General features: G+C 44.2%; 9 protein-coding genes across 17 annotated transcripts; 6 read left to right on the top strand and 3 right to left on the bottom strand.

Moving 5' to 3' along the window:
• Positions 1 to 19,105: 19,105 nt before the first annotated feature.
• Positions 19,106 to 22,977, top strand: cav2 (caveolin 2). Its single transcript, XM_029523242.1, has 3 exons — positions 19,106 to 19,367; positions 19,664 to 19,851; positions 21,153 to 22,977. The coding sequence occupies exons 1-3, from the start codon at positions 19,218 to 19,220 to the stop codon at positions 21,301 to 21,303; spliced, it is 489 nt and encodes a 162-aa protein (XP_029379102.1). The 5' UTR covers positions 19,106 to 19,217; the 3' UTR covers positions 21,304 to 22,977.
• A 1,704-nt stretch (positions 22,978 to 24,681) lies between these two features.
• On the top strand, positions 24,682 to 32,890 carry cav1 (caveolin 1). Its single transcript, XM_029523828.1, has 3 exons — positions 24,682 to 25,005; positions 25,932 to 26,099; positions 31,287 to 32,890. The coding sequence occupies exons 1-3, from the start codon at positions 24,970 to 24,972 to the stop codon at positions 31,626 to 31,628; spliced, it is 546 nt and encodes a 181-aa protein (XP_029379688.1). The 5' UTR covers positions 24,682 to 24,969; the 3' UTR covers positions 31,629 to 32,890.
• A 7,957-nt stretch (positions 32,891 to 40,847) lies between these two features.
• On the top strand, positions 40,848 to 92,557 carry met (MET proto-oncogene, receptor tyrosine kinase). Of its 2 annotated transcripts, XM_029522648.1 has the most exons (21): positions 40,848 to 41,096; positions 42,552 to 43,743; positions 61,445 to 61,648; positions 65,503 to 65,631; positions 65,928 to 66,101; positions 67,415 to 67,572; positions 68,114 to 68,228; positions 68,385 to 68,521; positions 68,615 to 68,779; positions 69,001 to 69,100; positions 77,945 to 78,154; positions 80,494 to 80,643; positions 83,410 to 83,563; positions 84,479 to 84,613; positions 85,553 to 85,819; positions 88,068 to 88,148; positions 89,391 to 89,572; positions 89,782 to 89,891; positions 89,973 to 90,138; positions 90,233 to 90,369; positions 92,042 to 92,557. In XM_029522648.1, exons 2-21 carry the CDS (start codon positions 42,553 to 42,555, stop codon positions 92,349 to 92,351), a joined length of 4,275 nt encoding a protein of 1,424 aa, XP_029378508.1. In that variant the 5' UTR covers positions 40,848 to 41,096; position 42,552; the 3' UTR covers positions 92,352 to 92,557. The 2 variants fall into 2 exon arrangements, with proteins under 2 accessions (XP_029378508.1, XP_029378510.1); XM_029522650.1 differs by lacking the exon at positions 84,479 to 84,613.
• Positions 92,558 to 104,481: 11,924 nt separating this feature from the next.
• On the top strand, positions 104,482 to 122,260 carry LOC115056677 (F-actin-capping protein subunit alpha-2). The gene is made up of 10 exons (XM_029523319.1): positions 104,482 to 104,570; positions 114,298 to 114,361; positions 116,244 to 116,295; positions 116,566 to 116,629; positions 117,645 to 117,851; positions 118,811 to 118,890; positions 120,175 to 120,253; positions 120,432 to 120,503; positions 120,893 to 120,955; positions 121,080 to 122,260. The coding sequence occupies exons 1-10, from the start codon at positions 104,487 to 104,489 to the stop codon at positions 121,218 to 121,220; spliced, it is 906 nt and encodes a 301-aa protein (XP_029379179.1). The 5' UTR covers positions 104,482 to 104,486; the 3' UTR covers positions 121,221 to 122,260.
• A 1,230-nt stretch (positions 122,261 to 123,490) lies between these two features.
• Positions 123,491 to 161,791, top strand: LOC115056009 (suppressor of tumorigenicity 7 protein homolog). 5 transcript variants are annotated; one of them, XM_029522206.1, is made up of 16 exons: positions 123,491 to 123,580; positions 134,934 to 134,970; positions 150,596 to 150,678; positions 153,146 to 153,305; positions 154,334 to 154,388; positions 154,812 to 154,927; positions 155,271 to 155,346; positions 156,218 to 156,372; positions 156,465 to 156,562; positions 156,691 to 156,820; positions 157,231 to 157,303; positions 158,014 to 158,116; positions 158,203 to 158,353; positions 158,846 to 158,938; positions 159,573 to 159,715; positions 161,192 to 161,791. In XM_029522206.1, exons 2-16 carry the CDS (start codon positions 134,949 to 134,951, stop codon positions 161,285 to 161,287), a joined length of 1,554 nt encoding a protein of 517 aa, XP_029378066.1. In that variant the 5' UTR covers positions 123,491 to 123,580; positions 134,934 to 134,948; the 3' UTR covers positions 161,288 to 161,791. The 5 variants fall into 5 exon arrangements, with proteins under 5 accessions (XP_029378066.1, XP_029378067.1, XP_029378068.1 ...); XM_029522207.1 differs by having other exon boundaries at positions 159,576 to 159,715; positions 161,192 to 161,790; XM_029522208.1 differs by having other exon boundaries at positions 156,706 to 156,820; positions 161,192 to 161,789.
• Positions 161,792 to 161,920: 129 nt separating this feature from the next.
• Positions 161,921 to 175,548, bottom strand: wnt2 (wingless-type MMTV integration site family member 2). 2 transcript variants are annotated; one of them, XM_029522212.1, is made up of 5 exons: positions 175,532 to 175,548; positions 171,865 to 172,094; positions 168,649 to 168,926; positions 167,660 to 167,924; positions 161,921 to 163,436 (listed from the first exon to the last, which is right to left on the bottom strand). In XM_029522212.1, the coding sequence occupies exons 2-5, from the start codon at positions 172,079 to 172,081 to the stop codon at positions 163,231 to 163,233; spliced, it is 966 nt and encodes a 321-aa protein (XP_029378072.1). In that variant the 5' UTR covers positions 172,082 to 172,094; positions 175,532 to 175,548; the 3' UTR covers positions 161,921 to 163,230. The 2 variants fall into 2 exon arrangements, with proteins under 2 accessions (XP_029378072.1, XP_029378071.1); XM_029522211.1 differs by lacking the exon at positions 175,532 to 175,548 and adding an exon at positions 172,941 to 173,203 and having other exon boundaries at positions 171,865 to 172,085.
• On the bottom strand, positions 175,160 to 193,849 carry asz1 (ankyrin repeat, SAM and basic leucine zipper domain containing 1). The gene is made up of 13 exons (XM_029522384.1): positions 193,739 to 193,849; positions 192,508 to 192,607; positions 192,131 to 192,253; positions 188,605 to 188,716; positions 184,506 to 184,617; positions 184,218 to 184,352; positions 183,895 to 184,013; positions 182,650 to 182,722; positions 182,089 to 182,145; positions 181,575 to 181,687; positions 178,164 to 178,269; positions 177,874 to 177,987; positions 175,160 to 175,333 (listed from the first exon to the last, which is right to left on the bottom strand). Exons 1-13 carry the CDS (start codon positions 193,847 to 193,849, stop codon positions 175,160 to 175,162), a joined length of 1,449 nt encoding a protein of 482 aa, XP_029378244.1.
• Positions 193,850 to 198,975: 5,126 nt separating this feature from the next.
• On the top strand, positions 198,976 to 229,480 carry cftr (CF transmembrane conductance regulator). Of its 3 annotated transcripts, XM_029522526.1 has the most exons (27): positions 199,272 to 199,324; positions 200,143 to 200,253; positions 202,642 to 202,753; positions 203,918 to 204,133; positions 204,813 to 204,902; positions 206,760 to 206,923; positions 207,051 to 207,176; positions 207,879 to 208,125; positions 208,296 to 208,388; positions 210,497 to 210,673; positions 210,805 to 210,996; positions 214,807 to 214,901; positions 215,710 to 215,796; positions 216,234 to 217,023; positions 217,166 to 217,294; positions 217,393 to 217,430; positions 217,881 to 218,167; positions 218,322 to 218,401; positions 218,516 to 218,666; positions 220,911 to 221,138; positions 222,630 to 222,730; positions 223,913 to 224,137; positions 225,102 to 225,257; positions 225,432 to 225,521; positions 225,956 to 226,128; positions 226,549 to 226,654; positions 227,243 to 229,480. In XM_029522526.1, exons 1-27 carry the CDS (start codon positions 199,272 to 199,274, stop codon positions 227,456 to 227,458), a joined length of 4,533 nt encoding a protein of 1,510 aa, XP_029378386.1. In that variant the 3' UTR covers positions 227,459 to 229,480. The 3 variants fall into 3 exon arrangements, with proteins under 3 accessions (XP_029378387.1, XP_029378388.1, XP_029378386.1); XM_029522527.1 differs by lacking the exon at positions 217,393 to 217,430 and having other exon boundaries at positions 198,976 to 199,324; positions 217,166 to 217,327; positions 217,885 to 218,167; positions 227,243 to 227,458; XM_029522528.1 differs by lacking the exons at positions 226,549 to 226,654; positions 227,243 to 229,480 and having other exon boundaries at positions 198,976 to 199,324; positions 225,956 to 226,132.
• A 464-nt stretch (positions 229,481 to 229,944) lies between these two features.
• cttnbp2 (cortactin binding protein 2) lies at positions 229,945 to 280,856 on the bottom strand. Its single transcript, XM_029522261.1, has 23 exons — positions 280,582 to 280,856; positions 277,241 to 277,348; positions 257,355 to 257,585; positions 251,802 to 253,215; positions 248,264 to 248,584; positions 244,586 to 244,685; positions 242,887 to 243,040; positions 241,618 to 241,818; positions 240,921 to 241,038; positions 240,136 to 240,426; positions 237,501 to 237,596; positions 236,073 to 236,152; positions 235,391 to 235,477; positions 234,654 to 234,753; positions 234,369 to 234,536; positions 234,080 to 234,252; positions 233,424 to 233,602; positions 233,116 to 233,357; positions 232,843 to 233,040; positions 232,403 to 232,454; positions 232,151 to 232,250; positions 231,893 to 232,000; positions 229,945 to 231,340 (listed from the first exon to the last, which is right to left on the bottom strand). The coding sequence occupies exons 1-23, from the start codon at positions 280,660 to 280,662 to the stop codon at positions 230,951 to 230,953; spliced, it is 4,992 nt and encodes a 1,663-aa protein (XP_029378121.1). The 5' UTR covers positions 280,663 to 280,856; the 3' UTR covers positions 229,945 to 230,950.
• Positions 280,857 to 286,869: the final 6,013 nt, after the last annotated feature.

Here is a 286,869-nt window from a genome sequence, read left to right as displayed (position 1 = left end):
TGTGCCTGCAGCGCCGGCCCCACGACCAGCGGCAGAGGAAATCCCTGCTCCGAGCGCCGTAACAAACCATCACGCACCCATCTGGGCTGCACCACGTGGCCACAGGGGTGTCCTCTGACGCGCCTGTCTGCTAATGGGCCAACTGCTTCTCCTGAGTTTTTATAGATTTTTTTTTTTTTTTCTTCAGTGGGTTTTTCCCTCATGACCATTCGAAATGCACGTTTGTACATTTCAGCATGTGTGTGTCAGTATTCCTGTGTGTGTGTGTGTGTTTGAGTGTGGTGAGAGGTTTTGGAAGGAATTTCGTGGGATGATAGGGTTTCCCTGTCAGACTCTCCAACTTCCTACGGAATTCCCTCATATGTGGCAAAACACCGTCGCCGGGCTTTCCCACCTCATTTCTGTTTTTCCAGTTGAACTTGCCGACACGAAATCCTCCTGAATTCTTTCCTTCGGCGGATCAGGGAGGAAATACTTCCAAGAGTAATCACCAAATTCTCAACCCACACTCATTTTCAGAGTTGGTCCAGTTGTTAGTTGTAACCCTGAACTGTCAAAAACAGAAATCTTACTTTGTGTGTATCACCCCTTCAGTTTTCATGCTTTTGTGTTTCTTCTTATAAACTTGTCATGTTTAAAAATGTCACCAAGTCAACACAGAAAGTTCCTCTCATGTGTTGATCTGAAAGTCTTTATCTGATCAGGAGTTCTGCTTTAGTGCTCTAAATATCTGATTGTCTTTGTTCTGTCAACACAATAAACTCAGATCCAGAGACTCTCTGATTGGCTGTGGCATCACCCACCGGAGCCAATAGGAGCATCTGATGTAGAGACGTGACTCTATCAAAGATGGAGGAAACTTCTTAAACATCTCAATTGCCTCGAGTCTCTTGAAAATGTATTATTGTCGAAATATTTTCGACAAAAGTGCAGCAAACATGTTTCCCATTTGGGAGCTACGTTTCCGTTAGAAATACACCTCTGGCTGCGTTGAATGGAGCCTGTGAGTTACGAAACAGCGGCGTGCTTTGTCATCCCTCTCCTTTTTGGACCGAGCCTCCTCCCGTGTGGCTCGAGTCGGCCATGTTGGTACGCCATCCAAACCCCCGCCCTGCCCTCCGAACGGGCGGCACCGGGGGCGAGAGCAAAGGGCCAGTCATCCCTCGGTTACGTAACCGCCTTCCCGCTGCTGTCAAGGCAACCAAATGTTGTCATAGCAACTTGCTGCCAACAAGTTACAACCAGAGGAAAAAGGGGAGACACCAGTGTTGACAGAGAAGGAGCTCGGACAGGACATACACTATATTGCCAAATACTTTTGGCATCGTCTGCTGAGTATTCTGGCTGGTTGTGTGTCTGTGTGTGTAACTTTTTCAGTGAGGGATCCTGCTTAGGAGGATTAGAAACGTCTTGGTTGTGTGTCATCGTGCATTTCGTTTATAGTCTTGTGAGTAAACCATTAAGTGTGTGTGCGCTACCACACACTGTTTCCCTTCATGTGTTCTTCAGAAGCCGCTGAAGGTCTTGAGGTTTTCGTCTGCAGCTGTTTTGAGTGTACATTGGAATAATAAAAACTGAGAATCATGTAAGAGACAAACCTGTTCACACAAAAACCAGAACAACAGTCACACAATCACGAGCCGTAATAAATGAATCTGTTGTAACTTTCCAATATGAATTTAGTGCAGCTGCAGATATAAAAAAAAAAAACATAACAAAACACGAGCTGCACCTTTTACAGAGAAACTCAAGTCGCACTACCTTTTGTTTAAGAGCATTTGGCGCCAGCGTGAGTGCACACACATGGCGAGGAAACACATGTACGGCTTTGGCCGGTCGCACACAGAGGAAGAAGGGAACTCTGTTATTCAAAGGCAAGACTGAGTCACCAGAACACAGGAACCGAGCAGAGAATTTCATCCCTCAACACCGAGAAGGAAAGTTCGGGGAGAGAAGGAAGGAGAGGCAGACATGAAGACAAAAGAGAAGAAAGTGAGAGAAGAGAGCAGGAAAAGGAAAAGATATGCAACATGTCACGTTGTGTCTCCAGTGAAAAATCACCACTTCGTGTTTTCAACTTAAATTTCAATTAACTTCAACCAGACCAGGCGAGAAACAACATCCGCTCATCCTGACTCACCAGATACCACAAACCAGGAACATCGAAGCGTCCCGTCGCTTGGCTGCTAAAATGGAGTCACATGATAGGAGTCTAACCAATCAGGGAACGATACGCTGTGATGACATGCAAACATGGGCGTCGGCTTCCCGCCATTTTCTGTCTATTTAACTCAAAACCGTTTATAAAAATGGACGCTGCAACTGCAGAACTTCTATCTAATGATCATCAGGAGGGACTTCAGTGGTTGTAAGCAGAAGTCCAGATGTCTGTTGAAGTCTATGGGAAAATGGCCCTACTTCTCACTCATTATAAGATTATTTGAGCGTCTGCAGTTTCCCAACATTGTGTCCTGACAACAGGGACGTCCACACAGTCTGCCTGATGACAAGGCCACCGCGCACATCCTCTCTGTTTTACTCTGCGCATGTGTGCGTGAGCATGTGTGTGTGTTTTATTATTGTATCCAAGGCGAAGCAGCCGTCTCTAACTTTCCATCCTCCATCCTCCTCCTCTTCTCCTCCTCCTTCTTTGGAGCGGCAATTTCCTGAACTGAAGCCAGGAAACTCTGCGTCGGTGGCTTGAGCTGAGAGGCAGAGAGGATTGTGGGAAGAAGGGGAAGAGGGTTGGGCAAGGGGGTGAGAGAGGCTTTATATAGACACTTCAATGCAGCTACACCTCGGTCTGCACGTTAAGGGGGGGGGATAAAAAATGACTGACAAAGACAATTCATGAGCCGAAATAAAAACCGGCTGACCCCACCGACGTCCACGGCCTCAGCAGACTGAGAGGGGGCGTTTGTTTTCACCACCCACATCAGCATCAGATTTGCTTTTCAGGTTGGCTCTTTTGTTGCACAGAAACATTATCAGCAACAGTTTTTTTCTCCTTGAAGACCCCTACCTGCTGTTGTTCCACATCTTGACCTCCAGTCCTCCTCCCCCGGGGGTAATTAAGGGCCCCTCTGTTGGATCTCATCAGACGTGGCGACCGGGGGCCTGAAGGGCCGAGATAATGCCTCTAATTTCATGTTCAGCCACACAAAGAAAACAAATCTCACACTTCCTGGTTGTTATTAATTTGCCCTAGCTTAGCGTTGCTTGTCCAAGATTTTATAGCTGATGTGTACAAAAACACAAACGCATTCTCACACAACTACACACAACTACACACAGCTCCCCCCTTCCCTTTTTGCTCGTTATCTGCTCTACAGCACTTCCTGAGTGGAATGTTGTGGAAGCCTTGTCTCACTCCGGCATGATGTTGACGTCCCTGGGCCAGTGCGATGCCATGTGTGTGTGTGACTCTGTGTGTGACTCTGTGAGTGCGTGTGTGTGTGTGTTTCTGTGTGAGACAAGCTGAAAGAGAAGAAGTGAGATTCCTGATGAGTGAGCTCATCTCACTCTCACACTGTCTGAAATTGAAGTACTTAAATGAAGTGTAGCGAATGTGCTTTTCCACTTTTCAGAGCCGTGAAGCTAGCAACAGTTCCACATCATGGCCTTCAAGGTGACCCTGAGCAGAGGTCAGAGGTCATGACCCCTGTGCTGACAATAGAGTTTTAGGATTTAATGTACATTTTTTAATTGCACAGCCTTCGGGGCTGTGCTAGCAAGGCCAATAATACTAAAATTAACAGCACAACCAGCTTCATTATTCGACTATTTGAATTAAAAATCATATTCAGTCGCTCAGTTAGATTAAGATTTAAACTGGTGAGTTCTGTTTTAAGAATATCTGTCATGAAGGAGTAAAATAGCTACACAGACTGAAAACATATTTATTTCTTTAAAGCCACCCAGATGGGCGACCTGTGTGAGGAGGCAGGATGGGACGTCAAGTGGCCATTCAAGGATCTGCAGCTTGTCTGCGTCGGCTTCGTCTTTCAGCCAGCTTGTGATGTTTACCTCTCACTTTTAACATCCACCTCATCCACACCTTCTCCTCTTTTATTTTCTGTGCATGTCGTTTCCTCTGCAGCCACTAGACTCTAAATCTTTTCAAGGTTTCCTTTTCCTGCCTTTACTTGAGCTAGACATCCAGGCTTCAACAAATAATCAAGAAATTAATTTAAGAAGGAAAACAAATTGTGGTTAAATTGTCTGGAAACGAACTGAGCTGCTCAGGTCAGATCGTCAGCAACTATGATGTGAAATGAATAACTCTCCCTTAGATGGACCTGACCAGGAGCTAAACGGCATACAAACAGGCAATCAGACTGTGATTTATTTTTTGTGCTTTCTCACAACAATCGGTTTTGTATCAGAAGCGTTCAAGTTATCACAAAAATCTTGTTTTGGCCGAAGCTGTTCTCTTTGACAAAGTGCTCGCTGAGTGTTTGATCAGGCCTGAAAATGGATTGGATGTGTACCAGAACAACGGATATGAAGTGTAATTTGTGCAGGAAGCTCATCAGTTCACATGAAATAATCCAACTTGGACAATCTCCTAAATAAACTGAAAGTCTTTGGATGTGAACCCGTGTTTTTGTCTTTTCTGTCCAGAAAATGACAGATTGCATTTCTTCTTCCAGCTCCAACTGGTCCCAAGAGGTGATCTGATTTTGGGTTGTTTTTTTTTTTTTGTCTTCACATTTTGACCTTTTGGATTTAAAGTGAATCATATTTGAGAGATGTGCACCATTTAGCCTAAAAATAGATTTAACTCAAAATAAACGCTCTCTCTATCGTGGCCGGTTTGAAGCGGAGTTTGAGTCCATGGAGATAATTTTAAAAACAGCTATAAAAACAGCTGCATGTTTTAGTTTGCTGGCAATTTTAATCTGCTTCTGAGAATCCAATAATCTTTTTGAATTATAACTCACCGTGTGTTTATCTGGAGGGAAATAGAAGTGGATAATTTATATTCAACATCATTAAAAAAGAGAGAGAGAGACTTTTTTCCCATTATGGGAAAGTGAATGTTTAATCACACAAAGTTTTGAACACAAATATGAGAAAGTTTGGACGCAGGTACGTACTCGTAGACACGCATGATGCCGACATGCACCAACTCTCACATGTACAAATTGCAGGATGGTGCCACTCGTGTCGAGACAAATGGCTGCATCTAATCAGTTTGACAGTTTCCAGGCGTCGGCGATGTTACGCAGTGAGCAGTCTGAAAGACAAACAACATGGACGGCATTTATGTTGGGAAGCTGTCAGTCACTCAGTCCGGCTGCTGTGAAGAGCTCTTTCTCACTTTTAGGTCAAAGAAAACTTCATGGCCGTCAGAAAAGATTCACGTTTGGTCTGGATGTGGCAATAATTCCCAAAGAAATGTACAAAGTCACTTTGTACTGTGAGTGACTGGAACAGAACCGGTTTCAGTACATACAGAACCATAACCAGCAGAACTCGACCTTCATCCAGGGCTCTGATGAAACGAGGACGAGAGAACATTAAATCAGTTTTCTCTCTGTCGACTTGAAAATAAACGTGTCCCTTCAAACACAAAACTACATCACAAACAAGTATGCGTGCTCATCGTTGTCCTTTTTCTCCACTGGAGGTGAGATTCTCTGAAGCTGAATCCAGAAGGCGGGAAATCAACTCACGGCAGAAAATAGCCTGCAGTTGTCATATTGTATATTTTGTTTCCAGCAGCTCTGTGTGTGTGTGTGTGTGTGTGTTGTATTAAAGAGCTTTTCTTCCATGTGTGACTGCATAGTTTCCATAGTGCACCATGATGATGTCAACTCAAACCTATACTGAGCAAACATATATTTCAAACCTCATTAGTTCGGTTGAATCACATCTTGTGTGCAGATTTGCGCCAAGTGAGTCTCTGTGTGTGATTACAGATGCATAATTTCAATAAACCCATTTCAGTAGGTAGTTTTAAATATTTCCATTTAATGCTTTACAAATTTTGATGTAAAAATATGTCACAATGCTCTGTCTGTTCAGAAATTTATAGCCAATTAATATAGTTACCTGACCAGTCATTATTAGGCAGCCACAGCCTGAAATAATGATATAAAATATCATGTTATGTAATGAAGCAAGAAATTCCTGAAAGTACAATGATTGAACACACAAAGATTAAGATGAATTAAAAGAAAAAATTCATGCCTGTTCTTTTAAAGATAATATTTCTCTTCACAGTTACATCAGCTACCATAAAAAATAGGAACAATCTAAATAGAAAAGTCCTAATTTACATTTGCACAGATTTGTATTTGAGTCTCTGTCTCACACACCTCGAACCACCTGCTCGTCTGCAGCAGCAGCAGCAGAAGCTTCCTCGCCTCTTCCTTATTTTTACCATGTGCAACCTTTGACCTCCGAGCCCAGCTCATTCTCCCACCAGCGCTCCAGGTCACATTCCTGAACGGAGGAAATGTGTGGTCCGATATCAGCGGCCCTCTCTTACACTCCTCTTTTTCCAGGAATGTTCCTCGGCTACGCGCTCTTCGAACAATGAGGCCCGAAAGGACGCGGCCCTGCCCTCAAACACAAAGGCTGGATGACAGTGTGAAAAATACTTTAACCCCCGACCTTTGACCTTGACTGGATGGGCTGAACATGATCATGAACAGATTTGGTGACAGTCAGTGGTGGTTATGTGGATCAATTAATTCACTTGTTGACATATTTTAAGTGTTTTTGCAGCAGATTTGATGTCAAAATGTGTTCAATAACTTAAAAACTGCATTTTTTTCTTCCAAATTTAAGAAGCAATATTGTTGCATGAGAAATCTGATTTTGGATCAGAAACACATGAGACTGATGACACCCATCTTGCTAGATAAAAATGTCTAATTCAGAAATGATAGATGATGTGATCATCAGTTTATTCCATTCGAAGAGTTACAGTTTGACCTTCGCGCAGCTCGTTTCTGAATTCAGGCCGAGTCTCACTCGACACTCACCGACACTCAAGTGGCTCTCAGAAGGAGAGCCAGATGAAGCCCCAATGAAAGCAGATTGTCTTTACAGCTGGCACCACACGGCCGCGATCTGGTCTTCATCTCGTCGTCTGTTGACAGAGAAGGCAGAGTAAACAGCCGCATTTGGTCAGCGGGCGAAGCTACGCATGCCTGATGAGCCGGTTAATGAGTGAGTGAATTGAGTTTTCCTCCTCCAGAAGTGGAGTGGAGTGGCTTGTTTGTGGAACAAGGTGGAAAGAAACCCCCTAAGAATATCGTCCAGGAGGCCGTTTTTTTGTCAAAGCGGGAAGCGGGAAAAGGCAACAGAGTGGGCAGTGTCTGTGCAGCGGAGGAGAGAGAGTGAGAAAGCGAGCCAGAGAGGAATTGAAAGTGAGTGAGTGAGAAATCAGGAATAATTACAGAGTAGCTGCGAGTCAGGACCGTTTTAGCGAGGGAACTCCACAGACTGCTGGGAGGCAGGGGAGGCAGGGAGGTGGGGGGGGCAGCCTATGACTCAGAGAAGGGATGTTTGTTTGACTGGCCCTGCGGTTGCTTCCCAACATGGCAACCGCCTGTTCGCAGCATAGCAACCGCTCCTTCCACTTCTTCGCCACGGGGAGATTCCTCGGTACAACGTATCATTTGGATCAAATGGAAACCAGATACTTGTCTTGATCCCTGTTACCGGGACAACAAACTGGGCCTCCCCAAAAAAAAAAACAAAAAACACGCAAATACCGATGAGGCAGTAAAAAAACTCACACTGAGACATTTCACTGTGCAGCACAGGCGTAGAAATCAAACATCTAAGTGTTTTTTTGGTGCCCTTTAGCAACGTTTCTGCCACCTCACAGATTCCTCGGGAATCCTTTATTTTTATCCCCCCCTTTTTTAAAAACTGCTGCTGTGTCCACACAAACCATCATCACTGTGTTTTCTTTCGGGTTTGTAATGTTGATACTCGGATAAAGATAAGTCAAGAGAGGTATTGAATAAACTTCAGTCCTAAAGTTTGATTTAAAAAAAAAAAAAAACTGTCAAGGCCAGTCATTCATTTTCATGTATAAGACCTTGTTGTGTTGTTTTTTTTTTCCCACCACATCCACAAACGGAAAGATGCATCAGATTATGTAATAAGCAGTGTGACCCCTCTCACATTGCAGTACTGCCCTTAAAAGACACAGCCCAGCACCTCAAATCCAATCCTGGTGAATTCTTTATATTTATCCATTCATTTCGATTCCATGCTGCATCAAAAAAAACAGTTTAGAGGTCTAAAGGAACCGTCTTCTTCTCGCTTTTATAAACGTGTCCTTGGATCGACTCCACCAAGACAAATTCTGGCACACGGATCTGCTGGATGGGTATCAAAGAGCAAAACAACTCAGAGTGTATCTGCTATCAAAGCACAGAGGCCGAGTGTGTGCAGCCGGCTGGAGACAATGCAGCGCTGTATTTGTCGGAGATGTTCTGTCTTGGGGGCGGGCAAAATGGTCCCGCAAAGTGGCATCATTAAAAACCGGAGACTTCCCCTCAAGGGAAGCTTTGTGCCGTTTTGAAAAGCGTCCAGGGGTGTCCATCTTGTGTGAAAGCATCATTCACATGGCAGGGTTAGATGCTCTGTGGAAAACTGCCGGCGAGGCCTCCGTGCCCATTGGCTCGGTTCGCCACACCCTCCATGTGTGTGTCAGGTGTTGAAGTGCCTCAGGAATGAGAATACCCCGGCACGCAGCGGGGGCATTTATACACTCAGTAAAGAATGTGTGTGTCTGCAGCGTTATTTGTGTTCCTGAATGTATCACACACAAGCACTGAAATGATAAGGAAATCTGAAAAACCAGGACTCTCTGCATGACTTGGCCTTGATGAACTTAAATTGGTATCACCTGTCCAGAAGGTTTCGCATCTTTCAGTAAATGCATCCAGTCTTCTGTGACCTCGACCATCTTTAGCTCTCCTCTAACTGCCGTTTTATCATCTGCTGCATCTAAAGAAAAAAAGAAAAAAACATGCCGTGCATGATAAAACAGATGTGTGGGATGCCAATGTGTTTTGTGCATTTCTTCGTTATACAGTTTCACAAATCTTGTTTTTGCCAACTAAAAGCCGAGTCAAGCACATTCCTCTGCCTGATGGAGGGTGATGGAGCATTGAGGGCTAAAAAAAGCACACATCTTTAAACAGTTATTCAGAGCTTCCAGTCAGAGCTGCTGTGGTTTGGGATGTGTGGGTTAGTGCAGATGTGTGTGTTTGTAGTGTGCTGATGCTCATGGAGGAGCTGGGTGTGTCCAACCCAGCCTGGATTTGTGTCAGGGCTGAAAGCATGAGTAAGTCGCTGAAGGGTGGAGGAAGCAGGAACCTCCAGGAGCTCAGGCACTCCTCAGAAATGATATTGTCCTCCTTTTTTTTTTTATATATCAAACGAACTTCGGCCTAATTTCAGACCAGCGAGGCGGACTTTGAGCCCATGACTTTTTAGCTCAGTAAACATTTCTCAGTCTCTACACTAAAAAAATGATTTTGTGGTGAAGTAATGTTTATTAGGTGAACTGTCACAATATTTACTTTCTAATTCTAAGTATCAGTGAGAACTGGAATTATTCAAGTATTGAACTATATATGTTATTCATGTAATACAGGGGTCCCCGGCCCACCAGATCATTTGGAGTGGCCCACTTAACGATCCCAGACAATCCTTCTAAACATCACCTTTTTCTTGTAGCTACCTTGAAACTGGCCGCCAGACGCCAGGCTCATCTGTGTTTGGTGTAGCAATGCGCTCTGTTGGGCAGCTAATCCACTTTTTAGCCTAGCCACCTTTTTCGTATATAGTAACATTAATATACTATTATATCACTATATATTAGTGATATAATAGTATATAAGTGTAATTAGAATGCTGACCTTTAAATACAGGTATGTTATGATAGGAAAATGCAATTTAACAAGTGGCAACAAAGCCAAACGAAGGGGCAGAGATTATAATGTCACAATAACACTGGTTGTCACCCTGATTATTATTTCCTGCTACAGAATCACAGAAAGGAAAGTCGATGCAATAAGTGAACTGTGTGGGAAGAATAAGTTTCACCGTCATCGCACATGAACGTAGAAATACCAGGAAGCTTTACTAGTTCCGTGTTTGGAATCCGCGCATGCGCTGTCTGACGCGCAGACAGGACGCATGCGCTTCGTTGACCCTCGGAAGAAGATGGCGGCGGCGGTCAGGTGTGATGGAGGCAGGAGCGGATGAGTCATCCTGGAGGTGAGTCAGTCAGAGAGGCAGAGAAGGGAGTCCGCTTCTTTCACTTCCTTCATGGTGCTGCGGCGGCAGAAGCCTCAGCGTCTGGTCGGCTACGGCTATGAGACAGAAAGCTAACGGTAAGCTAGCTAGATTCGGAGTCAATAACACGGCAGGTGGTCCGACAAAAAAAAAAAAAGTTAGCATCAAGTCCGGACTTCCTGACTGCCACAGTCTGCTGACAGAGATGGATTTAATCTTTAACTGATATCAAATTTAGCTAAGCTTAACACATTTGCACGATCTGTAAATGTATATCCACAAAATTCTGCCACTCACGCGCTACCCGGATGCTAATTATTATAAATAAGCTATAAAGGAGGCTATCATCAGTTTGCCACACACACACACACACACACACACACACACACACACACATACATATTTATACACACTTACACAGTGTGTCCTTAGCACTGTCGCCCCACAATAAGAAGTTGTGTGTTCGATTCCCGGTGTGGGCAGCCGAACATGCCTAGCTTGGTTAATTGGTAAGAAGTAATGGACTAGGCAAAGCAAAGCGACCAGTCCAGGACCTAAACTAGGTCAGAGACGGGACTGGATAGGCGGACTGGACCAACTAAACTGAACCAGTGATGTGACCCCTCCAGAGACTAAATCAGAACTCTCCAGAGCCCCCCAGAGATAAGAGACCAGACAGTTCTGATTCTGTATGAAATATGTTTCAGAGCACATTATTGACAGCATATTATCAAAAATGTCAGTTTGACAGCGGTACTTTAGTTACATGATTCTTGTTTTGTCTTTGTGTTTTTGTGTTTTGCACAAAGCAGCAACTACAGCCAGCAAAGCGCAAGCAAAGCCTTCTGGATATTCAGGTATTTACCAGAAAACATACACATGATTCCAAATTAAAATGAAGCAGAATATATTTTGAATTGTCAATTATGTGCTGCGCTGCATAAAATGTAATGTATTGAAAGGTTGAAGGACAATCTAATGTTATCTCTATTCTAATGATATGAATATAGCAGTGAGAAAAATAAAGATGTTGTTAAATTAAGCCGTTGCATCGTTTTTCAAAAGAAACTCATGTCCACACATAAAGTGTATTTGATGATGGCCTTGGTGGAATTTACTTGCAAATACTTTCCTAGGTTTTCCCAAGTCAATAACACTTGAGTCTAGCGACTGAGATGTTGAGTCTTCAACACAACATGAAGTTCACTTTTCGAGTAATGGCTGAATTTAGAAGAAAATAGGTCGTAAAATTCAAAGTCTTTTACGGTAATAGGAACAGCGAGCTGCCAGAGAAAGTACAGAGCAGGTCAGATCCTCCCTCAACATTCAAATTACAAGCTTAAGGCTTGAAAACAGCTGATTGCAGACCAGCAGACACATTATTTCTTTTCACTCCGGGTTTGTATGCTTGTGCTTCATGTTTGTGTGCATGAAGGCTGCAAAAGATTCTGTTCTGAAGATGTCAATTAAAACGGATGATTATGCTGGAACATTTAGTCATTTTTTAGTATCCTGTAGATGAACTGGCTCAGAGTTCTGGAGGAATACGTGTGAAATTGAACGGCAGCCAAGGGTTGTTTTTCATCACACACTTTAAATGTTAGCTTCATTTCACCTCCAACTCGTATGTTTCCATCCCCGAGGCCAGACTGTATCATGGAATACCAAATGCTTGAATTCAACTCCAAATGAGAGATTTTGCCCCTCATGATGCCAGAGGAGATTGTGCAGCGCCCCATTTGGCAACGGAGGAGAAAATGACAAGTGATATGGAGGAAATATGAGGAAACTTGGCAGCATGTGAGTCCCTGGTATTGTGAAAATGAGCAGCTGCACCAATGAGCGATTTCATAAGAGTTTCACCTCTGACTCAATTTGCAGAGGTTGAAGTCTGACAGTTGGAGACACAATGCCAGAAAGCATGTTCAGTCAGAGACGGAGGCTCAGGGAAATTCTCTGATGAGACTTAAGTCCTTCAAGTCCCTCGAAGACGAGGAACCAGGAAGTACTGCTAAAGGTAGCCCCCGTCCTGGTCAGTAAGGCTGAAGCAGCAGAGCGACTCTCCGTGGTGTATTTTGTTGCGTATAAATTGAACTTTACAATCATGAAAAGGAAAACCATCCTATTCACCGTATTTTTAAGTTTATCTTGGCTGCTTGATTTTCAGTAGATGGCCTCTCTGATCTTTGGCTATTTCTTTTTTTTCCTAAAGCAGAATAAAAAACTTCTGGAGATGCTGGAATAGATATTTCCCTTTGACTTTGAATTTCGACGCTCATTTGATGTTATATTTTTACTTTCAATTCCTTTTTCCCTCAAGCTGACTGAGACTGAGTCTGCTCTTCGGTCACCAATGCTGCCTTCACAGTAACTTCGGAGTCTTGAACTCACTCATCCAACCTTCTGTTCCTTCATGGAGGAACTCCTCAAATCAGTCTCAGTCTGGATTCCGCCGGTCTGTGGTTCCCCGATCCTGATCCCCTCGGACTTATTGAATAGATGTTGTGTTCAGTGCTTACTCCGACGTCTCCTACTGGGCTGAAGTTGCTGTATTTAGCTTTCCTTTTACACGCCTTTGATACAGTTTGAGTGCCAGATTTTAAGTTTACCTTTGAGGTGCTTTTATGTCAGTAGGAATTAAAATCTCTCTCTTCCACCGCTGCTGCTGCTGCCTCGAGGCAAAAGAGGCTGTTTTGGTTGTGAGCATTTGATTCTTGTTTCTCCGTGACCGCAAGTGATCCTGATCTTGTGTTTTCAAGCCTAAATGCTTTTCTGGCAACTAGCAGGTAAAGAAAGGTTGCCCGTTGTTTAGCTCCACACAGACTGAATCAACACTAGACACACTGTACTACTGATCACTGTTACTGTGCATGACCCAACAGCTGCTCTGCATACCTTCCAGTTCCGTCATCTTGCACTTCCCCGTGATCTGCCGCTGCCGCAAAAATCACTGACAAAGAGAAGGCAGAAAAACATCAGCGTCTTCCACCTGGTTTGAGCCAAGACTCATCACTTAAGAGAGTAATTCTTTGCCTTCCATCCATGAGAGGAAATTACATCCCTTTGGCACCAGGCTTGAAATGTCAGTCAGAGCTGGGATGACAGGTTGTTACAAAAAGATTAGAGGGAATGTAGCTGAAATGATGCTGCTGCTGCTATTTTCTCCTTGAGATACTTGCTGCATTAGTGACTTTGTAATCTGGCTAAATAAGTGCATAATAACCCAGACAAACTGATGACATGAGCTGTAATTCTCCCCTCTGGAGTGTTTGCATTTCACTGAAGGGAAGAAATCCATGGGCAGGTGCAGATCTGCTGCTCCACGTTTGGTGATATTTTTTCCAACATTTGAAGTAAGAGCCCATTTCAAGTTTTTTTTGTTTTTTTTGTTTTTTTTGGTGGGGGGTATTCCTAGCAAAAGGCCGGCAAGCTGAAATATCATCAAAAGGCCATTCAAGTGTTTTTCTGACAACAAGAACTTCCAAAGCGATCAAAGCAACAATGCTGAATTTTTTAAGGAAGTGTACGAGAACGTATAAGCTGTTAAAATAGAGGCCTTCAGGAAGAAGTTAACCCTCAATCCGCTACGGTTCCACTGCGTGATTACATCCATCCATTATCTGTACCGCAAGTGCATCACGGACGCAGAGTAAAGTTAATATTTTCCTTCACAACGCTGTTGTTGCTTTAATAATATCTCTGGAGTGATGCTTCCACCGGTCAAGGAGGAATTTATTTTCTGAGCTGCGCTCAAATAACAGCTGCAGCAAACATCCTGAACTCTCATAACCACAATTCATTGGCACAGTAGAGATCCAGCTCCTGTCAGCGTGTGGCTCAGTGATGGGAGGTCCATGAAATGGATGAAGCTGGGCAGCGCCATGCGTTTTAGTTTTTTATGATTTTTGTTCTGCCCTCGTCGTGGCAGTGGCACATGGCGGTGACGGCTCTGCAGGAGCAAAGACACAGATAAAGAGGATACAACAGAGCTGCCTCATATGGCTCGTTCCAAAGTTTTACAATCTGAGATTTTGCTGCTGGATAATGTGAGACGCTCAACCACACCAACAAGGAGCTGTCGGCGAAGGTGAAGGGGATATTTTCTGCTTCGTAAGCAGCCTCCACCCTCCACTGCAGTCCATTTGGTTATTTATAATTGAACTAGTGTCGTTGGATTTATGGTAAAGAAATATGCACCAACCCCGACCTTGCCGTGTTTGCTTTGAACCAACACATCTTTGTGCGTTCAATTTTGGGGTCAAAGGTCAGAAAACGCCTGTCCTATCACAGAGGAATAAAAGTGACAGGTGACGCCCTAAGAGTGCGCTTCACAGATGGCGCCTAACGTTTCGTCACGCTGATCCTGCTGCTTTGGAAAATGGTTTGAGGGAGTTTTGAGCTTGTTGTGATTTTTTTTTTTTTTTCCCCCCCGACGCCTAGAACAAATGTGACAGTCAGAGCCTCAGTATGCCGGGGCCTGTCGGGACATTCCTCTCCTCCCCTCGTCTCTCCATCCGTCCACCACATCAGAGGGCTGAGACGGAGCAACATCCAATACGTATCTGTTTCTGGTGTGTGTGTGTGCGCAGCTTTGTATGGACCAAGGCGTCCAGATTTTCTGCCTTATTATTTTATCTCTCTACAGCTGATAATCACATCACTGTTTCTTTCTCGTGTCTGTGGGCATGTTTGGAGCATGAACCAAACGCCTTTGAGGATTCTCCTATTATTTAGTTGGAGAATGAAGCTAAGCAGGTTCAAAAGTTTTCATTTCAAACTGCGTATTCTACCTTTCGCATGTTCGATCTTTACTACTTTGTCAAATGTTTTTGTTCTTGCTGCTGATGGTGGCGGGACTTTATGAGACTGCACGTGATTAGACCTTAAACTGTAGCTGGTCCAGACCTAGGCCTTGGGAAACAGGTTTATCCTGGACCAGAACAAATACAAGCCAGATCTATCTTTCACACATTCACAAATGTGTCATATAATATATCACAGCAAATTTAAGTCAGAACCTCCTTGATATTATTTTAATGAAAAAAAAAAAGTCTCTGTGGCTGCGACTGAGGTAAACATGACCTTGGTTTGGTTTGTGGAAAAGTCTTTTTAACATTTTACGCGCTAGATTTTTTATTGATTTATTTTTTTTAAACCAGCTGATTTGCGTCAGAAAGCAATATTCATTCTTTCTGGAAAGAACTTTGAATGAGTCACCCACAGAGAGGGCAGCATCACAGAAAACCACCACCTCCTCACGTCTCAAACTAAACAAATAAATAAACAACAGCATTTTTTTAGGAGCTGATGTGGTGCTATGGATACAGGACAGTCAGACGCCTCAGAAAAGACGCCGCTGTTCACATGAAGCTGCCAGAGCAATCAGTAAACATGCAAACTGCTGGCCAAGTGTGCATTCACGCACACGTATTTATACACAGAGCTTGTTTGCAACCTAAAGGACGAACCTGCACAGTTACATAAATCTTAGAAACACACACGGCGGTCTGGGTCTCATTTATCACTCATTTCTTATCCAAGGTTTCTGGTTTGCATCAAATCTGAGCCAAATTTATAATTTACTGCAAAACAAAATTATCATGACGCAGTTTCAGTGATTTAAGGTGATTTTCAACAATAAATCAACATGTAGAAACGATCTCCATCTTTGTCTTTCAGTGGAGGAATTTCTTCTCTTCTGTTTTTGTGCTTCTTTATTTTTTGTTTGTTTAGTTTTTTAGATTCTGGTTCTTAGATGGAATCTGATCACTTTTGATAAATGAAAGTGCAAGTGTGAAAGAAAGTTTGGGTGTTTCCTTACTTACAGTACACACACCTGCACACAACCAAATTCACACAAAGCGCGCACACACACCATTCTCCTCTATGTCCTGAAAGGTGAAGTGTGTTTTCGAGCTCAGAGTTGAGGGTCCTTTGGGTGTAACGGGAAATCCCAGTGCGCTGCGGGTGTACTGATATCATTGTTCCCCCTGGAAACTCCTGCACGCCTCTGCATTTATCCCTAATGAAGTCAGAGGAAACATTCCACATCAGGATCCCGGTCCTCGAGGGAACGCCGGCCCGGGACGTCCTGGAATGTGGCTGTTTGGTGAATTAATCAAACGTTAACCTGCAGGATCGAGAGGAAGGGGCAGCTGGTGACGCCTGCAGAGGAACTGCAGCAACGTCCAACACCTGCCCGTGAGAACTTCACTGTTCATAACTGACACACAGCGAGATGAAAGTTTATTCTCTCTGAAAAAGAATGTGTAGTCATTTTGTACATTTTCACGAAAACGAGATACAGAGCAGCTGCTGTTCCCTAATCAAAGGCAAATACAAAGAGAGATAAGGAAGGCTGACGGCCGGGGATTGCCCACCATGATAACCGATCCCAGCCTCGGAAACTCAACTGAACTTTTGTTTACTCGTCACTCTCAAGACCAATTTCACATTTACTTGAGCTTGAGGTTGAAAGGGCTGGACCCTCGAGTGTACTTGATCTTGAGCTGACTGAGGAACAACCTCTTTACTCTCTATAAAGCATATTTCTAAATCATGTGAAAAGAAAGAGAAACAGAAAAGGCAAGCTCACATTGGTTTGCGTTTTCTCTTGCTGTGGCCTGAGTGTGGGTCTGCAGTGACCACCTTCGGGCATTGACTGGTTAGACTGAGTGCCTATCCGTCTGCCCCCCCCGCCAGCCTTTTTCAGCGTGGTGCCTTTTCTTTTTTCTGTTGTGGTACACCGGATGTTGGAAGGTGTTTTAGTTCTAGCACTGTGGGTTGGGTCATCTAATGAACCGCTGTGGCATTATTCCCAGTCTCAGGTTGCATTGTCTCAATCCAAAGGCGCAAGCTATGACGTATATAAGATGATCATGTGACCGCGACAAAACACAGATGTTATATTTTGAGATTTCATTCTTCTTTTTTTATACCTGCAGTCACAGATGTGATGCATTTCTGTTGAAATGCAGTCTGACAGTCGGCTGAATGTCAGACTGCAGAGAGATGAAAGGTGGATTATTGATGTTATATCTCATGCAAAGAGCTTTTTTTTTTTTTTATCACAGCTCTGTGGTTTTAACTGTGTGCAGTGTGCCTCAGTCCTCCTCAGCAGGAGGCAATGCAACACTTTCGATCCAAATTTACCGACTTTCCTTTTATTGTTTAACGGCTGAATAATTAAATTGCATGAGCACAAGTAAAATTAAACATAAAACATAAACAGAGAAGGTTCTAACACAATTCAGGAGACTGTGAGGCGTGAGTATTGTGTAGTGTATCACATTATATTATAGATGAATGAGAAGATAAAGTCTTCAGGGTTGTAAAGTGAAACTGTTTAACTTAATTGCTGCAAAACAAAAAATTGAAGTGGCAACAAAAGAACGATCACGCCCGATATTTGGTGAAATATCTTGTTTTGGACGGATCACCATCGTCTTCCTCATCATGCTCTGCTCCAACACAAACCAAAGGCCTCCACAACTTCTGCTGTTTAACGCATTCCATATTGTCATGTCAACATTGTCCTCCCACCCCGCCTCACCCTGAGCCCCCAGCCCTTTGCTGAATGCTTGTCTGTCAGAATCGCCCTGTGTGTGTTAATCCTGCAGGATTGTGTTGTTGTCTGATTGCCGCCCCATCTGTTCGGACTGCTGTGTTTCCGCTTCGCTGTCACTCACCTGCTTTCATCGCCTCTGCGTGTTATTTCCACTCTCTGGTGTCTAAACAAAAGGGTCGTGTTGTTTACAGGTCTGTCGGTCGGTTGGCGGGATGTCGGAGCTGCAGGGCCTTTTAGTGGCACAAACACTTTGGAGAGCTGCAGGTGCTCCGGCGGTTAGATTTACATTTACATTTTACCGGATGAGCTGGAGTTAAACCACAGAGCTGGATATTTGTGTAATAAAAAGAGAATCAGTAGAAAACACTGAAGGAAGCTGACACAACACAGCCGTCATATTCTTGTGAGCTAGCCAGTTAGCTTAGCTTCATATTTTATCAGATCAATCAAACACTTTGTTCTGTCTTTCCCGCCCTTTTTTTTTGTTTGTTTGTTGAACACAGAAAAATGCTGTTGTAGCTCCTTTAGAGGATCTAATCTTTGAACCGTGTCTGTTACAGTAGGTTATCCAAGATGGATACCGTCTGAGCGTCTTCCTTTAGTTTTGCTGATGTTGTTCCTTTGTCGTTCACAGCTTTCCCATGATGCCATCACACGTTTACTGAGGTGACCACCAAAAAGTGATACGGATTAGGTCCATACAGACACCGTGCGTTTCTCAGGGTCAGATTAAAAAAAAAAAAACACCATGGCCCTCCACAGAAAGTCTTCCTGTTCAGGTTCCTGTTTCAACATCTGAAGACCGGCCTGCAGCTGCTCTAACAATGATGGCAGGTCGACTGTGTTCAGACAAAGACGCACAATAAATCCACACAAAACCAGGACCTGAGAGAAAACTGAGAGTTCAGCGAAATCAACAAGAATAAGCAGCTTTTTATAGTGTTGTGGAAACAAACACAACAAGCGGAGGGGGGGGGGTTGTTGACTGATGCTTTCTGCACCATAAATCAAATGTACAGTTGGGTGCGTTTTCCAAAACATCATTTATTTTCTCTGTAGAATGCATCAAGGTGTTTTTTTGTTTGTTTTTTTTTTTACAGTTATGAGCAGAAGCTCCTGCTGCAGGTTCTTATCGCTGAGCTGATCATCACATGTCTGCAGAGGGAGGGGGTGCTGCTCGGCCTGCTGAGCCTGGAGGACTGGAGTGACTGAGAGCCTGTTGTGTCTCCTCTGCTCCACGCTGCGCTGCTTACAGTACGGGGCGGGGTGGCGCTCAGTCCGGCGCACAGCGCAGTGCGCACCGACTCCGGCTGCTCTCACCCGCCGCCCCCCCCCCCCTCTTATCGAACCCCCCACCCCAGTCCGACCGGCCGACATGGGTCTGGAGAAGGAGAAATCGGATACCAGCATCATAATGGACGAGGAAGAGTTCAACAGGTCGATAGAGCCCATCCTGTCGAAGAAGGGGAAGGTTTACGCGGCGGAACCGGACCGCGATCCAAACGACATCAACGCGCACTTGAAGGTAAAGTCCGCGACTCTCGGCGACTCTTGGAAAGTGAAACTGCTCCAGTCAGTGGCGGCGGGTGATGAATTATCAGCTGTTCCAGCCGACAAACTCATTGTTTTGCTTTATTTTTTATTTTTTTCACGCCACGAACTCTGTTTGGCAGCGCGAGGCGTGAATTCCTGGAAGTGGCCGCCTGCGCGTCAATCCATCACCTCCGCGCACCTTTCTGCCTCTGCTCCCTGTTCCATGTGTTTTTAATCTGCCTCATTTTTGTTTTGTTTTGTTTTGTTTCGTTTGGTGTGATCCAACAGGTCGGGTTTGAAGATGTCATCGCTGAACCCATCTCCTCACACAGCTTCGACAGAGTCTGGATCGGAAGCCACGCCGCCTTCGAGCTGGTCAAATTCATCTTCTACCGGCTGCTCAGCACGCTGCTGGCCGTCCCCATGGCCTTCCTGCTCGGGCTGATCTTCGGGGTGCTCAGCTGCATCCACATCTGGTAGGGAGGTCTTCCCTGCCCCAGCTGCAGGTGGACCCGGATCATCTGATCCTGAGTCAGCCCTCATCAGATTATTTACAACTCAGAGCTATTTCAAATGAAAAGACGGCAATTTTAATAATAATTCTACACAATAGGAGCATTGTAATGATGCCAAATGATAAAAAGTTTTAATAGAACTTATAATACGTGTACATTATAACTGCCAGTCCACCTTTAAAGAGTTATATTGATATAAATTCAGCCCTAAAGCAGAAAAGACCTGATTTACATCACAGCAGTTGCTGCTGCTTTCCTGCAGACCTTTTCTGGCTCTGTGGGAAAACACAGGCAAGTTATTTTTACCGTTAACGTCACATGTAACGTTTTGTTTTTGTGCTCATATTTGGATAGTTGTGTCACTGCTGCTGTGAGGTGATCCAGGTGCTTCCAGGCTCCGTGTGCATACATACAGCGTATAGGACACGATCCCAAAGAGCCCCGTTCATTAAAACCTGATGAAACAACTCCGAAGTGGAAAGTTGTGGAGGAATGTTTGTTTGTTTGTTTAGTGGAGTTTAAAAAAAAAAAAAGTAGTGGAAAAAACGCCCCGTGCCCTTTTTTGCCAGATTGCTGGCCTATTTTCAGAGTGGGACATTCTTCACATGCAGATGCAGCACTGTGCTGAGTTGCTTTCGCATGACCTTTGACCCCGGGTAAGGTGAGGAGCTGTGGCTCCGCCGTGCCGGCGTGAAGGATGAAACCACCTCAGATATTCGTTGCATACTGAGGTGGTCAACAGGAAGGGAGATCAAGCTTTCACAGTCCTCTTTCTATCTGTTTCCGGGTCGTGGGGGTGCGGGAGCCAATCCCAGCTCACTCTGGGCGAGGGGCGGGGTCACCATGGACAGGTCGCCAGTCCATCACAGAGACAGACAGACCTACGGACAGTTTAGAGTCTTTGGACGGTGGGAGACCGGGAACCGAACCCACAACCTTAAACAGCATTAAACTGCTATGCTCCTCCGCACCGTTGTGGTTGTGGGTTCGGGAACCGAACCCACAACCTTAAACAGCATTAAACTGCTGTGCTCCTCCGCACACAGATCATTTACATCGAAATTTGGTTATAGTACAATAACTCTGCGATAAGACAAACCATGACTGGATCCGTCCTTTATCATTTATATCATATTCAACACGTTTGTCTCCAATACTTAAACTGTTGTGGCAAACACGACAATCAACAGAGACACGAAATTCAGGGTGGCTCAAATTCACGATGATAATAATCTGATAATCTGCGTTCCTCGTCCTTCCAGGTTGGTGATGCCGACGATCCACGGCTGCATGATGCTCCTGCCCTCTGTGCAGGTGGTGTGGAGGAGTCTGACGGACATGTTCGTCAGGCCGCTCTTCCTCAGCATGGGAAAGATCCTCTCCTCCATCCAAGTCAGGACCGCAGAGAACTGACGCAGAGAGAAGCATGCTGGGGAATAGAAGAGGGAACGAGGCTCATGAGCTCTCACACAGTCCGGTATAAATCCTTCAAACTGTTGGAATGTCTCAGATCAGGGCCACCTCGACATCATTTCACTGACCTTATTATCAAAGGAGTATTCATAATTCCACAAAATGTTGCTTTTCTTTACCTATTTTAGCTGCATTTGACCCAAAAAATCCAAAAGGACCAACAGACCCTGAATATCTCCACAGCAACACGAGCTGTTCTGACAAACTGACACTTTCAGAGGAGCTCATATTTCATCGCCTCAAGCTGAGTTGTTTTGCTGATTGTGACCAAAAAATAATTCTTTTCATTCCATAACTTCGTTGCTGAGAGAGCCGTGCAGCTTTATTGTTTTAGTCAATAAGATGTGCTATTATTTCTGCTTTTCAAATAGATATATATATATATATTGTGTGTATATACTGCAAAAGATTCGGCGTAGACGGAGCAGTTCTGAAAACTGAAAATTAAATGCTAAGATGAAGCTTGTTGCACATTTACGGGCTGTTTGATCCGCCAGGCTGGGATCAGCTTTCATACAGTAAAATTAACATGTTCTGGATAAGAGCAGTGGCTTTTCTAATTTATTGTTGATGCAGCTATGACTAATTCTTGATTGGGAAAGAATTGACCTGAAAGAGATTTCGGCATGTGCGTATTTCATTCAGAGGCAGCGGGAAGAATTTCTGCAGCCAGAAAAGATCCTGTTGTTTTACTTTTTGCTGTGGACATGATAAAGATGGATTTTAGGTACAAGCCTGCACAGCTGAACGAGCTGACAGTTAGACAGTGATGGAGAGAGACTCGGTGCTGCAGGTGTCAGGTCTGATTTGTGCTTCCCAGTGAGGTTTCAGCTTCTTTTCCACCGTGCACTTTAATGCTGTCCTTACAGGTGCAAACCTGCCTCTGATAACCAGACAGACTGTACTTTCTAACGCCGCGTACTGTATCTGTATTTAATCTGTCTGTGTGCCATGTGTTGAATGCAAATCTGTGCAGCCATAAAAACATTAAAAGCTGCATTCATTCAGTCATTCATTCATTTGCGTGCAGACTGACATTATTATCTCCAGGTTATGAGGAACACGTCACGCTACCTGCCTGGATAACAGGCGGCAGTTTACCGGAGGCTGTTTACAGAAAAGTAAAAAAAAAAAAACAGTGTTGAGATTTTGAAAAACATTTAAAAAGTAAAAAAAAAAAGAAAAAAGAAAAAGCTCATCAATATACACAGAAATTTGATCCAACCTAGATTATATTAATTGATAGAGGCACTTTAATCTCACAGCTCAATCTGATCATAATTGACATTGTTAAATTTGTGTAATTTCTCACTAAAGCTTCTATTCTCAGTAATTAAAGGTGAAGTAATCACTGTATGACAGACAGACACTTCTAAAGTTGGCGATGAACCCTTTAACTCATTTTGCAGTAAGAAGAGCGCATGCCCCGCAGGATCACAGCTGAGGGGCGTTCACATTTCAGAGCCAGGCCGACGTCTGACGCCGTAGAGATGATGTGTGCTTTTGTTTTTTTAAACCCATTCACAGATGTTGGACTGCTGACCGTCAGGAAAAATCAAGCAAGACGATACACAACAAATAGCGTTAAATAAAAATCAGCTCCTTGTAATGTCACACGTATGTGCTTTTATATGTTTCCATGTTTTCACTCCGGGCTCGACAAAACTCACACTTTAAGACAGATGTGACGGAAATACAGATTTTTCTTTTTCCTCAAGGTCATTTTTTTTCCTACGGCTGGTTTCTCCTTCCTGTCAGAGAAGATGAGTGTGGTTTGGATATGCAGCTCTGTGTCAGAGCGGTCTCATAAATCACTTTTCTGCGGTTGCATAAGACACTTTCCTATACAAAGATGAGCTGTGGGTCCATGGAACATGACCCGAGGCTTCGTTGTTCGACCTGCAGGCCTGCGCAGCGTTTCTACCTGTTTCTGCGCAGAATACTAACAGGCAGCATGAGCGGCTGCCCTCTGAGGGGCATTGTGGGTCGGAACCCACAAACCAAAGCGTTAACCATCACGACAAATAACAAAAAACATTTTTGGTATGCAGCTTTGTGTTGCGGTTTCTGGCTGGTAAATATTTGCTGTAATGGATTGGGCGACAATCACAGTCCATGACGACACAAAGTTGGTTTTCGATGCATCAATGATGTTTTCTGCTATTTCTCAGGATAAATGGTCGTAAAGGGAAGTCTGACCTTTGACCTCCAGCTAACACGACCGGCTACTCAGTAGCGGTGGCGACTTTGACCTTTCGTCTCCACCCTGCAGTGCCGGCCGACACAGAGCTCATGCTTTAGATTGTGTTTTCTTTCTAAATCTGACTGATGTTTCAGCTGTTCTCAAAGAGCAGTCATCGTTTTGTTTTGTTTGCTCGTTCACATGTTGAGGTTTTTCCAGCGTCACGCTCACAAATTGTCTTTAAAACAATGTGGTGACGTGTTGGCAGATACTTCACTGCCTTTTTTTTTTTTTTTTTTTTTTTCCACCATTCACTCCGACCGTGACGCTCAGGTGAGAGCCGTTAAAGCTCAAAAACAATATTTCAATGACAACATGTCAGCGTTTGCTTTCAGGTCCGAAACTGCTGATGCAGCTTCCTCTGTGAGTCCGTCGCAGCCTTATCTGAGTGAAGCAGGTGCTCATTTGATTATTTTGAGCTGAGTCCAGCGCCACACCCTCTGCAGAGCGAGTGCATGTGGGGATACTTTTCACATTTTTCTCATTTCTCCAGAACTCCTACTCTCTGTTTATAAAGAAGAAGAATTCAATAATCTGTTCACGAGAGGAGTTTTCTTCTTCTTTTAACTGGCTGTAGATCTCTCTGTCTGTTGTTTGACACACTGATTAGAAAACCCACAGAGATGAACCCACAGTTCTTTGGGACCACGAGGGTTAGAGTCTGGGTTGTAAATGTTTCTCATCCGTGCTGATATCACAGAAAAGATATTTCACTACCTGTAAAGCATTTTAGATCAATTATTACCCATAATGCATTTGAAAAGGGGCCTAGCTGCTCCTAAATTGCTGAAAGGCATCAGATACATGATGTAATAGTGAACTTCAGCACCAGGACGTGAGCCAGCAGCGGTTGTTACACTGATTCTCTGCACTGAAAATAAAGTTGCACCCATCACACACACACACACACACACACACACACACTGACAGAAAATGGCTGAGAGTGCCAGCTGGTGTCACTCCAAGGCGAGCAAGAATGTACACAGACCAGTGTGACCAGCAGGGCTTCAGGTGCCATAACTGTATGTATGGATAGGCTGTTCTCTTCCTCTCCCCTGGGCGAAGGCATGGCGCACCTCCACACCTTGGCGCGGTTATTATTCTCTGACTTGATTCTGCTCTTAGTGAGAGAGCAGCGTGTCCAGGAGGTTCAGCTGTCTGAGCTCACAGGTGACTCCGATCAGATCAGAGGAGGTCTCCCCTCTCTCAGCTCCGGCATTCAAAAAAAAAAAAAAGGAGGGCAGAATTAGACCAGGAGAAGAACCCCGGTCCACTCGGCGCGCCTCCACGCCTCCTACACAGCTTCCTATATTATCTTCTAGTGCCGTTTCACCGCGGCAATCTGTCCAAACCTGAGGAACAGCATGACAAGAGAAGGGAAGGAAGGCGACACAGAGGAGGTACAGTACGGCTCTGTGCCTTTTTTTTTCATTATTCTCGCTTCTCGTTCACATTTATTAGGGACTTTTTCTTTTTCTTTTCCAACGCCAGTCGTTATTTTCGTCCCTTTTTTTTTGTCACCCACCTATGAACGCGTCTCCCACACCAAGTGATGGAATGTGAAGAGCCATTCAGTTCGCATTAGCACGGGGGTGTCAGCTGTTACCTGCTCAGATCCCCATTAACTCACTGACCGTTTGTCCTTTTACGCACCGAAAACCCGACGCGACATTTCGGTGCGCAAAGGAGACTGAACACACACATTTCTGCAACAGCAGAGTTCGGTCATAAACCTGGACCAGAGCAAATCAGGTGCTTTAACACTCACTACGATGAGGCGCGAGCAGATATGAGGGCGCGCTGGAGGTTCTCTTGAGGGAAGACCTCCAGAGTCCTGACGCACAAACTGCTGCTTTTAAAGCGGCGGACGCGGAAACTCAGCCGAGAGCTCCGCGTTAGAAGTGAGCACCTACTGACGAGGAGGATGACAAATATAGGTGGAAACGACATGTGAGGTCAAAATAAGTGCCGAAGTGGCGCCTTGAAGGGAGATCGTGCCCATAATTGGACTGCGCGCTTTTGCGCATTTCTTGGAGCGGTTGCCGTGCTCACAGGTAGGTGTTGGATAAACTGTGAGGATATTACATTTCTGGCTGGGTGGTGAGGACCCCTTGCGGCTGGTTGGAGGGGTGTGGTGCACCACTTTCTGTTCATTTCGGCCTATCCCCGTTTGTAAGGCAGGCTGGCAGCTCGCAGCTCCAGTCTCTCTCCCCCCACCCCCCTTCAGCGCGCCGCACACTGTCCCTCCTCCTCCTCCTCCTCACTCTCTCCTTTTTCTGCCTCCTCTCTCTCTCTCTCTCTCTCTCTCTCTCCGGATCTCTGACAGGAGTTTGTGCATTCACCGTTCATCCGAAAGCAAGGGAACATTTACAAACCCAACAATAAAGACATGGACAACGACAGTCTGAACGAGAAGACGATGGAGGACATCCACACCAAAGAGATCGACCTGGTCAACCGGGACCCCAAACACATCAACGACGACGTTGTCAAGGTGAGTCAGCTTTGGGTTTCTTTTCTTGTTATTGTTGAGCAGGTTCTGTTGTTTGAACCGTAACTTCACCAGAGCACCTGCTGTACAGTTCTCACTTTATCTCACTTAAAGAGGAGCCGCCCCGCAGTCACAGCAAACTCATCAAACCCGCTCTGCCAAAACGGCTGTGCGCTTTTGCGCACAAGCTGCGCGCTCCGGTTCCAGCTGTGTTCCAGCTGTGTTGAACTTCTCAGTGGACAGACACGACAAATGTCGAAGTGTCCGTGCGTCTGTCTGAGCTGAACATCCTCGCTCAGACGGAGGAAACGTCACGAATTTCCTGTTGTTGGACGTTTCCCACCGTCGGAGCTGCCGGGAAAGGAGAATTCTTTCCATAAGGGAGCAGCCTGGCCACATAAATACCGAGTGTTTGTTTTGTTTTAGTTGACGGGGGGTGGTGGTGGGGGGGTGTGGGTGGTGCGCTGGAAGCCACCTGACGCGGCCCAGCCCGGCCCGGCCCAGCCCGGCTCAGTCAGCCCAGCTGGGGCAGATTGAAACATCAGAGCATCAGGTCAAACTGCGCCCTGCGTGGGAGCTTTTTGAAATGCCTGAACTCTGCCATATTAAAACAGTGAAACAGCCAAAGAGCTGGTTAATCGGAGGGGATATCCCTCAGCACTCCCCATCTCTCCTCCCTCCTTTCCTCCCATTCTGCTCCTCTCCTCCCTCCTGACATTCCTGTAGTTGCGTCATGGTAGCAGATCTGCATGTGTTGCCTTCTGTTGGCCCGTCAGCCTGTCAGGATTTAGCTGATTTGGATGGACCACATGCTGCAGATTGACTGCCGTGACACTGATTTGACAAAATACAAACACAAAAAGTCAAATAGTATACCTTTTTAGAGGCAGGCCTTTTCCCATGAGACTTATTGTTTCAAACCTGAGTTTGGCGCTTCATTTACTTCTTTTTTTTTTTAAGGAATGGAGGCAGATTATTTAAAAAGTGAAGGCCAAAGTTAGACAGCACTCCTCCAGCTCTGCCACATGGACACTTTCAAAATGGAAGCTTTGCTCCCTGAAGAGGAGCAAAGGTCGAGATTTTTCCTGCTCAATCTTTTCTCCTCTTGAAGGAATTCACATTTCAGTCTCCTCTTTCTCCGTCCTCTGCCTCGCTCTCCCTCCCAGCTCTCCTCCATTGTGACAGTGAGTCAGACTCTCCTTCCAGCCTCAGAATAGAAAGGAGCTTTATGATTGGCCCACCCTTCTCTAATCAACTCAGCAGACCGCTGCTGAAATTATCTGGAATCACATGCACCGAGGCTGTAAAAGTTTAGACTGCTTGAAGGAAACATTAGGAGGCTTCTCACCAGAGTGCAAATCCATTTATGTGCCGTTTACTTTAAGTATTTTTATGTTAGACATCATTATTTCCTCAGATTTATCAGGCAGCTGCAACTGTAAATAAATATTTTGTATATTTAAATTATACTTAAAGCACCCAATCAGTATAATAACATAAAATATAAATTATAGCTTTATTATATTCATCTTTATTTGTTTGTCCACCTTTTCGTTTTTTGTTGCTACATTGCTAACATTAGCATCAACAGCTGTTCGGTTTCCAGTGAAAAAGAAAAATGTTGAGTTGAGCATCAAATTTAGATTTTTCCACAGATGGAAAACAATCTTGTTTCTGTCATCTGTTTCTATCACATCTTTTTTTTAGCAGTGAAGCTAGCATGCTAACTAGCTAGCTTTGGCTCACTCGAACGGTCTCATCACGTTCTCACACTAAACTGTAGAATCGGATGAAGACGTCCTTCGGAGGTTCTCACACTAAACTGTAGAATCGGATGAAGACGTCCTTCGGAGGTTCTCGTGCGCTAAATCTAACCGCAGTCGAGCTTCTGACTTATTCATTTGTGATTAAGAACTGTGTGTGTTGTGAATTTCAGCCCCTAGTTTACGCTGTGTGCTCTGAGGTGCTTTGAGGTCAAGCATGCGCTCAATGAAAAGCTCAAGCTGAGGGAATCCCATCCAGCGAGCCTCCTTCTGCAATCCACCGCGACCACACACGCCCTCACGCACAGCACTCACACGTAAATGTGTGGAGTGTGTACTCAGACATATTGTATGCTTCTGCGTGCACACACGCTGCATCCTTGTAATCAGAGGGAATACAAGCTCTTCTCCAGCTGGCCTCAATCACCGGGCCACATCAAACAAGTTCCATTACCGACATCCATGTGGCGAGTTTTTTCCTCTGCAGAGGTTGCGGGTCTTTATATAGCAGAGAGGAGGAGCCTGAGGCCGACAGCCAGTGGAGGGAAAATGCCCCCACTGGAGAAAATTTTTGAGAGGGAGTTGTGAGAAGTTTGAGCTGCAGCAGGTCGTGGAGGTCAAACTCAGAGGAATGACACACGCCCTACGGCGCTGCGGAGCGTACGACTGGTTGATCGTTTTCTTTCTGATTATCATTTTATTCATTCTATGTTAAGTCTCTTAGCTCCAGTTTTTTGGTTTTATTTGGCCCAAGCGATGACACATGGCACACAACGGCTTGAGCCATCTGGTGCTTATGAAACTCTTTGCAGTGAAATTTGTTTCCATCCAAATTTCATGCAAATTCAACAACAACGACAGTGACGGATGACGTCTCCATGTGTGAAAAGCTGTGCTGCTTTACAAAGACCCCCCGTCCAACTTAAAGACTTTTCTGATTGTCTTGATAAAAACACAGCAGATTTTGGGATAACTGCATGAAGGGTCGAGGTGGTGGTGGTGGTGGTGGGGGGGCTAGTTTTAAGGATCATTTTCTGAAGGCAGGCGACGATGATATAAGATAATGTAACTGCCATTTTGTTGGGATGACTTCTGCATCAAAAGTGAGAGCAGGTCGAGCTCAGGATGGAAAATAATTCCTGTTTAAATTAGCCGAAAGTTCCTCAGTCCGTGTCTGCTGGTCATGTATGTCCCTGCTGCCACTCACACTAATCTCTTCCCTGAAACCAAAGCAAACACTCCCCCGGACTACCACAGTCCATTAATGCAGCACACTCCGGCCTTCTGCTCCGGAGACCCACTTTGTCTATTCAAGCATAGTTGACAGCCTGAAGATGGAGCTCTGGAAATAGCCCGTCTCCTTGTTTACTCAATAGTACAGTTGCCATGCCGACCGGTCACATGCTGACCCCGAGATGCCATTGTTTCATATTAAACATCCGACCAAAAAGTAGAAGAAAGTGTACTTTGATTTGTGTGATTTTTGTGATTGCAGTCTTACAAAACAAGAAAGAGAAATATTTTAGAAAATGACTTTCCTCATAATGTTTCCTACACGACAAAATATTTCAATTTTTGTTTTCTGTTTTTAAAGAAAACTGCAACAAACAGTTTAACTTCATGAAGCTAAAAACTTTCTAAAATCCTGCTGTGGTTGTGTTTGTCCCGCTCTGCAGAAGGCTCTCATTTAGTCCCAATCAAAGCTCTGGAAACTGGCGCAGAGTGGCTCCACTTTAAAATTTGTAGCTGTGGAAAAATTAAACGGACGCCACACTGGTTTTGTGGCTGCAGTGAGCTGCGCCAGTCGGTGCTGTGAGAGAGGCTTTATGCTGCAGCCGGCGTTAAAGAATTGCACTTACAAGCTGTTTCAAGGCAAAAAAATAAATGATTTAAAAAATGCACTTCAGCTGTTGAAAGAGCTCAGTCCCAGAGGAAAAGTAGCACATGTTCATAGTGTAAAATAAATTAAATAAAGTTATATTATGCATCCAACAGGCACCAACATTAATGCACCGCTTCACTGGAAACAGTTTTAACGCTTCACTGTCTGAGGAGATTAAAAACAAACTGAAACAAACACATTGGCAAAAGCCAAAGTGCTCCTAGCGCTGCATGCTAATGTCAGCTAAGCTAACCAGCCGCTGGATTTTAATATTTAACAGACAGATATGAGAGTGAAATGAATATTTTCATCTAAATGGGAGCAAAGGAAACAGCTAAGGTCGTTTCCCAGAATGTACAAACATTCAACATTGATGTTAAAAATATAAAGCTGTGTGCTTTTTTTTTTTTTTTTTGAATGTGCATGACAGCTTTCGAACATGACACTTTTCCATCTCACCATCAGTGTGACGCTGTGATAATATCTTCGTGACTAACGACAGCCACATGATTACATCCATTAGTGGACAAGACACAGTCTCCACATAACTGAAATAAATACTGGCCCTGCCCGCGGAGCAGCAGCCGAAGGGATCGTCCCATTAAAGGCCCGTCCTGGTTCGTAGATCACTCGTCCGTCAGATGACCGTGCACCGACCTGAACCCCCCCCCCCCCCCCCCCCACGCCCCTCCTGGATTCAGAAAACACGGTCACCTCACAGATCTGTCTATTGTGAATGTGGATGCTTTCGAGACCAAAAACCTGCAGATGATTTGCGGAACGGACAGATTCCAGAGATAGTGGGTGTTGTAATCAGTTTTGGAGGTTGGACTGTGTACCAGTCAGTGCCAGGGGAGACTTTGGCAGGTACTCCATCTTCCATCTCAGCGGACTGACGTATGCCTGTAGCAGTGAGCGAGGAGGAGGGTTCGGCTTAGTCTGCACTGCATCGGGCCATTTTATTTTATTTTATTCATTTTACTCACACTATTTCTTCTTCTTCAAAGAGACATATGTGAAACGAAGTCTGTTTGACCTTAAAAGCCGAAAACCTCTCAGCAGGTCCTGATTCGATCTGCTGTCTGGTCGGCTAAACGAAAGTTGTTTTGGTCCTCCGTTAGAATCATCGTGTCTTCACTTCTATGAACTTCTATGAATCTTCAGACTGACTGTGTAAAATGATTATTGTTATTCCACATGAACTATAACAGCCAAGTTCAGTTTTTTGCGCTATTGATTTTACAGATAATTGATTGATCCGTTCAGTTTATTTCAAATTTAAACGATTTGTTATTTTAAGAGATGTTCATCTGTTTTCCAAAGTTGGGAAGTTGTGTGTATTTGAGTTGTGATGGGAAAACAACATGGACGCTTCCAAAAGGCTTTGTTTTATTTTTGTTATCTTTACTTATTATAAAGGTTAAATATCTGCTCTGACCTTCGGAGGTCACTCTAAAGATTAGCAGAAACATTTCATTGACGGTGTTGATCAAAGATCAAGAATTTTGGTTTCTGTCAGTCGTCTAAACTGTTTCTCTTCTTCAGGTGGACTTCGAGGACGTGATCGCCGAGCCAGCGGGAACCTACAGCTTCGACGGCGTGTGGAAAGCCAGCTTCACCACCTTCACCGTCACCAAGTACTGGTGCTACCGACTGCTGACGGCGCTGGTCGGCATCCCCCTCGCACTCATCTGGGGAATCTTCTTCGCCATCCTGTCCTTCCTGCACATCTGGGCCGTGGTGCCGTGCGTCAAGAGCTACCTGATCGAGATCCACTGCGTCAGCCGCGTCTACTCCATCTGCGTCCACACCTTCTGCGACCCGCTGTTCGAGGCCATGGGCAAGTGCCTCAGCAGCATCCGGGTCCGCCTGTCCAAGGAGGTGTAGCGTCCGAAAGGGAAGGAGGAGGATTAACGGAAAGAGGCGGGGAGGGAGGAGGGAGGAGGGGATGGGAGGGCAGGAGCTACAAAAACAACAGAGGGAAAATTTGCAAACGGAAAAGAAGAAGAAGAAATAAAAAAAAAGAGCTCCTGGAAAACGGGAGGTGGGATGTTTCCAGATCTGGGCGGGGCTTGTTTGGAGGTGAAGGGGGGTGTGGCCATCGCCCTTTTTTCTACCAACTGTTTTCTCTCACCAGTGTTGGTGTCATGGGGATGGGGGGGGCGGGGCACAGGAAATGAAAAGATTTTTCTCCTGGGTTTATGTTGTTGTTGTCTTTTTGTATTCCATAGTTCGTTTTGTGTTTTATTCTTCACTGTTAACTGCGTCCAGCAGGCAGCCAAGCTTCACGTCTGGCTTCTGTTAAGTTCTTACTGTTTCTGTGGAGAGCTCATCACTCTGACTGATTTGTGTGAACAGGCGATATGAGCATGTATCACTGTTTGTTGTTTTTGGGCGGGATGGAGGGAGGCAGGAGTTTGGAGGGCGAAAGAGAGAGAGAGAGAGAGAGATAGCTGCCAAATTCTGTCTGACTCAGCAAAAACCAAAACAACACCACGAGCCGGGCAGCACAGCGTTGCCCCCACATGACCTCCAACCCCCCGACAAAAACAAAAACACCCCCCCCCCCCACCTTCGCTCAGCTCTCCCAGCACAGTCTGACACACTGAACCTGCCCTCGTTCCTGCATGCACCTGCGTCGCCTTGCCAGCCGTCCACTGCCGCCACGCCTGCTGCCAACCAGCTGCATCTAGCTCCCCTGCATCGGCTTCTCACTGCAGCAAAACCTCTCAGCTACGGATCTCATCATCGACGGAGAGTTGTTCTGGTGACCTTTTATTTTTTAGGTGAATCATCATCATCATCATCATCATCATCATGGCTCTGTAGTGAATGCTTTTTCTTTTCTACACGATAATGAAGTTTCAGTGCTGTTGTTTTTCATATCCTACATGTACTGTATGGGTGAAAATAAGGCTTCACAAGCTACGGCCTCATTCCAGTGCACTAATCTATGGGGAAGTATTCTGTGAATAGCACGAATGAAAATCTCCTTTCTTTATAACTCAACTCTTTGCAAAGGTAGAAGAGTACTAACAGCTACTTTTGCACACAACAAGTGTGTGTGTGTGTGCGTTTTGTGCGTGTGGAGATTTTTCTGTGGTACTTACGCAGGTTAATGCATTGGAATAAAGACAATGTGAGGCGGAATGTGTGATTCCAGATGAGTTTTTGTTTTGTTATCTGGTCATAACTTTGCCCCTGATGACTTTTTTACTGCCCCCACCTCACTGCACGCTTCTCGACTGTGGACGTGATCCTGAAAGGCATCAAACTGACACGGGGAGGGTGGGTGTGGGGGGGGGGGGTCTTGTTTTTATAGAGACACTAAGCTCGCTTTGACTCCGTCACCTTCAGTCTACCTGCTGTCTTCTCACAGGGATGGTAAAATCACAGCACCTGTTTCTTGAAATGAGTATTTTAGGCTCAAAAGGTGATATTTTTATAAAAGTGATTTTTTTTCGCCTCTTCCTTGCTTTTACTGTATAATATAACGCTGTGCACATTAAAAATTTAATATAATCCAGTGTTCTTTTGTTTTTGTTTTTTTGCCCAGTGACAGTTTTATTACCAGAATGGATCACTCAGATTTTTAACAATGGATATATTTGTTTGTGTTATTTTTTTGTGTTTTTTGGGGGTTTTTTTTTACATGTGACATTGAATCATAGGAAATCTAATTGTCTAATGATTCGCAGTAGATACTCAGTGACTGCTTTCATTCATTTATGGAGCAGCAACAGGCCAGCTGAAGTTACACGTGGAAAAAAACGTAATTTCCAGCAGCAGCGGCCTCCAGAAACCTCTGCGGTATCTAATGCCTGCAGGGTTGCCCGTGGCCTTGTGTGTTGAGCCTGGCACAACATTTCCATGGCTACATGGGAAACAAACAAAGAGAGTTGCGTAATGCTCACAAGGCTGGAATCAAGTCTCCTGACTGTATTCAAATTAATTTACACTAAAAGCAGGCTCATAATTCTGCAGCCTGAAACAAGCCCGGGCTTTTTCAGAGTCAGAGTCAGAGAGGAGGAGGACAGTTTGGGAGCATCGTGTGCAGCCACGAGAGAATCAGTCGCAGTCCGAGTCCCAGATCATCACAAAGGTGTCGGGGTCCACAGACACGTCTTTATGGATCTGGATTTGGGGAGTTATTATGTCAGAACAAGGAAGAGCAGATAAGATTTCAGAGCCGCCATTAAATTAGAGAATAATGAGGAATCAAGTCTCAACATCCTTAAAGAATCTTTTATTGAACTTGTTTTTTTTAGTTTTGGCTATTATTTCATATCTTCATACTTATTTATAGATGCATTATGCAAGAAAAATAAGATGATACATTACTTTGGGATTAACAACAAGTGGAAACTATTGTGATGATGTAAGTAATGTAAAGACAACAGCACCATATCTGGACAAATCAACGTAGATTAAATTAAGCAAAGTGAAGCTGAATGATGAAGAAGGTGGAAGGTAAAACTTAAAGGGCCTGTGTAAGTTTCATTTCTTCAGTTTGAGCTCGTGGTGTTGTGACTAACTGCGGCCTCTGATTAGAGGGTGCTCACATTCGGGGGCAGAAACGACAAGCGGCCCCTCTAACGAGCGCCCTGCACAGACTGAAACCGCCTGACACACTCAAGCATCATTACAGCAGACTGCTGCCAGGCCGGACCACAACAGGAGGGCAGGCAGTCTAAAGCAGACATAACAGGAGGATGACAGAACACAGAGACGGCTCTGTTACCTTCACAAAGACGATGGGATTGGACAGCGAGCTGACGGAAGGCCTCGATGCTCCTCTTCGTCGTGGCGGTCTGGTCTGGCTAACGCCACCTGGGGGTGCGAGCCTTTTCCTCCAAACCTGAACTTTCTGCTCAGACAGGATGGCACTAACCACGAAAATACTCTTTACAGACTTCTTATTTTGAAGCCTTGTTGACCCACCTGCTGTTGATCTCCACTGGTTTCTACAGCTCAGTGATCATGGCACAATTCAAAATAATGAAACTGAACTCTGAAACGAGGAGAGCAGCGTCTGGTTGGACTGACTGTGGACAGCTGGTCCTCCGAATATGGAAGCAAAAGGTCTAAACTGTTCGTGGATCAGTGAGCGGAACATTTTCTAACTCAACATCACAATACAACACTTCCCTCTGCTGGAGTAAAGTCAGCAATGCAGTCACGTGTTCTATGTGGCCAATAGTATGTGGACAGACAACCTTCAGCTCAGAGATGGATTTCTACAATATCTCATTCACAAACCGTGTGCATGAATTCAATCTTCCGTCTCCATTCAGGAGAAGAGAAGCAGGAAAGAGGAGGTTTCCCTTCACTGAACGCAGGAAACAGACTATTGTCTGAAACCTCATTGTGTGTGGCAGCATTTATTTTAAAACCTGAACAGCTCCAAACAACGCAGATTGATTTGGTCACACTTCAGCCATCTGGGTCTTTTTCAAGCATTGATATGAATAAAAGTGTTGACTGGTTTATCTGCTCGCGTCAGCTGAAACACCGTCACATGTTGGCATTTCCCTCCTTTCCAACGTGAGAACAAATGAATTATTCCTTGTTTTTCTGCAGAAGTAAGGAAAGACTCAGAGTTTTCAAAAGTGTTTAGAAAGACTAAAATGTGCCGTCCTTTTTTTTTTTTTATTGCCACCATATTTGAAGAAAGGCTACAGCACCATTTGAGGCCTTGACCTTTAACCTTTGACCTAATCAGCTCAGCTCATCCTTGAGTTCTCTCTCCCCTCAGATATCACTGACAGAAGGATGGGATGGACAGCATAAAAAAAAAGAATGAGCGGTGCAATAATTTCAAAACGATGAGGTAAACATGACGGGCTCCTCCTCAGGTCGAGGTGACTCACAGGCCAGGTGACACAAACGCCGCCGCAGCATCATCAGCAGCTGTTTTCTGTCTCAGCAGACTGATCACTCACACAGCACTGATGAGACAGAGGCGTCTCCTTCACTCTCTGTGATTTGTTGCTGTCAAAACACATCGAGTGGACACGAAGACATGTTCGCTGTGGGTTTTATTTAGGTATACCCCCCCCACACACCAGCTTATTTCACTTATCCGACATGTTTCACAATCTAGGAAATCATCTCTTCATGTATTCTGGATTTCTTGGCTCCTCGCTGCAGTTTTAATCAGCTAATAAAACGCAGGAAGGGACATTCACCATGTCGTTGTTTGACTTGTTAGAACAGAGTGATCTACATTGTCCTCCTTCAGTCAGCCGGACTTCTAACGAACAGAAGAGAGCTGCACATCTGTCTCTTCTCTTTTATTAAATTGTTCATCTGTCCATACTGCTCTTCCTCACAGGACCAGCCAAAACATGAAATATTCAGATATTTCATAAAAACTGTAGATGCTGCTGGCATGAAGCAGTTCAGCTCATTGATCCCCAGCTCGAAGCACAATAGCCTCTTTCAACCGACATTAAAACAAGCTGAGACAAATTAGAAGGAACGCAGAAAGTATTTATCTGTTTTTTTAACTTTTATGTTCTTCCGAGTTTCTCAGAAAGAAAACATTTTTTTGTATCAGCCTGGTTTTTTTCTTTTTAATTGCAGGACATTTTGAATTGATTGTGAATTGAAGGTATCTTTTTACTCACTTGTTTTTTCAGTCGGTGCTGCAGGCCGCTCTGGCTGACTGTGCAGTCATCAGCTGTCTGCAGCAGACCTGGTCTGCATGATCTGCTAACAGACAAATCATTTCTGAGCTGGATCTCACACACACACACACACACAGTGCAGCCTGTGTTCTGTGTTCTCCGTCATGTGTTCTCCAGCATGTCATCTTCATTTGGTTTCAGTAAAACCAACCCTCGGGGAAGCTGCTGCTGTCCTGGTTTGCTCTCACAGTTTCAATCCATGAAAGAAGAGAGAAATCTGCTGAAATGACCTGTTCTCTTCCTCCCTTTCTTTTTATATTGTGTTGATTTTTCTGAGGAAAATGTGCTGGTAGATTCTTTAAAACTGAATTCTTTGAAAAATAATTTACTTTACTTCTTCTTTCAAAAGCGTCCAATTAGAAAATGGAACTCATTTTCCTTTCTTTTTTTTTTTTTTTTTGGCTGCATAGTTAGATCATTGTTGACTTCATTATTCTATTGTGCAGAATTTCTTCTCACACCAGTACGGCGTCTTAAATGATCTCTGGCCGTGCACACGCGTGCACACAAACACACACATATGAAGGGAAAACCACAGTCTGAATGGATTTTGGCCTCGCTCTGTCTCAGCTGTTGCAGCAGTGCATTACTGAAGATGATGAAGTGTACCATAACATCGCTTCAGGGGGAGGCTGGAACGGGCCCATCCCCTCCGGCTCCAGAGTCCAGAACCGCAGCAGCCCTTTACAGATGTTCACCGACACACCTGGTCCTCCGTCAGTCACCTTCCCCACGCGTGTGTTCAGAGCTTAAGATGACACAACTCGGTGCAATAAATCACCAAAGGGCGAGACTGTGACGACTTCATCTGTGGATGGTGTTTCTGTCGGCTTCTGTTGCTATTTTGCTGACGTGTTTCTACCTGAGATCACCTGGTGTCTGTTTTCCTCACCGCTGCTCACCTTTCTCTTCAAAATCTGTGTTTTCTGCACAGTTGTCAGGAAAGTGAACGCGACATTGACTCCCAGTCACGTGTGTCACTTCAGAAGTGTTGGAATACTTCACTGAAATGTGGATTTACATGAAGAACCTTCTTTCTGTGAGCTGACAGCGCTGACCACTTTACCAACGCGCCAACTTATCATCGCTGCCTTCTGAACACAAACCCTGATGTGTTCTGACCCAACGAACGAGACACATCCTGTATTCACTATTTCAGGTAGATTTATAGAATTAAAAGCTGAAATATGAGATGAAAATAAACATGAAAGGGCAAAATTTCACATTTGAAGAAAACAGCAGAAGGTCAGTGAAGCAATCACCTTTGGACTACATGGAACCTTTAATAGGGATAAATATATATGTGGGAAAGAAAAGGAAAGCAAACTTGAAGATGTCTAGATGTCGTGCTGCGATTTCACTTGACTGCGGTTTATTTTAGACAAAGCCTCCTCAGATAAACAACCAGGACTGGAGAGTTTAAGAGCTCTTGAAGGCTTCACATAAACTGTTTAACACAGTGAGACTGACACAACACAAGGAAAGGGAGGAACTGTGCAGACGTCACGCAGCAAAGATAAAAAAACAAAAACAGAAACAGCGTTTGCATTAAATCTAATTTGATTACATCACGTCAGAATGAAAAAGGAGTTGGTAGGAGTCAGAGAGCAAAGACATCTGGTCTGTAAATTAACGGAGTGATTTCAACTACTAAATGCTCTAATTTGGATAAAAAAAAACATGTTGAAACCGTTTCTTTGTGTTGTTTTTGTTTACTTTGACACAACAACAAACAACAACCACATAAATCTCCTCTGATAGAGCAGAAAAGGATGATCCACGTGGCTGAAATTTAGAAGCTGCCTCATGTTGAGTCTCCTGAGCCGAGACAACTAATTATATTCCAAACATCCACTGATGGCCTTCAGCTGGCCGTCTTATGAGCTGTGCTGCTCTGACTCGGCCCAGCAGATTGGCTGATACCTGCAGCAGAATCTTACTGACGGCGGCGGCGTCCGCCTGCTTCGGTAACCATTTCCTGTGTAATGTGTGAGATTGTAATCAGTTTTCATTAAGAGAGTCTTTATCTGGCGCGCAGGTAATGGAAGATGGGAACGCTGATCCCTGCATCAGCGGCTTTGACCACGAGGATTCGGACAGACAGTTTGATCAAGCAGAAGAGAGAATGAAAACAGGCCCGCAGGTATCTCGTCATTAGAAATTAGGCCTACGTTCTGTATTGACACTGTGACAGTCCATATGTGAGCAATCTTCATCAGCCAACAGCGCAGATGAGAGCGTCAGCAGAAACAGCCTCTCGTGACCTCCTGTTCTGATGTGACCTTTTATGAGCCGTAATGATCCAGCTGAAGAAGACACACTTAATCACCCCTCTGTGTATGAGCTAAAGAGCTGAAGGAGTCCATCTGCAGAATGAAACCGGCCTCGGGGGCCTCGGATGGGTGAGGAGCATCAATCAGAGTTTACCGTCCTGGTCAGCAGTTAACCCGGCTCGTATTGACCCTGCAGGTGATAAACAACCTCTCCTGGACCGGGTTTAGGACTCCTCGCTTTCCGTCCGACAGCCTCCTTCACCAGCAGGTGGTGCCATGACAAGTCAGATGCTCTGAGTTTGAAAAGGTTACCAAAGGCAACTTCGACTCTTTGTGCGCTCTGCAAAAAAGAAAATAAGAAGTGTGTAGTTGTTGTGTTGTGCTGCAGGTGGATCATTCCTGCAGATTGTGTCACCGTCGTTGTGGATGGCAGCAGTGATGATGTTTACCAGCACTCCCTCCTCCTCCTTCTCCTCCTCCGCCACTGCTGCTGCTGCTGCTGCTGCTCCCTGCCAACACGAAGGCCCGAGCCACAGCAGAGCCACACACACACACCCCTCGGCTATACAGTAATACACACACACACACACACACACCCTTTGTCAGACACACCCCATGGCAACTATGTCAGAAAATGCCCTGAGGAAAGGCAAAACTCAGTTCTTCCGACAGAGAGACAGCCGAGGAGTGTGTTGTGAAACATTTTGGAGGAGTTTCATGGAACAAGCGTTTATCATAGATTCTTTTTTTAATTTAATTGCTATTCTTGTCATCATTATTTTGCAAGAGCCGCCCCCCCATCTTACCCCAACCGCCCGCCCTTGAACTTTATTTGATCAAGTGCAGATGAAGGAGATTCACGGGATTGTTAAAAAAAAAAAGCAGAAAAAGAAAAAAGCTTCTTCTGATTGATTATAATTAGCTGATTATTCCTATAAAACTGAGAATTGCTAAATTTTTCCTGATCTTTTCTGAGCTCTAATTTTCACAAATTCAGATCTGAATTTAGACCCAGAAAGCCTTTTTAATTTCAGCTTCTGCATTCTTTCTTCATTTTTAAAGTGTTTGGTTGCTTTCAAATTCCCCCTTTTTGTTTTCTTATACTCTCAAACTCCTCTGCAGACGTCCATCAGGCCGAGGAAAAGGTTGACGATGACAGTTTAAAGGCTCTCTGGTGTGATTTCAGAGGCAACAGGGTTTTCCTTTGGGAAATCAGGGGGAGTTTAAAAGCAGAAAGGCAGATGAGCATGTGGGGTTTGGTCCAGAAAACGTCTCCATGTGTAGTTTTAATTCTTCGGGGGGAAAACACAAAAAGCAGATGAGCTCCGTGGTGCTTTGATAGAACATGGGAAGAGGAAACAATTACTCTGTGGGGGAAGAGACGTTTCCAGGTGCAGAGTCACATTTAGGTTGAAGATGCGGCGGATTTGACCGGATCACTCGTCCACCCACTTGAAGACACTTGTCCCCCATCTGTCTGTCTCATTAAAGCGTGCTGTCAGAGAAGAGAGTGCAGCCCAGCGGCTCAGCACCTATTAACTCCACATCCACACACTGTTATCAGGCCTCCCAGCCTTCAGTCTGACTGCGCCTCCTTTTCAGGAAGTGGGACAAAGGAATTTTCTTTTTTGTGCTGCCTGCTGTGATTCATGGCTTAGACGCGCGCACACACACACACACACACACACACACACACACACACACAGTTGGTTTAGCCTTTATAACTTAGATCATTATTTATGGCTGAGTGAACCATTTTAACATGACAACCAGTAGTCTGACTCACCAGGCTGCTGGAGGAGAGTCAGGTGGAAGAAATAACTTTCTTCTATATGTGACCTTTTTTCAAACTGGCCTCCACATCAAGCTTTCCCAGTTCAGTACATGAGTATGAAACGTGACGAAAACACATAAATACTTCTGTTGTTGTTGTTGCGTTCGTATCTCTGGTGAATGGACTGATTTTCTTGTAATTAGTGGGTTTGTTCAAACTGGTAATCACTAGCTGGGGGTCGGAGGCACCTGGATACGTCACGGAGCTTTTTGGCAGAAGGGGGCGGGGCTTTACGCACGACGGAGAGACGTGAGCGCGGCGGCGGCAGCGTGTTTCTGCCGGATGCTTTCAGTCAGTGAGCGAGTCAGACAGAGTGGAGCTGCACAGGTTTCAGCTGGAGGGCTGGGAAACACCGACAGTCAGACTGAGAAGGAAAAATATCCTACTCTTTTTATTTTCTTTTATTCTTTTTCAAGAGAATTAAGACGCGAAAACAAAAGGAAGAAAAAAAACGCGCCGCGATTTTTTTTTTCTTTTCGGACTTGATGAGAAAGTTGAAAAGTCAGGCTGCTGTGCAGACCAGGGGAATATGATTTGAAGCAAAGCACCGGACTACCAGGTGAGTTTGTGCCTCCACTGGTTCTCCACTTTGTCTCTGTTTCCATCCGGCGCGTCCAAATCGGTTCGTTTATTTTCGTGCGTAAAAACGCGCAGATGTTTCTGGACTCTGTAAATCTTCATCTAGTTTCTCCCCCCGCTGCCTCACCCCCCCCCCCTACACACACACACACAGGACTGGCTCCTAACACCATTTCACCCAACTTCCCATTTACATTTTGTGAGACCCTTCGCCGTGACTCACTTTCCTCTCAAATTGAAAATATTTTCACTCTTTCCCGCCGCCTTTTGTCCCGTGAATGGAAAAAAAGAAAAGAAAACAGGAGTGCTGTAAATTTTCTGTCTTTGGTGCAGGTGCGCAGTAATGTGCCTCCTCTTACTCATAATTTTAGTCCAAAACAAGTCGACACTCATCCCTGAATGAAAGGAAAATGCCTGTAACACGGAGCAACCTCACACACCAACCCTCAAAGTCGCTCTCTTTTTGTGTGTGGGATGTTTATCAACCTCAAACTCTTATCAGTGACTTTGTGGCTTGGAAACTTGACCCAGAAGCACCTGTTAGTTGTGTCTGTCTGTTTAAATCTTCCTGAGATGATGTGTCAGAATGACAAACTGAGCTCTCCTCCTCTTGATTTGTGCTAAAAAAAAACAAAAAACAAACACCCAGGGAGTCACAGTCAGTCGCTGCATCACTGTGGGCACGACTCTGAACGCAGGCCGAGCGTGCTGGATGTTTTTATCTTGTTTTGGTTTGTGTTTTATATATCTGGGCTTTTGTTTAAGCCGCATCCAAATTGGAAGAATGCAAAGAGGCATTTTGCAAATGCTTTGGTGTTGCCCCCCTTTTCCCCTCTCGCCTCTAAAAGCATCTCCCAGTGGATTACCATTTAGTCTCCGGGGTTATTTATCATTTTCCTGGATGAGCCCCCTCCCTCCCGCCTCTTCTGCTTTAATTGAGTTTAACTCGGCTCCCTCGGGTTGCTGCCGTCTAAACTTAGGCCCGTGGCGGGCTCCTCTCTGGGTGATTCACTGCTTTGCTTTGCGGTGTGGTCACTTTGGGAACGCAGCAGAGTGCCACAGAAGTGCTCACCCGATTCCCACCGCTGCTTTTTCCAGGGTGAATGGATGCAGGAGTGGAAGCGTTGATGATTAGGAGGCTGATATTAAAGCTCTGCCTCTCCATAAAGCCCCCGGTCACTTCAGTATGACTGGTTTCACTGCTTGTGGTGAAGTGAGTAAACGCTGGTGTCACACGCGAGCATTGTTCTATTTATGAGTCTGAAAAGGGATTTCGACACCCCCATTGTTTCTTGTTCAATGTCCCTAATCAACACAGACTAGAGACAATTAAGGCCGCCTGTTCGACGGTCTCTGCGATGATGTTTTGAGGTCTTTGTGTTCCAGCAGGGATGTTTTCCCGACTCATATCTCATGTCTTTTCTTTCTGGAACAGGATGAATCTCGGTTTGCTCCATGCGGTCGTGCTGCTGTGGGCCCTGGGCCTAAGTGTGCAGGGCCAGTGTGATAAATCATCAGAGACCAGCAAACTCAACCTTTCAGTGACCTACGAGCTCCCGACGTTCACGGCAGACTTCCCCATCCAGAACATGGTGACGCTGGACGGGATCATCTACGTCGGGACTGTGAACCGAATCTACGCTCTGGCCCCGAACCTCACCAAGCTCTCCGAGTACCGCACGGGGCCGCTGCACGCCAACGAGACGTGCGGCCAGAGAGGGACCGGCACCAGGAGCAACGGCACGGTGGACAACCACAACATCGCCTTGGTGGTGGAGAATATTTACGATAAGGGGCTGTACAGCTGCGGCTCAGCAGACAAAGGCGTTTGCCGACGCCACGTCCTGGACGATGACATCAGCCCGAAAACTGTGGACGAAGAGGTGTACTGCTTCGCTGACAAGGTGGGCCGAGGAAGGGGTCAGCCCAGCGACTCGGACGTTGTGGTGAGTCCTTCGGGTTCTCAGGTGCTCAACGTGGAGAGCAACGTCATCAAGTTTTTTGTCGGGAACTCGGAGATCCCCGGCTCAGGAAACGAGTCGTCGCATCCTCACACCATTTCCCTTCGGAAGATGAAGACGAGCCAAAACGGCTTCACCTTCTTCTCCAACCATTCCTACATGGACCTGATTCCGTCTCTCCGTGGAAACTACTACCTGCGCTACGTTTACTCCTTCCACAGCGGACCGTTCACCTACTTCCTGACCGTGCAGCGGGTGAGCAGGGACTCTCAGGCCTACCACACCCGCATCGTCCGCATGTGCTCCTCAGACCTGGTGATCCGCCGCTACATAGAGATGCCCCTCGAGTGCATCAGCACTGACAAGAGGCGGCGGCGTTCCACGGAAGAAATGAAGGTGTTCAACATCCTGCAGGCTGCCCACGTCACCAAGGTGGGCAACGACATCGAACTGCTGAAGCAGCTCAAGGTGGAGGAGGGCGACGACGTGCTGTTCGCCGCCTTCGCCAGAGGAAAGCCCGACTCCCCGGAGCCGACGCCGAACTCGGCCGTCTGCGTCATGTCGCTGAAACACCTCAACAACATGTTCAAGATTTACATGCAGAAGTGCAACACGGTCGACCCGTATCACTTCACGGCCTCGGACAAGAAGTCCTGCTACAACGTGGTAAGAGCTCGGCGGGGAGGGGGAGGGGGGAGGGGGAGGTCTTTGCAGAGGTAGCCATTGTTCAACTCCCACTTTGGGTTTGTTTTTCTTGGTGTTTGGAGGGAAATGCAAATTCTGCTCAACTGTCAGGAAACACATTGAGTTTTTAACTAAGACTTTTACTGGTTTCCTTTCTGATCACATCTTTATAGATTTTGAACAAAAGTGGCTGAAGGCGGCTTTAATGAGAACTGTTCAGTGGCTACCGCTGCATCTTTATTACACTTTTACGGCTCTGCAAAGAGATCAATGTCTTTCTGAGGAGGTTTAACCTGCACAAACCTGATTAGATTCAAAATGCTTTTGAAATTCTCTGAATCGGAGTCAAGACAACAAAGCAATCGGAAAGTCAGCAAATGTTTTTTTTTTTTTTCAGTGATCTGTTGTAGATCCATGTTCTGGACTTTATTCTGTGGTTTTAAAGGCGTTACCTGTTTTATCTGCTGCAGGCAGGTTGGTTTGTCTGCTGCAGAGTCTGTCTCAGGTTCAGCCAATCAGTGTGTCAGCGGTGTCCTTGAGCAAGACACTGAGGCATGTCCTGGCCTTATTGTCCCCTCTAACCCCCCCCCCCTTTAGGTTGGCTTCTGCATGCACACCTGCCTCTCAGGAACATGTGCACTTAGTTGATTTAATTATTTAAAAATCCTTAAACGTCTGTTTTTATGTCTCACTTTTTATCCTTCTGGATTAATAACTGGCTTTACGCAGCGCAGCGTTTCGGACAAGGTCGATTAGTAGACACATTTTTGCAACCAAGATGATAAATAGCTGAATGTTTTCAGCTGAGCTCTGATCCTGGATCCAAGCAGAAGTGAAGATGGATGTAGTGCAGGCCTGGCACGACATCACAGGAGTGAGATGACCTTTGCATGTCTTGAGTCTGAGACCTCATTTTTGACTCTGAGTACTAAATATGATAACTCAGCTCTTTCTTTAAATCTTTTGAGCCAACTAGTCTGGATGTAAATACCTTTAAGTCACATCTGAAAGCACTTTAACCTTCTACTGATTCGTCCAGTTCACTCTCTTCTTCCCTTATGACGCTGCTTTACGTTTTCCAGCACTCACTCCCTTCCAATCCATCAGTTTTGACCCGATCAATCGGCTGAATCACCGGATCAATAGTGACATGAAGTTAACCGCCGGCCACCCGGCGAAGGGTCTGTCAATATGTGTTCTAGTGCTTCGCTCTCTGTGACTTCATCTCTACTTAACTGCAGCATCAGTCACTGCAGTATATCAGCAGTCAGGTGGCAGCGCGGCTCATGGATGTATTTATTATACACAGAAAGGGCAAGCACGTACAGGAGCGACGCTCGAGTCGTGTGCAAACACTCAGCACAGTCCCGAGGAAGACTTCTGTCAAAACACTCTGTGTGTGTGTGTGTGTGTTTTTCCATATTATGAACCAGTTTAAACATCGCTCTGTGTGCGCTTATTGTTTTCATGGCACAGGGCAGCAAACCGCAGCCCTGAAGCATCTCAGGTCAGGTGTGCTGGTGTATTTGTTATCTTTTCTACTTATTACACTTTACATCAGCTGCTGTGTTTTAAAAAACATTAGTTATGTTTTAATTACAGCGAACGTCACATCTGATTGATGGCAGAAATGCAAATATGAATATAATGAGGTTAGCAGACATCACAATTGTTAACGTGGTCGTAGATAGAATGTCTGGAGAATATGATGAAGTGTAAGAGTGTCTTTGAAGCAACACAACACAACACTAACAATAGACACGCAGTGCATGTTTTGAAAGTTATATCGTGTGTATTCTTCACCGTCCCCACTTTTCTCTGCTACTAAATGAAATGTCATCTTTTGGTGCGCAGCATAAAGAGCCAGAGACAAAATTACCAGGAAAAGAACAAATAAAAAGAAAACTGCCTGAGGGGGCCTCTGAGTTATGCTTTATTGTTAGAAAGTAACTGGAGACTCAAAGACTCTTAAACCTCTTCACAACGATGGATTACACAACATAAACAAACAGACATTCATAGAAACCAGTGTCTGCTCAAAGAAAATGTAAAATCTATTACCGTCTTTCACGCATTGCACAACGTTTGTTAACCTGTTTTGTGCTTTGGCTCGGTCTGCAGTCATCTCAAAGGCGCAGGCTGCAGAAGAGTGACGTGTAGTTATGTTCGAATTCAAGCCAGCTTTGTAAAAGCATGCAAATGTGTGGCGGGCGGGTGTTTGGGTACATCGCCGTGCCCCTGACAGCTATCAGCGGCCGAGATCCACAGGGGGAAGTGAGGAATGCTGGGAGCTGGGGGTTCTGGGGAGGCGCATATCTGACTCTCAGCGAGCCGTGATGAATGGCTCGGGGATAACAGGGCATCAGCAGCTGGGCGGAAGATGATCCCTCCCCCCCGACCCGCCGTGGCAGCCGGCCTCCTCGCCCGGACCCTCCACCTGTTCCCAGCACCTGTGGGAAAAGAGAGCCCTTTTTCTGATGGGCTAATATCGAAAAATCAACCTGCTGACGTTTCGGATCTTATCACAAAGTTGGTGGCTTGGAAAAAAAAAAATAAGAAAAAGCTGTGACATAATTCATTATTTGAATACCACAGAACAAACCGCAGGCCCCGCTGTCCTCCAGCGTCTTTGAACAGCTGTGAAAGGTTTTCTCTGCTATAATGATTTACAGTGATCTAATTTTGTGGTTGCTTTTGGAATATGCAGAAGTCGAATGAATTCCTCTGTCGTGAACTGATAACTGAAGAGAGCCAGTTGTGCAAAAAAAAAAAAAAAAAATCGAATAATCATGCTGCGGCAAATCAAACAACGTCACGCTTCTCCGGTTCCAAACAGCTTAAGGAGAAGCTGGATTGTACCAAAGGATGAGCGAAGGCTGTTGTTTTTGATCTCTTCGAATGAGCAACTTATTCCCTCATTGGTTGGATATTTTCCTGTTGACTCACTTGATCACAGACTCAGATGTCAGTTTTTCTGGAGGTGCAGGAGCATCTCTGTGCTGTGTTATTATTTTAGGAGTCTTTCCGTCTCCAGCTCTACACGACACTTTGATTTATTTGCAAATAATAAGATTTGTGAAAAGTTAAAGTAAAAGCTGATGTCATTATTTAGCAGTTGCATGAGTTTCTCCTCGTAGACATTTAGAGCCCTAAACTCAAACACATTTTTGTCAGCGCAGACAAATGGCACAAAAATCTCCAAACGTGCAGACGCAGCAGGTCAAGTGCTGAGTCGCTGCAGCCAAAAGAGCTTTTATCTGTGAGCAAACTGAGCAGCCATTGTCCAATTTCTATTTTATTGCCGTCAAGTCTTCCTTGGCACCGTCTTTTCTCCCGCCACCAGGCCAGGTTAGAAAACAAACGTAACGACAGCAGCTCATCCTGTACGAGCGGAATAAGCTAATCGTAGCAACTGTTTAATAGATTTATGACGTGCGTTTGGTGGCATATGGCAGGTAGACTCTCTGCTATCAGGAGGTTTGGGAGAGATTAGCAAGGCCGTAAATTTATAAACACAGTAAATGTTCAGAGGAGGCATACTTGAGCATGCAGGAGGTTATTTTTGTCCTCTGCTCCACCAAACTGTGTATTTCTGGTGGATCAGAATGAGGTGGAAAAGCTCAGTGTAAGAGCATGTTTGAAGTCTTTAAGAGGCGGTTGTCAGCTCAGACCGGCCTCTTGACTCCAGTTTAGGCAGCCAGATATGATAAATGTCGTAATGACGAGCAGGCGCTCTTTTCAGGCTGTCTGCGTGATGCCACAAATCTGTTGTTGCTGTTTTGGCCTTCAGGCTTCACCTCAGTTACACAAAGAGCCTGAAACAAAAGAAATAATCGCTGCTGTTTATGATGAGATGCAGGGCGTGGCTTTTACATTTAAATAATAAGGTCGTCTTATCTTCAAGTCTTTCGGTGGCTGGCTGATTTGAACGGATGCCAAACTGATAGTCAGTCCAAATATTTGTTCATGAATAATCTACTGATATCAGTTTTAAAGATCCAATACAGTTCGATTTTATTTTGAATCAAAGTCTTTTGATTGGCTGGCTGCCTCCTGAGAATAAATTTGTATCTGTCTCTGGTGACGAGTCTGAGTGGGTGGGGCTTGTGGGCGTGGCTGACTTGTGACATCACAAAATTCAGGAAGTCTTGATGGCTCAGTTTCTTTTTTTTACCGTACTTATAATAAAAATAGACATTTGACTTGACTGTGGGAACTTTAAGGAAACGCCAGAATCCAATCTAATCAGTGAAAACATTTCACGATTTGTTTTCTGCACTGAAACAGAGCGTTATCGAAATAACTCCAAATTACTGACCCGCCCCCCACGATGCTCCGTGGCTTGATGGAATCCCTCTAAGAGAAGACACGTTAGACCATTTTCCGGGGTAATGTGGTGTGCAGAGCGATGGCGGGGTTCTCGCCCATCTCCACCACGCCTGGCATCCATTCCCTTAAGTCTGTGGGGGGGGGCCGGAACATTCAAGACTAAAAATAAAGAACGGCCACATTCGAGGTCAAAATTATCATCAGATTAGCATTGATTTGAGAAAAGCCACCAAATGCTGATTGCTTTTAAATTGAATCTTCAGCCTGATTGATTATAGTGTGTCGTAATATAATTCCAGCCGGAGAGAGGCGCTTTTTGACCGACAGTCATTTTAATTAGCCGGCCTGTTTTTAATGAACGCCTTAAACGCCGGCTTGAAAAATTGCCAAACAAGCAGCCGCTTGATTTAATGTGACCCGGTTAAGGAATCCCTTATCAGTCCTGGGTTTGATACATAATAGATGCAAAGGCCTGACTTCCAGGATCCAGCTGGGAGAGAGCAGGGCGGATTTTATTTTAGCATGGAGCAAAGAGACAGCAACACAGGATGCTTACTTTATGCTTTATTCAGCTTTAACGGCGTGATGTGCTGCATGTGAACCGCACATTGTCTGTGGTTGTTTGGAACAACACAAAGTGGTGCAGCGAGGAATTGATGGTGCCTGTCTTTCTGTAAACGTCTCCATCCTTGTCACTCTTTTCAACTTTTTGTGGCTTCCCTGACGCAGAACAACCTACACTGGCTCGATGGACGCAGAGTGTGTAGGTTGTACAAAGAAAGAGCCAAAGACATAAAGCCGGCTTGTTGGCTGAATACTTAGTAATTAAATTCCTGCCAGACTTCTGTCAGAAAAGTCGGGATTTAAGACTCGACTGCTGTGAGACTAAATCTCTCACAATAGCTCACAAACACTGTTAACACATGTCCCGTGCCACTTTTTATTGGCCATTGGCAAATTGCTTTTACAAAACCTGCATTTAGACTTTTGATTCTACCTGCCCTGACTGGGAAACGGAGAAAAAAAAAAAAAGACAAAAACAAAAACTTGGACTTTCCCCTGCTCAATTAAAATAAGGAGCAATTTTCGAAACTGTAGACTTTTACAGAAGAAGAAAAAAGGAAGAAAAACACAAAGCTCGACAAAATAGATGTTAGTACGTGACGTTTAGTCCATCAGCTGGAGTTCAGTCTGTCAGTCACACAGTAGCCACGCCCCCAGTGCATCCTGTGCTTTATGGCCTGTTTTGCTCTAAATGTGAGCAGAAAAAAAAAATTCAAACTGGAGTCTGAGAACCATCAACTATTATCCCAAAGAGGAAGAGACTGTCATAAGAGAGTTTCCATCCTCCTTTATAAACATCTGCATGTCCTCCTGAACGTCGTCCGGTAAAAAAATTTGATCAGCTCTGATCTGATTGTTTTTTTGTTTTTGTTTTTTTAATGCTGTAGTTTTCCACACTGAGTTATATTCACACTGACTGGTCTGACGATAGACGGGCTTAATGCCCCTCAGTCTCTCCGCCGTGCTGCTGATTCAGTGGGTTCTGCAGAGGATCCCACAGTTTTTGAGCCCCCACATGCCCGAGCCTGCTCATGCCATCACTCAGCTGGTATTTGTTCTGCTGAACTCTCCCACATGCACCGAGCGCTCGCTTTCACCGGAGACGGTGAATGCAACCTCATCGTCACCAGCTACGTGCGAGCTCCTGCAGCTTTTTGCACGACGAAATCCGAACCGAGTGTGGAAGTTAGAACTTGCATGATGAAATACAGGATATAAACATTTGTCGTTATTGGCAGCCAGGAAACATACAAACCCTTCAGTGGAAAATTTAGCGCTCCAACTATTTTCCATTTCACTTGCAGGACAGACAGACAGACAGACAGACAGACAGACAAAGCAAGAGGTGGCTCATTTACTGAGCAGAGAGAAGCAGCTGTATTGTTTTTAATCTTTAGAGCTGATCGCATTAAAGTGATCAGATTTTACATCCTGTTAATGCCACACATGAAGAGGTAAATCTCCTTTAAAGTATATTTTGAAAAACATAGTGGCACCACTGGCCGCCGCCGCCGCCTTTTTTTTTTTTTTTTTTTTAACATAGTGTAAGACGTGCCCTAGCCTGTCTGTGCCATTGCTAAGCCGAGCTGCAGAACCCAGCGTTGCTCTTGGCAGGCGGGCGAGTCCTCAACGGTGACGGGAAGGAAGAGAAGAATGAAAATACTACGTTCTTGTCCCGTCCTGTCCCCGTCGTTTCGCCCTGTGTAAGCCTCAGTTCTGATAACGAAGCCTGCGTCTGTGTGGGTGCAGAGAAAATGAGATTTTCTAACCTGCATCTACCAGCACACATGTTCACACAGATCTTCACTCATTTACATGCACACGCGGGCTTTTACAGATACTCAAGCAGAGCTGATGAGCCATAATACTATTTTCAGCAGTTTTCAGACAGCCAACCGATCTGAGACGTTGCGGGGAGCAGCGAGCTGTTAAATGAAGCTGCAGGCAACAGACTGCACACCTCCAACTTCTGAGCGACTTAAACGACTGTTTTTAGTTAGTTCTGCTGCCTTCAGACTCATGCCGTGCACAGCATAAACTCAGATCATGTTGCTCACAGAATAATGTGGGGGAAAAAAGCCACTTATTACTTAAATCCTTCATTGAAAAGGCAGAAGTTTGCTTCGCGGCCTCCTGAACTCTGTGACCTCTCGCCAAATGAACGGGGTCTGAAATCTTCGTTGTTGCCGCTTCACCTAAACTAAATTTGTCAGTATGGCCTTGAAAAGTTGTGATCTGACAGTTTATGGAGCAGTTTAGTTCCAGAGCTAAAATGTTCCCCTGCATTAATTTCAAGATTTTTCCAGGAGAGATTTAACACGCCGATCCCTCCAGTACAACAAATCATCCAAATCAGTGAGCGTAAAAAACGTCGTTGGGGCCGATCCAAGCCACCGTTTTGTAGCATGGTGGAAAACAGAGCAGCGGCCCGGCTCGTTCTCACTGCCCACAGGGTGATGTGGTTTCAGTGAGAGCCGGCAGCTGTGTGCCCCTCCACCCTGCTGTAGGCCGTGCCGCTGCGTCACCTGGCAGCCGAGTCCAGGCAGGTCCCCCCCTGCGTGAGGAGAAGGTTGGTCAGCACCCACATGCAGCTGCGCGGTGCATGACGGAAGAAAAGAAGAAACAAAGCACAAAGACGTTAACTGACGTCATTTTCCTTTTCCCAACATGTAACCACACATTGATTTGTGCTGCCACGAACCCTTAGGACAAGCTGACACAACAGATCTCAGATATATGGGTCTGAAGATTGCAGAAACATTATTTCAACATCAGTCGTATTATTAACCTCTGCAGGTATTTCGGGAATGATTTTACATAAACGTGGCGTCAACATTCAGCTCTGAGTCTAAACCAGCGGCCTGCGGTCGTGTTTTTCTTAAAAGATGGAAGAGTGTGCAAATCCTTTAGCATGCAGGCTTTTGTATGCACATCTTATCTTCCCTCTCCAGATAAAGAGCAGAGTAGTAAATATGCACACAGTCGGTGCCTGCAAGCTGCCTCTGAGCAGGGTGGGAAATCACCAACAGTTGTCATCGGCCAAATACTGTTCTTTTTTTTTTTTTTTTTTTTTTTTTTTGTGCTAACCACCACTTTGTCAGACAAACAGCCATCATTAGTTGCTCTTCTCTTTTCTTTCCTTCCTCTTTTGTTCCTTCTTCGGCCGTTCAAATCTGACATATCGCTGCAGCATTGAATCTCTTTGGGGTTTTCTGCTGCTGGCGAGCCAAAATGAGCGATTCAAAAAAGTCAAATCAGCCTCAGGGGAGTTTATTTTCTGAGAATTTATGAAATATTCGTCATCCATCAAACCAACTCCTCAGCTGAAAACGTAAAAACATTTCTGTTTGGGTGATGAATTGAGAACACTTAGTGATGATTGCAGCCAAGTCATGCCAAGGTTGTGTTTTGACACTGTCTCATAAAAGAGATGCTTTCCTTAAATACCTTCCTGCTGACAGACTCATCTTTGATTGGATCTCTAGTCGTGATGGACAAGTTTAGTGTCAAACAAGGAGGCGAACTTATGAGTCAGGACCCCCCGAGCTATTTCCTAATCATCGACGTGCCTCCTGGTCTTCTATTTCACCACATGATGATATCCTTCTCTCCCCTGAAATGAGGCATCGGCCACCCCGGCTCTCTAAATGAAGCACCAAAAGCAATCTCCTTTCTTTCTCCTGCTGTTGTCCTGAGCGGCGGCCTCACCTCGACCCCGGATCGCTCTCATTTCCTTGGCTCTGGATTCTAGGAGCTCCGTCATCGTTCCCTGAGTCTGGCCCTTTGAAACGCTAATAATCACAAAGTTCACTAGAGCAGCAAATGATCCCAGCAGGCCTGCAGGGCTGCAGGCTCTTGGAGGACAAATGAGAGCTTACTTCAGCTCCGGGTTGCTTAAGCTGTCGTGATTATAGCTGTGAGGACATAAAAAGAAAAAAAAAAAAACAAACAAAAAAACAGCGGGTTGTTTATTTACACAATCTGGTTGATGGCCAGGTCGAAGCGATAAGGAGACGTGGACAGAAACATCAGTGGACTCTGCACTTCATGTGTAGAATATATTTGGTCCATCAACAGTTAGACTCGCTTTGCATCCTGAAAGTTTAAGTTCACACAAATGAAATAGTTTTGTTGTTTACCTTGACTTAACTCCAGCGTCAGGTGGTTTCGGTCGGATTTGTTCAGGCTTTTCGTCTGTCGGAGAGATTTCTGCCTCCGCGCCCGCAGAATTCCTTTAAATAATAAGAAGCACTTCAGCGTCTTTGTTTCGGTTCAGCCTGGTCCATCTGTTCTGAGCTTATCAGCGAAAACGTAAGCACCGCCTCCGCTCTGATTAGTGATCCACAGACCGACAGATTGGCGTCACTAAGGATTTCATTTCCTTTCGTATTGGTCATGTCAAACTCTGAGCAGATTAAAACACACCGAAGTGAGATGTCGATGTTTTAAGTTTTTAATCTGGACGTTCTGCTGCATTTCCTGCGTCATGGCCTTCTGTCAGCAGGCATCCTGAGAACACAGTGACATGTCCCCTGTTTAGTAAGCGGACACCTTGTCATTCCAGTGAAGGGGTCTCATCCCCGATGAGGATTAATCCCCCACAATGCCATTCAACCAGTAATCTCCACACAATGCCATTGGGGGATTGAGCCTGACTGTGTGCTCAGGTAATTGAGGGGGATACAGAAGAAGCCCCCTTCCTCCTCCTCCTCCTCCTCCCTCTGTCCGCACACTCCCCCCCCCCGGCCTCGCTCCCAAACAATGCACCGCAAACAGGGAAGGCGCATCGAGTCACCGCAGATATTGCCTGCCAGCTTTGATCTGACTCTCCTCCTCTGTGATCCGGGCCTGACTCATTCTGCAGCAGGAAGGCCCAGCTCACACCTGAGAGCTGTTTCTGCAAACCCTTTGAACCGGCCGCCGTCTTTTATGGCTAAAGGCCTGATTTTTATTCATTTCTCTATCAGTGAAGAAGGTCTTACAAACCTAAAAAGGTAATTTCCCCACAAACGCCTGTTAGCTGTTCCTGTTTTATGGGAATTGTTTTTGTCAGTTTTGCAAATGAGGGAAAAATTTGGTTACAGTTTTCTTTCAACACTCACCAAAGTTCTTACATCACACCTCTAAGTCTGTAATTAAAATAAAAAAAAAAGCACTGAACACATAGAACTGGTCCTTCGACATGAAGTCAGATCATCCAGTGTGGAGCATTAATAAATCTGGCTCAGTAAAGTGAGCACAAGCAGATGCAGTGAGGTGGAACAACTCACTGGTCTCCTCTCTGAGGACCGAGGAGACGCTGATTTGTCTGCTGGACGCACAAATGGCTGCCACCTGCGAGCCGCCACGAGACGCAGTCGCATATTTGATGACTTCACAAAGGCCACATAATAATAAAAGTTTTTTTTTTAATTGTTTTTGGGATGTTTGGCTGTTGTGGTTTACTTTTAGCTCTGTCTGTGAAAAGGTACTGGAATATTTGCTTTAGCTTTCTTGTGTAACGCGGTGAAAAGGAGACACGTATGAAAGGGCCCGCAGCTGAGCCATTCCAAAGAGCATTTCCTTCCAGGCCGCCACATTTCAGATTCCTCTCATGCCGTCGCCGGCGTTCTTCGCTCGTATTTTTGTTTGGTTTTCTTCATCTGGCTCTGATCTGAGCTCTCCTGTTGAGCATGAGTGCAGCAGCGTCTCTGCCAGCGCTGACGGCTGCCAGCGGGCTCATCCCTTCCAGGACGGAGCTCAGATCAGGAGGAGACCTCGTGTTGACCCTCGTTTGAGTGGCCGCCGAAGTGCGGGCCGGTTTTGCTTGCGAGCTGAGGTTATCTGGCTGCGCCTCGAAGGCGGCTCGACGCCGTTTCCCCCCCCACACACTTTACCTCAAGTACGAGCCACAAGGCCGCCTCAGTTCAGTCTGTCTACACGATAGAAAATTGCCTCTCAGATCTGGAAACAAAAGCAGCCACTTATAGTCATGAAGGTTCTGTGCTTTAAATGGTAGCGAGAGGGTTCTTGGCTCACACTGACATCTTCACTGTGGAGATTCTGCCAAGTGTCTGCACCGGTGGATGGATTTGATTATTCCAGACTGCTAGGAAGCAGGAATTTTGCATGAAAAAAAGGAGATTTGGCAGAATGACTGAGTAAGATGTCAGGTTATATCTTTGTAAAACGTATGTTCATATCGCCGCTCCGTCCGTCTCCTCCGCATTAAGATCTGCTTATTTTGACATCTTCCATGTAGCTGCGATGGACTTTTAATCCGCCCCTCCCCCTTCTGACTGAAGTAATCAATGGTGATGCAAATAAAATCATCCCAGTAGATGATTGAGGCTAATGCATCGATGTGGCCTCAACACTAAATCACCCCCCCCAAAATCTCCTTTACATTCATGTGTTTCTGTAATTAAGAGCACATGCAGGAATGGCAGCTGCTTCAGTGAAAGCAACAGATTGCTCGCCTCGCCTGTCACTTCCCGGTGATTGATTGGGCCTCAGGAAGACATTTGTGCTCTAAAATATTGTCCTGAGTGAGTAATATCCAGGCTGAAAAAGCAAAGCATGACGGGCTGCTCATTTACGCCCCCGACAATTACCCCGTGTTGTTACTCATTTAGTCATAAAGTGTTAGGACAGCATGTTTGGGTTGGTCACATCCATATTGCTCCACGTTACACTTCTTACCCACACACACAAGATACTGCACTGTCTGCACCATTCTTTTCAGGGAAATAACCACAGTGGTGTTTATTAAAAGGCTGAAACCTGAAGAACTCTGCCTGAATGACCTCACAGCGAGGACGGCGGTTCATCACGGTTAAGAAGGTGAAGAATGTCTCTGCTTTCAGAGGCCCTGAGACTAAATTAGACTCCAAACCTGGACAGATTCAGCCATAACTGTCTGCATGATTACATTTATATTACATCACATTTACACGTCTGCCAGGTAGATTTATCCAAAGAGACTTACAAGTGAAGGACATAAGTGCAAGGAAATCATGCAGGGAAGTGAACTGAAAGTGCCCCTAGTTTGTCATTGCTAGTTGGACACGTTGGGGCGTTAAAGGTCTTGGTGGAGGGGGAGGCTCTCAGCAGAGATGAGACCAGAACTGTCTGGACTGACACCGATCTGTGTGCAGGGACGGAAACGTCAGACGGCGTTCCCTGAAGGAACCAAGAACGTGCTGACTGAGAAGTGACTCTATACTGTAAGAACATACTGAGCCAACCCCCAAAGCTGAATGCTAATACTTCAACCACGTTGTTCAGGTCTGAAGGTGAATTGCAGATCTGTAGCTTTATTTAGGCAGTAATTAGCTTGAAGTCCGTCTTAAATAATTCCAGAATGAGGAGTGGAGGAAATCGAACAGCAACAACATCCAGATCGTGATTCCCAGCCGGCCTCGGTCTGTGCTCTTCCCGACTGTTGCAGCTATCTTCCTAAAGTAAATCAGAAAAGTGAACAAAACAAACCAAACGAGGAAAGTTGGCGCCTCATTCACAGGAAGCACGAAGGCTGGACGTGCAGTTTATTGCCTTACACTATTACTCTAGACTTACCTTTATTCCGGTATTAGCGGCCCAGTTTGCATCCCGAGCGGCCACTAATGCTCAGCTGGCTCCAGCATCGTCACAACAGACGTCACAGAGATCATCCAAGACGAGAGTGTTCAGACAAATAAAAAGACTGGGAGTCCAGTCGGACGGTTTTACTGAATGCTTCAGACTCAGAGTGCAGGCCAAGCGTGACCAAGCTGCATTTATATGGTGTCGCGTATCTCGTCCGTCTGGAGCTTTTATGAAACACCTTGGGTCAGAGCTGCACGGATGAAACCCGACATCATCCATCAAAGGCAAAATGATCCGCCTGTTGCATTAAATACCACAGAAACTGGCCTCGCTGAATCACTTTAATAACTTCTCGCCTTTATCAGCAAATGGAAGAACACATGAAGGAGTGGAGCTTTTTAATTTGCTTTGATCTGCAGACTCTGACTCGGGCTACTGTGTCGGTCTGACCGAAATGTGGATTTTCTCAGGGCAGCTGTGGAGAAGCAGAATCAAAGAGATTCTCAAGCAGCAGTAATCGTGTCTTTTGGCGGCTGATCACCAAACTCAGCAGTCCATCGTTCTTTCCCCTTGTTATTCAGTTGCAAAAATCCCCCATCCTCCTCCCAAACTCTGAGGTGAAGGAAGAGAAAATTATGTTGATGCATGCAGAAAAACAAAGTTGCCGTGTCGAGCGGTGATGAAAGAGCAGCGGCCTTTTAGCTTCATGTTGGCGGCGGCAGTGGCGGCAGAGGATCATCGCTCACACAGCCAGGTTTCATTCTGCTGAGGTGATACAGAGGCTGGAGAAACGCACACAGTCAAGATGGGCTGCACGTTTGTGTTTGTGTTTGCAGGGAATTAAGAAAAAAGAGAGGAAGGTTGTTTGTCGAGAGAAGAATTGAAATGAATGAGGCGGACAAAAGGGCAAACTTTACCCGAGGACTCATTAAAGGGAACGCTTTAAGATTCCTGAAACAATACCTTCCTTTTTGTTCTCGACGAGAGAATATCCTCCTGTCAGGGTCGCGTGAGAGGTAGAAAGATGTATGGTGAAGGAAAAGTTGTTTAAAGCTGCTGTTCCTTCCCTCGTCTCTCCCAAGAGACGCTCCAAAAGAAAGAACGCTGAAATGAAAAGTACATGTTGCAAACACAAAAGAAGAGAAAACACGATTGTTTTCCTCCGTGTGGGGAGGAAGATCGACTGATGGTTAAGGACGGCGTAGAAACGAGCGCATAGAGAGCTTCCTTGTTTAAATTCTCTGTTGTGGAGTCGTTCCTCTTCCCCACGGAGGGCAGATCAGTGAAGTAGCACGCACATCAAAGTTTGTGTTTGCCTGACGATGACTTTGAAAATTCATTGTGCTGCGTTCAGTGACACCGTGATGTCTGTTGCTTCCAGAACTTTTGCACAACAAACACAACAAACAAACACAAGAAGCACAACAAATTGTGAAGCATCAATGAAAAAGTCTGGATCGTTGAATGTGGAACAACATCGCTGGTTCATTTTGCTCCTCACAGCTGTTGTTTGTTTCTTGGTTTTAGTTTCTTAGATTTTGAATTAAATTAGTTAATTGGATTTGTCCAGTTGTCATCACGTTGGGGGGATGGCAGATAAACCCTGAACAACTCTTCACGCTAAATTCATCTCATCACTGAAGTTAATATTTTTATGTGCGTCACTTCTCAAAAACGTCTTTATATGTCAGGTCGTTTTCTGCTGTTGGCCGTGCCAACCTCAGGGCGCCATTTATCCTCCTGACGTTGGCGTCTGGCGTCAGGCCACGGCGGGGCGCGGCCAGCTGCCCTCTGAGGGCCCTCTGTGGCCTTATTGTCAGCGTCTCTCAATCCCTTAACTGTCCCTAACGCCCTGACAGCCTCCTGCAGCAGCACACATGACTGCGTGTGCCACCTGTGTACTTGGACACACACACACACACACGTGCACCCAGTCCAGTGAAGGTGAAACACTGTAATGTGTGTGTTAACATCTCGACAACAACACACACAGCACCCCCTGCCCCGCGCATGGACTCGTGTGCACGCTCCACATTCCTCTGCATGTCACTTTCTCCAAAAGATGCATTTCCACACACCCTGACGACAGCCGAGCCCCCCCCCCCCCCCACTGTCTGCAGCTCACGATTGCACAAGTGATCTGCGGGTCAAAGGTCTGTTATTCCAGTGAGAGAGCCAGCTGAGCGGCCGGCAATAAGCCGGGCTCCTCTGGGGTTTCGTGCGTTGTGCGACGGTTTGCTAACTCGGACTAAGCTTCTGTGTATTTTTGTACATCAGCGACGGCCCCTTCGCTCTATTTTTTTCCAATTGTGCCGACGTCGTTTGTGTCCAAATCTTCCTCCGCCAGTAACCAAGCCCACGGTTTATAACTCAGGCATTAACATGTGTATTCACACGAGACCTGGGGGCCACAGTGAGAGTATGAAAACGACATTAAGCCACGCAGATCACCTTTCAGCACCCTCTGGAGCAGTGCTGCGGGGTTTGGGAGCTCCACGACACTGAAACCTGATCGCCACGCCGTTGTTTTGTGGACAATGGCTGCTGGTTAAGTATGGGGCAAAAGGTGTACTGTATCGTGTCGTATCTGCCCCACGGTGCCTGTTCGAACGCTGAGAGACGTGTTCACAAAATGGCCTGAAATGTGTAGAACATCAGGAGCACTTGCCAACACCATAAATCTTCCACAAGATAAACTTGTGAGAAAATCCGACGTAAACGTCAAATGGAGTCAGTATTTACGGGTTTTCCTTTTATCAATAATACAGCAGATATGAGCTGCAGTTCATTAACTGAAATCCACAGAAATATTATCCAGAGAGCAGCAACTGCCAGCACTGAATTATAAATGAATCATCTTCTCCAGATGGAAGGGAAATCACTTGTTTGGTGCAAGACCTGATAAAAAAATCTCATTTATAAAATATACTTATAAATAATTCTACAATATAAAGAGACTGATTTGACGGAAACTTTTGATCCTTGTCCTGATTGGCTGACGGACCGGTTGACATAAAGCTCCAGAGAGAAAATCTTTCAGACTCCAGTGAGTTGGTTTTTGAGAAATATATCTCCTCTAAAGTATCTAAGGTTTTTTCTTTGAGGAACCTGTTTGCTTCCATGAGTGTCAGCGTGAAGTCCTCTCAAACTTTGCCTCTATACCACGAACCGGCCAAAGATAACAGCAGCAGCGCTTCAAAAGAAGCTCGTCCAAACAGCCTTTCCACCATCCATCCAATTTCACCGCCTTGATCCTCGTGAATACCTCCACGGAGAGGCCGAGGAATTGCCCCAAAAGACCTTTTCAGCTCGCCCTCCCATCGTCCTGCTCCGCTTCAACAAACACCCCAAAGTCCTGTTTGTTTGCTCTGAAAATAATCAGCCCCAGGACTGTTTTCTGAGCCGCGTGGCATAATCTCTGCAGCGATGATGTCTCTATCTGCTCTCGGACCGACTCCCATGTCTTTAGGTTTATGTGATTGCGGGTAAAGGTATATTTCCAGATTCCCACATCAGAGACAGCTTGTGTGAAGAAGAAAGGTCGACCTTCATTTCTTCCCACGTGTCCTTATCTTTATCCAATTTACTAATCAGTTTCTTATTTCTCATCCGGTTTGAACTGTCACTCCTCTCTTGAAATCGCTTCAGTAATTCAGAGCAGATCAGCTTTCTGCACCATCTTTTTTAATATGTTTGACATTAAGGCATCCAACCTTTCTGCCAGCTTTCAATTTCCTCCATATTTTCCCTTCCTTTGACATTACCATTGTCTGTCCCGATGCCTTGAGGACTTTAAATTCAAGCAGACGGGGTGGGTTCGTTGCCTCGCGCTTGTCAGGCCGCCAGGTTTTTCTGTGCCTTCCTCGGCTTTCCTCTTCGTGCGGACCCTTGTTGGTCTCGCCTTTGTGACGTCACAGACAGGGAAACTTTCCGATTTATGACTCCTCCATTGTTCTCTTCATCTTCAAAGCTCGCCTTTGAGATCTGTGCTAAACAAATGATGCAGCATGTTTTATGTAAACCACAAATAACAGCCCCATAACCCAGGGAGTTCTTTAGGTAGAGGCAGAGAGGGATCAGGAGTCTGTAACTGATTAAACCCGACTGTGTTTGAAGATTTCAGATCACTTTTTTTTACCCTCTAAGTCACAACAAAATGCTATAACCAAGGTCACGAAAATCTCCACGAGGAAGCTTGTAGCGTCGGGAGTTTCCTGCTGGAACTGTGCACACAGCGTGGGCGTCCACCGGCCGCCATAACCAGGGTTAGGGTTCTACCTGCAGTACGTCAAAATCTCTCCTCTCAGGAAGTCATCGTCCACTGAAGCTGACAAAACAGCAGAAAGCTCAGGTTTGGTCAAGCGACCAGGTCAAGGACCTCCAGAGCTACAAGAGGCCCACCGCCCTCTGGGTCATTAATAATTAATGAAACCTGAGGCCATGACTAAACACAAAAAAGAGCCAGAGCGGGGAGAGGGCAGGACTGGGCAGTAAGGGGAGAATGGGAGAGGGGAGGGGCTGGGGGGGTTATTGATAGAGAAAAGGGCGCTGAATCCAGCTCTGGCTACAGTCCCTGCTTTCACTGTATGCTCCAAAGGCTCCAGACACAACAATCGGCACAACCCAGAGAGCGCCACTCGGAGCAACACACTCTGGTTTGTTAAACTCAAGAGCCGAGAGTGAAGCAGAGAAGGAGAAAGTTGAATAAAACCAGTAACAACAATTTAAAAAAAAAAAAAAGAGAAGGAGAGAGAGAGAAATGGGTTCAGAGCCTGAAAGCCTCCTCGCTGTTTCCCATGAAATCCTGCCGTTCACCAACTTCTACTCAACAAAGCGTGTACTTGCCCTCGAGGTGCGATCACGACGAGACCTCCATTACGAGCACGGCCTGATGAAAGAGGAGCTAAGAGGAGGGGGGGCTTAGGGGGTTTGGCTGTTAACCCTCCCCCCATTGGGCCTGATATGAAAGGAGAGAGTTCAACATGATATTATATAACAAGTGCTTTTTAGGGGAGCGATCTGTTTTGACAAAATGGTCCGATCTTGTAGCGGGATCCCAGAAAGTCCAGAGTCTGTAATCCGCTCTTTGCTCCAGGTTTTAATTTAATTTGAGGCTGTTTTTACAGATGTTGAACACGACATTTCTTGGCTGATGCTGATGTCGAATCGTGCCCATAACTGTCCACAAACAGCACTCTCCCTGATGCCTGTGGTTTCTTTGCAGAGTTCGTCCGACGACTGCGATCCTCATGAGGGAATCCACGAAGGGAAGGAGGGGAAGTACCGCCTGCAGGTGACCCAGTTCGTCCAGAGGTTGGAGTACTGGCACAAAGAGCTCACCAACACTTTGGTCACCTCAATCACCGTGGTGCCTGTCCACGGCCGGACGGTGGCATACCTGGGCACCGCTGACGGACGCCACATACAGGTAAAGCCTCCCCTTTATATACAGACTGCAGGGAAAACAGCAGCAGTGAGGCACAAACAGAGCCCGTGAGGCTGCAGGGAGCAGTTTCCCTCTGTCATTGTTTGTGTAAATGTGGCAGGATGTTGGTACGTGAGGAGTGAAAGCACCCTGCCAGAGACGCGACATAAAGTCCTCTGCAGGTGCGTCTACGAGGGCCAAGTCGGGGGAAACTGTGACGAAGCACCGGGGCCTTTTCTGTTTGCTTTCTTTTGACCTCTTCTTAGCCAGCCGTTTTTCCAGTCTGCCATCTGAGCAAACACGGCCCATTTTATCAGCGTACAAACCAACTCTCCTGATCGCTTGTTAGCAGCTTTCAACATCTCATACAAGAGCTGTCAGTAATGCTTGTTCAGTTGAACTTTTATGTTTGTGTGCTTTCTGTCTTGGGTCAAGGACGGTTTGAGAGAATGCACAGTCGAGAGCATGCAGAGAATTCACAGCTCAACTGGATTGAAACTGAAGGTCCTGAAGGCTCAAACCTTTGCATGTTGCCCTCCCACCATCCGGAGACACGCACTGCCTGAAGGTGTGACCTCTCTGTGGCAAAGGTTTACATAATTTAAATGGATGAGCTGTCCGACTAATGAATGAGTTTAATCAGAACATCAAACACTGAATACAAAAGGTTTAAGATCCTGACGTGTGTCTTTGAACCCCGGCTTTGATCACAAGTCTGTTTCAATTTCACCGCTGACATAAATAACCGCCGTCAGGAGCCGTTCTTCCTCGTAGCAGGTTTTGAAATCATCTAAACAAGTTGCACAACTGTCTCTCAAACACAGTCATAAAGGGAAAAAAATGTTTTTAACTCATATCTAAAAGAGAAATGATGCTGTCCTCAGCCAAAGTTAGCACAGTTTAATGTCTCAACAACAACAACAACAACAAAAAAAATCCCCTCGTTGCCGTTACGGGAGAATGTTTCTCATCTGGCACATGAAATAATTCTGCAGCCTTCGGTGCCAGTGCACCTGCAGTTCAGATGAGCATTTGGCTTGTTGTAGGTCCATTAATTGCGTTATGTTGTTTTGAGGAGTCATCAGAGTGAAATATCGCATTTTGGCATTTATCTTAATTAACTCAGCATGACTCGCCTGCGTGGCTGCATCTCAGACTGTGACTCAGTGCAGTCACTTTCCCTCCCTTTTCCGTGCGAGCTCCATCCGCTCAGCTGCTGCAGCTGCAGAGTAAAGTGCGCTGAAGTGAGGCTGCTGCACTGGTGCATCAGTTCAGTGGCTCTGTTTGGTGTGGGGGGGTGTCGGGGGGGGGCACTGTGTTGAATGGAATGAAACACATAAAGTAAAAGCTGAATTACCTCACGTGTTTTTGAAACACAAGAATGAAAAGACATGCATGGAAAAAAAAAAAAACAGCGAAGGAGACGTGGAGAAACAGATCGACAGCTGCACGGAAAATGGGGGGGGGGGTAAGTGTAGGGATGGTGGTAGTTGGGGCGGGGCGGGGGGCAACAGAGCTTACAAGCTGAACGGCACGATAATGGTGAACGGTGGGCTCCACTGACACGTTCCCTCGCACGGCATTCTCCACCCGCTGAGCGTCCCGTGCAGCTGTTGCTGTGTGTTTCTCTACCAACAACCCCCCCCCACACACACACACCTTCCCCCTCCCAGGCCCTCCTTCACTTCTTTTTTTTGTGTTTGGCTGAGGTTCATTGTTTTATCTGAAGGCTTTTAGAAGGTCTAAAGAGGAGACCAGCTGCCTTGCACCACAAAACTCTCCATTTTATCAAGCAACAGTTTCTTCCAACAGATCGGCCGTCGAGAAAATAAAATGTAAACGTTGAAACCAGAGTGAGTATGACAGGTGTCATATATCTCTTAATGCACGCATCGATGACAAAGTGAATTGAACGGATATTTAAGATGTCGTCCTCCTCCATTCACATTCACTGTCTTCTCCATGATGCAGTAATGTCGGTTGGTTTTCAGTATAATGGCCTTTAGAACCAACCAGACTTATTTTGAAAAGGAAAAGGAAGACGAGCTGTCTGTTGATTTGATTTGATTCAACAACTGTACTTTACAAAGTTGTGTGGAAAACCAGCGTTGGTGTGATTGAGTCATTTGGGATCTTTTGGCTAAACTTGTTTACTTTCACTATCAAAATAAAAGTTCTCAGATCTAATCCTCAACGAAATAATGGCCAAAGGATGAAAAAACATAAACCACATCCCGGTCCATCTGCTCTGACTTTCAGAGCTTGGAGTTTGAACCGTCGACCCTCCGGCCATCCGCCTCTCTCAACCCGACGTAGGATCTGAGCGAGGTGGTCGCCTTCGCTTTGGCAGGTCATTTCATTGTTAGTATGACTGAAACAAAACGGGGGAAAAAAGGGAATCTGTCAACTTTTCATGCATTTGAGTTTCCTGGTGGCTCCCGGCGGACGAGAGGAGAGGGACCACGGGGGCCGAGGGCCATGAAAGAAAAAGGAGTCCTTTCTGGCTCAGGAAGTGTTTCCCTCGGCTTGTGGGAATAACACAGTGGCCGTGTTTATAAGCCCGACTTCCCCCCGGCCTGCTTAATACAATAAGCTGTAATTTACACCGCTATTACCTCCAGAGAGATGCCTGTTGTATGGCCTCGTCCCCGGAGGAAAGCCACCCATTATACTCGCTGTCACAAAGCTAACGTTGATCGAGGGGCTCGAACTGTGGGAGCCGTGACGCCGCCACGCCGGAAAACAAGACGCTTCAGAGGCCGAGCGGCGCTGCAGCCAGCCCACCAAAAAGCTACAATGTGGAGTGTGTTGGTATTTACTGCACACAGAGACTTACAATAAACACACACCATTACTGGCATTCCTGCAGTGTGTGTAGCAGGCTGCCAGGTGTGTGTGTGTGATTTGTTTCGCCAACACCATAATTTAGTCCTTTCCTTTTTCCAGCTCCGTTCTGACATTGTGAGTGTCAGTTGACTGGATCTATTTGTGTGTGTGTGTATGTGTTTGTGTGTCTAGGGGGAACTGTATAATTTCAAGTGCTTGATGTAACTGGAGCAACCACACACCCCATTAGAGAGCCCGTTCTGTACTGTTTGCTCCCAGGCCTGTAATTGCAGCGTAACCACAAATGATAAACGCTGTTCCAGGTGTGTGTGTGGAGGAAAATAGAGAGGGAAATCTGCTTGGCCTGGCTGTTGTGTGAGTACAACATGTTCAGTCCGTTGATTCAGCGCTACGTCCTCAGCTGTCATCATGTTGTCGTGTTGTTTTGTCGAACGTTTAGTCTCCCAGTTCGTAGCCAGACTGAAGGAAACCTGCGCCGAAATACGGCCGATGGGCTCCGACAACTCCGACTTAACTGCATGTTTTTCCAGCTTATCCCTCATCTCAAAGAACAGGTACAGATTCATCTCTAACATGTTTTGTTAGACCTGAACTTCATCAATGTCTGACAATGAAAAGGACATTTGAGTCCAACTTTTATTTACCGTGACGACAGGCAAAGTGAATTCTGCCTCCATTAGAAAACGAGCCAAACTCCAGTGAAGGAGTTCAGCGATGACTCTATCCGGATCATCTTTCTTCAGCTTCCCGTCAAGGCCAAAAAAAAAAAAAACAACAAAAAAACGTCTTCTAGTCTTTCACCTTTTGGTTTGTGCATGAGTCCCGGACGCTGTGTGACTCTGCATGCCTCTGATTTAATTTTGTTGCGAGTTATCTCTAAGCGCAGATGTCGCCTCTGTATCTGCCTTGTTTTTCATTTCATGCCTCCCAAAGAAAAAGTAGTCACACTGATTCAATCTGCCGTGTGTTGATTTTATATCTTGATGATGAGCCATCCTCCTTCCTTTTAGGTATTATTCTCCCGATTTGCCTCCCCTCATGTCAACATCCGACTGGACCCGAGTCCCGTGTCCTCCAGTGTGGCACTTTTGGATGACAACAACTCCGAAGGATCCCTGCTGATGGCCACAGGAAACAAGGTGGGCTGGGGACAAAAGACCAAGAGATAAAAACAAACAAACAAACATAGTCCTGGCTCCCTTCAAAATAAGACATGAGCCAGTTCGGACTCTGTCCCGTCTTCACACCAAAACAAGAACACAGATCGCAGATCCCTTCGAGTAATTGAAAAGAAATAAACAGTGAAACTGGAGCAGAATATTCCTCCTGCAGGCTGCTTCTCAGGGTCTGTCTGCAGAGAAACACGCACAGCGAGTTTTCAGTATTAAAAATGAATGTCATGTGATCCGCTCTAAGCTGTTAACCTTCCTCCTAGATCACCAAGGTTCCTCTGATCGGCCCCGGCTGCGGTCAGCTGACCACCTGCACTTCCTGTCTGCTGTCGTCAAGGGTGACGGACTGCGGCTGGTGTGACGGGCGCTGCACTCGGGCCCACCAGTGTCCCGCCTCCGTCTGGACGCAGCAGCACTGTACGCCTGTCATCACCAAGGTAACCGCGATGGCTGGTCACCATGGCGACGATTCACTCACTACTCTCCACTTTGTTTTTTGTTTTTTTTGAAGTACGTGTGTTGAAACTTATCTGTTCCTCATTGTTCAGTTCGACTGAACCTGAAAGCAAATGTTTGGTTACTCAGCAGCTTCCTGCTGACTCAGTTTGCTCCGACAATCATCATGTGATCACACATTGACTGGTGCAAACTTGCTCTAACTCCTTTGCCCCCCCCCTCCAAAAAAAAAAAAAAAAAAAAGATCCATGTAGTTTACTGAGCGCATTCCTGAAGACGTTTAATGCAGCGCTCCATGCTGGCATGCCGTCTCCATTCAAGACAGCCCAACAACAACAACAACAACAACAACAGGCCGCCTCAGCTGCTGCCGAGGCAACAAAAAGGGTTAATGGGGCAAAAACCTGTAAAAACGCCTCTTTGTTTGCAGCTGCAGTGAATCACTGAGGTCTTTATCAGGTATCCTCAGTTTGGACCCTGATAATAAAAGCAGACACCACAAGCAATGTCATATCGCACACAATCACTGGAGGGAGAGTGAGTCGTATCCTCCTTAAAACTGTCAACACCTCTGTGTGCGGCGCTTCAATAAGTGATTGTGCTTTTATTAAAAAAAATAAATAAATTAAAAAAAAACTACCAGGTCTGTTTACAGCATCTAAAAAGAGGCAGTAATCTGCAGCTTCACTCAGATCTTAGCAGAGCTCACCAGAGAAATGGGGCTAAAGTTTCTGCAACGCTGAAAACTGTTATAATAAACAGATAATTATGACTGAGAAGAACTAAATGTGCTGAAAACTGAAATGCCAGAATTTGAATATGCAGCTGATATCTTTCTCTGCTCACATATACGAAACTTTGAACTCAGCCACTCATCACCTGCTTTCACCGACGCTGTGACAGCAACACTCCTGTCTGGTTTACTGAAGAACAGAGACAGGAGAAGGTGCAGACAGCTCGTTTCCTCTCCGATCACTTTAATTATAGTGAGCTGAAGGGTGATTATGATTTAATTAACGTGAGCATTGCCAGCAGTGTGTTGTGATGTCGCTTTATCGCACAAAACAGGCAGATGAGACAGGTAAGTTCAGAGATCCTTGTCGTGGAAGATGGAGGAAGAAGTGAAATATTAACTCTGGAAAATTTCATCCAGTAACTTTAAACTGGAAAAGAAATGTGCGCAGAGGGAGGCCGCTCTGGATGTTCACGATTGTGCTTGATGACAGAAATGATAGCGGGTTGCAGCAGTTTTTTGCTTGGCGAGCAGATACGTTAACACAAACGTTCCTCTCAGGTGTTTCCCGCCTCCGGGCCGATACGAGGCTCAACTGCGGTGACGATTTGTGGACGCAACTTTGGCTTCGACAGGACGGAGAGTTTCAAGGCGTCGCTGGTGACCGTGGAGGTGGCGGGGGCTCACTGCAAACTGCCCCGACAAGACAACGCCAACAGGTGCGTGCAGATGTGTGCACAAATGTTCCTGCACAGTATCTGAAAAGCCCCGCCCCTGAAACAGACAGCGTGCACTAAGTGGTGGGTGTTTACATCCTAGCGGGGGCAGAGCAGCTTTAATGGGGGTTATTGTGTGGAAGGAAGAATGTCACCCCCCCCACACACGGCACTTTTCTCCAGCAGACACATTCAACACATGACTCCCCTAACTGAAAAATTGCTGGGAATAAAATCACTGCATCCAGACTTTCCACTCTCCCAAATCCACCGAGGCCTCGTCCCATTCAAAAGGCCCTTCTGCTACAAACAACCAAATTACTACTTTGGGGAAGAGAGTGGGTGGGTGGGGGGGGGGGGATAGAAACTCCAGACACCTCCCACTCCTCCATCCCACATGAAGATGGCCTCTTTGTGCATTCCTGCAGGGCAGCGGATGATCATTGAATTAGGATAACTGCTGTTGGGCCGGACAGGCGGATAATACTGGTTGTGTGTGCTGTTTTGGTTGGGGGGGGGCTGGTGTGTGTGTGTGTGTTTGTAGGTGGACTGAGCTGCAGTGTTCCCCAGTGTTCAGCGGGAACTTCACCCCGTCAGGTCACACGGTGAAGGTCACCACCGGCAACAAGGTGGCCAAGATGGAGGGCTTCACCTTTGTGGTAAGAAAAGAGATTTTTTCATCATTTTGGCTGCAGATCTTTATAAAAATAAATAAAAATAAAAATAAGAAGGAGCCAAAGTAGATCATAAAAATCAGCCTATTAATGAAGGATCTTTTAAATGCATGTAAGTGTATATGTCCTGTTGTCATCCAGGACCCGGTGATCCACGAAATCTTCCCGACGTTCGGGCCGAAGTCTGGGAACACCATGCTGACCATCAGAGGAGCTTTTCTGGACACGGGGAACAAGCGAGACGTGACTGTCGGGAAAGCTGCTTGTAAAATCCTGAGGTCAGTTCAAATCTCTTTAATTCTTCTCTCTTCATCCTCTTTAGATAATGCTTACCATTGTACATACTGTGCTGTGTGTTCACCCCCTTCCAGCTTGTCACCCACCATGCTGACCTGCAAAACGCCGCCCCACGCTGTTCCCTCCGATCAGCCCGTGAAGCTGACGGTGGATTCGGTGGAGCGCCTCGCCCCCGTGCTGTTCACCTACAACCAAGACCCCATCATCAACAGCATCCAGCCCTCGCGCTCCTTCGTCAGGTGAGCCAAACCCGTCCGAGCACGAGAGAAAAGGCCCGGGGAGACCGTGAGTTAGAATGTCGGCAGAATAATGCTTCAGTGTTACAGCAGGAGGAAACGAGTGGGAGGTGACGAGTGGCTAAACTGCTAACGCTAACAGCAGGTCCCTCCCTGCGGGGATCTACTGTGTCTCTGTTTCATGCTCGCACTAATATCCGTTCTCGTCGTCCCTCCTTCCACAGCGGAGGCTGCACGGTGTCGGCTCACGGATTCTTCCTCCAGTCCGGCCTCCAGCCCCAGATGGTCCTGACCACCGGGCAGGACGCTAAAGTCTTCCACGTGGTGCGTACAGCTATCTTATGGCATCATTTAAATTTTTTGTGTCTATGTAAGTTGAGTAGAGCCATTTGAGCCTAGAGGATCTTTTCCTGGACTCTCTCTGGGACCAGTCCTGATTTAAAAACAAAAAAAAAAAAACAGGATAAATGTCTCAAACCTACTACTATCAATGTTGGCACATAATGTGGGAATCTCCTGCAACGCTGCCAACATTTCTCTGATTGTTCCTGCGGAGAAAGGCGGCCTCTCCAGTCCGTCACCCTTTCACATCCTGTTCAAACATCGCACTGACTTCAGAGAGTGAAGCACTGTTTTCTTCAGATTCTTTGGAAACGCAAACATGTCGAGCGTCGAGGGAATGTTGAACTCATTCACATGCACGCATGTGGATGATGTGAACATATAAAGTAAAAGCGTATATCTAAATATCATATTTGAAACCTGTTGGGATTTGGAACAATTTCAATCCCGAGTCCATAAGAAGATTTTTATTTATGTCCATATAAATTACATTGACAGTCAATAAAATGATAAATAGTGATAAACAGTCCAGTCCACCATTTCCCCGCCATGTAGACATTTTTACGATGAATTAATATAACACATGTAACCAGAAAAGTTAACAAACATACATATATGGAGGGATTGAATATAAATTATTAGCATCTATGATCCATATATGAGCTTATACACTTCAGCATTGTTCTTTATATGGACACACGTCATATGTTTAAAATTTCTGTGTTAGAAATACCAGTTGATAAAACGCAGGCAGTCCTCTCAGACACGTACATGGTAATGTCATTATGCATACTAACGCCCCCGAAAGTATTCAGAAGAAGAAGAAAAAAAAGAAAAGAACAAGTGAGACAAACATGAGAAGAAAGGAAATGGAAAATCCACGAGGTGATCTGTAGGATCCGGCTGCCATCTCTGACTCACACACAGAAGCCTTTAGGATGCTCTGGCTCTCCTCGTCTCCGCCACACGCTATTCTACTTATTGCATGAAAATGATACACACACACACACACACACACGCTCCCACAGGCATTAATAGCAAACGGGCCGGCGGTGTTTTGAATTATCCGACCCCGACACACAGCAGCTTTTCACCGCGATGTCTGCAGGCCTTTAAAACGGCGGAAATTTACGTCGCTCAATTAGAAAAGGTGTTAAATGTATTTCAAATGTCAGCGGGGTCATAAGAGCTGCTGACTGATCTCAGCTACTAAACATTAAACAACCGCTGATTATATATGGCCTGAGCGGGACGGCCGGCTTTTGTTGAGGTTGTAAGGTTGCAGCAAATCTCTCTCTCCATTCCATTTTTATCTATTTAAAGTTGGACTTTTTTCTTGATTACAGCATGAATTCATTCATGCTACAAGATGAGGAGACTCGGGCTGATTGCCTTTGAAACGAGGTTGAAGTATCACTGGGGAAGCTTTTTTTTTTTTTTAGCTGAGATGAAATAGGCAGTTGTGCTGTTTCTCATTCTCTTTGTTTTTTTGGAATATTTTATTTAACAGTGGATACGACTTCATGGGAAAATCTGAATCTCTGTTCCGTAGCACAGACACAATATCCAGCGTCATGCAAACCTGCCAACGTTTTTTCACGTTGCATCAAGAAACGAGTCGGCACCGTCCGAAGTGGCCGCGCTGACCTCACAAACGGGCCGATGCAGTCTCATGCTGAAGTCTGGAGGACTTCTGGTTGTCCTTGAAACAGGAAAAAAAAAATCCACTCTTAAGCTAAAAATGAAAACATGAGAAACAAACAGTCGCTGAAGAAACTCAACAACTTTTCATCACAAACACCGTAAAAAAAAAAAACAACATGTCTCTCGTTAGACGATACAGGACGTCCTCCTGACAATGTTTTTGGTGAGTCATAAACAAACAGCCCTTTACACACACAAAACGTGTGTTTGTGTGCGTTTATGATGTTTGCCTTAGGGAGGCGGTTTGAGGACAAGCAGTGCTTGTAATGATGTTATCTGTCATCCTGAGGCGCACGCTGCTGCAGGTTTAGTCAGGCGATAATTCAAAAACACTCACACACACACACACACAACATGCACAGACACACAAAATATACTCTCCTGGAATAAGACTCAAATCTTAGTGACAGAATCTCTTCTCATCTCTTATCGAGTCTTTCTCCAATAGTCTATCTCACACACACACACACACACACACACACGTATATGTACACACAAAAACACGCAGACACACACACACATGTATATGTACACACAAAAACAGTCTGACACACACACACACACACACACAAAGTGAGTTTCTCATCTTTCAGTTTCCCTTTCCCTGGTCATTGACCTGTGTTCAGGTCAGTGCTTGATGGGTCTCTGGGGAGCTCAGGCTTCATTACACAGAAACAGCGTGAACAGACGAAGCTCGAGGGCTCTGAAGTCAGACGCATGAACCAGATATTGTTGGCCCAAACCGTGCATGGACACACACACACACACACACACACACACACACACACACACACACAGACCCCCAACTCCCTCGTCTCCCTCATCTCACCTGACGAGTATCTGAACTCCCATCTGTCGCCGCTGTTGCTATCAAGACATCTTTGAGCACTTAACTCCTGCGCTGAGGAACAACACTACACACCTGTTGTGTGTGTGTGTGTGTGTGTTTGTGTGTCTATTTTAGATGATGGTGTTTAAAGGGTCAAAAAAACAAACACATTCATTGCTGTGTAAGTGATGATATCACACATTGTTAAAGTGCTCGTAGATTTTGGGCCTGCTAAGAGTCTGAAACCTGATTTCTACCTGATGACCATCAGGAGGCGACTCGTCTGGTTATAGAAAGAGGTCAGACTGTGTTGAAGTCTATGGGAAAATGTCCCTCCTCAGTAAATGAGTTTATGGTCTCAGTCTTCAATACAACATGATGTTCTTTTTTTAAATGATGCTCCATTGAGAGGGAACCAGCGCAGAAGGGAGGGGTTGGAATCAGGGGCGTGGCTACTGAGTGATTGACAGCCTGAACCAGCCAATCAGGAGAGAGTACACAGCAGGTCAGATCCACCTGCCATGGTCACCAGCACTAAACCTCACTGACAAACTCTTCTGTTGTCGGTCCAAATGGCCAAACAAACAGGTGTTCTCATTTTATTTCGGATTTGTGTTTGAAAGTCCAGCCGAGTTTATTGGGTGTGATTTATCCTGTAATCTTAGATGAGTCGTTGGTCCGCATTTTCTTAAAGCGCTGCAGCAGAATTGGAAGTTTACACCAGAGTAGTCACTTTCATGTTAACAACACATGCTGTGACTGTCTTAAAAGCCATTCAAGACTTTTTAGTTTAATCCTTGCAGTTAAAATGTGAAGAGTGAGCAGGTCTTGGATGACGGAAAGGCGCCGTGTTCGGGCAGACCTTTGCCCTGATCCTTTAATGTTCATTTTCCAAACTGGAATAACAGAAGAGAGGGCTGTCGAAATGAAACTTCAAGCTTCCCATAGAGAGAGAAAGAATGGAAGAGAGAGCATGAAGCAGGCAGCTTGTATAAAATAAGGCTATCATTACTAATGATTTAGGATGGGATCATGCCCCATAGGGGCCCAGCTGTCGCCTGTTAAATTCTTTCCAGTAAACGGGATGAGTTAAGACTCTGCCTGGGAAGGGACGATATAACCATCGTATTGTCTTAACCTTTCAAAACACAACTGATGTTTCACGCAGAGGCACTGTGGGTAAGGCGAGTCTGGGATCCCTCCAGAGCCCAAAACGATGGCAGAGCTGTCGGGACGACGTTCGCTTCATTAGAAGGCAATCTGTCAGATCTCCACACCGAGGCAGAGCGGGCAGAGGAAGAAACCAAGACCTGCAGCAGAGGTCCAGCGGTCTCAGCTGGAGCCGGAGCATGAAATAAAAACACACACCCAGTGTTGACTTGATATCTGCCTCTCAGATCTCCAGTAAAGCCCGGTCTCAGCCAATCTCAGCTTTCCCACAAACATGAAAGAGTCTTTTTTTTTTTATGATCTGTCATGAAAAGCTGGCAAGGTCACAAAGTCTAAAGGGGCTGCACATATACAAAAAAACAGCTAAAAAAAAAAATCTGAGTTGGTTTCTTTATGCCAGCAGTGCTGCACCGTCTCGTGTGATTTGGTTTAACTGGAGCCTTCGCTGCTCGCCAGACACCTGTCGCCTGCATTCACAACAAATTGGCTCCTTCGAACGTCCGACTCGTCTTCCTATCTCGACCCAGCAGCAGAATAAATCCCTCCAGCTGACACCTGAATGCCTCATGACGCCTCTTTCCTTTCCCATGCCCCCCCTCCACAGCTGGAGGGATGATATTTTAGCGGGGTGGCGGCGGGGGGTTGTATCTGAGAGAAGGAAGTGAATGAAAGTTTTCTCATTGGCCGCCGCCGCCATGCTGCTGTATTGTTGAAATGGGGACAGTCGCTGCAGAGGAAGCAGGTTGTAGTTTTTGCTTTTTTCCCTCCGTGGCATCGGTCTGACGGTGAATACGCAACAGATGCAGCAATCTTCGTTTCTTGTGTGGGAGAGTGAGTTGAAGTTAATACCACTAAACAAGAAATTACCAGTGAGAGGGTCGTTTGTTTTAATGTCCCTGCTGTAGTGGCGCATTAGCTTTAAACGGATTAACAGATTCTGACTTCTCAGATGAGCCTTAAAGGGCCAGTCTGTGTGCTTGTGACCCAAACAGCAGGTAAATATTTCAATACCGCAATGTTACCGGACGTTCTGCAAAGATTCTGCGAGACTGAAATCAGGATAAATACCTGGAAATGGAAGGTGATGCAACAACTCCCCATCTGAAGCAAATCTGTTGTTCTATCGATTTCAGCAGAAACAATCTATCAGTAGAAAACAAGGAGGAAGTACTTCAGCGTAAATGTCACAGGCATCAAGAAAACTTTTACTGAGCTGTAAATCAAGTGAGAAATAAGATCAATTTCCCATAGATTCCAATACAATCTGATTTCTGTTTTTACAAACAGTGGAGCCCGACAACCCTCCATCCACTTTTCTAAACAGGCTGTGTTTGAATAATTTATCAACTATTAATAAAGTAGTATAAATAATAAATTAGCTTTTTTCAGAATAATAAAAACATGAGTGAAATCGAAAAACGTTATAAAAATAAAAAGCGACGGGAGGCAAGATGCAGAATACATTGAATGTAGTTACAGAAACGACACAGCAACTTTGAATTGGAAGTGAACGACAATGCAACACAACAGCGACGCACGGAAGGAAACTGTACAAATATAATTCACTCTTGATGTGACAGCAGATTTTTGGATGTGAGCGCTCCGCTGTGATTTGGCTTTTTCGCAGGCTGTTACTCTAACGATCCTTCAGGGACGGCGGAGGGCTCGGGATCGCTGGTTCTCTCATCACCCCCACCACCACACACAGACACACACACAGTAACGCTCTGGGCCTGCTGGTTGCCCAGCTCTCCGGGAGATTGTATTTACAGCTGCTCCCAAACTGCAGCCCTTCACCTCCTCGCCCCTAAATGAGAGGAGACATCAGCCGAACAATGAGACTGACTGAGGTTTCCACTAATTCAGAGGATATTTTTCCTTTCTCTGCACCCCTGGGAGCCGGGGAATAGAGGGGAAGGGGGGTGGGTGGTTACCCTGCAGTCCTTTTTCTTGCCCCCTCTTCGTCGGTGTGGAGGGAGGTTAATTGGATTGCTTTTGTTAGGCGACCCGGCGCTCCCCTCACACGGAGTCACAAACTTTTCATGTGCTTCTACACTTGTGTTCAGACGCTTGCAGATGGTTGCAACCGCGATTGTGCGCGCTCGTGTACGTCCGTCTGGGCTGCCATGGCGACGTGTCGCGGGGGAGTAAGACTGGGAAGTGTCTGAGGAAGTTTCACCAACACTTCAACAGAGCTGCTGCTACGGCTCTCCAGAGACTCAGATACCAGCCAGAGTGCCGAAAATGTCCGAACGAACTTTACCCTCTCAGGAGGTCAGACCCAACTGATCCGCACTTCTTCTTTGACTCTCCCATTCAGATTTGCTTCTCAACACAGAAACACAAGTTAAATTGAACAGAACACAATCAAAACTCAGTCAAAGATACGTTATTTGAAGCATCCGCCCATCCAAACGGTACCCTTGACAGGTCGACGGGCTACTGCAACAAGAAAAGACCTGAAAGCCTCAAACTTTTTTAATCAAATTTCTCTAAGATGCCAAATTCTCCGCATCCAAAGTTCAATTTAGGGAGAAAAACATTTGCATGCGTCATGAGTGTAAGACTCAGTTAAAACGACTCCCTTTAAAACGGGGGAAAGGGAACACAGACGCAGAAATACCTCATGGGAAATCACCCAAATTGTTTCAGCCTGAGCAGAAAGTGGTGCGTTCATGTCGTAGCAGACAAAGCGTTCAGTTTTCAAAAACAGTATTTGAGACGACTAATAACAGGAACAGAGAAAGTCGAGTTCAAGCCAAGTTTCAAGCCAGCCCAGTGCTTAGAGCCGGCTACGCATGTGGAGGAAGGCTAATGAAGGAAATTTGGAATATTTAATGTCAAACTTGTATTTTGGATCAACATTGACCTTTCAAGTTACAACCACACAACTAAATCAACCAGAAGTTAATGCTGTTGCAGAAACACAACAATAGTCTGAAAGTTTCCAAAACCTGCCTGTCGCACAAAAATGCAGTTCGAAAGTGGTGTGTGCTGCGTTCAAAGGTTACAGCAGGCGCATCGATGAGATTTGGAGCTCATGTTATTTACCTCCTGTCCTCTCGGGATGTCGACCCAGAGAGACCTGTACCTTTGTAGCCCAGAAGATAAACAGAGGCTGTTAACTGCAGCGCAAACACCGACATTGATCTCCGAGCACACAGACAAGCAAGTCGGGTTTGTTCTGAGCGCACCTGTGTGGAGGAATAAAGTTGGCAGGTCACCTGCATTACAACTTTTTTTTTTTATGATGTGTTTCCGATATTTGCTCTGCCCTAATGAATAAACCACAACCGCAATTATTATGAAACACATCTGGGCTCGGCGCAGCCACAGAAACGGCGAGCTGCGGAGTAAAAGTGGACTCTGGAAACGAGGGGCCTGTGTTGTGATCTAAAAATAAAAGCAGCTTGACAAGCAGAAGACGGGATAATGGAGCATTTTATAATCGCAGGCGACCTCTCAGCTGCTCCCATGGCTGTGGCTTGTGAGGTTGTGTCAACAAAAACATTTTCCGCCCATCCCTGTTGGTCCAACGTGTCTAATGAGCTCTTGTTTCTGGGAACATTGCCCCCCTTCAGGGTCCCACTTGGATGTGGTTCCCTCACAGAAAGACAACAACCTCGACAGATTTTTTCCCCCTTGTGTTTGTAAAACAGCTGATGGTTCAGTGACTTTATACTGTTTACTACATGGTGTGTAACAGCGTGTGAGTTTTACAGCAGCAACTTTTACTTGTCGTCGGCTTTCGGGCCGCCATGTGTTGCACATGTGCAGGAATACAGGTCTCTATTAGACCGGTGGGGCAGAATCTGCTGCATTTTATATTTCAAACAGTAACTTCTGTGTAAGCCGCTCGAAAGCTCGAGTCCTGATTTAGTACGACTGTTGCTGCACAGCTGTCAGCGCGTTCCACCCTGACGCATAAACAGCCGTTCCATCACACAGGGAAGCAAATACAGATGTTTTATTTCAGTCATTTGAACCCCCTCTGGCATCTGTCTATTCATCAGTGGATACAGTGAAGGTGTGTTGTTGTTGTTGTTTTGTTTTTGTTTTTTTTGGAACAACTTTCTGCTTTTTAAAAGTAAAAAAAAAAAACAACAAAGTTTTAAAGCTTTCCAAACACTTCAGAAATTTGTAGATTTCAGTATATACTCAAGAGAACCCAAATCCTGTGACGTTGCATGGAGGCTCCATGTGGGCGGAGCTTAGGCAAGGGGGGGTGTGTCATGTCTGCTTTGTTGTTACATCACGAAGTTACAGAAATCCTGATGACTCAGTTTTTGCGAGCATTTCTTTGGTCTCACTGATATTTTCATAGTGAAAATGTATGAAATTATACAGTATTGCTGAAATTGAACCATATTTTCAATAATGGGGAATTCTAAGAGGAATATTCTTGACTAAACATTTCATTTAGATTACTGAGCTATTTGCTGTTACACAACTTGGCAAGGCGACTGTATTTTTACAGCAGCATTCAGAAACGCACAGCAATTAGGTTGTTTTACAGAGGCATGGAAATACTTTAAAACATTAAGTGCTGCAGCAATGAAAGTGTGAAAAATATGCGAATGAAAACATGGCATGATGAGAAAAGTGTTGGTCAGCGTTCATGTGGTTCTGTCTGCCTCATTTTCTCCTGTGAGTCTCCTAAACAGGAATAATAATCACACAATCACAGAAAAAAACAGGCAGTTCTCTCTTAAATTTTCCTCTTCAGCAAACAGTAAAATGGCAATTCAGATCTCAGTGTGTCCACAAAACGTTTATTCTTTTCTAAACTTTGCTGAGAAGATGATGCTTCTCAACAGAAGGACTTTCAGGGTGTCTTGGGTCTCTGGCTGTAGCTGAGGGAGGCCTGTACCTGGGCTGACTCCAGCGCCAGATAAAGCTCTGTTGTGCCCTCAGGCCACACATGCAAACGCAGCGGTGGTTGAAAACAGCCGGCGTCTGGTGTGCAGTGTTGGGTATAAAGCAAGCTGCCAATCTGGGGATTAGGGAGCGGCTGCTCTTCAGCCTGACTGCAAACCTGGGGGGGAGCTGTTGTCGTCAGATACTGCATCTTCATGCCTGTCTTACTGTCTTCTGTGTGTGTGTGGTGCTTTGTCTGCCTCCAGAGCTGCGTGTACGGCGAAAACAGGACGTCCATCCAGTGCACCACGCCCTCTCTGGCTAAACTGGCCCTTCAGCCGCCGGTGGTCACAAAGGTGGCGTTTGTCCTGGACGGCTACTCCACGGATCAGTGGGACCTGATCTACGTGGAAGACCCCCTCTTCCAGGACCCCAAGCTCACCTCCAAGGACAATAAGAGCATTGTGGAGCTGAAGGTGAGGGAGCGTTCACGGTTTCCTTTCAATTAGCCGTATTCGCTGTCTGAGGTCGGCTGCAGCAGCAGCAGAGGTCAGAGGCCTGGAGATCTGCAAGAGGTGCAAAAAGACAGGACGAGACAGAAACTGTAGTCGTCCAGTTAAAGGTTAAGAAGAGACACACATTTAATATTCACCTTCTGTGCTCGTTGCTTGTGATGAACTTTGTCGGTGGTTGTGCTCCGTCGCAGCTCCCGGTCTACACATTCGCACGTATAGTCGTGCGTGGTCCAGGTCCAGGTCAAGTTGGGAAGGAAACAATACAGAAAGAAAAACAGGAAGTGGAGTCTGTTTCCCATCGTTTACACCCTCCCCCCACTCCAACGCCCCCCCCATTGCTATACCTCTCTGTATAGTCTCCTCTCGTCGACTTGTATTGTTCTGCCTGCCGAGGTCAAAGCTTTTGACACATTAATTCTGCCACTGCGCTCCCCAGAGCCCGTTTTAAGAACACAATGAAATACATATTTCTCCTCTTTCTTTCTTTCTTTCTTTTTTTTTTTGTTGACTCCAGCACGACAGTTTGTGGCAGCTGTGTTCAACCTCTCACGGGGGATCCTGACTCTTTCCTCTTTCGCCCCCCCCCCCCTCCTTTCTTCTTCTTCTTTCTCTCTTTTCCCAGACGTGACCTTGGCCCTGATGCTAAATCCACCCCCAAACACAACCTCTACTTCCCCTCCCCTTCCCTCCATCCCTCCCATTAGCCCACACTAACCCCCAGGTTTCACCCACAGGGAAGGAAGGGGGAGTTAGCGGCGGTACCAGGCATCCAGCTGAAACGGGCCGTCTGATAACACGGCCTCTGCTAAAGGGCAAACACCAGGGCTCATTTAGCGCCATCTCATAATTGCTACCCCCAAAAATGGCTGACCATAACAAATAAAACAGGGGAATATTTAGCTGTGACTGACAGATTCCCAGCTGGAGGGCAGCAACATGAAGGAACCAAGCTGCCGGCTAACGGCCGGGCCACTATCGCCGGCGATCACGTCACGGGAGACCAAGAAGAATCTCGAATCTCGCCATCAATTATCATCATAACACTTTATTTAGAGTGACTGCAATCGCTGCGACAGCCATTTAATGGCTGGTAACTCAGCATTGTCATACCTACAGACGCACTGGGTTGTGCGTGTGTGTGTGTGTCTGTGTGTGTGTGTGAGAGAGTGCAGGAACAGGTGCTAGCTTCCACTCTGTGTCAAATTGGAAAATCCCAAGCTGTCACGCAAGGAATGTGATCATTCTCTTTATTGCCTTCTGCTGCACTCAAACAACAGTGTGTGTGTGTGTGTGTGTGTGTGTAATAGAGAGAGAGTGAACTGAATGAGAAGAGAAAGTGAAGGAACAAGAGCGAGTCTGACAAAATGAACCAAATGGAGCAGAATCAGACGGCGTCGTTCTTTCACAGATTTCCCGTCAAACCACATACACTCACTAACTCAATTACACACACTCACAGTCACGTGGTCAAGCTGTGTGTGTGTGTGTGTGTGTGTGTGTGTCTCCAAACAGATTTCTTTGTTGTCCATCCCACTGAGAGTCACGAGACCAGAATAAGTCACTTTGTCTCGCTCACATCAGCATCAGCAAGTTCTGCCAAACAGTGAGACCTCCCTCTTCAACCTCCATCCATTATTTATTCCACTTTTCCGTCCGGATCTCAGTGGGGGCTGGAGCCAATCCGAGCTGATATCAAGCGAGGGTTGGATTCACCCCGGGGAGGTTACAACAACAATTCACACACACACACTTGCCAACAGATTAAACCTGAACATGGCTGACTGTGGACTGTGCCAGCTCCACACAGAAAGGTTCCTGGGAATCGAACACAGAATGTCGCTTATCACCTTATCACCTCGCTGGAAGATGTTGTCTTCCACTTTTCCTCCACGGGATCCGAAGCCTCGTTTCCAAATTCCTGTTAGTCCATGACGTCGCTTCTAAAAAAGCCCATAATAATGATCCATATCACTCCACCTACTGCCTTTATAAGTCCTATAAAAGACTCAGCTAATGTACATCTGTTTAGCCTCAGGCTAACACCCCCCCCCCCCCCCCCCCCCAGCTCATCTAATATATAATTAAAAAAAGGTTCTCCACAGGTTCCTCCAGGCATCGATGAGTGTTCCAGATACTGAATGAGAGCGGTGACCTTTGACCTCAGTTATAGCTCTCTGTAATGCTGCTGATTTAGAGGCTGCGGCTCCCTTTTCCAGCTATTGTATTGATCCTAAATGAATTTCCTTCTCTCAGTGTCGCTCTGTTTCTTCTTCCCGTTGCCCCCCTTCCCCCAAACGCAGGGCGATCGGATGGACCGGGAGGCGATGAAGTGTCAGGTTCTGACTGTGTCCAATCACAGCTGTGAGAGTCTGACTCTGGTCGGAAACACTCTGGAGTGCACCGTCCCCACCGAGCTGCAGGCCGCCACCTCCAAGGAGCTGCAGGTGGAGGTGAGGTGTTTTTTTTTTTTTTTTTTTACTGATGAGGCGACCTGTCCCCGAAAATTCCCCCAAATTTGAATAAGAACAGTTGGACGTTACACAAACCTGATTGGTTGAATTTGCAGTAAAGTTGCGTTGCGTTGATTTTATAAAATTTCGAGGGTTTGCAAATTTCCTGCAAATCCCTGGAGGGACTGAGCTACACTGCGTTTGTTCGTTTGCATTTTCAAATACGACATTTGAGCATTTCAAAAACTGAATCATTTCCCACCAGGAGCAATATTCTTTGCTTGATCCTTCCGACAACTAAAAGTGGAAGCTTCAGAATCTTATATACCGGAAACATAAAACACAAAAACCTCCAAATTGAAATATCAAGCCCGGATTGGATTGCGAGCTTAAATTTTGGATCACACAAACAGACTCCAGTTGAGCAGGACAGAAAGAACACCTGTGTGTGTGTGTGTGTGTGTGTGTGTGTGTGTGTGTGTGTGTGTGTGTGTGTGTGTGTGTGTGTGTAAATGTATGCATCGCCCTTCACGTGACCGTTGATCAACATAAACAATTTCTTTAATTAACTGAGAACTGGGTTGGGTTTTTTTTGTGACACCCAACAAGTACACACCCACGCCCAACCACACGCACACATCCTTGTTCCTTGGTGGATATGTTGTTCCAGCTTTCATTCGTTTTATTTTATTTAAACATGCACTTACACAAAAGGTGTGTGTCTGTGTGTGTGTGTTTGTGTTGCTGCAGTGTGTTGAATTAGCTCACTGGCTTTTTGTGCACCAACTACACACTAAAAACTTTGTGCCAAACTTTTTATTTTTTTTTTATCTATATCTATCATCTGATAGAAATGAGCTTGTTAGAGTTTATCTGAAAATCCTTTTGTTTACATTACGAGGCTCGCGGAAGGAATTTCAGCAATAAAAGGATTCCTATCAAATCACAGCACCTGCTCCAGAGGAGGAAGAGGCTGAGTCACCACATAGCAATAACATAACACGGTGATGATAGATGGGCCGAGTATGGACACAAACTGCAGGGATTTCCATCAGCCCCGACCATTTTTCATGTCTAATTTGGCGACTTTCATTCATAATATTTCCTGTTTTTGATTAGATGAGCCACATGTTGAGGAGTAACGATTTATAAATCAACAAATCGATGACAAAGCTCAGCGTGTGAGCTCTCCGAGGGCTCCGAGGGGATCGTTCTGCAGTCCGCCATATTGAACTCTTCTTTCTGCACTCGGGGAAATTCATGGAAAACACCACATTCCTGCAGCATTCCAGAGTGCTTACAGGAAACTTCAGTAACTCCCCTGAGTTAATACTAAAAAATTAAAAATAAAATAAAAAAATAGGAAAGGCAGCTCAGAGACGGTTTAGTAGGCAGCGTGCTGAGTGAAAAGGGGATCAACATCCAGCTGTCTCGTCACTTGAATGGAAGTCAGGCGCCCTCATGAGCTGCTGGACGGGGGGGGGGGTCGTCCTACAGGATGCAGGAAACACGTCTTTACGGCTCATATCAACGATGAAGCCCTTTAACTAGAGCTAAGTCTGATCGGTTTAACCCGACCAGAACCGAGTGGCATCACAGTGATCTGTGATCAACCAGAGCCGAGTTCTTCTTTAAAAGAGCGACCGTGAGCGCCGTTGCTGTCGTTAAATAACATTTCCAGCAGTTGATTTACAGTATTAGCATCAGAAAGTCACAAATTACAAATTTAGCGTCTCATGAAATTCACAATTCTGTCGCATCTCGTCTGCAAAAAGAGGTTCAGAGCAGTTTATTTTAAATTATGTGTTATATATATTTGTTTTAGTTTGTTTCCTTTTTTTTTTTTTTTTTGTTGGCTTCGTGGTTCAACATGATATTGGCTGCTGAGCCTCAGACGTCCTCATGTCCTCCTTAAAGATAATATCCAGCAGTCGCCCTCTGACCAAACGCCGGCGTGCTTCAGACCAGACGCTATCAGCTTCATCACTGTTGACTTGTGAACCGGCCTTCAGGAGAAAAGCCGTTATCTCTGGGGAGAGTCAGACAATATCCCTCAGCTCCATGAACCTACACACACACACATTCATACGTCCCCGACCTCCAGACATGCCCACATTGTCTCATTTATACACAAACGCACACACTGTCCCTTCTGCAGCAGCAGGCAGCGGGAGAAACCTCATTTCCACTAAACCTAATAACGGCACAAGCAATATCATTGATGTAATCTGCCTCCAGACTGTGGCAACAGACTGCTGTGTGTGTGTGTGTGTCTGTGTGTGTGCGCGTGCTTATTGCATACCATATGTCTGAAAGCCAGCTCCTCGGCTCTCAAAGGGCGGCGTGCACGCCATATCTGCCACTCATGACATACTGTTTGTGTCGTAGAATTGTTGACACGTAGCTCAGTCGGTGCCTTTAAGGGCAGTCCGGATTTTTGGTGAGCTGCTGAAACATACAGATAGATTTACTTTAAAGATGATGTTACTGCAGCAACTGATCAGCCTCAGCAGGCAGAGAGGGCAGAATAGTAACACAACATATTGGATACTACAATGCTGTACAATATAGAAACAGACTGTAGAAGGAATTGTGTTAAAATATAATCTAATGAATTCAAAAAACTAAATCAGATATAATAAATAGTTTAAAGTTCAAAGTCCGTGGAGAAAGAAAAGGAGTCCAGGGTTAATTGCTGTTTTTATCTACTTCCTTCATCCGATGGCGCCTGTCCTAATCACCCTTGACTCTGCCCCCCCCCTTCAGTGGCGGCAGGCGGACTCCATCAAACATCTGGGCAAAGTGACGCTGGCTCAGGAGCAGGACTTCACCGGCCTCATCGTGGGCTGCGTGTGCGTCAGCCTGCTGCTGCTGCTGCTGGCAACTCTGCTGATGTGGAGGAGGAACAAGCACATTGACGGTGAGTACAGACGCGTCACGCTGTGGTTGATTCGAAAGGTCAAAGGTCAGTTTAGTTCTTATCCTAAAATGAGCCATAAATTTCCCATATTTCACACTTTTTCAGTGTTTTTTTTTTTTTTTTATCTAAAGTGTCAGAAGATATATTTGTAGTTTTATGTTTTCCTGCTCTCCAGTCGGCCAATCAGAAGCCGCTCCTCTGCATTATTATTGGATGGTGGGTCCAGGTGGGCTGGACTTGGGAGGGATTTGTTGTGACATCACCAATTAACAGGCTGGTTTTAAGGCTCAGCTTCTGGAAGCAGGCTGTGAGCATTTCTCTGTGGACACCAAGCCCGACCTTTAACACTAAACAGTGACCCACTGCCGTCGATTTTAATCAAGTTCTGATCTGAAACTTCATCATTCAAGTCTTTGAATGTTTTCGCCAGTGAGGTTTGGCAGGAATATTGAAGATGAATAAAGAGAAACTGGAGGATTTGCACCTTTTCAGATGATTTAAAACAAACAATGAGGAACTCAGCTGATATATAATATTTATTGACATTTAAATAGTTTGTGTATTTTGTTTTTATGCATCAAGTTGAATTTAGTGTGAGTTTTCGTGTGTGTGTGTGTGTGTGTATTTGCATACCTGCCACTTGTTTTGAGTGCGTCTTCTCTAACCTGTGTGCATGTTGTATCTGCTGGGTTTTATTTTGCCTGGTGGGTTTGCACTGGTGGAAACGCTTTGCCTTTCTTAGTAATGCTCTCCCCTCCTCCCCTCCCCCCTCTCCCCCCTTTTTATCTTTTATCTTCTTTCTGTTGCGTCTTTTTCTTCCCTCCCTCCACCCCGTCACCATCATCATCCTGTCTTCTCCTTCGTTCCTTTCCTCGCCCCCTCTCTTCCTCTGCCCTCCCCCCTCTCTGTCTCTAGATCTGTCTGAGGTGTGGTATGATGGCCGGGGTCACATCCAGCATCTGGACAGGCTGGCTAACGCGAGGAGCGTCAGTCCCACTAATGAAATGGTCTCCCACGAGTCAGTCGACTATAGAACAACCCTGCTGGAGGGTACGTCAACCAGATAAGCCCCTCCCCCCTCCACAACGCCGCCTGGCATCCTCTCCTCCCCATCCCTCCTTTTTTTTTCTCTTTTTTTTTTTTTCTTAAGGAACAACAAACTAAAAATGATTCATTTGTAGGTCATTAGAATCGGCCATATTTCTACATTTTCTTCAGACCCTTCACGGTCCAGATTCATCTAAATACACCTGCTGCTGCAGTTGTAGTTACTGAAGGCAGCAAAATCGTCCTGCAGAAGGCTAAAGCGCTCCGCTTGTAGACCCTGTCATGATCCAAAAGAACCTTTTTATGTAGAACCAGTTTGATTTGTTTCAGTTTGACCTGTTTTTGACCTGTTTGTCAGGGAGGATGGTGGATTCTGTGTCACAACTGAGATGACCATTAGGACAATCTTCTGTAACTTTGATGTAATCGGAGTCACCTGTGGTTCTGCTTTTCTTAGTCCTGATCCTCAGGGCGCATTAGGAGGAGGGCTGGGGGGGAAAGGGGGGTCCCTGTATTATGATCCTGGGAATGATGGGCAATTTTCCTGCTCTGTTAAAAGTGACTTGAAAGACTTAACATCTGAGAAGGTTACTAATGAGGTGCTGCTTGTCCTCGGGGAGCGTTGGGGCCATTTTACGTCTCCTCTGTCTGCTGTTCTGCCTTTTTTTTGGGGCGGGGGGGGGTTAAAATTTGGATAATTTTGCTTGAAGTTTCTTTGCATTTTTTTCTGCTTCCACTAACAGCATCTGAAAAGAAATCAGAAACTGTTTTTCCAGCTCTGCCAGCCTCCGTCAGAGTGTCAAGTTGCCCTCTTGCCTTTGTAGCCATCGCTCTCTCTGATTAAATGGCAGACATTGACCTCTGGAGGCCTCCCTGATACAGTCGCTGACCTGTGACCCCTCCCCCCACCCCCTGCTCCTTCCATCTCCTTTGCCCGTGCAGATCAAGGCATCGACAGGCCCGAGACGTGCCGAGCAGCTCCTCCCATCTATGGAGGTAACGGGGAGCTGCTGTCTCCCAGACTGGGCGCGCTGGGCGGAGGGATGGGGATTGGTCTCGGGATGGAGGGCGAGCTGGTGTCACCTTTGCTGATGGCCCCGGTCCACATAGATCCATCCTGTCTCCACCCAGATCTGCTGACTGAGGTGCAGCATGTGGTGATCGCCAGAGAGCAGCTGCTGCTTCACCTCAACCAAGTCATCGGCAGAGGTCAGTCACACAGAGTACTGTCGTTGAACTACACATCGCTGCCTCTTTAGGGTTTAATATTATGTGAGTCAGACGTTACTGTTAGTCTCTGCTTGGTTCTTTGTGGTGTTTTGTTTTGTTGTTCTTTTTATTGTACTTTCTCTCCGTTGCATCACCTCCTTTGTCCCGTTGATGGCAGCTCTCCACTCCATTATCAGTAAAATGCGTCATTTGTCACCAAAGGGTTTTTGCAAGGAAGGAGCAACTAGCTGCTAAAATGCCAAGCAAAGTGGAAAAGGGAAGATTTATTAATCCAGTGATCACATGATCACCGCAATTCTGCACAATCATGAGAAATAACTACGAGAGTTTATTTCTGATTATTTCTTTGACCACAAACTGCCATCACCTCAATCTTGCACCCACAGACATGTTTAGCACGGTGAAGCTGAAATCATTCTGAATTCAACACATTTTTTTCAGTTTACAGTCTACGCATTCACTCTAACATAACGTAGATGGTCATTCTGGGTAAATAAAAGTCCTGATATCTATATTTATGCTCCTGCCGTACAATGTTGATGTCTGTAATTCAAAAGAAATGTCTCACAAAATAAAACCACGTGTAAGAAAAAGCTTTGAACATCAAAGGCAGGAGCAGCCCATCATTTTCTCATCCAGCATTTTAAATGTTCAGTTTGACTTGAAATAATACAGAAGTCTTAATTTGCTCACTAACAGTTCCCGGTAGGATTGTGACTGTTGTGGAGTGCCACTATCATCCAGCCTGCTTAGATTTAATTCAGGATTTATGTAAACATGTACAAACCCTAAAGTCACCCACAAAGAGCTTAATTTCCTGCTTTACCGAAAACCGCAAGTCTGGCACGCAGACATCATATCGCCTCATATTGTGGCGTTTAAGTAGGTGGTTCAGACTCACAGATCAAATTCAACATCAAGGAGATGGACCCCAAACCCCTCCGAGTCATAGAAAACAGCCGTCTGCCCCTTCAGCTGAAGAAGAAGGAGGATAGAAAAAAAAGGGTTTTTAAAGTGGCGTAGGATGATTTGTTCACAGCTAGTATTCCCAGGGTCCATTGTCGGGAGTCGTAATCCAACACCCTCAGCCATCTGCGAGGACGTGATAGGAGAACGCCGCGCTCATTTTATTCCTGCGCCCCTTTCCCAGTCTGGGGCAGGACCCCGCGTCTTAAAGAAACGATATAATTCAATAAAATGCACAATAACTCAACGGGGTTTGGGACAGGGCTATTAGCTCGTACGGGGTATTAATGAGTAAAGCTCCATACTGGGTTACTTAAGGCTGGGAGTGTGATGGTAACTTTAGAAAAAGAGAATTAACGGTTAAAGGTGTGAAAATTGGCCAAAGCACATTAAAAAAGAAAAAGCTGCACGCATTGCACAAAATCATCCTGACTGCTTCAGCTCCAAATGGACAGAAATCATTTTATCTGATGAGTGTGGGGCCAACTGGCAGGACACAAAACACAGCGACCTCGTGGAGAGAGGAGGCTTCAATAAGCAGAGATATAAATGAAGCACGCTGACTGCACAGAATCCCAAAATGGGCCTCGTCTTGCAGCGTCTCCCTCGCAAGCAAAGCGGGTAATTTAGATGGTTGTTTCCATGTATGGGCAAGATTTAGAAACTGGTGCAACGAGCAGCAAAAAGCCACAGAGTGGATGATATGATCGGAATCAGATTCAGGGGTCACTGCAGTCTGGATGTCGGCGTCGTGGACCAGCTCTCCCAAAATAAATGTGCGATGCTTCTGTGTCACTTTGGAATTCAGGTGGTGCTGCAGTGAAGCTAATGAAGCTAATGAAGCTGTTCAACAGACAAATACTCACGACAGTTTTCACTGATTTAATGATTTTAGACTGTTTATTCTGATGGTGACAGGTGAAGGGCTGAAGAGGCAGACATTGTGATTATTTGCTTTGTCCGTGAACATCCACCTTGTTCGTCTTTTCCAAAGATGTATGATGATGTCTGGGGGCGGGAGCCAGAAAATTCCCTTTCATGTGCAACTCATTACAGACAGCTCGCCGTTTCCTCCACAACAGACGTTCAAACAAACAAGAGAAAGGTCCCGAAGTGCCAGCTGTTCACCTGCTCTGCAGCTGGACTGAAGCTCGCTGTTGCTGTTTTTTTTGTTGTTTTTCATTTGAAGGCTTTTCACATGTTTGAGCAGGAGCTTGTGATTCTAATTGACACTAATTCTGCACCGTGTTGCAACCTGCAGGTCACTTCGGGTGTGTTTTCCACGGAACTCTGCTCGAGCCAGACGGGCAGAAGCAGCACTGTGCTGTCAAGTCGTTGAACCGTGAGTACGAATCCGTTTCAGTCTGCGCAGGACTGAAGCTTTAACCTCGACCTTACACCGCACGGACCTCATGTTGCTCCGGCTGTAATATGGGAACACATTTTTAGTTCATTCCTTATCATGAGCCGCTTGAATCCTCCTAAGTAGGCGAAACCAAAACCATTTAGAATCATATTCAAACAAACACACACACTCTCTCGTTGTCCAAACATATCCACCTCCAGCCATAATAATTGCATCCTACATCAGCCTATATTTCATACTCATGGCATGAATCACAACGCTCCAACAGCATTAAGGACCTCATCTCGTCGGAGCCCAGAATCGTTTTCTGCTCGAGACGATGGTGATGAATGAGCGTCTGAGGGTGAGGACGGCATTAGGGCCCCGTCTAATCATGTAACCTGACAGTCGCAGCAGGGAGATTGATGCCCGAACGATACGGAGGAAAAGACCGGCTCGGTCACAAGGAACCGCCAACCCCATCGGGCCTGCTGGGGTTTGGTCCTCTGGGATTTTAGGACCTTTATTAGGTTTCCACAGCCGTGTCATTGTTTTTGGTCTTTTGTTATATTTCAGACCTTGAATTGATGCATTCATGCTAATTTAACAAGAGCAGTTGGGAGGGAAATGACTAAAGGCGCGTTCTGAATGATTATTGGAGGGGCGGGCACATCAATCCTCCTCACAGCAATGACCTCATTCTCTTCTCTAACTTTCAAATCAAGGCTCTGAAGACCAAATGTCATCTCTTTCTGTCTTTGGGGATCTATCCTCAATTGAAGGCCAATGAGCTGGTTTCTTCAGGCTTGAAGAGCTTCTATCTCTATAACCAGATTAGAAGCATCTGCGGGGGCTAAAGTGCAGGGCATCAGAGGCAGCGACTCAATTGGCAAATGGAAATCTGGCACAGGTCAGGACTGTGTGAGGGTATTCAGGATTTTTGTTGTTTTTTTTTACTTTGCTTTCAATCGTCAGTTTTATTTCCCAAAGGAATGTGAGGAATGACCTTCAGACAGAAGATTTGCGCCTTATTTTCAAAAATAGTCTCAGCAATCATCGGCCCTGCCCTCTACTCACTCTTCAAATCGTATCAGATCCCATTTTTAACTTAATAAGAATACATTTTAAAGTCTCTTTAAGAGTTTTAGAAAAGGTATAATGAGGTCAAATCCAGAGAAGCCAACTCTTGAGCTGAGCTGAAAACTTAAATTGCGTTTTGACATTGCGTTTCATTCCAAGGCATCACAGACCTTGAAGAGGTGTCCCAGTTCCTGAAGGAGGGGATAATCATGAAGGACTTCAGCCACCCCAACGTTCTCTCTCTGCTGGGAATCTGCCTGCCGCCGGAGGGGTCGCCGCTGGTGGTGCTGCCCTACATGAAGCACGGCGACCTGCGCAACTTCATCCGTGACGAGGCGCACGTAAGGACATACAAATGTGTGGCTGTGAACTGTTGTTTGGTAAATACGCTGCAAAGGTGAAATTTGATCTTTCGGAGCCATACCTCACCGTGTGATCATGTTTGTTTGTGGACGGCCATTTGGAGGCTACAACCATTCATACAGTCAAAAGAGGATCAAAAGCTACAAAAGTAGATGAACAGGTCAGCTGATCGCTGTGTTTCCTCCAGAACCCGACAGTGAAAGACCTGATGGGCTTCGGGCTGCAGGTGGCCAGAGGGATGGAGTACCTGGCCAGCAAGAAGTTTGTCCACCGAGACCTCGCCGCCAGAAACTGCATGTGAGTTCATTCAAGTCCAGCACGGAACAGTACACACACACGAGTAGACTGCAATGAAATAACTGTTGTCTGCTCTCACAGGTTGGACGAGAGCTACACGGTGAAGGTGGCAGACTTTGGTTTGGCCAGAGACGTTTATGATAAAGAATATTACAGTGTCCACAACAAGAGCGGAGTCAAGCTGCCGGTCAAGTGGATGGCTCTGGAGAGTCTGCAGACGCACAAGTTCACCACCAAGTCGGACGTGGTGAGCACTCTGAGATTAGTCGGAGATAATGGAGGATAATAATAATAATAACGGTGAGATAAGTAAGGAGTTATTTTCACGGGTTGTTCCGTAGTGGTCGTTCGGCGTGTTGCTGTGGGAGCTGATGACCCGGGGAGCCCCGCCGTACTCTGATGTGAACTCCTTCGACATCACCGTGTACCTCCTGCAGGGCAGGAGGCTGCTGCAGCCCGAGTTCTGCCCCGACGCCCTGTGAGTACCCGTCCCCTTTTTCACCCCCTCCTGCAAAGCTCCACGGCTCAGTTAGCCTGAGTGATAGACTGCGGAGCTGCACTTAAATACGTCACCAGGATCACGAGTGAGCGGCTGGGGAAAAACGGTGGAAGTCATAAATAAGAAACACTTAAGTTCAGGTCGTCCGTCATCGTCAGCTCCTCGGTCTCCTCGGTTCGGCTTTGCATCTCATCACAGTCGTGGCTTCTTGCTTTTTAACCACAAAATACAAAGCAATTTGTCGATGGAAATGAGATACGAAGGTTTATTTTGGGTTTGTCTCTTTTTGTTGCTGTGGCAGCCAGGAGCTGCTGCACCCACAGATCAAATATCAACTACTATTTGGCAGCGCTGAGATGGTCTGTTCTTTTTTTTTTTTTTTTTTTTTAAAGCTTGTTTTCTTTGGATATTTTTCACATCGGCGTTCGCCAGGAAAAGCCTTCAGACATAAATTTTACTGTAAACAGAGATGGAAGTGCCCTCTAAAGAAGACAACATAAAAAAAACAAAGGAAGCCGAGACTTTGGTGCACTCACCTGTGACTCAAATCAGCCACAGCTTCAGTTATGTGTCATTTCAAGCTGTCAGACTGAGGCTGCTTTTCTCTCAGACTGTAAAGATGTTTATTTTTGCTGTAAAGTCGAACATTTTAACATGGAAAAATGAAAATTCAGGCTCCTCTTACGAAACCTAACTGTCCAGACATGAGCGATCTCTTGTTTTGTTTAGTATCAATGAAATGATTAAAGTTATCCGTCCTGTGAAACGAAGGCCAAGTGTGATCTCACAAAGGGCAGATAGCACGATGAGGTCTGCTGCTGTTCAGGTGAGGGAGGGAGGGAGGCCGAGGCCCGGACTTCCCGAGCTGTATATTAAACAGAGACATCAGGAGGTGATGCACGTCCGCAAACATTCCCACCATTCCTCACTCCTGATCGTTCGCAGGGCGCCGTGGTGAAAGCGGCCGCTGGCAGATACTTTGGAGGCGCGATAATGGGGCCGTTTTTCTTCATTTTTAACAGCGACAGAGTCACACCGCCAAGTCAGAGAGGAAACGGGGCCGTATACAGATATGGCTTCTAACTGGTTAGTTATACTCTGATAAAACATGAGGCCTGCTCTGACAGCTGATGTGGAAGCTGAACTTATCTTCCAGGCCTGTTAAAATAATTATCAGACCTTTTTGTTCCATATACACAAAACCTGCGAGGGAGGAATAACTTCTAGTGGATTTAGAGCCTGCTGAGTGATGAAATTAGTTATAAAAAGCTGCTGTAGCACTCTGGAATGGACAAAAATAAAAAGGGTGAGAATATAAAGTTCAAATGGGTTTTATGGAAGAACTGAAAGAGGAGGGAGCAGAACTTAATGGTGCTGCAGGAGTCTGGAAAAAAAGGCATTTTGTTTTGGTGACTTCGAGCTAACTTAAAAATATGTAATCGTTTTTAAAAGTGATTCATAAGCAGCTCATTGCATTCATCACTCAGCAAAGACTGCTCTCTGTAACAGGAGACAATTTTATCAAATGTTTTATTTCTACAGTTGCACTGACCATGAAAAGGCCGGTCATAACGTAAAGCGCTCCGAGTAAGCTCTTTTATTTTGGAGTTGTTGTAGCTGAGAGGTGATTTGTTGTGATTTTCTCCTCCAGCTACACCGTGATGATCGAGTGTTGGCATCCGAAGCCGGAGCGCCGGCCCTCCTTCTCCGAGCTGGTGTCGCGCATCTCCGCCATCTTCTCCAGCTTCAGCGGGGAGCACTACGTTCTGCTCAACACCACCTACGTCAACATCGACAAGATGAGCCCTTACCCCTCGCTGCTCGCCTCCTCCTCCTCCTCCCCGACCACCACCATCACCGCCCCTTCCTCCCCGTCCCCCTCCTCCAACCCCACCACGTCCACGTCCCTGCCTTCTCAGTCCGCCTTCTTCTGCCACGTGGAGCGAGACTGCTGCACCTGAGGGAGCGGGAACGCCTGCGTAGATGAAAGGACAGCGAGAAAAGACTCAGAAAAAGAGCGAGGAAGAGAAGCAGTGAGGTGATGAAGAACTACTGTATGTACTTGCCAAACACTGGACGCTGTATGCTGAGGAAAAAAAAACACAGGTTTTCATTTTGGAGCTTTGACTGTTCATTAAATGTACATAGATCCTCGACCTTTGACCTTCTCAAGCATCGCTGATCGACGGGAGCCTCAGCGAACTCTAGGGCTGACCTTATCGGCTCCGCCAACCGTTCTGACCGTTCGTTGACCCCGAGGAAAGGGAGGTCAGCCTTCCTTCGCCTCCTACAAGACAATTACGAGGCACAGGAACGCCTCCTCGAAGAGCGCCAGAGGACAAAGCCACTGTCACAGAAGCACATCTGTCAAAAAAACAAAAACAAAATCAAAAAAGTCCCACCGACTGCTGTCGCCACCCAGGAAGAGGATCGATGTTGCCGTTCCCACTCCCGTCTGGGTGGTTCGTGCTTCGATACGCGGATGTGGCTCGGACCTTTTTCGCTGTCATTAATGTGAATGTTCGACAAATGGCCATGTATTGTGTGGTATAAAACATTTTCACGCCTCCCTGCGCCATAAACCAGACTGCGTGCCGCCCTGAGAGACAATGTGGCTGCGGTGATTGATTTCACCGCCTGAGGTGAGTAAACCGAGGCGTGCTGGAGTTAACAGGGAAATGGCAGCAGGTGTAGGTGTGAGGTGGGATGTGTTTATCAAAGTACAAAAAAACACACAAAACCTGCCTGTGTGCAGTTCACTGGATGCTTCATTTGTATAGCTATCTTCGGGCAATTAGCTTTTAATGTGCTTCATAAGGAAAAAAAAAAAGACAACGTAAGAAATGGACGGTCGTTTTTCTGTTGTTACAAAACACAAAGACATCAATGAGAATCATGTTCATCATCTGAATCTGTGTTCGTGTTGACAGAGATGATGCCCATAGAGACAAAGGCCAGGAGTTAAACCAGAAAAACTTGTGTTCAATATTTCTACCAAGAGCTTGTCGTGCCCAAAACGTTTAACAGAACCTTTACCTGGACGGTTTCCCCGTTTTCATACAACTTCAACCTTTGTTTGACTGAGTTTGTTGGGTTTTTTTTGTTTGTTTGTTTTGACGGCTGTCTTTCACTGAAACAAACCACGTCAGGGTGTTTTGAAAATTTTAGCTTCTCTGCTGCAGATTTACACTTTCCCCTTCAAAAGAGTACTTTTGTTCCAACATTCCCGTCAGCCATTGACTTTTTTTTTTTTTTTTTTTCATACGATGTAAAAATCCCCTTGCAGATTGCTGAAGCTGTCTTGAGTTGTGTCGTTTGCATTGTGTTTGCAGTTTTGGTTGTGGATCAGTAAAGAAACAAACTGACTGATACTAAGACTTATTCTTTCATTGGGACCAAATTTGTTCATGAATTACATGAAAATTTCAATCAGTGATCTGCTACTAAAGGAGGTTTATGATAACATTGTATTATACATGTGTTTCTTAACTTGTTGTCATTTATGTCATAGTTGGAACAATAATTCAACAATCTGCTGAAGGATTTTTAGATTGTGTAGATATGAATGGAAATTATTGGCTGGCTGGAACAACAGGACAAAAAATAAAATGCACAGCTGTCTGATTTTAGCTGACATAAATATAATCTGTCGTAAATGAGCTGAAGAGGAAAAATACCTTTTAGTCCGGGGCTTTTTTTTTTTTGCATTGTGTAGAAGATTGTTTTTATTTTGTGTTTAGTTTTGTTTTTTGTTTTTTTTTTTCATCTGAATGGCTGCTGATGTGACTGGGCCAATGACAGACAGGTATGAATGTTTGCTATGACAAGAAAATTGCTGTACTATATTTTTGTATTGACGACAAGCCTCTTGTTTAAATGGAATCTGGTGAGTTGGAACAGCGTCACGGGGGAAAATGAACAAAGCCGCTTAATCAATCATTTGATTTCCAGACGAATCACTGCCATGTTGTAAATACAGAGCTGGGGGGGGGGGGGTCAGCCCGACACAACACTCAAAAGACTGCTGTCACTTTGATCATGTGATTCTCCACAACTTCGTCTGTGCTTAACACTGTCTGTTCTAGGTTTGTGCGTCTGTGTGTGTGTGTGTGTGTGTATGATTTTGTTAGTTGTGTTGTCTAATCCTGAAGGTACATGTTCCTATGTAACGTCCAATGAACTTTGTCAGTGTAATAAAGCTATACTATCAGAGTAACTGCAGCTTCCTTTGTTAACAAGACAAACGGCTGGAACATCTGCGCTGATGACTTTTATTGAGCAGTCGGTCTCTGAGACAAACGTACAGGAAGACGCTCCGGAGCTGTAATTACAAGTTCCTGCAGCACACTTTCCATATGCTGAGGCTGCTGCAATAAAAGGGGAGTTCTCAGCAGAGGGACGTTAAAGTGTTTAGGGTCTAAACATTTGTCGGTAGAAGACAATCGTTTTAACCTGGAATGGCAGAAACAACATCTCAGTGGTGTAATTCCCCAAACTTACTGGAAAAAAAAAAAAAAAAAAATCAACCAAACAGACCACGGGCTCCATTTATCAACGTGACTGGACTCCACATCTCTACACATCTGTCAGTCTAAACTGAAACGGCAGTATTTCTTTGTGAAAAACAAAACGAATGTAGATGACCACTCGGCCTCTCGGCGGGTCAACACACGCCAAACATTCCCAGCACCCGGCCGCTGCATTTTGTGTTTGACTTCGTTCTCAGATGTTTGCCCTTTGTTTTGTTGGGTGTTTTTTTTTTTTTTTTAGCTGCCGTTGGCTGGTGGTGACCTTTAACCCTTCCCCTTCATCCCTTTAGTTAGTCCTCTGGTCTAGACTTTCTCCCTCCCTCCGTCTGAGCCCTGACCGTGACTCTTGAGACGGTAGCATAAAATCTCACTCAGGAGTCACATGAACTGCACGCAAGAACAAGTTTTTACCCCGAGTGTTGTTTGTGTTGGTTTTTTGCAGCGTGTCGGCAGTTTTAAAGTAAGTTGCCTTAACCTCCTGAGACCCGTGCTTTTATTTTGGATGCATGTTGGCGGCAGTTTTGTTGTATCCTGATCAATGTAATGAGACTCAGAGGTCTAAGTTCAGAAAAATCAATTAATGACAAAGAGAATCCAAAATGTAACGTCCTCGTATTTGGACGTTAAAGCTGAAGTTTTAGATTCATATCATTCCAGGTTTAAGTGAATTTTAATGTTTCTGTGTCTTTTGTTTTGATATATAAAATGTTTTTTTGGTGTTTTTAAAATCACAACATTTAAGAAAGGAGGAGGACGAACGAGGGAACCGGCTGGCGTTGAAGAAGATCTCAAGAATCTCTACTGAATAAAAGCAAAACATTGTGTTCCTGCAGCAACACAAGTGTGTCCTTAAGGTGGAAGGTAAATACAGATATTTCTTTTTGCCAAGTAACTGAACACCTGTTTAAACAAGATCTTTTGGGAGTGATATCAATCTGTCTGACTTGCTTACAGTTGATCCAGGGCAGGTTTCATTTTTAATTAAGGTCTATTATCTCTTATTGTATAGATCTTAAACAATAACAAGAGGCCTCTATGTGTCCTGTGATGCAATAAACAAAGTTAACAGGTTCCTTTTTTTTTCTAATTAAAAGCTTTAACACGTTCAAAATGTCCCAATATGTCTTCTTTGTGACAGAAACAGGCACCAGAGAAGAGAGCAGCGAGCTGTGGTGGAATTTTCCAGCCGATCAGGAGAACACGGACCTGCTGTAGGTATCTTAACTGCTGTCTTTGTCTCACATCTTAAATTATCCCTGCAAAATCCACTTTAAGCCCCGACTAACACGACCATGAGGCATGTCTGTCTTTGCACCTCAATCCAAGCATCCATCTCCCCGCTGCCACAGCAGGCTCGTCTTGTCTTTCAACCCTCCTCGCTCTCAGCCTTTCAGTCAGACGCCTCCAGTGCTACCGCTCTCCTCAGATCAGCAGGTTATGAGTGTGTTTTGACACACTGAGGCCTCCTTTATGCAGCCGGGCACACTGAAAAGTGCACAAAGACCTTTTTTGTAGTCATCACGGCGACAATTTTAAAATGGTGTTTCTACTTAAGAAATCGTTCTAATAACCAAAATGAGTAATAACAAATGACATTAAACCGTTCCACTCCCTGCTCCTAATCCAGCCTAAAGTCAACAGAGGAGGGTTTAACCTCCCCACCTCTTCTTCCGTACCTATGTCAGTTTGGGTATTTGTGTTTTTGTGCGTGCATGCATGTGTGTGTGTGGGTGAAACTGACTGAAAACACGGACCTACATGTGTGATCAAAGAGCAGGCAGGTGCGATTAGAGACGGTATCTGGAGCAGAGCAGTTAAAGTGGATGCAGGTTTTTGCCGTGGAGTCATCAGGTGAGTCAGCAGGATCAGCATGCAACCTCAGGGACACACACATGCATGAAAGTAAACACACAAGCAGGATGTGCAGGCATGCAGGTACAGTGCATGTTAAAGTTAAACTGAGCTAAATATTACCGTGGCAGGTTTGACACTTCTTCACTGCTGGGCTTAGAAAGCAGGGAAATCCAAATGTAATAGAAATCCCTGACTTAAAAAAAAAAAAAATCACGGTAAGATCTTGACAGAGCAAATCGGATCAGATTCAGGATTGTTTTAAAAACTGCATGTGAGCTCATACAGGTATCGTTGATCTGAATGATGTGTAGGTTCAGATTTGTTTCAAAGGGAGCTCAAAGAGAGGATGAAATATTTAATAGTGACAAAGATCCAGCTCTTTGGTCTTTATCCTGAAGGTCAACTCCTAAAAACACTTTCAACAATCCAGTTTCTGCCTGAAGTGAAGCAGAAAGTGAGACGAGCCTGATGACATCATCCACCTCTCCCCCTTTTCATTAGATAAATGTTTCTTTATCTTAAAACAACTACAACATTAACAAGCTGCTGATTCATTAAAGACCCGTTAATTATAATCCACTTTTCATGGTTACATTTCTGCACCTTTATTTGTTGATAGTGAGTGAAGAGTCTGGACTTTTTCTGAAACAGTTGTTACATTCACAGGCAGAAAAAGCTCTTCTAGTTTATCCTGAACGACAGAAACACAGCAGAGAACCAGATTATACTTCAGGAGAAGGTTTAAGTGTCTATTTAGCTTTTGCTCATTATAAAGAACACTGGAGGACGTTAAATCAAGTTAAATCAATACCGGTAACTGTTTTTTAAACATCACACACTCACACACACACACACACACACACATAATCTTATCAGTATAAAGCAGCCAAAGGCAGTCAGTGCCATTCTGACCCGCTGATTCATTAAACAACTAATGAGCTTTGGCTTGGGTGAAACCAGGAGGTAGATGGCACCGAGTGGAGTGGCCAACCCCCCCACCCCCCTTAAACACACACACACACACATAGGTCACACTTCCATGCCACAAATACCTTTGCCCCCAAATATACGATTCAAATGATGACAATTTAAACTTTCCATTTCTGAGTCACTGCTGTAGAATCTTTCCTGGGATAAAACATGAACAGGAGATAAAGCGAGAGAGGGGTCGTTCTCGTTCCTGCTCTGGTTCCTGGGTTGTTGGCTCCCTCTGTTGAATGTTGAATTGAATTGTTTCTGCACCTACACAAACGCCTCATTAAGGAGTGGAGACGCCACATGAAACAGGAACACCGATGCAGCTGCAGCGGTGAGTCACAGAACGACTGCCAACCAGCAGCACCTATCAGTTATAAAGGATTACAGTCAGTATTTGACTTGATATGTGAGTTCATAAAACAGCGGGGGACAATTTACAGAGTTTTAAAGAGGCAAAATGAAGTCGTGAGGAGGTTTAAACATCCCCCACAGTTCATGGCAGATTTTTTTTTTGTGTGTGTGTTTCTTTAGGCCACAACACAAAAATACAATATAATATATTTAAAAAAAAAGTAGCATCAAAATGTCAAACCTTTTGGAAAATGCACAGAAACAGATTTTTAAATATGACATGGGACGGCATTGATAAATTCACTGCTAATCAAAGTGTACTGACATCCAACAAAATCTGTTATAAACGCAGCTGAAGCCTGTTTGATAGCGTTGAATCAGCAACAATAACATCAACACCTTCATAAAAGCTGCACACTGTGAGTTTTAATTTACAAGAGCAGCTGACATTTAAAAGCCACTTCTGTCCGGCATGGACACCGGCCTTGAACAAGATCGGAAAATTGCCTCAACATTCACTGAAAGCCCCAAAAGCAAAGAGAAAAGATTTCCACGTCCTTCATCCCCTCAAAACTGGCAGATTTTCTTCTTGAAGGTCCATCCAAGTGTTACGTTTCATATTTGAAGAGAAATTTCTGATTTCTTTTTCTGAAATATGCTTTTTATTGCATCATTTGAGCGCAGAAGAAGAAAATGACTAACTCTCCCACCGAGCTCTGGTGTTTGTAACTGTCATGAATTATACATCAAAACGTCGCATTAATGTCAATATTTCAATATAATGTGATTTCTGTATTTTCCTTCACAGTGAATCATCACTGTGTGTGTCACCATTTGACGAATGTGCACGTTTCTTCCGCCCTCCTAGACATTCTTCAGACGCTGACCTGCCCTTGGCGGCTCAGATGTGGAGTTACTTCTCACATTTTTCACCTTCAGCTGCAGCGTGTGTGTGAGTGTGAGTGAGGCCTGAATCCATAATTCATTGTGGTCCAGGTACTTCATAGAGAGAACATCTTAAATTCAGACCTACGGGCTCGTTGGCCAAGGATCCTCATTCCAGCATCCAACCGGCCGAGGTCAGTGTGCCTCGTGCTGCGCAACCCTGCAGACGAGTTGGGAGAAGTTTCCCTCTCTTTCTGCTCTTCTGGCTCTACCGTGCGCAAAATCAAATTATTTTGCATAATTCACTTTTTATTGCTTTTCAAGGAGCTGCAGCATCTCATAGAGCAAAGACGAGACAGGAACAGTAATAAGAATAAAACTATAAGCAATCGGTGGGGAAATAAACCAGAATAACCATCATAATGCTATCACTCATGCACTACCATAAAAAGAACTTCAACATCACACAAAGAGAATTGTCAGAATCTGACTTTTTATATGCATTTTCCAAAATAATTCCTACCAGTGTCAGGGGCGCAGTCCAGAGTCTGCTGAGCCAACAGTCTAACCCCCCCCCCCCTCCCGGTATTAGGCCAAATATGCAGAGTACAGGACTCTGTAGCAAAGCTGGACCGGGTCTTCTGCTGAGTAATGTTCCCTGAAGTTCCCGCTCATTTGTCACCTATATGACACGTGCATGAGTGTGCTTCTTGTCTTTTCACACTTTCGGCATGTATCCACATTTTGGGTTTAGTCCTGGCATGATCCAAATCTTTAAAGATCTGATCAGGGAAAGGGTATAAATTAAAGGAAAGCTATTTATATTTTGAAGGGAACTCCAATACTTGAAGTTTTTGCCATGGAAGGAATTTAGCATCAAACAGTCACTCCTGCCATGGGCAGCAAATTTCAGGGATATTAATGGGCAAATGTAAACTCAACTCCTCAGATGTCTGGTTTTTGAAGCCTCTTTGCCAGAATAACTCGGCCATCACTCATACAAAAATGTAATCGCAGTCAGGACTGGGAGCTCTGGTCTGCCGAGGAATTCCAGGGGAGTGTGATCACAGCCAGGCTGGCGTTGAAAGCCCATATCTGTGGTTTAGTGGCACACCAAGGTCCCAGGAGACTGTGAGGAAGGTTGGCCAGGGTTGGCAGGGAGGGAGGAAATTTCTATCCGGAGAGAAATTGTTATGTATCCACACATGACAGGTGAGAACAGCATCCGCACATACAGATACACAAAAAGGCAAAAAAAATATGTGCATTCAATTTGATATTTTTATTTCTATGATCTGGACACAAATAAGCAGCTGCCGGTTTATTGTTCTGTTTCAAAACTGCTAATTTCTGCTAATTAGCTCTCAACACCAAGTGAAGCTCAAACTATTGGTGGTGTCAATCATTTTTCAGAGGAAATTACAGAAAGTTAGTTCAATTCTTTCTAAGGAAGGCATCCAACATTTCATTTAAAACCACACATTTCAACCATACGGTGGAGCTGGAGGGACATTCAGGGGATGAGCAAAGTCCGGCAACAGCTATGGGCCTGTGTGCACGCACTTTTGTGCCAGTCAGTCAAGCAGATGTTGAGAAATACTTCTCAGGCGGAGTAAAAATTTTGACTTGCCAGCAGCAAAATAAGAAATCATCACAGATATATGGATTCATCCTCTGGGCACCATGAATAATCTGTCTCTACAGATGCTGCCAAGAGAGGTTCACTAAAAAATGTCCTACGGTGGCATAAAGTTGGAAGATCAACAAAGTCTGTAGGAATCATGCTTTGGGGAGCATGAAAAACTAAATGGACCAGATTGACTGCCTTCACTTAGTGCGACTACAAAAAAATCCCACCCTTATCATCTTTCAGCTAACAAAAACAACATGCCGACCTCACCCACAGGTTTCCACCTGCATGTTTGGAGCCCTGGTTCAGTGGGACAATTCAAACCCTCGTCCGTCTGCACTGCTGCTGCCTGCATTTCAACACAACAGCTATTGAACTGGCACAAAACAGACTACAACAGATCCTGCCAAGAGGTGTGGAAATAAAGTCTCGGCCTACTCAGAGTTTGACAGGCTGCCAGGGAGATATTTCTCACACAGATACTCGGATGGGAGGAGAAGAGAGAGACACAATCGCTCCAAAATGATACATACAAAGGTTGTGCTACTTTTCTCTCCTGCCACCGAGTCAGTCTGCACCTTTAATAGCTCAGCGCTCTAAAGCCTTTTGAGTTTTCTTGGTGATTATTGTCTAAGTGGGAACAGTGTAATGAGTATCTGAGGTGACTAACCACTGGTTGAAAGTGAGTCACACACCGACCCCCTTTTCACATACTGGAGCTCACAATGCTCCCTTTTGGTCCCCAGAGGTGATGAGTAGCTCCAGTGTCGACACAATGGCGGCACTGTGGGCCATTCAGCTTCTAGGCAGATTACAGGGCTTTTCAAATCCTCCGGTATGATGCCTCGTCGTCCCAAATCTGAAGCCACACAACTATTATTCAGCCACTTGTGCTGATGGTGGGGCCTCACAAAGGGGGAAAGGTAAAGACTCAGTGACACTTTTGGGCATTCAGTCATAATTTAAGTATTCCAGTACAAAAGAAAGTTTTTAAAAAGCCAGTCAGGATGGTCTTTAAATGGTTTTCAAAATGAAATGAAAATGCCAAAAGTGAGACATTACTTAATGCAAGAAGACTAAAATTGTCTGCGTGTACAACTGTAATGACAGATACAGTAATGACATATGAGAGGAACCTATTGTTAGTTCAAAGTAGAGACGCGGATGAAAGAGAAGGTGAAGGATGAACCGAGCCGGGCTTGTTGGAAGATGTGGATTACTATCATCTCTGCTCTCACTGCCTTTGCCCTGTAATAGTCGGCACGAGTACCAGAGTGACCCCACCAAAACAAACAGAGCTGCAGTGTTGGCATCGCATGCAGACTTTTCAAAGGATGCATAAATTACAGTCTTGAAGGGAGCGGGAAAAGGGCAAAGCGGTGGGGATGAACTTCAGATTCATTATGTAGCTCACTGGAGGCTTAACAGTTACCTCATGAATCCGGCCGACAATAACAAGGCTGCTAGAAAAACACAGATTCCTGAAAACAAAAGTTGTTGTAATTTAGGCTACACTTCAGTCAAAAGGTTGCCAGGTCTCTACATGCTAACCCTCAAAATTATGGCATGAATTAAAACGTAGCCTATAATCTGATTTAAGACAACTATGTGACAAGATAATTAGTTCACCGGCAGGCTGGACTGGAGGCAAACAATGTTACAGTATGTACCTGATTACATTGTGTTACTGCAGCTCCTATGTCGCTGTACTTTATGGAGCTGTTTACAAATTCATCTTTTACACAGATTAAAATAGAGCTTGTTAACATGAGGTGCAGAGAATGTCAGAGTCCCTGGGGGGGTTCCTGAGGGTCTCCAGAAAGAAAGGGATAGTTCAAACACAACAGCAGAATGATTGATTACTTTGGTGGAAGGCTTCTGGGGCGTCCTGGGAGGAAATGTCCGCTAATTAAAATAGTCAGAATCAGTGCCAGTTTTTATGAATATAGTAATAAATTCCCCAAATTACAAGATACATGTTCAATAACGCTTTGACAATTATACTTCATTTGTGCAACAAGATCTGCTGTATCTCATTTATGGTCTAAGTGTCTGTGCAGGCTACATGTGAACATTTATTATTTATTATACTTTTTTTTTCAGGTAGGGGTACATTTTGACTTTAGCCCGGTAAGATGGGTGAAGTTAGTGTCGCCTCCTGGGAATTAATATAAGTTGGTACAATGACCACATGTGCAGGGACACACACAAACTTGTCATCTGTGTTTGTGTCGCATCGCATGAATCAGGAAAATGTGACTAAAGGAATGCAACTCTCCAGACTTCAGCCTACCAACATCTCTGCTTCTTCTCAGCGCTCACCCACAATTTTTCTTTGAACCTCCTAAACCCAACAGTCATTCCACCATCTGGGATAATATTTAACCAGCCCCTCCCCTCCTCTGTCTCTATGTGGCTGAGTGGTTTTTATATTAAGTATTCAGTTGCATGTTATATTTTTTGCTGATAAGGAGAAAAGCAACGAGTGAGACAAAAAGCAAAACCTATCTGACTCCTTTTACCATCAGACTCCCTAACCATAACCCCCTTCACCTTTAGGAACAACAGCCCTTTCTTGCCATCTAGTGGAGAATCACATGGCATACACAATTTTACAGCATCTGCATAATCACAGGGCTTTCCCCAGATCCTTTGATATGACGAAGACAAGCTCATAACTTCTAACATTACATTGTGAGGAAGGTGCTTAAGCTCAAGTGTAAATGCGGGTGAGATATATTGCTGTGAAGGAGCCACACATGCTTATTCATGCTATATTCAACAACAGAAGTGTGTCTGATTATCACACTGAAGCCAAATTAGAGGCGCTTCAGGAAAACAAACAGGAAATCATCTCAGAACGCACACCAGATGGGGCTCATTGGTTTAAATTGGGCCCTGCGGGCTCCATTACATAAAAGGCTGAGACCCAGCGGAGACCAACTCTGTGACAACTAAGTGATTGGAAAGACAACTAAATAACTGACATAAATGCAGATGGAAAACCCAGCAAATTATTTATTGGCAGGTATCCATAACCTGCACAAAAAATTTTAATTTGCCTACATCAGGAAATTAAAAAAAATTACTCAGTTGCCATTCCCAGCTACCCTTGTCTATTTTGATCTTATCAAAATCAGCAAGAGACAAAATAAATAGCTTTTCTTAACCACTGATCCTTAAGAGATTTTGTTTATTTGTTTGTTCTTTTTGCATAATAGTTGCATGAAAAAAGACCAAAATGAAAGTTAGATAAGTTTATACATTATACGAGACTTGTGCATAAATAGAAGATGTGTGCATATGAATATCAAGGCAATATGAATATTTTAACTTCTGCTTCAGGGAAGAATGATTTGTTATACTCTAAGAAACAAAAATAACTAGCAAAACTTGGAATAAATGTTAGTTGCAGCCTGATACTAAAATAATAAATAAAATAAAATAAATGCATCTTCACAAAATGAAATGAGAGGCGGGAGGAGGATGGGGAAGATATTTTATTTATTTATTTATTTATTTAATTTATTTATTAGTTATATATATTAATGTATTATACTTAAGTGATCCCACCAAGATCATGTCTGCCTGTGGTATAATAATAATCACAACAACAACAGTAGTCATAATAACAATAATCTATATACGTCACTGCTAATATACTAATATAATAATACCGCCGCTAAAGGGGTATTACAGGGGGTATTCTCTGGGCCTGGTCCTGATTCTGGTTCAGGATCTGCCCCAAACTGAACCACCCCGGGGGGAGGCGGGGGGGGAGAGAGAGAGAGAGAGAGAGAGAGAGAGAGAGAGAGAGAGAGAGAGAGAGAGAGAGAGAGAGAGAGAGAGAGAGAGAAAACACCCGTTCGATGACGTCACAGGGCTGTGACAAGCTGGTGGTGCCGGAAGAAAAGATGGCGGATCATGAGGAGCAGCTATCCGACGAGGAAAAGGTAAGGCGCCGATAAAAAAAATTAAATATAATAATAAAAAATCGCAGCTTTGACCCGCCGGGGCCTGGAAGGGATCAGCGTCCGAAACCTCCAGGATTTTTCCACCGGCGTCCCGGTCCCGGAGCATCCCGGCGTCGTGCGGCGTTAACACCGAGTTAGTAAGGAAGCCCCGGGCCTCGGCTCCGCCGCCGCTCGCATTATTTTTAGCCCAACTTCCGCTCATTCTCAAACGGAGGCTCCTTGTACGGTCCTGACCCAAAATAGGAACCGTGCACATATTATAAATCCACCTAACCTCACCTCCCGCACCGCCCCCCACCCTGGTCGTCCCGGGGACGTGTCCGTTCACCCCCCCTCCTCCCGGCTCCCCGGTCGCTGGTGTCGGGAGAAGTTTTCACTCCAAAGATCGGTAGCTAGCTAGTTAGCTTAGCTTAGCTTGCTAACAGATAGCCAGAGTTGCTAACACGCCCTTTTTTGTTGTTGTTGTTGTTTTGTTGTTGTCCCCTTTGACACTGCTTGCAGATAGAAAAATATGATGTGGTTTATTTTCTAACGAAGCCTGTAATGTTTCTAAAAGCTGGCTTGAAGCTGGAATAGGTAGCGTTTCACAGTCAGTGGAAATATGTGGGAACTTGTGAGCTCCAGCAACGACATGCATGAAGGAAGTGAAGGAAGGAAGCACACCGATCAGCTGAAGTTATTGAGGTTCATCCACACAGGCCTGTCCTGTCTGGGTCTTGTATCTGCAGCTTTGAATGTCTAACACCAGCATTTATCATTTTAATGAGTGTGTAAGAGGAAACTGAGACAGGCAGGCTAATGCTGGGAGCTGGTTTAACACCCCATTACATCCCTCCCAGCGTTTGGCTGTTGAAGCCCTGTTCGCCCTCCTTTTTTTACTCTGCATTTCCTTAAAAGAACACAGACATATATACCCAGTGAATAGAGACAGCGTGAGTTTTGTGTCTCATATCTGCAGAAATCCTCCATAGTCTTCCTTTTAAAGCTACTTGGTTGTGCAAATCAAATCCTATATTATATTTATATGTAATTATCAAATTCCCATGAATTTACTTCCTACAGTAGTGCAGGTGTAAGTATTTGTGTATTTAACATTTTTAAGTATCAACGAAATGAAAGACTTCCTGTCTTTCTTAATGGTTGTGCATGCACACATGAATGTACCTGATGTCCTGTGTTGTTGTTGTTTCTTTTTTGTATTACAGAAAACCGTTTCATGAGTTCTCTATTCTGTAGGTTATGTAATGCACCATTCTGATCTAGAACGCCTGGTTTCATTTTGCTCACTTACAGCCTGAGTCAGAAGTTGGTTTGGAGTTTAGGCAGCTCATTGACCCGTGGGTGTGACTGCATCATGCTCATCAACACACAGGCATCAGCTGTTAGCTCGACATTTCATTACAGGCCTTGGGTGTGTGTGTGTAAGATAGTGAGAGGATGTAGCATCCTTATGACTTTGTCCTGTAACACTTAGGCCATTAATAAAACCCAAGGTGGAACTGTGCTACAGCGGTTAATGACTCTGGATGTTGGTGCCATGGTGCCAAGATTATGGAAGCTTATTTCATGTCTCAACCACATTGGTTTGACCAGACCGCTTGATTTTGTAGAGCTGAAAGAATTCTTGCTGGCCACCTGCCAGGCAGACTGCTGATATTGTGCAGTACTTTGCTGGTGGGAACTGTTCATTTCCTTTTAAGAATATGTCGGGTGTGGGATCGAAGAGGTTAGATTATGCATTCACCCACTGCGTGTTGTGCCGGTGAAAGTACAGCATTTCTGTGAAAACATTGCAGTTGCATTCTGTACTTTGAAGGCCGTCTCTCCAGTGAGTGCTCTTCGAGCAATCAGCCATCTGCTCCGGCCCCTCAGCTTGATTTATGCAGCTCAGAGTGAAAACTGCAAAGGAAAGAAATCAGTGTTGTCATTTGCCATCGTGTAGGCACACAGGAATTGAAGAACTTTTTCTCTGACCAGTCAGGATTTGTAGATTAAAAGGAAAAATGGCTGTTTGGTGACCTTCCAAAAAACGGAGAGTGAACAAACCAAGCCAAAGTCAGAATCTTTCATCTCACAGATGATGGTACTTTCCCATGCTCAGTTGCAAATCTGCAAACTTGGGCTTATGGGAATCCTTACCAGCTCTGATCTGAGGTTATTTTGAGTGTTTGTTCTATTTTAGAATTAGTAGCTGGGAGACACTTTGATACACGGCATTAGAAAAGTTAACATCTTACTTTTTTTTCCTTTTAAAGTATTCTGCATCTGTTTCAGAGACACTAAACAGTTTTGAGTTTGCCTCTGTTTCAGATTTTTTTTTTTTTTTTAAATGCTTCCCAGCGGACAGGGGGATTTCTGTCCTGTTGGTGTCATGTAACCTTCAGCATCTCTTTGCATGTCCAAAAAATTTGAGCTAAAAAATTTGCTGAATGATAAATTAGTGAATCCGCTCTTACGCTTATAAATGATAAAACAGCAAAACAAGTCTCGTCTAAGCCAGGTCTTAAGTGTTGCTTGCACTTTGTTCAAAGTCATTTGGGCATTGCCCTGCTAGCTTCCTGATTACTGCAAAGAAACCGCACAGTACAACAGGAAGCTTATGACTCAGTGGGGTTTCTGTCACTTCTTTTGTCTGTACTTAAGATCCTGAAAAGGTGCCAGAAATAAAGCACTTTTACTTCTTAACTCGTCTACCTGATTGTTTGTTACTTTAGGAAAATGCCTGAAATAATGATGTGGTGGCCCCTTTTTTTATTTTTGGTCATGTGAAATGCCACAAGTATGTAAAGGAGCTTGTGTCTGTTTTATAGTTCCTGTTTCAACCAGAGGCACATCTGTTAGCAAAAAAAGATCCATAATCTTGTTAAATGCTTAAATCTTACTGAGGAAGTAAGATGATTTATTTATAACCTTAGTGCTCGGCAGGTTTTATTGCTTTGATGTTGAATGGCTGGTAATGATATCATTCACATTGATGTGATTGGTTGCAGATTAGTTTGCTGTCCCTTCACCATTTTGGCATCAATATTTATGAATTTTACAGTTCTCTGAGAAGTAACAGCTTAAAATAGTCAGAGGGTGGTTGCTTTTAAAAGTGCACTCTGCTCTCAGAAGTCTGTGACGTCCGTATGTAATGATTTTAGAGCTGAACCACCAGGTAGTATATCAGCTGTCAGGGAAAACTAGCTCACATGAAATACTGAGGCCACATACCGAGGTCAGCAACGATAAATGAGCACGCTCAACAAATGTTGCGTTTTCCCTTTAGGCCAGACCACATTCCATAATAAGACATTAGACGCAGCACTCCTTTTCATTTTTGTAATCAACACTGACTGAGTGTAGAAAAAGAGAGTTGCCTTAATGCACAGCTTGTTCAGCAGCTGCACCCTTTAACAGGGTTGTTGCCATACCTTGTGGTTTGAAGTTTTACCTTCTTCTCTATATGAACCTGTGTGATCTAGATCGTCAATTACATGTGGTATGTATACAGGAAGAAACACCAATGGTGATGGGCGTGACACCGGTGGTCCAATTCACGTTACAAGGCCGTTGCTTAAGAGACAGTGAAGACATCAACGCCTCAGTACAGTATTTGACTTTAGGAGCTTGTCTTGATTTGCGCTTTCTACACCAATGTAACAAATGCATGTAGAACACAGTACAGTATTAAAGATGGAAGCTTCCACTAAATCCCACATGTAGAGTTAAGCCTGTGGACCCAAGCATCTGACATGATGTGCACAAAAATTAGAAAAATTAAATCCACCTTTAGCTCCATTCCACCTTTCTACTGAACTGCAATACAGAGTGTTTTACATAACAGAATGCATTAGAGAAATAAGGATAAAATGCGTTGCTTTTGTGAAGAGATTGGAAAAGATCTGCTCATCGATTCCAACCTGCAGAATAATTTTATTACTTGTCATTACACTCCAGACCAGAGGCCTGAGTTTTGTCTTTAATTTATCGTGTCTGAGTCTAATGTCTGAGTAAAACTGAGGACTAAGAAACTCCAGATAAAGCACAACCCGCTTTAACTATCTGCACAAAATGAAAATATGGTGAAATTAAACCATTCCTCATTTTACTGGTGAGCTGCTGGAAAGTCCCAACAGCCCCGAGCTTGGCTGGTGATTAGCTGCCTCAGAGTGTAGTTGGCTGGTGAAATTTGGTGGCATCTCCCTTTAGGTGAAGAATGCGAAGACAGAGGAGAGCTGTCATTTAGTGCCTGCTGCACAAAAACTGAATGCTTTTTTAGGAGTGCATCTTTAGGTGCCCAAACTGGTGCCCCGTTCTTTGGCTAGAACAAGCTGGAGGCGCCACTGGAGCTCCCCTCTCTTCTTCTGATCTGTTAAATCTGGTGATAGGTTTCATTACATTTCTTTATCATTGAGAAAATCCAAGTAATGGCACTTTATCCCACATTACAAGGTTGTTAACCTGGGAATTTCCTATACAATGATGAATGTTAACTTGTAAAGTGCCAGCGGTTTTACACTGAGGTGTCTGCATACTGCAGACTGCAATGCAAGCCAGTGATATTTTATATATCACATAGCTGGCTGCTCAGGGTAAAATGACACTACTTTTACCAACACAGCCTAGGATAAGTCATCGAGGCATACTGAAGGTGACAAATATCCATGTTTAAAGTAGACAAGGTAGCATTATTGAGTATTAATGTGATATATATAAGGTTGCAAGTTTGATCCCTGCTAAAGTGGATATGTTTTTGTGCTTAGTAGTTAGATGCATTAAGGAAGTCATTGCTCTGTATAACACGTTTCAATAAAGTCTTGATTTCTGTTGTTAAGAAAATCGCCCCAAATAAAGTAAATAGTTTCTGTCACGACAGAATTTATCTGCAACATCACAGATTCTTATTTCTTCATTTTAACCCGAGCCCATGCACTGACGCCTCCTGATTCTCATCAGTGGAGGAATACTTCTAGTTAGCCCATGGCTGCCTGATGCCACGCTGTGAACTTCATATTCATAAATTATTGCACCCTTATCCCATACCAATCGCCCACCGCCCCCAAAATAATCAACCATCAGCCTCATTTCCCTCCAAACTCGAACCCGTCTCTGGTGTAGCATTTCCAGGTTATTGAAATGGAGGCGTGTCAGGAGAGAAGGATCAAAGTCAGGGAGATGATGCGGCTTAAAATGGCAACGAGATGAAATATTGCCTAAGTTTATTCCTCTGGATCCTCTATTCATCTGGATTGGCATGATAAGGTGATTTTAATGCCAGGATTTGGATAAGTGTGGTTTCAGTGTCAGCGGGTGTCATTTGGGATTTAGGATGGGCGCTCCCTTAGAGGATGTTGGAAGCGCCCTGGGACCGTCTTATCAAGGGGGGGTGGGGGTAATATGAGGATGAATATACAGTTGAAAGAACAGAGACCAGCTGGTGTCTCGGCCACGAGAGTACAAAGACACATGGAACCCTCACGACAGGAGGTGCTTATGTCCCACGGCCTTTGTGTGTGTGTGTCTGGTATTACTCCAGCTCTGTAGTTGGACTCCAGACCCCCCCCCCCCCCCCCCCCCCCACACACACACACACACACACACACACACACAATCTTCCCCTGAGAATCGTTAAAAAGATAAAGGAATTGACTGTGGGAGATTAAAAAAAGCCCTTCTTTCCAGTAAAAGAAAGACTTTGTGCAGGCTCGTGATGATGGTGATATAGACGTATTCAGTTAAAAAAAAAACAAAAAAAAAACACACAGCTGCAACTTTCATCCATAACTACTTGGTGTTCCTCCTGTTCTTGCTATTGACATTTCAAAAGGTGGAATGAAAGAACATAATTATCAAAATTATCAGCAATTTGTTGATGGATGACAAGCAGCAAATCGGCACTTAATTCTGATTAAATCAAACATGTTTTACTAGCAGACATTTAAAAGGGATGGAGATGATGCTGTCAATCAGCAGTCACTTTATTGAAGTTTATGTGACAGGGTTCATCCACCAAAGACGGTGAGGTAGTTAACACTGTGCCCTGCAGAGACTCTTTAGCTTGGTCTCGGCCCATTGAGCGACACGTGGTGTTCAGTACTCAAGTCTTAAACTGGGTCTCAGAGCTCTGACGTGTCCCAGTAGCCCATGTCCCAGAACAACTCGCTGCCACTGGAAGGAACGTTTAACCTTGGAGCTCAACATTTAAATTGCTGCAACAGTAATTGCAGTGATTACTCTTCCAAAGGAGCTTTTTGTCTGCTAATTCACAAAGGCTCAACAGATTTAGGACATGCTGAGTTTAAAGTTGGTTAACTCAGATGATTTTTGGCTCGGGCTACTCGGAAATTGACCATTGAATGTTTTATAGTCATTTTCGTTCCCTGCGTGAAGCCTCTGCATTGCCTTCGTGGTAGGAACTGATAAAGTAGTTCATTAAACAGACTACTTCCTCCTGGCCGTGCAGTCGGTTTAAGGTTTGGCCACTGGCTGGTTCCATCTTGCCATCCCATGCCACCACTGCACTGCTTGAGTAAGAATCAGTTCCTCCATATTGAGCACAGTCACGTGCACATTAATGGTCAAGTGTACTGTCCAAATCCCAGGAGCTTGATTGTTACTACTATTATTTATTTATTTTTTAAATAAAGAAAAGTTGTTAAAGTTTTGTTAGCACCATACAGAGATGCTCCTGCCTACAAATACTATTCTAGAAATGTAAGGGAACATGATTGTTTGGTAAAAGACCGTTTAACGTCATCAGCCATCTTTTTTTCACATATCATGCTTACTCAATGTTAGGAAAGAAGGCTGCTGGTGCTAGCACTGCTAATGTTAAGATAATATAAAATAATCCTTAATTAGTCCCTCAGGGAACTCTCTTCTTACTGATCAAAATCTGTTACCCAAAATTTGGGTAAATCAGCAATGAAATGAGTCATTAAGATAATGCTGATAATGTTTAGTATGGAAATAACCAAAGCAATAGTATTTAAAGTCAGTGTTTCATTTATTTGTTTTCAAAGCAGGATATTGACTCTCTGCTTTAGTGAAATTGGTTTCATGCACTTAGGGGAAGAGGAAGTGTTGCCCTGTTTCAGCCAGCTTTTACCAGTCAGTGCCTCGCTCACGGTTGGCTAATGGAGTATCTCTGCCTTTTTTGTCAGTTCTCTCTCTCGGCTTCATCTACTCTTTTCTCTCCTCTCATGCACGGTCAACCCTTTAGCATGACTTTGCTTTAAAAATCCCTGTCCATTCCTTCTTTACCGCTCCCTCCCTGGCTGCAGGCGTTGTACTGCTCATTTAGCAGCTTCACACAGGAATTAAAGTCTTTGTCGTCAGCAGTATTTAAATGTTCACCTCCTTTCTGCTATTGTGCCAAGCAGACTAATTCTCTGGGCATTTGGTGATTTGTCTGGATGTTTATTCTTTTCAGGGGGGGGATTAAAATATCTGGGCCAGAGAATTGGGAGCTAAATTTCCTGTAGGTGTGACTGTATTTGTCTTTCCATGTGTGTCAGCCCTCTAATAGACTGGCAGCCTGTTAAGGGTGTACCTTGACTCTAGCCAAAGGCATGCTGGGTAAGGCTCCGTCTCCCTATGACCTCAAATAGGATGAGAGGTTCAGAAAATGGATTTATGGCTAGCATTGCACTGAAACAGCAAGAGAAGACGTGCACACACACAAAAAACAGCATTGAAAAGCTTATTGTAATGTCGTCATTGCTGATTATCGGCCCATGCATACACTGGTTACAGAAGGTGTGCTGAATTTAGACTCTATTAATAGACTTTATTGAAACCTGATCTGGGCATAGACAGAGTTCAGTTTGGTGTGAGATGGTGAGGTCACTTTAACTCATCATTCACACCATTGCTCTTTTAATTCATGAAACGTTCAAAAGACAGGAAATTATAGTACAAATAATTATAAAATGGGTAAAAAAAAAAATGTTTAGTGTTTAACTTTTCTAGATTGTCGTTTAGATTTTTTTCTCCCCACTGGATTAAAAACGACAAAGCTTTATTACTCTTACCTGTATTTTACACTTTTCCTGTGTTTTATTTTGAAGGGTTGATATCCATAATAGGTTTTCTGGGTGAATGATTAAAGATAGAGCAGATTTGATGTTCAACACTCAGAGAAACTGAATCCTGCAGGCCTGGATGGGCCATGCTGGGGATTTACCTAAATGCTGTGATTGTGAAGTTGTGAAATAACAAAGTGACACAAGTCCTGATTGCTGCTTTTGATGTGCACACTTCTCTGCGGGACCTTTGACACATTCACAGTGTTAAAATCAAACCTCGACCTGACTTATAATCAAAGTGGAGGTCTACCTTTACACTGTAATGATCTTAATCATCTATCTTTAGACCAGATGGGGTCTTTTAAACAAATATTTGATCTGACTTGATGCAAGTATGCAGACGATTTGAGTTTCTTTTTTCTTTCCAAAACTGAATTTATGGTGGTTTTTTTGTCGTTTAACAAACATTACATTTACAGACCAGAAAAAAGAGGTGCATCAGTGTAATTTGACAGATCAATAATAATATGGATGACAGGTATATTTTATGTATTCACATATTTTACCAAGCAGACATTTTGTAAAATCTTGTCCATACGGAGGACATCTAATTTTTCCAGGTTTATATTTCGCATCATGTTGCTAATCCAATGAATGTTTGTTGCTCTTCCCGCCTGGTTTGGGAAGTCACAAACACACTTTCAGCACAAGTGGGTCATAATGACTTGACAAAAGATGAGACTAAATCAGATAATCTTTGATCTCAACACTAAACAGACACACACATGTTCCTCCCTGAGTAGCTTCCTTTCTCTCAGCATAGCTCATTAGCGAGAATCAATCTGCAGCACTGTGTGAGTGCCAGAGCATTTGTATATATACACGCTGCTAATAAGGGCCCGCGGGACGGACACACACACACACACGAACACCTTTCCCTGATATACCAGCTTGTAAGAATGGTGGTGGGGTGCTGCAAGTGTGAGGTAAAGTGATACAGAGGTAGGAAGAGAGAATGAGAGAGAGAGAGAGAGAGAGAGAGAGAGTGTGTGTGTGTTAGTCTGCACAATTTTATGTCCTTATATGGTTGTAAACCATGCGGGGGAGGGAGGGGCTGTCGTCTCACTGTCAGTTTGACATGTGACCTGGAAACAGGAAGTGTTGCGATGCAGAAGACAAGTGAAGAAGAGGAAAAATGACTGCTCAGATGTACTGTACTGTAGAGTGCGAGAGACACCGAAGCGCCTCACTCCACCCTCCACACCAGTCACACATAGACAGTAACATCACACCCCCTGTTGGTCGCACAACTAGTATATACATGTGTTTACATTGTAGATTATAGGCATTAAAATGGGGCACTGACTGGGGAAGTCTAAAACTTTGACAGTTTGGAAAAGGCAGCAGTGGAGGAAATAATGATTTAATGTCAGCTCATATCAAAGCTTCTATTATATTTCATTTAATTGTGCAGCTTTAACAGGGAGTGAGACTTTCACCTTGTGATTTAAAAAAAAAAAAAAAAAAAAAGGCTGCTGTGACACATTTCAAAGAGGAGTAGTTTGAAAAAGGCAAAAATGTCAATATTTTGAATATGACATTGAGCACCTGTTTCATTTTCTTGATGTCTGTTCAGGGGATTTCTGCAATTGAGTCCTGTTCCAGTCCTAAACCTTGTTTTGTGTCTTTTTGCACAGGTACGCATAGCAGCTAACTTTGTCATCCACGCCCCACCAGGAGAGTTCAATGAAGTTTTCAATGGTGAGTCCTCTCCGCTGCGTGTTGTATTCATGTTAATACCAGCAGGTGCTCTGACATTACACGATTAAATATGAACAGCGCTCTCTAATTCGAAGCACTAACGATCCAATTTACCATACGCAGGATAAATAAAGTCCCATCTTATCTTGATTGATCACAGCACATAATCAGTTTGGAGGAAACTTTCGAAGTCGACTGTTTCATGTCTTCCTAGATGAGTGCTGCATTATTTGCATCCACTTGAATATCACGTTAGAATCATTGAATATCATGTTTAGAATCTGCCACTGGAACATATATATCACTAATGTGTTAGTCCCACTAACAACAACATGAGACCGACTACACCTCTGGCTTGTTGAGGGGGGGTGTCAAGGGAGCACTTTCACCAACAGTTGGCACTTGTGGGATTTCCAGCCCTGACATCTACATTTGCTACTGAGCCACTGGGCTTTGAATGCATCAATAGGAAACCGTAAATAATGTGCAGAGATGGACTTCAGGCACCTTTTTAGCCTTCGACAACAGGAGTTCCCCTTTGCCAACCTTTTTCTAATTATTTTTCTAACTTAATGTTTTAAGTTGAAATTTAAATTTGACCTCAGTTCTCGTCCAAAAACCAGCTCTGAACTTCGAACATTTACTTTCTTCTATTTGCCCTAAATCAGCCGAGTGCGTCCTTGTTTTTATTTCTTTCTGTCAGTTTTGTGTGTTAATGTGCTCGTTGCTAAAGATTCTTGTCTTTGTGTGAATTGAGAGTCAACAGGTATCTCATGCATAAATATGCCATTCGTGCATATGTGGGTCATGATGGCAGATGCGTATGTTCTGAAATGCTACAAGGGTTAAGGGCAAAACATTTGGTTTTCATGGTTTGAAAACTCTGGAGTGATTCTGACAGGAGGAGAAAGCATGGCATAAGAGCTTTACTTTAAAAAGAAGACGACAGCAGTGTGAATGTAGCCTAAACCTTTATCTTGCTTGCTCTGCCAGGTGAGTCAGGGGGCTTTAGATTGACTACTACTGCTGCTGCTTTAGTTTTGTAATAAACAACAGACCTCTGGCTTAAAGTACATAATGATTGACAAGCTAAACTTGCTCTGCCTCGGTGAGTCATGTTTAAATGAAGAAACCTGATTGTGTAATGGACACATTCAGTTATCTGCATAGTGTATCTCTCTTGGTGTTCACTGACTCCTGGCAGCGGGGTGGTTGCGTTTATTTTAGTCTCCGTAGATGGATGGAAATAGGAGCTGATGGAGGCTGAGGTTGACTCAGTCTAATCTCACTTTGGCCTCAGTTTAACAAACAGAAGTTTCATCTTTTCCTTCTCAAATGAAATGAAATAAGTGAGGAGGATTTAAAACTCCTTTGTCACTAACTTAAAAAAGTAAAGGAGGTTGATAGAATATTAGAAGCGTGCGGCGACTGCGCTCTGGTCAAATCGTAGCTCAGCCTGGAGCTGGTGTTGACACCACAATGTCAAAGTAGCGGCCCTTGAGAGTATGTTTGTGTGTGTGTTGTGGCTTTGTTAGCGCTTCATCCTGCCTCGATAAATGTCGTCACCTCAGAGGAGTGCTGGGGGGCCGTCTGTCTGCTTCTTATCACCGCCTGACAGCCACTCATACAATAAAGCACAATCCCCTGTTGCCTCTTTGCCCCCTTTCATCTCTGTGTGGTTTTTGCAGCTATTTCCACTGAGCTAATTTACCATGTCTGCTTCGCTCCCCTGACATAAATGCTGCAAAGATTGACTGCAGGCAGCTTTGTCTTTTGTGCCCGTGTGTGTGTCATGGTGTTAATCTGCTCTACCTGTTTTCTCTCTCTTTGTCTTCCTCTTCTCTCCTCTCCTCTTCTCCAAATGTCCTGTTTTCCTCCCCAGATGTGCGATTGCTGCTCAACAATGACAATCTTCTCAGGGAAGGTGCAGCGCAGTAAGTTCCTCCCCCCTCTTGAACGATTTTGTTCAAAGGGCTTAAAAATGTTTTTTGGATTTGAAAAGAAGACGATTGAAAATAAAGTGGCAACTGTGCATTAAAGTTCAAACTGTCCCTCTCTTTTTTTAAATAAACATTTTTAAACATGACTTTGCAGTGAATGACAATTAAAGGGAAAATTTGCCTAAATCTTTTTCATATTGTCAAAATCTGTAAATCATGTCTGGACAAAGTATGAATCATTTCTTTTTCCTCCTGTGTTTGCAGTGCATTTGCACAGTACAACTTGGACCAGTTTACTCCGGTGAAAATTGAGGGCTATGAAGAACAGGTGAGTTGATGCTTCAGCTTTTGACCAAAGATGAAAGCAGGAGCTCAGATACAACCCCACATCTTATTCAGCGCTTCATTCATGTATATATGATGTGAGAAGTCAAAGTTGACGGAGTGCTTTCACTAAGAAACACAGACTGAAAAATATCAACAAAGAAATTGTTGAAATATTTAACTGCCTATCAGTCCCAAAACAGGAGAAATACATGGAATAAAACACAAAACACAACACAAATCCCCTTCAAGAAAATTGACAAAGAAAACCCAGCAAACAGAAAGCAAATCACATCTTAGTGGGCAGGTAACCAGCACCATGGCAGTGAGAGAGAGGAGTATAGCTCTATAACAGAGTAGCACAATGTGCTTTACAGATGTGAAAACAATGGAAAGAAGAGATGATAGCAGTAACATGATAAGCCGAAATCGTAAAGTGGGAAAAGAAACAAGCTTATTCAGATTATTGCAGTTGTTGCTCTGGAGTCATGGCGTCGTGGGAACAGCTGCAGATAAAGCAGTTTGGATGAAGTTATAAAACCGGTCCCAGTGTCTCCTCGGGAAACAAGATGACGAACATGTTTTTTTTTTTTTTTTCTCCCCTCCGTGTCACGCTGCTCGTGTCTGAGGGTTTCTGTGGAGGCTGAACCCTGCTGGTGTGAGCGATTGCAGTGTCTTATGTCATGATGTCATCATGTCCCTTTGTCACCACATCACGGGTTGAAAACTCCCCTGTCTAATACCAGCAGGCTGAGCTGAGTGCCAAGGTGGAAAGTTCTGGGTTCCTGCCTGTCTGTGCCCTCTTACTTTTTCTTAGTTTGCTTTGTCTCTCTTCGTCATTTGAAAGCTCATCCTCCTGTATCTGTTTATGTGGTTTATTGTCTTTTGTATTTCTCAAATCTTTCTTGCCTTAATTTTTTTTTTTATTTTTTTTTGTGTTCTTCCTCTTTCACCCCTCTTCTCCTCCTCACACTTCATCCTTCCCTCCTCCCTCCACGCTTCCTCCTCCTCCTCTCTAGGTCTTAATCACAGAGCATGGTGACCTTGGAAACGGACGAGTGCTGGACCCCAAGAACAAGATCTCCTTCAAGTTCGACCACCTGAGGAAGGAGGCCAGCGACCCACGGCCCCATGACGTTGACGGCTCCCTGGAAGGCTGGAGGAGTGCCGTGGACTCTGCTGTCAGGGCTTACGTCAAGGAGCACTATCCCAGCGGAGTCTGCACCGTACGTCTCAGACCGCTTCACTCCCAGTCGCTAAAAGACACAGTTCATATCAAGTTTCGTATGTTTAACGGTCCCTTGTTCATAAAACAGCCACCAGTGTTTAAAGATCCTGTCTGATGAAGATCAAGCTCTTAACCTAGTTTGTATATCCGTAAAACAACAACCTGCTAACATCAGGTTTTTGTCAGCAATGGAGAAGGCAACAATCAGCATTCAGACTATTGTTAAAGACTCTGCAGCCAGCAGCTCACGCTCTGATGTAAACATAACCCTCAAGGGAATCTGCTCATTTTCACCTGTTCAGATTAATCGTAAAAAGACTTCCAGCTGCCAATTTTTTAACAAGCGAAAATAAATATTGATAAGAGCAGAGTATTTTTATCTTTGCAAAAAGTGTCCAAGAGGAACTTCAGTCATTGTCGAGAAGACGACGAGGATCCATTCCACAGAGTTGAGTTTTCTTTTTCATACCACAAACTGTAACTAGGACACATTTCCTCTCTCCATTCAGTTTTACAAACCATCACTGTCTTTATTTATTTACCTTTCAAAACGCCTGTTCAGAGTGAGAAAAGGCAACAAGAGCAAATATTCATTTCAAGTTATCGAGCTCCCTACAGTAAGTACTCATAGGTTTATTTTTAGATATTGCTGCAGTTCCTTCTATAAAGCTTGTTATTTATTAATGTAGTGAACAAATTTCTTCAGTTGCAGACATGTAGGAATCATGCTCTGTGTGGCTTGCCACTGATGACACGCTATATTTTTCAGTCTGTAGGTTTGCAGGTTGACATGAATTTACTTTTGAAACTGTTAACCACAAACCCCTGGTGTGAATCCGTGCACGTGTACAGTGGGAGAGTAGATGCTGTTGTCAGCGGGTAACAAGAAGTTAAAGAAAGTGAACCAAGCTCTGACAGTGATGTTGCTCTTCCCTTTTTTTTTTTTTTTTCTCCTAGATTTACGGGAAAACCATCGATGGACATCAAACCGTCATCGTGTGCATTGAGTGCCATCAGTTTCAACCAAAAAACTTCTGGTAGGTCATTTCATACTTATGTACGATTGAGATAATTGTGTAGAAATCCCTGCAATGGTTTTCTAAATCATCGTCTTTAAAGAAAATGCTGAAGTGATGAAGAAGCTTCAAAAGGCTAAAATGTTATTTGATATCTACAAGAAGCTTCAATGGCTTAGCTTTAATTGGCACTTAACTCTGGAGCACGAGGCTGTTGGCCTTCGTAAGTGTCACTGAGCTGTTCCTGATCGAGTTAATCTAATTGGATAAGAACTGCAGCAATCCTCTTTGCTGCTGCTGGGTTTTACTGGCCTTATGGGTTGTTGGCTGTAATGATCCCTCCACTTCTGTAAGCAGCAGCCACTGGTGTCAGCAGTGTTTCAGTAATGAGGGACCTAAAAGGGCTTCTTGGGGGCATCGTAATATAATGTTTTCTTTCCTCTTTGATTTTTTTTCCTGCCGGCCTTATAATTGGCCATGATTTGGTGTTTTCTGTTTAATGTAATTAGATTTGGAGAAAACGATCTTTCTTTGAAACAACGTTGAAGTCTTGCTGCTTTAGAAAGTGCACCGTTAGCATTTTTTGGAAATTGGACTCGACGGTCATCCTGTTACTTGATGAACTTGATGATGAAGAAAACGAACTGCTACATCTGAGGATTCATGAAAACTTGTGCTGATGAACCATAATTTGAGCAGAAAGTGGAATTCACAGTGAAGCCATGCCCCCTAATCTGCCGCCTGCTTTATGGTGTCTTTTCCTCTAAGTGGGTCCATATTTATAAACTTATAAACACATTGTATTGAAAAAAACTTGACACTCGAGACTGAGGCCATAAACTCACTGGGAAAATATTTACTGAGCCAAAAAAGAAATAAAGTGAGAAGAGTGGCCACTTTTCCTGTATACACTTTCTGACAAATGGATTAGACAGCAGTTCAGCACTGGCAGCACTCACTTTTCAGCTACATCTACATTGATATTGATGTCCTATTTTGCAACAGATTTTGACACCATATTTACTGTTTTTATCGATTAGACGTCTGTTTTTAATTGTAGCATGATGCTCAATGAGAACATCCTGCTGTTCCTTCTTATCTCTGATGTTTCACAAAACTCCAGATAACATCTGGCTTCTCAAGTGGGATTTTCAGTGTCTCTCCCCCCCCCCCCCCCCATACATAAATATACTTCAGTTTGGTCTTACAGGATGGGACAACCCTGTTAAAACAGAAAGCAAATCACACAAATATTAATGTTTAAGAGATGTGACTTCTGTTTTTCCCCTCGTCCTCTTTGCACAGGAATGGACGCTGGAGGTCAGAATGGAAATTCACCATCTCTCCCTCCACCACTCAAGTGGCAGGAATCATGAAAATCCAGGTGCTTAGGTTTACATATACATTTTTCCTTTTTTATTTTTTCAGACAGTCAGATGTCTTTTAAGAGACATTTACTGATCGATATTCTGTCACACGTTCTAAAAAAAAGGCATTCTCTTTGTTTTGCTCCTTTTCTGAAAGTACCAAAAGAACTGAACGTTGACCTCCATCTTTCCCAGGTTCATTACTATGAGGATGGAAATGTTCAGCTGGTGAGCCACAAAGAGGTCCAGGAGTCCATGTCAATTTCTGTGAGTGAGGCATAACACTTTTGCTTTGTTGACCAACAACCACTCACACGTACAATTTCACCAATGAACCCAAACATGTCGTCTTTGGAGACTCCACAGAGGCCAGGAACGGAACCCACAACCTTCTTATTGTGGGGCAGCAACGCTAACGACTGTACCGCTGTGCTGCCCAAGTTGTGGTTTTATCGCCTGATAATTTAGCTTTGACCTGCTCATGCCATGAGCATGTTTTATTTTGGGTTTTTTTTTTTTTTTTTTTTTGGTGTGTGTTTCATTGTTTGCAGCGTGGAAGCATTATGTTTTGGGTGCACCTTTGCCAAATCTTCTGTTTACATTTATACTTTCTGCTCTTGAAATTTATTGTGCGTGTCCTCCTGTCACCTTTTCAGAACGAGGCTTCTACTGCAAAGGAGTTTGTGAAGATCATGGAGGCTGCAGAGAACGACTATCAGGTGTGAAAACTGAACTGAACATTTACCCTGCAAAAATATTTTCACACATGAATTTATTTGAATGGAGGTTTTGGTGTACTGATATACCCTGCCCTCCCTCCCTTCTATTTGTCATCGACTTCAGACGGCCATCAATGAGAATTACCAGACCATGTCGGACACTACCTTCAAAGCCTTACGCCGCCAGCTTCCTGTGACACGTACCAAGATCGACTGGAACAAGATCCTGAGCTACAAGATCGGCAAGGAGATGCAGAACGCTTAAAAGAAAAAGATTTAAAAATGGAAAATAACGGAGAAAAATAACAGACAACTCCCCTCCCTCCCCACCTTCGATCGACCCCCTCCCAAACAACGTTGCATGACTGGATAGTTGTATTGTCTTTGTACAAAAATTAGACAAACAGGGACAAAAGAAAGGTTTGGTCTCATAGTCAGATGTCACCTTACACATTGGATGTCTCCTTTTATTGATGTTATTTTGTTTTTATACAGACACTCTAAAGTCCCCTGTATATTGACTCTATGATGAAAATCATATTTGGTAAAGTATAACTTGAGTAAATATTACAAGACATAGGAAAAGGGGACGGACACTTGTATGCAAAAAGACACCCGTATAACAAACAATAGCACGTGTGCAATATTTATTGTGTCAGTGAGACCATGCCTTTTTATTTGACCTGCTCAAAAAACGGTTTAAATTCGCAATGATTTCTGGGAGAATTTTGTCTGCAATTCATGAAAGAGCTCAGATATTATGGCTGAAAAAGAAATGACTCCCTTCACGTCACAGTTAATGTCCTATACGGTCAACAACAACAGCAACAACAACGAAAAAGGTTCTTTTTGTGTTCATTGGCTGGTATCTTTGGCACAGTCACCGATGTCAGCCGCTCACTGTTCTTGTTCCTTCATTTTGGTACTCCCCTCACCGTTTGTCCTGTATGTGAGATCTCCAACTCGCAGTGCTCCTGGCTAAATTGCCTTCTTGACTTGACATCCTCTGAACTCTCACTCAGCGCAGGGAGTTCTGTGACAACCTAACAAGCTTAATTAACAAAGTCATCAAGTAATGTGCGTAATGTCCAATTTACAATAAAATAAAAAAGTATCACTTTCTCCTTCAGTGCTTATTTTTATTAAAAAAAAAGAACAACCTGACTGTATTATATAATAACAAGGCACATTGTAATATATACCTGTATGAAACATCCTGTCTGTCAGTTTGGTGATTTATTTCCATGAGAGTAATTGTAATTCAGTCACAATTATGTTGGATTAAATGACAAATTTTCTATTTACTGACTCACTCATAATTTCTGATACCCTGCATTAAAAATGATTAATATATATTCCAAACTCAGGTTGTATTAGGGTTATTTGAGGTCCTTACACCTGCACTGCACTACACACTGGGTAGATGTTGCACCAACAGTGAACTTTAAATCTCCTTCATTGTGGAAGTTTAAGAGTCTCACATAATTACTTTTTACAACTCACCCATTTACCAGTGGGGGAGGAATCACACATGATTGCCATGTCTGGTTAAAAGGAAATGAGGGATAATAATCAACGCTTCACATGTTAAAGTTGGTAATGATCCCACTTTTTTGCAGGTGTTGAACCTGAACTAAATATTTTTATGGTAAATTAGTGGCATTGCTTTTAAAATAAGTGAATAAGATTTCAGGTTGTTGCAGCAACTTTTTTTGTGTATGTATATCTATATATTCAGGAGCAAATTAAACTGAGGACAGGAAGTCGAGGTTGAAAGATAAAGTGTAGCAGCAGATAAACCAAAAAAAAAAAAAAGAAAAGAAAACTTATTACAGAAAAGGTGAAGAAAAATGCTGCTTTATTATATATTTATTTAACATTTATATATATTTAAATTTTGGAGAATAAATCCTTGATTGGCAACCCATTACCCAAAATAATCGTATTATATTTGTTTTATTCTATCAATGTGTAATAGTTTTATAGTTCAGGTAGAAGGTTGGACCAAAGTAATTAAAAAAATATAAATAACACTGCAGAGAAACAAACAAAGGCATGTTTCATATTTAGCTGCAGCAGGAAGCATGAAATGGATTGTTTATATTTATATTTTTGTTATTTATTTATTTTTATTTTGGAGTCGAGCAGTGCAAAAACATTTTTCATACATATAAAATTGGACTCCACATTATAAAATAACATTACAAAATAAAAAGATAAAATAAAACACGTCTTGTTTATCTGCAGCATCAAACTGTTTGTTTATATTTATCTCTCCTCACAGCTGAGCTCTTGCTCTTGCTAATGCTAATCGCACATTTATTAGTTAATATATTGTATATGATATCATATCATATTTAAACGCCTGTCCTAATTTTTTTTTCTGCGTGTTGTTTATGTTTCAAACCACCTCGGGCTGCAGGTAACCGGTAACCGGTAACCGGAGACAGCGACACCGCGAGGCGGCGGAGCTCCGCCGGTTAGCACTTAGCCGGCGGCTACAGAGCTAAATGCTAACAGCTAGCCGAGCAGACACGTCCACACTGACTGAAAGTTCACACATGCTGGAAGAAATGCTAGCTCCGAGCCACACTTCCACCGGTCCTCACTCACACACCGACTAAGGTAAGCTCTGTCTGCCTCTCTCCGTCACAGACACCCCACAGCCGCCACATTTCTGTTACTATTATCTTTTAAAGTTTATTATTGTTATTATTTTTTTAAAGAGCCAGCTCGTGTTAGCACCCAGCTAGCTGCCTCGCTCGCAGGATGAGCGGCTAACGCTTTAGCCGGTTTAACAGGAGAATCCTCGCCTTGGTTTTCGTTAAATGCTCCTTAAAAAAAAAAAAAATAAAACATCTGCAGGATGTCCTCAGCCACTGTGTGCTTCTCTTTCCCCTCACGGCTTCTGAGCTTTTTGCATTGTTTAGTTTTTTATTTGGGGGGATGATGTGCCAATGCAGTGTTTTTAATTTGGTGCAATGCCAGATGTTTTATTATGACTGTTTTTTTATTTCCTGATGATGGGGGAGTGTGTAGGTAGCTAGGTAGGCTGGGGGGGTACTAATGATGGAGATGCATTGAATGCACAATAGAAAAAACTTTTTCTGAAGTTTGTCCCCCCCCCCACCCACTTGTTTGTCAGCCCACACTGTGTTTGCCCCTGCAGGGCAGTCAGTCTGCTCAGAGGTCTAGCTGGCATTAAAAGTCTCCCTGCTCTCTCAGCAGCCAGTGATGAGTCTCCTGTGACTGTGTGCTGCGCTGGGGATGGAAGAATGTGCTCTTTCAGCAGGCCAGCTGGCTGGATCTGGAGACAGGCGGGAGAGCCTGTAGGCACACTCGGGCTCGTCGAGGAGCCTTAATAACAGAGTGCATGTCTTTGGACCCGAGCGGTCATAACCAAGAAGCAGGGGCCTGCCGTGAGAGCGAAGCGTGGCACTCCTGCCGCTGCTGACAACTCTCAACTTGTCACTTCTCGCACACAAAGGCGTTAATGTACGGCGTGCGTGCTGCTGGTGCCTCCTGTAATTTGGCAGTGTGACAGAAACACCATCATCCCACACAAGTCTGAAAACGCACTGAAGATGATCTAGGTCACTGGCACTGACTTCAGTAGCAGCCTCTCTGCTGTCCCATGTTTGGGAACCCCTCCCAACCTTTATCGAATTTGCTGCTTTGATGTTACATACCCTCAAGTGAGAGTAATATATTGCACTAGATATTATTATTACCGAAGGCACATTTTCACTTCTTCATTGTTAACGCTGTGTAATGAACGCTGCCTCTTGTTAGTTCCCGTTTCACCGTTCACCGCAAAAATCCCATCCACGGTGGGATTCCACCTCCAAACTATCAGCAGCTTGTCACATCAGCCACTTTAACTCTCTAGCGGTTTCATTTTGGCATCAGCCTGCTGCTGTTGCATCCTCCCCAAGGCACTAAAAGCAAAAGCAGTAGTTTTAATAACAGCAGGAGGGTGACTGGTCCCTTGGGGGATGAAGTGACAGTAAAGTCTCCTTTATCCACAACCATCATGTTGTGTGGCATCTTTGTGTTGATAAAATAACAACACTACTGTTTCCTCTTTTGTTTAATACCTTTAAGTGTTGTTGATTAATATGCCACACGTTTTTTGTGAAGTAAAGCTGGGACTCCTCTGAGATGCAGTAAAACCTTAACAGATTTTCATCAGAATTTTATTCTGGGTCCCTGGAGTGTTTTCTTCCCCTGAAAAGATGTAGTCATAATTAATAACCTTTAGACTATGTTTAGCCATCTGGGACACACGAAACAGTGGTTCTTAGAAAAAAATAATAAACTATGTGAATGAGCCATCTATTGATTTCATTTGGTGGCAGTTTATGAGCTACAGAAAGAAGCCTAAAGATTGGGCCTGAGACAAAACTGTGTTTGTTGTTAGTGTGAAAGGGTAAATATACATTTGAACAGTTCTCCAGACAGATAGCTAATAAATAATAAGAACAGATTTTTAGATGTGTGACTTCTGTTAGTTGCTGCATTACTTGTTATTGGGGTCAGCTTGCCACCTGTAATGACCCTTTCAGGACTTTTAGTTCATGTTAACTTTCTTCTGTTGTTGCAGCAATAACATAGTCAGTTTTACAACTTTCTGTGGATATGCCAGTGTACGTGGAAAGAGAGAGACGGTGATTCAAAATGCAGCTTCTGATGTGGATGTTGTGCAACCGGCCTGTTCTTAGCGGCTAAATTGGTAACTGTAAATCATTTTTCATGGGTTTCTTCCTGTTTGTCTGTCAGTGAGTTCTGATGAACGTCACTGTTGATGCTGGGTTAGGGTTACGGTTAGTGATGACTCTGACTCTGTCAGGTTTGTTTCCTCAGTTAATCATGGCCTCAAAAGAAGCCAGTCCAGGTTCTATATTAACACTGTGGAAGTACCAAAGGTCTCAGTCCACAGAGAAATACTCACAGCCTGTTTTCAGAAACGGAGCCCTAAAACTGTCAGACTCACATCCTCTGTTCTGATCGGCTCTTCTGCTTTCTGCCCTTGTAGCCTTAAAAAAAATGTGACCTGTTAAAGTCTAATGATCACTATTATCAATTACAACACGTACAATATATATTCTTGTCTAGTTTTTTGTAAACATTGTAAAAGATGTGTTAGTCATTTGTTTTGCACATCATGAAATCATGCTTGGAGCAGATGTATTTGGGGCTGTGTCAGATTTCTTTTCATAAAGGTCCATTTAGTGGCTCACAGAGAGAAAAACGCACCTTTTCATCTTTGGTGAGCTCTAAGTAGTTCCATGAATGATCAACAGACTGAAAAATAAAAAAACTAAACGTAAAATTCTCTGACGAGGGCGGGGTAACACAAAAAAAGCACAGTCCGTTCCAAGTCTGATGGACTCACACTGGCCAACAACTCATTGTGCGTCAAAGTTAGAAACTGCACCATCATCAACCTCAGTGATTTGCCAATCTTTATTAATTTAGATATTGGCTTCAGCTATACATCCACATCCTGTACTGCTTCCACTGTGGAGTTTATTCAGTGCTCATCCATCTTGCAGATTTTCACAGCAGCGTTTGAATCTCCTCTCAGACATTTGAATATCTTGTTGAATTTACAAATTGAAGGTTGAACAAAGCCGAGTTCAACCCTCTGAGAGCCACATCAAGGCGTTGTCGAAAAGACGCCGGTGTGAAATGTTGTTTTTGGGCTGATTTGAAGTTTGTATCTTTATCTGATCACGAGTGCATGAAAAATCAGCTCAACAGCCTCTAACTCTCTAAATGTCTCCACGTCTCATGTCAGACTGATTTGAATCTTTCTTGATTGTTCACAAGAGCACACACAGAAATACACAGCGTATGCTGAAAACTCAAGGCTTGTTAGAAAGAGCTCGTCTCCAAACGGTCACGGAGCAACAGCACTCTAAAGACAACATGAGATTTGGAAGAGTTTACACTTCTGTGGGCTTCACCGGGTTAAAGAAGCCTGACCCCAGTTATAGTTGTGTACATTGCTAAGCTCAGCAACAACATATTCGTGGCTCAGTTGCAGAAAGAGATTGGTCCTGTGCCCTGGAAAAGGCACAGTAGTGGTTGTCATGTGGCTGCGTTGGCACCAGACTGAAAAGGTCAGAGTGTAAAGGGGATTCACAGACTGTTTTGCAGAAACGCATTAAAAGCTTGAAGCCCTCAGTGACTATTTGAGCAGAGCTGCTGCTGAAGAAATGCAATGTTATTTGCTTCTGTGCAGAGAATATACAGATGCTAATGATTTGATAACTCGAATCTGGGTTCAGACACATTCTGCAGGGCATTTTTCCCAGGCTTCGTACTCCCCAGAGAATTAATTTATGCATCAGAAATAGAAATGAAACCTCTTTGAAGTTGGAAGACTTATTTATTTTTCTGCTGGAAAAAGATTCCAACATTTCTCTGCCTGGGATGGGGCAGTGAAGCGTCTGCATGAGGAGCAAGGTCACTCCACAGATCTGCACGTAAAGGAATGGTTTTAGGAAAAAAAAAAAAAATAACAACAGGTAAATAGGCATCATAGAGGTTTAAGCAGGCAGGCGGTGGTACAGACCTGTACAGAACATCTGAAAACCCACTGGGTGAGCAGAGCGATGTGAGACACTCACCACACATTCACCTCGAAGCCAGATCGCACTAGTCAGGAACCTTTATTTAGAACCTGTGCACCGCTTTGGTAACATGATCTCAGACAGAAATGTTTGCTCTACATTTTAATGAGGCAGACAGCCCTGAAGAAAAGTCCACAAAGTGGTGTTGGTTCATTTCCTCTGAAGTTGCACCTGCAGAGATCTTTCAAAATGGAAAGGCAGGAGTCGCCCTTTTTACAGTTTCACACCTCTCCAAGTACCCACAGTGGCAATTCAAGGCAAACACTAAGAAGCTCTCACACAGCTGGCTCTCTTAATATCTGACCCACCATGTCAGTCAGGACTCTGGCCAAGTGAGGGAAAGGTCACGGCTGCAGCGTAGGAACCCCTGACTTTACAAAATGTCAGAGACTGCTGCCGAGGCCCACGAGGTGAATCCAGGTAACCGCCACCGAGTCCAACATTGACTCAGCTCGCTCAATCCATTGTTGAACAATCAGAAGCTCAGAGACTCGTAGCTGGAAGGGATTTTAAAGTTAGATATATAAACTGTGCACAAGTGGAAGTGAGAGGAAGATATTGTCCCACCGGTGTCATCTGTGTTGCGTCTTTATTGGCATGGAAAGAGGTGTGCCCGTTGTGCTTTGTTTGGATTAAAACCAAATTACTTGCAGAATTGCAGCAACTTGTCAAACCGGGCCGAGACGGCAGCTAATTTTTGTGTGCAGGCGATTTTGGTTTCAGAGACTAAACCTCCTTTGGTCACAGAACTACAGAAACTTTTAGAGCAGCTATGATGCTTATCTTATATAAGATACCGGGAGAGAAAAGGCCGAAGAGCTTGAAGCTGGGCTGCAGCTCATGAAGAGAACTTTTTTTATTTATTTTATTTTATTTTTTTTTGCAGTTTAATAATGAAAGCTTAACCACAACAGAGCACTGACCTCAGGTGTCGACCGTAGCAGCTAAAGAGGAAATGAAGTCTGCGTAATGGTTGGTAACATGCCAGAGAGATTAGTTAATCACACAGGCCTAACGGCCACAGCCAGGGGTTGCTAACACGAAGCAGGTGGTTAATTCTCCCACCCTCTGTTCCTCATCCTGCCTTCCTGCTTTGGATACAGAGACAGTTTGAGTAATGGCATGGCCATTGGCTTCTGTTGAAACGGACCTAAGATATACTCCAGATTTGACTGCCTGCACATATTTGAATCTATGCAAACTAACTGAGAAAACTAAGAAGAATCTGTGTACTCATCAGGTATGGTGTTTTAAAAAGTCACAGGTGACGTTTTTACTTAATGCAGTTTTGTGTTGAGGTTTTTTTTCTGCGTGTGTGTGTGTGTGTGTGTAGGGAAATTGTTGGAAAATGTTTTTTTATTCCCTCAGGCTCTATGCAATTTAAGATGAGCGATCCTGCAGGGTAATATAGCAGTTTAGTATATTGGCTCAGTCCATCATCAGCCTTTAGTTGCTTTAGGTTGTTTAGAGTGGGCCAGAGAGAAATGCACAGCGGGAAAAGGAGTAAGTCACATCATACAGCACAAAAGCAGAACAGGACACATGGACAAGGCAGGCAGTTGAACAGCTGATACTTGCACAAATTAAATGTATGAAAATAATCCCCCCCCCCCCCCCCCATATTGTTATGGATTGTTTTTCCCTAATTGTTAAATGAAAGGTTGCATTACATTACATTCCATTTTTGAGACGGTAACTCTGGCAGATAGTTCCTCAATTGTGAAAGTGTATCTGGTTTAGAGGTTAGGGAAAAAAAAAAAAGGGAAACTCTGGTTGTGCTGGACACTCCCACCTTTGTGTGTGTTTAACGGCATCAACTGAAAAATGAATATTAGATTAGATATTAGATGAATATTCACTCACACTTTGAACGCTTGTTCGAGAGAGGACGAAGCAAGTAAGAACAATAAAATTCAAAGAATGCTGCAACTTCAACCTCTGCCTGCCAAAATCTAATCAGGTTGTTGAATTGAGTGAATGTTGGTGCCAAACCTAAAAAAAAATCTTTCAAGGTGGCCTTAAGATCAGATAAACTGTGTTCTGAGGTCACAGTGGCATTGACCTTTGACCCTTTAGCTACAGTGCTGCTGCAGCACACTGGAAAAACACAACACCACATTTCTTCTATCCGCAGTTTTACCTAATGGAATTGAAATGTAAATATATTTCTCTGTCGCACCAAAGTCCCACGAATAAACAAAATCACTATGTTTGAATTTACACATGAGCAGATTTGGCATTGAAAACAACACGTAGCTGTGTGGTCACTCTCAGGCAGTTGGAGAAAATACTGCTCGGTCTTTTTTTACATTTATAGCACTTAACCACTTTAAATGAGTGAGAATGAACCATAATTTCCATCATTTAGACATAACTGAGCTAATAGGCTGAGTCAGGTTAGTCCTGCTGCTGTAGAAAAAGTAATAGTCCATTCCTCCTGTCTGATACTGAGACTTTTTCTTTTTTTTTCAGCCTCTGAAGTTATTTATTGATGTTGCTGTTGAGTGTTGTGGTCAACCGGTTGACGTTAAAGGACATTTAGTCTGGAGTCTCAGCTGTAATCAATAGGTTTCATCCACTTTGGGGGCTTTGATTTATTCCTTTACCTTCCAAATGTCCTCCTATCAGACCACCAGACTGTGGTTTTGCTGATTCCAGTGGCCCGTCTGCGTGGCAGTGGTCTCGTAAAGGACGAGGCAGAAGAAGCTTAGTACCCAGTTTTGACCAGCTGGTGTCAGCAGTGACAGTCGCATTTGTTCCCCTGACCCAGTTATCTGAATGGTGCTGCTGCGTTTGAATTGTGATCCGGCGGAGGTAATAAGGGCTCTGCCGACCTTCCCTTTGTGGCAGAGTCTCGTTCCTCTAAAAAAAAAAAAAAAAAAGGGGGGGGGGGGGATAGCCTGGTCATCAAAAGGCTGCCGATCCCGGCCGCACACTGATGTGGAGGCCACAGTCCATTTCTTTCCCCTCCCCACAGCAGCTGGCTTTGAGTGCTGGTAAATCCATTATCTTCAGGTCAGGACATGACCACCGGTTATGTGCTAGTTCTGACCCCCCCCCCCCCCCCCCCGACCCGAGTGGTTGGTGGGTGGACTTTGAGGTATAGGCCCTAAAATGTCTGAAGCTACACAGAAGCCTGAAGGAAAAGGTGTCTTTTTCCTGCTTCAGGTTTTTCTTCCTCAGAACATGTTGGCGTTTGTAGCTACATTTTCTCCTGCTCGATCACTGGAACAGAAGTCGAGGATGGGATGGCATGCAGCTTAAGGCCGTCGATCCAAATGCAGGAGATTTAAATGTTGAACATTTTGGACGTTCAGCTCGTCCTACCTCTGGAGTGTCTCGCCCCGGTCCTCCTCCTCCTCCTCCTCCCTCCTCCTCATTTTTCCCTCCCACTGAATGATGGCCACACTCCTCTCACGCTTATTTTCAGTTACCTAGCAACCAGGAGGAGATTTTTTTTTTTTGGATGGGGGGAGTGGTGGTACTTTTTGTAATGGAAGCGGGGGCAGGCTGAGGTGTGCATTGTCAAGGAGTAAACGGCTCATGAATGCAGCGCCACTGAAAGGAATCAGGTGAGCGGCGTTTCAAGTCAAGCATTCATCGAACGACGACGTTGCTCCATTACTCATCGTCGCTCAATTAGCACCTCCAGTTACCTGTGCCTCGCCGCCGTCATGGTGAGGGCTTTGCATCGCAGTTATCAGTGTGGGCCGAAAGAGCAAGGCCTGGTGTGGCCACGCCTCTCTAACTGAGGATTTCCACTACACAAGATATCTCACTGTCAAAGCAACAACCTCAGAGAGATGTGGTTTAAAATTGTAGTGTTTGGTGGTCCAGACCTCTGAGCGCGAGCACGCTCTGCTGCCAGGAGTTAATTTAGTTGACTAAATGAGTTTTAATCAGGTGAAAATGTCGCTGTTTGTTCTGGCTCTGTTTATGAATTGAATTAAGTCATTTGAGCCCATCGAAGTGTGGAGCATTTTTTTTGGCCCATGCATTCACAGGTCGTGCAGCAGCGAAACAAAGAGAGACGGAGCAAATTTTTGAGTATCCAGTTGCAAACCACTTGGAAATGATCAGAGCTCCACTAAAACCACCCCGTCTGAGCTATTGAGCCCCATTCAGAGGATATCAGGGGCAGAAAATGGGAGAACGGAGCACTGTGAATATAAACAGATGAAAGGGGAGAGATAGCATACAGATCCCAGCTAATTTCCTCCTCACTGCTCACCGGGCATTTGAGAGAAAGAGAGAGAGCAAGCGTCCCCTTGTGTAATTAACACAATCCCTGGAGTCAGTCGGGATGGGAGGGAGCACTGCAAAGATCATTCATCTTTACAAGGCTGCTGCAGTCTGAACATCCTGCCAGCTGGGTGACATAACTCCATGTGCTTCAAATTTTGTTTCAGCGAACTGAGGTTTTCACTTCAGAAACAAAACGAGACCGTCTATTTGTTAAGAAGCAGGAGTTGATGTGAAATGCTGAAATCTGTCCATAATTTAAATGCGTTGTGGTCCAAAAGAACTTGTGGGCGCCTCAATAAACACCACTGGACTGATCTTGTTAAACCATCCCGACTATGAGCGGGTTTTACAGTGTGGCGGGGGCACAAAGACGTGGGGAGAAGAGGAGGAGGAGGGTGACTGAGTTTGAGACACAAAAGACCAGAGGCCTCCATTAGTACATGCTCCTCTATTCATCAGCTGAATAGAGGAGCTGAATAATCCACATGCTAGCTAGCTTCGACCCCCCTCCCCTCACCGCCATTCACAGCGGGGCCGGCAGAAGACGTCCGGCCTGCTGACCTTCCATCTATTTGGGTTAGCGGGCTGTTAAACGGACACACCGCCCCCGTGCCCATTCATACACTCAGAGCAGACGACATTTATAGGCTCCGTGCTTCATTAAAGTTTTACAGAAAGCATCCATAATGAGACTTATCACTGGTAGCAGGTTCGCTGCCAGCACATCAGTGCAGCCATGCATCCAGAACGAGGCTGAAAAACCTGAATCATTTAGATTTCCAGCTCTGGAAAAGGACTCTGATGTCCTGGATACTGTTTTTTTTTTGTTTGTTGTTTTTTTTATCCAAGTTTTATGGTTTCCTCTTAAATGGATTTGTAAGTGTTCACATTTGGTGATAGCAAAAGTGTCAATAAGTCTCAAGTGACTGAAAGCAGTCAATTAGCGCCCAGTTGTTGAGTATTATTAATCAAGGAGAACGATATCTGACATTTAGTTGCCTTTTCTTTAGTTTATTTGGTTTGGAGTAAAATAAATCATCACAAATTACGCATTCAATGCTTAAAAAACAGAAAACTTGTTTTTGCACTTTGAGATGGCAAACTTTGTCCAGAGAGAAGAAGTTGGGTTGTTCAATAGGTGGGAGTTTTCATTTAAAAGCGAGCCAATGACTGTTGAGCGTAACCAATCAGCTTAATGAACTGTATTAACTGTTTGGCCGAGAGAACTCCTGTTCTTTAAAGACAGATTCCCAAACGGTGATGGCAGAGAGAAAGGCGAAATTGATTTTTAAAAAAAATGCAGTATCTGTTTCCTTAGAGTTCGTAGGACACCTAAATGGTCGAGGTGTTTGTTTTTTTTTTTTCTTCCTGTTTTTTAAATGAACCTCCCTAAAATGTGTCAGTCACACCTGCTTTGAATTATTTAGGTTATTGGCTAAAAATATGACAGTGATGGAAAATACAGACGGCTGAATTTCAGACCTGATACTCAAACAGGCTGCTGATCAATAGATCCCTGTTCAGTTTACAACATTTCCTGGTTTAATTACAGTTAAACATGATGCTAAAATGTAATTTGGCACCTAATATCTGCTGGGATTTCACCTCTCTGCATCTGGCTCAGTCCATTTCAATAACACAAACAAGTCTTTATGCGTCGCATGTTTCTTGTACACCGCTGTGAATTTTTTTTGTTGTTTTTGTATGATATAAAAAGATTTAGAGGTTTAGTCTTTTTGTAAAACAGTCTTAATTTGTCTTTATTTGCTAAAAATCTAAAAATGTGTCTGGATGTAGTTAAATATTGAATGAAAATGTATAAATAAAAAAGAACTTTGTGATTTAATGTGGGAAGTATTTTATTTATTTATTCCTCATAAATACAGCTTTGTTTTTATTGATGATGTGATTATAAAAATGTGTTGTCTGTCTCCCCGATGGCCAGGTGTAGGGTTTGTGTGTGCGTGTCTGTGTGTTAGCAGCATGTAAACACACAGCAGCCTCCCGTGCTTTGCTTCATATTCTTTTCAATTTGTCGAGCTGACAGACTGTAGCCCCCTGCCCCCCTCACTGCTTCTGTGTGTGTGTGTGTGTGTGTGTGTGTTGAAAACAAATGGTAGACAAACCATTTTGATTGGCCTGCTTCCCACTCTTTTTCTCCAGTGCCCCCTCAGCTCCAGCTGCCTTCCTCCTCCTCCTCCTCTGTATCTCTTTATTTGCCCTCCCTCCTCCATCTTTCTTTTTTCATCCTTCCTTCCTTCCTCTGCTCTTATTTCCCTTCTCTTCCTCTTTTTCCATCTCCCCCTCCCACTCTCTCTCCCTCCATCTACCAGCAGTAAGCAGTCAGTCGTTCCATCCTGACGTCACTGTGTTTGCATAGCTATTGTCTTACAGCGGCTGCAGCGGCAGCGGCTCCTCACCAGATTTTGAGTTTTTCACTCACCCCTCCCTCCCCTCTCTCTCTCTCTCTCTCTCTCTTTCTCTGGGAAAGCCTCTCTCTCCTCCCTCCCTCCCTCCCTCTCTCTCTCACGCTTGCTCTCTCTGTCTCTTTCTGTTTTCATTAGTAAATCCTACAGTGGAATGAGAAGTGAGAGAGTGGCGGAGAGGAGAGGATGAGGAGGAGGAGGATATAGGCTGCAGAAGGAGCGGAGAGATGCGATCTCTAGCCACGACCACATTTCCGTGCCTGGATTTGGCCACGGTCGCTTTTGGCTGGGAGGGATTTCTGCTTTTTTTAATAATTTAATAATTATTTATTTATCCAGGTCACCACAGCAGGGCCTATAGTTTTTCGGGGGGGTTGTTTGTTTGCATTGTTTTTTTTTTTTTTTTTTTTTTTGGCGGCCGGACTAACTGAGTGCGTGTGTTTGTGGAGGAGGCTTTTAAAGACAGATAGCGGCGCTCGGGCATCTGGCCGTCTGGGAGGCAGCAACGGCCGGCTGGCTGCATTGTGTTGCTTTGATGACCCCCGCTGTGTAGCTGCCTGCTCATCAACCTCCCCCCATCCTCTCTCTCTCTCTCTCTCTCCCCCTCTCTCTCTTTTACCCTCCCCTTTCCCCTCTCTTCCCTTTCCTCCTCCTCTCTGTCCATCACAGCTCCCGGGCCCAGCCATGTTCGGCACAGAGTCCTCATGTAAGTACCACCATCCTCCCTCCTCCTCCTCTGTGTTTGTCTGTCCATGTATCTTTTCATGTTAACGTCTGTGCTTGATCTGATCTGAAGGAGAGGGGGGAAAAAGGAAATGACCAGGTTTCCTCTTGTTCCTGCATCCCTCCTCTCCTCTCCTCTTCCTGTTTTGCCTCCATGGTTGCTGGTGGCAGATTGCACAGCGAGAAATCTGGGATCTACCATTTTAGCATAGAGGGTCGGCACTACAAGCTAGCTGATCACACTGAGCTTGCCGCCCTCCTTGCATTCTCTCACTCTCAGCCTTACTGTGTCTGTGTGAGTGTGTGTGTGATCATCTTCTGTGTGTATTTTCCATCTACTTTTGTGTAAAGGCGTGCATGTTTGTGTGTGTGTGTGTGCATGTCAGAAGATGGATGCTTTTGCCAGAGTTGCATGTTTTTCCAGAAGCATCAGCCTCTCACTGCCGTCTCCTTCCTCCGGCTCGGTCAGACCGGCTCGAAGGCGTCCGTGTAGCGTTGCTGCCGTAGCTAAACTAACACGCTATTGATGTGAAGGCTTCTGTGCACGTGTGTGTGAGAATCTTTGGGGTTACTGTGCAGCACCTAATGTCCCTCAGAAGAGTTGTAGTGTTGCTCTATAAGACCCCCCCCCCTCCACCTGCAGCTTCTACCACACCCTCACTAGAAAACCTTTCACTCTGATCAGTATCATGATGCATTACTGACGCTCACCTGCTCGATCCCTCACTGATGTGTGAGCTGATTGATTCTGTCGTGGTCACACGGTCACAACCAAAAGTAAGTTGTGTTTTTGCACAGACCGGGGGGGGGGGGGGGGGGGTAAGCAGCATCCCGTCTGCTCACGGTGACGGAGAGCTGTCATGCAGCATCTTGCCTGTCGAGCCGCTGAGTGTGATCTTTGTTTTTGAGACGTGCAGCTGAGGGGTCGACACCGTTGAGCGTCCTTGGAGGCGCCGCCTGGTGAGGATCACATCTCGTTCATGGAGGTTGCTTGTCCTTGTAGTTTGAGATTCTGTATTCTTGCCAAAAGGTCGTTTGAGGGTCAAGCCTCCTCGTCTCTGTAACTCGGCGTGACAGCTGCTTGTCCTTGGTGCTGTTCAGCTACTTTGGGCTCATTTATCGAGCACTAGATGAAATTTTAGGCTAAATACATTTGGAAAGATCCTGATTTTTGATTGCGTGCATAACGTCTTGATACTGATTGTCTATGCTGACTTTTCTCTATAAATGGAATAAAGATTTTAACTAAATAAAGAAAAGCGCTGAACACGTTTATAATTTTAGCTGAAAAAAAATCTATAAATGATAATCTGATTTACTTTGTCGGGTCTTGAACCAAACAGACATGTTCCCTCGCATCTGGAAATTATAATCTGCAGCACCACAACACTTAATTTATGGTCTGTGGTGACCCATTGCCTTTTATCAAAAAATAAATAAGTAAAATTGCAGCTCCTGAGCCTTCGCTGTGGCCACGTTGTGATTTTGATTATATAATTGTTCAGCTTTATGGATGGAAAAGAAAAAAAATGAGGATGAGCTATTGAGTGTTCACCCTCTGCACTTATTGATTTAGTGATTGATGGGATTCTTTTTCTAAAACACTTTAAATGGAAGGACGTAGTCAATTATTTCTACATTTCACCTGTAGGTTAGAAAATAATTTGCATGTCTGACATGGGTTGCAGCATCGTCACAGGAACAATAATAGTTTTCAGGAGAGCACTCATATAGGCTTTTGTAATTGTGTATTAAAGAAATAAGAGCATTTGATTGGCAGCTATGACTTAATACATCTACTGTAGGAAAAGGCAAACTCACCTGCTGAATCTGTATATAACGCTCAATTTATCCCACAGTCGTTATGTTTAAATTGGCAGCTGTGTTTTTTCATTCATTTTGCCTTGAATTCATTCATCGCTCTCTGAGATCAGCCTGTGCTCCAGACACAGAGTGGGGCAACGACATAATGCCCCTTCAACCGTGTAGGTTTAGGTAATAAACTCACCGGCATTTGTTGAAACACTCAGAGGTAAGTGGGGCCCCTTTTACAGGCGACTTCATTGGGATTGCTTTGCTAGGAAACCGCTCGGGTCCATGTTTATTTCTGCGCAGCAAACACTAGAACAGGAAATGAACTTTAGAAAGTTGATAGTAAAGATAATATATTGTGAGAGCTGCAAACTTGTGTTTGTTTGGTTTGTTTTTTTTAAACACTGTGGTGATCAATTTTCGGATGTTTGCGGTTGGTGAAGACGGTCACCTTGACTGTGACAGAGCCTTTTTGTTAGTCTCATTTGGTCTTTACAGCAGACTGTGCTGCAGCCACACTGATATTTAAATATGTTTTTAGTTTTAAAAGAATCCCCTGTGTTGTTTTTATGTCTAAAGCTGAGACTTTGGAAACACAGCTGGCTCCATTAAGTCTGAAAACTCTGGCGTGTCGTTTTTAGTCTGGACAATCACAACAACCAAAGATCAATGAAACATAGATCACGAATTACAAGTGTTTCTGACCTTGTTGTCCTTGCTAGCAGCAGTTGTGCGGTTAATTTCTGCATTTTAACTAGTAGCATTTTCTGTATCTTACCTGCAGAGTGGAAGAGGAGACAGGATCACATTTTCAGGAGCGGCTGGAGATTATACCAGCTAAAGCTAAAATTCTTGTCTGGAAGTGGGTGTGTCATGAGCGACACTCTTGATCTTGCGTCCAAAGGGTGCTGAACTTGTGGCATTTCCCAAGTATATCTAGATGTGGACATTCATAAACCTGGTAGGCTCCCACGTTGATGTCTGTAGTTCCCAACCCTTGACCCTTTGCTCAGCTTCGTTCACTCAATTATCATCTTTAACACATTTGCCCTTTCACAGTGTCTCAAAATGATTTATAACCACATTCATTTACAGACATTAATGTAATTACTATGAACAGTTTGTTGCCAAACTAACTGGAAAAGAGAAAGCCGGTCAGCGCTGGGTTTGACATCATGGGTCAGCGTTCAGGTTTGCTGAGAAATGCTCTGGCCCCAAGCAGGGAGGACTCGGTTTAATGGCAGATGGTGGACGGAGCTAAAAGGCCAAGAAAAATCACATCCAACAAAATTTGTCCTCTTGCGTATCACAAATGCAGAGCTCATGTGTTTACTCTGATTATAATCAGCTGTGAAAGATGCTTTGTGTTGTGTTGTGTTGTGTTTGCTCAATAACTCTGCCCATTATCCTCAATGGCTTCCCTCCTGTGCGGTGGAACAAAAGGGAATTTACTTTAAAGCAGAGGATGAAACACGAAGAGAGGTTTGGTTTCAAAGCGTTCCCAGAACCTTTCATGAACGTAAACACACCTTACTGACTTCGGTACGAGCACAAACATCATCATCCTCACTCATGCTGTCATCTGTTACTCAGTTTAGTCCGTCAGTCCAGCACAGGTTTTTTGGTAAAAGGCCACTTCTTTACTTCTGTTATGAGGAAGAATTGAGGTCAGTACTTGGAGTTTTCTCTGTAGTACAAGATTTTATACCTGCCTGGGGGAGGGGTATTGATTTTTGTTTTCATTTTAACCTTATCCTAAGTACATAACAAATAGTGACATAGAGAAAAAGAGGGAGGGGGAGGGAATAACCCATTACAAAGAAAAAATATAAAGAGGGATCAAACCAGAATATTGTAGTTAAACAAACGTTGGTCTGTTCAATCTTCCTTCGGTGCTGCAGCCTCGGGCTTATTGATTTCCTGACGTCAGGTGGTCTTGCAGGAATAGATATCTTATTATAATTGATGCGGTGTGACTGAAGGGCACACGCAGTGACACGGCGCCCCTTTTTGTTGTGCTGCCAACCGTTTAATAAGTTGCGCTGGTCCAACTGCGTTGCGTGACTCCGCCGAAATCTCAGCTCATCCTGAAATTTGCAGAGAAGAAGGTTTGTGGCATCTGCCCACTCAGCTGTCGCTCAAAGCAGGATGCCCTCAATTATGCTGAACTTTAAAGCTTAATAAAATTTTAATGGTTGAGGTATATAAAATCCCCCAATTCAGTTTTTGGCGCCTGAGTGTTAGCTTCGTGTTTCAGTCTCGGGGAGTGCTGGATATTTTTAGAGACAGTGGTTTGAACCCCAGTTAGACACACATCTGGTTTTTCTGTGGTGTTGGCAAATAATGACCTGAATTCATACAGTCAGCCTCATACACATTCATGTATTTATATGTTTGGACTGCTTTAAACATATTTTGTGGGTACATTTATGTATCTTTTTGGGAGATGTGAGGTTAACTCTGACTAACCTTTAGCTCTACAGTAAATGGTTCTCCTCTGTCGACTGTCTCTCCTCTGGCTTTGTACACATAATGAATAATAAATGTTTAAATTTTCAAAGGCCATAATAATCCATAATCATGCTGCCTCGACATGTATATCATTAATTCTGATGTACGGTGCGGTCAGAAGGTTTTTGCTTTTTGCCGCCTCTTCTCTGACGGTGATCGCAGCCATCTAAGTGGTCTCCAGCCGGCCCACCTATATTGGTTCCTCACCTTCCGCCGTGTTGTCTGGGATGTGTTTAGGCTCGTTATCCTGCTGGATGACGAACCTTCAGCCCAGTCTGAGGTCCCGAGCACTCTGAGATGGTTTTGCGGAGCGGTCCCATGTGTCTGTCAGACACGATTTACAGAAATGATGCCAAACTGATCTGTCTGAGTTTAATCAGCCCAGGGAGTTTTACTTCCTAACATCTTTGGACTCTAAGTGGTTTCCATCTGGCCATTCTGCCATGAGTCTCAGACCGGTGGAGTACTGCACTGATGGTCGTCCTGCTCCACATGGGATCTCTGGAATTCGGCCAGGGGGACCATAAGGTTCTTGGCCACCTCTCTTACTGAGACGCTGAGACCCTTCTCTCCTTATTGGCTCAGTTTGGCTGAGAGAGCAGCTCCAGGAAGGATTCTTGTTGCTTTAAAGTACTTCCATTTAAGAATGACAGTAGCCACTGAGTTCTTGGGAACTCAATTATGCCTCCAATCAGTCCTGTCTCTGAGCTCTGCAGGCAGCTACCTTCTCCTCATGGCTTGGTTTTTCTTTTTTTTTGTACTTAGTAGTGTCAGAGACCTTACAGCTTAAAATCCGCTCTAACCAACTGAATGAACTAGATTTGAGATGTAGACATCTTTGAGAGTCTTTGCTTTGTTAATGGGGGTTATCGGGTGTATATTTTGAGGAGGAAAAACAAAAGGACATTTTCTGTTATGCTTCATTCAGCTCCTGATGTGAGCAGGATTTTATCAGCTACATCATTACATGTGCAAATTCTATCACTTCCCTATCATCTGATGTGAGCACATTGACAGTACGGAGCTGAAATAATCAGTGACAGCCACAGATTCACATGTGATACCGTGCGATTTCAAAAATCAACTGAGGGTAAGTCTTCTAGGGTGTCCCCGGCTGAAAATAGATGGATGCTGGTGCTCTAATCTGCTCCACATGTACCGCCTGAAACTCAATGCTGCACTAACTGTATAGAAGTCTATTTATGAATAAGATTAATGTTAGATTGGCAACAGCAGAGCTTCTGATAAGGACAAGCTCAGAGAAATGCAATTGGCAAATGGAGGCATGTTTGTGATTGTAGGAGGATTGCTGTGGGCCATATCTTCGTCATATCGCTCCCAACATTATATAAATGCTCTTTCATCATTATGCTGTCTTTAGTTTGTTTTTTGTTTAAAGTGGGATATTAGCCTGTCAAGATCACATCATCTTTAAACGCAGTAATATGTGTCCTCCAGGTTGTGTGTCGTCTGTTTGTTTGACCCCACAACAGAAAACAAAAAAAAACACCCATTTAATGAAAGCCAAACAGCTCTCCGATAGCAGCCAGCTGTCTCTGTTGCTGTGGTAATCCTCGTAAGAACGGCAAACCGGCAGAATGATCGGGTTTCTGTGGTAACTGCTGACTTCTGCTATTTTTGTCTCTGGAGCTCTCGTGGTGGTTGGAGGTTGAACAAACCGCAAACAAGCCTGTTTTTAACATGTATATATTCTCACTCTGGTCTTTCATCCTGCATCCCACGAAAGAGGCCGGATTGTCGAGAATCGTCACCTCTGACCCACGAAGCACCTCAATATGAAGCTTGAAATTTAAGAGACAGAACTGAGCTGCGTGTAGGGCAGCTGGGATTAGAGTCTCCATTCCGACCGGAGACAAACGCTTCTACGCTCTGTTACAGGAAGTAATTGCTCATTCTCGATTTTTGTTTTCAAAGATGTGATTAAATGTGCTACTCCAGGTATGATTGAAGCGAAGCCAAATTTCCATTTTGGCTTTACTGAGTAATAATTGTACGATTTGTCCAAAAGATGACAGATTTTTTTGGAGGCATTGAATCCCTTTATTGTTTTCTGAGACAGGAAGAAAAGGGAAGTCCTCATGTTTTGGGAATTGGGTCGCCCACCGTTCAGTGAAATAGATGCAGAAAGGCCCTGAAACCATCAGTGCTCATTACAACTTTGGCTTTTTACAGCAGCTGGTTTATCTCACGTGTGTAATCCATCGCTGTCCCATCTCCATCAGCATCCTAAGGTTCAGAAGGTTTACAGCAGATCAATGACTCAAAAAGATTGTTCCAGTTTATATTTCATTAGGTTCAGTTGGGCTTTTATATTTTAAACAATATAAAATACACTGAAAATGATTTTATAGTGGAGGGAGATGCAAAAAGTGCTAGTAAATCGAACGTATAATGAAAAGCAATTATAGCAAAATAAAAGCAGAAAATATGTGAATGCCACAATCAATAGTAATAATATCTGAAAATATGAACAAAACAAATAAAACTTTAATACACTGTGATATTTTGGGGAAATAGAGCAGCAATGAAATGGTCTTTTGCACATCTCTTTTTTTTTAATGCTTTAAAGAGGAACAGTTCTTTGACTAATGGAAAAAACAACTGCAATTGGATCCTCATGAATCTTATTGGAAATCAGTGAAAATATTTAAAAGATCAGAACGTTGATGTGTTGAAAGACACATTAAAACATTTGTGAATTTCATCAATAAACACACTTTTTGGAAAATGTTTAAAGATAAGAATTTGTAGTTTGAGAAGAAGAAGATGAGATCGGTGATAGGACACAGAGAGTCTTTGATTGAATTTTAACATGTTTCTGTGAGGACTTCCAAAAAATAACAAAATCAAGGAACGCAGCAAAACAGCACTTCAATATTTAATCCCGTCCTTATCGCTCCATCCACAGATGTGTGAGGCGTGTACAGTCTTTTATGAATACAGTGTGTACAGAGAAGAACGTTTGCGTGGAAGCAGGCATCTGAACTTTTCATTCATCGTCTCCATCAGGAAGTTGTGTTAAAGTCTTTTAAACAATGGCTTGCTAACAAGTCATTAGTGTTAATAACTTTAAAACGTTGAGCAAACTGCAGTCCAGCTAGCATCTCTGGGGAAAAAACAAAACAAAAAAAATTCATTTTTATTTATTTATTTTTTCATTTGGATGACAACCTCCTGCCTTCGGTCCTGCACTCAGACCACCTTGGGACTTTTTATTTTTCCCCCAGTCTCCATCATCTTTAGTCACATTACTGGCATTTAACATCCCCATATATGGCCCGGTTGCGAAACAAACAGGACCAGCTCTCAGGCCATTTGCCGCCCCCCTCCATAACCTCAGCGGCGCGAGGGCCGTGCCAACAGCTACAGAGCCGAGACTCTTGAGTTTTAATGATTGCAGGCTTGGCCGGGACTGAGGGAAGTGAGGTCATCCTGCTGCTGTTCAATCCAGCCTGAGCTCACGTTCACCTCGCTCCGTGTGCGCACAGTTTCAATTTCTGTGATAGGTTTGAAAATGATGACTGCAGACACACAGTGGGATAATAAAGCAAGAAAAAGAGCCAGATAAAATACACAAACCCAAAGGACCTCCTGCTGTTGAGTAAAGGTGAAATAAGGTATGGAGATAAAACTGATCTCTGGTTAACCTAGCTGTCAAGTTTGTTTTGATTTAAAGCTCTTCCCTGAAATATAAAACTTCAGACCAAACTCTTATTTATTCAACATCTCTCCGTCTTCCCATATGCTTTTAATCTCATTCCTTTGATTGTGCTCCTTAAATGTGAAGTTTTCTTCGTCCTCAGTCCTCAGCTAACAGTGGTAGCTTCCAGACATGAAACGATATCAGCCAAAGTAATTCCAATTCATATCACTGCGATAATGATTAAAATAATAAAACTCTTTTCAGTTGCTGTTAAGTAAGAAACTATTCAGATTTTTAACTCATGTTGGCGTTGTGGACATCAAACAGCCGACCATCTTGATCACGATGATGGAAAACCACAATTTATTTATTTATTTATTTATTTTTTCAGAATGCAACGAGTTGTGCATCCCTTCATTTCCAGTAGATTCCCAACAGGCGCTGGATCCAAAAACACCTTCACAAAAGAAGAAAGAGGTAGTGAGACTGTGTTGAAATCTATGGGAAAATGCATACATTTTCCTGATGAGTTTCAGCCTCAGGCTCTATTATGAGGTCCAGAAAAGTCGGGGAGGATTTGTGGGGGTGTGGTTTGTGTTTGTGTGTCCACCTTCTCTTCCTAATACCAGCATGCTGTTGATACTTGGCTAAAACACAAATGGCTTGTTTGGTTTTGTGTCATTTCTGAGGTGACGGACAGAAATCTGAGCGGAGGTCTTTATCAGCCTCCTCCTCCTCCCCCCCCGCTCTGTGCCCTGACCATTGGTTAGGAAGAGCAGCGCGTCACGGGGGCCGTTGGCTTGCGTGATAATTCTCCTCTGTGGATCTTCAAGGAAACGCGGCCATAATTGAATCAGTTCGGTGGGATCTCGCAGAGGAAATCATCGCATTTGTCATCATGTTGAAACGCTTACGTCAAACCGCGGTTAACCTTGTCAGCCATTTAATTTTGCGGTGCTCTTGTCCATCTTCCTCCTCCTCCTCCTCTACTACCTCCAAGAAAAGAAACAGAGCGACAGACGTTCATCTGATCCGCAGATCAAGTGAGGGAATTTAGTGCAGGGTGAAATTCAATGATAATGTTTCACCCTCTCTGCTCCAGAGGAAGGCACCTAACCCCCCCCAGCCCCCCCAGCCCCCCCTCCCTCCACTGAACCGGTCGTTTCTTAGCAGGCCGCTCTGGATAAATACCAAATATTTCCATCACAGGACTTCAGGAGCAAGTCTTCGCCGAGCAGCCTCCTCCATCCACTCATCCTGTTGGGTCATTTAGTGGTTGTCATGGTTACTTCTGCAGGAGGGCGCTAAAGCCCCCCCCCCCATCAGCCCCCTGCCTTCATTAAAATCCATGATATTGATTGGTTGGACTTGTAACTACAGAAGCCCCCCCCCCGACTTACAGGAGGGAGAACGGGACAATCGTTTCTGTCTGCTGTCACTCACAGACATCGGCCTGTCAAGATGAACAAACCGTGGCCCCCCCACCTCACACACACACACACACAGTAAATGTGGTGTATTAATGGCGTTCAGCTGCAGGGTTGATGTGTAGACAGCACGTGGAAACACATTCTTATTCTTCTGATGAGTGTGAAGAAGTTTTCTATTGAAAAGGGGCTCGTCAGAGCTGGGGAGGGAGTTGGTGGGTGAGTAATGTGGTGGCAGTCAGACTGTCTGATCTTTTCCTTTGCAAATGGCCTTTGTATTGTGTACAGCAGGTGGCCCTGTACATTCTGTATTGATATTCATGAAGTGGACGGTTTACTCAGTGCGTGGGCGAAGGCCTGCTGTCTCCTGTGTGTGTGTGTGTGTTTGCTTTTTAATGTCTTAGTAGTATATCTGTGTCAGAGTGAGGGCTGATTTGTGTTTACGCACGGCAGCATTCGGTCTTTGTGTTTCTTTTCCGTCTTCATGTCCCATATGTTTGTTTTTTTTTTTTTTTTTTTGTTTGTTTGTTTTTTTTGCTTTATCTTTTTAATTCCTGCTGTGGTGGAAAACAATTAGAAATCAAAGGTTTGCGGACGGATTGTTTCTTCCTGTGCAGCATCCCGCACAACGTCTTTGTCATATGTTGGAACAAATGAAACACGGAGCTGCCTCTTTTAGGAACGGGAATAAATAACTGAAATTCGTTCCTCTCCTGCAGTTGATTCATTAACATAAAATTAAAGATGATGATGTTAATGCGAAAGTATTTTGTGTGTTCAGTTTCTCCATTTCATTTCCTCTGGAGCTCATCGTAGCGATAAAAAAGAAACGGTTACATCATGTTGCTGTTTTTTCCAGACACAAATTGAACAAACACAAAGTGATAAATCAATAAAAATGAAGAAAGATGTTCTTTCCTTCTCTGAGCCTGCTCGGATAAAATTCCCACACTTCCTGGCGTCGGAGGCGGTCCCATTAAAGGCGAGATAAACATTTGGGAACACTTTTTACAAATTCCGGATAAATATTCTCTGTCGTTGAGAATTAAACACAAACATTTTGAAGCACAGGCGACTTCACTTAATCCCTTTTTTTTTTTTTTTTTTTTTCTTGGCAGCCATTTTTTCTTCCACTCTTTGTTAGCTGTGAGCGTTTGGCTGCCAAGTGTTGACTCAGAGAACGATCGCTTGGATTTAGAGCCGTTGGAAGAAAAGAAGTCCAAAATGCAATCAAATGAAAGATAAGAAGTGTGATGTTATTCCATCGCTCTTCTCCAGGCGTACAGTTTTTCAGAAAAGTTGTTTAGCAGGTTGTGTATTATTGTGATAAGGATGTCGAGCTGAGCTTGGTCCACTTTTATACGATAAGATGAGGGATGTGTTTAACGGAGCTGTTACCTTGACATCTAATTAAATGCACAAGTGGCTCGTTGATTTGTTTTAAGTCTGCATGCAGAACTTCACAGTGATGGATCTGTTTTCTCACACGAGGGCGACTTTTACTTCTCGACCCGTTACAGAACAAAACAGAGGCAGTTAGACCCAGACGGGGTCAGTTCGCAGCCCCATCAGTCAGGACCGGGCCCAGAGGCCGAGCTGATCAACGGAACCAGAGAGGATCGGACTTTACTCTGGAATTTTCCAGATACATTTTTTTTGTTTGTTTGCGTCAGTAACTGAGAGATTGTAGAAAATGGCCTGTCAAGTGCTTTATTTTATTTAATTTATTTATTCCTTGGCTCGGTAGGAAACACAGATTTAATGTTTACTGTGATTCCTCACACGAATATACATAATTTAGAGCGTCATTCATTTTAACAACAGCATGGCATCCTGTTGGGAGACTTTTTAATGGCGTGCCGTAGCACAACTGTGAAACTCACCATCGAGTTTTCAGAAAACGTCAAAAGGAATCCAGCAGCTTTATATATAAATATATATACAGCACAGATGTAGGACAGATGTTTTAATGAGTCCCACTGCTGAGTTTGGTCTGAAGTCTCTGACATTAACGTGGTGTTGGTTGTTTCATTGACATCTTTGGCTCCAAGCCAGCGCCACGAATTTAAGATGAAACATTCAGAATGGTGTTTCCCAGCAGAGGACTTTAAAGACTTTTAGTTTTTCAGCTGTCACATTTGGAACAGTTCAGGAGTCCAGTCAGTTGCAGCACAGACCTGCTACCAGTGGACCATCCTGAACGCCTCGATGCAGCTGCAGCAGTCAGTATTAGGAAGGAAAAGGTGGCTTATTTGTTGTAGATGCTTTTCTTTGCAGGAGGTTGAAGAAGTTTATAGCGGAAAAGGAAATTGTTATTGTTGGGACCGACTGGGTTAGTATCATACAGCAATTGCTCAATAATGTTTATTTTTTTCTAAATGTGTTGGATCATTACTTGGCTGACGCACAACTTCTTTGGGAACCTCTCTAATTAAATTCAACACTTCACGGACAAAATGAGATGAGATGTTGTCGTCATGTCAGTGTGGTGTAGTTGGAAGTGTGTCAGCGCTCTAAGACGTGCGGTGGGAGTAATATTAAGAAGATTTTCTGTGCCTGTTAAAGGATGGAGAGTGTGATTGTGCATGTATGAGTGTGGTTTTATGTGTGCACTTGTGTGTGTGATTGTGTCTTTTATCATTCTGGTCAGGCTGGCACTCTGTCAACTGTCCCCTTTTCAGCAAAGGTCACGTCTCCCATCGTCTCCGATGACATTTAGTCCCGAGTCTGCCTGTTAGGATTTGTCTCTTCCATTCACTGCGCCGTCTTCCCATCATGCTCTCTGGCTGCACAGGTAGGGAAGTAAACAGCGTCCCCAGCTTGAATCGCAGCCAAGCAATGAACATGTGCAAATGAGAAACCTCCTCCTCCAGCTCCCTTGAAAAGCTTTTCCATTTATTTTCTTGTCTTTCTGTTTTTCTTCATAAAGTTGTCATTTTTAAAAATGTCCTCAAGTCTTCACATATTCAGGATCAGCTCGATCTGGGATCATCGAATGTGTCACGCAGTAAAGACTCTCTTCTCTGAAATGGAAGCACAGAAAACAAGAAAAAAACTAAACCACGCGTTGGAAGTTTTCCTGATTTTAAAAACTGTGTGAAGCAGAATAACCAAAGAAAAGTTCCTCTCATGTGTTTGGGCTGTTTCTATCTTTATCAGATCGGGAGTTCTGTCTTAATTCTGTCAACACAATAAACTCAGAAAAGCATTCACACACCCTGATGGGCTGCTAACATTTTTATTTGTTGTGAGCATTTGTTTTTTGGCTGTCGTCGTTCTTTATTTTGTTGTGTAGAGAAACAGGTCACTCACATTTTATTGGTCAGAAGATACACTGAAACGAAAGACACGGCAGCTCCATTTTTACTTTGAAGCAGTACTGCGTGGGTTCAACCAGCAGGACCTTTTTTTATTTTTATTTATTTATTTATTTATTTATTTTTGCAGCGCCCTCAAACGCAGCGTCACAGCTGTAGCTGGATCAAGGGAGGATGCTGCTGCAGATCTTATAAATGGATAAGATGGAGACCAGTTAGCTGCAGTCAGTGGGCGGATTTTTTTTTTTTTTTTTTTTTTTTTTTTTAAACACACAAAGGCCACATTTGTTGAAAATGGCCTCAAGGAGCAATTGACCCCCCCCCCAGGTCCTGCTCCTCTGCCTATAGTTACAGTGTTCAGAGAGACATCCCGCCCTGCTAGCACTGAGACTTATTTTCCCGCTCGCTCCGTTTATGATTATGACTTCAGTGGCCGCACAAAAGGAGGCAACGGGGACGCTTCTGAATATTTACATGGCAGGAGTTCTGCAGAATCACTTCTTGGTGGGTCTTCATGGTGTTAAGTTGAGAAAACTGGCTGAAAAAGAAGAAAAAACAAAGTCTTTGTGGCGTGATTAATTTGGCGTCATGCAGCTCAGCTTCAGTAAAGCTGCCTCTAAATCATCTTCCCAGACTGCTTTTTTTTTTTTTTTCGTATCTCCTGTAAAATATTCTGCTCACATCAGCGCCTGATCGACGGTACACCCGGACTCATTTTGTGTCAGAGCGTTTGTTACCTGAGGATTGTTTTTAATGAAATGGCACAAGGAGGGTGAATAATTTCTGACAGTGGGCGTCAGAAGTTAAAAGAGGATCTGTTCTTTCTAATCACGCAGCTCTCCTGACTGCGTCGCGCCCAAACACGGATCATAGGGCAGCAAATACCAGCTGTTTCCTGTCGTCGGCTCATCTGTTGAGCTTTTTGTTTTAGAAGGTGTTTGTTTACGTCCCTCACGTCTTCCTGCAGCTCCTCGACTAATTGTCTCTTCCCTGTTTTAATGCATATTTTAAAGCTGTAATTCCCTCGTCTCTTCTGCGTTCCACCTCCGCTCTAATTGTTTTACAACAATAGATCCGCAATTACGACAAAATGCGCCGGCCCTGACGGAGATGAGCCGGTGGCCTGTTTGGCAGACGACAGCGTCCTCGGAGGAGTGCAGGCCGCCGGCAGCTGTTCGGCCCGTGTCGGCGCCTCAGACTGACCTGAAAGAGCCTTTTCTGCCCAGACGAGAGCCTCCACTTCACCGCAGTGAATAGCCGTCCAGCTGCACTCGCTTCGTGCACATGTGCGTGAGCATATGAGGCCGGGGTCGGTCTGAGTGGGCCCTTTGTCCCCCCCATCTCTCTGTGTGACCTCGAGGGGGGAATTAACATGTCAAGTCGACGCCCACAGACAAACCCAGCGGTCCGTCAGCCCGCCAGCCTTTTTATGAGTTTGCAGAATCCATCAAGTTTCGGCCAAACTGGAGGAGGAGGGAGGGGTCACCTCTAGCTGTCAGATTTTGGCAGGTTACCAAACATCAGTGGTCTGTCCCACTTCATTATTAAAGACACCTTTTGAAGTCGTGCTCTTCTAGTTTAAAGCCAACGTTTCTGCCGACAAAAGTCAAATCAGGCTCCTGGAAGCCTGCCGGTTTGTTTTTGTGAGCAGTTCCGAGGGGTCGTCACTCCGGTTTATTCTTTCTAACTGAACTTGATGGAGTGAGACTTTATTTTAATTAAAATGTCCTAAAGAGAGAAAAATGACAAAAGCAAAATGTAGACGGTACAAGCCTTTTTTGTGAAGATTGTGTCTGAAGAAGAGAACTGAGAACTGGCTCTTGGTGGAGTTTAGGGGTCCAGATTGCATTGAAGTCTATGTGAAAATGTCCCTACTTCTTCTCAGTGGATTTATCCACTCATTAAACGATCACCTAACGAGTTCATGTTCTCAGTCAAGTTGGTTTCAAGTCTGCAATACAAGATGTTTTTCATTTATAGAGCACCACCTGTTTGCTTTCAAAAGCCAAATTTACAAACTAGAGGCTTCAAAACGGCATCTCACAAATTACCTGAACTCTTCCCAACATAGCAAGCAAAGCTGCAGTCTGGAAAGAAACACGAGTTATATTATCACATAAAAATGTGTCTTAGTTAGAAACGGCAAGGACAAAGCTCAAAATATTATGTGTCTTTTTGTGTAATTAGTGTGTTTTGTTTGTTTTTTTTTTTTTGCCGTCTTTTAAAAGCAGATGGCAGACACTGTTTTCATGCCTCATCCTTGAAGTATAATTATATCAACAGCAGCTGCAGCAGCCTCCATCGCGTTCCCACGATACATAATCAATCAAAAAATCATTAAAATAAAGCAACAAAAGTGAGATATTTCATTTATTATTCAGACAAGATGAAGCAACAAATTGTCACATTTGAGGAACTGAAACCAGCAAATGTAAAAAAAAAAAAGTCCACTTATCAAATAAATCCATTAATCAAAGAAACATTTCCCTGAACTCCATTTGCACATACAGACATTTATCACGTTTTACAGCCACTAACAGAACTGATGAGACTCAGATATGAACCATTTATCTCCAAAGCGAGCATCGGCTCAGTCAGAGTGATTAAAATGCAGAAAGTCTGAGAATCTGTGCTGCCACAGTTCAAGGCTTTTTCCCCGAGCTCGAATAAAATCATATCGCTGTGTAGCTGAGAAGAACACGCCACCAAGAAATCATGGAAGAGTTTGTGTGAGAAGGTGGTCAGTCCATCCTGTCTCTGCAGGAAAAGGGTCTGTTATTTCACGTTATAAATGTTTTTGTCTCGTCTCTCCTTTCAGGTGTAAACGAGATTTGCTCGTTTTGACCGATGTCCTCTCTCTTTGTGTCTCCTCCACAGTAAGCATGTTTCTCAACACCCTGACCCCGAAGTTCTACGTGGCTCTGACGGGCACTTCCTCCCTCATATCAGGACTCATATTGGTGAGATATCATGTTGAAGCTTTTGACCTTATCGTGATTTCAGCAGAAACCGGCTGACCTCAGAGAAAATCATTTGAGCGTGCTCTGTAAAAACTCAACAGGTGGGCCTCCTGAAAAATACAGCGCTTAAAGCTTCTGTCCATGTTTTCCTGTTTTAAGAAGCTGAGTTAAAGAAGGTGCTGCGGTGTGTACACAATAAAACAATCCAACAACAACAACTAGCTGCAGCAGCATTTACATGTACGAGTGTAACCGCAGATAAGCAAATGTTATCGCCAATAATGATGACTGATGGGAAAGAAATTCAACTTTGGACCGGATGTATGACACTGAGACGGGCAAAACTTAAAACACTTTATTTTTATTATTATTTTAGTTTTTTGCTTCTCAAGCAGCCACTTTTTCTTCCAAATATGAGTCGGAAAAGGATGCATTGTTGGTTTTTATTCCACGCTGCTCCTGAGCGCAGCGTACCGCCCTGAGCCATTTGGCCCGTGGGCGGTGCCTGTCGGTGCCGACAGGGAGGGACAGCCGCCATCGTACCGATACCAACACAAAGAGCAGAGAGCGTCCGGTCGTTTGATGATGTATTATTTAAGATGATGATGAGCAACCCTCACAGTGCGCTCTCTTTCTTCACCTAAACAACAATAATAACGTGCAGACGTGAAGCTCTGGGTGACTTTGTGAGCCCAGGATGGAATTTGTAAGATGTAATTGCATGTTCAGAGGCCACAAGGAGCTTAACAGGAAGGAAATCAATACTTGTGAAGTGAAGCTGGGGGAAAAAAAAAAAAGAAGCCCATGCGTCATCCCGGCTGATCAATTTCATGTTTTCTGTGTTTCTCAAACTAGCGACAGCAGTTTGGGGGAGTTTTGTGTGGATGAAGACATCTATTGGCTCTCCCTGCGTCTTTCCGTTAAAGCCTCTGCCAACTGGTGACTTAACAGCTCCCAGTTATAGGCACGCTGCCCAAGCTGCCCATCAGCAAGGCACTATTCCCCTCAGCTGCTGCAGAGATGCAAAACGGTGCAAAATGCTGTGTTTATCCCTCAGACCCCCCGGAGCTCACCTGCTGACGCCTTGTGCTCAGATATTAATAGAATAAAGACGTGACAAAGATCAACAAAGCGGGGAGGCGACGTCAGGAAACTGTTAGCACCGCTTCTGCTCCTTATGCTGGTATTTCTCTCTTTCAGGTTCTTCACACAGACAGCCAACTGTGCAACAGTGGTTGGTCTGTATTTTAAAATAGCTCCTCTTTTAATTAACTCACTCTTTCCTCCCTCTGGGCTATTGGCCAACATGCACAGGTCGCTCAGAGATGGCGTTGAGCTTCATACATGCTCTGTGAGATGACTAATGGAGACGGGAGCCGAATTGGTTTTGCCCGAGCGCGGTTATTTCTGTGTGATTGCATAAAATTGTGCATGCCGCCTGAGAGGCTGAATGACGTCTGTGGATAAATTATAATCACTTTGAAACCTTCATCTCTCATCAAGACTAATAATTTAATAATTTAGTGTTGCATCAGAAAAACGAGGGCTTAAATCAGCTGAATTTGGGGAGAATTAAACCTCTTTTTAAAAACAAGATGTGGAACAGATGTGTTGTTTTTTGTTTTTAGAAAATCTGACAGTTACTCCAGGATCTGTGCAAATCCAGAAGAGTAATTAGGAGGATTTCGAAACTTTACGAGCGGGTCAGACCAGCAGCAGGGTGACGTGAGAGCGTGCTAATATTTCTGCAGTGAAAGAGCAGAGCTGGACCAGAGGTGCAAACATTCATTCACCATGACTGGGTCTAATATTAGCCTGATTACAGGCCTCACTAAAGTTAACGAAGCGGAGGTGTTAATTGTTAATTGTTTACACCAACTCTGTGCAACGTGCAGTAAGTGTGACCACCTTTGGCACACACCTGAGCTCGCCTCCTGTAACCATCAGACTCCATCAGTTCCAGGCCTCGGTCTGAAATCAGGCGTATGACGACATCTGAATAATAATGTGCACTCACTTTCTGTTCGTGGAGCTTTTCAGGAATCAACTGAAGGCCGGACTTGAACCTTGATGGTACCAAGTGAACCACCTGGACTCCACACGGGGTCAAATTCATGTTGAGAACTAGTTCACGCAAATGTTGATGGGCAAATGCTGAAATTAGAGAGACGCACTTTGTACTTAACGGTAAATGGACTGCACTTGCAGTGCACGGCCCTTTTAACCTGAGGAGTGTGTTTACAGTGTACACATATTTACCGGCTTCTCTGCTCGGTGAAACTCCGGAGAACTGCTACAGAGCCTGTTCAGCCACGCTGATTAAAACCATAAAAATGTTTAAAAGGCCGTCTGAGCACTGTTTTATGTATTTTTGGCTGACGAGGTGTGTTTCTTTTTTTGAGGAATCAGATCAGCTGCTAAAACACTGGAAATGAAATGGATGAGATGTCTCCCTCTCTCTCCTCAGATCTTTGAGTGGTGGTATTTCAGGAAATATGGGACCTCCTTCATCGAGCAGGTGTCTGTGAGCCACCTGCGCCCCCTGCTGGGCGGAGTGGACAGCAGCTCCCCCAGCAACTCCAACACCAGTAACGGGGAGGCCGACTCCAATCGACAAAGTGTTTCTGGTAAGAGCTGCTGCATCTGAATATTTCCAGTATTTTGTTATTTCTTAAGGAATTCAGTCACACCCTGTTGGTCCTCCTCTGATTAACGAAAACCCCTAAAAGCTGCGCTCACATTTAAGATCAGATCAGATATCAGATACGTCTTTCCCTGCCACTGACCTCATTATTTGGCAGAAGTTAGATTCCGTAATCCTTCACTGAGGCTGAGCGCGAGTTGAATTGCCTCTGTTGAGCTGATGAGAGGAGGCTTCTTCAGGCACGTTTCAGTGTAGGTGGGCGTCCTTTGAATAGTTCGAACATCTTGCTGCTTCGCCTCGTCACTTAGCTGAATTGGCATCCAAAAAACTCAGCAGGAGAAAACTGTCTTTGTCGCTGGAGATTTCAGCGTTCACGTTCACAACACAAAGAACTTAAGAACCTTCTGCACACCTTTGGGCCGACTCGACATCTTACCCACAGGTTGAGATTTATTCATCTCTAAGCTGTCACAGCTCCGTGTGATCGTCTTCAGAGCGTTCCACTTTTCCTGACAAACTGCTAAAAAGCAGCATATCATTCAGCCTCTCTTCGTGCTCTCAGCAAAATCACACCACCACCATCCTAATCTGATCAAAAAACGGACACTGCAGAACTTATTTCAAATTTCATACACAGTCAAAATGCAGGGAATCAAACCCGCGACCCCCGACAGTGCACTTGTTGAAGTACAGCAGAGGAGATGAAACAGCCTCTGTGACTCTTTCATCACGTTTAAGCTGCTGAATGTGAATTTTGCTTCCCGACGGAAATTCATTCATTTCAGAAGAGGAAAATGTCTGAGTTTGTGACTTTGTACCTTTTGGCTTCGCTGCAGATGATACAGGAAAACAACCCCCCCCCCCCCCCCCCCCATAGCAGCACACCTGTTAAGGAATAAAAAAAAAAAAGTCGTAAATTAAATGAGTATTTTATGTTTGTCCATTTGGCCCGGTATGTTTGACTTATATTGACTTTGATCTTTGTTCTCTCTCTCTGTCTCCCTCCTGCAGAATGTAAAGTTTGGAGAAATCCGCTGAATTTATTCCGAGGAGCTGAATATAATCGGTGAGCATGTCTGCTCTGCTCTGGTTTGGTTTGGTTTTACGCTGAACTCCTTTCACACCTGAACATTAACTTTCTCCTGTAACCTTGTGTTTTTGTTCATTTTCCTCCTCCACATCAGAACATGGCTGAGGTTTCGACTCTAAATGTGACAAAATGTGCTTTTTTTAAATCAAACTCCTTCAGTTTGGTCTGATGTGGATGGAAGCCGGATCGCCTGTCATTCCTCCTTTATGCTCCCTTTGACGTATCTGCCTCCTCTTCATCCTCCCCTGTTGTAATTATCCCGTCAAACTCTCCACCTGTCACCTCCGTCTCTTCACACGGGCCAATCAGAGCCGAGCACAGCTGCTGTTCGATCCCCGGGGCTGCTGACCGGTTAGTTATTATCGCTGTGTGTCTTCTCTGTCTATTTTTGGTCTTCAGATATACGTGGGTGACGGGTCGAGAGCCTCTGACGTACTACGACATGAACCTGTCGGCTCAAGACCACCAGACCTTTTTTACCTGTGACTCAGACCACCTCCGGCCTGCCGACGCCAGTAAGGACACACACCCATGAGCATGCACACAACTTCTTTGTCTTGGTGTGGACGTTTTCACTTGATGTTCCCCCAGAGAGCGCTGAATGAGAGACCCTGAAGGTCAGACCGCTGTGGTGTGGGTGTAAATCTGCACGTCCCTCTGTGAGATGTAACTAAATGTTAGGTCATAAACAGGAAAACAAGGCTGATGACTCTTCTGTTCTCCTCAGCTGAGTTTCAGTAAAAATGTCCTCAGCATCGTCCTCTTTTCGAGATTCGGAAAAAATCTCCCTAACAGCCTTGAATCTCCTGTGATTGTGCGTGCTGTTTGTGTTTGTGTGTGTTGTTTGTGCGGCGGCAGTCATGCAGAAGGCGTGGAGAGAGAGGAACCCGCAGGCTCGCATCTCGGCAGCACACGAAGCCCTGGAGCTGGAAGAGTAAGTTCTCAGGCCGTCCAATCATCTGTGTGGTAATCGGAGGAACATCCAGGCTGTGGAGCAGATGACGCGTTAAATTGGCAGTTTAACAACCAAACCTGAAAAAGCTCCATCAGTGTTTCATTATCCTGTTCAAACTTTTATCCATCCAGAAAACGCAGATGGTTTGTTTTATGCCTCCGCTCGGCCGACAGCTGGAGATTGGAGCCATATTGTTTTTTAGTTTTTTTTTCTTGGGGGGGTTGGTGAAGACTTCACAAACCATTTTCACCGTCACCCCAAAGCTCAGAGACGAACAGTTTGTTTGTCCAAGTCGGGCCTCCTTAGAATGAAACGTCTATTTTAAAGAGAGTCCGAGTTTTTGTTGTTGTTTATCTCCCTCCTACTGCACAAACAAACACATCTTTTTTTTTTATTTAAACTGTTAACTGTAAAAACACAGACCTGTCAGCTGACCTCAGAGAAAAGCGGCTCCGTCTCTCATCTGACTCGAGTTCAGGCTCTAACGAATGACGGAGCTCTGATCACACAACAGGGAGACATGACAGATGCGTGTTTTCGTGGCCGTGGAGGTTTATTTTTAGACCGTCTCAGCTCTCAGCTCTCGACGTGGCCGTGACAGCCGCTTTGATCAGACACCGCCGACGAGCGCAGCCGAACGCGGCTCTGCTGAATTAATGAACGAACCTGGAGGGACGTGACAGGAAACGAGTGTTTCATTCTCTGCTCAACAAAGCAGATTCCAACTGCGAATAAATGAAGTCTCTCCTTCTTTTTCTGCCCTCGTCATTCCATCCGTCTTCCTCTCCTTTCCCCGCCTGCTGTTTCATCTTTCCTGTCCTGTTCTTCCCCTCCTCCTTCTCTCCTTCAGCTGTGCGACAGCGTACATCCTCCTGGCGGAGGAGGAGGCCACCACCATCATGGAGGCCGAGCGTCTGTTTAAACAGGCGCTGAAAGCTGGAGAGACCTGCTACAGGCGCAGCCAGCAGCTGCAGCATCACGGGACACAGTACGAAGCCCAGCACAGTGAGATGGTTAATTCATCTTCCAGTTTTGAAACGATTTGAAGGGCGAACTCGGTGTGCTAACGTGTGTGTGTGTGTGTGTGTGATCACCAGGAAGAGACACTAATGTGTTGGTGTATATAAAGAGAAGATTGGCCATGTGCTCCAGAAAGCTCGGTCGGACACGAGAAGCAGTTAAAATGATGAGAGATGTAAGTACACACCCTGCCAGCACAACACACACCACACACACACACACACTTTGTTGTAAATGAGCCGAAGCTGCTGTTGCTGACTGTGCATGTTGTCGCCTCCTGTCTGGTATTACATGTAACAACAGTTGTGTGTTTTCCAGTTAATGAAGGAGTTCCCTCTCCTCAGTATGTTCAACATCCACGAGAACCTGCTGGAGTCGTTATTAGAACTCCAGAACTACGCAGACGTCCAGGCCGTTCTGGCCAAGTATGACGGTGAGAGTAACACACAGACACACACACAACAGTAAAATATCATTTACTAGTATTGTTGTTGTTATTCATTCTTTTGGCTGCCAAGAATCAGACAGCTTATTTGACACAGCTTCCGTTTGTCTGACAGTAAACCTGCTTCATTTTGTTGTTTTAGATGTTTGTTGCGGCCAATTTCCAGGAAACTGATTACAAACATTTAGAAATGATGAAATAATTTTTAAAAAATGAATTTTTCTTTGTGGAAACTGATGTTGCTCACTTGGACAACATGAGCGTTAAAAGGTGAAAGTGTCGTCTTTATCCACGTCGGCCTCATCGTCAGTTTCACGTTAATCTGAGACACCAAAAGAAACCCAAACTCATGATCTCCAGTCTCGCTAACCTCTCTCGCTCTCTCTCTCTCTCCACAGATATTAGTTTACCCAAATCTGCAACAATATGCTACACAGCAGCTCTGCTCAAAGCGAGGGCGGTGTCAGACAAGTGAGTATCATTTTCCTTCAGAAACAATGCTCATACCTGCTCTGTAACGTAAGAGTTTAAACAGAGCTGAAGCCTGAAGGGGGGGCAACAGGGCAACGGGGGGGGGGCAACAGGGCAACGGGGGGGGCAACAGGGCAGAGCGGGGATCCTGACAGACATCAGATCAGAAGCTTTTCTTCAGTGCTGCTCATCATTTTAAAACCAGATATGGACGAGAAGAAACAGAGAGATGCAAACTAGCCACCTTTTTTTCTGTTCTGGCCCAGTTCTGGTTCTTCTCCAGTTCTTCTCTGGTCCTGTTCTGGTTCTTCTCCAGTTCTGTTCTGGTTCTTCTCCAGTTCTTCTCTGGTCCTGTTCTGGTTCTTCTCCAGTTCTGTTCTGTTCTTCTCCAGTTCTGTTCTGGCCCTGTTCTGTTCTTCTCTGGTCCTGTTCTGGTTCTTCTCCAGTTCTGTTCTGGTCCTGTTCTGGTCCTGTTCTGGTTCTTCTCCAGTTCTGTTCTGGTTCTTCTCCAGTTCTGTTCTGGTCCTGTTCTGGTTCTGGCTCTCTCAGCCCTGAGCTCTGATGCAAATCAGCTGTTTGTAACCGAAACACTGCAGAGCAACAAGTCAGCTCCACAATGACTTTAATGAGAAAAGTGTGTGTGTGTGTCTGTCTGTCTGTCCGTCCGTCTGTCTGTCTGTCCGTCCGTCCGTCCGTCTGTCTTCTTTCAGGTTCTCTCCAGAGGCGGCGTCCCGGCGAGGGCTGAGCACCGCAGAGATGAACGCAGTAGAAGCCATCCACAGAGCGGTGGAGTTCAACCCTCACGTCCCCAAAGTGAGTGTCAGAGGACACACAAACACACAACACACCTGCTGTCATGGCCAGCTGACCTCTGACCTCTGAACCCTCCTCTTCCTCAGTATCTGCTGGAGATGAAGAGTCTGATTCTTCCTCCAGAACACATCTTGAAGCGAGGCGACAGCGAGGCCATCGCCTACGCCTTCTTCCACCTGCAGCACTGGAAAAGGGTGGAGGGGGCGCTCAACCTGCTGCACTGCACCTGGGAGGGCAGTGAGTACACACACAGGCACACACACACACACACACACAGGCAGACACACACACACACACACACACACACAGGCAGACACACACACAGGCACGCACACAGGCACGCACAGGCACAAACACACACACAGGCACGCACAGGCAGACACACACACACACACACACACACAGACACGCACACACAGGCACACACATGCACGCACACAGACACGCACACACACACACACTCACACTCACAGACACAGGCACACACACACACACACACACACACACACACACACACACACACACTCACACTCACAGACACAGGCGCGCACACACACACACACACAGACACGCACACACACACACACACACACACTCACAGACACAGGCGCACACACACACACACACACACACACACACACACACACACACACACACACACACACACACTGAGGATTTCCCATCCAAGCAGTCTGAAGCCCTTTGTTGAAAGCAGTGTTGTGTTTGTAGCATTCAGAATGATCCCGTATCCTCTGGAGAAGGGTCACCTGTTCTACCCGTACCCCATCTGCACAGAGACAGCCGACAGAGAGCTGCTACCCAGTAAGAGCCGCCCCGACACACACACACACACACACACACACACACACACACCTGTTCTGATGGTAGAACTGAAATAAGAAGTTTAACATCACAGGCGACTCCGTTCGTTGTGTTTTTCTGAGTAATCAGGTGGTTAAATTCGTCGTTGATAGTTGTGGTGATGAGATATATTCTTGAATTGTGTGTGTGTGTGTGTGTGTGTGTGTGTGTGTCTGTCTGTCTTCCTGCTGTCTGTGAAGCAGCTCGTCTGTCCTCACACAGAAACAGCTCAATTGATTTGGCGTCCAGCCACCAGCAGCGATGCAGTGTGTGTTGTGTTGCATGCAGAGGGTGGATGTTTGTTTACTTTGTGTTTGTAAAGGGAAATCATTTCTCTTATATCTGAAAAGACGGTTAATTAAACGGCTTCATTAAACACGGCCGGCACAAATTCAACAGATCTCTGAATCGACCGTTTTGGGGTTTGTTTGTTTTTGTTTAAGCGTGTCGAGCTCTGAAAGTGAAGTGAAAGAACGATGTGAAATTTTTTTTAAATTTGTGCGTCAGGATGAAGTGACTAAGCTTTAGATGTGCTCTGAGCTAACATGATGTCCTGTGTGTGTGTGTGTGTGTGTCTGTGTGTGTCACGTGGAAGCAGTGTTTCACGAGGTGTCAGTCTACCCGAAGAAGGAGCTGCCTTTCTTCATCCTCTTCACAGCCGGACTCTGCTCCTTCACCGCCATGCTGGCTCTGCTCACACATCAGTTCCCCGAGCTCATGGGAGTGTTTGCTAAAGCTGTGAGTCTGTACAGACACACACACACACACACATTTTTGTGTTGAAAGTTTCACACTGGGAGAAAAGTGGGCATTTAGCTGCAGGATTCTGAATGGTGTTGGTGACCTTCGACCTTTTCTCAGCTGTGAAACTTCGGTTTATTACTCGGTCCTGATGAACCGACCTTTGGGCCCCGATGTTTGAGTCCTGCAGCTGCTCAGTTTTCCACAGGTCCAGGTCCAGGTTCAGGTCCAGATCCAGGTGCAGGACAGGTCCAGGTTCAGGTCCAGGTTCAGGTCCAGGTCCAGATCCAGGTCCAGATCCAGGTGCAGGACAGGTCCAGGTTCAGGTGCAGGTGCAGGTGCAGGTCCAGATCCAGATCCAGGTCCAGGTTCAGGTCAATCACACTGTGCCGGAGCTGGCTGTTGTCATGGCAGCCAGCGGGGGGCGCTGCCTCCCCTTCGGCCCCTCAGCGCTGTGCTGCTCACCTGGAATGTGCCCCCCCCCCCCCCCCCCCCCCCCCTCAAAGTGACACTATCAGCAGACACCATCTTTCTGCTGAGACACATTTACACACACAGAGCTCTCTGGACTGCAGACCGATCTCGTTTTTATTGTGTGGAGACGTTTCTGCCTCTTTGGCCCCACACCTGCTCTGACACCACCGCTGCTGCTATTCCTCGTCGCTCCATTAAGCTCGGTTCCTGTGTGGGAGCGCTGCGTCCCTGCTCGCTGTCTTGCAGGACAGCCTCTGGCCTCAAACACACACAGGACACACACCGACACTTTGAAGCTGAAACAGATGGTGTGATATGATGTGAGTCTTTGTGCGACTCCCAGGTCGACACATGCAGGTAGAGAGGAGCGTGACACGGGCCCCGTCATGGCGTCTTATCTGTCATTGGGCAAAATGGGAACGTCTATGACCTCCATGTTGTTCTGGTGGAGCCCCTATCAGGCTTGTTGCCTAAACACCGAGCAGAGTGGATCAAATCTACTTTGGTGTTTCAACAAGTTTAAAGCTGAACCAGTTAGAAGAGACGAAGAGGAAGTTAATTCAACAGTTTCACAGTTAAAAAAAAAAAAACAAACATAATCCCCCCCCCCCCCCCCCCCCCCCCCCTCCTTTTATTTATTTATTTTTTTAATTGCTGCTATATTATTTCATCACCAGCACGCAATGAATTCTTGGATAGGTAACGCTGCTCATTGGAGCCTGGTAACCATGGCAACGTGTAAGAAAGGAAATGAAGGATTTCTCTGTGGATGAATTTAGTTATTTATTTTTGAATAATGTTTATAAATGGAGTTTGTATTTTTTTTTTGTCCTGGGTCAAAAAAAGGCAACCTTTTAAAATTTTACTCAGTCAAAAAAAAAAACTAACTATAATTTAAAGTTCATTCTGGCCTCCTGTGACACTGAACTCAGCTTTCACTTGGACTTGAACACGTTGTGTAGTTTGTAAAGTTTGTCTCCTGTCGTTGTGTGTCTGCAGTTCCTCAGCACGTTGTTCGCTCCGCTCAACTTCATCATGGAGAAGGTGGAGAGCATCCTGCCGTCGAGCCTCTGGCACCAGCTCACCCGCATCTGACCCCACACCAGGATCACCCGGACAGAACCAGCTGGACTGAAACCCAGAATGCTGCGTGGACTGGACTGACACCTTCGTGCCAAGAGTTCAAACCAAACGGAGAAACAGCCCCAAAAGGAAGCAGAACAATGAAATCCACAATCGGTTTTGACTTTGATAGTTTTTGTTTTGGTTTTTTTTTTTTTGAAGTGGGGAGGGGAGGGGTCAATCATTTCAAGCTGTTCTTTTGTTTTTTCAAAAGAAGGTCAAATTGCCAAAACCCACAGAGTGTAGATGGAGACGACGGGCGCAGACATCAGACAAGAAAACAGGAATCCAGAAATGTTTTTGACTTTATTTGATATGTTTGCATTTTTTGGATTTTCAATCATTTCAAGCTGTTTTTTTGTTGTTTAAAAAAAAGGTGATAAATTGCCATCATTAAAAAAGTGAAAAGACAAAAAAATACAATAAAGGACTTTTTGTGTATTGCTGCAAGCGGCTTCTTCCCGCCATTTTGATTCACGCACAGATTAACAACCATCAGCTGGATCTGAGTTTTACTGTTTATCCTTCACATCTGTTTGTTTCTGTCGTCTCACTCTGCAGGTTTATCTGCAGCCGCTACACTTTTTTTTCCGACTTTTCTCTGAACAGAAATCGTTTCTGAGCTCTGCTGATGCTGCTGCTAAATGGTTAGCATGCTAACATGTCTGCTGCACGTCTGGATACAAACGTCGACGTGCAAAGGAATGAAATTTAACGCTGAACTCACTTTTCCTCTCACCTGGTTAGCTGATCTTAATGCTAACATCAAATGTAACAAAATGTACAAATGGCTGCTTTTGGCATTTTGACAACTATAAAGACAGTTCAACAACTTTCTGATCAGTTTTCAAAGTAAAAAGGCTAAAAAAACCTGAAACTGAAGCATAAATAAAAAAGAAAGAGCAGTTTGAATTGTGGGTAAAACTAAAACACTTCTTTTTAAAGAAGGAGAAAAATTTTCTTTTTTGGCCGAGCAGTTCATGAGTGCGATGATATTCACAGTGACGTGAATCATCATCATCACAAAGTCGTGACAAAACAAAGATTTCCTTTAAGGATTTGTTTTAATAATTATAAAAAAAAAAAGCAGTGAGCTGATAACTTGTGATGAGCATTCTGGCTGATTCACTATATCTGATTTTAAGTTACACAAAAATATTTACATGTTATGAACAAAGGCCTCTGATTGGAAAACAAAAAAGTGTCTCAGTGTTTAAATGTTTCCGTCACTGACTCTGGTCGTCGTGTGTCGGAGATCTTTCTACACAGAACATCACAAACTAAAGTTTTTACGGACTGGAGAGGAAATAAATAGTGTGATAGAAGATTGACTGCTCTAAAGGGAGATGAACAACCGAAGACTTTTTAAAACTCTGAGCTGGTCCGACAGCCGCTGCAGGTTGTTGGCTGATAAAGTTTGAAGGTCCAGACGGTTTGATTATAAATCAGGTCTACATTCTACATGAACACAGCGGCGTCCCCTACTGGGTTCACAAACTGAGTCTGAAAACCAGCCGTCACGACTTCCTGATCTTTGTGATGTCACCACCCCGCCAAACCCCGCCCACCTGGACTCACCATCAAACTTTGCAGGATTTGGTGTCTGTGGTTTTACCTGAAATCTGTTGAACGAGGAGGCCAATCAGAGGAGAGGATCTCTCCTCTCTTCTGATTGGCTGCAATGATCCAGATCCCCTCCAGCGAGCTGGACCTCAACGGAGACCCAGACCAGCTGTTGGCTGATCAGGTGATCGATGGGGAAGACATCTTGGTTCAGGAGCTGAAGGCGGTGTCAAAATGTCTCAATTTGACAGCAGATGGACGATCTGCAGCCCGGCAGGAGAACAGTAGTACGAAGCAACGCGACACAGTGCGACTGCTGGTTAAAGGTGGCGGCGGCGTTGGAGGAAGTGACGTCACGTCTGGCCCTTACAGGTGTGGACGTCGACCTGCTGGTGGCAGTCGCGGCAGTGCACGGCGCAGCACCAGTGGAACTTGCACTCACACTTGGTGGTGTGGCTGACCCGAGACGTGTCGTAGCCTCGACCGCAGCACATGACCTCGCAGCTGTCCACGCCACGTGACGTCCGGTTACAAACCCGCCCATCCGTCCCCATCGACCCTGGAGAGAGAGAGAGAGAGAGAGAGAGAGAGATTATCTTCCAATCTAAACGCAGCAGGAATCAACCTCCAATACAAATCTGCACCGAATGCAAAACTGGTTTTAAATTGATTAATTTACTGTTTTTATATGAATTCAACCCATCGCACACCAACAACCAACAACTCACCGACAGCTTTTACTTTCCATTCCAATCTTTTGCTGCTTCTGGATGGAAATAACATGAAAAGAAGTTATTCCCGCCTTTTTTTTTTTTTTTTAGTTAAACTGGATGACCTCGGCGCCAAAGCCGACGATTTCAGCGAACCAATGTTAGTTTTTATTTAGTAAACGAACCAAAGCTGAAGAACCAGGCGGAGACAGTTTGACTCCTGAACTGAAAAGGTGAAAGGCATCCTGGGAAATCAGTCAGGAAAGAGACAATCAGGAATGTGACTTTCAGAATGAGAGCTGCCACCGGGCCAATGAGAGCGGGCCTGCTGGTTGGAGGAGCCAATGGGAGCGCAGAATGAAAGGGGGGGGGGGGTATGACGGAGAATGTGAGACGGCGGGGAGATGAGGCATCGATGACAGGAAACGTCAAGGCCGCAATCCAACCCTTCATCAGCTGTTCATTTTATAGGAGACGGCCATCACTCACACACACACACACACACACACACACTATTATTGTGTCATTTTTCTGGAAAAACGACAACCAGCTCGTCCATCACCTGACTGACTTATCACTTTCTGGGACAGGATGCTAAGCTAATGCTAACTGTGATAAAAGCTGCTGACCAAAAACAACAACAGTTTTAGTTTCTATAGTAACAAACAAGCAACAAACAGCAACTTTCAGGGGTAAACTAACTTTGGGTGTCAAAACCTGATCTCTATCTGATCACCATCAGGGGGCGACGCCTCTGGCTGTAACAACAAGTCAGACTGTGTTGAAGTCTTTGGGAAAATGTCCCTCCTCGCTGATGATTTCTTCTGGTTTGGGAGAAATGGCCGACAGACAAATTACAGACTTGAGACGGCCGAAACCTGAATGAAACGCAGAATTTGAGTGGACAATTAACAACCAATAGAAGCTCAGTTAGGGACGGTCACCACGACAACTGAAAATTATTCGACAAATATCAAAACTTTTCTCTGATTTATATCATCATGTAAAACCTGAATCTGATCTTGGTTAAAGATCTGAACTGCTGAGGACAAAACCTGTTACTGTTTCACTGTGTGTGTGTGTGTGTGTGTGTTCAGCTTCTCCTGTATAAATAAAAGGGTAAAAAAAAAAAAACAACAACAACAAAAGATGCTCTGACTTCTAGTACCATCTCGAACATTGTTCTGGAATTTGCCGGTGTTTACATTGTGCTCTGCTCCGACTGTACGCCGTCCCTGCACCATTCCCTCACCAGGTAATCTGTCTGGGCACGACCGGGGGCCCCGCCCCTCTCTGGCAGGGAGCCCGTCCGTCATCCTCGGTATGCTGCGCTGCTAGGGGTGACATCACGGCCAGAGTCCTCCTGCTCTCTGCGTCTGCTTATTGAATTAAGATGAGGGGGCGCTGAGAGATGAGTTTAGCACCTGAGCCTCGCCGGGGCCGAGGGGAATTGATTTCACACTTTAAAGAGGCACCGAGGAGCCGTCTCACTATCTGTGGGCTCCGAGCCTGTGTGTGTGTGTGTGTGTGTGTGTGTGTGTTTCCAGAGTGATTGACGGTGAGTTTGCATGTCTTTGAGAGGTTTTGCTAAGTGTGTGTGATCAGGAGAAGAACAAGGGTGAATAACTCAAAAGTGTGTGTTTCAACAAAGATTGTGTGCCATATTTCTGTGTGTGTGTGTGTGTGTGTGTGTGTGTGTGTGTGTGTGTAAAAGAGAAAGTGTGATTCGATGTACTTGATGTGCCATGACTGAGGGCGAGTTTCTCTCTGTGTGTCCCAGAGGGGTTTGTCTTTAGAGAGCGAGTTGGTTCTCATGAGAGGCCCAAGGCCAGTGTGTGTGTGTGTGTGTGTGTGTGTGTGTGTTACCTCACCCTGCTTACATGTACACAGCTCATGAAGCCTTCATGTCTGCTGTGAAGCCTCTACTTGTTCCCAAACGAGGTCCATCAGGAGGGACCATGAATTTAGGATTCAGTGATTCAGATCGTCCTGTTTGTTTCATACAACGGCAGAAAAATGGACCATCTTCTCCAGTTCATCGTCAGATAAAACACAGAGGAGCAACAAACCCAACGGAGCTCCAACCAGAGAGGAGCTAAGCCTTCATCAACAGGACCAACAGGGACAAAAACTGTTATTCTGCTCTTTAGACGCATACAGGAAGGCGACAACGCACATTTTCAAATAATTATCAATATCAGAGGTGATGACGTCTTGGTCTTTAGACACCTTCAGTGTGTAACTGTCACAAAACTAAAATAAGTTTGCTCTGTTTGTTTTGTTTTTGTGTTTGTGTGCCACCATTTCCATAAATGGTCCCATGACTTTTAACCTGCACACAAATTTTACCACGACACACAACGGAACGCAACAAAGCCTTTAACTGCCGGATGTAACATGGACACAAAATACAGCGGCGGCACGGTGGAATTAAACACATTCAATATTTTATTTGTAGCGTTACAGAGAAGAAGAATCTCTCTTCGACATGAAGCACACCGTAAACTGCTCTGGGGTGTGTGTTGTACTCTCCTGCGTGTGTGCGTTCCTCCTTAAGCTGCCAATCGTGCCCCCAGGTGTGTGTGTGTTGCCAGTGGCTGTGATTTATAGTGATGTGCGGTGCTCTAAGGTTTCAGCCTACAGAAGCGTGTAATGGCTCTTAAACTGACCGACACCTGATCGCCACGGATCATCTGCTGCCTGGCAGGCACACACAGGCACACGCACACACACACACACAGGCACACGCACACACGCACACACACACACACACACACGCAGGCGCACACACACACACGCAGGCGCACACACACACACGCAGGCGCAGGCACACACACACACACACACACACACACACACATGCAGGCGCACACACACACACACACGCAGGCGCAGGCACACACACACACGCAGGCGCAGGCACACACACACACACTCACTCTCTTCATCTTTTTCTCCCGCTCACAGTTTTCATACACAAACATTTTCCTTCTCACACTCACTGTCTTGCTCCAAACTGTGAACATAAACACACTTCACTTCACCGACTCACACATTTCTTTAACTGCCCGTCAGTCACGACGGCCTGGACGACAACTGCAGTCCGTGAAGTGACTGCACACTCTGACCGCACCGTCTGCTGCTGGATGGACAACGAGAACAAATACTGCTGCTGAATCATCATCAAGGTCCAGCCTTTATGAAAACTAAATGCAAACATGATCTTTATTATCGATTATTCAGCTCCAGTCTGGTCCCTTTTTTTTTTTCTTATGATTTAACGGACGGATCCTGGAGCTGGATCTACTTCCTGATCTCAGGAGATCAGTTTCATCTTTGAAAACAGGAGGGAAAGAAACAGACCACCGTGATTCAGCAAATCTGAACCAGACCGTCTGCTCCACTGTCTCTATAACTCAACAGCTGAGACGAAATCCTCAAAGTGTTGTGACGTCAACCGACAGTTTTGAAGCCTCCAGTTTGTAATTTGGACGTGGCCATCTTGATGTTTGCAGGAGAAGGTGATTTCTGATACTTTAACCTGACTCAGAGACTTCTTGCCTCATTGTTTTGAACAGCAAAAGCTATATCCAATTAAAAAAAAACAAAAACAAAAACATATTTTAGGAGCCCTGTTGGTTTCTGGGAGATAGACAATCCAAAATTTATTTTAGAGGCTCAGAGGAAAGAAACGCAGCTCTGAATCCATATTTCTGCACCGAAGATTCAACAGGAAAACAACTAAAACAGTTTAAAGATGAGACAACAGGAAATTGGTTAAATTGTTTAAAACCCTCAGAGCTGAGACGCTACGTTCGACTTTCCTGATTAAACATGACTGAGGAGAAAGTTCACTGAGGTAGAAGCAGCTGGAGGTTTTTGTTTGTGATGAGGCTGCGCTGAGCTGCTTCAGCTGAAATCTGAAATGTTTCCTTCTTCGGTTTGGGTCATTTCACAGACTGAGAAATGACTCATTTGAACTGAGGTGGAAACAAACAACCAACATGGCCGATGGTTCACGCTCAACGCGTCTGATTGGCCAGTCTGCATGGCAGAACGGCGTGCCGGTTACCTGACTCGTGGTCCCGTATGCAGTAGTCCGGCGATACCTCGAAGTAAACCAGGTCGTTCTTGCTGGGCCGTTTGAAGTGTGAGTGTGCGGCGGTGAACCCGGTGCCGTACTGGTTGACGGCGACCTGCACCGCGCCGTTGTACCGCTTCCGCAGGTGGTCGCTGGTGCGCCGGAAGTCGGCCATGGCCAACCAGCAGGTTCGGATGCTGCAGGAGCCGCTGACACCGTGACATTTACACTCCAGATTCATGAAGCGCTTCACGGCCTGCAGAAGGAAACAGAAACAGGAAGTCATTCCAGAAGAAAACTGGGTGCGGACTGTTTTTAATAGAAGGTATTAAACTGTAGTGACTGGCACAGTGGGCCAGCAGTATTACATCACAGGGTCTGGGTTCGAACCCTGAACCTAGGGGCCTTTCTGTGAGATGTCTGTAGGTTTGTGTGCTTCCCTGGACCTCCTCCAACAGTCCAAAGACATGAAGGCGGGTTCATGAATGTAGAATACGATTTGGAGGTTTGATGTCTCTGTTGTGCCGGACCGGCTGCATTCATCTTTTTAACTAGAGAGCAACAATTTTATCACATTTCTAATTTGTTTCAAAAGTTGAATATTTTCAGTATTTCTCGTCACAGTTTATAGTTTTTAACTTCTAAATCTGCTGAAATCCGTCTTTTCATGAAGAGCTCTGTTCTACGTGCAGCATCCAAATCTACATTTTTTCAGTCCCAACCGTGTTCTTCCTGCCCAGCGGTCCCATTTCAGTCTTCTGTATCCGTGACAGAGATGCTGCGATGGACTCGGATGTTCAGAGAAAACTGGATCAGAAGGAGCCAGTGGAGGTGGATGAAGAAAATGGACGGATGGACCTGTAATGATTTTCCCACTTCCTTTGAAATCTCGTTTCATCACCTTCACATTCTGTCGGCGGCGGACAAACAGCTGCTTTATTAACCTTTTTTTTCCCTCTCATCAGTCTATGTTTCCTCACCTTCCTGCCGGCTCGATTGTTGTGCAGGTTCATCAGCGCTCGGGCGTCTCTCTCCTTCCTCTCCTTGGCGTCCACGAAGGCCTGGCTGAAGCGCATGGCGTGGTCCACGTGGTCGCTGCAGCCACCCCAGTCGAAGGAGCCCTTGGCGTCCCGCGACGAGCCCTTCTTAGTGGGATCGCAGGAGCAGGACTCCAGCTCGCCTTGGCTGCAAGCTCGAGCCAATGTGTAAACCACGCCGGCTGAGGAGATGGCGTAGACAAAGGCCACCTCGCGGCTGCCTGTTGGGGGACGTGGGGGGGTGAGAATGTTATTGAACAAAAAGGCAAATACCGGAAACAGAGACAGCTCCACACAACAATCTCAGACAGTTTGACAAAGACAGTCCGTCTTGGAAGTAGATCATCAAAAAGTTACGATGGACGTCTTGTACATCAGCTCTGAGCTCCACATCCATAAACCAAACATCAAACTCTTATTCTACTGATCTTGACCCCGACTTTCTGACACTGGCTGCCTGACGGCAGCGATCCATCAAACATTTGGCCACTGCTGCTACCTGTAGGACCCGTATTTGTTGCTGTTGTCGTCTACAAGAAGCTTTTTATTTCATGCAAGGCCTGAAAAAAAAAAGAAAGAGAATAAAGGACGCTTCATCTACCTCCAAGGTGGATAAACATCTAACGTTTACCAGCACTGCCCCGATATCTGCCCTTATCTGCCTCTGCATGTAACTGATCTGAGAGGCATCAAAGGCTGAAGCTGCATTTGTTTGTCGGCAACTTCTGCCACTGAACTATCACACATGTGAAGGCGAGTCAGCGACGGCAATCAGAGAAGTGTTTAGAGCTGAAACTCAGATTTTTATGTTCTTTAATCTATAAAAAGGTCAAACGCTAAACATGTCAGCTAAATTTAAATGTAACTTTTAATTCTCTATGAAATGTCGAAGTTTTGTCTGATTATAAACGGTCTGCACACACGAGTAAGGACCAGAAAAATTACCTGAAAACATGTTTATCACTTCATTTATATTTGAATTCACACTTAACAGTTAAATGAAATTTGCCTGCTTTGAGATTTTAGGTCATTTTGTATTTCAGAACTCAGGGGTTCAATCTGATAAGACCGAAGTGAAAAGCTGATAAATCCTCATTATAGAGGAGCTTTAATCTACAAACATTTGATTTTATTTACTTGATAAATGATGTTAAAAGATAAGCCCAATAATTTTAACAGAAACACTCAAACGTGATCAGAAACGCTGAATGTTTGTTCTGATTGTTATTTTTATCTGATTTCTGCACAGCTTCTTGTGCAAGAATTCACATTTCAACAGTGATGACTTTTATGTTTTTGCTTTTATTGAGCAAGAGAGAAAAAAAAAAATCAAAGCATCAAAATCTTTTGCCATCAATATTTAAACTGGTGTTTGTCAGACCAAAACACCTGACAAAGACATGCATGTATTCAGAGATATGTGCGCTCCACCAGCAGCTAAGTTGAGCGTGCCTAACGATGTTAACGAGAAGGACGCTGGGAGAAAAACTCTGGTGTAATTGTTTGAAATTAGCCTGCTGACATTGACAATAAGGAGCTTCTGACGGCGCCGGGATGTTCCGTGATAACGTGGTGTGACACGGCCGGGGCCCAGGCTGGGAGGTCCAAATACCACACGGCTGATTAGAGGCCCCAACATGAAACAAACTAAGTTGAGGGATCCGCTTCGCAGGTTAAATCTCAGGGCATGGGAGAGGAACATCAGACCGCCAGGTCTCCACGATCCTCCAGCGGCAATAAATAAAGATTATGACTTCTTATAGCAAATCCTTACAGGGGATACTGGGCTGATTTTAGCTTCATCACATCTGTCACAGACTGTGACAGGACACTTATTCCACTACTTTTTGTTAATCCTTTCCATCCCCGACGTTGACATTCACACTCTGCTGCTCAGGAGGATTAATTTATCACCTTCTATACAACATTCATTTTCAACTACATCCCTCTAAATGTTCAATAAATAAAATGTCTTCCTCAGAGACTGTATTTGAATAATCTTTTTAGTTGATGCTGAAATTAATTGATTGATCTAATCTATAAAAGGTTTTTGGGGAAAAAAAATATTCAAAGAAAAGCAGGAAATTCTCACATGTGAGAAGTGATAGATGTTTGTATTGAATAATTAATTAAATGATGAGCGAAAATTAAAAATTGCTGCCAATCAGTAGCTGAATCTTTTCAGGACTGAACCTGTTAAGCAGAAGTCACAACGTTACCATAACGAAGAGGTGAGCGACGTGTTAAAGCTCCAAACATGAGAGCAGACTGACGGAGAAACCAGCCGACTGCAGCGACATGATAAATGTACAATTGTAAAGTGAGGCGAGGTGTGGAATGTGATCTGACCTGAAAAGAAGAAGAAGAAGAAGAAGAAGAAGAAGAAGGAATCTGTGAAGGAATTATCTGTTTCCCAGAAAGCCTCTGTGTCTCAGTAAATATAACCAACTCATTAAAAACTGAACCATTGTCTGTGTTGGCCAGCATTAACTTCAGGCTGTTGGTCTACTGTGTGTGTGTGTGTGTGTGTGTGTGTGTGTGTGTGTGCGCTGTAACACACATGATCACACAGCGATTCATTTCCAAAAGATGCCGGCAGCACACAATGACCTGGAAACACAAGCCAGCAGATACGGTAGCAGGCAATCTACTCAGTGCCTTCCTGTTCTTAGTGTTCAGCTTCTGACAGCCCCTCAAGACACTGTATCATGAATAAGATAATCTGTGCACACACACACACACACACACTCTTTCTGCACCTCATCCTACACCTGATATCTTTAGTTCAAAAACAGTGACGGTGTTAAACGATTCTTCATGTTTTTCTTCAGTTAAAATGTCTGATTTTCAAATAAATACTTAGGTTTGATAAAATTGTCCTCATCAGTCTGTGAACCGCAACAAATGATTTTACGACTAAAATTAGCACTTCATGCTAACCCCTAATCTGTCAAACCTCCGCTTGTCTCCTGCCTGTCCTCACACAGGGGTCAAAGGTCAACAGAGCAGGAGCTCTTTTAAGGACGCCTGCACATGACTGTTTGATTTCAGATGCCCCAGGTGAAGAACTGTCCTGCTTCTCCACCGCCCCAAATTGAAAATGATAAAAATTGTATCTCTTAAGATTACTTATCCCCACCGCCCCCCCCTTCCACTCACTGCGGAGCAGCAGGCGCCCGAACAGGTTGTGGTCCCTCGCCGTGGTGTTGCAGTTCCAGCGGTGGCTGCGGAACTGATGCTGGCACTCCGAGATCCAGTCCTTCATCCCGGCCCCTATGGCCTGCATCACTCGGGGGTGTTGGCGGCACAGCTGGCGCTGTTTGTTCACCAGACCGGGGATGTTGTCGCACATCACCTGGGAGCCCAGGGTGCCCATGTACCTGTGGAGAGGAAGCCCGACTATAAATAAATAATAAATAAAATAAAATAAAATAATAAATCACTCACCAAAGGGGAAAAAAAAAAAAAAATCACGTTAAAGCAGAATTTGGTCACTTCTGTGTCTCAAATTTTAAACTACACTTTGTCTGCAGCTTCAGAACAGAATAATGACTTTAGCTCTGCAGACAAGTTAATTCTACTATAATAATAAACCAACGAGGAGGGGAGAAAAAAAAGAAAAGAAAAGAAAAGAAAAACTTGTGTTGAAATCTCCCCCAACAAGTCCACACTCCTGTGTACCTGCAGAACAAGGTGATGAAAGACTGGTAGGGAATTTGAACACTTGCAGGCTGCATGCAGGGAATCTCTTAAACAATTAGAGAGAGAAAGAAGAAGAGTGGGAAAAAAAGAAGGGGTGAGAAAAATAATCTGTATGAAGTTTGGAATCTGAAAACAGAACCTCTGCAAATATTCATTATTAGACTGAAGAGAAAGACAGCAAATAAGAAGAAATTAAATGATATCAAATGACTTTATCCTGGAAACGTATCTGTACCAAGGCTCAGTCTTCAACAAGCTGCAAAAATACAGTTCAGACAGCTGAGCAGGGAGTGAAGTCACCAAATTTCTCATTAGCCAAAAAGGGAAAGAGTAATTAGGAAACTGTCCGCTGGGTATTTCTCACACGTGGAGGGGGAAAAAGTGGCTGGAAATCATTTTAAACCCATCACATGCCACTATTAGGAGAGCTAACAGTTAATTAAAACAACTTCTGCTTATTTTGTGAACGCATCAGGCCTTTGCAGCTGCATTCAGCTGGAGATGTGAATTAAAAAAAAAGGAGCAGAACTCACCACCAGGACGCATCGAGCTCGGCGGTCAGCCAGCAGATTGCTACAGATAAATAAAAACATATTCCACTTGGCAATAAGTTCATATTAACCAATTGTCGGTCCTTTATGGATCTGGACGGAGCATTTCCACGGAAGAAAGAAAACTAGAAAACATGGGAGAAAGTCAGGATTTTCATCCAGCTCGGATTCAGAAAGTGATCCAGCGGCGCAGTCGGAGCTGGTGCGTAAAAGCCATGACCGGCTCCGGTCCGGGGCTGCTGGTCGACCGGCTGAGACCTTCAGAGGAGGCAGGCAGATGATGTTATCAGGTTTAAATGACTTTACAGGAGGGGTGGGCAGAGCGCCGCTTCAGGAATGAGGTGAAGAAATGAGATGTCTCAGAGTATCTGTTCAGGCTGGTTTGACACCAGTCAGGCTTGGCCCGCGTCCAGAACTGGAGCTCCGCGGCTTTGGGATGTTGGTCCAGGCTGGTGGGGCTCCTCAGTCAAACTGCTGGGGTGGGGGTGGGGGGGGGTGGAGGAGACATCTCAGCCAATGACAGTCATCAACAAATTCACAATTCAGAATAAAACGGAACGGAAAATGAAAGTCTCGTCAATTTTTGTTAAAGATCATCACTACATTTGACACTGGATCCAAATATTTAAAATCATCCAACTACACCACAGAACGTCCGGTCTGTTTTCCCAACGGCAGCCCAGATACAGCTCAATTCTCAGCCTCTTCCATCCAGACTTAAAAGCGGAGGGCGCATTACGCACAGGTGCCAAATATTTCTGATCCCCAAAGGATGACGCGCTGTTCTTTTACAGCCTTGTACAAACCATCACTCAGTCACACTAATGACTGAGGAATGGTGGTTGAACACACACAGGAAAAGGAAAATTAGGCGGAGATTCTCCCAAAGCGGCACCTAAAGGTGATGTGTCCGTCCCCATTGGATTATCTACCGACGTCTTTTTGAAGTCCCAGCAGCACCGTCAAACGGGATTTCCTCCATCTTTGATCTGGTCCGGACACCCTGACCAGATGAGATTAATGGATCCATGATCCCCGTGGAAGAAAATCATAAAACAACAAGGATTTAAGAGCTTCTCTCGGCCCATTGAATGCTGCTGAAATAAGAAATCCAGTTTAATTGGGATAATTTCACCGCTTTAAGGGGCCTCGGCCTCTTTCTACCATTTCACCATTTGGACGTTCAGACCTCCAGAAATCCTGCTGCCAAAAGTTGAGGTCAAGTAAAGAGCCTTAAAGTTGCAGTCCATCTAATGACCATAAATCAGATTGTGTTGAAGTTCTATGGGAAAATGTCCCTCCTCAGTAAACATTTTCCTGTTGAGTTTATGGTCTCAGTCTTCAGTTTCAAGTCTTCAATACAACATGATTTTTTTTAAATGATGCTCCATTTAGAGGGAAACAGACCAGGAAGGAGGGGAGTGGTTAGGGGGCGGGGCTACAATGATTGACAGACTAACACCCAATCAGGATAGATGACAAAGCAGGTTAGGTCTACCTTCTTCTGTTTGAAACTTGAAGAAACCAAATAAAACCAAGATGGCTGACAAACAAACTCTAAAGATTGCAATCTGTCATAATATCAACAGAAGCAGCAAATAAATACGTGGTTTCAATATGGCAGCGAACAAATTTCCACTTTGTAGAGCTGCTTTTGCTTTTTGTGCATTATCTTCAGTATCAACAATATCTTTACGTCATTCTTTAGAAAGCATGAATTGAGCAACTTGAAAACTAACATCTTATCTAAAGCTTACTAATTGACATGCTGCATTTTGACCAACACCAACACTGATATTTTTATCTTATTTGTCAGGATAAAAGAAAGTAGAATGTTTCGAGCTGCGTCCAATCCTAGATAAAATAATTCCCTTTTGGTTAGGGTTAGGGTTAGGGTCTGACCGAAGACGAGAGTGTCAGATTTGTCGTGGTTTAAATCAGGGTTAGTATTTCACATTTCAGTCTTTTCTTTCGAGGACTGAGAGTCCCTACAAGAAACTGCTCTTCAAAAGAAACTTTAATTTCAACTCAAGTTTTTTGAACATAAAATAACTCCAAAAGAATTTCGAACTAAACTCAAGTCAGAGGAACAGCAAAAATCAAAAGTTCCTGTCTTGTCCAAGAGTATTTTAAAAAAGATGAACACTTTCATTTATTACTTTCTAAATTCAAACACAAAATATTTAAAGTACTTTAACTGATTAGTAGATGCTCCTGTATGTGTGCAGGTAAAACTTTCCACCAGCAGCTTTGTAGAGGAGGAGGAGGAAGGCAGCTTTGAGCGAGTTCAGCACAACTCTGGTCAGGTACCGCATCCTCCAGTTGCCGTGGGAACCAGGAGGAGGAGGCCGACAGCAGTCTTCGGCTTCGTTTATCTGAAGGAGGAGGAGGAAGAAGAAAGATTCACATGGGAAGCACACACACTTGCAGAAATACCGTAGATGTGATAACACACACCAAATCCTGCAGTTGGAGCAAAAGTGACCGGATACAGGAAGTAAAAAAGGTTCTGGGGTCAATTTGATATAATCCTGTCCGGATTAAGGCGGCGTAGTGATCAAACAGTTCCAGGCCAGTTAAAGCTTGACCGGGTGGGAAATATTGGCTCAGTTACTTTTGTATGGGAATCAAAAGCAGACCAGCTCATGTTGAGGGTGAGGACATGTCTGGACTCACTGTACCACCGCGGGGGGAAAGAAAAAAACTGAGTCACCAAAAACTTCCTGCGCCAAGTCCTCAAGGATTCATCAGCCAAGTGGAGAGTCGGGTCTTGGTCACGGTCAAGTCACAGAGGAGTAATGCTGTTCATGCTGAGCTCCAGAGACGGAGTGACACGGTGTCACACTGGATTCCTGTCATGTGAGAAAGTTCGATGATACAAAGAGTTCAAGCTCTTCCTGCAAATTGCGGCTCAGGATCTTGTGGTTTGGCAGCAAACCCAGCTTTGTTTATTTTATTTTTTTTAAAATACCAACTTCCTGAATTCTAACAGGAAATGTCGCGAGTAAGTGCCGGGAAGGCATAATTCCCACTGGACATAAATGCACCATTAATAAAGACTTGCATGTGCTGGTTCTAGAAGTTAGTTATTGCAGAAATGCACCCTGGGATCTGTAGTTAATTTCTATTTTCCAAGTTAATTTGGAGTGAGGATATTATAAAGGGGCTTTTATGTCCATCCAAGCCAATGGAAAGGCTCCAGCTGTGAGTCATATGATGCCACCAATGGGGGGCGGGGGGGGTCCATGGGAACATTACCTCCAGAAGTGTCAGAAATAGCTTCTCACACTCTTCTCGTCTATAAGCAAGAACATTCATGCTCCAGATTTTACACCACACCAAAATAAGCAACTTTGGAGTCTCAGCATTGCAGAAATTGGTTTGTGGGTTTTGTATTTTTTTTGAAGGTCAGAGAGAAGATTCAAGACCACGGCTCTTCCTGCAATCCACAAATACCAATCCAAACCTTCACGCTCCTATTTGGCCCACCAACTTCCATTTTTTTTTCTTCCCTTCCCTCTCTCATAGGTAAGGGGAGATTCCCCACGTTATGTTGATAAGATGGAGAACTGAAGAAGATCCTCCATCATCTTTTCCCGATAAATCATTCAAATAAAGAAAGTCATAAAAAAAAAAAAAAAAAAAAAAAAAAAAAAGATGCATAGCAAAGATAAAGAAAAGAAATTTGGAGAAATCTCTTTTTGGCTATAATATAATTGTTTGTGTGTGTGTGTGTGTGTGTGTGTATAAAGGCCCCTCCCATCAGGGCTGAGAGCCAGCGGGTCCAAATGGGCTCCGTTGGCTGTCAGATTCCTGTCTGACATGACGGCGGACCTCCTCACCACCGCTGTCAAAAACACGCGCGCGCTTCTATTAACCATTGGCCACCTCCTTCCCCCCCCCCCCCCCCACCTTAAACTCCCTCACCCCGCCAATTTGCATCCTCTCCCCCTTCCCTCACCAATCCCCTCATCCCTCTGCCTCATCGTCTGTGCGCTGACAGGTCGATGTCACAGCGGTGCTGACTTATGGGCTGTGAGGATTCTGCCCTGTCAGGAATGACTCTCTCCTCTTAGAACACACACACACACACACACACACACACACACACACACACACACACACACACACACACACACACACACACACACACACACACACACACACACACACACACACACACACACACACACACACACGTCAGGTGCACTCATGCAAGCACTTCCGAACATACCTGTCGTAGCTCGCCATAATTCATACACACCAACTTCTGAGACACACACACACACACACACACACACGATGGAATGAAAATTGATTTGAAGTATAAATGTGTTTGAACCTGAATGAAATTCAGCAGTGAAAAATTAGAACAACTGACATCAGCTCGTGTCACAAAAAATTCAAGAAATAAAAAATAAAATAGATGAATCAGTAAATAAATTTTTGGACTAATTCATATTTTATTTGTCAAATTTCCTCTTTAGTTATTATTTATATCTAACGTTCTAGCAAAAGTTTTGAATTATTCTTATTTACTGTAGCTGTCGTTACTCACAATAAAGATTGCTTTTATAAACATAGCTTTTTCTAAAATTAGGGAAAATAAAGTTCTTGCGTTACATGTCGATTAAAAAAATAAATAAAGACTCATCCTGGAGGTTTGTGTTCTTTGTATTATCATCTCCATATTTGATTCTATAAAATATTAGCTGGCAATCTGAAACCATAAAATTTACATCAACACACATTTATCCAAATTCACTGGATCTCCTTTTAATAGCTAATACATAACTCAAATATTTTTCTAATTTTGTTCACTGAGCCTCCTGTTAAACAGTTTCAGATAGCGTGTTTTGTGGTTTTAAAACTATTGTGGCACCTGAAAAAAGGTAGCAAGTGTATGTGTGTTGACCTTATATATCAGATTACGAAGGCAGGTGACTTCCTTGTGCAGGTCGTTAGTCTGCATCACCAGCTCATTGCAGATAGCCTGGGCCTCCTTCTTCGGGTCCAGCGAGAAGACCAGCTGCATGAAGGACCAGACGGACAGAGACCAAGTATGAGTTCACAAATCCACCTGCAAATAAAAACTGGACGATCTCAACTCTGTGAGTTGACATGAACGCAAAACGCATTCCATTTAACATGAAATATGTGATGAGTGTGCTTAGTACCGGGACCACACCAACGCACACCACGTACCTGAGAGGCATGGCTAGGAAAACGGTTGATGACATCGTGAATTGTCTCCGTCAGGTAGCAGCACTGCTGTTGGACACTTAGCAGGAAGTTTTGAAAATCTTCACCCCTGAAAAATAGAAGCAACCAATGGAAATGACCTGATAAAATACACACAAAGCTAACTGAGATGCATGCACTGTAAATTTATATAAATATATTTTAAGAGAAAATACAATTTCTATTTATCATTGTTTGGTATGTCTGCAGGCTTTTTCAGCTTATTGCTGATTAAAGAAGAAATTAATCCACTCACTAGTTAAGACAAAAAAAATGTAAAAATCTTTCCTACTCAGGATTTTCTCCAGGTTTTCTTTTTTTTTTTTTTTTTTTAAGTTTTTCTAAGTTCAGTATTTGTGGACAATTTTCATGATTTCCTGAATAAACATCTGATCCAAAAATCCTAAAAATTAATCACAACATTAATAACAAATGGCTTTAACTACCGACTGCAGCACATTTCCCAATATAAACATTGATTAGTTTTATTTGTAAACATTTAAAAATGTGGAAATTCAAATATTCAAAAACAGGATAAAAACACACAGTCATTCAGGTTGACCTGGTGGTTGGACAAACACAAATTAGCCATAACATTATGACCACGATAAGGGTTCTGACTCAGGAGGTCTGGACTTCCTGGAAGTTTTGAAGTGGAGCCACCATTGATCTGTATTGGTTGGTCCAGCTAGTCCTGAACTGTTGTTGCAGTGAAAGTTATCCAGCTGAATGAGTCACAGTTTGGCCCCTGTCAAAGTCGCTCTCATCCTCACAATAACGTGGTTTTCCTACTTTCAACACATCAACATTGAAGACTAAATGTCCTACTCACTGACAGGTGCCGCTGATAAGAGTTAATAAACGTTATTAACTAATGTTATGGATGTCTCTCTTCTTGTCTCGCTACACTAGTCTTATCTAATAAAGATGTAAAAAAAAAAATAATAATAAAAAAAATAAATTAACCAAAAATTTCTATGCATAATTAAATCAGGATAATGTTGTAGCCGCCTTAAAGCTGAGGTCAGAGGCTTTATCTTGTTAGAAAGTCAGAAAAAAAAAACAAACAAAAACAACAAAAAACACACGAGCAAAGGGCAGCAACAAGGCAGACTGATGGATAGTTTGGTCCAAACTTTGTGTTAACATTCTGTAAACTCGCCAAACTCCAAGAAATCTGAGCAGGTGGGCATGCCTCCTCCTCCGCTAACCAGTGCTGCCATCCCTCCCTGAAAACATCCACCTTAAATAATTAGTTATTTATATTCATCCACCTTTCCGTTGCTCTCTTCCCATCCCCTGGTCCTGTGGGATATTGATAGTGCTTATCTTAATGGTACATTTCCCTCGGCGAGGGGACTGGGCAGCCAGCCGTCTGGGCCCTCCTCACACTCTGTCAGAGCGGCGAGTAAACACTGTCAGTCAGGCTGAGCTGCACCCTCACCTCCCTTCTGCCCGCTGTTAGTTTATCTAGGCAGCGGAGAGTGATGATGGGCCCCCGGTGGGAAGATTGTCGAAGAGATTGCAGATGGAAAGGACGTTATGTTATGTGGAAATGCTGATACTGGGTGCTTATACACCACTTTGTTGTGGACTTTATCCATCTGGGGAAAGTCAATCGAGCACGCACAAAGTGCCTTGCTCAACGAGAGCAGTGATACATGTTTACTTTCACTACACACACCTTCACATGGTAGTTTCAGAAGAGCAATATTTCAGGCACACATCACTTCTACAGCTTCCTCTGGAGGTGGCAGTGTTTTTTAAAGTCTCAGCTCACCCATACAGTGTTCAGTGGAGCGCTGTTTGTTAAAAAAAATACATCTGTTCCCACAATCAAAGTTTCCTAAAGGCTTAATCAATGTTTCCTCCCTGATAAAGCATTTGGAAGAATCTGAAACTTGCACTGTTTAAACTGATGATGCCTCCTTTGCTAAGAGCATGGAACCGTCTGCAGGGCTGAATCATGCCGACCTCCAGGAACCACAGTCACAGGATATGAAGTAAACCATTGCTCAGCCGAGTTAAAACTTTCCCGGGTGTCTAAGATATCTAGGCCTCCTTAAGCACCCAGATTTTTTTGGAGCTTCATCTTTAGCTTTGCCCTCACCAACTTATTCTTGCATCCCTGCCAACAAACCTACAGCTACCTCCAACAGGGAGGTAGCTGTAGGTTTGGAAGGTTTGGAAGTCCCTATCCGCTGGGATTCAGTAAAAAGTGCATCATTTCAAAGATCGCTCAGACTCCACAGGTACAGGCGCCACTGTTAGATGCTCTGCCATGAGGTCAGGCAGAAATCTTGTACATGACAGTTTTTAATCACAGGTCACTGACGTGTGATGTAAAGATCCTGATGAGGCTCCCAAAGAGGTCAGACTTTCCATCCCTCTCTATATTGGACTGTCTCTCATCTGGCAGGAGGGGCGTGTTGAAGCCAGTGAGTCCGGTTCTGCAGAGGATTCATGAAGTGATTGGGTGGGGTGCGACGGCTCTGTTTGGCCTAAGCCTCGGCCTCTCCATCGTTCATGGCAACACCATCATCTCTCACCTTACAAATCATTACAGCTTCGCTTAAACCATTAGGGCCTGGCTCAGGGATCGGCTGCAGAGGTGTGAGGGTTAAAAGGGAGATAGGACAGTGAGATGCTCATAAGGCTGATAGACTACTTCCAGTGAAGGAGGACAGACTGAGCATTACGGGGAGATGGAGGGTGGCTGGTTGTGGGGAAGGGTTTAAGGTGTGTGGCTGACAAGTGTTTATATTTTTGCTACTACCGTCAACTTTGTCTGTGGCTTCGTGGAGAGTGTTTTGTTGAATGCGTCCGACATCTTATCAGACATTCCTGGGAGATTGAAATGCACTTTTAAAAGGTTCTCAAACATAGAATACATTTCAAATTATTTTTGTTATATTAGTTCTGTGGTGAAGAGAGTGAAACCTGATCTGATTATTATTCCTTCTTTTCTATTAATAGTGCTTTTTAATTAAGTAATCCTCACTATGCTCAGAGCCCTCTAAAGGTTCTTAGACATGACCGTTCTGTTGAACACACAGGCCTGGTTGCTATCACTACAAAAGACACAGCGGCTAAACTGCAGAGAGCTCACAGACAGAATGCAGGATCTCTTCATGATAAATGAAATTGATATATTTTTAATGAAAAGCTTCTGTCTCCACATGTGGCTGCTAAAATGGTTAAAAAAGCGTGTCAGGTTTGTTTAATACTGCCGGTTTTGTCTGTCAGCAGGTTTTTGTTCCATCTTATTCTGCTGCTTGATGTTCAGGTCAAACATAAGGGAGAAAAAAAAAAAAAAAGAATCTCATTGAATGTCTAGGTGCTGTATATCCAGAGCGTAGAGGTGTGATAAGTTACCCAGTGGCTGCAGCTCCCAGTTGATTGAGCGTGTCCAGGTCCACCTTGTCCAGCTGCATCTGTTGCACAGTTCTCAGCAGCTTCTCTTGATGCTCCGGGTCTGTGATACCAATCTGACCAAAAGGAAAAAGCTCTGTCAGCGTGTCTATTGATCCAAAAGCCTCTCTTTGTTGTAGTTTCTAAAAAAGGGTAAAAGGAAAAAGTAAAAGCTTTTCACTCCCCATTTTCTCTACACTACTGAATAAAGGTACCTTTGGAAACATCCTTTTAATAGAATGACTAAAGTGTGGGCTTTCTAACGAAAACTGTTTGGACTTTTGTTTACCTCTGAAAGATCTATTGTTTACAGAAATCCAGTTCAAACATTGCAAACAGTTTAATTTCATTTTATTGAATTTGTGGCCTTGAAAAGGTGTGACGTCAGCAGCCACCCTCGTCTCATTCTGAGTCACCCCGCAGGCCGACAATAAGCCACTGAGCTGACAGACGGACAGATGTTACAGTCGTGCTCTACCTTCTCCAGGTCCTCCTTCTCCATGGTCAATAATTCGCCCCAGGTGATGTCATTATCCTGCACACGTGTGAGAAAAAGAAAACATCACTCAGTGTTCACCGAATCAAAACTTCTTCAGCTGCACCTGACCCCACCCCACCCGAGACGGATGCGCCTGCATGAGGCTTTGTCGTACAATGACAGCAATCTACCTGCACCCATCAGACCCACTCCTCATAAATCAGATAGGCACTAAAACCTGGGCTGACCCTCAGTTTAATTCAGGCCAAGCCAGTCCAGCACACTGAGTCCATTATTGAGCGTGGAGTAAAGTATGTAAACGGTCCATCTCTTGACATGTCTGCGAGCGTGTGGGTGTCACTCTGTCGGCAATGCAGCTGTGCTCAACACAGCTGTACCTCACCGTATTGAACTGTGTGTAACAGTCTGATGTCTTTGTTCAGCTCCTTGGCATCAGTTACATAAAACAATAGAAGTCTCTCACATTAGAAAAAGGCACCGTGCCTACAAAAATACACCCACCACACTGAAATCTTATTCTACCATGCAATCAGTACTCACAGTAATGATGTCAGTGAGGCAGTCGAGATCAAGGCCGTGCAGGAGGAGCTCAAGGTCGTCAAGCTTGGTGGCACTGAGGAGTTCAGAGAGTTCACACTTATTCTAAGGTATTAACCCAAGTATGAACCAGAGGGAATGAGATTTGTGCTAAAGCTGTATGAATGGAGATCTACTGAGTAGTTTGAGCATCAGTAACATACTGAAAAGAGAAATGAGGAAAGGTTCAGTTTAAGGGCTCCGTATGCCAAAGAGGAGAGAGCTGGTTGAAGATTATAAAATAATCAGTTGTTTTTGTTTGTCTTTTATGGTCTCCTGTGGATGTGTGAAGCTGCGATCATACTTGTAGAGCAGCAGAATATGGTGGAACAACACTCATGAAAAGAGCTAAGCAGTTACACAAATGTTGATCATACATGAAGTAACGTGCCAAAAAAAATTCATTCATTAAAAAAAAAAAAAACATTCCACCTTAAGAGTTAAAGTTCCTAGTAGCTGCCCAAGACCCATCTTTCCTATAAATTCACCTGTAGGTCTAAGGAAGGACGTTTGGGTGCATTTTAGATTTTAAACACTTTGTACAGTTAGTAAATTTATATTTTTGAAAAGGCACCAGGTAACAAACATTTACATGCAATATATTAATATAGAGGAATGAACTAAATCCCTCCAGTGTTTTTGACTTGAATCTTTCACGCCCTTATTGAAGCTGGTGGGCAAAACAAAAAACATCTCCTCTCTCTCTGGGGATCAAGCGAGTGCAGCAGAAGTGTAACTGAGTTCAGACACATCAGAGTAACCGCAGTGCACATACAGCTTTGGCCTGACAAGCTTTACAAACGAGCCCATCCTCTCATGACGTGAGCTGCACCTTCTGGGTTTTCAAGATCTCTGTAGCTGACACGAGAGAGAGACTGCAACTATGTTTACAGGCTTACAGGCTGTAATTACAGACACGCAGACACGCTGAAAAACAATGTTTCTGGCTGATGGTGATTACCCAGCCGTGCTCCAATGGACTAAACATTCATGAAAGGGGTTTATTATTGTTTATGTCTGGTTGAGCAACAACACCTGCTGCACAGGCATCGGTCACAGAAAATCAACAGGGGGCGGCAAGCACAGCAGCTACAGTGAGGTACGAGGCAGCTGCCAGCTGGAGAACGAGGATGAGGCTGTGCAGACTTGTGGCCATGATGCTACAACTTGGATCTACTCAAAATCTAAGGCTTTTCAGTGGTGTCACACCTTTGTTTGGAAGATGGAGATTCAGAGTTGGTCATGAAGAACTTAGACAGGTTCTGCTCCATGGAGCTAAAGGGCTCCACAGTGGAGATATGGGATGAAGAGGCCAGGATCCGGGATATCTGAGGACAGATGCCGGTGAGACGACATGTCGTTAGCTTATAGGTAATATCTTTATCAGTCATAAACATCACAATGAGCGAAGAGTCAAGCAACACAACACATATTTGAACTACCAGAGTTTAACTTTTACAGAATTCCTGAGCAGGAATTCAGAACTTTATATCTAGATTATTGTAACATCTTACAAATCCTAAATGACTGACCTGTGTGTGGTTATGGAGCACCGCCAAGTCTGCAGGGATTTTTCCAGCTTTGTTCATTATAGTTCTGTCTGCTCCCAACTGGACAAGCTTTAGCACTGCCCCCTCTCGGCCGTGCTGCACAGCTATAGCAAGGGCCTGAGAGAAAACATTAGATATCACACACCAAGTAAAAATGAACAAATCCCACGCTGTATTAACCAAAATGCAGCAGCACAACCTGCACATTCCCATTGGAGGGACCTACTGAGGAGGAAGAAAGAATAAAATAAGTAAAAATCACAGACAAACCGTGTATCCGTTGATATCCTGTAGATTGATATTTGCTCCATAGGCTAACAGCAGGTTGATGACTTTACTGTAGCCGTCCCTGGCTGCCAGCATTAGGCAGGTCATCTGTGACCTAAAAAGATAGAGAAAGATAAAGAGATAAGAGGCATGAAGGCAGCATAGGATGAGGAAATGAAATTAATTAATGACCGAGTTGATGAAGAAAGGAGGAAACAGGAGCAACGGTACAGAGGGACCACCAGGGTGCAGCAAATACCATGTAATCTCTGACAAATAGGACACAATTCAGACATTTTCATCTGTGAATAATGCGCTTGGGTTTGCTTCTTATGTTTTCTTGGTAGTGCCTGAAGTCTCTCCTAATCTATTGTCGTTTTGCGCCGAGACAACCCTGCCCAGCTTTTACTACATAACAATGACATCAGGCAAAGCTGTGATAGAAGAGAGCGTGCATTTCTTTGATTCTACTGTTGGATATCAACAGAATACGACTGTTCACTGTTCATCCCTTTCCATTTCTTCATAAACACAAAAGAGCTGCATTGGTGTCAGATTCAAGACCTTTAGGCTGATATTTCAAATGTGGAATCCACCTGAACAAGCACAGCATATAAATAACCTCTGCGCCTTATCACCTCTGGCTCAAACACAGCAGGTGAGGAAAAATACATCAATCCAAAGAGGTGGGCAAGTCCACAGGCAATTCATCACTACTATTGTTCTTAATGACTGATCTGTGTGTCTGGGAGGGAAACAAGAAAGAGGCAGAGGGGTATAATCTATAATTCATGTGAATAAACGCATTGCCCAATGAAACACAGAATGAGGTAAGTTAAAAACAAATAAATGAAAAAAAAAAAATAAATAAAAAATCAAGACGCCAACAGTGACATTACAGACTCTGGGTTTCAAAATGGCAGGTAAACCAATGTGTGATATCATGATGGGTGTGAGTCATTGATGAAAATTTGATATGTAATGGTAAAAACAACAGCTTCTGCCATTTGGATGTTACACATGGCCACATTGTGATTTGAATCACCTGAGAAGCAGGTGAGTTCAGATTAATGTTTCTCATTGCAGTTACAGATTTTGATTAAATCTTATGTTGAGTATTTTTCACAATACTCAATTCACAAACAGGATGTGGCCTTGTCTGCGAGTTCCGTGAACTGACCCTCTAATAAGACACTCTTGATAAATTCCTGTGAATCCATGAAACAGACCTAATACATTTTTAATGACCACAGATATTAAAGATGCTGCAGCGTCAGGCTTTATTTTATTTTTTACTCTCCATGAAAATTTGTCAACTAGCAATAATCTATCAACGGTAAATGCCACTGACATTGGTGCTTTCCTTGGGATTCTTTCTGAGCTGTTCTGCTGTTATCAATATGATGATGCTGGCAGTAAAAGTTGAATATTGCATTGCTCTATCTGATCTGAAAATCTTCTTGAGCAAAGGTGACGTTTGTTTAGCAGGTGACAGTGTGCATGAAGGGTCTCTGGGTTTTTAAGCCACAGCTTAATCTTTCTTCAACTCAAATCCAAGAGTTAATGTTTTATGTGAACTCAAACAAATAAAACAAATGGCCACATTTCCTCCACGCCCTCCAATCTGACACTTCCTCTTTGACCCATGAGAACAATTTGAGAAGCATAATTCATTTCTGTTTTCATGTCCAGTGCTACTGTATTTTCCCAAGGGTGGTTTTTGTTGCGAGACAGGTGCCAAGGTCACTTACACAAGGTTTCAGTGTGTTTCACTGTGTATGTCCTTCAGACTGTGAGTTTTGGCAGCTTCCCAAACAGACAGCAGATCGATATGCAGACAAGTCAGCGTAAACATCTTTTGTGGTGTCGAGACTAGAAGAATGACTTCCAAAACCACCTGACTCAATGAGCAAACACAAAGACACCAGCTCCCAGAGAATCTACCTATCTTTTATAGGTTGACTGATGATTATTCTGTTCACATTTGTTGCTCTGAACACGTTTTCACAGGCAAACTGGAAGTCAAGGTGGGGATTCAGGTTTAACACCAATCATCCCGTTCTTCAACAGTTTTTATCTCAAAGCTGACTAAATTCAGGCCCTTCCAGCCCATTCATTTTGAACAACTGCATGTGCTTCCTGCAGTATGCTCCAGCTAACACAACTATGCTAAACGCAGATCAGTAAAGTGAATGTAGACAATGAATAAATCAAATAAAAAGGACAAATTGAGGAAATGGACCCATCATCGTGCTCCTGCAGGACTTTAAAGGACGACAGAGAACGTTTGTTTACACTAAGGCAGAAGGATGAGCAGCTGGTATTAATCATTGGTTTGATATTCAGACGTAAGAGGGGATGAGGAGGAAGTGGAGGGGGAGAAGGGGTTTATCCTCTGGACCCACATGAACCTGACATTCTCCTTTGATTCTGAATGTCGGGGGCCGTTTCTCCCTCCTCCATCTTCTCCTCCTCACCACCTCCTCTCATCTGCATCCTTCTGTGTCTTGTTACCTTCCTTCAAATATTTTGTCTGGGAAGGAACCAATCAGTTTCATAACGCTGTAGCATGTCGATGTGTGTCATCAGGGAGGGTCTCTGGCGACGTGTTTCGTGAGTGCAATGGCAAACTGGCAGTGACAGAGTGGCAGAGGATTAGGCTAGGCTTAACAAGAAAGCCATCATGGGCTGGACCTTCACTTTGACCCAGCAAAAATCCACAGATGATAACAGTAAAACATGCTTCAAGAATGACCTCCCTTCATCCTTTTCCACAACATGTAATTTTTCTTGTCACCAGGGCAGGAAATAAGATTTTACATCCATTTCAAACTTCTGCAGTCACTTGTAATAATTTCTGGTAAAATCCATTCCATATCCCCGCTGGTGATGTTTTTCAGCATTTTTACATATGTAGCTTGTTTATTTCTCTAATTGCACTCATTTTGTCTGATCAGTCGTCATGATATTCCTGAATGTATGTGGTTTAATGAAGTCAGTGTGTGTTTGCAGCAGTCTGTAGGACGAGCCCATGGATGCTGAAATGTACAATTTTCAATGTTTCGTGTCTGGAGTGACTTGGAGTAAAACGTAGAAAAAGGAGCTACACCCAAATGTTGAGTGATAAATTAACACGTTTTTCAGGAATTGAACATTTCAGCATTTTAAATTCCTTTTTGGGATGATTATTATGGAATAATATTTTTTTTCCCCCCGGGGTCACAAAAATTTAAATTACAACAAAACAGCTTGATATATTGTACTCTGCATGTACTGAATTAGTGCACTGAATATCTATAATTTTGCTGGGTTCCACTGTGAAACAGTATCTAATTTTTATCTACCATAATAAAAATGACAGTAAAGAGAATCTGATTCAAAAAAAATTATGGAGAAAATATAATTCAAAAATACTGCTATTTTTTTGATGCACCTGTGTGTGTGTGTGTGTGTGTGTGTGTGTGTGTGAGTGAGTATATATTAAAATAAAGGGGAGAACGTGGCTTTTGTTGTGCCACACATATATATATATATATATATATATATATATATATATATATATATATATATATATATATTTTTTTTTTTTTTTTTTTTTTTTTTTTTTTCCCCCCCCCCAGTCTATTGTGGTTAAACATTGGCAAAGCATGGTGGTCAAGTTTGGTGCAACCCCAAGAAATTTAGCATTTTAAGACTGAACCTGTTTTCTTAAGCACAACAGCACAGGGCATTTTGACCAACAATGACCAAAACCATGCTCACTGTAAAAGCTCTCCCACCTGGCCCTTACACTGTGTGTGTGTCTGTCTGTCTGTAACCCGTCTGTACGTGCACATGCCATAACAGGACATTCCAAACCAAATCACACAAATATGCTCTGTATGAAGCACTGCGGTGCATAATGCTACCACATGGCAGCCGAACATAACGAGAGCCATCAAAGGAAATTTGATCCAGCAGCTCGCTTGTTTGCGCGACCCGGTTTAAGTCAAGTCCGGAGTGTTTTTGCTTGGCCTGCATCACTGGGGGTGTGGCAGTCCGCACTGTGTTGAAAATCCTGTAAACATTATGATCTAAAAGGCATCTACAAACCCCCCCTCACCTGTCCACCATGTTGGGATCGGCATGTCTGGACAGAAGAAGCTCCACGCAGTGAACAATCTTCTCTTCATCGGCAGATGCTGTGCAGCTGGCCATGAGCACTGTCCAATGATCTGCGGACAGTGTGAAGAACCATCATCTCAATTTTATGATATGCTTGATGTTTTTACATGCTTTTCCATTTTTCCTTCAAAAGTTTACATTTTTTTTTTTTTTTTTTTTAAATGTCCCCAAGTTTCCACATATTCAGAATCAGCACGACCTCACACCACTTAATGGCTGTTCAATGCTTAAAAATAAATAAATAAATCTTGTTGTCCAGTTCTCTGTCTTTATTCTGTCAAAACAATGACCTCAGAACAACTTCTCCTCGCTCTGAACACAGGACTGAAGGTTACTAACCAGAACAGCAGACACTGCTGAAGATGTAAGAAACCATGATCCTCTATCCTGCAATTACAGACTTATGAACATGTTCATTTGTCTACAGTCCATGTTTAAGATGCTACACTTTCTGCAGCACATGAAATTTTATTTCTTATTTCAAACCCCTAATTATCTAAAAACCATATTGGTGCCCACTCATATTTACAGAAAACACAGACACATTGTGGATATCCTTCATTTGGATATATGAAAATGTATAAATTGTTCATAATTACTCGTACAAATTCTACTATTTAACAAAACAATTAACAAGGAAGTGAATTGTCTTTTTTCATCCTAATGAAGTCATACATCATGCTGTAATAAAAAAGAAAAGGCCTGGACGGGGACCTGTTGATGGAGATGGATAGCCGTTTATCTGGCATCAGGAAGTGTGGCAGCTTTTATGGGACCGAGTGACTTCAGAGCAGTCGTCTCCTTATCTTATGCAGATAATACTGAAATGCAAGGCAACGCTCTCCATTCCTGTTTTGTTCCGCTAATGAGCGAATCCCCAACCTGTGTGTATCACTGCGTGTATCTAAATGCATTATTGTGTTTTCCTGTGTGTGTGCATATACCGAGGCCCCAACATCTGCATGTGGGTTCCTGGGTCATTGTGGCCGTGCATGTTTGGCTCCATATCTGAGTGTAAGTGTGTGTGTTTATACTATGTGTGTGTGGGTGTAAACCGGACTGCCTGGTTTGCGTCTACAAAGGGCTGGGGTAAATAAATCATAGGCCTGAGAATTGGCGAGAGTATATGACAGCAGCGTGGGGATCGTTATCAATCACTCTGACCATTCCTCCGCTCAGCCATGCTGCCTGGACAAACGCCGCCAGGACGTGACCACACGTCATCCTCCCGTTTAATTGTTTCCTTAATCCGCCTTGAGCATCAGATGCTGAGACCATGTGAAATCAGTCACACACACACACACACACACACACACACACACACACACACACACACACACACACACACACACACACACACACACACACACACACACACACACACACACACACACACACACACACACACACACACACACACACACACACACACACACACACAGAATTGAATTAATTGACATCAGATATCAACAGCATGACTGGTGCTGTGGCTCCAAACTCGGTTCTGGGGACTGTCAAAGGCCACGGGATGGTTTCCAGTGAATACCCAGGAAAATTAAGAATTCACTGACCTCAACGTAATGTCGTCTTACTGCAGCAGGAACAGACACAAAGGAATGCTAAAACTGTGGACTCGCACACGCACAGGTCACTGACTCATTGTGGTGTGTTTAGTTTGCATATTGTCTATTGAGGCTGCTGCTATGCATGATGTGGAAATTTGAGTAAGTTAAAAAAAAAACAAACAAACAAACAAACAAACAAACAAACAACTATCCATCCATTATCTATACCACCTACCTGTGCAGTTTGAGTACCTGGAGGAAACCCATACAGACACAGGCACCCAGAACTTTCTTGATAACCACTGTTGCACCGTGCCGCTGCCAAGCACACAAACTACTGTCAACTATAAACTGCTGACTCATCATATGGAGTATGCTTTGTCATGTTACTTGCTCAGTTTATTCATCATTAATTTGTTTAGCTGTTAACCAATAACTTTCAATTAATTTACAACATTAATCCATAAAGTAAACATTTCCTCCACACCTTATTCATTTGAATTACTTCAAAACGCTAAAGCAGCAGCAGATAGCAGCAACAGCTTTAATCTGTTTTTCGATCCTTATGCAACAGAAAAACAAGGAGGACATGATCTTAACTGTAATAGAGATGTGACAGAAACACTGGCGGTAGGGCCACAGCTAATAATCACTATTTGTATCCGCGCATTTGCTCTGTAAAATATCTAAATAATGCAAATGGCCTATCACATGTTCTCATCGATGAAGCTTGCATCATTAAATTGCATTTTTCATCTGACCAACAGTTCAAATATATTCAATTAATGAGAGAGAGAAAAAAAAAAACAACAACACAAAAACCCAACAATAGTGAAACAGAAAATCCTGTTTTGATAAGTATAGAAACATTGTTGACTATAAAAATTGCCATTGCTATGCTGTAACTAAAATAAGGTTATCACATACATAATCATTCACAGCTTTACTGTCAACTCTCTACAACTACAAGACCTTTTGTTGTGACATTTTATTGTCTCTTTGAGCTAACTGGTATTTAGACGTTAAGTTTGTTTATAAAGTTTCTGGGAAGTCACACTCAAAAAGTTATCGAAATCGGCGGAGGTTGGGAGTTAAATTGGTTTCGGATGGTATCGGAACAAACAGTTTTAGTAGGACTGTAAGGGCTGGTTCCTCCAGATGTTGCTCCACTCATTGGATATCAAAGAATCGCATCCAATTATTGTCTTATTATTACTGCTGACTTTTATGAATAGCGGCAGTGACCAAATGAGTACATTAAGCTTTGATACCTTTATAACCAATCATTTGTTTAAAAGGACCAAATTTCAGCAATATTCCTGTGACCACAGTCCATTCTCTGTCTGTCCAACAGGATTTGTGGTTTTCAGGTTTTCATGTGTGTATGACTGCAGTTTTCTTGACAAGGCAGAGTTCTTCCGCCATGCCTGTTTTACCCAGACTGACCTTGATCCAACAGATGCCTTCAATTTTTCCTCGCTTTGAGACGGCAGCACAGTGTGCATGAACTTAAAAACAATTCAGTGGATAAGAAGTGTGTCTCTGCACGAGTTCCTCTCTGGCGTCATCACCATTAAATAATGTCAGATGAAGGACCAATTGGTTCCCAAGTCTTTGGCTACAGCAGGTGAGGAAATTGAAAAAAGGTGAAACGGGGGGGGGAAATAGCTGGATATCAACGTAACAGGGACCGCTGGGAGGATTAGTTATGGCTGTTTCATTTCCAAGTCTATGTAATGGTGTTGCCTAATCACAATGTCTGCTCTAGTTTATTTTTCTGAAATTTAGTGGGTGAGGGATCACACAGAGGTCACTGGAACCTCATACACCACCAGTACTAAATAGTATATATTTTTCTGTCTCATTCCCGTTTCGAATTGTGACCCATGTTGGCCTCACCTTTGCTGAAGTTTGCGCTGGCCCCTCTGTTCAGGAGCAGTTTTGCCAGGTCGTAATTAGCCACACTGACGGCACACATGAGAGGAGTCCATTCAAAGCTGAGCCTGGTCTCCACGTCCATGCCTGCCCACATCAAAAGCTCAAATTATGCAAGGTAATAAAATTATTAAATGAAAATTAAATCAAAGATTAATCCCGTTGTGCGCACACACACAACCAATGCTTCTTTTCATCAATGTTTGTTTTTAGTTTGTCTCCAAATCAATTTCATTGCAGTACTAAAAACTAAAAATAACCACCCATGGCAAAAGAAATGTCAGTTTTGTAATATTAGTGTCACATTATCTTATTGCATCACAAATGTAGAGAGCACTTGCCGTTATTCAACAGATGTTCCACGGTTGCAGTGTCTCCATTGCTGATGGCTCTTTTCAACAGCAATAAATTATCTTGTGTGTGCATTACATCATGTGGAGCCTGTGAAATTAGGGAACTATCAGAGTAAACAAACCAAAAACTAAAAATGTGCAACTAATGAGAACAATTCTTTACCATTAGGTGTAATACGTACTGACATGATTTGACATGATATTATTATATTTTTTTATTATTATTTTGAGTCAAGTCCCAAGTGCAGCTCCATTAGGAGGGGCACTAATTCCATCATAAACATTTACCATCACAATCACAAGTGTATTTTGCAATTATCTTGGCTTCTAGTGATGCAACAAAACATAAATACAGCTTAACGCAGATACAGGTCAAACTTCCCAGAAGGAAAGCATTTAGATTTTTTGGGTGCTGTATTTGTATTTGTTTGGGTCCTTATTTGTGCTAATAAAAAGAAACATTATATCATCCTTGTTTCCCTTTTATTTAACATAGTCAATCATGAATATTGACACAAAAAACAAAAATCATAATATAAAACCTATTTGGAAAAGGCTAAAAAGGTTTTAATGTTTATTTATCAGGATCTTTATGAAGCTGTCTTCATAAACTGATTAGCTCCTCTATTTATATTGAAGATAGCATTATGGGGAGGTCGAGCCTTAAAATAGGCAACTAATCACATATTGTGTTTATGGATAAGCCATTTTAAGTGTAAACATAGTTAGACTGGTGAGAAATTAACATCTTTATATAAACCAGAAACAATAGAGGAAGATTAGAAAGAGGCAGCTTTTTTTAAGCAGTTAAACAGCTAACATTGAAAATTTTGATTGGTAATTCTTCATATTGACATAGGAACGAGAAAGTATACTCATCTGTACTGATTAATTGTTATTAGTTATTTATTCAGTGTTGATGCATTAATATGAAGCAAACACCCAAAATTTGGACTTTAATTTGCGCAATCTTGCTAACGAGCGGCTAACGCTAACGGCAGTGGACGGTGGAAAACGCGCTTTGAGCCGTAACAAGAACAAAATAATAAACATGTTATATCTACAAAATACACCAAATGGCCATGAATAGTTTTTATCGGTGTGTTTGATTTAAAAAATCTCGTGTTACCATTATTTTATAAGGCTTATAACAGCTTATGTTAGCTAGCATCGTCCGCCATTTTAGACGACAAAGTTTAGCATGTTTTTCCGAACCAACCTCCTCCGTGCATGTCGACTTCTTCTCCGGAGCAAACCCGATGCACCATTCGTCGTCGCTATCGTCGCTTTCCGCTCCTGCCGGGATGGCGTTTTTCAGGGGAGTGCTCATGTTTAATTTGTATGTTTTCCCCCCCTCCAGTCGTTGTGTACAGCTACAGCGTCCCGCAGCATGTGAAGTGGGAGCCGGTGTGTCAACCGATTCGGTCCACCCAAGTTCCTGTCCCCCTTTACGCTGATTTACTGCTGAATCGTGTGTAGGTGCTCTGTTACCGTGTGTACTTAAAGAAGAAACGTGGTGATACACACCAGGTAATAATACGACCAAGATATATGATGTAGAATGACCCGATCGTTATGGAGAAATAATCCAGGTAGGGTGAGGATTATACATCGTGGCCATGTCTGTACGTGCTCCAGTTAAGAATATGACCACGATGTATAATCCTCATCCTACCTGTCATTCTACATCATACATCGTGGCCGTATTCTTACCCGGAACACTCATTAGCTTGTAGCCAGAGTTTGGATGTCTTCTGTGGACATCACTTACAACAACACGGTCCAACTCCTCATCACAGAATACAGGTCTGTGTGCCTGCACACACACACAAAACATTAACGAGTAATGTCGCGGTCCTTGTTTGTGTTGTTGTGACTGAAACGGTGGAGTGCTTCTTCTACATTTGCGGTCAATATCTTTGTGCAGAAATAAAGCCAATAAGTTAAATAAAAATTAAATTCCTCTGCCCTGTCACTGTCTCTGTTACCTGACTGCAGCTGGAGCACTCTCCTCTCTGTCTCTTCCTTTCTGATGGAGCTCCCAAACTCAGCTGTTTCTGTCAAAGATAAAGTTTTGTGTCGGGCTTTAAAACAAGCTAGGCTAATGGACGTTAGCATTAGAGCTGTCCAGTTAGCTTACGTTACAAGCTAACGGCCCTGTTTCTTACCTTGCTCTACGTTTCTCGTCCCAAATTCACCGTCACCACCTTTAAAAAAAATATTTGAAGAGAAAATTTCTTAACCCTTTATTTTCTTATCCTTCTTTCTTTTCCTTTGAGATCACCGGACTGATGTCTGACTGGACATTTTCCTACCAAACTTCCGACAACAGACAACAGGCTAGCATAGCAACAGTAACCAAGGGGCGGGGCTTAGCGAAGGATCGGTGGCCAAACCATTTGTTGGGGGGGGGGGCGGTTACAATTAGGAAGAAAACACTAAAATAGTTGTTTTTTTATGTCCCTTTTTCCTCCATGAACAAATCATCTGTTTTACTGGTCTAGTCCGTTGTCTCCGGTCTGGTCTCGGTCAGCTCCTGGAGGGGTGCCGTCACCCGTGCGGTCTGGTTCGGCCTAGGTCCTGGGGGGGGGGGGCGCCGTATCTGCATTAGCCCAGTCCAATACTCGCAACCAATTAACTCCGTAGACAAGTTCAGGTATCCACACCGGAATCGAACTACTATTACATACAGTCACAGTAAATCATACATATTCAACATTACATCACTTGTTACATTGACCTCAGGTATTACATTCACAGTCCATTTACATCATATATACATATTTATCCATATTTACAGTCCATTACATCACTAAACCCCGGGGTTACATTATATCATACATACCATCACCTACGCTAGCCTAGCCTACCCTAGTCAGGATTCGAACCCTTCCCACGTTACCACTGCCCCACAGCGCTGCTCAAGTTGCAGCATGCAGTTACGCTATTTCACCATTTCACATTTACGTCACCTGACCTAACGTAATGACGTACTCACCCAGAGTGGGCTGCGATTGGCTCCATCACCCCACGTGACCTGTTCTTCTTTGCTCCGAGTCCACGCCTGTTGATTTGTTTATAATTTTTATGAGTAAATAAATACCACGCTTTGTTGCTGAATTTTTGTTGTGTATATGCTACAGTTTAACTGGTTGATCGATCAGTGATAATTATGTAGACCTATAGCCTATTTTATGGGCATATCGCGCAAGAGATAACAGATAATGTGTAGGCTATCAGGAGAAAATATTTACAGTGACTTTCGTATAAACCATGCACTTACTTGGAACTAACGCCGGGCAGAATCTAATTCCCAACCCAGTTACCCAAAGGGCGGCCAGGATGAGCGTTTGTCATGTGAGTGTATGTTCTTTATGGTAAAATGGACAAACTTGTGTTCAACAGTTCGTGAATTCATAAAAAATACGGACACTATCCGGTGGGTGTTTCCGAGGAGCAGAAATATGTCATTCGCAGGCGCTCCGCCCGTTTTCCAAATAAACGGTAAGCTATAGTAACGTCATACATCAAAAACAATGTCATCAATCCGTCAGTCGAGCATGCTAACCAGTTAGCTAACCAGTTAGCTAGCAGCCCATTTCGAAGCGACTAACTAGTGTAAGTGATCCGGCGGCGAGGTTTACTTAACAGCGGTGGGCGGTGACTTCACCCAGCTGGGCTCATTAACGGCCAAACCTCCATCAATCAGCTGAGGCGGGTGGATACGAAGGGGGTGAAGCCCAGCTACACTGCGGTGGGGGTGTTAAATTTCCTTTAATGTTATTTAATAAGTCTCCGGTTGTGTTTATGTGTCCTTGCTAGTCCTGTTAGCTTAAACGCAAACATTAACGGGTTAGCTAAAAGAAGCTAATGTCGGAATTTATCTGTAAATATCTGTGTCTGCTTATTGCTGGATGCTTTTTCTTGCTGGTTGTATTTAATATTAATGCTTTACGGTGTTTTGTTAGATACCATTGACTGAAGCTAAGCCTATGTGTTTAAAGCTCAATGCTATTTAAGCTAACGACTATGTTAGCACTAGCATTAGCATGCATGTTTATTTAAGCTGCAGACCATGCTGGTTTAATAGGGGTGAGTTTACATGTTTAAAACTTTAATGTGTGTCCTGATTTATGTGCTGAGAGAAAATACTAACATGGAGTCATTTTATCTGAATCCTGTACACACCCACACAGGTGTTTACACGTTTACCTGCAGTTGAAACTTTCTTCTCATGACAGTATGACAGACACCTCCCTTATTATCTCGTTTGATTTAGTTGTCTCTTATCTTGTGCTGGAACAACTTTGACTGATATATCCCAATATTTGCAGTAATGTGATTGTCAGCTTAGTTAGCTAACTTTAAACTAAGCCTGCCATTATTTGAGAATAAGTGATTGAACCTATAAAGACGTTTTTATTCTACAAGAATCCAAAGTCGTGGATTTAATGAGACTAACACTACAGTTCACAATCTTACATTTGGGGAGTTTATAATGTTCAGTTTTGTCATTAGAGACCAAAATTATCATTAAATTAAATCTCTAAAACCAAACTGGACATTTAAACCTTCATGCTGTATGGTGCAGGATTGATGGGTTGTGAGATGCCATGTTTTTGGTTTAGTATCTTTGGCTAAAGAGGACAGTACATTTCCAGTAGAGGTCACTCTTCCTCTGGGCAAGGCTTCTAACTTCACTATTCGTCAACAGCTACAAACAATCTGTCTTCATACTTTGTGTGTGTTTTTCTCAGTTTCTCACTGTAATCACACAGCTCTGCCTCTTGTTTTATTCTTTTTGCACACAATTTACAGGAACCTAGAAAAAGAGACATTTTCTTCTCCTTGGGAAGGGAAGGAGCTCATGTCCTAACTGGCATTACAACTCCAATGTGATGTATGTTCAGGTTTAGTGAAACACATTGTGTGCTGTAATTAAGTTACAATCAGGTGTTAATCATATCGTCAATCATCATAACACCTTTTCAAAGCAGTCTGTATCTATGCAATCAATTGGAACAGCATTTAATTGCATATCAACAACAAACTGGACTTGCATATTTAAATAATTTTGATGATATTGATCCCATCTTTAGATGTCGGTGTCTACCTGAAAGCAGACATAGTGTATAGGTCTTATATTTTACTGAGAGAAAATTGGATTATTACATTAGTTTGTACATTTTAATTTTTGACATCCTCTTGGGGGATATAGCAGGGGAAGGAATCAAACCCATCACTTAAACGTCTACAGCCAAGATGTTAAAGGGCCACTTTAGAGGATTTGAGGGTCTCTAATGGAATATGACATTCCTAATTATGCTTTCATTCATGTATTATCATCTATCACTGCTTTTAGATATGCTTGGAACTACAACAGATATAGAACTATCCATTCATATCGACTTTGGACATTCAGATATACACAGACCAGCTTTAGTGGATCTGTATCTGCACGATATTCTGCACTGCACTTCTGCGATGGCTGATTGAATAGGTTCATGAACAGGCAGGTTTACATGAGGTCCTAATAACCAAGTGTTTGGGGTGTGTATGTTTCCTAAAACAGATACTCATCATGCAGCCCCCCTGGACATAACTGAAGTGCTGACAGTGAATGAGATACCCAGGGACCAAAGGCTAAACGAATCCTCACACTTTATCTTTGTTCCCCGAAGGAATGTTTGGAGGTTTTGATCCTCCCTCCAGCTGAAACTGTGTGAACCTGAAACTGATAAGAAAGTTTCAACTTCATTTAGATCTCCCAGAACTGTTTAAACTAATTCATTTGATTATTTTATTTTATTTTATTTTATTTATTTATTTATTTTTTTGTGAATGATGAAGAGAAAGAAACTAAGTGGGTTGAAATAAATAAACAAAAAGCCTCAGATTTAGTTAATTCCACCTGCAGCAGTGTCTCAAATAACTTTATCCTGCTGATCTTCTGATTTCAGTTGGAGTAATCATATCTTGACTTTTTTTATTATCCCTGGAAAATACTGTGATTTCTTGTTTTTGGAGGCCTGGGATGTTGTTTTAATGCTAACAATACGCAACAATATTAAGACGCATGTTAACTTTATAAAAGTAAAGTTGCAGCTCCAGCAATTTGGATGTTGCACTCGGCCATGTTGTGGTATTAATTATATTTTTGATTAATTGTTCAGCCCCAGTTTCCCTTTTGGGGCTTTTTGTTTGTGCACTGATAAGTTATAAATGTGCATATCATAGGTGAGAAAGTTGGGAATGTAATCATCTACAGCACAAGCCTAGTTTCACTTTAACAAGACGGAATGGAAACAATTGCTCCTGAGCTCTGTTGGTGGATCAGCTGGGGTTCCTGCCTCCTCATCGCGTTGCCATAATATCCAAGCTGGGCTCGTCAGCGTGGAAATGACGTGTTTCTCCGCGAGTTTTGGCGAGCCCATAAAGGATGGACTGTCCTGTGACTGTCACACTGAGGGAGGAGAGACCGAGAGCCGACCGAGGGAGGCCGAACCGGAGGGGTACCAGTCCACCGGAGGAAGATATCCGACTGGTGACATCACATCCAACTGGAGGAGGGGGGGGCGCACAAAGTGAAGAACAGCCCAGAGCCGCCTCTTCTCGGTCCATCTTGTCTGCGGGATTGGAGCCGCAAACGGCGGACGAGGAGGAGGCCTGGAGGGGGGAGAGACGCGCAAATGTGAGCGACGCGCACGGACTCCACTCAGGTGCAGAGACAGCAAAGTGGCGGCGCGCTTAGGATGCAGAAGTCACCTGTGGAAGATGCAAACTTCTTCTCCAAGTTTTTCTTCTGGTAAGACACGTTTGCTGTTCTGGCTCCCCCCCCCTCACCGACGGGATTGTTTTTGGGCCATCGTTTTGGTGACGTGCCCGCAAGAAAATCCTGATTACGGATCCATGAGTGTAGATGTGAAAATTATACCGACTCCACCGTGCAAAACTTTCTACAGTCTTGATTTTTGTTAAAGTGGTTCTCATAATGTCAGGGATCGTCTTCATTCGTCCTTTTTTATACCAAAAAAAATGACACCTGTATGAATCGTCATCTTAAAATGAGCTAAATCCGAGTTAAGCACCGTTTGTCAGGTGGGCTAGTCCCTCCTGGTTGGTAAATCCTCAGTATTTCTACAAAGTGGGAAGAATCATTAACATAAGGCACAACGTTATGAGAAGAAATACTGACCACACTACTGATATGAGAATGAAGTGTAATAATGCATGCCCTCTCTCCTCACACTGCTGTTTCTCACCTGGCTGAGACACACTTTCTGTAAATGATTCAGTTCCAGGGACCAGCAAACATCTGACTTAATCTCCCTTCTCTGTCATTAGTCTGACTGTGAAACCTCAGGGATTACGTTCATTACAGCTGAGACCAGTTTACATTAAAGGTTTCAGACACTCTGGACCTTTTTCCTTGACCACACGAAAACAAATAAAGTTTCACACAGTGTAATCATCTGACAGAGTTGATAAAAATGTGATTGATTGTCCTATTGTGTATATGTGATGGTAATATGATGTTTTTCAGTTTGACTCCAGGTGTCCTAGCTGTAAAATTCTGGTGCTCAACAAGCCAATTTATTTGTTTTTGGTGTTGTTGATGTGCAGGTGGATGACACCACTGCTGAGGAAGGGCTTCAAGAAGAAGTTGGACCTGACAGATGTGTACAAGGCGCCTTCGTTTGATCATGCAGACAACCTCTCTGAGAGGCTCGAAAGGTTTGAGCAGTTGACATGACACAGTTTTTACTGACTGCAAATTGTCATGGTACATGCAGAGATCTGGATTAGATGAAGACTGTTGCCTTATTAGAACAGTTTCTAAACCTTTCAGTAAGAATAATTTCTGTTGATGAGAATTCAATGTGCAAACAATGTTAGCCATCCCTAGAAAGGCATGTTGGGTAATCCATCAATGTGTCAGATATGTGAGCCACATATCAGGTACTGTACCTCTGACACATGCACGACCTCTTCATGTGAACAACACCAAACTTATTTGATGGAAAATTCATAATGTCTTGATGTTTTTTCATACATGCCCTTTACATGTGTTTACAGTAGAAGATCGTTTCCTTCTCTCAGCATTATGTTAAAATATGGGCTGGCATTTAAATGAGGCAAGACATCAACCAAACCTGTGTGTGCCAACAAACAGCCAGACAACAGATGATGGACACAGTTAACTTCTCTCTCTCTGCTTTGTATTTTTGCCTTTGTATGATCTTATGATCTTCTTCATTGGTCTCGGTCTTTCTGTAACTTACATTATCTCGTCCCTTGTCTCTCTGTCCAGATTTGCTCTTTCTGTTCTTTCTCCTCATTGTTTATGTCTTGTCTTTACTCTCATTAAATCACATGCCTCTGTATTTTTCCATTGTTTTCACTCGTTTATCTCCTCTCTTTGCCTCCTTTCCCTCCTTTTTATCACGCTAAACAAATGCCACATCTTTGATGGATTTTTCTCTCTTTTCTCAGGAGTCAGATGTTATCCCAAAGTTTAAATACTTGTGTCTTGCCTAACAACCGCAGCGGTGTCCCAGGTTGGCCTTGGCTCTTGGTCACCCAGGGGCCCACATCATGCTGAGTGGTGCCAAGAAGCCAGTTAATATACACGGGTGTTTAAAAAGCCGACCTTTAGAGAGGGCCCAGAGCCCACCGGGTGATTTATTTATTTATTTTTTTCTGTTTATTCTGATCAGGCTTACACTGAGGGCTTCTGGGAATGTGAACTTTAACTTTCAGTACAACATGCTGAGTCCCGTCAGCCCTTTCATCACCCACATGACTCAATTCTGCTGTTACGTCTGCTGAGGTTTTCATTATGCTGCAGTGTTGCATAATGAATGCATCAAGAGCTGAAAAGATTATTAAGAACAGTCATGTGTTTTGTTTTTTTTTTTGGTTTTTTTTTTTTTCGAGACAGGTTTGTTTAATCTATAGTTGGGTGGTGTTGTCGTGGTGTTCGTTGGCTATAGTTCCTCGTTTGTTTGTGCTAGATTTAACTTTCTCTGAGAATTATGACCTGAAAGACTGGCGATCATATGAATAAATTAAGTCCATAGTCTTTAAAATAAACCAGTCACTTTAATTTTTATTTTAATCCAAATCATCTTCCTTTCACGTGGTGAAATTTGACCACTGACATCGTGAGATGTTTCTGTTTTTCCAATTGTCATGGCAAAGTTAAGCAGGATTCAGACTTTGTTGGCGGAGGTTTTGCTACAGCAATGTTTCTTGTAATTGAAGTGATATTAGAACATATTGGGACCATTTCTGTAGGACTTAACACGAGGTCAAGTTTTGCTGTGGAGGAAAAGGAAACACAATTTTAGCAACATTGATGCAAAAACTTTATTTACCGTTCATGGGTCATGTTGTGGCTGATACCTGATCCACTTAATGATGTATGGAACTGATACTGATCCAGGGGATCAGTTACATTTAATCTTCAAATTGAGACAAATGTACTGTTCAACACTGGTAGTTGTGTTTTGAATACAGCTTTAGCCTTATCTCTTAGGGGCTTGGTAGAGTCCATTGTTGTTTCACTTAAATACAATGGTAGGAAAATGTTTGAAAGTATGCCTTTTTCTATTTTTACGAGTCTCTTCCTCATAATTCTCCCCCCTCCTTCCTCCTCATCCTCTCTGCTTTCCACTTCTTCTCTCATCACTCACCATACAACTGGTCACCCAGACTACTTTGGTCATAAATGACCATCAGAAAACAAAGCAGCTACTTATAGTAGCTGCCCTGCCAAAGCAGTTAAGGGAAGTTAATCCAACATTAGTCAGGTTTACGAAAAGATCAAAATTTGCTCCATTGGTCCAAAACAAAAATTAAGAAAAACTCTGACAAATTTATTCAGCAGAGTAACAAATTCACGAACAAGCAAACAAAATGTGTTTTCATTCTGACAGAATCACCAGCCAAAGTTGTAGAAGAGGTTCTTAAACAATACGACAGGTGGTCTGTTGCCAAAGTAGTAGTAGACGGACAGAATAGCAACAGCCAAACGTTGCTGGCATTTGGCTGGTGGATGTGTTGCTGTCCCTCTGTGTGTGCACTTCTGTTTACTGTGTTGTAACTCTTTCCTCCCTGCAGAGAATGGGACAGGGAGGTGGTGTCAGCCAAGAAGAAGCCCAAGCTGCTGCGAGCGTTGGCCCGCTGCTTCTTCGGCCCCTTCGCCTTCTTTGGTATCCTCCTCTACCTTGGGGTGAGTCTGTCAGGCTAAGGAAGCTAATAGAAATAAAATTAGTAACTTGGTGTGGTGTAAACTTTGTTGATTTTGTGGGTGAAGTAGAAAGGTTTGGCTTAACTCCACATTGATCATTGTGCGGTAAAGGATAGATATCCCAAAACATACTTCCTTCCATCCACAAATGTGAAACATAAAATTCATTATTTTAGCTACTGTGTTTCAACTTAATTATTTCTAAGTGTTTATATATACATTGTGTTCTGGGCCATTCATCATTGATCACATTAATTGCAAATGAAGTTAATATTAAAATACTGTTATCCCTCTAAACTTTGTCAGCTCAATATCAGATATTTTGTTACATTTAACATTTTAGAATTGTGAATTTTTATTAATTTTGAGCTTTTGACTTCAGGTAACTGTTTACATGACCAGCAGTTATGTACAGCAACATAAAACTGGGAAAAGGAACATTTCAACTGAGAAACTGGAACCAGAAGTTGTTGTTTATAATTGAGTTATATTATTCTCTGAAATATCAATAATTAATGACGTTTATAGGCTGTTAGTGGAATTATTTAACAATACTATATTACATTACGTGGTTATTAAAATGCTGTGATTCAGCTTTATTCTAGTCAGAGACAGATCATTCTGGCAAATAGTGAATAGTTGGAATTTGATCTATCTAAAACATTCTTAAATTTATTGACTCTGAATGTTGTTCAATATATAGCACAGAAAAATAAAATGGTTACCATCAGATCTCGACACACTTACTTTTAGACATTCTCACGGTTACCATCCATCCTTTTTCACACAATGCTGCTTCACTGCTCCACCTTTTGAGTTAGTGTGTCTCTCTTTGTGTGTTACCTGTTAACACTGTTGTCCCAGTGCAGAGGCCCTACAGTGTTGTGACGTACAAACATCACAAGCATGTCACACTGAAGTGTCACGAATGGTCTCACTGTCCTGGCCTTATGGGAGGAGGTCGCTAACCCTTTGAGCACCTCGGTAGATGTAATTTCTAGTCTCAACTCATTTAACTTTTTGTCATGCGCAACAAAATGACATGGTGGACACTAAATAAATAAGAGGTGATGCATCAAGAAAGAAAATAAATTTAAAAGTTAATTTGATGGATTAATGTCTGTTCTCTCCCCTCTCTTGTTGTAGGAGGCTTCCAAGACGGTGCAGCCTCAGCTTCTGGGTCGTATCATCGCCTCCTTTGACCCGTTCCACGCTCCGGAGAGAAGCCAGGGATACTTTCTGGCCCTGGGCCTGATGCTGCTCTTCACCGCCCGCTTCCTCCTGCTGCAGCCTGCCATCTTTGGCCTGCATCACCTGGGCATGCAGATCCGCATCGCCCTCTTCAGTCTTATATACAAGAAGGTAAGCAGAGAGGGCTGGTTTTGTGGAGTTGGACACACTGGTGTTTTGTTTGTTGTTTTTTATTTTACATTTTTTTCCCCATAATAAATTCCAGTGATGAAGCTCAGACCTTCATTTAATTCTGCTTCCCCAATTTCTTCATGCCATCATACTACATTTTACTTATTTGCTTGCTGAAATGTATGAGGTTTCTAAAAAGAAATATATATATATATATATATATATATATATATATATATATATATATATATATAAAAATTTGATCTGATCTCATCGTATTATGAGACTAATGTCTCCCAGAACTTGTCACTGAGCGTTTGTTCCCTGATAACAAAGTCAAACAGCTGCTACTTTAAACTGCTGCTGTTGCATCAGTACTGATTAGATACTTCTTATTTGTGAGCATTTCTCAGATTAAATACAAACTTAATCACAGAGACATGTTGCTGGAGCCGCCTCATCCGTTCATCAGCTTCAGTCTCGTTTAGCATACGTGACAGAATGTTCCCAGAAAGCTTCTCACATGTGGAAAGTCCAGCAGTGACAATCCTCAAGATGCTGTGAGGGGCGTGATGGTCTGGTGTCGAAACCTGGCCACGTGTCGCTGGCTTGCACTCTTTTGATTCACCATTCTCCCCTTTGTTCTACAACTGACCTCTGACCTTTTTGACCCTTTTAGACTCTGAAGTTATCAAGCCGAGTCTTGGATAAGATCAGCACCGGTCAGCTGGTCAGTCTGATGTCTGCCCACCTCAACAAACTGGATGAGGTGAGAAAGCCTTGATGTGCTGGTAACTTGAACAGGTATTTATTTCAGCCTGTCTTGTAAACAAAAACTCTTGAGTCATTTCTGACAATTTAGATGCTCTGAATATAAATGTAAGGTGCCTGCTGAGATTATGCTGAATTTTATGTGTGCATGCAATGTTACAGCATTATTCTCAGTGAGCAGGAAACTATATTTGTTCCATAGACCAAAAATAACTTCTTCTCTTGGAGACATTTAAATTTTGGTGCTTGGAATTTAAAAGTCAAACAAAACAGACTGTTTCCTTTTTAATGTATTTTTTGTAGTATTGTAATGGAAAAACATTTTAAAAACACCTCAAGTTAAGTACCCCCAAAAACACACACCCTTCATAAAATCTATTCCAAAATGCTCCAAATTGGATGTCCCTCAATGGTTAAGTGAAAAGAGCAGTGGGGTAATTTTCCACTCACTGAATCCTTTTTTATTACCAAACACTCACCTCTGTTTTTCCTACAGAGAGCCAAATGTAGAACAAAAGATGTGCATCAATACACAACTATCTGTATGTACATTAACAACATGTATTTCTCATTATGCAAGCCAACATAGCTGGAGGGAAAGTGTGTTTTTGTGTGTGTCTGTAGAGGCTGAGCTGAGTCTCGACTTCAGTCTCACTGAGGCGCTGAATGTGGAAATACTCTGCCACCTGCTTTGAGATAATTATCACCTGGCTTGGATGTGGTCTGGGTAATTCATCACTCTCTCTTGGTTGGGGGACACCTAGCTTTGTGTGTGTTTGATGAAAAAAGAAGTTTGAGTTGGTTTCCTCGCAGGTGAGAGGAGAAGATTGAGGGCAGAGGATTGAGGACTGAGAAAGTTGTTTTTCTTTTTGGTTGTTCTTGTTGTACAACTACCCAGTGACACTTTAAATTCAATACATACATCACACACAGCCAAAAGGCTGCTGACTTAAAGCTGGATTTATTTAAATGAGCTGCTTCTGTTTTATTTTTCCAGACATGGATCCGAATAGCCTGCCAACTGTCTGTATGTCCAGTGCTACAAGTTACAAGCCCTCGTGTTTATACCAAAATATGGCTGAATACACAGATGCTGTTTGTTGCTAACATAACCAGCTGTTCACCCGTGTTGCACAGGGTTGAGTTTTGTTTACAGTTGGCTTACCTCTTCTAGACTTACAGGCTATGAGTGACTTCCAAACATTCTTCTTTCTCCTGCGACTCTATACATGTCTACAAGGCACAAATAGCAACCTGTCTTATGCAACCTGAGGTCCTGAGGCAAAGCTCTTTTTAGCCAGCCCACATGTGTGACTGGACGTTCTCTGTTCGGGCTCCTGTATTCAAGAACAGCCTACCTGAGGTGAAGGTTAAACTGGAAAACTCTTCAGCCTCTTTAAAATACAGACTTTCTTTTTTTTTTTTTTTTTTTTTTTTTTGTAATAGGTGGAACTCCTCTAAGTTTGTTACATCTATTATTTACTACTCTTATTATTTAGCTTCTCCTATTCTCTCTTTTTAATTATTATTTGAATATATTTTACATGTTTAATCTTATTTTTACCTCCTTACCCCTGGTATTATAAGATTCTCTGAACAGAAAATACAACAGTGGAAAATGTTTCTTAATGTTTTTCCCCCTCATCCTAAATGTTCTCTTGTCTTTTTTAAAGCACTTATTTTTATAACGGTGTAAAATAAATGGAGAAGATGATGATAATCATCACTTTTTGAACGTTTGAGATCTCCATGTTCAGGAGTGAGAGAGCGTTTCCTAATGGAAAGCACCGGAAACATTACAAAGTGGATTGTTGTTGCTGTGATGAAAGTTGTGTTTGTGTTGTATCTGTTTCAGAGTCTGGGTCTGGCCCACTTTGTGTGGATCACCCCCCTGCAGTGTATCCTGTGTGTGGGCCTGATATGGGAGCTGATCGAGGTGAATGGTTTCTGCGCCCTGGCAGCTCTGACCCTGCTGGGCATCATTCAGGCCTGGCTCTCCCAGAAGATGGGACCTCACCGGTGGGGAAGCTTACACACTGTACCCCACACACACTTCACACACTCTTCACATGTAGAAATGTGCATCTTCACTTACATGAGTGTGATTTATTTATTTGTTTATTTTTAAACTCTATGTCCTGGACAGAGCGAAGCGAGCGGGGATGATCAGCCGCCGCCTGGCTCTCACATCTGAGATCATGGAGAACATCCACTCTGTGAAGGCGTACGGCTGGGAGGAGGTGATGGAAACCATCATCAAGAACATCAGGCAGTACGAAAACACCACTACACAATAGACACACACACACACACACACACACACACACAATGGTTGAAGGAAAAAAAAAAATTCCCTGGCAGCTGATGATTTTCTCTATCCTCTGATCCCAGGCTGATGGGAAACACTCACACTTGCTTCATGCTTTGCTGGTTATTAAAAATAATAAAATTAAGGTGTCATAGTCAAGGCCACTTCAGCTGGGAGAGGGGAACCACATAAGATTTGAGCCAGTGCCTTTTTCGTTACTGAATTTCTATACTGCATGTCCAGTGTATCATGTATTATATCTGATCATCAACACACTGTAATATATTTAAATTGTAGTTACACAGGATAGTGAGCAGGAATGAATTGCCAGAATTGAGAAGGAGATGTTAAAATATGTGATCAACCTTCAGAACCATGCTGTCAGCTCCAGGGTCAGGATGGCTGTAACTGTCCAGTGCACTAAACATACTGGAAAGAGTTTTGATGTCATGGTGCAGAAATATGTTGATTAGGATCAGAGCTAACACAGAGACAACAAGACTTCTCGTATACCTGATAGGAGCAGCACGGAAAACTGATGCACTGTTGACCATGTGCAATATTAATATAAGTTCCTCTGCCAGTTTAAATAAGAACGAACTGTAATGAAACCTGTAATGTACTAGTATTATATGTATTTTTTTCTTTTTTCCCCTCCCTCCTCAGAGATGAAATGACGCTGACGAGGAAGATCGGTTCCCTGCGTTACTTCTACAGTGCCTCCTACTTCTTCTCCGCCATTTTGGTCATCGTGTCAGCCATTGTGCCTCACGCTCTCAGCAAAGGCATCATCCTGCGTCGAATCTTCACCACGGCCTCCTACTGCATGGTCCTGCGAATGACGCTAACCCGCCAGCTGCCGGGCTCCATCCAGATGTGGTACGACACGCTGGCACTGGTCCAGAAGATCGAGGTGGGTCCAGATGGCTGCGTCTCAGATCAGATGCTTTTACCTTGTAATGGTGACAGAAATGTGACCAAAATCAAAACATAGTCGGCAGTTTCACAAAAACAAGTTGTACAGAATAAATAAATAAATCAGTCAATGAAAATGTAACATCTTTGTTTTATTTTGAATTCTAGGAATTCCTGATGAAGGAAGAATACAGAACCCTGGAGTACAACCTCACCATGACTGAGCTGGAGCTGGTCAACGTTTCTGCGTCCTGGGACGAGGTTTGTTCATTTCTCTGTGTCACAACTGAAAGTGTCATTTTCTGGGTTTACTGTATCAAATATGTATGCATGGTTGATATAACAATTTGTTAACTACAGTTTGAGAGGAGGAATAACTTGTTGATTCTGAAATGTGAATGCAAAACACCAAATTTTCTGCAAGAAACCTTTTGTTTTTGAACACTGATTCATTAATTGGGTGTTTTTAAGTAAATCTGTTTGAATTTTGCATTAGATAAACACAGATAAATGAGATTGGGTGGAAAAGGACAAAAAAACAAAACTTTCCCTGACTTAACTTATTTGGTTTAACATAAAACGACTCAAAATGCAAAAGTAGTTTTCAACTTTTTTTAACATACAAGAGCAAAATTAAACCCAATGTTGTGTAAAATGGGTTTGATTGTTGGTTTGTTTTTACACATCATTAGGATTTTTACTGATGCTGATAAATCAGTGACATCTTCAATTTGGCCTGGCATTGTTCTAAGTAGAGGTCCCATTGATGAGGTTTATGAGTGCTTTTTTTTAATTGGATTTGTTTATACTAGAAATAAAAACAAGATTTGAATGACGACTGCACAATACGCAAGAAATAATTTATCATATTGTGATGATAGTGGGAGTTATTTGATATGATTTCAGTTGAAATGGTTAATGCTAATATTCAGCCATTCCTTTGTTTCTTCAATATTGACATATTTTCTTTTTGTCTGTATTGAAAGGTGTTAGTAAACTTACTGTGTGTGTTTATGATTACAGAAGTTGAACTCCCTCAAACTAAATGCATTGAAGGTGTCATAGTTAGATTAGTATTATAATCTCATCTATAGGCAGAAACAAGTGTGTTTCACTGACCACCCAACACTGTGAGAAAACCAACATCCGAGTTTGTCTTTCGCCATCCGTCACTTTGCATAATTAATGACTGTGGTGTCGTCACCAAAGTTTGCTGGGAATGCTGAATTTCACTGTTCATCGCCTAATTCCCAGGCTCTCCTCTTGCCTTCTCCTCTTCCTGGAATGTGCCATTCGTAGATGAATGGGGGGGGGTGTTGCCTTTCTTTACTGCTGACAGCACGTACGTCAGCTCATTAGAATGAGAATCGCACCAACGAACCTACACAGACCGGAATGAGTCTGAGCAGTAGAGGAACGCTGACCCATAAAATGTCACAGAAGTCAATGATCAAGCAGGGAGTCAAGCAGAGCTCCCCCTTTCTAACAGTGAGCTGTATCACCCATTAATCTTTACAGAGTAGGTGACAGATGAGGTGAAATAAGGCCATTGTGAAGGCTTTGGGAGTCGACTCGTGCCTTTGGAGATTATCTGGTTTCTCCCAGATTCTCATAGTAATGTAAACTGAACAAAAGACACAAATCTAGTACATGCTGTACACATGTCAGTGAATCACACCTGTTAGAGTTACATGCACCTGTTTATTTTTATTATTATTATTATTATTATGGAGTTGCACTCCAAAACAGAGTGTAGTAAATATATTTTTGCACAGTGGACAAGCAGGATGTAAATAAAGCCAGATTCACAAACACTTTCACAGGTGCTGGATAACAAATCAAAAATGAACTTATTAAAATTTAAATGTTTTTTTATATTTGACAGCAGCAGTTTTGATAAAAAGAAAACTCAGGGAATGATCCAGCCAGCTGAAAACAGAATTGTTCGCTTTCTGCTCAGAGCCATGTTGTCTGTTCAGTCCAACAGAGATCTTTGTTGGCCACTGTCTGGCATTGCCTTATTACTGAATATTGTAATTTTGTCCTATATATTTAAAAAAATATATAGCTAAGATTTTTCTTTTTATTTGCTTTGCCAAAATATGTCAAGAAATTAAACCAACTTCAAAATGAGTATAAAACAGGAAGACGCTGATTTGTGAGTTAAAGTCCAGATTGCTCATATGAATATTACTAGAAGCATATTTAAATCTGTTTATAGATATTTTTCAAAACTATGCCCCATCTTGTGCAGGATGACTACAATCTACATAATGTTTTTGTCTCAGCTTCTTGATGGCCCCCCTCTCCATCAGTCCCTAAAACCAGTGAAAGAAAATGCCCCCCTCTTATTTTTCACTCCTCTGCAGAGCATTGGAGAGCTGTTTGAGAAGATCAAGCAGGAGAACAAAGCCAATGGACACCCAAACGGTGACGCAGGCCTTTTCTTCACCAACCTCTACGTCACGCCTGTCCTCAAGAACATCAGCCTGTACCTGGAGAAGGGCAAGATGCTGGCAGTGGCTGGATCCACTGGCTCAGGGAAGGTGGGTCAAAGAAATCACGTCATCCACTGCAAATTATTGTCAAGTTTCTAGAGGTTATAATTACAAAAGATCTGCTGGCAGCAAGGCCGCAGAAAGGGCGGACTCATTGTCACCCGCCTTGTTTCCTCCAGAGTTCCTTGCTCATGATGATCCTCGGAGAGTTGGTTCCATCAGAGGGTAAAATCAGACACAGCGGCCGCATCTCCTTCTCACCACAAACTTCCTGGATCATGCCGGGTACGATCCGTGACAATATCCTGTTTGGCCTGACCTATGACGAGTACCGCTACACCTCCATCATCAAGGCCTGCCAGCTGGAAGAGGTAGATTCACTTCATCTTTTGTCCTCTTTTCTTCTGTCGTGGTGGCTGTTGTTCCTTTTGTGCTGTTTATGAAACAAACATTATATAATCAAAGAGCCAGATTAAAAGGTTAATGAAGGCAGTGACAACAAAGACGCTTTTGGATTAGGCTGAACGTACAAGTAGTGTGTAACATGACTGTGCAACAAAGGTTTCATATTGCAGTGAGGAGCTCAACAGGCTCGTGCTTGTTGATTCTGATGGAAGAGGCACTGCAGTCAAGGCTCATTAGATATTTTGAGGCTTTTGCGTTGCAGTAAAAAACACCACTTGAATCTATGAAATTTCACAACAGCCACTTTTCTCAGAGGAAAATGTTTGGCGCAGTGACACTGTGGTATTCCTGGAAAGATGAAATAACGGAAAGGATCTTAATTTCTGTGCCCCAATACACGGCACAACTACTGCTTGTTTAGCATGGAAGCTGAACATTTGCTGGCGGTCATCATTCAAAATTAGGAGCTACCACACACAAACCCAAAGGCAGCATTAATAAAACAATAGCATTCCTATTAGTCCTCCAACTTCAAACCAAATGTACGATGAAAAAAATAAAGAATATAATAATTTAAAAAAAAAAAGGTTTTGGTGTAAAATTCCTACAAATAATTCATATTATAGTAGATTTCTCTTGTAAATTCATCTTTGGCAGCTCACAGTCGTTTGCTGGAGCCTCTGCAAAGCATCAAGGAGGTTCAGGTTTCCACATTTACACCCATTATGTCCCACAAACACGCACATTCTTCCTCATATGCTGATACACACACACACACACACCCCACCCAGGGCTCTTATAAGCCTTGATGCTGAGTGATGGCCTCTCAGCAGAATAATGTCTCCTCTGTTGCCATGGAAATCTCCTGTTATTACACTGGGATGGAACATGAGCTCATTGGTTCCCAGTGACGAATGTTACAACACAAACGAGCTGTATGGGCTCGCCGTCGGGCCTCTGGGCTCCAGAGTTAATACTGAATCGTGTCAGCAAATGTTTTATTGTCACTGAAAAACCTGACACTGCAAATGTAAAGTTAAAGGAAGCAACAAATCCCTGAGCACTTCCATCGGGAACACTTTACTAATACTGAGCCTCCCTTTGCTTCGTCATGCCTGCAGCTATCAGTTTTATGTTGTATTACATCCCAAAGGTGTTGTACTGGATCCAGCTCTGGAGACTCGGCAGAGGGGCTGCCAGTCAGTGAACTCACTGTCTTGTTTATGAAACCACCATGAGGTGACTTTTGCTTTAAGAAATTGTTCTTTGTTATAGTGGAAGTAGATGTCATGCTTATTTATCATGCTTCCCCATCCTCATTGTTCTCCTCTCTCCAGCAATAAAGACAAATAATGGTGTTTGAGTGACTGTAACCTTTCAGATTAGGCTGTGCGTTGACCTCTGACATGTCACATCTACAAGATGTCCGTGATGTCTTGAGACAGCAACGACTGACAACTGCTGCACTGTGATTGGCTGATTGGGCAATTGAGAATAATAATAATAATAATAATCAGTTACAGCTGTTCGAGTGCAAAAGTCTGAAAATGTTCAAACTATTATTTTTTTTCATCTGAGCTACATTTGGCGTTTAATAAACTCATAATTCTGTTTTGGGGTTGATGTGAACATTACCATGAAGTAACATTGTATTAGTCAAATAAGCCACCTATTAATAGTCAAAATATAATTTTTGGAAATTGTGTAAACAACAGTGACATTTTGACCGTGACAGTGTTGTTTATAGTGGAATCTGTGTTGTAGTTCATCATATTAATTTAATGCCCATCCCCTTTTACTGTAAGTCGGACAGTGCCTCGGTGGTTTTGACAAAAACACAACATGTTGTCACAGCAAACAAAGACTGGCATCCCCATGTAAAAAAAAAAAAAAAAAAAAAGATAAGAAAGCCGCCTCTATTTTGTCTTTAAGGCTGTCAATAACAATACATTTTGTAATATATCTGGTCAGCTGCCAAAGACAATTTTCTGTGTGACAGTAATGAGTTTGAAAATTGACTGATTTTAGTAAATAAAGCCTTAGATGAGTCTAATCACAAAAATATTTAAAGGTTAATTTTTAACCTTTTGTAAAAGTATTGCTTATCAATAGTAAATCTTTTAGTAAAATTAGGATTCTATCAGATCAGAGGGATTAAAACACCTTTTTACCATTTCTAAATGAGTACACAGAGGATATTTTACTGTAGGAAAAATCCCCAGGGCAACTGGGGCAGATTTGTCCAGACAGAGACTGTAACTTCTGCCCATTGTTGCCCCTTGAAGCAGCAGACAGATCCATGGGTGGTCTTGCCTCGCTGCCGGCCCGGCGGGTGCTTTTTGTTCACACTGAGACGCACAACATATCTTTTCCAATGTTGCCTTATTTCACAAGCTGTTAAACAACCTGTTAACTTGATCCCCCCCTCCCAAACCCTCCCCATGCGCTCCGGTCAGGACAGCGGAAGCTGACATTTAAAAAAGGTAGGAAGCTCTAACGATCATACACTTGTGCTGTCACCTCATCCTTATTGCTGTGGGCGTCTGTTGTCACACCGTGTTTCTCCACTTGTGACATCCTTCATGCGCCTCCTCTTTCTGTGGTTTGTGCCTTTTTTTTTTTTTTTTTTGTGATCTGTGAACACTAATTTCTCTGAATACCTTGTAAAGTGTACGACTTTGTCTTAGTGTTGTTGTGGAGGAAGAGCTGATCGGATTAGAAAGTCTTTATTATCTTTGAGAGGCCAGTAATAAACATAACCAATATAAATAATACAATAAATAAATACGTAAAACCAGACAGCACACAGCAGAGTGCACCATGAGCCGACAGCTGATGGGACAAATGACCTCCTATCAGTTTGATTTGGCCCTTGGAGGGAAAGTATACCTCCCTCCTGATGACAGGAGTTCACACTCTGCATGAAGAGGGGGTGATAGGGGGAGTCTGGGGAGCCCTTCCTGTACTGTTTCAAACTACTACTGCTTTGTTTTTACTCAAACGTGCAGAACACATCGGGAAAAACCAATCAGTGAAGTGAACATTTGCATAAACGCCTCATGCGATAGAACCACAATAACACTTGAGTCTCTTTTCATTTAACTAAGTAACGTAGAAGGAAACTCTACTCAAGGATCCTGCACAAGGACAACAGGCCTTCCTACAGTCCAAAAAGGGGGCAGTTCAAAATGTGAGCACTCCTCATGTCATGCTTCCTCTATAAGTGGTTTAAAAACTCAATCACAAGCTTTTGTTAGACTTCAGTGCAGCAGCCTTGCATATTGCAAACATGAGATAAAGCCTTGAAACCTTGTGCCATGTTTTGAACCTCTGCTCCCAGACCATCAACTTTGATCCTACTGACACAGTGTTGATGCTGTTTTCATTCCAGACTTATCAGGATCAGGAGGTACAGTTTGAAGTTACAGTATATCCTCAAGCCACTGACCTGCTTTCAGTAACTGTAGCAGCCTGAGAGCACAGCTTTCACCCTGGTTATGCATATTTTAGGCTTTTAACCATTATAAAAGCCACGCAATCCAAAGTGGAGGAAGAAACATGAATGAAAACATGAAAACAGAAAATGAAGGAAGTCAGGATTGGTTTTATTTCAGTAAACAGCTCTAGTAAACTCAATACAGGCAGATATGGAAGAGCTGCCTTCACTGTCTTTGTGATTTTTGCCTTTTTGTGAAACACTCTGCTGTTGGCAGTTCCTTTTTTATTATGCTGCTTACATACATTTGGCCCACTGACCCCTCGTTTCCCCTCCCCAGGACTTCGCTTTGCTGCCTGAAAAAGACAAGACGCTCGTAATGGAGGGAGGAGTGACCCTCAGTGGCGGACAAAGGGCTCGCCTCGGCCTGGCCAGGTACTTCCTGCCTGTCAAACGCTCCTCATTCATCCACTTTTGTCTGTCGATGTTACCTCTGCTGATTAGTCACCTTCCCTTTGACTTGACCACCATGTGCATGAATTTAGATTCTTTTTTTTTTTTTTAACATATTTTAATAAGAAATGTACCTTTTTGAAAATGTACCGTATTCACCAAATAGAATTTAATTTCCCTCTTCATATTACCAACATGTGCTCATGTCTGCAGCCTTTATCAATATTAGAACTTTGAATACACACTGCAGATCCCAATAAATACATTTAGGGCCATAAACATATAACTTATCAATATTAGCATAAGAGGCTCTGTTCTCTGAAGGACAATAAAAACAAGCAAATACGAAGGTATTTAGGATTTGATGTCTCTGGCACCGCTTCAAGTCCCAGTTTTGGTTCCCAACGCAGTAAATACCTGCTGTACGTAGTCATTAACTGATAAGAATCACCTATCGCTCTACTGTGTCTGTCTGACTGCACCAGCTTTATGACCTCAGTTTTTAATGACGACTCCTCTCAGTGACCTTTATTATCCCATTAAATCGGTGCGTGTCCCACAATATGAGTGCAGTCTGCCTCATATTCCGATGCATTATTTATTGCTTTGGTGACCGCACGTCAATTTACAGCCATTTGTTGCTTCTTCTGACGTTATTGATTTTATCCACGCACAAACCTGACTTCCTCATTTAAACTGCTGATCTTTCCTTCCTTTTTTTGTGTCTATTGCTGTTTTTATTTTATCCCCAGATTGTTTTCTAATTGTGTGTGTGTGTTTTGTAACTCAGAGCTGTGTATAAAGATGCCGACCTCTACCTGCTGGATGCACCTTTCACCCACCTGGACATCGTGACGGAGAAAGAGATCTTTGACAAGTGAGTATCCCCACAGAGAGTCTTTCATGTGCAGGAGGTGGGAGGGGGTGTGGGGACTGTTTAAGTTAAAGGTCAAGGTTTTTATTTGTTGTCTCAGCCACAGTTAGGTTGATTGTGTTGAGCTACGGCTGCTTCGTCACACTGTAACCTCAGGAAATGGGATTGTTTTGGTTTTTTTTTTTTTTAGGTAAGTATCTTTTGATGATGATGGTTTTAAAGTGTGGACTTTGGCAGTCATTCATAGGGGGACAAGCTGCCAAAGTCCCTCTGCTGAATGAGCGCTTTGTTATGTCTGATTATAGTTGTGGTGATAAGCGGACAGTAGCTTGTTATTTTTGAATGTGGGCCATTATTTGACAACCTCACCTTCCTTCGCTCTTTCTTTGTTCTTGAAGGTTGAGATGCAAGTTATCTCAGTTTTCTGTATCCCTGCACAGGTGCGTCTGTAAACTTATGGCCTCCAAGACTCGTATTGTGGTCACCAGCAAGTTGGAGCATCTGAAAAGAGCGGACAAAATCCTCCTGCTGCACAATGGCGACTGCTACTTCTACGGCACCTTCTCTGAGCTGCAGGCCCAGCGCCCCGACTTCAGCTCCCTCCTCCTCGGTCTTGAGGCTTATGACAACATCAATGCAGAGCGCCGCAGCTCCATCCTCACCGAGACCTTCCGAAGGGTCTCCATCGATGAAACTGCCGGCTTCAGAGGTCCAGAGCCAATTCGACAGTCGTTCCGCCAGCCGCCGCCTCCGCTGGTAATTTCTGGTTCTCAGGGCCATCCTGTAGTTGACAGCTACCCAGAAAAGCGCAAACAGTCCCTCATCCTCAATCCTCTGGCAGCTGCCCGCAAGTTCTCCTTCATCGGGAACCCCCAACAGACTTCAAACACTCCCCAGTCCACTACAATAGAGGACGGGGTGCGTGAACTGTCGGAGAGAAAATTCTCCGTCGTGCCCGAGGATGACCAAGTAGAGGAGGTGCTCCCCAGGGGCAACCTGTACCACCACGGGCTGCAGCACCTCAACGGGCAGCGGCGCCAGTCCGTCCTGGCCTTCATCACCAACGCTCAGGGCAACGAGCGGAGGGAGCAGATGCAAACCTCCTTCAGGAAAAAGCTGTCCATCACACCTGAGTGCGACCTGGCATCAGAGCTGGACATTTACGCCCGCCGCCTGTCCAAGGACAGCGTCTATGACATCAGTGAGGAGGTGGATGAAGAGGACATGGAGGTAGGGCTTTGGTCACGTAGAAATGTCGGCTGTTTTTATTATTACACTTCCAGAGAAATCAGTTTTCTTCACTTGACTTCACTAACGTTTTTGTGACATTGTGCCGAGCTGATGTTGGGTCTACTGTGTTGTTTCTGCACAGCATTGCTTCGCTGACGAACGTGAGAACATCTTTGAAACTACCTCATGGAGCACCTACCTTCGCTACATCACCACAAATAGGAGCTTAGTCTACGTCCTCATCTTCATCGTCTTTGTCTTCATCATTGAGGTTAAACCACTACGATTTTCAAGTATTTTTTTTGTTAGCTACTTTTTTTTTCATTTTACTAAATAGATTTTTGAACTACTTCTTCTTTCCACCAACAGGTTGCTGGTTCAGTTATCGGCATTTTTCTCATTACTGAGTAAGTGTTTTCATTTTCCCATTGCCGAGATACGAAATATCAAATCTGTTTTTGTGAGTCTTGGGCTTCTAATGTTTATCTCATATGTTGAGGATGTTTTAATAAGAATCACATTTATTAGTATAATTGAAGATTACGTGTTGGCATGTTAAAATAGGGTTTAAAAGGTTAATTTTATTTTGGATAAAGGATCTAAATCATGTCATCTCCTAACACGCTAAACATTCCTGACTTCAGTTCACTTCTTTATTAAATAGATTTACTCACTATTTACACCAAGATCTCCTACAGCAATGAAGCTTTCCCTTTTTTATTGAAAAAATTTTGTTTTTTATTATTTAAATGCTTTAACCTGTTAAACTTTTCCATGTTTAGAGCTTTGATGCTGTGAAACATGATTTGTATTGTACTGTTCTCGATCTAAACGTCAGTCTCACTCTGTTCTACCAGCAAGATCTGGAGGGACGGCGCCAACCCTTCATCACCCAACTACATCAGCGAGCAGCATCCCAACGCCTCGTCGCCGCCTGTCCACCTGGCAGTCATCGTCTCGCCGACCAGCGCCTACTACATCATCTACATCTACGTGGCCACGTCAGAGAGCGTGCTGGCCCTGGGCTGCTTCAGGGGTCTCCCACTGGTGCACACGTTGCTCACAGTGTCCAAAAGGCTGCACGAGCAGATGCTGAGCGCTGTGTTACGAGCCCCCATGGCTGTGCTCAACACGATGAAGACAGGTGCTTCTCCATCTTCTCTATAGCTTTCATAGAAAAATACAAATATCATACATCGCTGTTTGGAGTGTCCTTGAGTTCGTCTGCTTGATATTTAATTGTTTTGATGTCTTTTTTTTTTTTTTTTTAAGTCATCTACTTTTTTCCCCTCTTCCAGGCCGAATCATGAACAGGTTCACCAAGGACATGGCCACCATTGATGACATGTTGCCCCTTGTGCTGTTTGACCTCATCCAGGTATTTAACCCACACACATCAAAGAATAAGTTAACAACACAGTGTCCTTAAAAAAGCATCAAAACGTTTTATAACAACTTGTCGTGAAATGTCTTTTTTCCCATCGCACACCAGCTGACATTGATCGTCACAGGCGCCATTTTCACAGTTTCCATCATACGGCCATACATCTTCATCGCCGCCATCCCATTGGCCCTCATCTTTGTCATCCTCAGGAAGTACTTCCTACGAACTGGACAGCAGCTGAAACTGCTGGAGGCAGAAGGTGAGAGCAAAGCAACATAGTGCAACAACATGGTCAGAGTATATATAATTAGAGTGTGTGTGTGTAAATAGTGTTTGTCAGGACAGCTTTTGTATAATGTAATACTTCCTGTCAGGTCATAACATTCGATTGAATTTAGAGGCCTGACTAGGGAGACCTTTTCCCGGAAAAGGAAAATACACATTATACACACAAAATATAAATAATATAAATGCAAATATTTAAAATAAAATAGTAAAATTGCTTCAATTTATTGAATGTAGAATGTAAACAACATAAAAATTTGTTTTACCCAACTACACCTTTTTTTTTTTTTTTTTTTATGTGAAGTTTAACACTGAGAGAGAAGGATTCTGCAGACATTCAGTAATGAAATGGCAAATATTTAGGAAGAGGACAAGTGAAAACATAATAAAATCCAATAGAGTGAACGCAGGAAGCCCGACTGGGCAGGGGCGCCGTGGGGTTCATACAGTCTTCACAGCTGCCCATCAGCAGACAGCCGGTGGATGGCCCAGGGCCAAACAGGCAGACGTCACGTCGAAGAACAAAAACACGGCAGAGGAAGAGCCGAGGGAGATGACTGACCTGAGAGGCGGGACCAGCTGCAGGAAGTGAAGCAGAGAGAGAAGATGAGGTTTTCTTCCAATTAGCTGTGAAAGGAATCAGAAGTTTCTAAGAGCTTGTTTGATCATAAGACCGTTTAGTTTAACAGTGAAGTGATGTGTCATATGTATATTTTTTTTATTTTTTTTATTTATTTATTTTTTTGGCACTCATTGAAGACAAGCTAGATTCAAATCTGTGGGTGTACGACCTTCACTGCTTGTATCCTCAGTGTCGTTCTTACAAAGCATTAATTTAAGTCCTCGGCGGGTGTTAACAACCTCCTCCTGGTGAAACTCCCCTTTTTAACCGTCCTTTCCTTTTTGATACAAGACATGACAATGTTTGTCTCCTTTTGATCCACAACAAACTGCTGAGTTGTGGATCTGCACGAGGCTCAAACATGTGGCTGAGTCTTTGAGAGTAGTTTGGGTTCTTTGTTTTTTTGGACACTTTCTTTGGGTTGGTTTGTAAAATTACATCCACAATTTCACTACCTAGTTCCAGAAATGATCTCTCTTCAACAACAGTTTTTATACTGAAGAATCCAGCTTATAAAAGCTAAATGCAGTCATTTGCAGAAATTCATCTATCAAGGAATTATAAAGTCATTAGGTAACATGATTTCCTTTTTCCATGCAAGAACATATTCATACATTATGACATGATGTGATTTTTTGCTTAATTTAAATGCAGTTTAGAAGTAACAAACACCAGAAAATGTGCCAAATGTGAAACAGGTCACCGTGCTGTGTTCTTTCGGACTTCCCTGCTCTGCTCCTCTGGTTCAGCAGTTGAATGTGTGTTTTGGGTGATGACAGCGAGCTCTTTCCGGTGCAGCTCGGAGCATGTTGCAGTTCAGAGAAATGAGCTGAGTCGGGATTTCCTCCATCCCCATCCTGGTGTCACGAGCGGTCAGTCGGACAGATCACAGTGGAAATTATGCGTATCGGTCACTCAAGTATTTATTGTGTTTGCGTGAAGAAAATGCTGTCAAGTTTTAAACCAGTTGAGTTTAAGAATAATGCGTTCACAGCGTGACCTGTTTGACACGATGAACTGCGGGCATGTCCGCTGCAAACTTGAAGTAAATATACCAACTTTAATGTTTCCTTCCTCACTTCCTCAATTCCTCTCTGATCAGGGGAGACCCAAGCAGGAATAAAAAAGGATGCATTTGTCTCAGTTTTTGGTTTGGAGTTCAAACGCAGCAATGCAGAGGGAGTTTAACATGTACAAGGACAGGCAGGTCTGTGAAGGTCACCGTCAATGAAAGTTAGCTTTCCTCCCCCGAGGTGTTGGTTTTCTCCCTGATCACCGACCTGCACTTCTCCTTATTAGCTAACATTTGTTTTCTGTCATGCCTCATCTGATCCTTCTGCTCCACATCTCATGATTGATTAGGCAAAATCATCCAAATTAGTTTTGTCTCATTTCCTTTTCTTCAATGTGACGCAACACAGACACACACACAAAAAAATCTGTTACGCGTCTCCTACTTCTTTCATCACACACCTCTAATTATCTCTAATCCGAGCTACTTCACTTCATTTACTTTATTGATGGGCCCAACTGAACTAATATTTTGCTTCGCTGCTTGAGAGAAAGATATCGACTCTCCTCTGCTTCGTCCTGCAGCTCGCAGCCCCATCTTCTCCCACCTCATCATCTCGCTGAAGGGCTTATGGACGATCCGGGCGTTTGGGCGGCAGACCTACTTCGAGATGCTCTTCCACAAGGCGCTGAACACTCACACGGCCACCTGGTTCCACTACCTGGCCACGCTGCGATGGTTCCTCTTCCGCTGCGACATGATCTTTGTCCTGTTCTTCAGCGCTGCCGCTTTCATCGCCGTGGGAACCAACCGTGAGTGTTTCCTAGTAGGAAAATGTGCTTTTGGGGAAAACCATCGACAATTCGACGCCTTTAGTAACTGTTGATGTTACGTTTTTTTTTTTTTTTTTTTTTTAATCAACTCTAATGTGATGAAAGTCGAGTTGACATCAACTGCTTTGCAACGAGTTGTACTCTGACAACCTACGAATTCTACGCAGAATTAACGCAGAATAAATATTTCCACCCTACTTCCCCATTCTCTTTAGATGGGTTTTATGAAGAGGAACTCTGAAAACGTGACATGGTTTTTACTTTGGAGAAAGGTCTTTGGGATTGGAGGTTTGCTGGTTAGAATCCCTGGTATCTGACTGAGCACATAACAAAATCTCCCTTTTGTGTTAGTGAGTCGTTATGTGAACAATATGACATAAAAACACTCTGTCTCCATGATTGACAGATGAAAATAAATGTGCATTATTGCTTTTTCACTTTTAGGAACACCTTCTGGGAATTTTGTGGAGACAATCACTAGAACTCACTAAGGAAGTGCTTAGATTTTGGAGGCCAGACATCAAATGTCAAGTTCACAGTAACCTCACAAAGTTTTTGCCTTGTGGGAATTTCTTCTTTTGATGTAAATTTGGGGCAAAAGGGCAACCGGATTTAGGGACAAACCGGTTATATCATAGTGGCTAAAAAGTCAAAGGTCAAGATCGCCGTGACCTCACACAACTGTTTTTGGCTGTAAGTCAGGATTTCACACGGCAGTTTAATCATATCTGAAATGTTTACTGGATATACAGAGGTCAAAGGTTCATTTCACTGTGACGTCACCAAGCACATTTTAGGTCATGTGCTGATATATGTTACTTATGATACAGCTTAACATTAGGGAGAAAAATGAAGTTATATTTTATATCCAAAAGGTGAAAGATGACATCACAATATTCCTTAAAAACCGCTCCGGTTGTTTGTCAGGAAGGGGGTGAAGGTCCTGTTTCCTGAAAAACCACGATTCTAGATTTTGTTTTCGTTTGAGTTGAGACTGACCTTTTGAATTCGTGCAGCACAACTGAAAGAGTCGGGAGGAAGATCTTGTAATTCCAGTGAGTTAGTTAGTAAACACTTCATTATTTCCACTGAAGTGAAGAAGCGTCAGTCTTATCTGTGTGTCACAGTGTGCAGAGTCAGATATCGGGATCATAACAGAACAGCTTGTCTGTGAAAACCCATCAAACCTGCTGGAACACCGCCGGATAAAATGTCACGTACAGAAAGGAAGCAAAACGTTTGTTTTATTAAATGAATGGGAAACACAAGTACACTCACACACTCACACGTGTTGCTGCGTCATAGCCTGTGTTTATGTTGAGAGCAGATTAAAGGGTCATTTCCCGGCTCATCAGGTTCCAATAGAGCCAGCCGGCAAGCTGCAATACCTGAGCGCCGCTCTGACATCAGAGAGAGCGAGTTTGATTGGACAACGCCAATGACTGTGTTTGTGTGTTTGTGTGTATACAGAGGACAAACCGGGGGAGATCGGCATCATCGTGGCCCTGGCCATGCTCATCCTGGGGACTTTCCAATGGGCTGTCATCACCAGCATCACAGTGGACGGGCTGGTATGTGGCTCACACACACATTCAGGCATGTTTTGCCGAAAAAGAACGGGTTTACTTTTTGACACCTGCGTCTCTGCAGCTCATGTGGTGCTCCACCTACCTCCATTTAATCCAGCACTTTGCCTGCTTTGGTTCAGAGCTGAAGCTGCTGGACACTCTGCACTCTGGATGGTTGGCTGTCACACCCACCTTTTCCAGATGACTCTTTCATTTAGAAGTTAATGGATATACGTGGAACAGCTGCTTCTGCTAAACAGTCAGAAATATCATTTACAGGACGGTGTAGCAGAAAAGACAAGCTTTCCTCCCTGCACACAGATACAGCTAACTGTAGCTCACATAGTAAAGAGTGCTGAAGTGTCTTGTTGACGTTTGCGATTTTTCTTCGGACAGAAGTTGATGTGGTACCTCGTAGTTGAATAGGTCAAGGGTCAAATTATGAATTGCAACTATGAAATCCACATCGACCTGTTTGCAACCATCCAGTGGTTGTTTTTCTCCACATGTAGGTTAGTGGAGCTGACAGAGCTTATCACAGTGCAGGACGTTTTGTTCAGCGCACACACACTGACACACAACAGCGGTGGTGTGTGTTTGGAGGAGTTGGCGCAATTCCTCAGTGTGACTAATATCAAAATGTTAGCTGGAAAAAAATTATTAAAGCTGCAAGATAACATTTTCATAGAAAGAAGCTACAAAAATATCAAGGAATTTCAGCGTGTGTGTTTTTCTTATTTTTGCTTTTGATGAAACTTTGAGGAAGAAAGAGAAGAATCTGTAAGAGAGGAAGTATTTCTTATATTGAAGTTTTAAAATCGTTTATTGAGATGAAAAAGCTGGAGAGAAATGAACTCCATTCAAATCAGCCACAGCATGACGTATATGGACCATGTTCTGCTGGGACCTAAACCTGGTTCAGCCCAAGTCCAGGTCTCCATGGAAACCCAGATGTCATTCCAGCGTCTGTGGACTGAATTTCACCTCACAACTTCTACGGCTTAAAGAATCTGCTCCAACAGAGGAGTCCAGACCTCCAGGGTTCATAATGTTAAGGCTGTTGGATCAAAGAGGAAAATAATACATTCAGTGATAATCCGTTGAATCCTTCAGGAGCAAAGGTGAAGAAAGTTAAATTAAATTCATGATGGAGAGTAATAATGTGAATTTATTTCCTCCTCTCAGATGCGTTCGGTGGATCGGGTCTTCAAATTCATCGACCTGCCGTCGGAGGAGCCACGACCGGGGAAGTCGGGCGGCAAAGGAGACCTCATCATCGACAACCCACAAGCTCAAGACTGCTGGCCCAACCGCGGCCAGATGAACGTCCAGGGCCTCACCGTGAAATACACCGAGGCTGGACGCTCCGTCCTCAGCGACATCTCCTTCTCTGTGGACGGGGGGCAGAGTGTGAGTCATGACGTGCTTTAATGAAGTTTGGCAGAGTGATGCGTGTTAGCTCAGCTTTATAGGATTTTCAAACAGCAGACCTCCACAGTTAAAGGCTCAAACGTCAGAGCGAGGTGACGTGTGTCTGCACCAGCTTCGGGCGGGATTTTATATGAATGTGTGTCTGTGTTTGTATTTGCACTCTTCTTGAGCTTCTTTACTGTTTTCTAACAATTTCAGCTTTTTGTTTTGTGTTTTTTTTTTTTTTTTGCTGCTTTTGTTTCACGGGTGTCGCCTCCAGACGCAGCTGTGACTGACGGATTTGTCAGAAACATCAGACAAACATAATGAAGAGGAGTTTCTCAGGCTAAGATTCAGACAGAAGCAACTCCTGACTCGTTGGATATGAAAACATTAAAAAAGTTGCCGTTTAAGTTAGAACTTGGAGGAATTTGTGCGGGTAATTTAGAAATATACAAGTGAATAAAATGTTCTTCTTTGGGGCCAAACTACAAATCTGGCAACAAATATCCACAAATAAGACCCAGAGGGAGTGTGTTAATAAAACAGATGATCGTAATGAGCGGGAACGGTATGATTATAAACAGCAGCTCACATCTGTAATATCTGGACTTCAGATTCTTTATGCTGTGATTCTCAGGCAGCGTTGGCCAGCTCACTTATCTGCTCTCGCTCTCTGCTCCTGGCAGTAATTATAGTCGGTCTGAGCTGCTGGTAATGAATCCGGGAGAAAGACAGAGCTCAGTGAGTGTCGGGGCTTCAGCCTCGTCCCATTAGCTGCTCTATGGCCTCCAGATTAAAAGAGCTAATTGTTGCCTGGAGGCTGCAGCAGGAAGGATGGAGAGCCTTCAGACTCGTCTCAGTGTACATGCAGCGCATTCAGCGCTCTGCTGGAATGCATACGAATGAATTAAAGCAGACGAGTTCACGTATTCATCAAATTCAAACCTCTTTGTCTGTGCAGGTTGGTCTGCTGGGCCGAACAGGTTCGGGGAAGAGCACCCTGCTTTCTGCCCTGCTGCGTCTCGCCTCCACAGATGGAGAAATCTCCATCGACGGCGTCTCCTGGAGCTCCGTATCAGTGAACACCTGGAGGAAAGCGTTCGGCGTGGTGCCGCAGGTACGTCTGCAAGGCGTCAGGCTTCTCTTCCATGACAATTTTTCTGGTTTATTTAATCAATTTTACAGTTTTATTCTTTTTAAATCCTAAACATACAAACCTGAATATCGACTTAATGATCTATGGCTTTTGACTTGACAGTGAGATGTCAATATTTCTCTCTTGGTTGAGCAGAAGGTTTTTATCCTGACGGGAACTTTCCGGATGAACCTGGACCCGTACGGACGTTACAGCGACGAGGAGCTGTGGAGGGTGGCTGAGGAGGTCAGAAAATCATCTGGTCTCACCTACAAACACTTTCTTCCTTCCATCAGTCGGAGCTAATGAAGCTCTTTGAACCAGCCAGTTTTAAATCTCCCGCTGCATTTGTGGTTTTCTTAGTTTTGCCTTGATATGAAGGACCACGGGTCTCAGTCGCATTGACGATACGAGAGTAAAGCTTTTCTCTGAGGTCTCATTCTGTCTAAGAGCTGCTGAAAATCCTCCGCTCTAATGTCAGCTGATCATTTCTGATGTATATCATAAACCAAAAACTGGTGAAACTGCATGAGATGTAACAAAGATCATTCATTTGGTCTTTGCAATACAGAGCAGTTCAGAGTTTCAGTATAAATTCAGCTCGTACGTAAACACAGAGGTCACACTCAGTTTGTCAAACACTGAACATTTTTTTTTGACTCCTGTTCTCTTGTCCGCAGGTTGGCCTGAAGTCGGTGATCGAGCAGTTTCCGGACAAGCTGGACTTCCAGCTGGAGGACGGAGGATACGTGCTGTCCAACGGACACAAGCAGCTGATGTGTCTCGCTCGGTCCATCCTCAGCAAAGCCCGCATCCTGCTGCTGGACGAGCCCTCCGCCTACCTCGACCCCATGTGAGTAGGAGCGTTTTCTCTCTGCGAGACGTTAGAAGCTTTAATCTGCAATATTCCTAAGGCAGGATAGTTTCTGCTGTACGTTCAAACACCTGAAAGTGATCCAGGATCTGTAGAGTGAGATCACAGTTTGAGCATCAGCCAACCGAGAACAATGTTCCTGTCACTGCATATGGTGACAATCTAGAGTGCTTACAGTCATTCTGAAGTGTGTGTGTGTGTGTGTGTGTGTGTGTGTGGGGGGGGGGGCATATGTGAACAGGGGGTCATGATGGTAAATGAAGCCTATAATGAGCAGTCTAGTTTAACCTGAGGGCATCTCTGCCTGCTCTAACGGGAACAGAGCTCGATAATGTGACGACATTTGATGATGATGATGATGATGATGATTGGTGTGTATGTGTGTTTGCGTTTGAGCAGAACATTGCGGGTCCTGAGGAAGACTCTGAAGTACGCCTTCTCGGGCTGCACCGTCATCATGTCCGAACACAGAGTGGAGCCGCTGCTGGAGTGTCAGTCGTTCCTGGTGAGTTTTGGTTTGAACGTGTCGAGCAGCTCTGCTTCCTCGTGACGCCTGTTTCCATTCCCTTATTGTGGCTGAAGACACGTCTGTTTGAATGTTAGTAATGAACATAGAGTGGCAGTAACATGGGGGACTGACCTCAGTGTGGCTGGAGGAAGGATAAATATCAGTTTGATATTAGGCACTCAAACACACACAGAGCTCTCTGTGTCCTGTCCCTGGACTGGAGGAGCCAGAGCCCAAAACCTGAATACTGGACGACCTGCTCTACGTCCTGAGCTGCCACTGGATAGATCCATACTGTGGAGATTAGAGATTATCGATTTCACAGGCACTGCAGACGTTATAGATACTGTAGATCAGTATTGGAGATAGTTTAGATTGACAGTGTCGCTGTAGATGGATGGATGGAGGAAAACCAGTTTCTGGGTCAAATCTTCTCTCTCTGTCTTTAATCTCTGATTCTTTGAATCATTGCTGGATGACTCCCACACACACACACTCATCAGCTGAGTGTTTGGTTGTTGGTTTGTGGAGTCAATTCGATGTGGCAGAAACGTGACGTCGCTCTCCTCCCTCCTCTGTGTCCAGATGATCGAGGGCAGCTCCATGAAAACTTACGACTCCATCCAGAAGCTCATGAACGAGACGAGCCACCTGAAACAGGCCATGAGCCCCGCCGACCGGCTCCGCCTCTTCCCCGCGCTGCACCGCCTCAACTCCAGCAAGAGGGCGGCGCCGCAGACCGCCAAGATCTCGTCGCTGCCCGAGGAGGCCGAGGACGACGTCCACGACACTCGACTGTAAACAGCCAGGCACACAAACACACACAAGAGCACAAACATCCGAGGAGAGCGTTTGGCCAATGATGAAGACTTTTCAGTCGAGATTGGACATTAAATCTTTTTTCTTTTTCTTTTTTTTTGTCCTTTCAAGCAGAACCTAATGGAGTTAAGGCAAAAATGGAATGTGTAGAAAAAATATGTTGAATCAGGTTTCTATCTTATTTACAGCAAAAGAAAAATTAACTGAATTATATAAGATTCTTAAATTAGGACGAACACGCACAATCAGCAACACACAACTGTCGGAGAATGAGTGCAGTTTATTTCCAGCTTTGCCCACATGAGGCTCTTTGGATCAGGATGTTATGGAGATGTTAACGTTTCAGCTCAATGCGTTGTGGAGTTCTGAAGCTCGGGAGATGAAAGGCGACGCACACTAACACAGAAACACACAAACATCTGGGCAGATGCTTCAAGTGCCCTTATAAACCGTACCGGGGTCGAACCGTTTGTCTCCTGACATCTGTTCGTTTTCGTTTTGTTGGTCTGAATTACGGAGCTTCAGACTGAGCTGACACACCGAGGCCACTGTAGTTTGTGTTAACGTTGTGCGTTTTCTCAAAACTCCACTGTGAGACACATCACAAACACCGAATCCGATCGGCTTCAGGTAGCTGACAGGAAATAACAGGCGACCTCTGCTCAGTCTGAGGAATTGTTTATACTGAATCGGCAACACGTCTGTGTTTGTGTTATTATCGGCATTTTATTTATTGTTGGTCGCTGAGACGTCTCAATTTTATTAAAGCTCTCTTACTTTAATTTATTGTGACACATTCGACTTTTATTATAGAAGAAATTACACATTGATTGTAACGATCTGGATTTTGTGCTTTCCCATATTGTGATTTCTGTTATATTTGGATAAATGAAGCGCTCTAATGAACCTTTAACAGTTTAAAATCTGTGTTTTTCACACAGCCGTGTTTATCTGTCAAATATCTCCTGGTGAACTTTTCCACTATACGTATAGACTCCACTGTGTTCTGTCAGTAAGCTGCTATATTCACTTTTCCTGCTTCTGGAGCCCGTTTGAAGTTTGAAATTTATCCGTCAGCCATCTTTTTTTTATCTGAGCTGTTCTGTCCTCTGTCCTGATTGGGTGGTACAGTCATTCAATCACTCAGTAGCCCCGCCCCCTAACCCCTCCTCTCATTTAAAAAATTAACATCATGTTGTATTTCAGACTGAGACCATAAACTCATCAGGAAAACGTTTACTGAGGAGGAGGAGGGACATTTTCCCATAGACTTCAACACAGTCGGACTCCTCTGGGTCAGACTGATGGCTGTTAGAAAGCCTCCAGGTTTAAGGCTCTTACTGCAGGCCCAGAATCTCCATCCAGGAAAGAAAACAGGTTTCAGGTTTTAATCTGGACCAAGATAACAAATCTCTGAGGCGAAGGCTTGGAGGCCAAATTAATCGATTTCGGTTGCCGACAGGAGAATATGAGAACATCCGAGTTCTTCTGCTGTGGCTCCATCTTTGACCTTGACCGAGCTCCGACTCAGACGCCCGTATTTTCCTGCCTGTATGCACTTTAGAGCCCCCAGGTACTCATCGGTCACATGACCAAACAACAAGCCTCTGTCTGCTCTGCCTCCTCCATTTGAATCAGAGCGAGAAGCCAGTGATTAGCTTTTTTTTTTTTTTTTACAAAAACATTTTCTATTTGAAGTCTATTTTTTCACGGCTATATCAAAACTTTATATTATTATTGTTTCCAAAATTCGTATCTGTTGCTTCCTTCTGAAACTGGAAACTGTAACGTCGTATTTCCTTCTTCGGCTGAGGGAACATTAAGGTACCGCAGAGAAACAGCTGGATGTGAAAACTGTGACCAAATTTTTTTTTTTTAAACAGTGGAAATGAAGAACAGTGCTGTTTCTTACACATAGGAAAAGGACTGATGTCCAAAAATATGTATAAATGTATTTGTTTGTTCAATCATATATATTTCCAGTAAAACTTCAGATTTAGAGAATTTTATGGTGTCCGTCTTTTTTTTTTTTGTTTGTTCATTTGAAGTTAATGGGCATCAGCTGATTCCTCCTTTTGGGTGGACAGTATTTGTTCAACAGGATCCAGAAGAACTTCTGGACTCAGCTGTCTGCTCCCCGAGCTCAGTCCCGGTTTGGGAACGAGTGGAGTACGTGGCGAACATCCTTCAGCTGCTTGTTGAAGTATGTTTGTAATTATTTTTGATTACATGAACTCGTATTGAAGTTGAGCTGATTCTGAATACGTGGAAACTTCTTTTTTTTTTTTATATTAAAAAATGGAAACTTTATAATGAAAAACAAAAATGTATGAAAAACGGAAAACGACTCGACTCAGATTTAAAGTGAATTATTAAGAGAAGTGACGATCAGCTCAAAAACATCCACTTTACATTTAAACATGATTAAATAAACAAACAAACAAAACAGACTAAGTCCAAAGGGGATTTTGAACAGTGTCATTTTAATGTTTGTGCTTGAAAGACAATTCTTTAAACTTCAAACAGCTCCAAATCATACGGTGACTAAAATCTCTCCTGTACATATGTATAGATATATTTATATTTTTATATAAACAACGTCTGCTTAAAATAAAACTTGTCCTTACAAATAAAAACACAGTGATAATGGAAAGCAAAGTAAAAGTATGACTTGCACCGTCGGGCTCAGCCGGGTCAGACCGAACAGGACTGTGGAGCGAAACGATTTAAAATATTTATTATGGCTTACGGTGGACAAGAGGACATCCTGTGTTGTACAGTTCTATTACTTATTGCCACGTCTGCTTCACTTTGAAACAAGTGACGGCTTCAGAGCCAAACTCACTTTACAAACACTATGTACAGCTTTCTCTTTATTTTGGATTTCGTCAGCAGTTTCACTTCGAAGGTTTCATCACTGTACAAGCGTCAGACACATACACCGATCTATAGAGCATTTAAACGTACTAATTCTTATGTACAAATATATTTGGTAAAACCCTGATTAATTTCAACAGTATTTCAACCAACCTCGCAACTATTTAAAGATAAAACACGTGAATATCTCAAAATACTTAATAGGAAAAACAACAGAAGAGAGAAAATAAAAAAAAAAAACTAAAACAAAATAATAAACCTGCTTGTTTCTTCTCACTAACACCTGTAAGTACTCTAAGTGATGTACTGCAGTTCTCCTGAAACTCAAAGTACACAAGAATACTGATTGAGGCAGCTTCCGCCAGTCGGATACTTTCAGCTGATCAAGTGGAATCGGTTAAATCGGCCGTCTGTCCATGTTCGTTTTTTTTATTTCTCTGCAATGATCAAAACACTTCAAATACTGTTATAGAATAAAACTATGGTCCCCAAGTACACAACTGTAGTACAGTGTAACAAGTACGGATAACGAGTACAAATACTAAAGGTCAAAGGTCGTCAGGTACCTAGTCTTTACATGGTGGAGGAGGAGGAAGTCTACTTGTTGTTGTTTTCATGCAGGTCTCTGTGGAGGATCCAGATGTCCTCGTGTGATTGGTTGTTGTCGATGTTGTTGCGGTAGTTGTTGTTGGGTGGAGCCTGCTTCGTTCTGCTGCTGCTGTTGGTGGTGGCGGTGATGGTGGTGGTGGTGGTGGAGGTTCTGCTGCGGCTGGGGGGCGTCTGGGTTCGGACGGGGCTGCTGCTGCTGCTGCTGTTGTTGTTGTTACTGCTGCTGCCGATGATGATGGCGGTGGCGGCGGGCACTCGGCTCTGCTGCCCCCTGCTGCTCGGGACGGGCAGCTGCGATTTGGCGCGGAGGCCTGAACGGCGATCGCTGCTCTGGACGGCTGCCTGATTGGACGGCTGTCCGGACGGATGGACGGCAGTCTGCAGGAGGAGACGGGAAGGCCACGTTACAGTCACTGAGCTCATCCAGCTGCAGGACACGTCCACTTCAGTGATTGGTCAGACGTGTGTGACGTAAGAAAACGCTAAGAATCGTTTTGATCAGATAGAAATGATCTGGTCTGGGTGTGTGTTTCTGTTCCTTCTATATCTGCTGCAGATTTGTGAGTGACACTTTCTCACAAAGATTTGGAAGGTTTATGTTTTTCTGAATTCAGCTTTTTGATTTTAAACAGCCAAAGCTGCAGCGGAGCAGAGCCGCCTTCAGAGCCACGAGGCTGGACGGGTCAATTATGTGTGAGGTAAGAGCAAACACTCCGGAGACACATGATTAAACGCTGCACAAATACAATCGCACACATGCTTTTAGGAGCTGAGTCACCAGTTTGCGGTTCGGTCAAATCACACAATGGACCGATGACGGCAAACAGGATGAGTAGAGACGACAAAAATAAACACAAACTATCTGTTAAAGTCACCACCAAGTTTTTTTGTGTTACTTTAAACTGGCAGCCAATGATGTATTTTTCTCACCGTCTGCGGTCGCAGCTGGACGGCAGCTTCCTGCTCGGCCTTGTGGGTTGGCGACGCGTCACTGGAAGAGTTGGAGAACAGGATCAGGTCGTCTTTGGCCTGAGAGATCTGTGGGAGTCGGACAGGAGCAGCCGTTAAAACCTGGTCTGAAGGTGAGCGACGACAGTTTCCTCCTCGTCCTGCTGCTTCCTGTCAGTTTGTGTGATCGGAGGCAGGCGGTGAAAGTTTAGTTTGAGTTTGTGTGTCTGTGTGTGAGACCTTGCTGATGTCTGGCTCAGACTTGCTGGAGCACATAGTCTGCAGCTCTCTAATCAGATCTGTCTCATCATCAGAGAAAACAGACAGACCCACAGGCTCCCTGAAACAAACAAACAAACAAACAAACACAAACGTGGTTTTTAGTCTCATCGTCTTTTATGTTGCGGTTTGACTGTTCTGCTCTCTGCTGGCTGCTTCAGGTCCTGCAGCTAACTCTGCTAACTGCTAACTGCTAACTAAGAGGAAACAAACCTCTGGACTTTGGTGTTGGTGATGAGGCTGACATCAGAGTTGGACAGAGACCCTGTAAACAAACAGAAAGGGTTAAGACTTCTGTTTGAGGCTGAATGTGATCCTGTTGCTGTCTTCTGCTTCCTGTGGAGGTCAAACGTAATACTGATATCTGATATTTTGATCACTCTGAACACTCAGGGGCTGTTTACACAAAACAGCTGACAGCCTTATTTCTTTCTAAGGTTTTCTCCTTATCCTGACCTTCCACTGAACGTCTGAGGAGCAGATTGTAGATTTGAGTGAATTAACATGATTCGGATTGGCAGTCAATTCCTCACTAATCAATGAGGTAAGTTCCATCACTGATTAAAACAGCTCAGCGGCGCCACCTTGTGGATGCAAAGATGCAGGACTTAATTCTGGACCGGCAGACGTCCTGAGCGGAGCGGCCATCTTACCCTCTCTGAAGGAGCCGCCGCAGCTCCAGTTTAAGGCGGGGCTTCCCTTCTTGCGGGGGCTGGTGTTAGATCGTCTCAGCTTGCTGCTGTCCCGTCCCTTCCTGCCGCCGCCACTGCCGCCACCATTTCCTTTATAGGAGCCGATGGCCGACAGGGGGAGGGTCCCGCCCTGGAACTCCAGCAGGTACCTGTCCATCTCTAAAGAGAAAACATATCGGTATCTTCCCCCTCACCAGTCACAGAAAGCACGAATCCTCTGCGACGCTCACTCACCGTGGCGAGGCAGGGGGCAGCCCGGCAGGACCGCCTTGTTGACCAGGATGCTGAGAGCGGCTTTCACCACAGCCTGCTGCCCGGCACTCAGCCCGCAGTTGCTAGGAGACGGTCTCTGTGACGACGATGATGAAGAGGAGGTAGTTATGGAGGAGGAAGAGGAGCGTTTGGCTGTTACCCGGGAGATGATGGCTTCTTCCACACGGGGGACGACCACGGCGTTCCAGAGGCGAGCTAGCCACCTGGGCAGACACACACACGTTAATCTATGTCGACATAAAGTTGCATGAGCAGTTATTGACACACACCTGACGACTGCCTGTGTGTTGTTTGGGACCACGGGGCAGGACAGGAAGAGCTGCGGCCCCAGCAAGGCCTCATGAGTCCCCAGACGGGACAGACAGGCGTTGAGCTGCTGCCACACGTGGCTCACCCACAGCACCGAGCGCTCCATGACGCCATCAGGTGTCCAAACACCGGCCCCCATCTGCAGGAACATCAGAGCGTTGTGTGACAGCCGGATCAATGGGCGGTTTCCGACCTTTTCCGGCCCACAAAGGAAATCTGTCATGTTGGTCACGCAAATCTGACTTCAAAACAACGTCAGGACAAATAAAACTGAGTGAGGCAGCAAACTAATAAATGATGACAACATAAAAGTCTGTCGTTTCATCCCGCGGATGAATATTTATGGATTCTGAGAATTTCTCCTCATTAAAGTTAAAGCTCTGCTTCAAAGTCGTTCGAAATACTGAAATAAAAAAACACTGTAGGTGATATTCACGGCTTTACTTTATCTTAGAGAAAGGCTCAAACCTGAAGGAGAAAATGAGGCTGAAATGAATAAAAAAATCTATTTGCTGAAAATATATTTAAATTTCTTGGATGAAAATCTACTTTTCAAACAGAGAATCCACATTTAAACAGTTCAGAGATCTGTGAACTAAAGGAAGCGCTGACAGACCTTATGGAGCAGCTTCCTGCGCAGGTGCCTTCCCAGCAGGCCGTGCAGCGGCTCCTGGTCCCAGCGAAGACTCACCCAGCGGAAGTGCTGCTGGAGGCGGAGCTCTGTGCCCTGGAGGCGTGGCTTGGACAGCGTGGCGATCAAGAAACTGCCCTCACAGAAATGGTGGAGGCCTAAATGGCCAGGGAACAGTACGGATCGTTATTGGAGACGCTTCATTTACTGTGAGATGTTTTATTTTACATGTCTGTGTTTTTATTCCTTATAATTCACGGAAGGAAACGGTTACCGGTGTTCAGGACCAGCGGTGAGGCCGAGCCCCTGCTGTCCAGACTGTGGACCAGGTCTCCCAGGAGCCCAGACAGGGAGGAGGCCTTTTCCAGCCCCTCCAGGACCAGAACCACACAACGACCAGCTGGGATCCCGACCCTCAAACCTACAGCCGGCACAAGGAAACCTGGGAGGAGAGGGGCGTATTTTAGCGTGTCTGTGGTTTTATTTTACACACTCTGGATTGACTCATAAATGGCAACGCGGCGAATTGGTTCAGCTCTAAATGTGCGTGTGTTCGTACCGCAGGTGATGAAAGTCTCCAGCAGCTGCTCTTTGGTCAGACTCTCCTCCACCTCCACCCTCACCACGTCACAGACGAGCCCCCCGGCCTCCTGTTTAGACTGGGAGAGGAGGAAGCGTGTTGTCATGGAAACAAAGGAAATCTACTACTACGGGCAGAGAGTGAAGCAGGGCGAGCATTTGAATGAAAAGGGATTTTCCAGAGACATCGCTGCGATCAGAGAGAAAAGAGCCGAGATGGAGCTGCTCAGTGTTCACACAGAATACTTTGAAGAGAGGAGTCAGTTAGTTTAACCAGATGAACCTGATTAACTGAACACTAAGTGTAAAAAGCTCCTGCGGTCCTTGCTGCAGCCTCTGGTTGTCCTGTAGAGCAGGTTTCATCATCCTCCATCCTGATTTAAGAGACTGCTTTGCATGCAGACTGGGATTTATTGCATCACACCGAGCAACAGCCCAAATGAAGTTTCTCTTTAAAGAGACTCCAGTGGAGGTTTCCCAACCTTTTCCTTCCAAGGAGGAAAAGGAAAAGTTCTCAGGTAGAGCCATGAGCACATAAAGGCATGAAACTCTGCTGCCTGATTGGATACACTCACGACTCGCTTTGATTTTAAATTTGGGATGTTGTGGGATTCCTGAGAACACTGGAAATCTTTCCATGTGATGATGAGAGAAGGAGGCTTCTTCTCCTTCTGAAGATGGTAGACACGGCTAGCTGACGTGCAGCGACAGGCTCACCTTGATGCAGCGAGCGACCACGTTGGCGATGTACTCCTGACAGCTGCCCTCCAGCCCGTGAAAGATGAGGCTTCCATACTGTTCGACCTGCACAGAGACGGACGGGGGAGGCGAGTAAATCATCAGCAGAGAGAGACAATAATACCAAAAAAAAATAAAATAAAATAAAATAAAAATCAAACTCATTCCAGCTGCGTTCATCTCGACCTTTTTAAGTCTGGAGCCTTGGAGGCTTTTCTACTAAACTACGGACTTCAAAGAACATCAGGTTTTTTTATCCCTACAAATCAGATATTCAGCCTGCAGCTTTAGACAGATCAGTTTGATTTATTCCTATTTTCTATTCATGTTTTGCCTTTGAAGAGTGTCAGTGACATGTTATGGATTGAGTGGAAACATTAAGTGGATTGATTAACGAGCTGCAGTACAAACTTCCTGAACTGGGTGTTTGTGTTGCTCTTATGAAACATGATTGTGAATCTGCTTTGATTGGCTTCAGTCTTGTTCTCGTCTCTCCAGCAGGGAGCAGTGCTGAGCTTTGATCCCCTCTCCTTTTATCTGTGCTCCCTCCACCGCTGTCTCACTGCAGTCTTATTGTTTCCTCCATATTTTTCAATGTATTACTCATCTAATCCTTCAATCCCTCTCAGTCCTTTGTGTGTGTGTGTGTGTGTGTGTGTACCAGGCGGACGTAGTTGTGCAGCAGCGGCAGAGGGAAGAGAGACTCCAGAGCCAATTCGTCGAGACGAGTCTCAGACAGACCTGTCAAAAAACACAAAAACACAAATAAATCCTTCGCTGCTCCGTGTTGGTAACTGCAGTTCGTCTCCACACTTAAAGTTACAGAGTCCACAAACGTCACAACACTCATCTGCTGCACACAGGAGGGAGTGAAAATGTCTTTGTTGTGACATCACAAAGTCCCAAAGGTCCTGGCAGCTGGTCTTAGTTTCTGTATGGACCTTGAACATAGTTAGACTACATGGATCCTCAAAGGCTGACCTGCTCTTCATCTTTCCTGTGCTTCGTACTGGACCGTGTGATTCATGAACACAATAACCATTAACTGTGTTACATGTTGTCTTCCAGTCATTATCATTCATCACATATCGATTTGAGACGGCTGAAAACCGAAACTCTGGATGTTTCCTGGCTCAACACCAAAGACGGTGACGTCAGACAGGTAGATGCAAACACACACACACACACACACACACACACACACACACACACACACACACACAACACCACAGCTGCTCCCTCGCTCTCTATACAAGATGCCCTCTGAGGGAGAACAGAGAGCGAGGCTGCTGCTCAGCCTCATCTTCATTCTGCCAGACTATTGTTCAGCCTTCTTTTGTTTCAACTCTCTCGCTGAGATGAGAAGCAACAAAACAGAGGCAGCCGTCAACAGTTAGGAAGGATTATTCCAATATCTGACTGTCTGCTCAGGGCTGCAGCTCTGACTCATCCATAATCATTTACAGCGATAGGGGAGAAATACAGCCGGACAAAGATTGCTCCATATTTCACCACCTAGTAATCCCTGCAAGGCCAGTGTCCAACTGTAGATTCAGTTTTCTTTACAGTTCGTTTCTGCTGGTTGGAGCAAATGCTGTCCAATCAGAGCTGCCTACGACAAATTAAGAACGGAGACGTCACACCTTACAGACAGCTGGTTAGCTTCATCCTGGATTCATCCTCCTAAAGTCGTTCATCCTTTCCTGTTATAATTCATTTTGACCAACAGCATCTCCATCCTGTCACTGAACCACAAGTGTCTGAACGACGGTTTGGTGTCACATGGCACTAATCTGATCAATAACAATCGTGACAGAACACAATGAAGTCGAAACAGGAAGACACCCTGGCTTGGATTTCTCAGCATGCAGTGCGGCTCAGTGGGCAGATTCTGGTACATGACGACCCGCGCTGCAAACGTTTCCAAACTGATTTGCAAAAGGCCCTTTCATCCACCAAATGGCATTTTCCATCAGCAATGGGAGCTCTGATTCTGGTGTTGGCTCAGTCCAGCAGCGTGGACACACATGCACACGCACACACACACACACACACACACACACACACAGTTTTGCAGACAGTATTGTACCTTTGAGGCGGATAGTGATGCACTGGCTCAGGGGCTTTCTGACCATTTCCCAGGGAGATAAAGGCAGCTCCTGACCTGGCAACCACTCAGTATCTCCTGGAATAGAAAGAGAAGCAGTCAAACACAGCTGTTCAAAGTGTGAATGAGTTTCTAGGTCAGACACCAGAAATAAGAATGAAATGCCACAAGATGCCCTGAAAGCTTAATGAATATACATCATAAGCACCACCGTGTCTGACTTTGACACAAACACACAACAACGATTTTGATAATTTCCACGTTGTCAGCTTGGTCGTTTTAATTGTCTATTTTCTGCCACAGCTGCTGCGACAATTTCAGCATCTTCGGATGAAATGCTGTAAAGCTACTAAATTTATCCCTCAAAAATTAACAAAACCTATGAGAGCGGAGAAACCGTACGACTGCTCCTCTCTCAGGATCCAATTAGAGAGAAAGACATCACATGAGGACAAGAAGGATCGACGGCAGTAATAAAGACAGGAAAACAGACAAAAGCAGTGGAAAGCACACTCCAGCTTTTCCACAAGCATTCATATTAACACGACAAAACATTCCATGTTTTTAGACTGACTCCAACAAAAGGAGGCGTGTTCACGTCAGTTAGTGACATCATGAACCAAAAGGTCGAAACTCCAACAAAAACATCAGATCAGGAAACTCAGTTTTATGTTAATCTGACTGTTGGAATGTGACAATTAGACCAAAAACACAAGAAGATGTTGAAAGTTGAAGTATGCAGGGATTCAAACTTCGTCATCTTTGTTCTGGAGACAGAAACGTTTGGGAAACGTTGGAGGAGGCTCGACCCGAGCTGACAGCCCAGCTCCAGGCTCAGAGACACATGAATTAAAGCAGTGAAGGGGGAAAACTGGGGGAAGTTGGGGTGCTGAAATACAGTTTCTGAAGAAGCCTCCATTTGTACGGCAGAACCTACCAAACTATTGCTGTAGTGTTTGACCTCCCTGCTCCCAGCATCCCTCAGCCCTCAGGGGAGGCAGCTGAAGAGAAAGGTCGAGCTTTCTCTGACTAATTGGATGTTCAACTTCATGAAAAATGAAACTGCACAACTAGTTTTTCTGTCCTGTAAAAAGTGAAGTGCTCCGCGTTAGACTCTGACCTCTATTGAAGGTGACTGATATTTAACTGAATTTCACATTGATGCTCATCCATAACATAAAGCAAATCAATCTGCATATGTGACAAATAACACCTCAAAAAAACCTCACAAACATACTTTTATTTCATTTTATTTTACTGTAGTTTTGTATGTTAAACATTAACATTATTGTTGTTGCTGTTATTGGATGTGGACATAAACAACATCCGGTTAAACTAAATGGTATTTACTTATAATAATTTGGCTACAATCAGTGGATTTATTAAAAAGTGAATCTTTTCTCATCTAATATGTTTTTAGTTCTGTCACCACCTTGATTTTCACTGGTTAAAATTTTAAGTAAAATAAAAGCTACATGTCAACATTTGTCAAGAAGAATAAATAATTAATGTAGTCAAACACAAGCTGAGTGAAACGGCTGCTGTCCGACCGAGAGTCAAATGTGAATTTGGAACGAAAAGAGACGTGTCGAGGTGAACGGGGTGAAGTCTGCAGTTCCACTCCAGCCGACAGACAGCACACGTTTTCCCCTAAATTGGCATCTTCCTCCCTCCTTCATCCCCCGTCTCATCCATTATGCATTGCTCCTCTGCAGGTTCTTTGCTTTCATCATCCTCCCCCAAAACGCACACTCCCAAACACACACAACCAAACACAACACTCTTCCCTTGTTGCATGTAAAAGCAGTTAACATGCGACATTGAGATGTAGCAACGAGGGAGCGAGAGGGAGTAACTGTCCTCGCCATTTGAGGCCGAGGACATTGATTGTTTTTTTTGTAAGTCTCTCTCTCTGTCTCTCTCTCACACACACACACACACACACAAACACACACACACGGAACTCTAACCCGAAGAGCCGCCTGCTGTTTGAAAAGAAATGAACGACATTCGATCAGAAGGAAAACAGAAACACAGGAACAACATACACACTCACAATTAATTATTCAACAATTACAAAAAAAAGGGAAAAATACCACTGTGTGTGTGTGTGTGTGTGTGTGTGTGTGTGTGTGTGTGTGTGTGTGAGACGCTCTGAGAAACAAACACCTATATTTATATATTTCCTCCGTCAGCACAGATTGGGGGCAGGAAATGGTTTATTTTTTGGGAGGGGGGCGGTTTGGAGACACTGACACTAAAGCTAGTTTTTACTGAGAATCAAAAGTTGTTTGACTTATTTGTTAGCTCACTGCGTAGCTGCTAATATCACAGGAAATACGGCAGCACAGCTCTGGCTACATTAACTTCAGTTCAATGAAGCAAAATGCAACAGTGAGAGGAAGGACTGACGGAGACAGCTCCACCTTCTCTAACGGAAAAGGTGCATGGAAAATGAACTATGAGGATTCTTCAAGGACGGCAATAAGGATAAGAGAGGACTTAATGGAGATGGAAGGGTGGAAGGAAAGGATGGATGGAGGAGTAGGAGGGAGCCGAAGAAATAAACACCAAAAGAGATGTAGAAGTAACAAAGGAAAAAAAACAAACATCTCACCAATGAGGATGGAGGCGATGCTGGCCGGGCCGAGGCCTAGCAGGGGCCGCTGAGCCTCCTCCCTGGATGTCTGAGAGTCTCCACATAGTATCTGGAGGTGAGAGGTGAGGGCGTGGCTGAGGGCGGAGCCTAATTGAGCCCAGCGCATGGACCGGTCCACTGACACTCTGCACAGCACCACCTGGCTGCCGGTGCCCCCCTTGGCCTCGTCCTCCAGGGCCTCCACGGGACACATGGATCCGGCTCCACCTCCAGCTGAACACTGGAGACGCACCAGCACCCGGTACGAGTCTGAGGGAGAGACAATCAATTCACGTCATTGATGCTTCTAACCTCCCTGAGTCCGTTCAGGAACTGACTTGATGAGAAACTGTAAGAAGTCACATGACGTTACGTCCACAGCTGATTAAACGCTTTCATCATTTCAGCCAAACAGTCTGTATGTTCCTCCATCTCACCCGGTTGGATATGCATTCTCCCTGATCCCACCGAAGTTTAATAAATAAACCAGCACAAGAAACTGAAACCTCCATGTGATCAGGCCGCTGTCCCACCGTGCCCTCCCCACCCCCCTCTGCTGTATTTCAGAAACTGAAGCAGTGCTTTGCTGGCCCGCTGTACATCAGCCTGCATTTAAAGGATAAATTAAATATAGATACAGGACTGAAAGTATTGATTAATGGCAATCATCTGTGAATTATTACACACAGCTGTGAACAAACTAAAAAGCCATCGACGTCATCAAGCCAACAACCAAGTTCTTCTCAAACACAAAACACACTCACGGAGGTTTTCCAGTAGATCTTTGCAGTCATCAGTTGCCACGTCATGAATGGTGCGATTGCACTTATCTCTCCTCTCGATGTCCTGTTCTCTGTGGCTGCACAGCACCTCCAGACACTCCTACACACACACACAACGAATGGAGACGTCAATTACCAAAAACCAAAAACTAATATGTCTCCAGCTCAAGCTGCTGTGCTTCTATAAAAGCAGTTTTCAGTGAGTGGACCTCATTGATATTCATCTCAGAGTCTCAGGCCGGTCCGTCTGCTCCGGTGGGTCCTTTGCAGGATGTTTCCAGCCAGCAAGGTCAGCCTCCACATTACCTGTCGCTGTGGAAACTGATGGCGGGACGGGCCTTTAGCGGATGATGTAGTGGACTGAGTATTAGCCGGTGTGTCAGCAGAGTTAGTGTGCTGCACATAAATATGTTTGAACATTAGAGTACAGCTGCAGAACAGCAGTAAATTTGGAGGGAAGGCGTTTTTAGCCGCTGGGAGACAAAAGAGCTCCAAAACAAGCACGACACATGATATGTTACGTTATAAAGCTCTTGCTAATGTATGAAAGAGAAAATTCCCATTTGGATTGGCTCGCAAAGTAAATTAAGTGCTGGAGTCTAAACAAGACATTAAAAGAGCCAAGATGAGTGAGTCAGCAGATTTCTGGCGCTCACGTGTTTTGCCGTCTCATTTTCACCTTGAGGCCCAGGGCAGCAGCCATGTGTGCGGCCGTCCAGCCGTCACTGTTGGCCTGGTTCAGCAGGGCAGCAGGCAGTGCCAGGGTGCCGGAGGGGTCAGGGGTCACGGCGGGGTCACCCAGCGGTGAGTGGCAGAGGAGGAGACGCAGCGTGTCCACGTGTCCTGAGCGCACCGCTGCATGGAGAGCCGTGCAGCCGTCCTGCGAACGTGGAAAAAAAAACAAAATAAAACTGTCAGAAAACTGTCAGACTGAAGTTCAGCAACATTTAAGATAAATTCCTGCGTGTAACATCTGTATGGTCGTATTTTGTGTTATTCAGCAATCTAATATCGAAAAAAATGGCAAAACTATGAAATTAGAGGAAACTGCTTCAAATTCCGAGAACCACACAAGCTTCTGTGATATTGTCAAGGATTCACAAGGAGAACAGACCCTTACTTTAGAGCTTTAGAACTTTAGAACATTCATCGCAGACTTGTGTCACATAGAATGATGTTTCACTCTGAATGATGGTTCCTTCATTCAGAAGTTGCACTTGATGCCTACGTTCACAGTCCGAGGCCTTCCAACCTCCAAAACGAAGCCCGGTTGAACGGGGCTAACTAACGGGTCCTGACTGTCACACACACACTCCGACTGCAGACTCTCCTCCTCCATGTGAAATCATTACGTTTGACCGGACACACTGGCCAACATTTTCTGCCGTCTAAAAATACCCGAGCGCTGCAGAGGTCGGGTATGTTATACAGACTCCAGCAGCTCTCCGGCTCAGCAGGGCAGCCGAGCTCAATGTGGAACAAAGCAGGTAACTAAATATAGGGACCCTTCACATGCTGCCACGGCAACTAATAGCCCCCCTATGGTTGCCATGGAGACCCAGGAAGCCCATACATCTCCAGATCACACCAGTTTTCCCCCCCGAGGAGCCACCATGTGAAGCAGCCAGGCAGTGTGATCAGTGCGTGTTCGTCGTTTCCCTTCAGGGGGAAAATATTCACCAGAATGAATTTTATTTATATACTTTCATTTTTATATTTCCCTTCATTCAGTCACTTGGCAGATCATTTAATCAAAAGTCCATTTTTAGTGTGGGACAACACTAAAACCTTTAATTCCATCATTCTTATTTACAGTTTTTTTAACGTGGCAGTGAGCAGAAGAGTTGCAATATGGACACGTTTCACATAAAGCCAACAAAATGAATGACCTCGTGTTTGCACACTCACGTGCACACGATCTATTACCTTTGCGGCGGAGCAGACTTACTGTGGTGGTGCGTGAGCGATCGGCTCTGGCGCTCAGCAGGAGCCGGACACAGTCCAGCCGTCCTGCCTCACTGGCCAGAAACAGCGGCGTCTGTCCCTCCGCCGCCGTCACTGCATCCACAGCAGCTCCTGCAGCCAGCAGCGCCTCCACACATCTGGAAGGATGTTACATCACAACGAGACATCAATACAAACACAGACTTCACCCACAACTGCAGCTTAAGTCCATCCAGTACATTTGTGTGTATTGGACACATAAAACGTGTTTTAAGTTTATTTTTCAGGTGTAACAACAGATGTCTAAATTTGCTCGTGTATAAAACAAACATATCAGATTTATAATAAATCCTATAAAATTTTACAAATGTCAGAGACAAAGGAAGACGTCACTCAGCTTTACACCAGTCGTGACACAGAGAGCGATCGACTGCAGCTCAGATCATCTGAGGAAAACCTCTCCAATGAGTCACCACCACCGAAAAACCAGTTAACCCCATAAAAAAAACTGTGTGTGTGTGTCACTGTATGTGTGTGTGCGTCTGCATGCCTTTGCATATCCCCCCTCTATAAATAACAGCGTGATCAGATATTACAGCACTGCACATTCCCCAGCTGGTCCTGGGCATCGTGTTTTTTGGCAAGTCCAGACACTGTGGTTGACAGAGACTCTCTGGCTGTAAACGTGGAATCCCGACGATCGATCAGGATCAATGTGAATGATCAGACAGCAGATGAGTCCCTTGGAGTCAGTCTGGCTGATGTTTGAGGAGGAGAAACTAAAGCAGAAGTGAAAGCTGCAAACATGAAGGGGCAGCTGCCCGTTCTCAACGCTGAGCTGGGATTATTTTAGCAGCAGGGAAACCACCTCATGTAGCTTCACAGGTGATGCGGAGCTGACAGTCTGGACTGTGTGCCGCAGTGAACATCGGGGATCAAACTGGTGGGGTGACAGTGCTGAGCAGACATGCTGGCATTTGTTTTGGGCCCCAGAGACTCAGCGTGGCGAGCGATGCCGCAGCGGCGGGTTTGTCACACATGGAAGGTCTAGTTGTGGCTGTCTTGTAGTGAAATGTGTGTCATGAGTCATCAAGAGAAAATACTGCTGCTGTAATATCATCAGTGTCTAACAGACAGAGGGCCAATGTGACGGACAAAGGTCAGGTCCAAGAAGTGCAGGAAAATCAAACAGGGTTAAAGCACTCAGTGTTTTTTAGGGTTCAGATGAATCACATGAAGTAAAAGAAGAATCTCATTGACTATTTCTGTTAATTAATGTGGTAAGATGCCAGATGGTCACTGAATCCTGCTTCATATAATGCTGATGATGAAGGAATGAAATATCTTTCATTTCGGACAAATCCAAGCATTAGATTGTATAAATGAGTTTTCCCTGTCATTTTGTAAACATTCATTCCGATGCCTTTATTATCAATGCCCAGTAAAACACAAAATTATATATAAAAGAAACATGGAATAAAAATACTGCAAGTAGAGTAATAAATGAGGGCGTTAAAGCTGAATGAGTACAAATGAAATAGGTGACATGCTTCAGGTATTACTGCTCATTTAAAGAATACCACTGTGGTAGGATTATTAAGAATTACCTGGAGCTGGACATCAGTGCAGTAATACTGTGGAGCCAGTGTGTGTGTGTGTGTGTGTGTGTGTGTGTGCGTGCGTGCGTGCGTGCTGAAGCTCACCCAGCGTGGCCGTGGGCGGCAGCGAAGTGTAAAGATGTGAGTCCGTTTTTATCTGAAACATCAGCAGGCGATCCAGAAAACAGCAGCAGCTTCACGCACTCTGAGAGAGAGAACACAGAGCGGCGGTGATGAAACATGAATGAAGATCGTAAGAACTACTACAACATGTCAGGGTCAAAGAGGACACCTTTTCTTGTTGCCATGGATACTGCAGATTAGGAATTCTGGGAAAAACAGAACAAATCCCTTTGCATCTTACACCACCACCATTAAATGTCATTTTAATTCAGAGATTAATGGAGAGCTTCTGACTTTTTCACAATCAAAGCTCATTTTAAAACGTGTTTTTAAAAAAATGAAATCCTTCTGCCTACTACTACATTTCCCATAATCCTTAGCGCTGTATCTCAATTAACGTTACGTCCAGACAATCAGGGTTCTGTTGTGGTTCAGATTGGCAAATATTTTACACTAAAGCTATGCAGGGGGTTAAAAGCATTAAGGTTTCAAATTAAAACCTGAGTTGAACGGCGGGTTTTTCTTCTTCTCTCCAGCGGTCGCCATCTTGGCTACGAAGCGGAAACCATCAACGTATTCAGTGAGACAATAAAGGACACGTCGTCAGATGATGAGATTATACCCTAAAATAATAACAATAATAGTGCTACCAAAGACAAGTCTTACTTGGATTAAACAATTAATTTATGGTTTACATTTTTTCTGCTACAGTTGCGACAGAAACCGGATCAAGGTCGTTACTACATGTTGTTATCTGAGCACGGATCACGTGACTCAATGCCATTTTCATTATGTTCAGAATACGTATGTTGGTGTTGGTTCGGAAAAAAATATTCAATTATTAAAAAATATAGCCAAAAAAAGTGTCATAACGATAACACGTTCGATGGAAGTCTTATGGGAAAAGTCAATGCACACATGAAAGAGATGATTTGGAAATGGAAAAAAAAAAAAAAAAACACTGAATGAGAACTAGTTTATTTTTATCTGTATGAACTGAAAAATAAGCTGGTTTGGTGGGTGACGTCATTTCCGGGACGTGAGTCAGTCTTTTGTCTTTGTTCCACAACCATTTGGTTGAATTCGAGTAGCAGTTACGGTTGTGCAGAACACATTTGACTTCCAATATGGACAGAAAGGGGCCCATTAAAAAGCTGCAGGCACCTTTTATGAGATTACGCTGAAAGCCGGCAGAAAGGAGGCAGAAGCAGAAGTGGAGCTTCAGCTCTCCCCCACCACGTCCGTCCAAAAATAGTTTCACATATTCTGAGTATGAACATGTACAACACAATCCCTGTACAGCACGTCGGGCATTCGGAGCAGCGTATCAAGCCTCTGTTCTCTTTGTTGAGATAAATGTATGACTCTGTTATTGTGGGAAGCTTCGACGTTCATGTTTTCACCTCAACCATCACCAGCATGCGTGTTTTCAAATCCTCAACGTATCTGCTCTTCTGGGAAACAGAATATTTGTATCACGGACTGTTTATAAAGGTGGACACGGACTCCAAATATTAAAAGTGAAGCCAACGCTGAAGATGCTGTAGTCTGCTTTTTATCCAACGACAATCAGGAGACGACGCCACAAAGCCAGATTGTATTGAAGTCTATGGGAAATGTCTTTCAAGTCGACTGTACAACGTGAGGTTCAGTTCTTAAATGGGGAGAGCAGACCATAAAGTAGGAAAAAAAAAAAAAAAAAAAAACCAACACAACACAAGATAGTGACTAAATACAAAACAACAGGTGACTTCACAGCGGTTGACACACGTGAAGAAGTGAATGTGGATCAAACAAATGGCTCAGTTAAGAAGAAAAACTGAGGAAAAGTCAAGGACAGTGAAATACTACTGGGATGAAGAGTGAGGTCTGTCTGCATGTGTCTGTGTGAGTCACGCTGATGGAGCAACAAAGACCTGCGCTGTGCGTGTGCCCATGTGGCGTGGGTGTCCATGCATTCATTATTGTGCGTCTTCAATTGCTTGCAAGACACAGTTGTGGGTAGTACTCGTGTATGTTGTGTGCATGTGTTCCAGATGTGAGTTGAGGTGACAGCTAACATAATAGGATCAGCTGCAGCTGCACAGGGCATTTATCTGCCCCGCGTCTTTGTCCTTTCTGCAAACTGCACATGCAGTTGTGTAAAATGAACAGTAAAATGAACCGATGCAGGAAAGAGACATCAAACTTCCTTCCAATACAAATTTCCTATTTTGCTTTTATTTTCTTTGATTTAAAGCTTTTGATAATTGATATAAGCTGTCACCAACGTCTCCTAAACACGGCACAGATTCACGACTTGCTCCCTCTGTGAAATCTGGATGCATGACCAAATGGGCCCTCATGCATGCACAGCTGACACAGAGAGAAAACAGGATTCAAATAGACCACAAAGTGAGCAAAAGAGAAATCAGCTGCGGTGAAAAAGAAGCAGGTGGCAGGGAGATGTTGTGTCTCGGACCTGTCACAGGTTTGATTTCAGGAGCAGCCAAGTCGTGTTCCGTCTGAAGGAGTCTGTGTGTGTTTTCTCTAATGCTGGATCTTTGACTTCACGCTTCACAAAAATAAATAAAAAATAATAACAATAATAAAATCTGCGACTTAATGATTAAAACAGGAAATACATTCTGTTGTGGAGGCTTGTAAGTGTGTCCAGTTATCTTGTCTTTGCAAAAATTCTTTACGTTCTTCAGCAACGCTCTGCTTTACATCAGTTCATTCAGCCTCTAATTCCTCCAGGTTAGTGATCCAGTGAAAATATTTTACTTTAAATTGCACTAACTGAAGAAACTACCTTAGAAAAAGTTAAATATTTACAGCAGAATGAATATCACAGTAAATGATATCATCACGTGTCTGCTGTGTTTAATATTTAAAATTATATAATTATGTTAATTTTTAGTTTTAGGTAAAAGTACTATTGCCATGAAATTATTATTATTACTATTATTAACATTTTACATTTAGGATGAGAAATTGATTTATGTATTCATTCATACATTCATGTGTGGATATATATGAATCAAATTACTCAATACAGGTTACTTTTTTAGATTTAAAAATGGAGTTTATGTATTTGTGCAGATCAGACGTGCTCTCTGAGCTGATCGATCCTGTGCGAGGCCTTTGTGTTGTTTATCCATCAATAACAGTCAATAGGAGCCTCTGGGTATTCCCTGGACCGTGCTCTTTGAAATCAATCCGCCTCGGACCTAAAACACCGACGGGGTTTTCTGGTCCCAAGTGGGCCGGCCTGCTTTAAAATGCACCGTGGGCAAACTTTCTGCGCAACACAACAAACAACTTAACACCTAACGTCACAGCTCAGCCGGCGGTCTGCATCAGTGCGCTGATGAATGAGTAACCATGGCAACAGTGACTTCCCTGGCTACTTGAATGGTCAGACAGAAGGACAATGACTGAGCGTTTGTACTCATTAGGGAAGTCAAGCTAACAGGTTTCCCACTTTTAACGCTAACGGGGGAAATGCTGGATTCTTTATTTTTCTATATTTTTGAATAGCATTTAATATTCAGAGCCTGAAGCTCATAAATTATCCATCAAGTCTTAGCTTTTGATTCTGAAGGTGAACTTCACCCAGGCTAATACAAGCCCATCCACGGTGAAGCCCTGAGGAGGCTGCAGCCGTCTGTCCGTTACCTGCGTGTCCGTTTTGAGCAGCAGCAAACAAGGCAGAGGTTCGGTTGTGGTGGTGGTAGAAGTGGGGTGCTTGGTCAAGATGGTTGGGCTTGTTCTCCATGGCGGTGGTAGAGGTGATGTCGGTGGACATGGTGGTGGTGGTGGTAGTAGCAGAGGAGGAGGAGGAGGAGGAGGTGGTGGTGGTCGGGTCTGGTTGGTTAAGCAGCATTGACAATAAAGTGACATTTCCCTGGGAAGCAGCTTGGAGGAGCAGGGGGCGCCCGCCGTCCAGGGCAGCAGGCCCACCGCCACTTAGAGAGGAGACTACGGAGGGACACCAGCCTGCAGGAGGAGGAGAAGGAGGAGCAGGAGCAGCACAGGTTAAACCAGGAGGAGGGAGAGCAGGAGGGAGAGGAGGCGATCTAGAAGTGCTGAGGACGGGAGAGGAAAGAATGGAGGAGGCGGACGGGTCGGAAGGGAAGGAGACAACACTTCAGATCCAAACATGTCGTAGTCCAGTCTCTTGTGTCAGAGCAGCAGGTGAACCAGGTGGGAAGTCAGAGCTGTTCGTGAATTTACATGGCTGGTTGCTAACAGGCTAACAGCTAAAAGCTTCTGTTGTGCAGCAAGCAATCTTCAATACTCCAACGTGTAGCGGAGAAAACACACTTCAAACACGTCAGGCTGAATTTGAGGGAAACGTGAACGATACGAGGAAAAAGAATTAAAAGAAAAACTTATTAATGTTATTTTGATGTCTGTGTTCACCCTGGATGACCTGGGATTGGCTTCACCATCCCCCTCGATCCAGAAACGGATAAGAAGGAGAAGAATGAATGAAGAAGCCGTACACTTTTCTCTTAATCCTGTCTGAGAGGAAATTATGTTACTAACAAATCGGTGGAATTAAAGGCAGGTTTAGTGGAGAACTGGTAGGACGACATACTGATCCTTTACTTCAGGTTCAGCTGGAACTAATCCAGGATAACTGTGGTTTTATAAACACCAAACACTAAATCCAAGTGAGGCCTAAAAGAAAATTACATTTCATTGTCTTCTTATTTTGTTTAATTTAATCATTGAATGTTGACAAATGCATGTTTTGAAGAATGCCTATTAAACTGAACTATTTCAGGTATATTTCTCAGCATTTTAAAAACAATTCCTTGAAATTCAACCGGACGTGTTTAGTGGGTTCGGACCCATCATTGGGTTTAACAGAGTTCAGAGTTTTAAAGCAGCATAAAGGAGTGCTAAATAGAAACCAGACAAATAATGCACTAAACTCAGATTTTCAGATTCCCAATGTTGTCATCATTGCTCTGGAAATTTTGGGTTTAATTCAAACCTTTTCCAGACTTCTTGTAACGGTGTTGGATTAAATCAGTGTGTGAAGCATCCTGCAGCCGGACAAAAGAGTCTGTCATCACATCGGATAACTGACAACATGATAGATGGCATTCATCTTTCAATACAAGCGTTCACCCACATTATTCAGACATTATGGACACATTATTTAGTTGGGTACTGTTTCAATTCCAGAGCAATGCTTTAACTGATTACACACAGCAAACAGATTAAATACACAACAAGGAAAAGTTCTAACTACTAAACCAACAACTTTACAAAAACTGTAACTAAAGCGTTACGGCTCTACTGAGAGCTGATGTGCCAAAGTCTAAAGCTGCTACTTCAGTTTGTAAACCAGTTTTTTTTATGGGTTGAAAATTAGTTAAATTAGTTAGAAAAAGGGAGAACAAAGAGTTTGAGTGCAGACATTTGTCTCACAGAACAGAAAAAATATGTAGCGTGTAGAAAAAGTGCTGCAGGGTATCTCAAGGACAAGGATCGCAGCCGCCATTATGGTTGTACCAGAAAAGTACAAGGGCTGCAAAAACGTGTCTGGCAGCAGAGGGGTGAGATTGTTCCCTGGCTGGAAATGCTAATAAATAAGTCTTGGAAGTAACAGAATAGGATTTATCCCCCACAAGTGAGCAACGGCTTTATCGGACCTGCAGTCAAATTAAATTACCTCTGAAAGGCTTAAAATGCTTTTCACCCAATCCTTAAGAGAGAAATCTGACTTTTAGCCTTCATAATGTCCTTTAATACCAATCTCCTGAAATGGCCATTACATTATTAATGGCCACCATCATCAACTCAGAGCAGCAGTAATGTAAAGTCCATAAAAGATATTTTTAAATTCTGCGAACTACTTAATGTTGGCACTGCTTCGTTTAAATACAATAGGTTATATTAAGTATATAAACCAGCGCTGTCTCTGCATCGGAAAAGTGGCATGACAGTTAGCTAGCTGGTTAGCAAGCTAACTTCATTTGATGAAAGTAACAGGTAGAAGCAGCAAAAACAAAAACCAAAATAACTGCTTTCCATCTCTGGGTGAAGTTTGGCTGTTAATGCTAACGGTGGCTATGAAGCAATAGCTAAACTTACAAATAGTTCTTTTTACATTTTACTTTGTTGGCAACCTTAGTTATCCAAAGAGACAGTGCAGCTTTAATGTGTTTCACATCCGGGAAACATCTGCATGCAAAGAACAGGAGGAGTTTTAGAAGTTCAACATATTCAACAGGTATATTTAAGGACATTTCCAGTTTATTACCAACTTCATTTTGCTCTCCGAAGTTTCAGTAACGTGATTAACAAAATTTGAGAGTCAAGAAACCAACAGTAAGAATACCTTTAATGTTGGTAAGGATCTCTGTGGACACAACCACAGTAAGTAAAGTAGATTTGAATTGAACTGAGAATTTTTTGTATGAACTGTGATGCAAGTAAAAGATCTGATAATCTCTGATGTCAGGAATGAACTATGTTTTTTTTAGTGAGGCCATTTTTTTTTTCTGCTGACGGCATTATGGGCCAAATTCAGAGATAACACCCAGGTTGTAATAAACTGGCATTATTCTTAACTCATACCACACAAGTACAACCAAGCAAAGCACAACAAGCACATCCAAAGATGTAATGTAAAGATTTATATCAAAAGGACTCATACAGAGTGCCGTCGGTAACACAGGAAGGACAAGTTGATGAAAGCTAACACAGGAAGAGTGCAGGAAGTGGAAAAGTGGCCGTGGCATGCTAACGGAAAGGGAAGAGGGGAAGGGAGGGCAAGAGCAGCCTCTGGCATCAGCTTCAGAAAGGATAGGGGTTACTGGTTACTGAAGGCCCACAAACCAGCCTGAGAACCCAAGAGGGGAATATCTGGTTTGCCTCAATCCACCCTGACTTTTTCCTTCCGAGACACAGCTAACCAACCGATGGAAAAATGTGACCACCTGGGAGACAAAAGTGTCCAGAGCGAGGACATGAGAAGGAGAGGTGAGTAGAGAGAATGCAGCGAGCGACATCGGATCTACCACAAACCGAACTGACCCCAGTGCTATTCTGCGTCGCATTCCTGCAGTAAGACCGGATTCGCGGTGACCTGATCACTATGCTCGGCTACGCTAGGCTAGCATCAACCGTGGAGAGACAGCGGGAGAGGAGAGGCAGAAGAGCTGGAGGGAGACGGAGCACAGAGGAGCCCCTTTACCTGATGCTGTTGCCAGGGGGCTGCCTGCTGAGGCACGGGAGCTACGGGAGGATGGAGCGCTAATGGAGGAGGAGGAGGTGGTGGAGGGAGGGTTTATGGAGCAGGGGCTACTGACAGTGGTGGCGGGGCTGATGACGGGGGGGCACTCTGCACATGCTGCTGCCGGCTGCCGCTGAGGGCCCCGGCTGAGCCCCGGAGAGCGGGACTGGGGGCAGGCACCCACCTGAGAGGCAGTCAGGGCTGGGACCAGGTCCAGGGCGGGTTTGGGTGGCAGCTGGGGCGTGGCGGGTTTTAACCCCGCCCCAGGGGAACGGCTGCTGTCCCCCACCACCTTGATAGGTGGGTGAGGAGGAGAGGGGGTCTGGGAAAGCCCTGGCTTTTTGGGAGGGATAGGGGGAGGGTTTCCCCGGTCGATCCTGGCCACCGTCGGCGACTTGAGGCCAATGGGATGGCTCAGGCGGCTGGGAAAAGGGCCTCCTTCTGAGGCAGAGTGAGGCAGACCTGGACGCAGGGGTCCGGCGCCTCCTGCCGGAGGGCTGGTGAAGCGCGACAGAACCTGCGTGACGGTGTGACGGGCTTGCTGCTTGGCGGCAAAGTTGTCGCGGTTAGTGGGGGACAGGTCACGGGCCGGTGGACTCTGGGACGCTGTGCCATTTTGGTCCTGTTCCTGGAACTTGTAACGGGCCGCCTGGACACGGGGGCTGAGCCCGGTGGGTAAGCCGTGGGGGGGCTGGCCCTCTGAGCCATTCTCTGTCTGTGCCAGCCCTCCTGAGCTGCTGTGGACGATCCCCCGGCCAGACGTCTTTGGCAGACTCAGGCCGACATAGTTGGCAGGGGTTGGTTTGACGGGTATGGTGAGGGGTGTCTTCTTGGGGCCCTCCACCTCAGTGGGGGGCAGGTCCGTTTGGCAAGACGCCGTTCGAGAGCTGATGGGCTCTGTGGCTACGGAAACAGATGTCAGGGGTTTAGGTTTGGGTGGCGTGCTGGTGGCAGCAGCAGGTTGGGCGACAGCAGCATCCTTCCCGCCGCCTTGTTCAGTCCTGAGCTGCTCCACCTGCTGCCGCAGACTCTGGCTCTCAGCCTCCTCGCGGCCCAGCCTGGCGCGCAGCTGTTCCCGTTCTGTATCAAACTCGGACAGCTGTTTCTCCATCTTGGCCTCCATCTGTTGGCTGCGCTGCCGCTCGGTGCTTAGCTCCTCCTGCAGCCGGCCAGAGGTGCGACTCTCCTCGTCCAGGCGTGCTTGGAGTTCGTCGAAGCGCTGCGACTCCTCGACCACCCGCGTGGCGAGCTGCTTACACTCTCGGACCAACATCATGACGATGTGCTTGTTCTTCTCTCGTTCATCCTTCAGCTGCGCCGTCAGCTTGCGGTGCTCCTGCTCCAAACTCTGAAGCTGCAGCTTCTCCATCTCCAGCTGGAAGAAACATGAACACAGTGTCAGGTGTCTGTTGCACAAATCAACGGGTACCTAGAGATCAAAACGTGGGTGACTTGTGCTTGTTGTCGATTCCCTTCTGTTACAGATTTATTAATAACTGATAACTAATAACTGACACATTTATCTTTTCTTTTCGGAGCATCAGCGATCAAACCACAAGCTCCATGAACATCATCGCCATGCCAACTGTCTGTGATACACTTAGCATATATCATCCATCACCTGCATAACACAGGAAACCGGGAGCACAAACACGTATTCCTGCCATCTCTGTATTAGACAGAAAACATCTGCTTGGATTTCTCTGTAATGGAACTGATCATATCAGTTTTTAGTCACTAAGCTGAAGAGAGATGAAATGACCAAAAGGAAATCAGATGGAAGGAATGAACTTGATTTAATGGGCAGGCAAGGAGGATCGATCAGATGAAAATCTGACAAAGACCAAACCTTATTAATGAAAGAGTCTGATTTATCTATTCGAAGCATCACAGCCTCTTCAGGCGTTTCATGACTTGTCAGCGTCACGGCCTCTATATCTGGAGCACCGCTGCTATTGTTAGCTCGGTGCTGGATACATGGAGGGTAACAAGGCTTAACCCGAGGCTCCCCGCCCACTCCCCAAGACTTCGCCGCTCTAACAAGCCTTGAAACAAAAGAGTCGACAACCTGCTGCCCTCGTCGCAAACTAGACCCCCTTCCTCTGCTCCTCCGCCAGCCTGACTCCAAACCATCGGGGAGAACATGTGAGCACCAGCTGATGCTGCGGAGGAGCGAGGGAGGCGTGGAGGGAATGCCAGTTGTTACTCAAAAGGAAGTGCTACGGCGAGCTGCTAATTGGGTGAGGATTATGTCTGTTGTAAATCAGCCTCAAAGCCTCCGGAGAACAAAGTCAGAGATGCTGTCGTGGTGGAGACTCGCTGGGCAGCTCAGACCAAAACCAGACAGGATTAAGACGAGTTTATAAATCGTGAGTGGCAATTAAATTCAGCAAACACTGACACCGCTGTGACACAAAGGCACAGTTGGGAAATCCTCTAAAATGGTGCCGACAGAAGTGCTCACTGGATCGTCAAAGCTTTTCGCCCGACCTTGGAGTGTAAGCGGATTGATAATTCCAACTGCTGTGTGGGCAGATTTTTTTCAAAAGACTTCAAGGAACAGCAACTTTTTTGGACCAATCTGAGCTACTTTCCGTAGAGAGGAGTCATCGGACGTACCGAGCGAGACGATGTTGGGTTTGGCTACTTCTGACATAAACAAGCTTCTAACTTTCCCCCCGTGCGATAATATTTTCACTTCCAAATATAGCAGAAATAACAACAGTCTTTGTCTTTAACTCATGTTGTGTATTTGCTGATGTTATCAGGCAACTTTGTGGTTATAAAATCAGTTAACTGGCTGCATTTCTGTCGCTATTTTAAACTTTTCCAACTCTCCGACAAAACAGGAGGAGGAAAACATGGAAATGAGAAAAGCTTCGTTAAAATACTGCAAACAGAAAAAGAGCTTAAATCTGCTGACACCAGTCTGAATCTGAAAAAGCCCCACCATGAGTCTGACCCCCCCCCACACACACACACACACACACACATCAGGAGCTGCTGAGTCATCTACAAACAGTAGCAGCCTCCTAACTCTCCGTACAGTGTAAATACAGACAGATACTCTCCAACACCGCTCCCCTTTTCATGAACCTGGATTAGCAAACTCTAAATCTACGGTTCTCCAGTTGGCCACGTGCAGACTGACAGCATGACACCAGCCAACTGTTGATTTTCTTACGACTCGATGTTCACAACGGATTTAAAGCAGGAAGCATCACGCTACAACTTATTCTGACTGTTTTCAGTTTTTTTTTTTGTTTTTTTTTTTGATGGATGAGCCTCCAACTTCTTCTGCAGAGCTTCTATGCGGCAGTAATTCGTCTGCACTGATCTCATTAAACTCAAAAGAAATGTGTGCACCGGGAGTCCAATCTTTGCTCCTGCTTAAAATAATAATGACATGAAACCATTTTCCCAGGAATACCTGTGGTAGCACCGTTGCCCTCCGGACTTGAGATCTCCCACTGTCTAATGAAATATTTAAATAAAGATTACAAGGCGGGAGAAAAAAGAAAGATCCATCATGAGGGGATGAGGGAAGGAGGAAGCATGAGGAGGAGGAGACAGCGGTCGGGGGACTATTTTAGGAAAAAGGAATTTCAGCAGCAACAGTCGCGGCCTTGCTTCCAATTCCAGCCTCACAACACCAACATCTGACGACACTCACAAAAGCTCGCAAGTACAGAATTGCTTTGTCGTCGTCATCGTTGGCGTAACAGAAGAGGGGGCAAGACTTGAATTCTGAATTCATGACTGATTCATGCAGGAGATGAGGCAGAGAACAGGGGGGTGTTTCATTACGGCTATAAACCGATTGAGTGTGTTATGTACAGACGCCCGCCCGCCTTCAGCTTGCCTGACGCCTCATGGATAATTCAGCAGCTTACTCACAGGAGGACGACAGGAGTGGAGACGGATGGAGAGGACAAAGATAGCGCTGACTGTCCCGGTGAAATCCACTCTACCCGGCAACTAGAGCGCCCTCCGAGTGCTCCGAGCTCGTGACTTTCAGCCGTGTTGGTTCTGAAAGGTTAAAGGCGACAGCGTCATGCCCTGCCGGTGACCGTTCAGCTACGACTGGGCAATCAGCGGCGACACGGGCGATTTATTCTGCGCTGAAGAGGGTAAACTGTTGCTTTTGTTTTATTTTCTCATTCATTTTAAGGTCAAATCAATCAAATGCCTCTCAAGGTCAAAACATTCTGGCAGCGCTGTCTCCACCCCCAGAAAACAGCATTCCTTTAGCGTTTTTTCCGTTTTTTTCGTGGAGGATGCTCTGATGAAGACAGAGAACATCACCCAGGGGTTTGTCAACTGATGTTTTTAAAGCCTTGAGTTTGCAATTTTGCCATTTTTATTTTGTTTTAGAAAGTCTACGTTCCTCTAAACGGGCCGATTGCTTTAAAAATCAACATCATGTTGAGCTGGCACGACACAATCTGACTGAGTCGTCCTCTGATGGTGGTCACATAGAACAGATGTTTGAGACTCTTTATTTTTGGTTTCACTTTATTGACCCAGACACAACATCCAGTCCTGCAGTCAGTCTGTGGTCCAGGTTCTCCGCCTTAAAAAGACGATGCCACAATTAGCTTTAATCTTCCATCCTCATCCTTGGAGCCAAATCTCTCTCTCTCTCTAAGAGAATGGGGTTATTAAAAAAGATACAACTTTATTCTCCAATCTAAGTGAACAAAAACATTTTGGTCCAACTCACCAGCGTAGTGTGTGTGTGTGTGTGTTCACACACTGATACACAAACTCTATTTAACCAGCTTTCCTTTGAAAACAGCCAACTCCTACCTCGCCCTTCCTTCCTTCTTCCATAGCTCCATCTGTATGTGTGTGTCTGCGGTTACACAGCTTCAGCTTGGCTCAAAAACAGTATCATCTCTGTTATCACAACAAGGTTCAGGTACAGGACACACACACACACACACACACACGGTGTTTCCTCTATTACTCACCCACGGTCATTCTGCCAGCCTCACAACCAAACACTTTGACACATCCATATTCCTGAACAGGGACGGAGAAAAAAAATGGGACAAAGCCACAGCAGACATCTGGCTGTCCAGTTAATGAGAGCCACATAATCCTAAAGACACAAACACACACACACACCGTCAGCCATCCAAAATAGAAATGACACACCAGAATTAAGTTCACACACACACACACACACACACACACACACACACAATGTTGCTCCAATCCTCATCATCTGATGCTCAAGCATATACTGAAAATATCAACACGCACAGGAAGACAAATTTCCTCCATCGACTTTGTGCTGCAGATATTTGTGAGTAAATAAACACAATCTGTGGTCGGACAGGAGATGGTGTAAACACAGACCACGTCTTAATCTGACAGCTAATTTTACATCAACACAAACTAATCGATGGCGCCTTTGGCTCTGTAGGAACTCCGGCTCTGCTGTCGGTGCAACACGAGCGCAGCAGGATGATCTTTTGGGGACAATGCATCCCCCTCTCGGTGTCTTACCCTCTTCTGGCGGCTCTCGGCGGCAGCCAGCTGGGCTGACATGCGTTCCTGCATCTTCCTGCAGTGCGCCATGACGGCCTCCAGGACAGAGATGGGGCTGGAGCCCAGAGGCCGCCGTTCGGCGTCTCCTCTGGGGACGCCGCATTCAAAGTCCCTCTGAAGAGCCAGGAAAGGGTCGGTCAGGCTGTAGTGTCCGTACCGCTCCTGGAGGAACACCTCCTTCCTCTGGGCCTGGAGAGAGAAGAGGGAGGAGGTGAAGATCAGTTTTAATCACATCAAACAGTCTCAGCTCCAGATCTCCTGGACGTCATTCATACCAGCCCCCCCATTTCTTCCCACCACCCGCCTGTCCGACTCCACCACCACTCAGCACTGCAGCAGCCGCGGCCGCTCTCGGGTTTCACAGGCAGACGGAGGTGAGGGATCAAGTCTTTTGAGCTGGTTACTGGATAATGTTGAGCTGGGTGTCACAGACCGGACCAGGTATCATCATGGGTTCATTCAAGGTCCGGACCGGCTGACAAAAATAAAAATAAATTAAAAGAAGCGAGATGAGCAAAGAGCCTTCAGCTGCACAGCTGCACCTTCTAATGTTCATCATTCATCTTCCAACTTTGGAGAATGTAAACAGATTCATGTTCAGCAGATGTTTGGGCAGCTCGGCATGACAAGCATCGCTTTTACATCTAAAAAAAAAAAAAATGAAAACAAACAAACACACGAGGGAAACGTAACATTGGCAGAAAGTGTTCAGCAACATCCTGGGGGGGGGGACTTCAGGAACATGAAAATCAAATCAAATCTGAGCACTCAGCAGTCCATTCAGACACAACTGAAACAAAACCATGACAAAGACACACACTTTAAGAAGAAAATCTGTAATCCAGAAACTGTACAGTTCACGTGTAGGATATTTAAACTTGTACAACAATGTAACAGTAGAACTGAACTACTCTTAAACACGAAGAGCAAACTGATTTACTGATAATTTGTTGTGAGTTAAAAAAAAACACAATTTAAGTGTAGTTAATTTGGCAGATGGTGGGATGGTGAGCGCCTGCTGCGTTTTATTTTCACTGCAAACGATGACAGTAAAAATCCGGCGAGTGGAGCTCGGCAACAATAACACCTGCTCTCAATCATCCTGACCGCTCGCTGTAATCCAACGGTCAAATAATACCCGACCGAAACCAACTTGGCTGCAGCACGGCAGCTGCGCCGAGACCAAAGCCTCTGACCATAAGTGGTGGTGAGAGACTACAGCGCACAATCTCCAGACACAAACTCAGGCAGAGAGCAGACTGCAGGAGGAAGACGAAGAGGATTCTCTGCTGCAGAAATTCACCGATGATTAAATCACCGAGCTGCAGGAAGCGCTCCAGTTTTATCGTGAAAGGTGAATGAAGGAGCAAAAAGCATCTTACAAACTACAAACCCGCTCTTCCGTCAACGCCGCTGAACAAGCTGTTAAATAACAAGTTTATTTTAAAGAACCATGATTCACATCTACCGGCGACAGAAGGCTGGTGAGGGAGGAATATTTAATAACCGGGCGAGAGACGTTTGAGATGAAGTGTGGAGGCGAGAAAGGAGACAAAGCGCCAGAGAGTGAATCAGAGACAAAGAGGGACAAGCGACAGGAAGGTGCTGAGAGACGCTTTGCCAAAGAAGGAGATGAAGAGAGTTTGGAAAGTCAAAACGCGCACACACACACACACAAAAAAAAAAAAGAGCACGAGTGTCAAGATTTATAGGTGAATCCCGGGAAGATGGAGGCAGCGGTTGATGCCGTCGGCCAACTGGGAGCAGGCCAACATCAACACACACACCACCACGGAAAGGTGTGTGCAACAATACAAAGATGATTCAGTTGGTGAAAACCGGAAAAAAAACCAGCGAAAACTACGACTGAAGGAAAATGTTTCTTTCTTCCTGCTCTTCTGTCTTTGTGAGGAGACTCGTTGACATAATCAACCCTCAAAATGGGGAAATTCAAAGCAAAAACACCATCGGCTATCACTAAAAACCAAGAAAAACTCAGTGATGAGAAGATGGAACCGGGAGTTCTTTAGTGTCTTTGTTTAGAAAAACAACAATAATTCAACTGCTGAGCTCTAAACACAACAGCAGGCGCCTTAATCTCCAGTAAGCAGCGGAGGCAGCGTCTGCGCAGAGCTCCAAAGTAAATAATCAGGACTGATGCGGTGCCATCTTTAAATTGGCCTTCGGCTCGTCGGCTCTTCCTGTAAATATTTACGCAGCGGCGGAGACCAGGCGGCCGGCTGCTGCTCGTCTGGACCGTCGCTCATCAGCGTTGAAGTGGTTTACTTCACAAATACCAGCTGATATCGTGTATACACAACATGTGACCCTGCTTTGATTCAAAATGACGCCTTTAAAATTGTTTAGTTTCATATCCTCACTCATGAGTAGCTGAAGCTCATTCCCATTAGGCAGAGTCAGACCTTGCACCTTATTCAACTGCACTTCCTGTTTGCCAGGCTCAGAGGTCAGAGGTCAGAGGCCATCCTATTAAAGGCTGAGGGTTATAGCCAGAGGAGCTAAACCCTCCCATCAGCTGTTGGACGCTGGGAATCCCCGAGGCGCCATCGATCCACCGGATCAATCGGCTGTCACGAAAGGAAAGCCTCATTATGCACTCCGGCTTGTTATGGTTTGTAACATGGGCTTTTATTTTGTATTTCTGCATTCAGGTGAACTTTTATTATGAAAAAAAAGTCAGTGCCAACTGCCGATCTCTTTATTAAATTTAATCCAGGTTTCGATCTGAATACAGCAGAGAAGGCTGATGAGTGTTTAACTATGATATCATCTATTCATTTCTTTTTTCACTACTTTAACCCACAGACTTTGGGCTAAAAAGCACTCAGATTATATTGAAGTCTATGGGAAAATGCCCCTCCTCCTCCCTGATTTATCAGCTCAGTAAACGTTTTCCTGATGAGTTTATGGTTCAAGTTCTTCAAAACAACATGATGCTCGTTTTGAAAAGTGATGCTCCCACTTAGAGGAAAACAGACCAGAAAGCAGGTGATGCAAAAACAAAAACAAGACGGTCGACAGCCCTGTTTTATATTTCAATGTTGTGTTTGTCAGATTACAACAACAGCTACAGCATTTTATTACATGACAGTTCATTAGCTGATATTTCTGATGTCTCCATTATGAGTGACAGGCCACAGCTGCCACTGCTTAAAACCAATTAAATACGATGTTTACCTGCTGGTTTGGAGGAGAGGGGGGGTAATGTCAGTATATTTACAAGGGAAGCAGCAGTAACTCTAGTATTTACAAGTGGAGCTGCGGCCGAGAGCTCCCGGCGAGATCTCAGTATTATTAGCATCAACCTTTACAGGCATGTTGTACTCAGTGGGTGAGAGGGTTCAGGGAACAGAGCCAGAAAAAGAGAGAGAGGAGGGAACCAGTGATGGATCGCTGCAGGAGAAGGTGGAGACAGGTGGAGACAGGCGAAGGAGGCGGAGGATGCTCAGTGTCCTCCACGCAAAGCGCATCGCCAATTTAAGGTTTAATGAACTCGCAGCAGCCATTCGAGGCGCTCGCAAAAAAACGTGGGAAAACTGGAAACTGCGGAAAGGGGGAGGGGCCAGGAGAAGGGGTCCGCCCCCAAATAACAGGAAGTACACGAGAAAAGACGCTTTCTTTAAATCTACTGAAGCACAACAATGAACAATGAATCACAACTGCAGCTCAGCTCCTGATCATCACAGCGGCGCTTGGAACAAATTATCTGAGTGTTGATGATCTTCAGTCATCGTTGGAATAATGATATCATTATCACGAGCTGTTCTCTAGAAGCTAAAGCGGTTCCAAATCATTCCAGTTATGATTTATGAATAAATGAATAAAGTTTAACCAAAAATTGGGTTTTATGGGATGGGATGAGTTCCTGTATCTACAATAAAATATTCATAAAAGAAACCTTAGCTTGAATTAAATGATAAATCCAAAACCACGAACTCGCTCATCTAATTCAAGTGCTGCTATTTAATTTCAAGGCACCTTTAAACATTGTGCTGACTTGATTTATTGGTTATGAAGTTCAAATTTAAATTCTGGTGAAACTTGGTTCAGATAAAATAGTGCTGCAGTTTAGTGAGTTTTTTTTTCCCCCCTTTGGACGTTTTAAACATTTGGATCAAATTAAATGAAATCAATAATGAAAGTTAAAAAAAAAAAACAAATCAGTTCCAGCTTTTGTTTAACCACAAAACAACAACAAAATAAATACGGACACCACAGAAATCTGTTTTTCCAACTGGTGAAGATTATGTAATGTTGTCAGATTATGTAACACAACTGTTGTGTTACTGTGACGATCGGGGATGTTTATTGGCGTTTAAAAGCACTGAAGGACAAAGAGTGTGTTACCGATACGACATGAATTCAGTCGTGCATTCAGCTCTCGGCTGAATGATGGAAATGTGTGGAGTAATCGGAGAGCCTGGAGGAGGAACACGATCGCAGCTGCTCAGCCAGAAGAGCTTTCTTGTCCAAACAGTCCAAAGTGATGCTGGTTTCCAGCTGCGGGGCTTTTAATCAACACTTCCTGTCAGCTGCTGTGCTGCCAGTTACGCCTTCGCTGCGATGACGCGGCCACGTCGATAAATGGATCTGTTGATCTGTGAGCTCCTGTTTCAGTCAGGTGGGGTCGGGTCAGCTTCACCCAGTTCACAACACCAATACCTGTTCTTTTATTATCTCAGAGCCGCGTTAAGAAACTCCCCTGGACTTTTTGGGAGTTTTTGCGTCTGCTTTGTGGCTAAGGTTAGCTTCATTCCTTTATCCGTCCAGAGCTGTTTCTAGAATGAAAAATAAATAAATCACAGTTTAAACTCTGATAAGTAACATTTTCTCCCACGACATCCGAATGACTTCATAAAATTGTGCTGAAATTATTACAAAAATCAAACGCAACAGCTTTCCCAGTTTTACTGCGTCCATATGAAAATGTTCATTCAGACATTTGTCGGATGACATAAAGCCACACTGAAACACTAGTATGGACGGGAAAGTGGAACAGGGATGTTTGGAGGTCAGAATCTCGGTCTCAAAAAACTAAAACTTTATGTGATTGTGGTCTTTCTTTTTTTTTTTTTGTAGAAAATGCACGATGAGCGCCGCCTCAGTTTCCGACTTCCACTCCGCCCCGAGCCGTCCGTCACATCCTGGCGATCACGGATCAGCACCATCGGAAATTTCAGGCTGTAAATGTGAAGAAATTAAACCTTGGCACGTCGACAGCCATGCGGCTGTTTTCGGCGCTAACCGACCTGATTTATGCTCCACTCCTGAGGTGGCTCCACATTGACTCCAAGCTCGATTTGGTTTTCTAGGTCAGAGCAGAGACGGGCTGCCAAACAGCAAATTAGGAGCCGGCACTGGCTGAAGAGAAGGAGGCGTTGGGGGGGGTGGGGGGGGCTTTTTAGATACAGTTCTGGTCTCAAGAGATATGGAAACCTGAACACAGCGTGGTGGGTGGATAGACCCTTTGGGATCTATGGCGGGAGTCCCGAGGCCCATCTGTCATTCACACTCATGCATGCACACCAATTAACCCATCTTCGCTTCGACGGGCATTCTCCCAAATTATCAGTCAGTGAGCTGAGATCTGCCCGTGACATTTAAACCCAATAAAGCACGGAACATAAAACTACACTTTCAACACTTAACGTGGTCGAGGTGTCACCTCCAGCTCACGGGGAAGCATTAAAAGATAAATAAATGAAAGGTAAAAAGTAGAGCGGCAACTAGAAGTCCGCTCACTTTATCCTCATAAGCTTTCTGAAATGTTAAAGAACAGTCAGCCAAACACACGTTTCAGTTTCAGACCCTCCAGAAAAAAAAATTGTTGTTTGTTGTTGTATGTTGTTAAAAACTGAATATTTCACCGACCTCAAATCTACCTGAAGCCGTCACTTTGTTCTGCTCTGCAAATCAAGACGATTCAAAAAGTGACTCAACAGTTAATGAATCTGAAAAATCCAACACTACCATTTCCAACTCCACCTTCCTGCCGCGCCCTCCTGGGGGGAGATTTGAATTTTTGAAGTTTTGAATAGAAAGACGAACCCGTTTGAACTCTGTGACACTTTGAACCGTCGACAGGTTGCGTAACTACGAGTGGTCGAAGCGGCTGCGTTCATCTTTTTCATCTTCCTGTTCTCCTCTCTTCATCTGTCCATCTCTCTCTGACAGTCTCTCCCGGGCGTTTCCCCTTTCTCCTTCTCCTCCCTTTCATCTCAGACTAATTTATCCCGTTTCTGCCTCGTCCTCCATTTCTCTTTGTCAAATCAAGTCGATTTCGACATGTTGATCCATCCGGCTGATTGCAGGTCAGACGCTCAGTCAGCTCTGGCTCAGATCTGATTCAGTGTTACACTAAGCACCAACCATCAGCACTGTGGAAACTGACTGAGATTGAGCCAACTTTTTTTTTTTTCTTTTTAATATAAATATCTTTCTCCCATTTTTAAGATGCTGGAGGTTTTTAAAGGAGCGGCGGAATAAAACCCAGAGGCCAAACATCCTGTGAGCTGCCGCAGCAACGTGCTTCTTAGTTATTTATTGTGGTGTTAAACGGCCGATTTGGCCCGTTCACCAACACAACAGTCAACAATCTGGAGCTGTCACGCTCACTGTAGCTCACGGAGGTAATCACGGTCCAGTTAAACGCCGTTTCCCACAGTCGTGATTCAGTCAAACGCAGACACAGGCTTTGTTCTGATGTCTTCCATTATTCACCGATAACTGTGGAAGGTCACGGCGTCACGTTGTCCATCAGTGCCGTCCGTCTGTGCTTTAGCTGGAGGGTGGGGCAGGTTCGGGTGGTGTAAGGTGGCGGCAGCAGAGGCAGAGCAGGACGGCGCTCCGGCTGTGTCCTGACTCAGTTATTGTCTTTATTCTATATCCTTATAAAATGAACATGTTTCTACTGTCCTGGAAATAAAATCCTTCATTGATGAATTAATTCCCCGCCGGCCGGAGCCACAAGACCTTTACACTTGTTTTTGTGGTTGTACACAGAAGCACAAACACACACACGCGCTCACACACCTTGACTGTTAATGTGTTACTATGCAGACTAGCGGCCCGAAGCGGTTATATTTCTTTTACCCAGAATCCCCCTTGATGGCAGCTTTCTCTCCTCATGTTAAATGAGCTCAGCTTGCAGCCTTGATGAAAGTTTGACGAAGCTCCAGATCCTGCACACACACACACACACACACAGAATGAGGCACCAAAACACAAACATACACACGAGGGGGACAAAACAAACGCACAAACTATAGAGCCGCATTCTCACAGCTTGAGGCCGAGTTTAACTGCTGTGTAGAAAAAGTAGTTTACCATCTAATGATAAGTAATCCTCATGTGAGGGAGAACAGAGACCCACTTTGTTCTGTCATGTGATGTTTCATCGGCGCACGCACACACACAGACACACTAACCGATGGTAAATCACAACGCCACGTTCCGTAGGACGTCCTCGCCCTCACGAAAACAATAACAGCCCCCAATGAAACAGCACAAATTGGGGAAATGCTTCAGAGCAAGGACACCACAAACACACACAGACACACACACAGCATGACTTGCAGCTGTGTGGACAGCTCTGCTACCCAGTGGAGTCAGCTCCTTGCAGCCTATTTTTATCCTTAATGCCACAGTAAACCAACACAGGCCTGCTGCTTGATTAAACCTCATAGTCCCTGCGGGCAGACGCACAAAAAGCCCCCCAACATCTGATAGGGCCGGGAGGGTCTTTATTACTGTGTGTGTGTGTGTTCGGGTTTGTGGAGCAGTCATGTGGATGCATATCTATTTTTCTGATTAAATGTGTGTCAGCACGTTATATCCGGCTGATTTAACTTCATGCTGGAAAAAAAAATCCTGCAAGCACAAAAACACACACACACACACACACACAAGCATGCAGATGCACAGTGGTCGACAAACCAAAAACTACAGGGGATTTTTATTGCTGGTTTGTGGATAAAAACAAAGTTTAAAGTAGAAGTGCACACACACACACACACCCCTCAGCACATGTAAACACTCGTGCACTAAAGCTGAATGTGTGTGTTGCCACCCGCTTGGCAAGAGAGGTGAGATGAAAAAGGCCGAGGTACAAGCCAAAGGGCTCGTGTCCAACCGCTCCTCTGATATCACACATCAGTTAAAAATCACAGAGCTCAGCAACTCTGAACACCTGACCACACACACACACACACACACACACACACACACACTAAAATAAATATAGAGCAGAAAACAACACCATCCTGCTCCAGGCAGGAAATAAAATCAGCTGGTAAAAGCTGCACTTTCACTATTTTACCAGAAATGACACAAACACACACACACACACACACACACACAAAAACCCAACAAACACAACAACAGAATGTCTCAGTGCGAGATCATCCTCCACAGCAGCCTGTAAATGAATACACAAAACACCACAGTGACAACAACCACCAAACCAAACTCTTTTTATAGAAGGTTTTGGTTGGGGCCGGCGATCAGCTGTCCAGAGAAGGGCGACGTGACGAGCTCCAACTTCACAGTTTAGACTCAAAACGAACCTCAGAACAAGTGTCCTGGTCATCACTTAACCATTTCAGATATTTCTAAAACATTTTGCCAGATTTTCTGACAATTTATAGAGAAAACGAACTGTGAAGATCAGCAGAGAAACCATCAATCACGACCTCAGGATGTTTAATATTAAACTGCACGGGAATATTTTAAAGATGAGGAGGCTGAATGTGTGCCACTTCCTCTGGACACATTCAGTGGAAACTTAATTCATGAAGGGGATAAAATGAAAACGCTGTGAAGCCTCTGTGTTCTTACAACCAGATGTTCGTAACATTGGTGATCTTTTGACTGAAGCTTCAAAGACGTGCTGGATTATAAGAGGGGGGAGAAAAAATTAAAGGAGTGCAAATGTGATGGAAGTGCAGAAAAGTAAGAGAAGAAAGAAGAAGAAGGTGAAGAAAGCTGACGTGGGAGGAGAAATCAAAAACAGGAATCAAAGAAAGGGGTCAGGTTTACTGAGGAACGAGAAGAAAAAGAAAGAAGACGCAGTCCGGGTCGGCGCCGGCGTTCCCTGAAGAAGAACCGTCTTCTGGGGAAGAAGGAGGCGGAGCTTAGGGAGGTTTCAGGTGGAGCTGAACGCAGTCAATGAGACGAGCAGCAGCGCGACGTGGGATGAAGATGGAGATAAAGAGTGAAATCCCAGCGACGCAGCCGCCGCCCACTCAGATAAATTAAGCAGCTTGGTGAGCGTGGGCACCGGGAACATTTCCTCCTTTTCCTCACACACTTTCTCTGATTCGCCAAGGAAATATTGACGGTTACCTGTTTGTCGAGTGTGCAGTTAAAACTGGTTACTGCTCAACCAGAGTGTTGTTTTAAAAGCCCTTCGAGGAGAAATAACCTCAAACATCACGTCTCCACACAGTCACATGTTCATTAGATCATAATTTCGCTTCCAGCTGCTCAGAAAATGTCAAACACACTGGGAACTATTGATCAGCCTCAAAAGGCCACTGAGCCACGACAGCGAACGGCCATCAGGTCACCTGACAGCCAGCTGAAATCTGACGTGAACTTTGAAGCAGGACAGTGAAGCTTTTAATAAAAAGCTTCTATTGAATCTGCTCTTTAGACCAGAGCACCTTTTTTAATCTTCGTGAAAACAGCCCAGCACTTCTCCTCTCCTTCTCTCTCTTTTTTTTTTTTCTGTCCTTGGCTCATAACCAGAATTTAACGTTACGTAATTTAAAATTAATTGTAATTCCAACCCGAGTCCTGGACCATTTCTTGGTAATGACTGTAAGTCTGAAAGATAGAAACACACATGCAGGACTAAACCTCCTCGGTGAGTCAACGTAGACTCGACATTCAGTCAGATCCTTCCTCCCGTCACTAAAAACCTCTAATGTACATACCAGGGCTTCCCATAAAGAGGCCACGCTGTAATGACGCGGCGCCTTCTGGCACCATTAAAAACAACATCTGAATCAAAACAGCCTGCGAAGGGCAGAATTACATCAACCCCCCGATGATGAAGGGCCGCGACGAAAAGGCATTTCACAGCTAATTTTTTAAATATGATTTAATGGATTGGCCGATTTCAGTCAAGTTATTTTTCTTTAAAATGTTAATGTTAAGTTTTCAACAACCAACCAAATGTGCCACAGACAAAGAGGATGGATTTAATATTCCCACAATATTACCTCCACAGAGGCAGCGCACCTTCTGACGCCTGTGTGATTACTGACTCTCCTGATTTCAGGACTGCAGATTCATTTGCTGTGTGTCAGTGGAAGTTGGTGGAGATCTGCTTACTCTTTAAACAACAACATGATTTTTAACAGATTCTCAATCAAAACTTTCATTTCACCGCTAATTTGGCATCCTGATTTTTTTTTTTTTTTTTATATTCCTGCCAATAAACTGCAGTTTTTTTTAAAGACATCTCTTCAGTTGCTTCTCGACGTGAAAGGCATAACTTTAATTTCAACCAACAGCAGAAATGTAAAACATGTCAACAAATGATTTCCAACAGCGACCCTTATTCGCTCTGCCATGGAGTGTTTTTAATGTGTGTTTGGATCATTTAACTCTTTCTGGGATCAAGCTTCATAATTATAGGCCTCAAATTATAACGCAATCATTTTCCAGTGTGACCGGCAACCATGTGCTTATGTGGGAAAGCACTCAGCTCATAGTTTCATAAAAAAAAAAAATTATATCATAATTTCTGGAGGATGGAATTTTACACACGTCAAGGTCCACCCCCCCAAAAAAAAGCTCTGGCACTTTGATCCACTCCTGCCGTGCGCCCGGTTGGCGAGGTGAGAACCGACTCTGGTGTGAAACGGAGAGTCAGCGACGGCAGGTTCGGCCTCCATCATCCATCGTGTGGCGAAGAGCTGGAACCGTCCGAAACAGTTGGTCCGCCTGGAGCCATCAGGGCCCCCGGAGCCCCGACCCATTCTGCTGATGAGCTCAGTGAAATGAGAGCCGACAATAAACTGCTGCGCTCCAGAACTGAAGCAGAAACGTATAATTATGCATATTGAGCAAATATGCCACTGACCGGGAGGATTTATTGACCGTGACGCGCTGAACGATGATTTATGAACAGGAAATAAACAAATGCAGCTGTGATGACCTTCATTTCACCGGGACTCACACTTCACAATTATCAGTCAATCATTCACACATCCCCAATGTTTAGGTTAAAGTCTCAAAGGTGAACCTTAAAGCCGGCCGTCAGGACTTCCTGAACTTTGTGATGTCACAACGAAACAGACGCCTCCCTCACCGAAGTCTGCTTTATTTTTATTAGATGACTTTTGGATCTTAAAACCACGAATATTTGGCAGCGCTCTCGCCATCAAAATAAAAGCATTAAAAAAACAACAAAAATCTCTTTTTGAAAATGAGGATTTACACACCAACAACATCTACGCTGACAAAACTTCTAAAATGAACAGCGCCAACGTTTTTTGCTGAGACATGTACACGTCCAGACGAGACAAAGCAGCAGCTGTGTTGCTGCAGAGCTCAACCCCCCCCCCCCATCATGACAGCACTTTCTTCGCCCACATCAGTCCTGACCTCCAGCGCCCCCCCCCACCTCCGGTTGGGCCCGTAACAGAGCTGCTCTCAGATCCCACTACACGACGGCGGTGGTCGGAGGTCGGGCTGGCCGTTATCGGGCGTCCATGAGAGCAGAAACGGTGCAGACAGAGCGCTGTAGTAGCTGCTGAATGCTTGTAAATTTAATTGCCCTCGCTCCGGTGCATTACTGCGAAGCCAGCAGGGAGACAGAAAGTCGTGCTGGAGGGAGGGGTAATCGATTAATGGCTGAAACGAAAAAGGAGGCAGAGGCCTGTATTCCCACACTGAGCGCCCTGCAGAGCCGCACCATCAACACCACCCCATTTCCCAGAGTCGCCGTTTCCCAACAACACAAACAGATCCTGCAGGACAATCTACGCTCAAATCAAAAGCACCTCGATTACAGTCACTGAATTATTGTGTTTCAGAAAACGTCCTCTCGTGTTCTTTCGGTCCGCCCGTCGTTTCTGCCCATTTTGGTTTCTACATTTTATTACTACTGGGCATCCGGAGACGTCGGTTGACGTTGGCTGAAATAACGACTGACTTGAATTATTTAAGTTTGAACCAAAAACCGTCGATACGTTTCATTTTGTAAGAACTCAGAATCCTTCTTCAACATTTACATTTGAGCGTTTCTCAGCCGCCATCTCGCCAGCTCAAGGATGAATCCGCTTCTTGGCGAACTGCGTTCAGCTCAGGTGTTAGACTGCACCGGCTGCCGCCCGGGAACCGGATTCCTCTGCGGCAGGTGGGCGGTTTTCGTGCTCGAGGGCACTCAGGCAGTGGCGAGGCCAGAATATCTGAGGCGGCGTGAGAACAGCTGCAGACCGACTGACCCGCAGAACATTTCACAGAGCTCTCTCTTCCTCACAGTCTATTTTTAAGACTCCACCAGCAGCACTTTAAAATGACTAAATCATGAAAAGATGAAAACTCCGAGCACAACGAAGAGAAATGTCCAGGCCGCGGCGTCACGAAGGGCTGAGACATGAACAGCTGTTAAAATTTTCTTTCTTCATCAAACAAGCTTTTTCAGAATCTTTGCATCTAAAAACTAGACATGCATCCATCCAATATTTAAGCTTTTCACCTTAAAACTGTCACAGCCGGACATTTTATTCACTAAACTTTAGATTTGATGGTCAGAAGTCAAAGGTCAAGATCACTGTGAAGTTTTTGTCTTTAACATTAACAACAGTGACGATATCTTATAATCAAAACAGTCAAAAGTTAACTTCACAAATTCTTTTTCTTTTCTTTTTTTTTTTTTTTAGATAAATAATCTGCTCGATTTGATTCATATTCAGTTCATAATTGTGGGAAAGACATCAATGTATCTTCATCTGCTGCCTCCAGATTATAACATAATGAGCCATTAATTAGTGGTCAGCGTCGTCATAACTCATCCAACGCGCTCATCTATTAAAGCTGCATGGAACTACATTTATTTTTGCAAAGTAAATGAGATGTTGAGCTCGAGAATGAATGAATAAAATCATGAAATCGTTTGGATTTCATTAATGAATGTATTCATTACATCTTTTCTCATTTCCACCTCAGCTAATGGCCGTGAAGTTTTTTTTTTTTATCTGTCGGAGCCGCAGCTGGAGAACTCCCACAGTCCTCTCTGCTGCCGCCAGCTAAAGGAGGAAGAGGAGGAGGAGGAGGAGGAGGAGGAGGTTAACAGGCTGGACATAAAACGACAAATATCACTGCATGTACAGAGATGAAGACGAAAAAAAGAGAATAACACTGAAAAGATAAAATAAAATGTTTATTCTTGAGTCTTTTAATAGAGAAGCAGCTTAATTCAGTTACTGATCTGTTTATTATTGAGGGTTTCAGCTGGACCGGTAGTGAACTGGACTCTGATCTGGTTTTTAGTTTCACTACAAGTAAAAGTAAAAACTATCATTTCAACGCTCACAGAATCAGCCATTTTAAGCTAAAACGTTTGCTGTGTGCTGACTTTTTGGACGAATCGATGACTCGTTTTCAGAAATGAAAAATTCAGAGTCAGACGTTGGAGCTTGGTTTTCGGAGGGAAGGAAGCTGTAAACTGACCCGTCGGTTCGATCAGCTATGAGGACGGCGCGGCCCACCACGAATCAGCTAAGTCTCACATGTATGAAACTGGAATATGGCCATGAAGTACTTGAATCATTAATATGTGATCTAGTATCTCTACAGCTCGTGGGGCTGAAGGAGAAAGCTCTCCTGTGAGCCGGGTGTTGGTTAACCACTGGACCACCGCGCCGTCCTCATCGCCAATCGAACCGACAGGTCAGTTTACAGCTTCCCGACAAACAGGGTCGGCTCTTCCCAGTTCAGTTTCACACCTCTCACAAGCGTGTGAAAAACCTCCTACAAGTCCGCGTCACTTGAAGACACACACACAGATTACAGGAAGTCACTCCGCCACACGCCACGATCCTCCGCACCACGCAGAGTTTGTCTGTTTTTGTGTTTGCATCACTGTCACTCCCCAACTCATCACGTGGCACGGCCGTGTGTGTGGTTGTGTGTCATGACGCCTTCCGCTCACGTCAAACAGCAGCCATGTCATCGAATGAGCCGACCGTCCGACCGTGAGAAGCACTGAGAGGTGGAAATGCTGCACACAAATAATAAATGAGCCGTGTTTTTTTATTATTATTATTATTTTGGTTCAGCAGAGAGACGAAATCTCAGAGGCCTTAAAGGATTTTACACTTTTTACGCTCTTCAAGAGAGGAAATTATTCACAAACTTTCTCTCATTTGTTCTTTATTCTGTGTTTCCTTAAGCCAAACTGGAAACACAGTTCCAGTTTTTTCCAGAGGATTTTCGAAATATCTTTGTCCCCCCCCCCCCAAAAAAAGGAATTTCATGGTCATGAATTTGTTAACAATGTTAAAAATCACTCCAGAGCAGCCAGAAATACCTAAATCTGATCTGTCCTTCTGTCCTCTAGTTAATATTTGAGGCAGAGAGAAAGTCGTGTGTTTGCAGATCTCTGCCTGGGTGGGTGGGGGGGCGGTGGGCGGGGGTTCAATTCCCACTGCGACCCACCCATGTTTCAGATGTATGGACCGGCAGCACTGTGAGGCACTTTGGAGAAAAGCCTCCAACCAAACGGCATATGTTATATAATTATGTTAAGAATGAGGGAAGGGAAAGGAAAGGAAGGGGGGGGGGCAGAAATATAGGCCTTTATGGAGAGGAGGGGGGTGTTACAGTGAGAGAGGATTAAGAGGCAGAGAGGGATGGCTGCTATGACCTACTTCCTAAGCACTTCACCAATCGCCTCATTTCACAGTGAAGATTTATTGTGCACACACACACACACACACAGAGCATGGATATGTGCATGCAAACACACAAACATGGGACAACATAAACACACAGAGAGAGAGAGAGAGAGAGAGAGAGAGGGGAAGTGCACAGAGAACGGTTTAAATACATACAATTAGCGGTCCACAAAGCACACAGAGACTCCGAAGGCCAGTTTCACCTCAAAACAGCATGAAGGTGCTTTTAAGAAGGACGAGTGAAAAGAAAACGGACCTCGGGGACCGAGACACGGAGCGAGGAGGAGGAGGGGTAAATTACGGAGAGGCCTTCATTCACTCGGACGTTTTAATGGTTTTAAATGTAGAGCCGGTTCGACCACGGCGAGTTGGGAAAACGCTGCAGGGACGGTCGGCAGCTGAATAAGTTGTTTCTGCAATAACACAACTTCAATGAAAAGATAACATGAAAAATCAAACATGGGGGAGCTGGAGCCATTTTATTGTTATTTTAGAAAAGATAAAAACATTATTTTCCTTTATTTATGATAAATATGGTTGTAAATGTTGTGATATGCAATATTATTCTAATTCGGTGTGTTTTAAGTTGTTTTTGCAGCTTTCAAGTTCATTTTTAAATTCATAATACTTTAATAAATAATGCAGAAAATATTGTGATATCCAATATTTTCATGGAGGGCTGAGATCAAACTTAGACTTTATATTTTACAGTCTGAATGGTTGATTATAGTTATATTGTGTACAATATTATTTCCATTGTTATTTTAAGTTGCATCAAACTGCTTCTGTTTCTACGACAAACATTGATGTCAACTAAACCATATTAACCATTAAACTATATTAAACTACGGTTTCTCATCTGTTTGAAACAGAAAATCATTCATTTATTACACATGCCCCCCCCCAGCACTCAGACATGCCCTTTCAACAGGGAGACAGCCCCCCCTCCTCCCACCGGGGATTGAACCCATCCTGACTGACAGCACTTCAACACCCCCCCAAATAATAAAAAAAAAAAAGGAGTGTCATAGGAAGCAGGTTCTCCAGAGACGTCTGGATGATACCACCTCTCCTGGAATGGGGGGGTGAGTCTCTTCAGTCTGATTCTTAAGTGGCATGTCAGCGGGTGGCAGTGAAACATGAGCCTGATGGGGGGGGGGGGGGTTGGTTGCTAGGCAGCCAGCCAATAGCACTGGATGCCGATTGGCTTGTGTGTCTGTGTGCGTAGCAGCTTTTGTACCATCGAAAACACAAAGAAGAAGAAACTGTTTTTTTTTTTTTTTTATAATTTACAGATTTACACCTTTAAAACTGTTTGGATGACATCTGGACAGAAAAACGTTTGGAGGAAAAGACGGGTCAGACTGGGACGGTGCTCATGTTCTTCAGTATCTTGTTCATTTCTAATGAAGCTTAAAAAAAAAAAAGTATAAAAAAAATTTATAAACTTCATTTGATTTGCAGCGTTTTTGCTCGGAACATAAAAAAACTCCCTGGGAAAGCTTTTCTGGAGCGAAATCGCAGCTTCTTGCAGCTCGGCTGAGAAGCACAGCGGCTTTTTAATATATTTCAGATTAAATCGAGGTGTGTGTGTGTGTGTGTGTGTGTGTGTGTGTGTGTAGAGATTCAAAGGTTTAATGGGGAAGGACAGAGACAGTAATGATGAGGAATGAGCTGCCACCGTGTGAGATAAGAGCAGAGATACAGGCAGGACGTCCAAAACACAAAGATTTACGGGAACAAAAAGAGATGGACAGAGATATACAAGAAGACAAACACTGCTGAGTGTGTGTGTGTGTGTGTCTGTGTGAGTCTGAGTGTGTGTTTGTGGTGAGAAATGGAAAAGCCTAGAAACAGGACATGCCTTAAATAGCTAGATGCTCAGAGATAATGTGACATTGGAGAAAGCCTGATGGCTCCAGGTATGTGTTGTGTTGTGTTGTATTGTGTTGTGTTGTGTTGTGTTGTGTTGCGGCTCCACAGGCTCTCTCAATCACATGGCAGATCACATGACCTCCTGAGGACGTCGGCGGTACGACTGACATCAGTCCACCCTGAAGAACGAGGCTCATCTACGACTCAAAGCGTCTCTAACGTTTAGAGCACACAACGAGGGCTGCAACGGATCACAAAACTCACACACACACACAAAAAAGAACTTAAGATGTCATCCAGTGTTTAAATATTAAAAATACTAAAATAAAATAAACACTAAATACTTCAAATGTATAAAAGCTAATTGAAGAAGACTTTCTTTGTTGTGGGTTAAGAAAGCGCTGCTAAAATTCAACGGTGATGAGTTGTTGCTGTGTTGTTGTTCTTTTTGTCAGAGACACACTCAAGTGTTGTCGCTTCATGCTGGATGTGTTACCATCTCATATGACTTTCTCAGGCCACAATGCCGACGCACCGCAGAACAAAACACAGCCAATCCGATCGCTCCGCTCGATCCCTACGGATCAGGGATTAACTGTGATCCGCTGCACCACGACGCACAACTGTATTTATAGACTAACACACTGTGACACATGTATGGACTCACAACACAGAAGCTCCAACAAGATTTTGAATCAGATGGCCGAAAACACGGCGAGGCCAGATGACATACAGACATGAAGGGAGAAGGAAAGGGAAGCCAATGTGTCAGATTGTGTTGGAGTCTATGGGAAAATGTCCCGCCTCCTCCCTGATGAGTTTATGGTCTCAGTCTGAAAACACAACATGATGTTCATTTTTAAAAGATGCTCCATTTAGAGGGAAACTGAGCAGGAGGGGGGGGTTGAACTAATCTAACACCAAAGGCTCCATTCAATTGTTCGAATGATTGTGTGTTCTTTGTGGAATTATTGCGGACATCTGTGTCACACTTCAACATCATGACCTCTGACTGACGCGTTCCTTTTTCTGTCTCTTTCATCGGCTGAGCTGAGATCTGAACAGTAAAAGCGGCAGCCTTGATTTAGAAACGGACCTTTTTCTGCCTCTTAAACTGTCGCGCTGAGGAGCTCCGGGCCGACTTCTGCAGCCGCCGGCCACAGAAATCACGTGACGTCACTGCTGTTTGGCTAATCTGCCTGAAACCTGATACGGCGGCTAAGCCAGCTTTAGCCACATGCCAATTAATCTGCGGCACCGAAGCCTCTTAATGGCACCCAAACGCCACAAATGGCCGACGTAGCTGAGACAAAGAGCGGGACGTTCTGGTTCTGGGTGTTGGGTGAACAGGTCCCGACTAATGAGGCTGATTTGTGATTTTATATCTGTAAATGTATATAAAAGAAAAGGCAGCATTGTCTGGTGAAAGTGATATCCCTGCAGCTGGCGGCCAGATGATGTTTTATTTCAGGCAGTTTGTTGGGGGGGGGCTAATCCTTTCTGTCACACTGTCCTGCTTTGTCAGAGACAATGTCAGCCTCCATTTTTTACTCTCCCTTTCTGCAGCTCATCCGCTGCTCAGCCTCTTCCTTCACTCTGTGTCCTCCAGCCCCCACCTTCTTCTTCTTTCTTTATTTTATTTATCTATCTCAACCTTTTCTTCCATCCCTGTTCCACCTCCCGTCCGCCTCGCTCCCCCTCAGATGGAGCTTATCTGCAGAACAGAACAGACAGCCTCATTGTGTTTTGGGAGAACCATGAGGGCGGCAGAGAGGAGGCTTATTTCACTGATACCTGGATAGGATATCCATCCACAGGGGGAAACGTGCGTGAATTATCAGCGAGGGTGGAACAGAAAAACCACCAATAGCAGAAACACAAAGCATCCACAGGATGACATCGGGCCGCAGATTTAATGGAAGGAAGGTAGAGGAGGAGGAAGGCTGCAACAAGTGAGAAGCAGCTGCCAAGGTGAGGATGAAAATCAATAAGTGCACTTCAATGTCAGCAATTTTTATTTTTTTTTTAGAAATCTGCAGCAGGAAGAACGACAGCGACGACGCTTGATGAGCAAACATGACAACGAAGCAGCTGCACGTTATATATTAAAAAAATAAAATAAAAGCGCCACCTTAAAGTAGAGCATGGACGAGTTGAGGCGACCTACATACAGAGAGAGACAGAAGGACCTGCAGGAAGGGCTTGTTCAGAAATAACTCGGCATTCCCGCTCTCCCCGTGGAAAATCAGCGACCTCCGACTGGAGGGAGAGACAGCATCCCGATCAGATCGCTCCGTCGTCCATTCAAACTCGTCACCTCATTACCAAGGCCGCTCGCCAGCCGGGGTCATCTGGTTCAACTCAGCTGGACTAACTTTGGACAGGTCCACACAGCTGGGAGCACCAAACACCACCACGACTGGACAACCTTTACATTTCATTTTCCAAACGAAAAAGTCCAGCATCACAGTGCGTTATCACAAATTAGGTGATTCTAATAAACTGGCACCCTCACGCACACTTCACCACCTTTTCTTTTTTCTCAAGCTCAGACTGCCACCAAATGAAAAAGCTAATTTCATCTTTCACCCAACAGCTTCTTCCTTGTTGGTTTTCTTTGTCCACGCTGACTCAGGAACAACACAGGAGGCAGAGCCGCCTTCAACCATCCCTTTATTCGCTGCGAGCGAAGCAGGTGGCGCTGGCTGGACTTGTGGATTTTGATCACGCTGGCCTTTCTGGCAGGAAAGCGGGTGCTAACCGGTCGCTCAGTCAGCTCCCATCCAACAAAGGCCATTGGAGAGGCTGCTTTATCAGCGGGTCATTACAAAGGAAAGAACAAACCAGTGGAACTCTGTTTCATCGAAATCTCATCAGCGTTCTGCACAAATCTGGGATAAAGCCACCGACTCAGATCTTGTGACATCACATTCATCTTTCACTCAGTTCTGGGCAACAGTTGCAGCTAATCATCTCATCTCAAGCCGCCTCACAGAAGGCAGTCTGCTGAGAAGAGGCGGCCGTTTTATCTGGACTCACCCTCAGAGCCTCTATGACCAGGTCTCGGGCCTCCAGCTCTCCCTCCATGATACTCAGCAGGGTGAGCAGCTCTGGCTTGCTCAGGTTGTCCATGTTGAATTCACATTTCTGCAACACAAAGCAGGAACATGTCAGACAGTTCATTCTTACAATCAGGGCATCTGAACCTAAAGCTGAGTGAACGGCTATTCCATCATCACTGTAAACAGCTGAGTCATTGAGTCATTTTATTGTTGATTATTGGAAAAATGTGCTGAATTGTGTGTTTTATTTTTTTTGTTTTTTTTGTCGACACACTTCACACTGAGCACAATTAAAAAAGGAGCAGCTCAGTGGTCAACGATAAGGTAACAGAAAAAGAAAAAGTGGGCACAAATCCAACCCAAACCAAAAGGCATTTCAGTGGAGATGTGATGCTTTAAGGACAGAGAGTCTTCCTGCTCTCGTCTCGAAACGTGGCAGCAGCATCTGGCCGGTCCACATTCCAAAGCAAAGCGTCAAATTGTTGAAAAGTTTTGACTTCATGCAAAGACAAAAAACCCGACTGAGGAAAATGAGTGAAATTCTCAGACGGCTGGCACAAAAAAGGGAGAAAGAGATAACACACCAGAGAATTTCCAAAACCTTCAAACTGTAATAAACCGGAGAGGCGAATCTGACGGACTGCTACCTGCTTACTCTGCTGCAGCTGTCAGCCGGCCGTTCAGGCCTGATTTACAAGCCTGCATCAAAACGCCGGCCAAAATGATTCCATTTCATCAAGGAGTCGCACACAGACACACACACACTTCTCCATCTCTCTCAGCATCCGACTTTGAGCAGGCCGCCGCTTTGAATGACAATGTTTATTTCGCCGCTAAGGAGGTAAAAGTTCACGCTGAAACAACTGGAGAGGCGGTAATAAATCCGCAGCAACAAACAAGCGTTTTGATTTAAGAACGGGATGTTTCAGCCATAAAATCCTCCTGAAGGCAGGTGCTGAAACATCGTACGTTTTAATCCAGAGAGCAGCTTTTAAGGAAAAAGGACGGTTTGTGTCCAGATATGGCCCCTCTTTTTTTCCTCTCTTTGTCTTTCCTTCGCAGAACAGGGAGCTGGAAAGTGCTGCGTCCATCATGTGTTTCCGTTTAGTCAAACCACGTTTTTACCCCGATGCGATCTGGAAATAAGCGCAGGACAGATTCCAAGGGATTGATTCATTCGAGCCTAAGCATTCCAATCGATCCCCGAGCGCCCATTTTCCCGGCACCACTTTCACCGCTCTGAGAATCGGAGCCTTGATGGACGGTGACCCTGAGCCGCGGCGGCCTGTCGTGAGGCCATGACGGGCGGTAAGTGAGGTGAGGTGAGGGAAGGATGGGGGTGGGGGGGGTTGAACGCTCTCTCTCTCTCCAGCATTTCAGCACAGCGAGCAGGTGGAGGAAGAAAACACTAATTTGTTCCATGAGTCGTTCCGCTATGTGAAGGTCTGCAAGTTCCTCACAAAGCGTGTGACATGACGGCCTGAAAATCAACGCTGCCAGGAATTACAAGGAAAATGGCATCGAGCTGACGGGGGGGGGGGGGGGGGGGGGGGGGGGGGGTCAAAGACTTAATGCAACAGATGAACTAAATGACCAGAAAATATTTTTTCAGTGTTTCACAGTTCGTCACAGCTGACACCATTTCACAGCAGATAACAAATAAAACATCAAATCGATCGATTAGTCTATTAGATGATTTCTTTTTCTATCATCTTCTTCTTCAAAAAAAAAAAAAAAAAAGGCTACAGTTTTAATCGATGAAACGAATGGCTCTGAATTTAATCTCCTTTATCTCCATTTTATTGAACAGAAAGAATAAATCTTAAAATGTCCTCACCTGAACAATTAAAACCAAAAACTGCTGCATTTGCACTAAAAGAAAAGTGATTTCATTTCTAGACTTTTGGTGAAGCAACTCTTTAAAAGATGGTTGAAGCCTTCTGATGACCTCTCTGCTTGTTTACAGAGTAATCTGACCCCCCGTCGTCAGGAAGAAGGAGCAACAATATCACACCCTCTCATGTTGAGTCCTGCTCCTCCTCCGTGGCAGCATGCCCCCCCCCCAACAATCAGGCCGGCCTGAAGGTCACCATCACTTCACAGGAACGTCTTTTCCTGATTGGATGGAAGAACGTTCGTTTTTTGTCTCATCTCAGTAAACTACAGATTCTTTTATTCTCCAGTTTGGCTTCTCGAGCTCAAAAAGTAAAACAAAAAAATGAGAGTGTGGCAGAGCAGGTTGTAAGCGGGCCGGATGGTAAATGACTGGGAGGTGACCAGCAGAATGCCTTTCATTGACCTCTGACCCCTCTCTGGGCCACGAGAGTCGGCCCTTTGGAGTTCTCCCAAACGAGAGACTTCCCCCTCCTGCGGCGGAGAGCCGAGCGGGTTTGAGGAAAGAGCAAAGCGCTTTATGTAACAGTGGCGATGGCAGCGGCGGCAGCATGGAGGAGGCTGGAGCCTGGAGAAGGGAAGAGTGGCGGCCCAGACCCCCCCCATCCCCCCACCCCCTCCCAGCACCTGTTCGCCCTCCACGCTAAATGTAAAGTCGCCTCCGGGCAGCTCTGACACGGAACTCCCAGCTATGAAAGCTGAGTCACTGAAATTAAGACCAATTTAGAAAGGTGTCCGGTAAACAGGGTGTCCAACCAACCCCCCCCCCCCCCCGCTGCCCACCCCCGCGGCTCTCCACAGCTCCAGCCCACCCCCACCTCCACAGCCACGCTGCCTCCCACCCACCTCGGGGACCTGAGCCGCGCACAAAAAGGCCTCAAGTGGCAAAAAGCATCGAGTTGCATCCGTCGGCAGGTCTGACTGATGCAGCGTGGAGTCAGACAGGAGGAGGGAAGGCTTCATGGCCTCAGTTGGCTGTGGGGGGGGGGGGGCAGGGGGGGCAACAGATTGACCAAACTGCCCCTACAGAGCTGCTGCTGCTGCAACCTGTGAAAGGGCCCAACAAGAAATCACAGCTAGGTGAGTGTCAACATGTGACGGCCAACAAAGAGACTGCTGGCGGACCTGTGGAGGCTCCAGCAGCTCAGAGGGGGGAATCATTGTGGGGGGGGGGGCAACAAACGGACAACCTGCCTCCACTGAGCTGCCCCTTCTGCCCCTTCTGCCGCTGCAGGAGGACGACCCGAACAACAGATCACAGGGGGGCACTTCCAGACCTGAAGCCGACAAACAGCGCTGCCCGGCTGTTCAGGAATAGATGCGCACCGCGTATTTTTTTTTTTTTTTTTTGTTGTTGCTGTTGTTGTTTTCTTTCTTTGTGCGCCGACACAAACCAACCAAAATAACCTAAAAACGCGCTCTTACCGTGTCGACGCTGCCCAGCACGGCGGCTGCCAGTGTCTGTACCGGGGGAGGCTGCTCTCCGCTGGCTCCCTCCGACGCCATCTTCGTCCTGTAGCGGTCTGCTGGAGCGAAGGCGCATCCGGCGCTCCTTAACTGTTGAGCTGCCGGACGGCCATAAGGAGAGGCGGCGGAGAGGGGAGAGAATTTAACACAACACCGGGAGCTGCGGGGGGAGGAGGACGGGTGACCGCCGTCGGAGAGCCCACAGCCGAGTGTGCGGGGCTGCTGCTGCAGCTGCTGCGGGAGGAGGCGGAGGCGGAGGCGGAGGCGGGCAGCAGGGGGCGGTCGGTCCGGGAGGCGTGGACCGGCCGACGCGTAAAATCCAGATGCGGCCGCGGTGCGCTCCCCACCGGAGAGGAGGCGAGTCCACACCGGGCTGATTGACAACAGCAATTGGAGCAGTAAAATAAAACGGGGAGGGGGCCTTCGGGGGCCCTCAGGGGCCTGAGCACAAAGGTGCTTCAGAAAAGCTGCTTTAATGGATCATTTTTATGCAGCATTTTATAAAAACTGGGGCTAAAAAATCATATTGATAAATCCATAAATGACTAAAGATGAAAATCATGATAGAAATGCCTTTTTTTTTTTACAGTGAAAGTGAAATTAGAAAACAGCAATAACACAGTGATCCCTTTTTCATGCCTGATGAATGAAGGTGAAACTACTAAACTACTTTTAATAAACCTCTTTGGGATTTAATGTTTACTTTTCCGAGTAACTACATGTAGCTGTTATATTTTGTGACAGCGGTAGATAATCATTAAAAAGATTCCTCTCTGAAATGTAAAAACTGTTTTCTCAATTCCTCTCATTTCCGACACGGACACAAAGAAAATATGTCAGATATTCAGATTGGATCTTTAATCAGATCTGTGTTCACACATTTATGTCTCATTTCTGAAGTGAGTACCACAAAAAAAAAAAAAAATGTGTGGAGATGCTTCTCACTGTTTGTTTACATTTGTCCTCCTTCTGTTGTGTGAAGTTTGACTGCTCTTATTCTGACTCACTCCGGTGAAATGAATGTAAAGTGAAGCTTCCGTCACCAGATCTGAGTAAAGAAACTGAACATATGCAGGCCAACTCAGAAAACACAACAATTATTTGACTCCAAACGGCAGCGTTAATCTGACGGGAGCGCTCAGCTCTGCGTCTGTTTATCAGGCGTGTGGCACTCAGGATTAACGGATGCTGATCCATCATGGCCGTCCGGGCTCTATTTAGGTCAAAGGTTGCACGCTCGTTGTTTTTTTACCTCACGTGAGAGAAAATAACTGCTTTTTTGTTGAAATGATCACCTGCTGCTTTGAGGCGTTGGAAAACAGACTTTCCCGCCCTTTACACGCAGGAAAATGGTCAAATCAGGATGGACAGACTTTGGAAAGCGGCAGCAGAGAAGCTCTTTTTCTTCCTGGCAGACGGTTTGACGACTTTAATCTGCACGATTTTCACCCAACAACAGCAGCGATGCATTAACACGAATGTTTGGAGTTGACAAATGACTCTGTGATTCTGGGATCTTGACAATAAATCACATTTTTCCACACACACACACACCGTTTGTTGCGTACACACAGCTGTCACTCAGCTTCTCTCAGCTTCGTGGGGGGAATTTCAGATGTGACTTCCTGTCTTTCCCGCAGAGATCTTTTATTTTGCCTCTTGTCATGAGTCAAATCCCCAACTCGTGTCTAAATCAGAGGCGGATCAGCAGAGACAGAGCTGTCATGTGGAGATAATTCCTAACACCCCCCCTTTCCCTTCCCCAACTTCTGAAAGGAAGCTTGTCATTAGCCATTAATCGTGGAGGGAACCGAGCTGCCCGTGGCCTTAAAAGAAAAACGTTTCTCCTCCTGAGACGAATGAAATTCTGCCATTATCTGCTCTACATTTATCGCTTTGGTGAACGCGTTCGCCACAGAAACTCTCAGAGAGGGAGGTTTTGTTTTTTTGATAAGGATGAAGGGATGGTGGAGTGTCAGAGTCAGACTGACTCCTGTTGGCTCTGCAGAAAAACAACGTCCCATATCAAACTGCAAAATATCTCCTCAGTTCTCATACGAAGAAGACGACGAGGCTTCTTTCATTTCTTTCACAAAACTGTTTCCAAAATAATGTTTATAAAAAGTGTGTTGCACAATAAGATATAAAATAAAGGACAGATATGACAGATGTGTGAGGACACAGTCAAACAGTGAAGCAATGGATGAATGACGTTCCAATGCTTTCGTTGTTTTTTGTATCTATGCAGGAAAACGTATAATTTATATACATTTAAGGCACGATGTCATTCAACATGTTGGCGTTGTGTGTTTTTGAAACCACGATAGCAGATTTCCAGCCATCCGTCTCCTCCACACGATGGAAATTTAAACATGCACAGACTTGACGCTGTAGCTGGACGTACAGCTGTTAATTCATCCGAGCGAACACTTTGTCAGTGTGTACATTTGATGCTTGTGCAACATCGCTGGTTTCCTAGTTTGCAGTTCTTGGCAGCAGCTGAAGTCGATCCTACACAGAGCATGAAACATAAATGAGCAGCCGGGCCAGAAAAACAAGAAGGCCTGCCAGCTGTCTTTTGTTTGATGCTAAACTCTGCAGACACAACAGAAAGGTAACGTGAAGGTTTTAGCCACATTCATTACATTTGTGTCGTGCGTGTCTCTTTTTTTACAGTCATGTTTGTGTTTTTGAAGACGAGGTCAACAAATTCAAAGTCGCCCGTACGACATGTGGACTCAGGGCAGACCTAAAACCGACTCACACAGGTAGAGAGAAAGCTCTTTAATCCCACAGACTTCTACGTTTAAACTGAGGCAGGGAACTGCAGCATTCACTGCCAATATTTCAAATCTGTTAACAAATCTAATAAAAAGACCAAAACCACCAGCCGGCAGCTTGATGGACCGTTTGCCATCAAGATTCAAACACTATTGTTAGTCAAACAGCGTATTTTAAAGATGAATGTCTTCGGAGGGATCCCGGCTGAGAACCACAGACTCTGTGAAGTCAGACTCTGGTGAGTTTGTCTGACTTCTTGTTGCTTTTGGACTTTTTAATGGAATTTGTTGCACAAAGCAGAATAATGCCTGCACAGACGTCTGAGTCCTGAGCCTGGACCGGCTACCTCCACATCTGGGCCGAATCCAGTTCCACCAAACGAACAAACAAACAAACAAACAAGGGCTGGAATGTGGATTCTTCTCACTATCTGAGATCTCTTTTGATACTAAAGCTTTCTGTCACGCTCGCAGCGTCAGTGCATCCAGCAGCTCAAAGGGAACCTCTGCTCGCTCTCCAGGTCCAACTGAAGCCTGACTCAGAGCCAAAAGAGGCTAATTGTGTTCTGCTGTAACTGGCCTGACTGGTCTGTGGAGGAGAAACTGCTGACACGCAGCTCTGATCAGTCTGCAACCATGTTAGGACCTGAGGACGGTCTGAAACATGCAGCAGCGTGAAAGCACGTGAATGCTAATGTGAGAAACGTCCCTGACGAACACACACTTCGACACAAACGCAGCATTTAATAATTCAGCATAAGAACGTTGTGCAGAATTTATTTCTGTTGGATTTTTGCTCACTAAACTGTCTCTCAGTGAAAATATGGAAGATAGCCTTTAAAAAAAAGAAGAAATTTTATATTTTAGCATTCATAAACAGCCTTTTTTAAATATTAATGCAGCTGTTGCACAACTCTCTCTCTTGACTATTTATCTTCCTTGTGTACTTGTTATAAATGTGTCTTTTTGGTTCCTTGTTGTGTGAATGTTGTACATAAGTGAGCAACAGACTGCTGAATTTCTATGTATCTATTAAACATTGTTTAGATGTGACCTCCTGTCAGCCATTGGTTTGTGACTTTGCATTTTGGAGCTTCCAGTTTTTTCATTTGGCCCAAACCAGAAGAAAAATGTATTTAGAGCAGAAGTAAAAGTGAGGAAAGGATAAAACCTGTTTCTCTAATTCACAATCTGCTTCACGGTCTATTTTCCTTCCTCCTTTTCCTCCTTTACAGAGCTAATAAATCATGGGAGGAGTAGGGACATTTTCCCGTAGACTTCAACACAATCTGATTTCTCTTTACAGTGATCTTGTGTTTGTGAGTCTGTGAGTGACCCACAAACTGAGTCCAGCTGAAGTAAAGCCCTTCGGAGGAGGAAGTGACAGGACGTCCCCTGAAGGACGAGGACGGACTGGAAGCTCGTCCAAACACTTGGCTCATATTAAAGAGTCATTGTTGGGACACGCTGCAGGCACAATGACCTCCTTTTCGTGGCGGAGGGGGGCCGTCACTGGGCCCTGTGTGCTGGGAGACAGGAAAGGAAACAGCGAGGCCTCCGGATCCCCGGAGCGTCTTGGCCGTCACTTCAATTGGGAGGACGTGGAAGGTCCAGATAGTGACTCCACTGACGGAGAGGCGAGCCGGGATCTGAGCGGCTGCCAGCAGCTGAAGGAGACCGGAGACTTCCTTTCAGTCTCCGTCCCTGCTGATCTGATCTCACGATGCCTTGGACCGGACGGAGCAGGTGCTTCTGCTGAGCGGTCCAAGGTTCAGTCTCTGGTTTAGAAAATCCAACAGTTTAGATTTCATTTTAAGTCTCCTTCTAAAAAGATTTATCAGCAATGTGACGTCTTCCCTTTGGCCTTCATCAGTGACGGCCGTTGGCTACTTAGAACCCTAAAAACAACACCAGAATGAAGCATTTATTTATTTAAACGCACGGAGAAACCTCGCTGTGAGCCCGAACTGCAGAGATCTGAAACCTTCTCCTTCTGAGGGATTTCAGGAATGAGTAGCAGCAACGCTCCATAAAGCGCAGAGTCCTGAGGAATCTGTGTCTGCTCGTCCTTCCTGGAGATTCCTGTTCTGGTGGAATGGTAAAAATGCTCCAGCTCTTCAGACACTCACCACCATGAAGGAAGGTAAACATTCAAAGAATGCAACTGTGCACGTGAGAAGAAGAAGAAGAAGAAGGCAGCACTTTGGGGACTGGATACACGACGGGGTCGCCCCTTCCTCTCTGACCTTCTGATCCTGGGCCGACCGCTCTGGACTCTGGAGGATCACAACCCCGATACTTGGCGCTCGGGCGTCGGGGGAGAATGACACTTTTGTTCAGAACCTGCTCCGACTTCAGATGCCAAGATGAGTCATCCAGAGCTCGACGGGCTCGGCGTTTTGCAGGGAGTCGTCATCCCCTTCAGCACTTCCTCCCTCCTGAATGCTGCAGTCTGTGTGTTCTGCCAAAGCGGCGCCTTGAATAAACATCACTGACGTTTTACAGCCAAAGTGCTTCAAGGCCACCGTCCTTTAAGATCCTTTAAGATCCTTTAAGTTCCAGGAGGAAAGTTTATCGCAGACACTGTGTGAATATTGGAGAAGCAGCTTGGAGGTCTGTGAACTCCCTCTAATGCTACTGAGCTGCTTCCTGCCAAAGTCTGATCAGGCCGGAGCAAAATCAGATTTTCTCCTAAACAGCCGTGAGCTCCTCGTGTTTGAAGGCTCTGGGCTGATATCCTGATGTCTGAGTTTTGCTGCCACGTTATTTCATGAATCTCGGGATAGATTAGGTCGGAGGACCGTTTGGATCATTTGCTTACTGACAACATGTGAGCGCATCAAGGAGTCAAATAAACGTGGAAAAATATTTGAAATCATTTTGTATTTTACAGGATCATATGTGTCATGTTTGCAGATTCAACATGTATGTTCAGTGTGTCTCTGAAGCGTTTCTGGTTTGAATTCAATGTTGCTGCAGAACTGAAGAAACTAAAAGGTTTAAAAATCCAGTTGTGGACAAAAACATCGGTGTCTGCAGAAATATGAGCGTGTGTCTCCTCCTAGTGGACGACAACAGACATCAGCTCACTGATATTATATTTCAGACGAGAGTACGTGAGGAAGTGAAGGATTCTAATTCAGGTCATGAGAAACATCTTTAGTTGTGAGATTCATACTTGATATTTGTATCAGATATCCAAAAGAAATCATTACAAAGTGTTCATTCATTATTAAAATCAGCTGTTTAAATTTGTTATTTGTTAAATAAAATGCTCAAACTATATAAAACCTTTTAGTGATTGTTGGATTGGTTGAGAGGACTAAAGACAGGAGAGGATATGAATATTAATATTTTATGTATATTCTTATTGTTTTATTTTAGTTTTAGATTTGTTTTGGCCGGTGTTATTATTGGAAATTCATTGTTCAGTGTCCAAACTTGGCAGCTAATATGAAGGATATTG

This window comes from Echeneis naucrates, chromosome 16, assembly GCF_900963305.1.
Source record: "Echeneis naucrates chromosome 16, fEcheNa1.1, whole genome shotgun sequence".
NCBI lineage: Eukaryota > Metazoa > Chordata > Actinopteri > Carangiformes > Echeneidae > Echeneis > Echeneis naucrates.
This window is presented reverse-complemented; position numbering and strand designations above follow the sequence as displayed.

What these genes read in the sequence shown, in the direction of transcription:
- cav2 (XM_029523242.1), top strand. Translation starts at nt 19,218, where the DNA reads ATGGGTCTGGAGAAGGAGAAATCGGATACCAGCATCATAATGGACGAG. An exon ending in ACATCAACGCGCACTTGAAG is followed by an intron (nt 19,368 to 19,663) that starts GTAAAGTCCGCG and finishes GTGATCCAACAG; the next exon opens with GTCGGGTTTGAAGATGTCAT. An exon ending in CTCAGCTGCATCCACATCTG is followed by an intron (nt 19,852 to 21,152) that starts GTAGGGAGGTCT and finishes TCGTCCTTCCAG; the next exon opens with GTTGGTGATGCCGACGATCC.
- cav1 (XM_029523828.1), top strand. Translation starts at nt 24,970, where the DNA reads ATGACAAGAGAAGGGAAGGAAGGCGACACAGAGGAG. An exon ending in AGGAAGGCGACACAGAGGAG is followed by an intron (nt 25,006 to 25,931) that starts GTACAGTACGGC and finishes GATCTCTGACAG; the next exon opens with GAGTTTGTGCATTCACCGTT. An exon ending in TCAACGACGACGTTGTCAAG is followed by an intron (nt 26,100 to 31,286) that starts GTGAGTCAGCTT and finishes TCTCTTCTTCAG; the next exon opens with GTGGACTTCGAGGACGTGAT.
- met (XM_029522648.1), top strand. Translation starts at nt 42,553, where the DNA reads ATGAATCTCGGTTTGCTCCATGCGGTCGTGCTGCTGTGGGCCCTGGGC. An exon ending in GTACGCCTGTCATCACCAAG is followed by an intron (nt 66,102 to 67,414) that starts GTAACCGCGATG and finishes CGTTCCTCTCAG; the next exon opens with GTGTTTCCCGCCTCCGGGCC. An exon ending in GAGGAACAAGCACATTGACG is followed by an intron (nt 83,564 to 84,478) that starts GTGAGTACAGAC and finishes CTCTGTCTCTAG; the next exon opens with ATCTGTCTGAGGTGTGGTAT.
- LOC115056677 (XM_029523319.1), top strand. Translation starts at nt 104,487, where the DNA reads ATGACGTCACAGGGCTGTGACAAGCTGGTGGTGCCGGAAGAAAAGATG. An exon ending in AGCTATCCGACGAGGAAAAG is followed by an intron (nt 104,571 to 114,297) that starts GTAAGGCGCCGA and finishes CTTTTTGCACAG; the next exon opens with GTACGCATAGCAGCTAACTT. An exon ending in CTGCAGAGAACGACTATCAG is followed by an intron (nt 120,956 to 121,079) that starts GTGTGAAAACTG and finishes CATCGACTTCAG; the next exon opens with ACGGCCATCAATGAGAATTA.
- LOC115056009 (XM_029522206.1), top strand. Translation starts at nt 134,949, where the DNA reads ATGTTCGGCACAGAGTCCTCAT. An exon ending in CAATCGACAAAGTGTTTCTG is followed by an intron (nt 153,306 to 154,333) that starts GTAAGAGCTGCT and finishes TCCCTCCTGCAG; the next exon opens with AATGTAAAGTTTGGAGAAAT. An exon ending in GCGAGGGCGGTGTCAGACAA is followed by an intron (nt 157,304 to 158,013) that starts GTGAGTATCATT and finishes GTCTTCTTTCAG; the next exon opens with GTTCTCTCCAGAGGCGGCGT.
- wnt2 (XM_029522211.1), bottom strand. Translation starts at nt 173,023, where the DNA reads ATGAACTTATTGCCAAGTGGAATATGTTTTTATTTATCTGTAGCAATC. An exon ending in GAGCTCGATGCGTCCTGGTG is followed by an intron (nt 172,086 to 172,940) that starts GTGAGTTCTGCT and finishes TCCTCTCCACAG; the next exon opens with GTACATGGGCACCCTGGGCT. An exon ending in ACAATCGAGCCGGCAGGAAG is followed by an intron (nt 167,925 to 168,648) that starts GTGAGGAAACAT and finishes TTCCTTCTGCAG; the next exon opens with GCCGTGAAGCGCTTCATGAA.
- asz1 (XM_029522384.1), bottom strand. Translation starts at nt 193,849, where the DNA reads ATGAGCACTCCCCTGAAAAACGCCATCCCGGCAGGAGCGGAAAGCGAC. An exon ending in AGTCGACATGCACGGAGGAG is followed by an intron (nt 192,608 to 193,738) that starts GTTGGTTCGGAA and finishes CTAATTTCACAG; the next exon opens with GCTCCACATGATGTAATGCA. An exon ending in GCCTCACTGACATCATTACT is followed by an intron (nt 182,146 to 182,649) that starts GTGAGTACTGAT and finishes ACACGTGTGCAG; the next exon opens with GATAATGACATCACCTGGGG.
- cftr (XM_029522526.1), top strand. Translation starts at nt 199,272, where the DNA reads ATGCAGAAGTCACCTGTGGAAGATGCAAACTTCTTCTCCAAGTTTTTC. An exon ending in GATCCACTGGCTCAGGGAAG is followed by an intron (nt 210,674 to 210,804) that starts GTGGGTCAAAGA and finishes TGTTTCCTCCAG; the next exon opens with AGTTCCTTGCTCATGATGAT. An exon ending in TGGATGAAGAGGACATGGAG is followed by an intron (nt 217,024 to 217,165) that starts GTAGGGCTTTGG and finishes GTTTCTGCACAG; the next exon opens with CATTGCTTCGCTGACGAACG.
- cttnbp2 (XM_029522261.1), bottom strand. Translation starts at nt 280,662, where the DNA reads ATGGCGTCGGAGGGAGCCAGCGGAGAGCAGCCTCCCCCGGTACAGACA. An exon ending in ATCGCTCACGCACCACCACA is followed by an intron (nt 241,819 to 242,886) that starts GTAAGTCTGCTC and finishes CCACGTTCGCAG; the next exon opens with GACGGCTGCACGGCTCTCCA. An exon ending in GGAGACTTTCATCACCTGCG is followed by an intron (nt 234,537 to 234,653) that starts GTACGAACACAC and finishes CTCTCCTCCCAG; the next exon opens with GTTTCCTTGTGCCGGCTGTA.